Source organism: Solea solea, chromosome 12 (genome assembly GCF_958295425.1).
Source record: "Solea solea chromosome 12, fSolSol10.1, whole genome shotgun sequence".
Taxonomy (NCBI): domain Eukaryota; kingdom Metazoa; phylum Chordata; class Actinopteri; order Pleuronectiformes; family Soleidae; genus Solea; species Solea solea.
The window spans coordinates 20,010,554-20,256,981 of NC_081145.1; the positions used below are offsets into that span (position 1 = coordinate 20,010,554).

General features: G+C 39.5%; 11 protein-coding genes and 1 long non-coding RNA gene across 29 annotated transcripts; 6 read left to right on the forward strand and 6 right to left on the reverse strand.

Annotated features, from left to right (window-relative positions):
* The first annotated feature begins 1,281 nt into the window (after positions 1-1,281).
* Positions 1,282-5,249, forward strand: LOC131469484 (troponin I, fast skeletal muscle-like). 2 transcript variants are annotated; one of them, XM_058644438.1, is made up of 7 exons: positions 1,282-1,356; positions 2,513-2,545; positions 2,685-2,721; positions 3,152-3,280; positions 4,156-4,245; positions 4,329-4,502; positions 4,825-5,249. In XM_058644438.1, the coding sequence occupies exons 2-7, from the start codon at positions 2,538-2,540 to the stop codon at positions 4,900-4,902; spliced, it is 516 nt and encodes a 171-aa protein (XP_058500421.1). In that variant the 5' UTR covers positions 1,282-1,356; positions 2,513-2,537; the 3' UTR covers positions 4,903-5,249. The 2 variants fall into 2 exon arrangements, with proteins under 2 accessions (XP_058500421.1, XP_058500422.1); XM_058644439.1 differs by lacking the exon at positions 1,282-1,356 and having other exon boundaries at positions 2,489-2,545.
* An 8,330-nt stretch (positions 5,250-13,579) lies between these two features.
* On the forward strand, positions 13,580-48,424 carry lsp1a (lymphocyte specific protein 1 a). 4 transcript variants are annotated; one of them, XM_058645783.1, is made up of 16 exons: positions 13,580-14,838; positions 16,033-16,285; positions 18,122-18,201; positions 18,841-19,037; positions 29,454-29,600; positions 33,113-33,494; positions 33,758-33,900; positions 34,117-34,357; positions 34,606-34,743; positions 36,382-36,425; positions 38,656-38,737; positions 41,106-41,243; positions 41,579-41,674; positions 42,346-42,435; positions 42,525-42,645; positions 47,711-48,424. In XM_058645783.1, the coding sequence occupies exons 4-16, from the start codon at positions 18,979-18,981 to the stop codon at positions 47,731-47,733; spliced, it is 1,704 nt and encodes a 567-aa protein (XP_058501766.1). In that variant the 5' UTR covers positions 13,580-14,838; positions 16,033-16,285; positions 18,122-18,201; positions 18,841-18,978; the 3' UTR covers positions 47,734-48,424. The 4 variants fall into 4 exon arrangements, with proteins under 4 accessions (XP_058501766.1, XP_058501768.1, XP_058501767.1 ...); XM_058645784.1 differs by lacking the exons at positions 13,580-14,838; positions 16,033-16,285; positions 18,122-18,201 and adding an exon at positions 18,605-18,753; XM_058645785.1 differs by lacking the exons at positions 13,580-14,838; positions 16,033-16,285; positions 18,122-18,201 and having other exon boundaries at positions 18,602-19,037; positions 34,120-34,357.
* Positions 48,425-54,230: 5,806 nt separating this feature from the next.
* On the forward strand, positions 54,231-65,310 carry tnnt3a (troponin T type 3a (skeletal, fast)). Of its 4 annotated transcripts, XM_058645787.1 has the most exons (15): positions 54,231-54,353; positions 56,175-56,215; positions 56,457-56,470; positions 57,149-57,157; positions 57,655-57,807; positions 58,851-58,868; positions 59,601-59,619; positions 59,782-59,827; positions 59,923-60,039; positions 60,197-60,274; positions 60,735-60,848; positions 61,602-61,714; positions 62,427-62,517; positions 63,263-63,303; positions 64,989-65,310. In XM_058645787.1, the coding sequence occupies exons 2-15, from the start codon at positions 56,196-56,198 to the stop codon at positions 65,023-65,025; spliced, it is 870 nt and encodes a 289-aa protein (XP_058501770.1). In that variant the 5' UTR covers positions 54,231-54,353; positions 56,175-56,195; the 3' UTR covers positions 65,026-65,310. The 4 variants fall into 4 exon arrangements, with proteins under 4 accessions (XP_058501770.1, XP_058501772.1, XP_058501771.1 ...); XM_058645789.1 differs by lacking the exon at positions 58,851-58,868; XM_058645788.1 differs by lacking the exon at positions 57,149-57,157 and having other exon boundaries at positions 54,232-54,353.
* Positions 65,311-68,382: 3,072 nt separating this feature from the next.
* Positions 68,383-71,802, reverse strand: myod1 (myogenic differentiation 1). The gene is made up of 3 exons (XM_058645817.1): positions 71,062-71,802; positions 70,229-70,310; positions 68,383-69,829 (listed from the first exon to the last, which is right to left on the reverse strand). Exons 1-3 carry the CDS (start codon positions 71,650-71,652, stop codon positions 69,609-69,611), a joined length of 894 nt encoding a protein of 297 aa, XP_058501800.1. The 5' UTR covers positions 71,653-71,802; the 3' UTR covers positions 68,383-69,608.
* Positions 71,803-74,039: 2,237 nt separating this feature from the next.
* Positions 74,040-79,076, reverse strand: zgc:172145 (Ferritin light chain, oocyte isoform-like). Its single transcript, XM_058645818.1, has 3 exons — positions 78,731-79,076; positions 77,655-77,801; positions 74,040-75,092 (listed from the first exon to the last, which is right to left on the reverse strand). Exons 1-3 carry the CDS (start codon positions 78,908-78,910, stop codon positions 74,802-74,804), a joined length of 618 nt encoding a protein of 205 aa, XP_058501801.1. The 5' UTR covers positions 78,911-79,076; the 3' UTR covers positions 74,040-74,801.
* Positions 74,768-101,670, forward strand: LOC131470178 (uncharacterized). Its single transcript, XR_009241869.1, has 5 exons — positions 74,768-74,892; positions 80,130-80,441; positions 84,443-84,652; positions 100,691-100,845; positions 101,604-101,670. It is a non-coding gene; the product is annotated as an uncharacterized LOC131470178 (long non-coding RNA).
* A 3,598-nt stretch (positions 101,671-105,268) lies between these two features.
* Positions 105,269-188,086, forward strand: LOC131469715 (voltage-dependent calcium channel subunit alpha-2/delta-4-like). Of its 5 annotated transcripts, none has more exons than XM_058644986.1 (42): positions 105,269-105,385; positions 113,567-113,656; positions 119,961-120,114; positions 133,220-133,301; positions 135,111-135,227; positions 135,971-136,030; positions 136,746-136,908; positions 137,303-137,434; positions 137,607-137,667; positions 139,431-139,581; positions 139,729-139,803; positions 140,273-140,362; positions 140,454-140,567; positions 141,516-141,594; positions 141,675-141,808; positions 142,038-142,055; positions 142,303-142,380; positions 143,033-143,113; positions 143,331-143,405; positions 143,574-143,660; positions 143,781-143,852; positions 144,994-145,055; positions 145,550-145,617; positions 145,843-145,888; positions 146,151-146,248; positions 146,614-146,704; positions 147,303-147,395; positions 147,838-147,959; positions 148,107-148,175; positions 162,355-162,416; positions 164,467-164,481; positions 164,741-164,785; positions 164,884-164,946; positions 169,844-169,914; positions 170,342-170,423; positions 170,598-170,650; positions 171,164-171,219; positions 171,615-171,635; positions 172,732-172,849; positions 173,243-173,358; positions 186,770-186,852; positions 187,504-188,086. In XM_058644986.1, exons 5-42 carry the CDS (start codon positions 135,198-135,200, stop codon positions 187,603-187,605), a joined length of 3,036 nt encoding a protein of 1,011 aa, XP_058500969.1. In that variant the 5' UTR covers positions 105,269-105,385; positions 113,567-113,656; positions 119,961-120,114; positions 133,220-133,301; positions 135,111-135,197; the 3' UTR covers positions 187,606-188,086. The 5 variants fall into 5 exon arrangements, with proteins under 5 accessions (XP_058500969.1, XP_058500967.1, XP_058500970.1 ...); XM_058644984.1 differs by having other exon boundaries at positions 119,980-120,114; XM_058644987.1 differs by lacking the exon at positions 113,567-113,656 and having other exon boundaries at positions 119,980-120,114.
* On the reverse strand, positions 148,220-156,970 carry LOC131469717 (leucine-rich repeat and transmembrane domain-containing protein 2-like). 2 transcript variants are annotated; one of them, XM_058644990.1, is made up of 5 exons: positions 156,776-156,970; positions 156,485-156,515; positions 150,852-150,977; positions 149,951-150,634; positions 148,220-149,645 (listed from the first exon to the last, which is right to left on the reverse strand). In XM_058644990.1, exons 3-5 carry the CDS (start codon positions 150,895-150,897, stop codon positions 149,167-149,169), a joined length of 1,209 nt encoding a protein of 402 aa, XP_058500973.1. In that variant the 5' UTR covers positions 150,898-150,977; positions 156,485-156,515; positions 156,776-156,970; the 3' UTR covers positions 148,220-149,166. The 2 variants fall into 2 exon arrangements, with proteins under 2 accessions (XP_058500973.1, XP_058500974.1); XM_058644991.1 differs by lacking the exon at positions 156,485-156,515.
* Positions 188,087-188,896: 810 nt separating the features above from the next.
* afg3l1 (AFG3-like AAA ATPase 1) lies at positions 188,897-198,599 on the reverse strand. The gene is made up of 16 exons (XM_058644989.1): positions 198,339-198,599; positions 196,747-196,831; positions 195,689-195,765; positions 195,449-195,598; positions 195,175-195,246; positions 194,801-194,925; positions 194,382-194,652; positions 193,501-193,638; positions 193,255-193,408; positions 193,052-193,159; positions 192,635-192,760; positions 192,343-192,453; positions 192,060-192,175; positions 191,336-191,536; positions 191,057-191,251; positions 188,897-190,066 (listed from the first exon to the last, which is right to left on the reverse strand). The coding sequence occupies exons 1-16, from the start codon at positions 198,468-198,470 to the stop codon at positions 189,839-189,841; spliced, it is 2,289 nt and encodes a 762-aa protein (XP_058500972.1). The 5' UTR covers positions 198,471-198,599; the 3' UTR covers positions 188,897-189,838.
* Positions 198,600-199,880: 1,281 nt separating this feature from the next.
* On the reverse strand, positions 199,881-201,825 carry urahb (urate (5-hydroxyiso-) hydrolase b). 3 transcript variants are annotated; one of them, XM_058646555.1, is made up of 4 exons: positions 201,736-201,825; positions 201,007-201,171; positions 200,142-200,277; positions 199,881-199,970 (listed from the first exon to the last, which is right to left on the reverse strand). In XM_058646555.1, the coding sequence occupies exons 2-4, from the start codon at positions 201,138-201,140 to the stop codon at positions 199,881-199,883; spliced, it is 360 nt and encodes a 119-aa protein (XP_058502538.1). In that variant the 5' UTR covers positions 201,141-201,171; positions 201,736-201,825. The 3 variants fall into 3 exon arrangements, with proteins under 3 accessions (XP_058502538.1, XP_058502539.1, XP_058502540.1); XM_058646556.1 differs by having other exon boundaries at positions 201,007-201,167; positions 201,736-201,798; XM_058646557.1 differs by lacking the exon at positions 201,736-201,825 and adding an exon at positions 201,521-201,728.
* Positions 201,826-203,979: 2,154 nt separating this feature from the next.
* On the reverse strand, positions 203,980-231,086 carry LOC131470618 (uncharacterized). Of its 4 annotated transcripts, none has more exons than XM_058646552.1 (8): positions 230,937-231,085; positions 224,960-225,032; positions 215,350-215,400; positions 210,185-210,372; positions 207,772-207,885; positions 206,361-206,500; positions 204,571-204,622; positions 203,980-204,100 (listed from the first exon to the last, which is right to left on the reverse strand). In XM_058646552.1, exons 1-7 carry the CDS (start codon positions 230,971-230,973, stop codon positions 204,584-204,586), a joined length of 642 nt encoding a protein of 213 aa, XP_058502535.1. In that variant the 5' UTR covers positions 230,974-231,085; the 3' UTR covers positions 203,980-204,100; positions 204,571-204,583. The 4 variants fall into 4 exon arrangements, with proteins under 4 accessions (XP_058502535.1, XP_058502533.1, XP_058502536.1 ...); XM_058646550.1 differs by lacking the exon at positions 230,937-231,085 and adding an exon at positions 227,216-228,224; XM_058646553.1 differs by lacking the exon at positions 215,350-215,400 and having other exon boundaries at positions 230,937-231,086.
* A 5,124-nt stretch (positions 231,087-236,210) lies between these two features.
* Positions 236,211-242,346, forward strand: si:dkey-234i14.3 (fibulin-7-like). Its single transcript, XM_058645581.1, has 7 exons — positions 236,211-236,410; positions 238,062-238,224; positions 238,562-238,741; positions 239,037-239,327; positions 239,406-239,543; positions 239,629-239,764; positions 241,915-242,346. The coding sequence occupies exons 1-7, from the start codon at positions 236,345-236,347 to the stop codon at positions 242,273-242,275; spliced, it is 1,335 nt and encodes a 444-aa protein (XP_058501564.1). The 5' UTR covers positions 236,211-236,344; the 3' UTR covers positions 242,276-242,346.
* Positions 242,347-246,428: the final 4,082 nt, after the last annotated feature.

Below are 246,428 nucleotides of genomic sequence, written 5' to 3' on the forward strand. Positions count from 1 at the left end.
AAGGGAAAATCTGGATTATTTAGCTTTTGCAGTGACACTGGAGTTGCTGGTTGACTGCTGCCTCTTTTGTTAAGTTTCATCACTTAGGTAAATCTGAAAGATGGATTTTAAACACCAGAGTCATTTGAATATTTTACTGGTGAAGCAACGGAGCAACTCCTGTGTGCCACACGGACTATGGATTTAGGTGTGAGTAGTTTACCGAGTCACAAACTTCAGGTTCCAGTTGGAAAAGGCTGTTGAACAGTGAGCAGCAGTAAAATCGACTGATAAGACATCATAGACTTACATGTAAGCGGGCTTCGATTTCATTAGGTGAGCCTTTTGTCAATTAGCCATTAGCGTTTCAGTGAGGACACAGCAAACTCAGAGCTGGGTATGTGGTGGAACCTCATGCAACAACACTTAAAAAAACAGGTTATATTGTTAGGTTAGTTTATGATGCTGAGGGATAACAACTTTTCTTTCTTTATGTTTTTTTATTAATGGAATAGTTTTGCATCATAAATTTGTTTATATTGTGAACTATTTGTCGTTCCACATCAAAATAAACACTTTTAGTTGAGTGAAATGTCATCTTAAATATTATTTTGAAATATTTTTCTTAAAAAAAAAAGGTGACTTTTTTCTCACATGACCGGCCCCCCTCAGTACACAAACATGAAATTGATATCCAGTCCAATTATCCGATTATCTCGTGTTCTGTTTCTCAAAAATGTAGAATTATTACTTTGAAAATAAAGAGAAAGTTCTGAACTAGGATTGGGACATAAAGTTTCCGACAATTTGCAATTTGTATTTGTATCAAGAACGATGAAGTAAAAGAAAAAAAAGATTCATATTTGTCCAGGAGATTTTGAAAACATTAAATTCATTACATTTAACATAATGACAATACAATATCTCCCTATCTTATGACACCATTGTGGTTGAAATCACTGTTCACAAACTGAAATAACTTCTTGCTAAATTCAAGTGGGTATTTTTTTGAGGAGTCCCGAGGCTTCAGGAGTCTTAAGGAGTGTCACACTGGCCTCACTTTGTTCAGTTTGGGTTTCTTTGTCTCTCGTAACTCTCACACTCCACCCCAAAAAACTGCAAATGTGCATCCTCAAAGCTTCAGATAAACTGCAGAGAGGGCGGTTAGCAGAGTGGGGCTGGGCTGGGGTGTATTTCAGGAGCTCGTCGGCCCATTGGTCTGACTCGGAATCCATTTCCTTAAAGAGGATCTGGGCAATTTGCTGAGGCATCGCAACCCACCATATATACCCTATTTCATTTTTCACTGTCTGTGGCTTTGGCAGTGTCCTCTTTTCTCCCACCAAGTGTGTCTTGTCCTCTTCCTCTTCTCTGCAGGTGAGAAATCGTACTTTTTGTTGTCTTTTTTTTGTTTTTGTTTTTTTCAAATCTCCTCTCTGAGAGCAGCATCTTTTACTTTACCAAATAAACAAACAAAGCAATCCAAAAAAAAATATCTTAGCTGCAGCCTCATGTCAACCAGGCACCATTGCCTTTTAAAAAAAAGACAGGATCTTAGGCTTTTGTTTCTCTACATTTGACCCATCGTGACATCCTGAACTCACTTTCCACATGTTTACAGTGACATCTGACCTTAGCTGACAGACCGAAATTCATTAGACGTGTTCACCTCCAGTGGTGTGTTTTATGAGCCTCGAAGTGTTTGCAGCGCTCAGTGTTAGCGGGCGACTGTCACTCTCAGACAGCTGAAATGCCACTTTGTCACCAGGCCTTAAGAATTCAAAGAGAGGAAAAAAAAAAGTGATTCTAAATTTTTGTGACAATTTCACAAAAGATCATTTTAACAGGTGTCAGTGTGTGACTGTTAAAATTAAATGCCTTAAATGTGTGCCGCTTTTTGGTCTCAGAGAACGTGTTTAAAGCTGTGAGATTTTACTTTGTGTCACAATGGGACAGACTTAATGACACCTGACTGCTTTAATTAACTTGTAATTCAGATGAATATTAAGTAATAAAATGTATAGAATATGTTTGCTGGACATATCTTTTGTTAAGTTATAAAGATTGCAAAGTTGTTCAATTGAAGCTTCTCAAAAGCATTTTTTTAGATTCACAAAAAAAAATCTCTTAAAATGTTTTACTAGTGAACAAATTTAAAACACAGCACCGGATGTGAGCCTCATATTTTACTATAAAAGTAATTTCAAGATAAAAAAAACTGTTTTATCTTTAGCTAATAACATTCCTGTGGATAATTTTCCAAATTAACCCTTCGCCCGATCAGGCCGTAAACTGTTTAGACTCGACACTCGATCCCAAGTTTCCCAGTTTAGTTCAGTTGACGTCGCTGCTCTTCAGCTGTGGCCTCAGATCGCGTTACAGCGCAAATATTCTTGTCCATCCTTCTTCACCATAGCTGTAGAACATGCTGATCTCAGAGAACCCCACACTGCCCTGCTGATATGATCATCTGAGGTCAAAAAGACTGCCACTCTCTCCTCCCCTCAGTGTGTTTCTGTGTTTCTCCGTGCAGGTCGTGAACCACAAATACAGCAAGGATGTCTGAGTAAGTCTGAGCGGCTGAACAGCTTATCCATCACATTTATACAAATGACCTCGATTATTCCTGTGCTAAAAAAGCTTTTAACACCATGAACACAGAATGTAGAATAAACTGACGTGTGACACATCCTGTCTCCAAACAGGAAAAAGATGACATCGAGCCGCAGGCATCACCTGAAGGTAACCCAAACACTTCAAAAACACATTTCTTACGGCCTTGTTGAAAAGATTTTGGGGGATTTTCTGAGCATAGGAGCTTCAAAAATATTAGTGTTGACCAATTTGATCTGCTCTAGATCTACTGGTCAACTAGAGCTAGACTCAACTACTACTACTCATGGTGATACAGCTCTAATGGGCTATAGCACAGATCATCAGAGAAATTAATTGGTAAATGGTCTGTATTTATATAGTACTCCAGTCTTGATAACTCAAAGCTGATTTACACTACAGTTTTGCCATTCACACCCATTCACTCAGCATATTTTCTATCACTTATCATCCATACCCATTTACACGCTGCCCATCGGCATGTAGGGAACCAAACCCATAACCTCCGAGTTACATTACTCACGATCATTTGCACGTGTGTGTGTTCTTTGTCCTGCAGAGTCTGATCCTGCAGATCGCTCAGAACTGGCTCGAGCAGGAGAAGAAAGATGATGTCGCGGCAAAAGAGGCCTACATGGCAGAGCACTGTCCCCCCCCAGACACAAGTGGAGACACGGCCCATCTCATGGTGAGAGGAGCACAAATGTCTTCTGATGAGGAAAAGCATCACTATGAGCTTCAGTTAGAATTTAAGAGCAAGGGATTTTTTATCTGGGGGAGAAGAAGCCTCGTTCATGCAGCTGTGTCTGTGGAAGCAACAAGCTCAAGGTTTTCTGGAGAGTTTTGCTTCTTTTTCCTCAACATTCATTTCATTGATCAGAAGACAAAAAAAACTGAGTTAATGGGTTAACATGATTTAAGCTTCTTTGTTTACGTTTAGATGACAGGTGTTGCAGAGAGTGAAGGGTTTATCGTACAGATGTTCTATCGAACAAAGGAAACTGGTCATTGTTGTGAGGACAACCAGCACTAGACAAATACAGGATGTTAGGCTACTTAAAAACCACAATTTATTTATAAAATAATGCTCCATAATGTCATTTGTAAATTAATGTTCATAAATCTGCTAAGAAATCAGAACAAAACAAAACATACAAATACAAACATCTGAAAATGTCACACTTTCAAGTTTTCTTCATTAATATTGTCTGTACACTATTGTCACTTAAAATTGCTGACTATATTGTGAATTTGTTAAACTTACCTCCCCATAATTACACCAACAAAGCTTAGAAACACAGAGTTGCTGAATGCTAATGAAGTGTTTGATGGAAAGACACTAAAATGTGTTACCCTGAATGTGGAACACTTGCTACGGACAGAGTCTGTCCATCTAGTGGTCTTCAGTTTCGTGTTAAAAATAGATTTTTATTCACATTTACTTTCATGATCATTTTCACTGTGGCATAGATAGTCACAGCGTTTTTTGGCTTGGCTCAGATATGAATCAGACGGCTAAAGATATGTAAACACACTCCAATGAGAACCGTGTTTGTATTTCAGGAAGTCTGCAAGAAGCTCCATGCCCTCATCGACACCCTTGATGAGGAGCGGTACGACGCACACTCCAAGGTGCAGAAGGCCGACAAGGAGGTAAAATTCCCGTGACAGCATCGCAGCACCAGAAACTTCCTCAAGATCAGCAAACTCATCTAGCGACTTGTTTTGTCTCCCAGATTGAAGACCTGAATATCAAAGTGGTGGACCTGAGAGGTGTGAAGAAACCCGCTCTGAAGAAGGTCCGTATGTCTGCTGACTCCATGCTGAAGGCTCTGCTGGGCTCCAAGCACACGGTCAACATGGACCTGAGGGCCAACCTGAAGCAGGTCAAGAAGGAGGTCAAAGAGGAGGTGAGTTCAGTGTGTAAGCAAGTGATGTGTGAGAGGTTTGGATGGAATTATGTTCTTTCACTGTCCACTAACTTATGTCTTTTGGGTGTAGATGGTGTAGATCTATCTATCTATCTATCTATCTATCTATCTATCTATCTATCTGCGATTGGCAGATTGTGGCACTTGTAGCCAAAAACGTAATATTTCAAATTGTCACTTCAACCTCAAAGTGACTGGTGATGATAAGACATTTAGTGAATGTAAAATAATGATTTTAAGAGTTTACTTAGATCTACAGATTACTGTAATAGATTATTTTTTCTTTCCCTTCTATCTGCAGCCTACAGAAGCAGTGGGTGACTGGCGTAAGAACATTGAGGATAAGGCAGACAGGAAGAAGATGTTCGAGACTGCCTAAACACCAAACAATGCCGCTTTTTTGTCATTTCTCTTTGTATGAACTCCACGTGTCTTGTATCTGTTGGTTGACCCAGGTGGCTGTTTTTTCAGTTTTCTTTAAATCACTAAGCAGGTTAGTTTGTCGGAGAGGAAAATTACTCTGAAGGTGTCTGAAGGTTCCTTTTTTTTTTTGCACTTTGTTTTCTCTGGAGGGGAGAGGAGGAGAATGTCGAGAGTTTCTGCAGGTTCACACACCGACACGCGACACCAAGTCTTAAGCTCCACACATTCAGGGAGACATTCTCACAAAATGAAATATGAAATGTGGAATAAACCAGAATAAAGTCAACTGTGGAAGTAAATGAGTATTGTTTGTTTTGTCCTTTTTTTTTGTCTCACCATTTTCACATTCACAATGTTAAGATGAAGCAATACTTACATTATTTTTAATTATTTTAATGTCATGGTTATTTAACACTTTGCCATGATACAAATTAAAATGTCTGTGTTTGTTTTGTATTTAAATTTAGTATTAGTATTCTAAATCATTTTAAAAAGCATTTACATAAGCCAATTATATGTATCCATAATTAATGATATAATATCAACTATGTAATCAGTACCTGCAAATGTATGGTAGTAAACAAAACAACAAGCAAAAACACTCACAAATTATACAGATTTAAATTTGTATAATATATAGTTTTTGCTTGTTGTTTTGATATAGATATATAGGTTTAGCCCATATCTCCACTTTTTGATGCAAAAAGGAAATCAATTGTCAATTAAAGCTGCAAGCAGCATTGTGCAGGCCCTCGCAGTCGCCATCCTGCCAGTATGTGGCGCTATTTCCTTGACTTAGTTTTCACATACTGATGTTTTCTGGACAGGTCTCTTATCTCATGTATGATGTTTCGAGCAGATCGGTCAATGTACAGCAACGTTACAGGCCACTTCCTGTTAAATAGCGAAAGGGCAATGGTTGCCATAGCTACGCACTTTTGAATATGCAAGACCCCCAATTTTCGTCGCCTAAAAAATGTGATCCCTCAGAAATAAGAACTCCAATACGTCCTTGCACCGTTGTGTGAGTGCTCGGGTCCTAATAAGCAGAAATGATATCTCACTCAATCAACTGATGGTTCGTCACATTCAGCCTATTAAAAAGGTAATGTACACTATTTAAATGCCTTTTTTTTCACAAACACATCCATCTTGAAACTGTATTGATAGGATTATAGGATTAAGGATCCTCAGTAAAAAAGAACCCACATACCTGCAGAATTAGGGCCGTTCTCCAACATGTTTCCTGATTCGTTAAACATCACTCAGGAGCAGGTGATGAACCCAAGCTTCTACAGCTCAGACAGAGCTCTAGCTGACTCATACAGCTGGAGCCTGGATTTTGTGACACGACTCTCATTCGACTCATGGTGATAAACAAATGTTTGACCGGAAAATAAAAACTCTTGCAAATTGTTGTTCTGATTTTCAGGAAACCAGAGACTCTTCCACAAACTGGGATTAAATCCCTATATCAGCAGCAGCAGCAGCAGCAGCAGCACTTAAGGTGACACAGTATAACTTGACTTTCTTTGTTGGTCTACTTAACAGGAGATAACTGACATAATGTGACAGTGGCTGTTTAGTTTTCTTGTTTAAGTGTTTTCAATGTGACTTTTTTGATAACATATTAAAATAATATTTGTGAATTACCCATATAACTATTCTTGTACAAACACATATTCATTTTTTAAAAGTATGGGATCTAAAGTTGAGAGGACCTGAATGTGCGCGGGCCACAATCATGAAGCTAAAGAATTCTTCTTCAGTTCTTCTTCTTCTGAAAACAAACAGTTTTACCAACATCATCATCCATACAGACCAGCTCCCATCACAGAGCTGATTACTATCACTTCCTAAACCCATTAAGTGCCTGTTAATTCTTCATTGATTCACTGCTGGTTTTCGGGTGACACACACACACGCAGACATGCCCTCACACTCCTTGTATGGTGCGCTGAGCTGCTCCTCTGGTCTGCTGTGGACCCCGAGGCACTGGGCCCTCTAGAGTTTCCTCTGCAGCTAACTTTGTCCTCTCAGACTCCATGGGAATGCGAAGAGATGCCCCCACCGAGTTATATTTGAATCATGTGACTTCACCAAGGCTCCCACTAAAAAAAAAACAGGGTGTGAAGGAATTCACAGTCTTGAGCAGACTGACTGGTATTTTACACAGACAAAACAACCGTTTGATTTGTTTTTCCTCTCCTGTTGCATTCAGGTGCAGTTTTCCACAGTTCATTTGCCTCCAGCCTTGGACACAAACCAGTAAACAAGACATTCACGCTTGACCGTACATTTGCCTGTAACTTAGTGCTGCTGGCCAAATCATCATAAAAACAACCAGCTGCTCAGCACAACATGTTAAAGTGAGTGTCATACTAAAGAAGAGAAAAGGGAAGGCACAGGGGAACATCTGCTGAAATTAAGCAAAAGGCAAAACACAACATTAACATTAAAATGTGCTCGTATAAAACACATTAACCAGAGCTTTAAACTTGTTCAGTGTTAATGTTTATGACTTTACAACATATCACAGAGCAAACAATGTCTGTTGTTTTGCTCTTTTCATTTAGGCCAAAAGCATTGTTCACCTTTTTATTTTTATTATTATTTGCATTAGTTAGATTCCAGAGAGGACCCATGATGTATATCTAATAAAGTGACTGGTGTGTATTTCTGCCGTTGAAGCTGATCTGCGTCAGGGTTCAACTTCTTTTTGGTTCAGCATTCCTTGCTTGTCACAGGTGGTTGTTTGAGTTACTGTTGTGACTTTACTGTTTCTATCGTTTAGAACCAGTCTGATCATTTCCCCCAGACCCTCTGACATCAGTCGAAGGCACTCTCTGTTGCTCATTTCAGGACATTCTCTGTAAAGATATGGCTGTGTGTAAATATGCCACTAGAGAAGCTCAGACCACAGAACACATCTGGCACCAACAGCCATGCCACGTTCAGTCACTTAGATCATTTTTTCTTTCTGCTCTAAAGGCCCAAATGCATTTAATTGCTGCCATGTGATTGGTTAATTTGATATTTTCATTTAAATTACGCAGCGGAACATGTTTTAAGTGGCTAATAAGCAAACTTCTAAAAACTTTTTATTGGCTAGAGCTCCACTGTGTTCGCCAGCTTTATCAGGAAATAGACGGCGTAATAGACGGAGGTTTACTAAAGCTGCTTTAAATGAAAACAGCTGCTGCTGAAAAGAAAATATAGTGTAAACGTCATGGGTTAGATGACTAAAGCAAGGAGCTACATGCATGAAAGAGGCCGATTAAAACATTGATTAGTGCAGCTTTAAATCCCAAATTCTACGACTGTTTTAATAATAGCTTTGATGATTATCCGTTGTGCAGCTGGTGTGTGTGATGCTGACGTTACGTTGATGATGTCATGGCGTCCTAAGGTGTCCTGCTCTAACTTCAGCACATGTTGGAGCAGCTGCCAGCGCTCACAGAGGAATGTTTAACCAATTAAGCCCTAAGCCTATTTTTTAGGATATACTCAAATAAAATAAGTATATCTCTGCAACCACAAGGTCTATTTTAATACTTTTGGTGTCATAGTAAAGGAAAAAACTGTGGGATTTGTTAAGATGTGTAAATATCAGTGTAAGTGTTATTGGTAAAGAGTAAATGAAGATGGCACAGAAAAAAAATGAAAATAATTCAGCTTCGCCTGAAAAAAAATATATAATAATGATGAATATCTCTCTGGAATGATGGAGAATCAGCTCTAAACTCACTCAAATCAAGTACAATCTGTGAAAATAATCTCTGCAAAGTTTGACTTTGATCAAGTGAAGCAAAATTAGAGAGATTTTAGTGCAAAAATTCCAGGACTCATTTGGCACATTTTGGAAACATCTGTGCCATTTGTATCTAAACCATGTATTAAACTACTTTCTTCACCTTCATATAACTAGTAATGTTCAATAAAACTATTTATGGCATTGTTTTAAAGTTCCTGCAAAAGTTTAATATGTTTTCCATTTGAAAAACAAACAGCAGATGGGTCCATTGAGACTTATCTCTCTTTTCTGGCCTGTATCTCAGCGAGGGAATGGTCTAAATGAATGGACGACATCTCATTGGCTTTCTTACAGCCAATAGAAGGATGCTGTCGTCTCCGAATTTTGATTGACAGTTTTGTTAGCCAATGAGAAGCAACAGAGACGCGCCTGGCTGCTGCCTTAGGATAGGGTAATGCTTCTCAAAACGTGATGATGTCACCTGGAGACGCCCAGAAGCGTTTGAATGTAACAGAGGGAGTCGGTTTAACCGGGGAGCGCTTTGTTTGCGGTGAAAGATACATTTTTCATGGAGAAACATCAAAGGTAAGAGCAGTTTTACACTTTCTGTTGTCTGTATTCTTTGGCCTATACTGCTTTGACATACACTGTTGGAAACAGCAGAGTCTCAGCTCTCATTTGGTTTCATCTTGTTTTGGACAAGATGGCGGAGTGTCAGATCCAGAAATGCGCAATAAATTTTGATGCAGCGGTACTTACAAAGTTTGATGCGTAGGTGTTATTTGCGATGTGTTTGTCACATTTAAAATTGACAGCCTTGTAGCCCAGATTTCGCTGAAAAATTTGATGCCTAGCTTCAAAATTCACTTTTTTCGCGATCTTTATTGAAAATAGGCTGCACAGACTCCGTCAGAGTCCTCCAATTGGGGGACCATCAGGCGACTCAGTGAGCGACTGTCATTAAAAACTTGACCAGTAATGTTTTTTGGTTTTTTTCTGGCATCATTTTAACTTTAACTTTAAACTAAGGGGAAGTCCTGTCTGAGGTTCCTGCCCTGCTCTTCAGGATCTGCTAGTTTTTATTCATGCTGTTTAATCGTGTCCTAGTTCATTAGTAAAGAGAAACTCTTTAAACTGTAAACTATCATGTACACAATAAAGACATGGTCATGTATGGTTGTGTTTCCCAGTAACTTCAACAGGTACACAACAATCTATTGTAAAGAAGGTTTAATATTTCTATCAGTTATTTAAGAAAGTGAAAACTGTATGTGTAGGAAAGTCTACTGTTTTTCTGTTGTATTATTTATCTAGCCCATTTACACCTTTGACTTTCGTTTTAGTTTGTCCTAGTATGCTTTCCATACCTATGTGACGTCATATTCTCTTAACGAGGAGGTCCGTTGATTCAGAGGTGTGGTGAAACTATGGTGGATACCAGCCGTGTGCGTTCATGCAGAAACGTGAGTTTACCTGCCTTGTTGGACAGTGAATACTGTCATTATAAGTCAATGGTCTTTTTTTCTTGCTGTTTGGCTGTTGTATTTTCGCTAGTTTAACTGTGTTGATCCAGAAATGCATGTTTTGTTTCACTCGCGGTTAAATGCCGTCTGGTCGTCTCGAGTACTGCAGTGATTTATTTTGTCCGCTAGATGGCGACATGGACCATAAAATACTGTGTTTTGGTAAGTTACTCAGGGATGATGTGTTTTGAGTTATTGTAATGCTGTTCAAGCCAGTTAAACTGGTGATTTACCTAGGATGTTTAAGTCTAACTTCATTTGTATATTTTTGGTGATTATTTAAGATTAATAATTATATGCCGTTAATGTTATTAGTAGATTATGATCACTGGATACTACAATATATAATTCTTTTCTTTTTCATTTACTGTAGGACCACACATACACCCATACATGTCCACTGACCCACCTGTAACTCCAACAATTGATCATTAAAGAACGTTAAGGAACCTGTGTTGCTGGGTTGATTGGTCAGCCAATAGCCTGACCTGAAAATGATAAGCCTTGGACTCATAAAAACATTTCTTGTCATGATTATCCTGACCAAAAATAAACTTGTTTAGAGATATTATCTTAATAATTGTAAAAAATCAGCTTGACACTGTGAAAATGGCTCTAAAACACAATGAAATCTTGTTACATTTTTAGAAATTTAAGAAACAAAAAGGTTATCCATAAACAGATGGTACTGCCTGAGGAAAATGCTGAGAAGATGAGAAAAGCGTGTTTTTTGGATAAAAACTAAATAATACACGTAACCAACATAACTCCCTGGTAACTGATATGTATTATATATTATGTTGAATTGAAGCTGCCAACATTTCTCTGCCATAAGTCAGGCTGAATAATGTGGGGGGGGGGGGGGGGGAGAGAAGAATATAGTATAAAAGAAGTGTTGTTCAGAGGTGAAACTGCTTCTCAATCAGCAAATGTTCATCAAGCTGGACAAAAAGACCAAATGAAGAGGACACAATGACTCTCAAACGTCCACCTAACAAGAAAACATGTCTGTACCAAGTTTCTGTTAGAGAGAGACATTTTGTGCCCAGAGCTGAAACCAATTGTTGCCTAAAACAGATAAAGCTCTTGATCGTCTTCTGTTCTGATGTGAATGAAGGGTCAGGTCAGTAGGGGGCATGTTTGTCCTGTTTTTCAGTAACACTCCACACCAGCCTGAGATATCACCAAGTTTACTACACATCCCACAGAGAATAAAAATGGTTTATTAGTTTAATTTACTGTACGCATTAATGCATATTGATGAATGACAATATGGCTGAGGATCTCATCATGCTATATCCACTATACACCGCTGAAAGAGAGCATTTGCCTAATCAAGGCGGTTATGACGACATAAAGTAGTCAAATTCAGACCCTGGTGAGACCAACGAGCATTCTGGTGAACTTTCCCGAGAGATTTTACGACCATTCGAGCACACATTCTGTAGCTATGCAAACCAACTGTTTCATCAGGCGTCTACGGGGGCTCATGTCACACAAATCTCTCAGGTGAAGAAAGCAGATGTGGCGGTCCTGGGGTGTTTCAGTTACATATTAATCTGTGGTTGTGAGGCCAGTTGGAGGCTGTGGAATGAACATTTTAGTTTATAGGTGGACATTCTTGTAGTGAGCATAGCTGGTAGCATCCGTGGCATTGTTCCTTTTATTTCACCAGTCCAATTGCAATTATCACGCTGTTGAGTCAGATTTTAACCACGTTGTAAACTAAATCTTGTGATAAATAAGCGTTTTGCATGCACAGAAGAAAGCTTGATTTTCCAACTCATGAAAATGACCGTGAAAATACGAGTGTGTGCACTGTAATCAGAAATGATGTCTCTCAACAGACTTCATGACTACAACCCAAGCAGCTCCTTCTCAGTGACCCAGGCTGTAAAGTCTTTTGGTGTCATCGTGTCCAGCCTGCTGGAGGTCATCGTAAAAGTACAACGAGTGCTGTTAAATTTAGTGCCTGCTCAAAATCTCATTAACTTTCACCACGTTTTTCCCGACTCCCACATGGTTTCACTTTGACGACACTAGAGCTCACAGACTGAAGGAATCCGAACTCTTTTTCCTCTACACCACCTCGTGCATGCCTGTTGTCATCTCTGTATGGTGATTTATTCTTCTTTTCTTTAATCCAGCTGTCCACTGTGCACTGAGCACAGATTCTTGTTACTGAGAACTAGAATACACAGTTCCTATATGTTGTAGTGTATCAGTGAGACAGAACACAGAACCAGGCTGATTTGACTTCAAACTGCACTGTCTCCCTCCCAAGATCTGCAGCTTCAAACTAAAATATATAAATTCAAACCATGTAGACATAGCTGGATTAAAGGTTTGGGGCAAATATGCTATGCTTTATCTTCTTCTTCTTTTGGCTTCTCCCTGTAAGGGTTGCCACGGCAGATGGTCTGCCTCCATCTTGCCCTCTATCCCTCGTCTCCTCTTCTGTTACACCGACCGTCCTCGTGTCCTCAGTCTCAACAGCCTGCTCTGTGGTCGAGCATGAACCAGTGCTGGCAAAAAGTATAGACTTTGGTCAAGCTAAAAAAAAAAAAAAAAAAACATGTTGATGTTTGAGTCACAAACCTTGAACTTTGAACATCTAACTGTGTCTTTGTGCTTTCAAACTGAGTGAAACAGCATTTCGTGGCTCAGATATTTTCAGGCCAAGCTTGTTTTTTGAGGGTTTTTTTTGCCTCCTTTAACGGTGTTGGTTGTTGAAAATTAAAATTTTAAATATTCAAATGAGTAAACATGCATATAGCTGGGACTGCTTACAAGCAAATAAGAACTAACAAATGAGTGGACAGTGGGCCTTACAAAGTATAAAGCTGAGCTTATCTTGCATTTCCTACATGGGACTTCAAGAGTATTTCTGCAGGTCAAGAAAGTGAACGACAGGACTGTTTGAGTATAACCCTTTAACACCTAACCCTTTTGCTTATTTTAACCATACAATGACCAGAAAATGTCCTGTAACTAAGTGCTTTTGCCCATTTCTCCAGAATAACTTTCAGTATCAGGCAGTTATTTACAATTTACTGCATGTTAGAAGTGTATTAACAATTTGAAATGAAGAAAAACAAAAACTTTTTATTTAAAATTACAATTTTTGAACAGTTTAACATATTTACAATAATCTACATTATATATTTACAATAAGTATTTTTTGATTACATTGGCTCTCATATTCACATATTGTGATGACATACTTCCAAGTTCAAAGCGACATGATGATGTCACTGGCAAGATCAAAGCAATTTGTTGATGTCACCACTTAGTATCTTGGCAAGTCAGCATGTCTGTGGCAAAAGTCTATACTCATGACATCAACAGGCAGCACAGGTACCCCCCGCTACACCGGTCATACACAGGCCTCCACCTCCAAATTGAGCATGAGACAAAAAGCCACGACCCAAAAGGGTGGCGTCTCCCACACCAAAGCCCCCACGTCTAAAAAAAGACCAACACCACAAGACCAGGAGTTTGTCCGAGTCATCACCACAACCAGCAAAGACACAATAATTCACAACCTCAGGATTCCCAAGGGTCCTCCACCGTCTGAGATTCTTCCAACTCGAGAGGATCTAATTCAAGCTGAAGAGTCCATGAAGTTGCACAAGCTGGAGGCGACGCGGCGTTGTGAAACGAGCTGTGCTGACGCTGCAAAAATAGCCCAGAAAGTTCGACAGCGCACATTAGGTCGGGCCCATCACTTGATGATGGAACAGGAGTATGATATCAGAAACCTCAACAGCCTCATTATTGGAGCTAAGTATGACGCCCTCAATGAGGCCAAGATGAAGGAGAATAAAGAGCTCCGGGACAAATTTATTAAAGAGGAGAAGGATCTGGAAGATATGGACAATTTGACCATTAAAAGGTATTGGGAGGCCATTGAGGACAGAGAGAGGAGACAGCGACAGTTTCGAATTGACAGACGGATGCGCATCATTGAGCAGATCGAGCAAAACCTGGAAGTGAAGAGACGTGAGAATGAGACGAAAATGTTGGAGGGGGAACAAATCCGACAGGAAAATGAGAGGAGGCGACAGCAAATAATCTTGGACAAGAAGAGGAAGCGAGTCGACGACCTGCGTATGCACGCGGAAAACATGCAAATCAATGAGATCATCATGAGCAAGGACAAGAGGAGAAAGGAGGAGTTGCTGGCTGACATGATACACATGGAGCACGTTAGAAGAAACATAGAGAAGGCAGACAGGTATGACGAAGAACAGAGGCAGATCAGGGTAGAGAAAGACAGGCTTTTTAACGAGGGCCTCGAACAATCGGTGAAGGAACGTAAGCTCTTCTTCAAAGCCAAGAAGGAAGAGGAGGATATAGAGAAAAACTGGCGGGATTATTACCAAACGCAGAGAACGTTGCACGTTTCTGACTATACAAAGAACAAGCTTGATCAACTGAAGGTTTCGGGGCTCCCTGAAATATACTACCATAATGTGGAAAGAGGTTCAGGGGTCAGTTCCCAAAATGAACAGACACACAGCAATACAGACACGATAGGGCAAGCGCGCATGCCCCGCATCCAAAAAATGAAAACAGCCCAGTGCTGGTCGTACATTTAAGCATGAGGTCAAAGGTAAGCTGGCTCGGTTTTAGCTGACTCTATCAGGACTCTCACATGTTGTGATCTGAACGTGTGTTTCTGAAGTGTACAGGTGTGGGTTTTAGCATTGTTCAAACATGAAAGATGATATTTAGACACTTGCCACTAGATACGGTCATAGCCCAAGATCTACTCCTCAGTCTATATGACATGTTTATAATATACTCTCAACCTAGTTGACTTTAAAACATAAATAGCTTGGAAACCAGTTTCCTCAAACCGTTTTAGTTTTTTTACACAAGGTAAAACTAAACCGGTTCAGCTGTATAAACATAGAGCCTAAACGCTGTAGTGTGTAACTTTTAAATATAAAAACATTGTCTACCACACTCATCAAATCATCAAATGATACTGACTGATAATGACTATCTCTGCGTTTCTCAGTTACAGCATTGTTTTGTTTCCTTGTCGCCTGCGGCATTCCCGTGCTGCTCACTGACCTACGCACTTTATGTCATGACTGATGAAGGAAAAGGCACAGCAACTACATAGCATTAGTGAAGCAAGAAGGCTGCGTACACTTGGACTATGGCTGGAAACGGCAAGAAGCGCCCATAAAAAGTTTCAGAAGTGGATTCTACTGCTAAATAAGGATATCTTTGGATGCTCAGTAGGGCTGCGCATTTGTATTTTAATATAGCTTATTCACAATTTTAGCTTCTCACGAACGTCATGTTCAATGTTGAAATGCATACTCTACAATAGAACATAAACAAATCCAATCACAATTGCACAGAAGAGTGAGAGTGTGGGTTGGGGGGAGAGAAAAGTAGGTGTTTTGGTTAAAGCTCAGTAGTCCACATGGGTGATAGAAGCTCCGTATTTCCCCAAAATCATAATTGTACAGTATTATAGTAACAACAAAATTATGAATAAAGCTTATAGCAACTTAAAAATACTTAAATATGGACATTTTACTGTCGCCTAAAAGTTTGTAAACCACATCCTGCTGCAATTGACTCTTGACAAAGCAGAGAAATAATGGCATCAATAGCAACCAGCAGAATGGTGAGTGTGTAGAGTAACATGTATTATTTTTTCAAACCTGTGTGCACAAATTCAGCAAGGACAATTTGGCAGGAGAGAAAAAAATAAGCAAAAAAACATCCTAAATTGTACAGAAGAGGACTCAAATATATCCCCCTGTTTTTACTTTGTATTTTTCAGGAGTGCATGGCAGTCCTGGTCTTACCAAGATTCGTATTCTGATCCGAGAGGGAACGGTGTCACGACATACCTGGTTAAGTATATCAACACATTATGCATGGGCTTTGTTTTTCATCTCACGTTTCATCTCTCATCACACTTTTCTCCTTCAAAGACGATCGAGCCATCTGATATTCTGACACTGGTGGACACTGATGGGGAAAGGGTTTCCTTGATGACAACCGCACAGACCTCTACAAAGCAGGATAGATATGTAAGTAATCCTACGCCTTGGCTACACTCAATCAGTTTCTACAAATACATTTATACAATAGGTACTTACAAATATCTATTTGTTCTTTGTCAAATTTGCTTTTTAGTTTTGTTTCGCATAGAAACTGGCCTCACATGAGTCCTTGTTTGGCATATCTACAGAAGATTGGGCTTTTTGACATTAGCCAATATCTCCATTTCAGAGTTTTGAATTTTTCTAAAACTGTTCATCCACACATTGACAGCTTGTCAATTTCAGTTCCTCATTTCTCTGGATGTAAAAGTGACCTTGAGCAAGAATGATCACAAATCACCCCTGATGTGTGGATTGATTGGTTGCAAAGCTGTGGAAAAACAGTGATTATTTCAAGGGTTCTCTTTTGGACCTTTGAAGGGGAGACCATCTGTAGAAATTATGGATGCACTACTGTACCTGATACCACTTTACGTAGCTTCAAGTGAGCTGAGCTGGTGTGCTGCAATGTCAGCAGTTTGGAAAGACTTTAAGATAAGCTATGACGATAAAACTAGAGCAGACTGCAACCTGTGCTCTGCTAACATGATGTATGGCAAAGGATTTAATCATTTGGTGTTCCATTACAAACCAGGCTGTCTTCTAAGTTGTTTCATATTTCTTGATGTAAATACCTGGAAATAAAAGTTTAAATAATCTCTTGTCTTATATTCTTCATCTTTTGCCGTCAAACCCAGATGTTTTGAGTTTACAGCAAAAATCAAGGAATTGGTCTCACGCTCCCAAGTTATTTTTTGCAAAAATATTATAATATTAAATACTCTGTATCAGCAAGTACCAAGTCAGAAAAAAAGTGGTATCAGTAAATCCCGAGTAGAAATGTAAATAAATGTAAAAAAAAAAGAAATAAATGCTGAATTTATTTATTTACAGTATTTACAGTGTCTGTGTTAGTTTATGGGAGAATTTAGAGAATTTAGACTTAAAGACACAAACTGTTGTGATAAAAATACAATTTTGATAACAGTTCACTTTTTATAGGAGGAATAGTTATTATTGCGTGTTATCCAGCCTTTGCACTTTTAGTGTTGTTGGTTTAAGACCATCAAAGTGTCAAGGTTGTGCTCAGGTCAGCTTGTGTTTGTTGCAAACGGTAGCTCTGTTTCATGAGTTTGGAAGGGGAGGGGGGCGGTACTCACTTCCCGGAGTGCCCTTTTGTTTGACGTGCCACCGAGCAAGACTTATTTGAGAGGGTTGCCATAGTAACGGCAGTGCATTGAATATGTGAGCATGAGGGCTTTGGTACGCAGACGCCCAGTTTGTTTCTGAACGCGTGAAGGGCAAGTTCAGCCAGGCTGGATAAGCCAATCACAGGTGGTGTGATGGTGGTGTCGACTGTTTTACAAGAGAATAAAGTAAACCAGTTTTCACGCGCAGTACTGTAGGAGACGTATATGAAGTGGATGTTTCCAACGAAATCAGATGTGAATCGATAGGAAGAGGGAAATCTTCCAGCCACGGTTACATTTTATAATCATAATAATTCCTTGGTCTTCTGTTAAAGGTTTTTAGTCAGTATTTGGCATTAAAACTATGTGGAAAGTATAGTGAGCCAGACACTACAGGTTACTCTACAATAACTGAAACTTCACGACACAAAGCTGCTACCCAAAGAAGCACTTTGTTGTGGGAAAAGATCAGTTTACAAAGCTATTCAAACTTCAGTTCCTGAAGTAAGCCTAATGGAGAGATAACCTTAAGACAACATACATACTGTATATTATTTGTATGATTGTTATTATGGAAACCTTTTGTTAAGTGGCTAATATCTGTTTTGTTGTTTTCTGATGTCCCCACTGGCAGCCCAGCTTTCACTGAGTGTGCACCTGCCAGTCCGCGCTGCTTCTCAGCACACAGAGCCACAAAGACGCCAACATAGATGTGTAAGTACGTGATACAAACTTAAACTTGGCGTGGTTGAAGTGTGTGATGTTGTTTCATTAATTCTAATGTCACCGCTGTTTTTCTCCTGGTGTTTTCGTCTAATGTGCTGCTTTGGCAGTCACTGGGTAGGAGGTGGTGATGTTTTTTTTTCTTGTGTTCCTTTGTGTGTGTGTTTGTGGGGGGGGGGGGTTATCGTCTTCTATGCCCCCCCCTTAGGAAAGACCATGTGACGCAGTGCAGCAGAGAAAGGGAGAGAGGCAGTGGAGGAAAAAAAACAGACAAGAGAGAGAGATGTTGGGCCCTGCTGCTCTGAGCTCCTCAATGAAAACCACATGTACGACAGAGAGGGAGAGGCCCGTGTGTGTGTGAGAGAGAGAGAGAGAGAGGAAAAAAAGTGAGAGAGAGAGTGAGTGAGGGGAGTGGAAAGTGGGAGTGCTAATGACTGAAAAACCCAGCCTCCAAGAGACAGAGGAGGGAGTCACTGTGAGCACCCTGACATTCCCCACAAACATTGCAGGGGAGAGAACCCAGTGTTTGATATACAGCTGTGTGTAAGTGTATCTGTGTGTTTGTGCACTAAACTCTCTCTCACACACACACACACACACACACACACATTATCTGAGTGTTTGGTACAGCTGCAGGACAGAGAGCTGCCCCTCCAGTGTTGAGAAGAAGACGAGAAGGACAACAACTGCCCTCAGAAGCTGCTGTGGTCTGTTTCTGTACCCAAGAGGAGAAGAATTAGAAGAAGTGGAGGAAGAAAAGAGGCCAACATGTCCAACACTCTGCTGAGGAGAAACTCTAGCAAACAGGGTCTGCAGAACCTGATGAGGTATGTGGCTGATTCTCCCACTCTCTTCTCTCTCTGTGTGTGTGTGTGTGTGTGTGTGTTTCAGTGTTACACAAACAAAGAAGAAGAAGCAGGCATGGTTAATATTTAAATTCAACAAACATTTAAACACATGCTTTCTCTCTCCCTGTCTCACACACACACAGATGTAGAATGGTTTGAGATCAGTGAAGATATTTCAGTCTTTGTGGCTCAGAGGAGAAATAAAGAAAGTTGTGAGGAGAAAAAGATAAAGAGGATTGTTTTCATTTTTTAAGCATGTGTGTGTCTAAATGAGAACAGTGGGATTAACTGGCAGTGTGTTGTGTTCGGGAGGGGGAAGATTAAGGTTTTTTGTTTTTTTTTAAATCAACTTACTTACAACTTACCTTTCACACACACACACACACACAAACTAACAAACAAAAGTTGCTGAATTATAATTTTGTGTCAGGCAATGTGAACCCTGGGATGAGTCCGGCTGCATGAGACTGCTCCGTTTCACAGAGAGGGGAAGCACTGTTGGTGACCTGTGACAGAGGGTGAAAGGCCACCTCAGTCAGTCCTTTGTGTTTCGGGTGCCTGCGGGTGACAACACGTCCTGTCTTCCAGGGGAGAAACGCGCATGTTTTTCATCCTGTCTCAGGTTTCCAGTGTGACTTCCCTGTGGTTTTGTTATGGAGAGATAACAGCTTATTCTGCTGCATACTCAGCCTGTGGGTTGCAGGTTTTTGGCCTTTTGAGATGGTGACTGTGTCAGTTTAAAGATAATGGTGTCATAAATCCTGCCTCTGACTTGGAGAGACATGCAGACTCTATGTTGGACCTCGTCCAGCTGTCTGACACACTGTGGGTGATGAGGTGACTTCTCCTCTCCATCTTTACTGCTTGAGTCTCACTTATTGGTCTAAACCCAGAGTGCATCAAATGTACATATATCTATAACTTAAGCCTGTACTAATCCACAATATTTCACAGGAAAATACTTTTATTTTGGAGCTATGTTACAGCTTACTCAGCTTATAAATTACTTTTCCACACAATTTAAATTCACAGTTCAAGACCAGGTCAAGGCCTGAAGGTTGTGGTGTGTTTTTATTGACATCAGCTGTGTTTTAATGCTGTGACATGGAATATTTCTTATGGTTAGGTTATTTTCACACAGTGAGTACCTTAACACAGAAGGATGGACCGTTACAGATATGTCAGTCTGAAAACCTCTGAGAAACAGTTGGAATGTAAATATCCAACTTTATGTTGTGAAAAGGAGACACATTTATGCTCCTTTTTAAATAAAAATAGGTATCACTTTTCCATTCTGTTTTTCTCACCCTCTCAGTGAAACCAAAATGTCACCACATGATTTTGCACAAAGAGCTGATACACGATTGTGTCATTATTTGCCCTGTGAGCCTGGTCTGTGTGTGCGTGTGTGTGTGTGTGTGTGTGTGAAGGTGTTGTAATCTGTGAGCTCAGCGTAAACCTGTGAGTCACAGTGAGGGCAATGGTCGTGATGTTCATCACAGAAACAGCTGTGATTCAGACAACTCGGGAGGTGTCATCAGTCTGGAGGAGCTGACATCTCTTTTTTTTATTTCTTTGGTTATAAATATTCTGCTATTTTACACCAGGTGTGTAAACAACAAACAACTGACACTTAATCTGCAACATAACATAAATAATGTGAGGATATGATGCTTTTTTGACATTAATGAGATATTTTATCAAAACCATTAACTGAGAAAACAAATATTAATAAATCAGAGAATATGAGAATATCTTTATATATATATATATGCCTCTATGTCTACTGTATATCTACATCACTTACATTTTTAAAAGGAAATGGATTTCAATGAAAATCTTCTTATAATGTTCAAAGGAAGAAGATTTTGGTGGCGTGTTTTTGACAGTGTGAGAAAAGTATCACAAACTATCAACATCTATGCTACTTTGTCTGTGTTTTAATAATAGATTCATTTGATAAAGTTGTTGGGAAAGAAGGGATTTTGAAAGTATTCTCAGACATTTCCAGAGCGTGTGTTGAAATGAGTAAGCGAGCAACAGAAAGGGAGTTGTTTTTGGTCCGACAGTGGAGATTGTCTAACCCGTAACAGTTAGTGATAAGCGATGATCATGTCCATCACACAAGAAACTCAAGCAACATTTGTCTCGACACATTTAAAAGTGTTGTGTGATGCAACAGTAATTCCCAAAGAATAGGTCAGGGGAGATTTCTTTTGGGCTTGCCAAGTAAATTTGTAAATAAATTGCCTCCTACTAAGGGTTAATGAAATAACATGTACTAAATGAAATTGTGATTAATTTATCAAACATATACTGACGTAAAGTCTTATTTACCTATGACATGTTGCAAAAAACTGTTTATATTCTTACATTGTGCACAAATGAGCTCTTAGGTCACAACAGCTTGTCATCATAAAGAAGTAAGTTTGTGTAACACTTATTCACAGTACCTGTTGCACCATCTCACTGAACTCAATTTCAGACCTGAGCCTAAAACTATGGCACGCAGCAGCTGTCTGTTTCTAATCAACTCTTTCTGAAAGATAAACAACCCCCCCGGCGAGCAGTGATGTCATTCAGGAGGAATACCTGGTGCAAAACAAACCGGCCCACTGTGACCTCTGACCCCTGAATCACACTCACATGGGTGGGTCCCCCTCACTGTTTACGATAACTGGAGATAAGGCCCTGAGGAATGTTTTTTGGGGGGCAGACGGGGGTGGTGGAGTAAGCCGATGAGTGATGGGGGCACTGAGCTCCCCCCACCCTACGCAGGTTTGCCCACAGTGAAAGTTAACACAGCAGGTTTTCCTTTTCCCAGAGGTTGCATCTGTGCAAATAGATGCCAGGTTTTCCCTCTGTGACAAGAGCAGTCTCACCCCAGAGTTGTCTCATATGGCCGACTTTTTTTTTAATGCGCTGGGTACCCATCAAGTGTCGTCTTTCAACATGCTGGGTGGTCTGATTCTGACTGACTCTTCTCTGCTCTGTTAAGTCTGCAGTGATGAGAAGACAAGTAAAGTGTGCTCTTTGTAACTAAATCACGCTTCAATGTGTTTCACAAACAGGAGATATTGAATTGCAGTAAATCTATTCATATTAACAATAATAATAAACATTTTTTTCATATTGCACCTTTCGAACAAGGATTGCTCCTCAAAGTGCTTCACAATAAAAGGAAAATAAAATGTAAAAAGCAAATACAACATTAAAACACAACACAGGGTGGAATGAAAAGGAAAAGTCTAAAGTCAAAAGGTAAAAATCCATTTAAATAACTTTTTTAAAAAAAGGAGGTAGTTGAAGGCTAGAGTAAAAAGACAAGTTTTAAGTCTTAGACTGATGGCCCAGATAATTAGACAGGTGGATGATGTTGCAGATGAAGCTGCAGTAATGAAAGAAAAATATGTTATACAAAACATGAAATGACAGTGAAACTACTCGAAATCACTCAGATTCATTCATTCATGTGTCAGGCTGCCACCCTTAATTCAGTGTAGACCACATGTGCTCCACTGTTAGCACTGTTGCCTCACAGCAAAAACAACCCTGGACAAGGGTAGCACTTGTCATCTATTGCATAAATAAAGTAGGAATTGTTAATATGGATACCATATATATCTACACGTATTCTCTGATGAAGAACCATTTCCAGCTTTCAGGGCTCTAACCTCTTCACCTTTTGCTCTCTTGCTTCTTGTCTGCTGCTTATCACGTTTGGCCATTTTAAAGACAAAGCAGAGCTTCACATGGAATGTGGTACTAAGACACTCTCTCCTGGTGTTAAGAGAGGAATGGGTGCTCAGCTTCACACTAGACAACCACAGGTGTTTAATGATTCTGTGTCCGTCAGTAAAGTCCTGAGCACAAACACATCTGCAGACTGTCTAGACTTCATCTAGACATCTAGAGATCACTGGTCTTTTTTTACTCCCACCCAAATATGCAGCCAATAGCGTGGTGATTGGTGTCTGTAGGCTGTACAATGCTCTGTCCTCATTTGGGATTAAATGTTGGGGAGACAGACGTTAATATTTTATATGATATTAGGAAAGTTATCGTATGAAAATCTCAGGATACGATAATACTGTATAGACTCAAGTTAGTAAGATTTTATACTTTAGATCCAGCATGTGTACTAACCGTACTGTAGGTGTAATCCTCTATAATCTCATGCTGTATAGATTATGATTACTCTCTGTTCTTTATTGTATATATATAGATGTTAAAATGCATGTTTATTAACTTTACTTGTTGACCGTCTTTGCTGCTGTAACACTGTAAATACCCTTGTTGTGATACTTATTTTATCTTAAGGATGTACCTTGTCTTCTCTATCTTATCTTATCTCAACTTGTCTTGTCTCTTATCTTAACTTGTCTCTTATTTTAGCTTATCTTAACTTGTCTTGCCTCTTATCTTATTTTAACTTGTCTTTCCTTCTATCTTAACTTGTCTCTTATCTTATTTTATCTTATCTTAACTTGTCTTGTCTCTTATCTTATCTGAGCTTATCTTAACTTGTCTTTCCTCTTATCTTAACTTGTCTCTTATCTTATTTTATCTTATCTTAACTTGTCTTGTCTCTTATCTTATCTTATCTTAACTGGTCTTGTCTCTTATCTTATCTGAGCTTATCTTAACTTGTCTTGTCTCTTATCATATTTTATCCTATCTTATCTTATCTTAACTTGTGTCTTATCTTAGCTTATCTTAACTTGTCTTTCCTCTTATCTTAACTTGTCTTAACTTGTCTTGTCTCTTATCTTATCATATTTTATCTTATCTTATCTTAACTTGTCTTGTCTCTTATCTTATCCTATGTTATCCTACCTTAGCTTATCTTAACTTGTATTGTCTTGTCATAGCTTACCTTATCTTTTGCTTTCACAATATTGCAATATTGGCAGTACAATTGCATCCCTGTATCGAATACTGCATATAATGTCCTTTGTTGAGTCCACTCAACAAGTAATCACCAATTTAAAAAAAGGCTGCAACATTTAAGATAATGCAACACTAATATTAAGTATAAGGGTAACAGCAGCTGTGATGAATCCCAGTCACAGTGACTCACGCTAAAACGAAGACGAGCGTCAGTTTGACTCTACACATCCTGCTCTGAGTAAGTTAAAGGCCTCATCCTCACAACTCGTCTGGTGACTCCAGCAAGTTTTGTTTTTTTCTCTCCATTCTGGGAAGTGGTGTCTTTGTGTTGTCATGTCAGAGTGATTGAACGCTCTCCGTCGCCACCCAGACTTGTTTCAACACACTACTGTGACTTCATCTCACAAATGTCTTCCCACCTTCCATGTCTTCTGTTCCGTGGAGTCTGGCTTATCACGCTGAGTCTGTCATTATCACGTCACTCAGCTGAATCATGCGACTGATGACAGCATGTGTTCTTACTTAAGTTTCTCTCTGCCACTTTTGTTCCTGTGAAACGTTGCCGGGAAAATACATTTATATCCTGGACAAGTGCAGGCAGATCGACCGACATTATGTGGTTTAGTGGCTCTGTAGGCAGGTGGTGGAGCTTTCATCTGCTTCGTAGGTATAAGTGTCATGTTTCTGGTTTTTGCTGTTGGTTGCTACTAATTTTGTTACCCACAGAACTGAAAGCATATTTTTTTTCCACCACAAAGATTTATAAGCCTGTATAAGTAACCAGTTGTGTATCCAAAACACCGAAGGCTTTTTTTCGCCTTGAAGAAAGAGCCAAAAGTGTTGTTTTTCTCACGTTTGTCATCCTCCCCAGATACATATCAATTTCTCATCATTGTAGCCTGTAGTGAGGACCAAGATATAATCTAGGGCTGCAACTAACACCCTGACCTGTAGGACTCAGGGTACTCAAAGAAGCTAGAATTAATAATAGATATAGGACAGGGCTGTTGTAGCAAAAGCTACTAAATAAATTGAAGTCCTTGTCTATGGAAATTAGACTAAAACACATTATTGAGGAAATAAAACATGTTTAAAAATGTTTTACGTCTCTGTTGACAACTTCATTTCGTCCCATTTACTTGCACTTGTCTGCTCAGGGCTCAGGTACATGTCATTCTGGCAAGCTTTGTGTGTCAGTGACCTCCAGGACTAAAGGTCAGCAGTGATCTGGGAAGTTTTCAGGAGAGGTAGCATGCTCGTTCTTGCCTCTGGTGTCACTTTACACTGAATCAACAAACTGAGAACAAAAAAAACCCTTTATGACTCCAAGTGAGGAAGAGAAAGTGTTCTGTGCATGTTGCTTTTGTCTAGAGCGACAACATTACCTGATACAATACAGACTAATGCTGTTTGCGTGTGGGGGGATCTGTTCTGCCTTGCCACTTTGATTAGATAATAGTTTTAAAAAAAAGATTTGCTTTTGGTTTTGAGAAAGTACAGGATGTGTGGGAGGAAGTAAGGCTGCTGTTAATCCCCGTATTTTAGAAACCACTCAGAGCGTGAATTTATCATTTAGTGTGGATCAGATGGTTGAACCGATGCCAGGTATGACCAAATCCCACAGTCAGGATCACAGAAAGGAGACATAATGAAAAGCTGGAGGAGTCGGAAGTGTATACTTTCACCACACAAACTGCTGACAACGAGTTTTTTGGCCTGATATCACACACACACACACACACGCTGCTCGTGTCTAAATGAACACAGACACACTCTAAAGATGGAGGAACAGGTCGAGGGCTGTATTATGATGTCCACTACTATAGTAGAAGCTCCTAAAGTGTCTGATGATGTTCCCTTGGAAACAATCATATTAGAGGAAGAGGCAGATGTTTGTGCTGTTTATAATTATTAATTAAAAGATTTAGGCTCCGGCCCTGTGATGGACTGGCAACCTTTCGCTCTCTGTCAGTTGGGATTGGCACCAGCGACCCTCATGTGGAGGATAAAGCAGTAGAAGATGAATGAAGGAAAATATAGGCTCCATTTTGGCAAACACACAAACATATTTCCAATAAAACTTGGCATATACGCTCACTGACCACTTTATTAGGTACAAATGACACAGTACAGTGGCAGGAGTGGCACCCAGTGTGGCCTTCTGCTGTTGTGAGTTAGGGCTGTAAAGTCCCGTTCGACTGGTCGATTAATCAGTCAATACTTCTACTCAAATTTTGATAAATCGACTTTTTGCCGTGTTCATTTCATACAGTCTATGGTTAATTTGATTTCATCTGGAGGAATGTAGCAAGTGCTAATGGGGGTGTTTTCAGAGCACCCCTGTTCCACAGATCACAGCGTGTCGTCAGAGAACACCCCCCTTGTTTTCAGTATTTTGGATTAGCCCAACCCACAGGAGACAGAAAGACTACAGAACGTCCGGTGGTTTTATTTAATGTTGAGTTACAGTCGGTCCTCGTCCTCCTCTAACGTCCATGTCAAAGACATCGACAGTGTGGCAGCATTTTACAAAAGTAGATGGCGATAAAAAAAAAAAAAGTCAAATGCAAAGTTTGCCAGCAGCAGTTTGCATATCACAGCGCGACTACAAACATGTCATATGAAAACGGTAAGCTAACTTGTCTTCGTTATGTTGCTCCGTCCGTTTTGAGTACCGACTTGTCGATTTTGAGTCGAAATTTCAGGGCTTCAGTCGACCATGAATTTCTTTGGTTGATTACAGCCCTACTTTAGAGTTTGTGCATTCATAGAGCGTCTCGTCTTAATTCTTATGAGTGGTTATTAGGTTCCTGTTATGAGTTACTGTTGCCTTTCTATCATTATGAACCAGTGGCATCAACAAGACATTTTGCTGACAGAGGACTGGCCCTTTCTCTTTTTCTGAAATACTGACCTCTGTTTGTTGATCCCTGCCTTGCCATGTAACGTCATGACTGTTGTTTAAGTGATTGTAGTTATTGTAGAATTAATTAATTAGTATTAATTAATTCAAATGTAATCTGTAGGTGTAATTTATTTTCCCTGCACCAGCTCAACAGGGCTTTGTGAAAAGCTTTTATTTTGAAAACTTAATATTCTCAAATTTTCTGTAAGAGCCACGCTGCCTTGCCCACATGTATGACATGAACACAGTTCTCATCGTCATCAAGAGTGACACGCCCAGCTGACCCGCCTTCCAGATGTGCACTGGCCTCTCCACCTCTGTCCCAACACCCGTTTCCTCCCTGGTCCTCTTCGCCTGTTCACAGGAAGGACACACAGAGAGAAAAGGAAGCGTATCTGATGCTAACTATTGTAGAGCTTATCAGTCGTGTGGTTCCTGACTGCTGAATCAGCATCCACCATCATACTGTATGTGTTTCGTTATTCCAGCCGGCCTCCCTCTGGACAAACTTCTGCACCATTTATCATGGAGCGGAAAAGGCTGGAGATCACATTTAAATGGAGTGCAGTCGGGTGATCATCAAACAGTGTGAAGTGGATGCTGTGACTAATCTTTTCAATGCTGCGCAGTGTCCACAGAGTGTTCTCTCCAGGAAAAAAGGCTCTTTACACCTGTAGAAGCTGATCTGTTTTTTTCTCAGCCACCTTAGGCCAGTACCAACACGTAATATAAAATGTTACATTATGTTTACATAGTGACGTAAAGCTAAACACCTTCAGGTCACACTAGTATCAGCTGTAGAAGTACATCAAGTATGTTTGCATAGGTTTGGCATTTATTGATGAGCCATTTTTCTGTGGTCATACCTGACACTTGACCTTTAGCGGGGTTAAAACCAAAGATACGTGGAATAAAATAGTAAAAACAACAAATCCAACCCAAACAATTAGACGATTAGACTATCGTAGCCTTTTGGCAAACTATGGCATATTTACAGAGCATACTTACAGTTCATTGTCCATGTAAAATAATTCAATAAATGGTAAAGGTGTTCAAGAGAAACAAACAGAAAAAGAAGATGACACTTCAACCAAACAAACTTCCATTTTCTAATCCTCCACTTGAGGGTGCAGCCTGCACAGGTCACCAGTTAATTACAGGACCAACATACAGAGACAAACAGATAATCACTCTCACTTTTACACAATTTAGAGTGTCCAGTCAACATTGTCCTCAATGTTGCGTGTTTTTGTACCGTGTGAGGAAGCTGGAGTTCCCGGAGAGAACCCACACAGCTTGTAGGTGCATGTGAACTGGCCCTGAGGGCACAAAGGAAAACGAGAGCTATACCTGTGATGATGCTGAGGGTCAGAGGTCACTGCAGGTCCTAGATTAATTCATCCCTCTCTTAAGAGAACGTGAAGTTTGGGGGGGGGGGGGGGCCATTAAGGATCTATTAGTGACCCAGAAGCCAAACGTGTGTTACTCGATACCTGAGCTGCCACATGGAGCTTATTGACCTGTTAAACCTCCAGACTCCATCAACACAGACGGAGGGTCTGCACCGCAAATCCACATCAACTCAATGTGATTCTCATGGGGTTATCAGGATTCACTGAGCCTTACATCAGCTGGATCTGTTAACTCTGGATTTACCTATCCAGCTGAGTGTATGTGGGAGGGTGAGGTTTGTTTCTCTTTGCCATTTATTCCTTGCGCCAAAGTCCATAGAGAAAATCTAAGAGTTTCCTTCATCAGTAAGTTCAAATGTGTTATTTAGTGTCTGTGCTGTTAGGAATCCTTTGTTTGGATTCACCTGACTGACTCAACTTTGCCAAATGATGTAGCAGTAGACCAGCAGCTCCAGTTCCAATAAAAACACAGATTTTGTCTCAGGTACAGGAGAGAGTACAGTTTACTAAGTTCAATTTCCAGCCAGAAAAGGCAAGATAAAGCGACCAGATTTCGACTAGCGATCCACATCATTGGAGAAACAGAATGGGATAACTGGATTTTTGTTAAGGAAGTAAAAACCAGACTGAATGTTGGTTACATTTTTTACAGACTTACTAATAATGTGGAGAAGTTCACAAGCATCTGTTGGTTCGGAGGTCTGTTGCAGAGAACAAGAAGTTGAATGATTTTCCACATTTGTCTGTTATAAACACATACAAACAAAGAAGTTACTGCTCTAACAAGCTACACTGAGTGCTGTTCGTCTGAGGTGAAGTACTCTAAGTGTCGGTGGAAATCGGGGCGTATGAATGTTTGGATCACCGGTCTACAGATAAATAAAGATTAACAGTGTTTGTAATAAATACGGTGATGTCAGGCAGACATGAGGTGAAGAGCACGTGTGTTTATCCTGACGACAAACAGCTGGTTTGGTTTCTTTTCTGAGGCCCCTGCAGAAGGTCCTCAGGCCTGATCTCTGCCTCGTCACGACCTAACGGACGCCGATGAGTCAGGAATCAGTGTCGCCTTTGTTGCATGACAAATGTTTCTCAGTGAAGGTTCAGTGAAGAAAAAAAAGTCTGTGAATCTGTCTACTCTGATATTACTGTCTCATTATTAACGCCACTTTCTCCTTTCCACCTCAGGCTGACGGCTCAGAGGAGCATTGAAGACGCAGAGGAGGTGGAGAGGGAGCGCCGTCGGAGAGCTCGAGAGTCTTTCCAAAGGAGGAACAGCGGTTCATCCCCTGGAGAGTCCTCACCAGAGAATGAGATGGCCACAGAGGAGAATGTGTGAGTACAGACACAGAAAGAAAATAGCAAGCGAACCCAAATCTTTGACACATACACTATGTGAAGTGCCAGAAAGTAGGGCCACAATATTACTACAATATAACTAAACGTCACCCATTTTGAGTGTTTTTTTTTCCTGACATTTCAGCCAAACAGATTATATTGATTTTGAAAATAATCATTAGTTGCAGTCCTAGAGTTAAGACACAAACATAATCATGCTATTCTGTCTATTTTAGCAGCAGGTTGGTTATTTGAAGTTGGGGTGCAATAATATGTAATATGTTCTTGGGTTGATGGATGTTTTTGGTGTATCAGTGAGAACTTACCAACCATTAAATATGGTGTTTGATTTCTCTGGGGACACAATAACAAATAGAAAGCACATGAATACGTGTAATTAAGAGGTTGATACTCCATCGCCTATAGCTCCCTGATGAAGCTCTGTTTTGACATCCATCACTGTTGGCTCCAGTTTTAAGCCTTTTCAGTACACCGTCCTCACTAAAAAGCACCTTTTATTCAGTCTGTTTGAGAAGAGTTCATGAACTTTCTGTATCTGTAAAGCTCCCAAAGTGCAGTCATGACGTTATTTCTCTCGTCATTACTGTAACTGTCTGGCCTTGGTCTCACCCTAAAAAGATGGACATTTTCAATGACAACCAAATGTGGCTGAATTCCTTCTCCATGCAATCATGGGAACTGAGGAAGTTATTAAGTGAAGAACATAATTCACTCACTCGTCTCATGTCCAATGACTGTGACTGTATTTTCTTTTGGGTGGTAACGGTGAATTTAATAGTGTGTTGACACGTTTCCCAGCTGTGTGACATAAAGCCCACCGTGCTGCAGTTGCTCCTCGCCGCTCGCCATACCATCTCTACTTTACAGCCGTCTGGTTTCGCAAAAACAAATGTTTCCATCGAGAAAAGATGCAAACAATGTTCTCCCTCGCTGTCGTGCTGATGTGAAGACAAATACACAGCTGCCTTGTCATTACACAACCTCCAAGGAATGTTTACTGCTAATGCATCCCAAGGGAGAAGTACCGCCATGTCAAAGCTTGTGGCGTTTCAGCTGACTTATAATTTCGGACTCTTAATTACAGCTTACGGCGTGCACCACGTAACACCTTCTCCTCCATTACGTCACCGCTTCAGCTGGTTTCAGGCTGCGCTGACTCAGGGTGAGGTATCCGCACTCTGTAATTAAAAAGTTTACGGCTCAAGATGCAGCAGTAATGTGATGGAGTTTATTAAAATCCCCTCTTGGTGAATTTGGTTCATGTTTCGCGGGTCTCCAGATGTCAGACGTCATTTGGCGGTACATCAATCCTCTGCCATAAAGGTTTTTCAAGGCTTGGTAAAAAGCAAGCGATCCTGTTAAAAGACCAGCGTGTTAGTTTGTATTATGTCATCCTTTTTCCACAAATGATACAAGTATAAAAACCTTAATTAAAGCATCAGCTTCTTAAGGAATTCAGCACAGTCATACATGTTGAATTTATTCTAACATGAAGCTTGATATGTTCTATGCATGTATGGTGATACTGGAATTTTTCACTTGGATGCATCTCATCGACGTCTGCATTTAATCCATCCATTGGGTGCCTTCCTCAGGGGCCCCCCAGCCCTTGACTCGTCGGTTACAAGCCCAATTCCTATCCTCTTAGCCATGGGTTGCCCGTAATCCTGGAGCTGATGGAGCTTCTGTCTATGGTGGTGGCTATATCCTATGCTAGTCCATATTATTGCATTAACAGTGCCTAAACACAACAACTAACACTAACCTATATCATTTTCCTATAGCTAAGGATGGAGGGTGTGACTGTGGCCAGATCAGATTGGGTTCAGACATAAACCCAAGACCAAGCTGTGGTCTTATCTATTTATACAGTGCAGAATAATGGTCCTACTGTTGTAATGAAGCTGAAGCACAATATGGTGTATATTTTCAAAAACAGTGTATATGTTTGCCATTTATTTTATTTATTCTGAATCCCTGACAGATTTGTATTCAGTCTGACAGTAGAACCAAATAAATCCAACAATCTGATGATTTGAGAGTGTGAGGGAAGAGGCAGTTTCACTCAGGAATCTGTCCAGGTGTCGACAGCCGACACACAGAAACAGGACTGCTCTTTATGGCTGATTAGCTGCTGAGAGATCAGGCAGAGACTCCCATCATGCAGCGGGGACCCCGTCGACTGGCTGAGCGTCCTAATCATGTTGGGAATGTTGAGGGAATTCCTTTCGGCCAGCTCCTGCGAATACAAAGCACAGTTTTATTACTTTTAATCAGTGGGTGGAACACACATGGACAGAGTGCTAGCTGTTGGTAAATTCAAAGTTCAAGACTTTCTTGCTATGCCGCAGGCAGAGAGAGGCAGGTGGACCTCAACCTCCTCAGATTACAACACCATCAATGCTGACCCGCACACAGTGTCACATTTAATATCTGAAAACGAACTGTGGAAAATAACTCGAAGGCCCCACGTGGCCTCAGCTTGACCAGATAAAGTATCTAACATCAGGGTCGTGATTTAAGGGGTTCCTCTCAAACTTGACACAAATATTTGGACTCAACGATGCTGGTCAGAGGTCAAAGATTAAGAAGATCACTGTTACCTAAAAGTATGATTTCGAATCGAGGCCATGGGGGAATCCTTTCATTTCTGGCACAAACTGACTTGATGATAAACTAAATTGATGTAGTGTTGGCCGTCAATGACAAAACTGTTTTATTGAGTTAATAAATGAAAAATCTCAGGATGAGAAAGCGAAACCTTACAAATGTGTCACAACTGCCACAACTTGCAAATATGAACTACTTAGATGTTGGGTGCCAAAGGTCAAGGTCAAGGTCAGGGTGACTTCACCCTGGCAAAATACCAGTAACTAATGGAGGGAATGTCAATGCGTTAATACATGAATGCCAAGACATTCACCATCTCCTTGCTTAAAAAGTGCTATTTAAGGCAAATTATTGTTGGCAGCCTTATTATCTTGTGTATAATATGAGACCAGCAGACATGATGTAAACCCGAGGCTAGTAAACACTGGAAAAAACATGCAAAGCATGTAAAATAATCCCAGAGAGACTATAAACGTTACTGTATGTGTTTCTGGCCAGCTTCCATTTCCTGTGCTGGTTCACCGCTTGTTATTTCAGCTGTACCGGACGCTACTTGTTCATTCATCAGCTGCACTGATTACAGAAGCTAATCAGGGCAGAAATGTGTTACACCAATCTGCCGCACACTGGTGACATGTTTTTTCATACACTACACTACAATGAAGTGTTCCAGGTATTCAGGTGTGGGAACGTCAACATTTTCATGCTGGACTAACGTGTTTGGTGGACTAAACTTGATTTAACCCTCAAACATAAAAATATAATCAGAGTTCAACAGCTTTTCTGTTCCTTTGTCCTGGACTGTATTACATTATCATAGATATTTGCATCAGAGCTCTGTGGATTTGTGACCCATCTCTCCTCACTGTCCTTTCCAGGTACAATAGTGACTTTAAACCAAGCGGCTCTCCGTCTTTGGATGAGGACGAAGGCTTCAGCGACTGGACTCAGCGCAGAGAGAGACAGAGGCAGCAGCGACTGCAGGAGCTCTGTCAGGGAGGGGAAGCGGACGAGGAAGAGGACGAGGGGACAATTAACAAAGCTGCACCTGTCAAGATGGTCCGGGCCTCTGTCACATCCTTCAGCCGAATCCAGCAACAGGAGCAGGAAGAGACGGACAGGGCCAGGATGGAGGAAGAGAAGAGAAAGAAAGGAGAGGAGGAGATGGTTAAAGCCGAGAGGGTCAGAAGAGAGAAAGAGGAGAAGATGGAGCAGGTCATGATCAGGAGGAAAGAGGAGGCTCAAAAACCAAAACCAGTAGTAAGGCTTCCTAACCCGATGAAATGTTTAAAGGTTTAAAATCATCCTTGTTGTGTCTTAAGTTGCAGGAAACTAGACCAAGTTATATTAAAGCTTTTTAAGTCCATAGAGTAAGTCAAGTATTCTTTAACGATCTCCAGTCATGTCGTTATAATTTGAAATAATTAGGTCAGGTTTTAAACATATACAAAATTGAGCTTTCAGACAGTCAATTCCTCACTGTTTTCAATTCCATCTACTCACTTGTAATCATCCATGTGCAGGTGGAGAAAAGGAAAGAAGTGAAAGTTTCCTACACGTCTAAGGTTTTCCTTCACCAGGAGCCAAAACACAGCCACACCAATGGAGACGCAGCCAGTGAGGAGGTGGTTTCACACATCGTCAACAAGACAAAAAGATCCACCAGGTGTGTAGGATAATTATTTATTTATTCATTTATTTTTCATTTCATTTTAAATAAATACTTCACTAAAATGTATAAGCTAAGGCTAATGTGAGTGGCAGCCATTTATATATGGACAGAAGTATTCACTTTCAAAAGTTGTTGGGACTTTGGGACCATTCATACCCTGAGCATGAATGAAATTATTTTTCACATGTAACACCTCCTTGGCGTGCGTAGCAGAACCACAGACCCAGAGGAGGCGGAGGCCATCCTAGAGACGGAGCAGCGGCTGGAGAAGATCAGACGAGGCCTTCAGGTGAAGGAGAGCCAAGAACTGGAGCAGCTGAAAGACCGGCAGGCTGAGGCCGAGCAGGAGCTGGAAGTGCTGAAGAGAAGGAGGGAGGACCGACGCCGGCTTCGGGAGGAAGAGGAGCGCCGACGGGAGGAGGAGGAGCAGCAGAGGCTTGCCAAAGAGGAGGTGAGCATGTGTCTTTCATTGACAAAAACCAGAAGAGGTTTTGCTCAGATATTTACACAACTACAGAAGGGAATCATCTTTTAAAGCCAAAAGGTAGCAGGAGCATCAGATTGTTATAAATTACCACCATGTTACTGTCATAGCTCCCAGCAGCTAATTTAAATCTGAAGAGTTTCTAGCTGCATTGACAAGATGTGATTAGAAAGAAGTTGACTAAATCTAAACCTGACTTTGTGAACTGACTTCAGGAGGAGAGGAGACGGATGAAAGAGGACATCGAGAGGAGGAGGATGGAGGCAGCAGAGAGAATGAAGAGCCTGAGCACATCTAGTGTGGACGATGATGAAATGTTCAGTCCCTTCAGTCCCAAAACTCCCACACACAAGGTAAAAAAAACACCTATAGACCATATTATTGCTTCAACATGATCATTATTTTCTATAATCATCATTGTTCACACCTAACTGATGAGCTGATTTTGTCTGACTAACTGAGAGAAAGGAAAATCGTGACAGGTCGGCAGCAGTAAAGAGACAGGCTTTACTTATCGATTGATTCCATTTATTTAGGCTGAACTGTCCTTCGGCGTGGTGATCCATTAAGTCCCTTTAACCAGTACAGATTTACAGTATGTTCACAAACTCAATGATAAATACCTGTGTTATCTTCACAGCAGACGGTTTCAGCTGCAGTCTGTAAGTTGCATGTGTGTGCGTGTGTTTATGTGATAAGACCGTGTTTACCCACTGCACCAAAGAAGCATGTGGTGTCATTAGATTTCCAGGATTCACAGTACACAGCGCTATATCATGTCACTGCTATTTTTATACATACGTACATTTGTACATATATGTGTTTTATTTGGTTCCAAAATATGTAGGAATGTAATCTTTATTTTGGGAAAAAAAAATGTGTTGTTGGAAATGCTTGTGTGCATGACACTGCATGCGTGTTCAGCATCTTTACACCAGATTTTCTTTTTCCAACCTGATCATGAGATGAATCCATTGCTTGTGACGCTCTGTGAGGTTTCTTTAGGTTTTTCCCACCCGGTTTTTTTCGGTAGGTTTTCTCACACTGTGAGAAAAGCAGCAGGAATAAAAAAGTGATTCATTGGTTGGCTATGTGGCTTCATCCCGTAATCTAAAGACTTGCAGATTTGGATTCCGGGTGTGACTAAATGTTGGTGTCTCCTCTGTGTCCCACCCAATGTCTGATCCAGCTGTGATCCTATGGATGGTTAAAAAAAAACCTCCATTTTAAGGGAAAAACAACAAAAACAACATTTTAATTCACATGGGAAGTGAGAACAAAATAATCCTATAGTGTGTTACATTGCGCATTGGTTTGATAACTGACCCTTTGTACTTTGGACATTGGAGCGAATGAGGAAAGAGTGAGGATGAGAATGAAGGGCAACTTCGATCTGTGTTTTTTTTAATTGTCAGATACATTTGGAGATTGGGTAAAAAATCTGTGAATGAATAAACCTTATTTAAAAGAATAAAGCCAGATAGTTCACCATATACAGTATCACATGGTTGTCATGTTCTTCATTTTGAAAAAGTAAAACATTTAAGTCGAGGGGTTAAGTATCGACCCCTCAGGATTGGCACCATCCAGTCCCTCACCAGCATCTCATTGCTAGAGCTGATTTTGAAAGCAGAGGTTCAGGTGACTTTACATCACTTTTGTGTTGTGAGGTTTTGAAACAAGTCACAACACATTAGAAAGAACACTGGTACAGCAAGACAAAAAAAAGGGTTGGAGCAGAATCAAAAACTATAACACTGGGATTAAAGTCCCATCAAACCTGACAGCTAGCTCAGGAAACAGTTGTTTTCATTCGAAAAACACACACCTATAAATCAACCTCTCGTTCTCCGGGGACATTTGATGAAGGCCAGTCGACCCTGCTCCGTTTGTCTTGGACAGAGCCGTGGCAGTCTGTGGCCCAAAGCAGCAGCATAGAGGAACGTTGACCTGTGTTCATCACTTTCCTTGTTCTTCCTCTGCTCTTTCAGATCACACAGAGAACGGAGTCCTTGAACCGCTCGCTGAAGAAAAGGTAAACATCCCATCCAAAACCTCATGACATTGACATTTAACATGAACATTATCATCACGTTTTCTTGGTGTTTCATGTAGAAACATCTCACCTAAAATCATGGTTCTGTTTACATTAAATCATTTGGCACAAACTTGAAATCACTGACTCTCAAAACTCAGAACTCTTTATTGAGTGTCTTGTGTTGGTCAGTTTGTCCCTGCTGGCTAATCCTCCACTGTCTGAAGATAAACACTGATGAAGAGGGTCAGAGGTGACCTCTCCACCTAACTCAGTGCATCACGCTCCTCTGCCACCATGATTTATGGTGCTGCCTAACTCCGTCCAGATGCGGGCAGCTGCATTGTCTATGCTGGGTGGTGAGCTACGATGGCTCCAGGCAGTCTGCAGCAGCTAGTTATCAGCTCTCAGCAGCTCTCAGCAGCTCTCAGCAGGAGTGAAGCCTTTGTGTTGATCATTTTATCCAGAGATGAGTGCACCAGGAACTTTTGTTTGCAATAACAAAAGTTGCATTAATGTTTTCATTTTCATCCTTAAGTTTATAATTGAAAGCCTATTGATGAGATTATACCCTTTATAACAGTTATTGTCCACTTGAGTGACATGATCAAATTCATTGATACAAAATGGGGCATGAGGCTAGCACTGTTCCATCACAGCAAGAAGGTTGCCAGTTCACATCCCGGTTCAGGCCTTTCTGTGTGGAGTTTGCATGTTCTCCCCGTGTGTGTGTGGGTTTTCTCTGGGTACTTCCTCCCACAAATCCAAAAACATGCAAAGGTTCATTGGACACTCTAAATTGACCGTAGTGTGAATGTGAGAGTTAAAGGTTGTTGGCCCTGCGATGAACTGCACCTTCTATTAAACCTTTGCTTTACAATTGAGATTAAAATCTCTTTTACTTTAACCTCTAACTTTAATACTGTGGATAAGACTCAAAACCAGCGCTTCCAGCAGTGAAGGGAACAGCTAAAAAAAAACTCACATTAAAAATGTGATGTCATTTCCTCAATCAGTCCTGACATCATTCAAGTCAGACATCTCACAGTTTGAATGGCTCCGACTTCCTCACTCCCCACAGATACGGGGAGTGATGAACAAACATCTAATTTTAAAGGATTAAAAAAGAGAGAGGGAAAATGCAGCAGTGCCTCAGACATGTGAAGGCCAAACGATTGAAATGATGAATGAGGTTCCTCCCCCGATGTGCAGGAATGACTTCATCCAGCAGCACGTCTCCTATCTGGGGCTGTAAAATGTAAAAGTAAAGTGAGGGAGGGGGAGCTTTGTTGTTTGTGGGAGATGCTTGTGGAGGTTGAGTTTGGACAGCTGGAACGAGAGAATAAAACTGTGCTGGATCTGCGGAGGCTAACACAAAACCGTATACACTGACAAACCCAGATTTGAGTTTTGACTCCCGGTGACCACATGTGAATGTCCGACTTTTGAAGACATACAGATTTATCAAAGTCCAAAGAGGAAATCCGCCTTTTTCGCTCAATTGCACTGGTCTACTGCTGCTTCTTTTGTTAAGTCTGTGTCACTTCAAATCCTAAAAAGAATTTCAAACACCAAAGATGTAAAAAAAAAACATAATTGGTCTGATGGAGGCAGCAGTGTGTTAACAACTACTGTGTGCTGTTATGTAAACTGGCAAATTTTCTCTATAGTGTGGGGAAATAAGTGGTTTTTAAACTGTCAGAAAACAGCAAGAAAAAGCAGTGAACATATTGCCAATCTATGTTAGACTTTAGCAGTCGTAGATCTTGTTTTGGTGATAATTTAATTCCTGGCAGTTATGCTGTCATTGAGAGAGAGAGAGCATCTGCTGGTTGTGGGTCATGGAAGAGTGCTCGGCAAAGTCAGTGCTGACAAAGTGTCAGTATCTCATCCACTCACTCATTTACTATCACTTCATGGACGAGTGAAGAAACCAGGTGTTGCTTGAAGAATGAGTTTCCTTTAAGAGCTTCTCTTTAAGAGCTTCTTCTGTAATCAGACTGCACATTGCGGAACAAACTGTGATAAATGTGCAACATTGCATATCGGGAACCAATCTGAAAACAGTCGTGTCAGCTATTGCACTGCATATACAGCGTTGAGTAACAACATTGTTTATATACCAATGCCAAATATGTCAGTCTTAATCAAGAAGGTTTATGTCTAAAATGATGCCATGGCTTTACCTGGGTTTAATTTAATTGATTTGTTGTTGTTGTTTTTTAATTAGTAACAGCTTCAAGAAGACACAACCTCTCGTCCTCCTGTCCAAGATTGACGACAAGCTGGAGCAGTATGCCCATGCTGTGGAGGTCAGCTCACTCACACATACACACAAACTTTTTTTTTTTTGTGTCTTATGGCGTTTTTCCATTAGTGACTAGTGACTTTACACCAGACTCCTGGAGTTGTTGGAGATTAACCCACGTTTTTAGGATTGTTCAGTAGTTTTTAACTGATCTACAGTTTGACGCTGTTCGGCTTGATTAGTGTGTGGGACGTCTCTTCCTGTGACGGCACTCTGGCCAGTCAGTGGCCGGCAGTCTGACCAATCATCGCATAGTACTTACTCAGCACGTTTTTGGAACCTCGCCTGAGCAGGTACTACTAATAGTATGTGGTACCAGGTACTATGCTAGTGGACTAAACCAGGTCTTAACCATGAACAAGTTGTGAGGACCAGACAAAATGTCTCCACAAAGATAGGTTTGTACCTTTTCTGGACCTCACAAAGATATAAATACAAGTAAACACACATACCCTTTAAGGGCCATAATAGTTGATTAAATTCACAGAGTATCTCTAATGTGATGGCTGTTGGTAGAGATGGTCTGGTTATGATGATGATGATGGTGATGTAAGTTCACTGCTTGTTTTGTCCAAAACACTTTGCTGTGTGTTCTCTCCCTGTACTAAAGCGTCATCTGCTCATGGCCATGGACACAGTTTACATTTTATTTTTCCCAATTTAACGGCTGCTGTCAATCAAATACAGATTCAAATACAACAAAAGACTAACAAAAGAAAAAAAGAGCATTACTAATATTTCCCCCAGGAAATGTTTCTTTCTTTTACTAATACAAATATCTATTATATCAAAGAATCTATTCATCCCTTTGAACATCTCTGTTAGAGACCTTCACTGTCATCACCAACGACAGACAGACAGAAGTGAACACAAACACAGAGGAGCCATTGATGCCGCTGATGAATATTTTCATCACAGCCCCCTCCGGTTCCCCCTGCAGGCTGGGTTAACATCCTGCCTGCCTCACCCATCAGAGCCATGTCTGTCTGCAGTCAAACAACCTGATTCATACAGTATGACGTACAGGAATTCAGGACGAGTTCCTGCTCTTTGTTGTACCTCATTCACACCTGTTACCTGTTGCTCTGACCAGTTACACTGATTTGCTCTGAGGTCACACTTTGCTCCTCAGTCTGAGCAGTTTATAATGCTGCTGGTGTCCCCTGTTCATTAGAGGCAGCTTTAACCTCATTCATCTTCTTCTGTTGGGTGTAATGGCAGCTTCTGGACGGGTGGTGCTATAGAGAAAAGGCCATGGCGTTTTTAGTTTTGGTGAAGTACATCTGGTGAGCTGCAGTATTGCATTATTAGATTACAATTTTCTTCTCTTAAGTGGCTATCTTTTGAGGACGTGTACACATGGCAGGTCACATCGAAGGGAACATTAAAACCATTAAAAAACGGGACATTTTGTTTTTTTGCTTTGAGAGGCTGCCAGGTTTGTTTACTGCTATTTTTGCTCCAATAAAGTAAATTTAGTCCCAAAAGAAATTTGTTGTCCTATCATTGGTTTACTAGCTTCTGGCTGTCAAAGCGATATTGTTCTTCACATGTGCCTTTCAGCAAGGGACCAATGTGGACACTTCCTTTCCAAGTATTCAAACTCATAACTCTTAAATCTTCACATGTCGGGACAGATATATGACAAGAATAACTGTTCAGAGCTCCATTCCCTTTTTTAACTCTTCACCTCAGGCAGTTCCCAGGCTGACACACAGCTCAGTTACTCATGTGAAGTTAAATACAGACACTTTGACTTTATATAATGCACTATTAAAAACAGTTTGAACATGAAGTGCATTAAAGAAAAGAACGTCTATGTAAATCAGTGTTTAATGTATTGTTTAGACCTTGTATACATGGAAGGCTATAAGCACTAAGCACTTATTCTCGCTAATTGTGTGCAAGCCATGTATCAAAATCTTAATCTCTCTGAACTGTACAATGTTGTACTACCATAAAGTTAATAATGCAGAACATGAAATTAGAAATTAAGTTTATTAATTACGTTTGTTCATTTACGAAGCCTGCAAATGGCCAAGATGGACGCCAAATCAAAAATTGAGATGAAGACATGGTCTCAATTGACTTTTTTGTTCGTCTTGGGCTTTGACATGTTCCCACCAAGTTTTGTGGAATTTGGTGCAGTTTAATTTTGGCTTTGTCCTACCAAGTTTTACCTATGGGGGCACTACCAAGCCATTTTTGCACCACATTTTCACCAATTCAGATTTGCATGCCAATTTTCTTCCGTCTTCACCAACGTTTAGTGCCTCAAAAATGTGATTCTTTGGGGAGATACAATAGGTCCCTAAAAAAAGTAGCTTTATAAAAATGCTGCATCAAAGCTGTTGTTGGTTGTTGTTTTGCAGAACTCACAGGAGTCTCGGGCAGTGAAGGCATCACTGACAGACCTGCCCAGCTCCCCTGAGGTTGTCTCCTCCAAGAAGAACCTGTTTGAAGCCGGAGAAGCCTGGAGCCAGAGTCCCATCAAGGGAGCAACCAGCAAGGTGAGAAAACATCCAGAAACATGGCTACTCCCTGCCCACATGCTCAACAGCTCGGGTTAAATTATACATCTGGTGTCCTATTCAACTATAAAACTGCCAAATGTAGTATGATTATTATTCCCAGTTGTAAAAATGTAAAAACAGGGGGGAAAAAACATCTCCAGGATTGTGCATTTTTTCACTCAATCCGTCGACATTGTCAACATTAGCCTGAAATGTTTCTTCTTGTAAAATAAAAGCAGCAGACTGAGAAACTATGATGTTTTCATCTCCCAGATTAAAAAAAGAAAAAAGAAAGAAAAGGATCTCATCTTTTTTGTTGTTTTCTGAATCAGGACACTGATGGTATAAAAGTGGGCGTGGCCAGCCTGATCACCCAGTGGGTGAAAGGCCCCTCCGACGGCGGGAGACAGTCGCCGGGCAGACCTGCAGTAAGTAGCAAACATTTAATTCTCCTCCCTCGGCTCCCATATGTCACACTTGTCAGTGTTTATTATTAAAGCTGCTTCCTCATGTGCGGGCTCATTTATTTTTCCGTGACAAGTACCGAAACCAAACCATCTAAAAATATCACAGAATTAACTATTCATTTGCTTTTATTTTTGTTTTTTACATGATTAAAAAACTAATTTTAATTTTTTTTTGATAAGATGAAGACTCTTCAGTGTCTTATCAGTTTTTACTGTGTTTTTGCACCGTGTGTGTGCAAGAGAATACTGTACATTCTGTGTTTAGAAACTGAACGTGGTTTGACTTCATGGTCTTTGTGACATAAGGTTGCCCTCTTGTGGAGAAAGAGGATTTAGTTTGCTCCCTCTTTCTTTTAATATCATACATTCCCAGCAGGAAGAGAAGGTGAAGGGAAACTAATGAGGCATTACCCTAACTGTTTCCATTATATCTACTCAATTTATGAGGAAAGGGTATATTAACTGAAACAAGCGTCTATATAACACTACACAGTTCATAATGACTGTACTTCCCAGCACCTCTGTAAAACAGTCTCAGTAGCTGTTAGAGTTAGAGTACAATTATCGTACAATTTGCTTGGGTAAACCTCAGAATAACAATCGTTCACTGCTTATTATTTGATTGTTGCCAGGATGTGAGACCTGGAGATGTGATGCAGAAGAAGAACATGTGGGAGATCATCGGAGACTCGTCTGGGAGGCCGGGCCAAAGAGCCAATAAGGTGATCACATACACATAAAGTAAATGTTAATCAGCTATAGTCCTCTTTGCACTGTTCCAACTTCAATTGTATTTGTGCTTTGTGTTTAGGGATCAGCCGTTGGTAAAAAGTACAAATTTGTCGTGACTGGTCACGGTAAATACGAGAAGATCCCGATGGACGATGATGATGATGATGAGAATGGGGGGGAATTCACAAACGGAAAGTCTGGTAAGATGACCAACTGAAGAGCCCATTTCTCCTTGTTACACTAAATCTCCACAGTTCACAATTCAACTGCTTCAGTCAGAGTTTTATTCTTGTCGTCCTTTTGATTACATTGCTTTAGTGATTAAATTTTAGTCTAGTTTATAGCCTATACTATACAGTGTCGGTCATTCTGTGTTGTCTTCTGTGATTCTCTCGCCACCAGTCCAAATCAACGAAATAAATAAGAATATAAACTTTCATTTTAGAAACTATTTATAATTTGTCTTACACCAAAAGTGACTGAAATATTCTCCACTTCAGCTCAGTTCTAGCTTTCAAAGAAATGGACAAACACAGGGAAAACTTGCCATTTATTTTGAAAGTATCAACAGATTGTAATTCCTTCAAAGAAGAAACACAGGGGAAAAAAATGTATACCTTTATAAAACTGTACCTGGATTAAGCCACAACTATATCACACACTATCAGATTATTAGAAATAACATTAGAAAAAACAAATCCTAAAACTCCTGCTAAAACCAATGTCACCCAGCAGGGTTATAATAAATTCCTTATCCTGCAACTCAAGAAAACCCTTTCATGTGTGTTGACCTTAGACCCAACAGTTCAGTGTCCCACTGACCTCCATCATGGTGGTGGCAACTAACACATTTAACTTAACTTACACCATAAGTTAAAAAAACGTGACAGTTTTGTGGTTAAAGAAACTGAAACCACCACAAATCTGGTGTTTTGTATTATTTCATTCTATTATTCTTTACTTCTCCTGTTGTCATCCAATACTGAAATGCCAGATTGATACTGTGATAACTTTTTTTTCTTTTTTTTTTTTTTACATTTGACTCAATCACAAACAATTAGTTTCTAACATTCACTAAAGATCCTCCAGTGTGAGAAAGATCAAACTACCTTCATCAGTTCTTTGAGTACGTGCCCCTTATTTAAAAAACAACAAAAAATGATTATAAACTCTCATTGCTGTTACAGGTTTCAACAATCTCGCTCCTCTCGGCCTTTTCCATCCCATCAGTCTTTTTCAACCTAACTGACATCCCGCAGTACGAGCGTACCTCTTAAAGTCAACCTTCCGTGCATTACATCCCTGCCCCAGTGACAATATTGGAATCTAGATGGTTTTAAGGTCTTATTTTGTTGTACTTTAAAGAAAGTTAATTCATAAACTATAAGCATAACCATCCACAACCTAAAAAAAATAAATAACTAAACTAAAAACCACATCCCTCTGCGTGTTCATCCATTTAATAATGAGAGGTCTTACCGTGAGGCAAGTAGCACCATTTTGAATAAAAGAGAATATTTGAAAGCTTATTAAACAGAGCAAAATGATTTGTCTTGAAACCATTACTTTAACGTACACTTGATTGAACTGACTAAATAACTACGTAGAAACAATCCATTCTCTTACCAATATAACATCAGCCACAATGTACATTTATTGTGAACATGGGATGAAAGGAACAAATGAGAAGCTCTGAAATTACTGAAAACATAAAGGCTTTAATTTGATGTGATGCCCGAATGACTTTAAGACAATTATTGAAGCTCTCTTGTCCCAGCTCATCCACAAGTATAAACATTTGTGTTGACATCCAGTCACACTAATTCAACATGTAACATTTAGTTAAGTACAAAGTTTAAAGCTGAGGTTTCTACAACACAGAGACAAAGACATCAGACCTGTACATTAAATTTGATTTCTTTTTTTACATTATTATTTCAGCTCCTCACACGACACATAACTTAAGTAGAAGTGAACCCCCTCGCTGTTCTATTAAAGTCTTTTGGTTCCTCTTCTTTACCTTTCCGCCCAATTAGACCCATTTCAAACTTTTTCGTGACTGGCTTTGAAGCCGCCTCTTTTAACTTTTTTGCATTAAACTTTGGACTAAAGAGCAGAAGAGGCAGCCGGAAAGCAAATGAGGGTATATCTTTCGTCTCCTCCTTTGTCTCTGTTGTCGTCTCCTTTTCGCTTTTGCTTAACTCAATCTGGTGCATGATGTTTTCTTTGGTGGAAAACATTTGGAACAGTACGGCGTCCCACATCTTTGTTGCCATGGCAGCGCCTTTGTTTTGGTTCTTATCTGAAGCATCTTCAGTGCTCTCATCAGTCTTTTTCACCTCCTTCTGGTCCTGCCCAGTGGTCTCATTCGGAGAGATTTCTGGAAATTTGGGCTCCTCATGCTCCACCACCATGTGCTTCTTGAGGCGGGACCAGCCACTCACTTTGGATTTCATTCCCTTTGGCTTTTGTAGGACTTTAAGAAGTGGCTCAGCTGCAGGGGCCGACTCACCGCCTTCCTTCTTCTCAAGTGCAGATTTAACCGCTGGTTCTGCTTTCTTATCTTGTACTTTCTTTTCATTTGGTTTTGATTGAGCAGCAGGCGTCTCAGTAGGCAGGGCAGGGGCTGCAGGGGTTGGCTTTGAGCCTTCAGCTTTAGTCATGGTGGAAGTTACTGGCTTTTTTGCTTCTGACGCATCAGTTTTTTCCACTGTTCCAGCTTTCTGTTTGTCAGCCTGAACTGTATCTTTGCCGAACAATTTCCTTACTGCCTTCATAGGATCTTTGGGTGGAGGATGTTTTGTTTCAGGAGTTTTGGTTTTGACAGCTTTTTGAACTGGGGGCTCCACCCTTTCAAGAGTCTGTGTTTTTTCTTGTTTTACTGTAACATGACTAAACACAGTACTTGTCTCTCTTGTTATTGTTGTTCCTGAGGTGTCAGATGCCTGTGAAACAACAATAATTGGGATTGCAGGGGTGCTGGGAACCTTCTCCTCTCTAAGATGGGGTTTATCTTCATCTTTGGGAGCCTCTTTGACTTGAGACACCCCAGCTGTTGAAGGTGCTGTCATAGAATGTCCTTGGCTCATTAGTTTAGACTCTGCAGATCCTTCTTCTGTAACTTTAACCACCTCTTCAGTTGTTCTAGAGATGCCAAATGCTGGAGAGTAGGTTCTGATTCCACCATAAGCAGCATATTCAGCCGGTGTCAAACCACGATAGCCGGACTTCGATGTTTGACTCACTTGGGTTGGGGTTCTAGGTCTTTTAAAGGCTACAGGAGATACACCAGTTGGTGTTTTTGGTCTTTTATAGCCAGGTGATGCAGTCAAAAGACGGGTTGCCTCATATGTTGGAGTCTTAGTGTAAGAAGTCGCGACTGGTGTCGTTGGTTCAAAGGTCGGAGTTGTAGCTGTTTGAGAATCAGCTCGAGCAGTTTTGTTCTTTTCGCTTATAATAGCAGGCTCAGATTTTGCTTTGAATATACTTTGTTGGACTGGTTGAGTTTGAGGCGTCACCTCTGAAAGAATGTCACCATTTGGTAAAGTTTCAGTTTGTTTGGGCTCATCAGTCATCACACACTGGGTCGCTGACAAGCTGCTCATGTCAGAAGCAATTGTCTGCATGTGTGATTTCTCAGGCTCTACTGTCATTGGCGACACTGCAAACAAGAGCGGATTTGGTCTTGAGATTTCAAACACTGGTGTCGCAGCTCGGGTCACATGATATGCAGGTGTTCTAGGCCGCCCCATTACAGTCTTTGATGTTTGGAACTCATAAGTTGGTGTTTTCGCTCTAGTTTCAGATGTTGGAGTTGCTCTTTGGATTTCAGGTGTCGGAGTTGCTCTCTTGATTTCAGGGGCAGGAGCGATGATGATCCCTGCTGTTGGTGTAGTGTTCCTCTTAACTTCTGAAATTGGGGGTTTACTGAGTAAATCTGTGCCCAAGTAAGGAGGCTGAGAGATCGCTGCTGTGCCTTCTCTGACCTCATACAAAGGGGTCAAATCTAGTTTTGTTCCTGTTTGTATTTTCTTTTGAGGGACTGTGCTCCCTATAGCAGTTAATTCTGCGGTGTCATACACTGGTGGAGTCCTACATGACTCATAGAATGATGTGCTTGCTGTGTACATTCTTATTTGAGGGACATCAAACATAGGTCTTGGTGACCTTGAGGGTTCGGTTGCTCTGAAAGTTGGACGAGGACTTTTTGGTTTGATGAGAGGGGTCAACACGGTGAGAGGCCGAAGGTAAGCTTGACCTCCTGCTGCTTGATACGGCGCCAGACCTGGACTTGTGGATTTTAATGATGTGCTAAAAGCTGGCTTTCTCACCTCAGCAGCCGCAGTTGCGATTGTAGGCACAGAATAGTCTAACAGAGATATTTTGGGTACCGCTGAATGGTCAGCTGGCCCCAGAGCTGGTGACACTCTAGAAAGGGAGGATAATGCTGAATATGAACTAGCTGAAGTGACCTGCTGCGCGTATGATGGGATTGCCATTGGCTGAGGTGAGAACCTTGCTGCTCTGCCATAAGCTGCACGCTGAGGGTAAGGGGAGGCCACATGTTGATACAGTGGCCTGACACTAAAGCGTGGAGGCTGCTGAACTCTGCTGTAGTAGTTGAATGGTGTCTCTGGAGTCCGGGGAGGGGTAGAGTGGTCACTGTGCTCGAGGTCAGGGCTTGCTTCATTCACAGGGGAAAGACTTGAGCGGAAAGGCGCTGCAGACTGCGTTGCCTGAGCTGAGGTCTTCTTTTTAGCTGTTCTTTTAAGAAGCTTCTGAAGCCGAACATTGTCCTTTCCAGGCTTGGGCAGCAGGGGTGGAGGGTACTGCTGGGAAAGCAGGTCCAGATGGGTGACAGCTCTATAAGTGACAGCCATGAGTAATGCAGCACCCTAGGTAGAAAAAAGAAAATTATTATTATACAGATTGACTAAAATGATGAACCTGTACAGTATAGGATTTGTGTTGCAAATATGTCCACACCTATCAATTCATTTATTAGTTATACCACCTTGATTACAGCTACAACGTGTAGCCAGCCTTTCAGACTGACATTCACGCCTACAGGCAATTTAGTGTTGTCACGAACCTGCATGTTTTTATTGGAGGGACCCAACAAGAAACTGATGCTGTACATGTATCATACTGAGAAATACTTTATGAACACTGTTCTTTGATCACATTTTAAATGAGGCTAATGTTTTGCTATAGTTGCATATTTAACGTTTTCTTGTTTTGGCTCTTGTTTTTTTTTTGTTGCAGATTTGTGTCATGGTGATTACTAAGCAGATGTCCTCTCTTCAGGTTGTCCTTACTACATATGTCCAACAGAAGCAGCTCTTCAATACCGTTACAATATCTGATCAATAATTTGATAATAAAACAACGTTCAGTTTGACAAACTCAACAGCTCAAATTCAAAAGATTTCATCATGAAATATTTGTTCAATTTCCTCTTTGGTTTTTGTATTTTTCTTCCCATTCTGTTTCTGTTACATATACAGTATATGTCTGTTTATGATCTTTACTTTACCGCCCCACCCCTGCCCCCACAGTACAATGGTTAGGTCAGTGATTCCTAGTGATTGATCTTGTATGGTGGCATGGAGGGACATTGAAAAAGCTTCTGAATAACAGAAAAATATTCAAATCCTGAAGAACAATCTGAAAACAATTGGGCTTTGAGTAAACATTGAACGTTTTACATAATGATAAGTAATTTTTTTGGTCATCATTTGGCTCACTGTGCAGCCATGTACCAAAAAGTGGAAGATTTGGTGTGTGTTACACAATAACATCTATCATATATACACTTGATCTGTACAATCATACTGCTCTGTCTATGTTTTAGTTCAACTCACTGGTTCCTTACGCTCTCTATCTCTTCACTACAGTATGTTCATTTACTGAAATATCTGCTTGTATGTGTTTTGTAACAGAATTTCTATGAATAAATTAAAATAATTTTCTACTATAGCAGTGCCTGCCATTCATCTTATTTTTTGATAAACTGTAAACGTTGAATAATCAAAGTGATAATACACAGTGTTTTGTTGTTTTTAATCATCTGCTTTTAAAGCAAAATACCTAAACAACTATTATTAGAACTAACTAACTAAAACCATTTTCTTCTTCATGCAGTGTACTACTACTCTGAAAACTACTAGTACTACTACTCTGTGGAAAAAAAGAGGTTGTGGTGGTTGCTGTGGCAACCCATAAAATCAGAAGCCAAAATAAAAAAAATGGGTTGAAGAGATTTACATGCCACAAATTGTGCTCTCATTTTAACACTTGGGCTGCATCTAACAATTGTTTCCATTTGATTTTGATAAATTAGTTAATCAGTGTTTCCCCACCTTGAAATAATTGATTTGTCCAAATGTATTCAGTTTTATTAATGATTTTTTGTTATATGGAGCAAATAAACCAGAAAAGACTCACATTTAACTCTTTAAGTCGTGAACATTATGTCTCATTATGTCTATGAAGCAGAACAAAATCAGAGAGGTTTTAGTGCAGAAAGTACAGGCGAGGTCTCATTTGGCACATTTTGGCCATTCTGTGCCATTTGTATTTTCTCGTGTATAAACTACTACTTATTTAATTTTTAGATTTTGAGATTGTAATGCTTCCCCCAGGGTCCTAATGTCCGTTACAGACACCCGGAATGATTTGAGTGTAGCTAAGGGAAGTCCGTCTTAACAGAGCTTTGTTTTCACTGTAACATCAACTTTGGACGCAGAAACATCAAAGGTAAGAGCAACTTTACAGCGGTGCCGTATGGAGTTTGATATGTGTTAACTCATTTTGCTGTTATTTGAGCTGTGTTTGTCACATTTAATAGGTTTAAACAGTCTCATAGCCAAGAGTCTGCTGTTTAGTGCAGTATTCCACAATATTTTTTTACTCAATTGGGGGACCCTAAGGTTTGAGGCGATATACTTGTTTTAGTTTAAATGGCTATTCAATAAGATAAATTGACACTTAATTTTGTAATGGATTGGTGAGTGATTAATCGTTGCAGCCCTACTCCACACATATTGAGGATGACTCACCCCATTTGTGTCATTTCTGTTTTTAAAAAGGAAAAGAAAAGAAGCAATTTACGTGTCCTAATTTTAGTTTGAAGCAAAGAGGAGGCTTGACTCTCTGTTGGCAAGTTGTATGGTGGTTTTTGTATAGTGGCTGACATGGACAAAATGTACAAATGCATATCATTCAGAAGCAATGCCTATTCAAAAACACAAATGCAAGAATGTAAAACGGGGAAGTGCTACGTAATTTAACCCAAGATGACCAGCCCTATGGCCCAGGCAACAGTGTTGAAAGTAAGGGACGGTATAAAAAGGTACACATTCCTTTAATTGTTCCACAGCATGATGATTTGGATTCATAAGGATCTATGAACATCATAGCCTAAATTAATGTACACTTGCTGAATGGGTTGAAATGTCAAAGTCTAGATTTTGTTGGATTTACACACTGATCACTATCGCCAAGTCTGGCCATGACTGCAGTTATTTTTACTACTTAATAGTCTGTTAAAACACTGTATGCTTGTGTTACTTGGATTTATACATGAGACATGAGAAAACTCAACTATACCCAGCGAAAGTGGCCTTCCACTCGATTTCATATTACCCGCCACTTAATGTCAAGTCATAAGACAGCTATTTCTGTATATTCTTTTGAGTGATAGATTCATTTTGCATTCTAAATACATTTTTATTGTGAACTATATATATAGATATATATATATATATCTCTATATATATAGATATATAGATATATATCTATATATATATATATATATATACATACGTATATCAATGCAGACACTTGTATTTATCAAACAACACCAACGTTTTTATTGAGATGTCATGATGGAATATGATATAATTTTAAGCTCATGTTGCCTACCCCGACAGAACAGTTGTTTAATTTTTTTTTCCCCAAAAAGTTTTTCAGTTGACTGGCCCCCTACTGGCCAGACTAGATGCTTGGTGTCCCCAAGGTTATTTGAGTTTGAGACCCCTGTTTTAGACCATGTATGTGTTAGGCTACACTTTACACACTGGACTGAAGCTTTGTTATGCCGAGATCCTCCTATGTCTTGTCCCACCAATACATACACACACACACACACACACACACACACACATACTGTATATATAGAGAGAGGGTGCTGTATGGTGAAAGTGAATGCAGAGCATCTGACCTCATGACTTCACAGCCTTTGACACTGGAGAGGGCCTCAAAAATATATATATTGTCCCTTAATATACCCAATCACATGTCAGGACAAGAGTTAAACATAAGTGAAATGGGAAAAATGAATGGTAAATCTTTCTAAACCTAAACAAGTGCATGATACTGTCCAGAGGGTTTGTGTTGCAAAGAAATTATTATTTCTGACATCATTCAGTCTTTTAAAATCAACTGTAATATTCACAGTTTACTATGTATGTCACCACGGGGAAACGTAGGCCGGATCTGGTTGTGTTTTAAAGCCCTACCCTACTGCCCTCCCTGGACCTACTGCCTGCCTGACACATGAGAGTTCACTCCTCCTTTTAAGGCTCTGGAAGGTTTGGTATTTGGAGTGCCTTCAGGATGCAAGTTCAAAAGAGGAAAGTGTAATAATAGCTGTGTAATACAAACCAAGCGGCTCCACAATGGCCTCCATAAGTAAATGAATCTACCCCAAAAAGTCATGGACCGCCACTGAAGATATGAGACTGCACACACACACACACACACACACACAGAAAATCTGGAGTTTGGATGGAAAAAGGATGAACTTACCAGGTAATAACTTGTTGCTGATGTTCACAGCACCCCAGGTGGGTTCCCCTTGACACAACAAGAGAGAACATTGAGTTCAATGTCAAAAGATAAACCTGACAAGGACAATTTTATTCCCCACAATTTGAGCAGGAAGATTACATGTCACAGCCTAAACGTGATCATCAGTCACTCACGCCTCATTGCAGCCAGGCCAGATAAATGACAGGGCAGAGAGTGTTTTGAAGCCACCGGGAGTAGAAACAATGCAAGCTCAGCCATGCTGGTGCTTAAATGTTGCACTGAGGATGAGCTCAAACAACCCAGGTTCTCCAAACACGCGTCCGACCTCAAGCTCCCAAGGTGGGGGGGTTCTGTATTTGACAGCAGCTGCTTTTCCTAACACTGCTACAGCTTCCCTATTCTCTAGCTAGAGAATAATAAAATGTGTAATTATGGCATGTTTACCTGTGCGACTGCTGCTTGGGGAGCGGCCGGCCGGCTGCTGCCTGCTTGTCCCAGCCCGGAGTGTCAGAGAGGCAGGTTCATGTTGAGCCCAACTCGACCCCCCTTCCTACAAATGGAAGGAACAGACGCCATGGCAGTCCAAAAATAAATCTTGAGCCCTGTGAGCTGTTTGGAGTGACAGCGGCGTTGTCCTGACAGCAGAGTGAGGCAAGGTGAGAAGCGTTACAACGTGAACGGGTCATGGGACCTTAGGTTTCACCACCTCAGGCCTTTAAAAGTGGGCTCTGAGGGCCACCCAGGGGTCCTTTACAGATTTGCCAGTGCTCTGATGGGGGACTCAACTGTATTCATGATTTGAATCCTATAGAAATAATCTTACTTAGGGATGTCAGATATTCTTGGTGATATTGATGCACCTTTTAATGCTCTAAATATCATTCTCATTGTTTGATGCAGGCAGAGTTCCAATGATGGTGATTAGAGGTTCTCCAGGGAGTTCTAAGGCTCTTTGATGGGGTTCTTAAGGTTGTTCCAAAAATTGGGTTATTCTCAAATCCACCAGTATGGCCTTGTTGGAAACAAACATCCACCGTGTTGCAAGTTGTTCTTTACATAAGAAGTCAAAGAAATGTACAATACAGAGAAAAAAGAGAAGAACAAACCTTGATAGATCAGTGAGCAAAGTGGTTGTAAATGTCAGGTGTGTTTGATTTCAGAAAGTTAGATAAATCGAGTTGTGATGACGAGAGATTTCTGTAGCTGTGCCACAATCCAACAAGAATGAACGAGTATACAAGGTCCTCTAGTATCAAAGGCTATTTGGCAGCCCTGAACTGTGACTTTCAACAAAGGTTCCAAATGACCTAGAGGTTGGAAATTCAAATGGGCTTCTGTTGTTCCTTCCTGTTATAAATCCAATATGATGGGTTCTGTGGAATTTTACAAGGCAATGAGAAATAAAAGTGGTACTAAGAGGACATTATGATGTAGGGGTATAAGTGTTTTTTTTATCCTTGAAGGAGGAACCTTAGCATGATAGCAGTAGAATAGTTCAAGTTATCAAGATGGTCAATCTAAAAGTCATTGTGGGGAGTTCCTTCCTTTACAGTTTCCTGTGCCCTTCCAGACGATGGTTACTTGTGATCTTTGTTGATGCTTTCTAATATTTTTGCATATTCCAATATAGTGGTAATGGGTCAGTGTCGGATTTTGTGATTTTAGGAGTCTTTTATTGAGTTTCAAGAAAATCTTATGGGTCCTTTTATGGGTTTCAAATGATGTCACAGCAGTTTCAAATGGCTGATTGGCGTGTTTGTCCTCCAGGGTGACAGGGAGCCCATGAAGTTTTAGTAATCTTTGCAGGAAATACCTTATAAATTTAGTTGGAAAAAGTGTTTATTTGACCATATCACATGTTTACCACAGTTTGACAAATCATTTTCAGTGTTCCTCACTGCAGCAACAACTCACTCAAACAGGAGTCCCTTGGCCACATGTTTATCTGTAGGTGTGGAAACCTTTGACACTCCCACCTAACTTAGGTGCCTGGGAATTTCTGTTGTTCATTTTGTCACTGCAGCACCCCCTGGGGGAAATTAGAGGATGATTCAGGAAGCCTCAGACAGCTGAGAATGACGGCCATATCACAGATCAAAACATCGAATTAAGCTGGTGTGTTGAATGATTCATGGTGCTGATTGTTTGGACTTACAATTGAAGTGAATGGCATTACTAACAGTTTAAACTGGACCAGATGAGTATTTATATGAGTATGACGGTTAATAAACGTCAGTATAATACATAGCAAACACAGCCTTGTCTCTTAGAATCGGGTTTTTAACTGTCACATTGTTAAACTGTGACTCATTACAATATATCTTAACTCATAAAAACATGTAAGCACATTTTAAAGGACAAGAAACAAACCAATCATTGCCTTGTGTTAGTGTAGACTACACATATTACACAACTAATGAACACAATAGATTTATATATTTTCAGATTACAGGTAAGAAAAGTGAGAGAGATCAAGATGTCAAAGCAGATGTAGAAGAATATGTTCACTGTTCTTCTCATTCGAGCATATCACTAAACAGCCTCATGGGCGGAGGGGTCACTGTTTGAACTGTATCTCAGTTGTCTGCCAATATTGTTCTTGCGTGTTGTAGTTTCTGCACGGTGTATGACGGAGGTGCAGTATATCCAGTGATTTTATGGGTTTACGTCAGGGAGGGTTTCGCCCTCTTCTAATGAGACTGTACATTATGTTTAGAGGTTTAGAAACAGCACCTGCCCGTCCTCCCAGCTCTTCTCTCACTCTGACATGAAATTTGCTTGCCTAATGCAGCGCCCCCAGAATAGCAACCTGGAGGCGTCTTGGCTATCCCCTTCTCCAAACTTGAGCCTCCCACCTTAGCATTCGGCCCTTCCATCTCCTTATTGAGTGCCAGCAGTGGGAGGAGGGGGACGCAGTCATGGACCCTGCCCCACCGCAGGTCCGGCCTCGCCTCTAGACTGGATCCTCAGCCAATGGGGAGGCCGAGCAGATCGAGTGTCACTATAACAGTAGGACATAATCAGCGCGGTAAGTTTGCAGAACCTTACAGCCTGTCTCGGCCAGAGGGAGCTCAATTCTTTCGGCTTTTCTGAGGTAAGGAAGAGAGAAGCGAGAATGAGAGTGTGAGTGGTAGCAGTGCAATGTCCCCAAACATGTCCCCAAACTGAAGACAGCTGAGTCCACATGTTTTAAAATCACTGTCACGACTAAATGTTTTGTTGTGAAGGTCAGGGTGAGAGCGGAAGAATTGTCTCAAGTACAACATTGGCACCGGCACAGTTTGGGGATTACAGTGGAATCTCAGACAGTCTGATGCTTTACTGTTTGAGCTCAGTGGCAAATTGTGTTGGTGTGTGAATGCAGCCTGACAGGCTGATAAGCAGTGTGTTTTTTTTTTTTACTGTCTCTAAACTGTGCTGACCGATTGGGTGTATTTTGGAGTTTGTAAACCGCTTAAACTTTGAACTGAGTTCAAGATGTTTAAGAAGTTTCAGCAGCAGCGGTTACCTTTAAGGGCTTTGTTGTTATTGTTGTGATAGTTTGGTCTGAGTCCAGAGAGTCTAGCATACCTGAAGGATTTACAGATGGCTTAAGTCCTCTGAAGAAGCATTCCACTTCAGGACACAGAGGATGATACTAATGAGTTATGTAACGTGGGGACAGCAGTAATTATTGTAGTATTTTAACTTGCTTTGACATTGACATTGCTGTGTGGGTTTTATTTTTGCTTGCTGGTTTTCTTGACTGCCAGTTGTTTGATATTGATGTGGAGGTGCAGATAATTATGTGTGGATTAAAATGCACATTATCATGAGGATAAACGCTAAAATATCCTGAACAGGAGCCAAGAACCTCAACTGGATGTAAACAGATCATTAAATGTGTGCTTTCCTACACTACCTTACTCAACTCTTGAGGGCTTTCAAGGAAGTTGGGCATTAGACTTTTAACATCATGGCTTCCCATCAGGGTCAGATATAATTCTTGGGTTAAGTGGCCTCGATCAGCAGGGAGCCTCTGGAAAATGATTGAAGGAACCATGTGAGAGCAAGATGCCAGATAAGGAAATGATGGTGGAATTATGGGTAGTGGTCCAGGGGAAGGAACCCAATCTTTAACGTCGGGTTTACTGAAACTAGATCTGTGAGCTGCGCAGCTGTCTGATGGAAATAGTTGTGATGTCAGGAAGCCTCCGTCGTGGCCTCACGCTAATAAGGCTAATGTGCAACTGATCCATAGTGTAATCCCTAATACATTAAATCATGGATAAATTCAGAGGATGCGTGTTTGTCAGTACAGGACTTTCACAAGACTCTGCATCTGAATTTTACAACTGAATGTCAACAGGCTCATACATTGGAAATGAATTTAGATGTGAGATTATTTTGGAACACCTTCGATGCTAAGTAAACCCAGAGTGATAGGAGAGGACAGGAGGTTGACCCTTTCCTTGACCTGCTCTTTTTTGTCCCTGCAACATGAATCATCTCTCAGCAGTATGAAAACAGACCATTGGCATAAATCTATGTTTGGCTCCCTTCTCATTTAACATCAGAGAAGCAGATTCAGGCCTGAGGCTCATGTTTCAGTCCACATTCTAACACTAATTATAGAGTGAAGATCATTGGGTCTGAGAAAAATGTTTTGTGGGATTTTCAAAGACAATTAAAATGATTTTAAAAAAACGAAGCGCATTCGAGGGTGCAAATGATTTGATATGAGTCTGTGAATATTTATTTATTTTGTTTTAGTCTTGGGGTAAAATATGGGCTAGCAAGCAGGTGGGGGATTGGTCAGGGTGGGGCAGCCTGAAGATATTTAAGACATCTGCAACTTAATCCTGAGCTATTAATACAAAAGGCCACTGAGTCGCTCCTTGTAAACTGACTTTAAGTTCTTCTCTTTTTCTTTCAGGTTGCAAAGTCCACTGTCACCATGTCTGACACAGAAGAAGTGTAAGTCAACTCGCATTTACATTTTAATAACTTTATAGACGTGAGAAAACAAAAGTCATTCATTTAAGGTCCACTCTGGGTCTGTCAAGAGACTGTGAGTGTTGATCTCAGGGCAAAGCTTGTACGTAGACGTGGATTTAAGATTATTTTGCCACACTAGTATTTCTACAGCCAAAATTAAGTTTCAAGCTTAGCTTTAATATTAAGGTTTGACTCTTTTCTTTGTCTTCTCTCTCTACAGTGACCAGGTCGAGGGTAAGTAGCAACATTTCTCTCATTCGGAAAACAAGCAAACAAACAGACCAAAAAATATGAATGAATGAATGAATGAATAAATAAATCTTCCAAACTTAGGTCCAGGTGCAGTCTGGAGTTCCGTGCTAATTCTCAGTATTATTCCATGAATGTTGCCTAACCGACTTTCCATCCCCTGTAGAGAGTCAATATCACTGGACAAATTCATGTTTACAGGTTTGGCTTGACTCCTCCAGATTCAAGTTGAGCAATAATGTTCTCTCTTTTAGGCAAATCTGCACATGTATTTTCTTCTCGCGCCGTAGTGTAGTTGCAGGCACCGAAGTTGGACACAGGACAGTGTCAAATACGCTGTGTGGACTCTTTAAGTCTAGATCTGTGAAATCTGAAGTGCACACGATTTGCACACTGACCTGTTGGCAACGTGTGCTGCAGCTCTGCATGTCTGTCTGCAACTGTGCAGTCCCTCTGAGCTGAGCACACTTTCAGATGAGGTTCAAAGCCAAAGTCGCTTACTGTCTGTGAGCGCTGATCAGCCCAGGGGCTCTGCGTTGTGTATGCTTCGCATGGATCCCCAGTGTACCCACGTTTTGAATTTGTATTTTGTCAAAAAATGGGTACAAATGGGATCTTTTGATCATGTCTTCTGCTCCTTTTCTTTCTCGGACGGACGTGAAGAATACGATGGTAAGACATAGCCTGCAGACTCTGGATGTATACGTCTGACATCACTGATACTAATTTGTCGGTTACTTCTGACGATGTGTGTTCTTTCCTCCACATCTATTTCTTAAAGCATGCTGATTGACACTAACTTGATTTAGAACAAGTGAAAAGACACGGGTTAAAACCTTAAATCCCATTGGGATAGAATGCGTATCTTCACACAGGGTTGCAGTGCAGGAACTTGCAGGAATCAATCCCTTTTAGAACTCATCCATCATGACTGACCATCAATGATTGACCTTTTCCTTCCTGTAACTGCTCGCTGTCTCAGTTGCTATATCACCACCTGGTGGCAGTTCCTCAAAACTGCACTCGCAGTCCCCATAAATGTCCTCATGTCTCACATCTCCTTTAGTCTACTCACTCTGACCACTTCCACCTCTTTCCTTTTTCTCCTGCTTCCATTAACCTTCTCACCGCCCTTCCTCTTCCCTGGTGACTCGCTGCATGTTGTGTAGCCGTAGAAGAGGAGGTAGTAGGGGAAGTAGAGGTGGCCCCTGAGGCGGCCCCTGAGCCAGAACCAGAGCCAGAACCAGAGGTAGAACCAGAACCAGAGCCAGAACCAGAGCCAGTACAAGAGCCAGAACCAGAACCAGAGCCTGAGTATGAAGGTATGTGGAATGGAGGGGGGAAAAGGGTTATTCTCTCATCCTTTTCCAGGCGACAGGTGCGCTCCACAGGCTATAGCCGCCTACAGAGATCAGAGGTCACCATATCTGCTAATGCTAATGCTTTCTTCTTTTCACCTCTGGAGGAAATCAAATACAGTTTGTTTATGGAGCACTCCGCAAACTGGGATGTGATTTCTATTGTAATAAAACATGTGCTAATCTGCTCCTCTTCAGAGCCTAATGACAACTATTTGAAGGCCAGTAATCTAATACTGCAGCTCATGTTGAGGGCTGATATAAAGATTCTAAGTGGCTTATTAGCTAATAATAGCTTAAAAGATAATAATAATAATAATCATGCCATTTATTTGCTTACCACCCTAATGAAAATTAGACATGCATTTTAACACGACATATTAACATGTGAACACTGATATTTGTCTCTACTTGCTGTCTGGTGTCCTGTAGTCTGTATCTTTCAGAATGAATCTAAATGTTTTATAGATCTCAAGATCATTATATTTTTGAAGACTAAGAACATGAATTAACTGTGAAAACACCAGAATAATACAAACCGTATATAAACTCCTGAAGTCTGAGACGTACAAATAAATGTAAACATACAGTTTCTAAAGGTTTTAGAGGAGAAAGATTATCTGGCCAGAAAAGCAAAGAGAGTGATCAATCAAGTCTAACACTACTGATACTACTGTGCTTATTTTATTACTTTTGGCCCCTGATGAAAGTAACATATATAAAATATTAATTTATTTTATAAGACAAGAGGAAATCAGTTCAATTTGACCATGTAGGTGGGTAGTTTTACTTGCCTTTTATGTTTTAAGTTTATTTGCTTGTGCCATCTGGAATATCGGAGACCTATTTGTGATTTAACCATCATCATCATCAAGTGCTTTTCATCTCTAAACTAGAGTAACTAGAGATGCTTGCTGTCATACTTATAGTACTGTAGTACTGCTCCCAGTCTGCCTGCTAATGCTGTTGTCTGTTCTGCTTTTGTTTTCAATGCTTTCTGCATGCAGAGGCTGTTGAAGATGAAGGTATGTTGATTTAAATATGAAGTCTGTTATTCTGGTTTTGGTAGGACCCACAATGTCGTGGTCAGATGACTGTAGTCAGGGAGCGTCGAATTTTTCTTTCTAAAGATCCAGGACCAATTGGCACAAAAAAAAAGATCACACACATATAGTTAATACATTTTAAAAAATGTATTAACTGGTCTTTGGAAAACAGTGCAATTCCTAGTGGAGAAGAAGGGCGGATGAATATGATATGCTAACACATGCTTCACTGCACAGTGACCCCACCATTACACTCTTTACACTCTTGCTATGCCACTCGTCATCTGCATGGCATGGAGCCGTCAGAATCTGGGCTTAAAACTAAAGAAGGAACTGTGGGGAAATGATTTGCTTGTGTAAAACACTTTTGGGGTCAAGCCAAAAAACATAAATAAACAATGAGAGAACAGAAAAAGTGAAGGTAAATAAAAAAACATGTTGGGGGCAAATGAAGGATGAACATGTTATCCTCACTTCACTATTCACAAAAGTTTGTTTTATATACAGTATATATTTCCTTTTTTTTTTTAAATAATCCGAACGGATGCAAGGTTATGTTTTTTAACGTTTACATCTTATCTAATCTATCACATGAGGCCAAAAATCATAGTTTAATCCATGTAGTGCCTGAGAGAATTTTCTTTTTAATAATCTGCTTGGTTTCTAACCCAATGACGTGTACTTGTCCCCTCTTCATCTTCTAACGCGCAGAGGAGAAGCCAAAGTTCAAGTAAGTCGCCTTCTCTTGTGATCCCACCTCGAAAAGATTTCTGTAGACATTTTCTTTTTTTTGTCTTAGATTTTTTCCTAATAATGATAATGATAACACAGAAAAGCATCATGTTAATCAGTGTCGTCCTGGAGCACTTAACACCCAAACGTTCTCTTGTAGGCCCACCGCTCCAAAAATCCCAGACGGTGAGAAAGTGGACTTTGACGTAAGTTGACCCCGAGGTGACAAATCAGAGATCCTTGTGGATTTGTGGTGTTGCCCTGTGGAACTGAGCGTCGCGTTGTCTCCTCTGCTCTGCAGGACATCCAGAAGAAGCGTCAGAATAAGGATCTGATTGAGCTGCAGGGCTTGATTGATGCTCACTTTGAGTGCAGGAAGAAGGAGGAGGAGGAGCTGATTGGCCTCAAGGAGAGAATCGTGAGTCAGAGTTGATCATGTTAGACTGTGACACAGTTAAAATGGTACATTTTGTAAACTAAATGTTTCGACCTGGGAGCTGATGTTTTTGGGAAGTAAGTTGTGACAGAGCGACAGGCTTGTTTTTAACAGCGTATGTTTATTTTCTGTCTGGCAGGAGAAGCGTCGTGCTGAGAGGGCTGAGCAGCAGAGGGTGCGCGCTGAGAAGGACAAGGAGCGCCAGGCGAGACGTGAGGTTCGTGTTTTCATCACAGCTTTTGATGAAATTTCCTTACCCTCAGCCTAAGAATTGAGTATCTTTAAAATAATAAAAAAAAAAAAATATGATTTACCTTTTCAAAAGTAAAATATCTTGTGTTTTACAAGGAAAAAATATTCTGGCTCATTTATATTAATATGCAAAGTAGCTATATACTGCTATGTATGTGGGCATTCTTTAAATTAAATTAAATTAAATTAAATTAAATTAAATTAAATTAAATTAAATTAAATTAAATTAAATTAAATTAAATTAAATTAAATTAAATTAAATTAAATTAAATTAAATTAAATTAAATTAAATTAAATTAAAGCTGTTTGTGTGTATTTTCATGATTTTAAGCTCTTATTGTGAGCATTTAAAGTTTCACTCAGGGATGGATCTAGCTCAGAGGTCCCCACTCTGATGTGTTTTCTTTTATCTGTGTGTGTTCCAGGAAGAGAGGCGGATAAGGGAAGAGAGTGACGCTAAGAAGAAGGCAGATGAAGAGGCCAAGAAGAAGTCGGCTCTGACCAGCATGGGCTCCAGCTACAGCAGTCACCTTGCAAGAGTCAGTGCACACACACACACACACACACACACACACACACAGGTTTGCACAGCTATTCATCTTAGGATAATGCACTATCTATCCCTAAACTAGTGTAAGTTTTATCCTAACCCTAATTTAAACCAAGGGTGCCACAGTTGCACCCTTGGCCGTGGGAGTAATATACCACTCCTTATATGGATATCCTGTGGGTCACATCTTCAGACTTCAAAAACATTTTTGTCATCTTATGTGTTGTTGAGTCAAAATGATGATTAATTTTATATTTCATATATATATAAAAAAAAAACAGGCATTAGTGATCAATCTGCAGAAGTCACAACATGGTCCGTTTTTCTTTTATGTTTGTTCATAAAAACGAGCCATCGAACTTTGAACTGTGACATTTAAAAAAATTATTTGAGTACATTTTCCTCAGGTGTGTTTATATAATTGGTGAAAATGAAAAAAACAAAAAAAAAAACATTTCATCAGATTGCCTATAGGATCTGTATATACGTTTTAACATAGTAATGTAAAAAAAAACAGCAGCCTAAATGCTCTGTGTTCTAAGGGTTAACTAAACTGGTTCCTCAGAAATGAGGTTCTGCCTCTTAGGACCAGGTTTAGGTTTCCCTGGGGACTGCTGGTCTTGCCAAGGTCAGTGTTTATGGCAGAAAAGTCCAAGCACACAAACAGAGGTGTTGGTGTGCTGCAGCAGTAGCTGTGTTCTAAACAGCAGCTAACCTGCATGTATGCATCTGTGTGGAACAGGCTGACCAGAAGAGAGGCGGAAAGAAAGAGACTGAGAGAGAGAAGAAGAAGAAGATCCTCGCCGCCAGGCGCAAACAACTCAACATCGACCATCTGAGCGAAGACAAGCTGAAGTACGAGTCCATGCTCCCACACCCACTCCATCATCTCAGGGCCAACATTCAGGCCTACACACACATCAGTGTTCCCCTCAAATGACAGTATATTATATATATTATAATATATACTTCTCGTGTCATGTACTAAAGGTATTTCCTTTAGCTTTATACTTTTACTCCACATTCATCGATCAAGTTAAATTAGGGATTAGGATTTTTATTTAAAAATAAAAACAGGGCTTTTAATAGTCGATGTTTTCAGCTCCTCATACATGAAAATGTGCTGCTTTTCATTCAATGAAAGGGTGATACTTGGCAATCATGGTTTGCATTTCTCACTAATTTAGGATTCTTTTTTACAAGAATTGTTGCCAGACCAAAAAAATCATCAGTTGAGGAAATTACACATTTACATCATCTCCAACTCAACCAACTACGTACAATAGAGACATCAATGCATGTGTATTTATAGTCAAAGGGTCCCCTTTCCTCCGTTTTGTTAAAAGTACATTTTTGTAATTATGCTTTTACACATTCATTTGTAGTATATATATATATATATATATATATATATATATATATATATATATATATATATATATAGTACTTAAGAGTAGAAACAAAACATTTCTTCCATCACTGGCCGAGTAGAAATAGACACTGAACGAACAAATAAACAAATTGTGTTTCAGGTGAGTTTATTCTCACATGCTTGTACTTTGTGCAGGGATAAGATCAATGAACTGCATGAATGGATGACCCAGCTGGAGTCTGAGAAGTTTGACCACATGGAAAGACTGAAGAGGCAGAAGTACGAGGTAAGAGATCAGAATGACTCTCAGTAAGGGTTACCTCGTTTGTTGTTCGTTATCACTGAACCCCAGATGTTTCTATTTATTTTTTTATTTACACACACCTCTATACTTCATACTACTACATGAAATTCATGACAATATGCCAAGAAATCCTGTTTGATTTAGAATAACTTGGATAGAATTTGCCTTTTTTTAAAAAGTGTATTCATTTGTTTCTCATGCATTTCATTCCTATATCTGCGCATCAAATTCTCTACATTTTTAACTCCATTATTAAAGCAGCAGCAGATTTCATGCAACACTTGTGTGTTAAGTCCTAACTTTTAATGTAAATCACACATTCATGGTTGAATACAGACCAAATGCAATGTGACAATTTATATGCGAAGGTCATGAAAGTAACGTCCTTATTGAATGTGCATAATGATTGACATGTTAATCCACAGCTCTGTCTACGGGTATGTAACTCCTCGCTCAGTTCACATACTTTTCAATTTCTTCTCCTTTGAACTGTTGCTTTGGGTTATTTGCATCATGTCTTTTTTCCACCATGTTTTATTTCCTTGTAGTTATCTTAATGATATCAAATATGACTTTACAAGCAGGTGAACCACCAACAATTCTTCACGTTTGTCAAACTGTAGCTGTGTGATTGTTGTCAGTTGTTGATGGCCCTGAGGTGACATCCAGCTCGTCGTCCTGTCACCTCCGGATTTGAACCCTTGATATGCTCTTTGGTTTCCTCCAGGTTACAACCCTGCGTAAGAGAGTGGAGGAGCTCAGTAAATTGTAAGTAGAGCCGAGCACGGCCGTCACGTCTGCCAGCTTCAGGCTCGCTGCATGTTAGCATGAAGGAAGGTCGGAGAACTAGAGCACTGCCTGTGGTCGGGGGAGAGAAGATGACACACCATCACCCAAAAATAAGAAAAAGAAAAACTGAAGAGTTTAATCCAAGAGTGATTTCCGGCTACTAAATAACTTCTTTAGAAAAGTGCTGACATTCAGGATTAGAGTCGACTCTTTTAAAAAAGAACTAATAGTTTCTTTAATTAATCAAACGGAGTAGATCAGCTCTCAAGACAGGAACAAATAATTGCTCAATTTAAGCCCCAATTCCACGTGGGGAAACTACGATGGGCATGTTAAGGCACAGATGATCAGAAATTCACACATGAATCTGGTGTGTTCCATTCCCATCGTCTTGACTTCCCATAATGCATCAGCCTTCAACTTTCAGCCCAAGGAGCCTGATCAGAAGAAGCGAGAAGGGAGTCTAGTCTCGTCAGAGGTAGAAGTGTGTCTTAAAGCTGCTGCTGTTTAAGATAATTTGAATCGGAGGACGAGGTGAAGACTTTATCCCACGACAGTTCAACATTTGATTCATTCATGTAAGCTGTAAACGTGTCAAATCCTCCGTGACGTCAGCACTACTCAATGTTTTAGTCCAATTTTTACACCATAACAACTTGGAAGGCAGTGTTGCAGCAGAGGACCGGCCTCAGTCTCCATGACAGGTCATGACAAACTACACAACAGCTGCACTGTGATGTCAACAGCTAAAATTGACAGGATATTTAGCTAGGAAATGCCAACTTTAGATGCAAGGTCTTCGCACTGACTTGCCAGCCACTGTATCTCTCTACTCCCTGTGTTTTTTATTTTCTTTGGATTTCTTCTTTAACAAGTTATTTCTCTAATGTTACAATTCAGTGGAATTGTAACCACGCTTATAAACTGCGGCGTGGGTGTGTGAGGAACGTTCTCCTCCCTGAGAAAAGGATGGCACCCCCACTCACATAATCATAACAAGTCTGATTGTGGAGACACAATCTGTGCCTTAACTTGCATGACACAGCTGTCACCAACAGCCAAAGTCACGGTTTTGCACTTTGGGTAATGATGAGTGTGCACAGGTAAGTGCTGCATGAGTGTGTCACTGACAGCGACTGATGTCATGTTGCAGGCTTGAGCTGTTTGAAGTGGTCCTGAAAATTTGCTGGGTTTTTTGTTTTGTTTATTTCCTTTTGTCTTAGTTTGGCTTATTATTTTGCGATCTATACAGACATTTCATTTATAAACACGAGAGCTAAAAGACCTTGTAGCTACAGGGGTTTCTTTTGCACTTTGAATAGAAAGACTTCTTCATTGAGGGGCCTCTTCCTCAATCACTTAAACATTTACATTCAAATAGATTTGAAAAAAAACACCATAAAATTGGGCCCTCAATGTACATTTTTTGAAAACCTCAAACTGAGTTGTTAATCTCTAGTGGATGTGTTTATTTGAGTTTATCTTTGACATATTTTGATGAGGTATTAGGAGATGTTGGATGACAAGCTGACATCTTGACCTCTACTCTAATGTATAAAAGTTTGCTGTTTGCTGAGGAAGTTTGAGGCACCAAAGCTTAGCAGAAGAACATTCTGGAAGATTCTGACATGTGTCCTCCCTGTCTTTGTTTGTTTGCATTACAGCAGCAAGAAGGGAGCTGCCGCCCGCCGCAGAAAGTAGACAGACTCGCTTCACTGCTGCTCAGAAACCAAACTGGGATCGTCTTGAACTCACGCATGATGAAGCAACGCACACTGTGGTGAAGGTCATGGCTCAGAAGAAGGAAGTAATGCTGCGGTTTAACCCGAGGTTACCAGCCCACGTCCTGATACATGCAACCAGGAGCCTTTAGCCGCTGTTCAATAAGAATAAAAAGTACCAAAACTGATTTGCCATCTCGCTTCCTCACCTTCGACTGTTTGGTTCTCATTATTTTTTGTAAATAAAGTGTGACCCTTCAAGCCATGTCTGTAGATCTGTTGTTATTCAGAAATCAATAAAGTACAGTATTTTTAGTTGTGTAATTTTAAAGTCATTTGTTCAATACTGTTTTTTTTAAGTGCAGGGTTGAAATGAACTTGATGTCGTAACGAGGCACTGGAGACCCGGCATTTTCCTCATTGACTTATTCATCAAAACGAAGTATCAGGAGTGTTGTAAAGTTCAATAAGTATGTTGAAATTAGATTAGAAAAGACCATAGTTAAGCAAAGGAAAAATTGGGAGTTGGGTAAGCCTGAGTTACAGAAGGGTCTCTGCAAAGCAATGCTTGTGTCCGAAATTCACGTTCATGAAAACAAGAAGTCACTTGTACATGGTGAACAAGATCCATTCATCCAGTTCTTGTGCAGAAAAGTACTTGTTTCAAAGAGTCATCGAAGGTCAAGTGTGATCTGAAATTCAAAAAAATTATTTAAATTATATTTTCAATCATTTATTATCCATGTGTTGTGTTTTCATTACCTATTATATTACATAAAAGGGTTCCCATGCCATGTTTGTTTACAAAAACTATTCATTTGGTTGTAAAATGCAACTTAACCACTAGAGGCCACTAGACTCCACACACTGGCAATGAATCAAATAGTCCTCCAGAATATTAATGTGAACACCTGTCAGCATGAAAGTCTCAACAGTTATTTGGCAAATATTTTTATTTCCTGTGATGCAAAAAAGTAGGTTTTAAAAATGAAGAATTATTCAGTGTCTTATTTTTTGATGCAGCAGCCAGATTTGGCTCATCTCTTTGTCTTTCTGCCTTTGTGTTATGGTATGTTTTAACATCAGGGATAAAACCTCATGTGAACAAAATCCAGCATTCGATGAGGAGCTTTTCCACCATAACACTTCAGATCATTCTCTTTATGTCCCCACAGAAAGAAAGCACAGGTGTAAATAATAAAACAGTTCAATTTAACATGGCAAGAAAATGAAAGAGGAACAACATGATCACACGTCTTAGTTCTGATTTAAAGTTTGACAGTGCATTTATAATTCCAAACGGGTTTCAGGTTGGTCTGGGAGTGTGTGGTTTAATAAATTCAGTTTTCAGACAGAAACAGCTGTCTTTAATCATATCAACCTCTCCTAAACGTGACGTGTGACAATATCTTATTCTATACAGTAAGTAAAAGTTTCAGTACTGAAACGGTCCAAACCAAGCAGTGCTATTTCTGGTTTTCAAAAAAAAAAAAGTATTATCAAAAGCTAGTGAATTGACATGACACATGACATGGTAAAAAAAAAAAAAAATTGTGCCCACGAAATAGCTATAACATGCGCACGTTATACTTATTTCGTGGCCACTAAGTATGTATAATTTGTGCACAAAATACTAATTAATAATATCATCATTCCTGGACACTTGGGTAACCACATCGAGCGCACCTCCTCTAAGGTGAAAGGTAGATGCAGTAGAGTGGCTACTGGCTAAAGCTACAAAATGGACAGAGATAGCGATAGAGTTTTATTTTAGGCTGGAAATGAGCTACATGCATTTAAACAGAATATTGAGAGGCAGGTTTCTTTACCGGCGCAGGTACGACAATAACAACACAACACCGGATATTCAAACTGGACACGCCTATTGTCCATGTTAGGACACCTGTGGCACCAGCAGAGGACGCTGTGTGTTACGTCATCCCTAGCTGACGCCGGGATGAGTGACGCAGTATAACACAAAATGCCGAGGACTCATTGTTGTGTTCTATAACTGTTCCTACAGGTAAGAGACTTGCGAATCATAAACACGAAGAAAAATATAAAAGTGGTATAATTGTGTCAAATCCTTAGTCTGGGAGTGTGGCTTTGATTTTGACCATGAAGGTAGCAGTAGTGGTAGCATTGCTAGCATAATTAACAAGCACGAACAATGAAACTGTCATGTGAAACTAAGAGAGACGCGACGGTAAATGATATTTAATCAAGGGATGATTATATGAAGCTATTCCGCGATGTAGAACGTTTCAAAAGCGTTCTACATAAATAGATACTAACTGTTTTGAAACCCGCGAGTCCAGTCAATGGTTTCCGGGGTATTTTCAAAATAAGAGCAAAACAACGGATATGCCCATCTTCAACATTTTGGTTTGTTTTCATGTTGTTTCTTGTATTTTATTTGACATGTGGATTTTATACTGTTTTTATACTTTGTACGGTGGCTTTGACTGTCTAGAATTTAAATATTATTATTATTATTGTAATTATTACTATTACATTTGAGAATGGATATAGATTAAAAAGGATAATACTTGCGGTTAAAAAATGTGTTTGTGGCAAGAGCGCATTGTTGAATGATTTATTTGTTAAAGAATGATTGTGTCAGTATGTTAGACACAGGTAGAGGGAGACGTCACAGTAGATGAGTGATGTAGTATAACACTGATGCCAAGACCTAAAGTAATAAAATGTAATGTGCTACACACAGAACTAGCAACAGCGTCATTCCTATGTGTAACACATTCGCTTAATTTTAAACTGGAATTATGACTTCTTGGTCTGGACTGTTTGAGTAGAATTGACATAAATGAGAGAATACACAATCTCAGTTGACATTGGATCATGTAATGCAGAAATACCTGCATGTCTGCTGAATGGCCACATGAGGGAGCTGTTCTCTGAGACCAGACGTCAGCAATATGCTGAGATTCTACGTTTTTGGGGGGAGAATTTGTTGATTTTGTCTATAAATTTCACATTACTAAATTTACTACGATGTAAGATACACAATACAGATCTAATATATATAACCCACAAATTAGATTTGAAAAGGTAATTTCAAAATGTAGGAAATGAATGAATATGAGGAAAACATGGTATTCACTTATACAAGAATATAAATAAAAGGCATTTGTAAAGTTATATTAAAGTGTTTTTATTTGTAAGCTATTGGAAAATATTAATGTAGTTTTTTTTAATATAGTAAAATAATCCTGCCTGTAACATAAATAACCCAGTTCAATCCTTCATTGGTCCAACTGGTGCATTACCATGAAATAAATAGTATTTTCACTGAAAATAAAAAAAATAAAATCAGACATTTTTGTATAAATAAGCAGTTTCATTTATTTGTCATTAGACTGTCACTCAGTTTTCAGGTGTATAAATATAAAGTTTAAACATTTTTCACAACAAACAAAAGCACATACAGACGAAAACATTAAATACATAATTAATACCTTTTGTTGGAAACAAATCAGCTCTTATTTACATAATATGTACAGAAACAGAAAAATGGTCCTCTGCTGCAGTGAATGAAACATGACAAATGAAAATTGATTCAGCTTGATTACTTTATCCCTGGTGGGGTAAAAACAAACAAACAAACACTGAAATAATCCCCACAAATCTAATATGTGGGATTTAAGTGTTTGTTCTTTGCATATCTGGTAATTTTCTTTTGTTTACTAAATCATAGAATTGTGTTTTTGTTTTGGTTTTCCTGAGGGATCGAACAGCTGGGGCTTTTAAAACATCAGATGGACGAATGTGGAGGAATGTAAATGGATGGTTTTTGGCCTCCGTCCTTCTTCACATAAGCTACACACAGAAAAAGAAAAATCCATCTGAAACGACTCAGCTAAGCCTTAAAATACTTTATCATAACTTACAGCAAAATTAAAAAAAAAAAATAATAATAAGAACAATACAGCAAGAACTGAAATGATTTGTAGTCATAAACCTTTTCAAAGAAACGTTTGCAATAATAATAATTCCAGCATTCAAGTGGTTTGATCTACAATCTAGACCACTGACATTATCAGCAGGAAAAGGAATCTGAGGGTCAAATATGCTATGGAAGATTATTCTTGCCAGGGAAATATTAAAGATAATAATATATAATATTATTATATAAAATGTCAATGGCTTTGTCTTTATATCTATTTTATATTTCTATTTGTTTTTGGAAAAAAATCTGACTATTTGACTTAAATCAGCTTTGAACATTTACATTTGGTGCTATTAATTATGTTTTTCAATTATTTAATGCTATTGAATTTGGGCCAAATTTTGGTTTATTCTTTCACGCATTAATATTTGTATTTATTCTCCTTTTGATTTTGTGAGAAAACTTCAACACGGATTCTATTATGTTGAAAGTACAGAGAATAAAAACAGGTGTAGAATGATGGTAAGAAAACTCGTAACAAACATAACAGCTGATGCAAACAGGTTGTGAAGACTCAGTTCCGTGTGTGTGTGTTTGTCCATGTGTTTATGAGCGGACAGTGAGAGGGCGTGTGAATTGTCCCAGGTGTGAGGGGTCTATAGGACTTGGTAGATCAGGTTGGGGTCCTGGCTGGTAGTTGGAGAGGGGATCAGGGCGGGTCCCTGTCGAGCTGCCTCAGCTGTTGGGTCTGTTGGTGGAGACCCAGGGGTGTCGGCAGCTGGCAGCAGGCTGCTGTTTTCAGTGGAGATCCGCTCCACGATGCTGGAGAGACAGTCCAGGCTGGAAACCACTGAGCTCCGCTCGCTCTTCTGACCACCTGCAAATGAGACAAAACCATGTTTTAATTATAAAGTATGATGCTTGCAATGGAAAAAAGAACTATAGACCTTATTAGTGTAATTATGAGAGAGCTATTGTTCATGTTTTCATCTACCATAAGCAAACTTGCAATGGTTAAAAACATGTTTTTCTTTTTACCCCTCTGTAAGTAATTTTTTAACAAATTGAGTTAATTTCAGATTAGAAAATATTGTAATGTTATTTTTTTTTTTAAATTTAAAGACAAATAAACGTTTATACATTTTAAAGTAGCCTTTTAATTAATTAAGAAAGAGTATCTTACTATAGTTTCATTGATTTCACCAGCCTGACTCACCAGACTTTTTTTTTAATCAGTGGCCTGTTATCTGGTTATAATTAATGTCAAGATTCTTACCGTTTGAAGTCTGGGAGAAATAAGCGCTGCTCTCATAACTTCCTCTCCTGGTTGACTGACAGGTCGAGCCGTTAAAATCCGTCTGAATAAAGGGAGAGATACATGGATTAATACATTTTAAAACGACATTTCTACCTTTAACAGCCAACGTGTAGCAGGGTACGGCGTGACAGAATAAAATAATAAAAACGAAGTGAATATAAGCATTTAATCATTTAAAAAAAATAATCAAAGCCAGAGTAAAAAAAAAAACACCTGAAATAATCAAGTTATTGCGCACTAACGAAAAGTAACTGTCCTATAGTAGAAATAATTACAAACCGAGCTGTAGCCACACAGAAATTACATAAATGTTTTTAATTTTCATCATTAGGACACGCTTGATTTTTTTTTTCACATTTCACACAGAAACGTCAGGGAGAATGGGCTGTATTTTTATTAGAATAGAGTGCTCTAACGAGTTCAATAGGTAGATTGCGATGAAGTTATGACATTTCCATTTTATTTAAACTCTAAATGTGTCGTTTCTGACAAATTATGAGCGCGTGAGTCGCCTTAAACTGTGGTGCGTAAAAAGTTGGGAAAGTAAACGACATGTTTTACGCGTGGAAACTGCAGAAATGTTGAAAGTTAACATTGAAGTCGTGGGAAAACGAATTGCTTAAGGTACGTTTAAATGATAAAATACATTATGTATCAAATTACAAACCAACATCGATGCGTAAAGACGCGCTGGAGAACCGCATGAAGTGTTCGATCCCACCAAAGCGCCAAACCACACACTCCCGTCTCCCCCCTTGTTTGAACACCTGTCAGCCTGTTTAGCAACTCACCATGCCGTCGGAGCAGTTGGAGCGGGGGCTGGAGGCGTCTGAGTCCCCGCTGTAGTGTTCAAGCACCGGGTAGAAGCTGTCGTCTTGACCGCCGCCGCGCAGCAGCGCCTGTAGGGACTCGATGTAGCTGATCGCGTTGCGCAAAATCTCCACCTTGGGCAGCCGCTGGTTCGGGTTGGCCGTCGTGCAGCGCTTCAGTGTCTCGAAGGCGTCGTTGACCTTGCCGAGCCGCCGGCGCTCCCGCATCGTGGCCGCCTTCCGCCGGTCCGCGTTGGTGGTCTTCCGCTTGCAGGCCTTGCAGGCCCAGAGGAGGCAGCGGCCCGCCTGGTGGTGTCCGCTGGGGGCGCGGACGTGCTCGTCGTCCTCCACTTCGGCGTGGTGGTGGAGGTGCAGGAGGGATGACGGGGAGGAGGAGGAGGAGGACGGGGAGCATAAGGATGAAGAGGAGGAGTCGTCCGGCTTGAGGAGGCCCACATGGACCAGCCGCGGGTCCAGGTCCTCGAAGAAGTGCATGTCGCTGGTGTTGAAGCAGGGGTCGTCATAGAAGTCATCAGCCGCAGGAAGAGGGAAAGAGATATCCGACAACTCCATGGTTCAGTCCTCAAAGCACAGAAGAAGAAGAAGAAGAAGAAGAAGAGAAATCCAGTGAAGGACACAGGAGTCTTCAAGAATTACACAGTGGGACAGTTTCTGTGTGTGCGTTTATTTTATTTTAGTGGACTGAGGACTCCTGTCACAAACTGTTCTGTCCACTCAACTGACCTGGACCACTTTATACCTGGGACATCCGCGGGGGGCGGGGTCAGGGCTCGAAGTCCACTGTGCTCTGACCAATCGCTGTATAGCAGGAGGGGTTTACAACTTCACGGTAATTAGTGTACAATTACCCCTAACAGAGCAGTAACAGCGGCATAATATACTGCTGCACACAGTAGGGGAGCGAACACACGAGGAACATGCACTGTTGGAATGGAGAGACATAACGTGCACATTAATACAACAATTCTGTCTTCTTTTATTACTTTGTGAGTCTTTAGTTATTGTTTTTATTATTTAACATTTTTGACATTTCTTACAATTGTTGTTGTTTTCAACCAATTTTCGTATTTCTTTTTTAAAAGACAATTCAGTGTCTTTCAGTGTAGTGTGGTGGCCCTGAGGCAAACGGGTGATTGGATAAATAAATGTACTTTAGTGTATGTATGTCTTCCAGTATCAATATCAATACTTAACCACAAAAATCTAAAAAGTGTATATATAAGACAACCAGAGAGAAATAAAACTTGACTTGGCAAAACTGAGCATGAATGGGGGTGTTAAGTGTGTGTATATATATATATACACATACACTTAACACCCCCATTTAGTAATTATAGGCAGTCAGAAAATGTCCATTTTATATTTTATAGATATTCATCATAAGAACATATTTATATATTTCCTGAAATTATTCCACCAAAAGTATTGCAATGACTCATTAAAACAAGTGGTCAGAAACATTGTGGATAGGGTACATAATATTTTTTGAATAAAAAATTCGAAAATATTAATGTTTTTCCCCATTCAGGATTATAGAAATTCACCACATTTAATGTGCTTTTTATCACGATGAGCAATAATATTCTATACGGTGAGGCCTATATTATCCAGATAGGCCTCATCGGCCTGGAGCAACTTATTCTAATTATAAACATTTAAAATTGACCAATACTAAAATTACTTTTATACATAGTACATTTTATACAAAATAATAAAAACTAAGAAGGAATAACAAGATAAAGAAGTAAAAGCATTACAAAAAAATGGTTAAAAACATTTAAAATAAGTTTAAATCTACAAAGTGAAAACAGCCACAAATTAGGCTGTTTTTCTATAAAGGTATGTTTTCGTTTGGGTTGACAGTTCGATCCATAACTTGGTCGAATACAGATTGTCTCTGGGCCTTAATGTTTTTTCATTTCTGTGAGAGCAAAACTCGCTGAGACGCATCATATCACAGCCAAACTTAGCCGAATGTCCTGCTCAGATTTCACATCTTTACAGAGTCAAAGAGTGTTAATACTGCATGAAAGTGTGAACCCTGTAATCAACTTAAATGTCATTGAGTTTATTTATAGGCAGGAGTGTGTCTCTCTTTGTTTGTCTGCTTTCAATGGATATTCACCCTCCTCCTCCTCCTCTGACCTGCAGCTCTCTCCACAGCTGCCATCATTGCATCCACTAACATTTACATGCATGTATCAGGGATTTTCACGCAGCCAAGTACATTAATGTTGTTGCTGGTGCAGCAGCGGTGGTTTGCAGCTGGAGGGCGCTGCAAAGCAGATCCTGACACAGACCGCTGACCAGCTGCAGCACAAACCCTGGACTGGTGTTTGACCAGCGTAGAGCCTGGACACAACTCATCAACCTGTGCCAGTCATGAGTGACAGATGGTCATACAAAGTATTCAAACCCTTCACTTGTGGGATTATCACTATCTCCAAAATGATTGACAGGTCTTTCAAGTGCTCATGCAGGCGCTAACCCCAGAGCTGTTACTGTTTTATCCTGCTCATGAGGATTTTTCTTATAGAAGGGCAAAATGTCAAAAGAAGATTTTGAGAATTATAATACTTTTTATATTACAATTTTCTTTTTTTGGATTTGAAGGTGAGGCAGAACTGACCTTTAAACAGGTATTTACAAATAAACATTTTGAATTAAAAAGTAAAAGCAAGAAAATTAAGAAAAAATCCAAAGAGAGATGACAGTAGTTGGGAATCTTTATTTTCATACACAAGAGCACGAATAAAGATAATACAAGTTATTGCAATCAACTTTACTTGGAAAACAACTTTTACTTTAAAAAAACTTGGAAAATCACATATATTAGGATATCACAAACAGAAGTAGCAGAGCAGCTGCACCGTGTTAATACTTTGTATTGTTTGTGTTTACAACTTGCTTGCTTCAAGTACATAGAAAAAACACATTCAGTTTTGTTTTAATTCAGTCAAACAAAATGTCGGCCCAGGCCCAGTTTTAAACCGCTGCCATTCAAAAATACAAATCCAAGAATAATAAAAAAGCAAAGGCTTCTAAAACAAACAAACTTCATTCTGCTTGGGTAGAAAATATCTTATGTTGTTGTTGTAGTACAAAAACCTTTTACAAAAAACTTGGAGTAATTCACTTATAATGGCAGACAATCATACATCAAGAACAAGATGAAAAGGACACAACAAAATCAGTAACACTGATTCATGGAGCATATGAGTGTATGAACTTCTTTGCAGTTGTTGATAAAGGTGCTTGGATCTCTTTTGGTGGCACTGGACTTGTTTCCTCCAGCGTCTAGTTTTTGGTTTGTCTGCTTTGTTTTTTTAAATATAATAATAAAATTATATAAATATAATGACAAAGAGCAAATTAGGCAGCCTGCTAGAGAATTTAGTTTTCTCCCTGATACTTTGTGCTATAGCTCGATTAAACATTCATCTCTGTCTTGATCTATCGGGTTTGCACTGTCTGAGTGCTTTCTCTAGTTTGTTTACAGGAGAAAAAAGCTCATTTTTGAATAGGTAATGTAAATCGTGGAATGTAGAGCTGATGGCTTTTACTAACAGTTTTCTCTTGGTTTCTTTGCGCTAACTTGGTGGGACGCTATCTAGAACTTTGCTCTCTAACTAGCAAAGTTCTCAAAATGTCTAATTTCTGTATATTTCAGATTGGCGAAATGAGAAGCATAAACCACCGGTTCATTCGGTGAATTCTTCCTGCAGCTCATTCAGGATATACTCCCCAAACCCACCCTTCTCGTCCATGGTGCAGCCCACTTGACGTGCACTGGTAAGCAGGTCGCCCAGCAATTTGATGCGATCGACCCTTGGTGTAAGGAAGTGGCTCTTCACAACACTGGCGGTGTGGGGATCTTCATGCTTGCGGGCCAGCTGGCTCAAGTCAACCAACACAACAGCCTCCTCTTTCAGCTGGAGCTCCAGCAGCTCCAGAGCTGGTAACAGAGCGCAGATCGCCTCACAATTTGGCCGCTGAAAAAAAACAAAGAAACATAAACGGTGTACAGCATTTCATATTTGCACTTGTTTGTACCAAACATGGAGCCTCATCTGTCAGTGGTGTATGGACAAACAAGTACTGTTACAAGTCAAGAAAAATGGACGGTGTCTTCTGATTTCCTCCATGTAGTCAACCTAGAAGTAAAACTATAGTGAATAGCCACCAGGGGGCGACTTCACTGGTTGCAAGATGAAGTCAATTGAATGGAAGTCTATGGGAAAATTAGCCTCTTTCATACGTGATTTATAACACCAGGAAACATTTGGACTTAGTTGCAGGTCTTCTTCAAAAGAACATTTTATAAATTGTGTTAACATTAAAATAAAGGTAAAATAAAAGTTGTACAGCACATACAAGTAGAAACCAGTGTGACTGACAGCTGGTATCATGCAACAGGAGCCCAGTTGCAGGTGACACCTCTGAAGATCCGGATGTCCAAATAGCGCCGGCTCAAATATAATTTTGGAGGCTTAAAACGTCTTTGTCAAAAGATGAGTGCTGGCATTGTTTGAGTTCTTAATAAAAACAGAAATTAGTACAAAGCAGACAGAGAGATATCAGAAGAAACAATGTATTAAACTGACCAAGGCAAAAGGAGAGCAAGCAACCCAGTCACCAGAATCACATGCTGCCATTTCTAGGGGCCCTGTTACATAGGTGAGGTGTAGGCACAGTGTGCACTACCTGGTTAGGGCTAGGAAAAGACATTCATGTACATAATTACAAATGCAACATTTCCCATGGTTTGCAGAAAAATAAAATATAATTGTTCTTTGGCACAGTCCTAAACCTTGTGCCATTGTTATCTTATTGGAATAGTTGATGTGGTGACATCATTTCCTTAAATTGTATTTAATTTAAGTGAAAACAGGACACTTGAAACTAAGCTGTACAGGTCTCTGAGGTGTTGTAGAGCACTTCAGAGGCGGATAACAAGGTGTCCCAAAATGTTGCTGACTGGACCTGGGTCTCAGTCCTGAAACGATTTTACACGACTAATAAACCTGGGGTGGTGGTTAGAGGCCATGCTGCGAAAGGCCAGTGCCACCACCAGTGCTTTTGGCCATCTGGAAATACTATCAACACCACCGTCTCTCTGCCGCAGCATTAATCTGGCCAATTTTCCGGAACTAGGAGGGGAATTGTACACCTTGACCTGCTTATAGCCAGAGCCAAGGGCAGGTCTCCAGGGGTTTAACCTCCCTCCCTCCGTCTTCCATGGCTCCTCACCCGGCCCTATGCTGGACCAAATGAAGAGCTTCAAAATGAGATCGCTGCCATTTGGGAAAAAAAAGAAACACATGGAAAGAGAGACACCTGCTCTGACAAAATGACAGATAGCACAGGAGGAAAGATAAATCCTCATGATGGGACATTTAGAGAGGAACATGAGGTGGACAGTGAAGTAAAACGAGAAGGCAGTTATAGACTGAAGCTTCTCTGTCTCTCAGATAATGTTCAAATCATAAATTAAGTCTCAAAATGGATCCACAAATCAGCTCTTCACACCAGATCATCTTAACGCCCCTCAGGAGACCAACCCCCCGCCCTGCTGTAGTGTCTCTGAGCAACAGATGCTCTTGACCCTGACCTCTGACTAACCTCTCTGTGTTTGTAAGGAAAGACACAAGGACATTTACTCAAATACTGCACTTAAATACAATTTTGACACACTTGTACCTCTACTACATATTGACACGTGGAATCTCTGGTTACTTACTTACTTACTCAGATTGGACAAAACCATACAGTCCATACAAAATGGTATAAAAAAAAACCCTACTAGATTAATTTATTAACTTAAAATAATATGACATCCAGGAAAAAATGTCTTCTACCACTGATTATGAAGACATGAGCGGGCAAAATGCTGGCGCCATAAAACGCGGTTACAATGTGTCACTAGTTCATTCAGAATCAGCTGTTTATCACTAATAGCGGATCGTTTTTAAGTGATTTTCGTATTCCCGTAGGAGCCCCTGCATTAAAAGCATTTGAGGCTCAGCTTCAATTGTTCTCTATGTGACAACACAGAATAGTCAGTGAGCTCGACACTGATTGGACAAAGGCAGCAAAAATTTCACTTTCAGGGAAGCTCAGCTTCTCTGTGGGTTAATGGAGCAGTGGGCGGGCACGGACACTGAAATGAGCTTCCCCTGTTTCAAAGATCGTCACTGCTACCTACCTACCTACCAGCAGCTCTTGTGTCCCTGCAAACTACAAACTCAGATCATAATACCTTAAACTCTCCTTGACAGAGCCAACTTTTCTTTCCATTTTCATTTCTAGAATTATAATATTCATCCACACTGCTTGACACCTTTGGTCTTGCATTGCAAAGTTTTACAAACAAACTGAATGACAAAGGATAACACAGTTTTTCTGATATGACTTATTATACGATTATCTGACTTTTTATCACACCTTATGCTAATAACACCGCATATTTCCTGTAAAATATGTTGAGCAATTGCAAGCTTTTTCAATATTTGACCATATTACCGTTGAATAACTTCCTTCCTGACTGTTTTTACCTGGATGTCCTTGCCACAGTACTGCCCTCCCCTCTCAGCCAGGTAGTTAAGCATGTCCTCGATGTTGGCCTGCTGTTTCACAGCCTCCTTGTGGAAGAAAGCCGCGACGCGAGGCAGAGCGATGTCTTCCCTCTCAAATGCACTGGCCTGAAGGAGATAAGACAGGGAGATGACATGCTGACATACATAGGCCTCATACTGTCCTTAAAACACCTTTGTCATTTTAAAGACTCCTTCAGCTTTTACTTCTTTGGTGATATTTATTGTACCAAAGTATAGTATGCCCATAAAAAGAGCAAACCTGTTACAATGGTTTTCATTTTAAGATTAATTTGGATTGTACCATTATTACATAATTATATGTTGCAATTGTGTATTTTCTCTCTGATCAGTATAGAGAAAAACTTTCAAGTGTGACTTCCATTCTTTGGAAACCAGGGAGTCAACCAATGACAGATACATGACTGTTTGGCTGGTTTCCTGGAAAAATGGAGTTTGTTTTTATATAACCTGGAAATAATGAAATGTTTTATTTTGTCCACAAACCAAAATTATTCAGTTTTAATGATTTCTTAGTTATATGGTGCAAAGAAATCAGAAAATATTCACATTTAAGAAGCTGAAAAATCAGAAAACTTGTTTTAATTATTGAAAAAAAAACACTCAAACCAATTAATCCATTACCAAAATTGTTGACGATTAATTTTTTTATGATGTAATTTTTTCAGCCCTACTTTTTAACATATATATATATATTTAAATTACAATGTCGTATTATTATCTGAATAAACATAACACGTGATAAAAAAAAAAACACTTAAGAGAATAAAATGCGAAAAACTAATAACTAAAGATTAATCATGTTTTTAAAAAACAAAATTTTACAAACTTACATAAATAATTAATACATTGATTATTTAACTAATCAGCCAGTGTCGATTATTATTTAAAACGACGACGTCACTGAAAAGGTGTGAAACTAAACTAATATCTACGTTATGTTAGTGATGTCCTCCCTGATATTGTTGGCCTACAGTAGTTCATCTGTTATTTCTATCAACAACAGTGTGTCCTACCAGAGCCTGCAGTCTGTAAGCACCGTTCCACAGCAGGCTGCACACGCCGCACACAGCCTCCTCCACGGCGGGTGACAGGTTCTGTCTGGCGCGGCTGCTGCTGCCCGCGGAGCTCCGGTGTGATCCGCACACAGGCAGGCTGCTCTTCAGCCTCTTTCTCGCGGGCTCTGCCTCTGCCATGTCCCCGGACGCACTGACCGCTGCTGTCTTCAGCTGACTGTGATAGGGAGGGAAGAGGCTTATTAAGAAATAGAGGAAAGCGTGTTTCTCTAGCGGACCTGCTGAAAGTCAACAAGAGGATATATATTTAGCAAGAGAGCGCATCACATGCGCTTCCCGTTCAGCTGCTCAAGTTCATCCGGGGCGCCGGAGCTCAGAGCTGCGTCCGCGAGAACAGGAAGGTTACAACACAGTAATGCTCGTCATCATCAAACTGTAATAAGTAATCAGTCTCCTGTTTGAATTTAGATTCCTGATTATAGACTAAAGTTGTATTATTCAGAGTGGGGTGCTTGTTTTTCTATCTTTTAAATGTTAAGTCCCATTGAGATTACTACATTCACATGAAAAGTAGGTTGACTTTATAACTCCAAATAAGCATATTGGATAAATCGCTTAACATGAAAAACCTTAACTTCCGAAAACAGCAATGAATCGTCACCAAATGTCTCACGAACACCTCTAGTCATGGCCACTTTCACCTCTCCAAAAATAAATGTATTGTATATTAATTGAGTGAAATTACTCAATTACTCACAATCAATTTCTGCCACTTTATCCCCCACATGAGGTTTGCAGGAAAACCCACATGCACACAGGGAGACCATGTAAGCTCCATGCAGAAAGGCCCTTGTTCTGACCTGGTCAAGAACCTGGGTCTTCTTGCTGCCAAGGCAAGAGTGCTAGAAATTGTAATTGTTATGTAAATGTGCTACATATTTCTAGGTTGTGTTGCTGGTGTATACACACAAAGGCTCCCTCAGTCTATTGCTTCCCAAAGCTCATTTTCAGATTAAACTGGAGTTTTAAAGGTCCATTATGCAACTTTTAGTAGGAGACGGTGCCTTACATTACAGTTGACTATCATGGAGTTGATTCAAAAATCACCAGGTTCCCAAAGGATGTCAACCTGTTGCCTTGAAGCATGATGTGGTTTTCCACATCTTTTTTGTCCTACTGAATACAATGTCCAGAAAGTTCATTAGTAAACTCAACTGAACAGGGCAGAAAATCTAAAGTTATGATATATTTTCCTATAATCATCAAAAATGATATTGATTAGGTCACCTGATCTATTTTTCTCTCTGTCATGGATCAGCTGGCCATCATTACTTGTCTCTCCTCTGGTTCAGAGTTGACCCCCCCCCCTGGTTCTTCCTCCTCTCCTGTTTCATCTCAGATCCTCCAGCAGGATGACTGACGAGAGAGGCTGGCTGCTCCCTGGGAGTCAACTCGTCCAGGAGGGAAGAAAGAGCAACTGTAACCCTTGACACAACCCTCACCTCTCCCTATGACACCTCAGTAATCACCTGGGCTGGACTTCACTGCATTGTCTGATTACAGACACGCTGCAGGAGGTCACTCACCTTCCACCAGGTGATGCTGAGTCTCAGCAGAGGACTGGACACTCACTGCAACACATCCATCTGTGCCTCTTATCTGCCGCTGTCACTCATCCATCAACCAAGATATGTTCCTGCAGCCCATGAAGGTAAAAAGAGGATGTTTGTAACTCACCTCTACAGTAACACACACCACAGAAATACAGACATTTACAGGAAAATCATTGGGTTGATTTAAAAATAGTACATTTACAGCTGGCTAATGCTTGTTGCCATGGTAAATGAAGAGGAATAATGTAGTCTTTAAAGAGCCTTTTGGCGTTTTTCCACTGCACAGTCCCTGCACACGGTTTGGTATGGTTTTCCATTACTATAGTACCTCAGCGTGGGTGGAGTCATCAAAACATGGCTACATGAAACAGCCATGACTTTATTTTACACCCGACATACAAACTAGTGACTTGTAGCAGTTGTTTTGGGTGTAACTGAATCATTAGCATCACATGATCACTGAACTGAAATACGGTGGAAGGGGTTGTGATGCGGCTCGTCGCTCACGATCGCCACTTTGGCCAGTGCTGTCGCTACATACACCAGACTCTTCTGTTAAATGTTGCGATTTTTTAGACATTTCCTTGCTAAATATTGGAGATTAATGAATGATAAAGTTTTCAGGATTTTTAAGTCTTTATTTAACTGATCTACAGTACGGCATTGTTCAGTTTGATTCTTGTGTCGGACACTCAATCAGTGGACGGCACTCTGACGATGTCACATACTGTATAGTATCGGCTCAGCTCACTTGCAACCTCGCCAGACCAAGGACTAAAAAATTACCAGGTACCAGGTTCTATCGCTAATGGAAAAGCAAAAAAATGCACCAAGTCGTGCCGTGCCGGGGCTGTGTAGTGGAAGAGCGCTATTTTTTTGACACTTGGACACTCTGGAGGAGATATCAAAGCTGAGGGCATCTGCTTCTGAGCAGCGACTGTAGGGAAAAGCCCCCAAAGTCCAGATACTGAAATTGATGGAGGTAGAATGATGAATCAAATGAGACTGCATATACTTTGTGGTTATGGGGATGTGGAGGGTGCACATGACAACAGAATGAGAGCTCTATGGCAGGGAGAGACAATATGTTAATAAAAGAAAAGGTTACATGATAAGTGGCGAAATTAGCAAGTTAGACGAATTGCAGTGCTTTTGGTGTATATGATGATCAGCTGGTTGCAACAATGACAGCTAGGTACTGACAGAGGGAATGTTTGAGAGGAGATGGAAGCAGGAAGTATGAGGTTTAAGTAGGCAACTGATTATTATTCTTCCTAGATTAATTTACAATAAGATCTAGAAGGAGAGGATCTGCACACCATAGAACTGCCATTAAATATTTTCTTTGCCTTTTTATCTCAAAGGTGTTTCCTCAGAACTTTCAGAGTCTAAGAGAAATACTATAGCAAAGGCAGTTAGTGTGTGTAAGCTGCTGCCAAAGCTACTCGGTTTCCTGAAGTTTTCCTCAATACTCAAGTGCTTTGTATCTCATAATTCCCTCTTTGGGCCATAACCTGTATTCCCAAAAGGATTCACTGTCCTAGGTTTGGAATTATTCTGCTTATTGACAGACAGACAGAAACAAACACACAGACAAATGCAATCATTTCCAACAATCACATTAGCATAAAACGAAAAGAATAACCAGTTGTTAAATAATGTCAAAACAATTTGGAATACATTTTTTTTTTAAAGTTTAAAATATCTCCCCCCCCCCACCACACACACACACACACACATGCACACAGATTATTAACCCCAAAATGTGCAGACTGACAGCAGAAGTGTCAGCCTTCACACCTGCTGCCTGCTGTAAACCACCAACACTACAACAACTACATTGTCCTGCACTGGTGGCAGATTACTTTACACACACACACACACACACACGTGCACATGCACAACACACACACGTGCACATGCACACACTGCGGTGGATTAGCTTTTAGAAGCAGATTTACTGCTGTGCAGACAGTTGTGTGATTTGTTGTGCTTGTGCACTGAAGACAGGGTTCAAACTCTGAACAAAATAAACACCATGTAGTCTGACTATGTGATGGAAGGGTGATGTTCATAACTGGAGCAATTGTCTTGTGATGTCATTGTGAAATACTGTAGTTTTGAGTTTGAATATAGCTCAGTATTTCAGTAATATCCCTCATCTTCCTCTTTGTTCCTCTGTCATTATCACCACCAAGGAAATAATGATAGAAAATAGCATCAGATTGTTTTGAGCTGGCTTAACTGATTGTTCCTTATTAATGGTGAAATCCGGTTTTATGAATATGCTCGATTACACACATGTATGAAGTCCAGCAGTTTCTTCAAGAAATGCAAGAAAATCATCCAGCAAGATTTTCAAATTCCTGCAAATTTGCTTTGTTTGTAAGATTATGTTTCCTTCCACATTTGACTGCATGGTGTCTAAACGCACCAGAGATTTGGGTCAGGAAGACAAATTATAAGCAGTTCTGCCATCAGAATCCAAAACCAGTTTCTGCAGTGGAATGATGATTAAACTAAAATACCTTTTTATTTATTTTTTTTTTTAACCCAATTATTCAGTCTGACATTGTGTTAAACCTGAAGAAACAGAGCTCTGGTTTTTCAACAGAAACATGCTGTGAACACAGTATTGATATGGTATAGCCTTTAATACATTTAATTCACTGTGAAATGCTCCACTGTGTTCACCAGCAGGTCTCTTAAACAGTGAGATGTAGCTGCTGATCACGTAGGAAACAGGGGGTTTCTATACTCGGCTGATAAATCCCAGAGGACAAATATCACTGAAAAAAATTGATTCCCCTTTTTTTTAATGATTCCACGTGAGCAAATACTGATTTCTATAGCAGGTTCCGAATTTAGTACAAAACATGAAACATATTAGAACACATAAAAGAGTGTAAGATCAGAAGTATTGCTCAGTAAAGTAATGATGTAACTGCTAAGCAGTTTTTTTGTGGTTCTCTCTGTAGTTGACGTATCTGAACGCATTGTGCTCTCAGAAGTACAGCAGCTTCTCTTCACAGATGAGGAAGAGGGAAAAACTAGACCTGACGTCTGTCCAGAGGATCCCAGCGGACTCTCAGCTCTGTGTGCCGCCTCTCATTTTGAATTCCTGTCTCTCATCACATGACCTAGCTTATAAATATGTCTCTGCTCTGGGCTCATGTCAGGCCTCATGTCTTCATGCTTCAGACAGAACAGCTGTCCCATTAAACAGAACAAAAACAGATCCATCTGACTCCTGCGGGGAAACAAAGACTCCTCAGCTACATACTGCTCTGATATCAGCAGTCATTCCCAAACAATGCTGACCCCATCCTTAACGATGCTGGAGTCTCTATGGTGGATCTTGTACTTCAGGATCTGCTGTTTTATTTACAAAAAAAAATGTATATATGTGACCGACCAAATGTGTAGACCTATAAATCACCATGACATTTAACTCAGTTGCATATATATTGTTACATACTGTGAAACAGAAGTGGTGTGTCACCTTTTTTCAGTTGGAAAGTTCATGGATTTTAGGAGCCATAATTGTAGTTTCCCTCCTTCAGTATCTTGTCTTGTTTTACCTACTGTTTAAATTGTATTTTATTCCTCTTATGTCTTTACCTGTCGTGATTATCCACACCTGCTCTCTGACTGTTTCTCATCTATTATCTCATATAGTCAGTGTTATACATGTAAGTGCATAACATGGACTTTTGTTTTTTCTTCAAACCTATTTGTATTTAGTTTGGCTTCTTTTCAAATGTAATCTTAATCTAATTTTAACTCATCAAATTAAGTTTAAATGTAATTTAAAATTTCAGATTATGGTATTATACATCATACATATCATACATTGTTTCCCCATTGCACCTTCAGCTTCCTACCTTCCAAGGTAGTAATGGTGGAAAAACCAGAGTTCAGGTCTTTGTATCTCAATGCCACAAACATAAACAGCACTGAAATACAAATATCTTGGAGGTGCATGATGAGAGTAAATTATTACATATATATAATATTTATTAGGTACTGGTCATTTTTTGTCAACCTTTCTTAAGTTACAACCTGTGCTGAATGAAATCTGTTGAATGTCTCTTTCCAGGAGGCCTGAGATATGATCGCTGAGCAGAACAGAGCTGGCAGTAGCCTGGTCTGCAGCGGGTCACAGCTGTCAAACAGATCAGCAGGACTTCTCTCTACGCCGAGCCAACAGCTGTCTATTAAGAATACTCTGGATCGTCATCAGCGGCAAACTCCTCAGCTCACAACTCGCCTCATTACCGCCCCTTAATGGAGGGAAGACAGAGACAAGGTAAATACAATTACTGCTCTCTGAGCGTGGGTCACCCAAGTCTGCAGAGGTGCCTCGTTCACTGTTGGTACCTGACACCAGAGCGTGCCTTGTTACAGGGACCTCAACCCTGTTACAGCACTTCTCCTGGTTCCATGAGTTTGAAGAACCTCGTCTTGTGGACGAGCAACCTCAGGCCGTTTGCAGGGTGATGCTCCCTGAAATGGGAGCAAAGTAAATGGGAGTAAATGCCCAGTGAGACCCCTTACGCCTCCCCTACCCTCCCCTCCGATGCCTTTTGTGCCAGACGCTGTGATTACCCAGAGACCCTCTGGAATGCCCCCGTCCTCATTATAGAGACAGATATAGCCCAGTGTGGTCCAGTGAGGGTAAATGGATGCCGAAGTGTTATGTGGCAGAAATTAAACAATGACGAATGATGATGCTTAGAGGCGAGGGTTTGTTCAAAACATGACTATTTCCAGCGATAGCTGAACAACATTCTTTAGGTTTGGATTCTGTGGAAAATGAAGCCACAGAGACATGGGGACCTCAAGATTCATGTTGCAAAGCATGGAACATCGAGGAACTTAATTGAACAGGGTTTGCAATCAACTTAAACTAGTGTACGACAGTTATGTGCCTGGAAGTCAAAACCTGTGTTAGAGTCAAGGATTAAAAACAGCAAATCAGTAAATTTTTCAGAAGATGGTCTACATAGGATATTTTTTAACTGCTCCGAAGCTCAAGTGTTAGTTCAGTCCAGAAGACTGGTTGCAATATTTCTTTCATTGTGTCTTCATCTCCCCTTACCTGTACAGGCACACTTATACTGGTTGCTGTTCAAAACTAGTCTCATCTATTGATTAGCAGAGTAACACGGCATCTCTGTTAACTCTGTCATCTGGCTGCTGTCTTTTGAAATTGTCTTCCTGCTTTAGTCTGTTTATGCTGCGGTGAAGCTGGTCCTTCACATCCCTATCACCATCCAGTCTTCCCGGTATCATCAGAGCCGTCATTCTTCATCATCCCAATTCACCTGAAGTGTCCTCGGGCAAGGCACTAAAGCCCAAATTGCTCCTGGCAGTGTGTGAATGGGAAGGAATGGCGTGCACTAATTAGTGGTGCATATGTATGAATGATAATGTGAATGCCATGGTGCATCATGGCAAACCTGGCAAAACAAAAAGTGAAAGTTTGAAAACCTTTTGTAGTCGAGCAAGAAGCCTATGTGAAGCTCAAGAATCTACAAACATTTTAGAATATTAGAGGAGTTGTGTTTACCAGCTGTTTCAAGTCTCCGATTTCTCCACATTGTAGGAATAGTGACATTGACCCAGATATCACGCTCACACTAACTGATGATCGTCACTGCTGCTTTTACACTCACACACCTCTCTGCGCAGGGAGATAATATATCAAGAAGCCTTTCATATCTGTTTCACTGATGCAGATTAAAACACCAGCAGAGAGTGTTTGTGTGTCTTAAAAACAAATCCATATGTATCTACAGACATTCTGCCATGTATGCTTACATGTTGGAGGACAAAAGGAAATGAGTGTCTTATGGCATATATAGTTCTAGCACGGCTCGGCTTGACTCGACTCTAATTGTATTTTTTTGCTTTTCCATTAAGGATAGTACCTGGTACCTGGTACTTTTTTTGGTACCTGCTCTGGTGAGGTTCCAAGTGAGCTGAGCCGTTACTAAAATGGGACGTCAACAGACCGCCGGCCACTGAAGTCTTCAGTACGCTGGAAAGAACTGCTTTTCTCATCACTCGTGTTGTGTTCGAACTGTATAATGGAAAAGCACCGTTTGATTCTGAAAAAGGCAGGAGGCTCCCAAAAGTTACATGGTGGACATGTTTGCACGGACAGAATATGGAGTGTTAAGGTGATTGGGTAAAACAGAGAGGTTACATTTTGAGGCTGATTGTTTCACAGTCCCATTGCCCAGTACCCTCTAAATGCAGAGCAAAAAGTCTCTCCTCAGCCATGTTGACTGATGGTCTTTAGGTGTCTCACAGGAACCTATTGGTTTGTGCTGGGGGAGCTATGGTCATGGTGTGTGGACAGAGGGAGCAATGTAGACCTGTGTGGGCAGGCATGTTGTAATCATAGCAGTATTGTAACTTCATATCAGAGAAATTCATGTCGACTGGATTGTGGCAGATGTCACATGAGAACTGTTGCCTGATTGTATTACCTGTAGATGTGGGTTTTTTTTTAGAGTCGACTGCAGCAGCAAGTATGAAAGAGCACAAATCAAATTTTAGAGCAGAAGCGGGGGAAAAATATGAATGTACTTTCACTAATCTAGAGTGTTTAGTTCATTTTCAAGCACCAAAACAATTACTGCTTTTTATATTTAGTCTGGATGGACAGAAACCTGTTGATATTTTCAATTGCCCTCTATGCAATATTGCAATAGGAATGAAAAGGATATAGTAAAGTATAATAGTGTGATATGCCTCACAGTCTGTGTCTGTTTAGTTTGTGTGGTATGTTTGTGTGTGTAGAAGTGTCTAACATGGGTAGCAGTAAACACACTCCACTGGTTGTGTGTTACACAGCAGTTAATGTTGTGATGAGCAGAGAGCAGATCACAGTAATCCCTGACGAGCTAATGAGGCTCAGATTACACACAGTGTTTGTGAGCTTGGTCACATCAGAGTGTGTGTGTGTGTGTGTGTCATGAGGTGGTCAGCCTCTTTGTGTGGTCTGTCACCCTTTAACCTGCAGGTCTGAGGAGCCTTCACAGTCTGAGTCAACACACTGAGAACCTCACTTCTGCTGCTGTTGTTGCTCAAGCTTTAACACAAACGAGCGTGTTCACCTCCCTGCTCCCCATCATGATGGAAACTAAAGTGTGTGTGTGAGGGCTGTTGCAGCTTGTGTGTGTTTTGAGTGAGATTTTTTAAAGAGGCAAATCTTTCCCTTTTACACAGTGTGATAATCAGTATCAAAACTTTGCAGAGATCGAGTCAGATGTCGGTTTCCTAGGTTCCAGATTAGCATGATTACCTGACTGAGCTGATATGATTCAGCACTGACTTCAGCTGCTTCAAATATCATCACAAATATCTTTATTCCTATGTATTATGTTGGGGGTTTTTTTTCACAAAAAGTTGGACTTTTTCTGTTCTTCACCGGCCACTCCTGACCAGACTAGACACTCAGTGACCCCAAGGTCATTTGAGTTTGAATCCCCTGCTTTAATGTATTACTATTATGGTCTACACAATACATTTGATTGATCGACTGACTGATTTGTTTTAAGCTTATAATTTTCCATAATCTCTGGCAATTTATGGAGAAAGTTAATAATTAAAAACTGCCTCTCACCAGTGCTCCATCTTCCCCCTCAGCTCCAAATGAAAACCAATATGTATAGATGGGTGATATCAAATGAACAGATTTCGTAATTTGGACTTCACTTAGTTTCAGGGGTGCAGGTCTGGTCCCTGCAGAGTCACTGCCCCTCCTATTGCTCGGCCCAGCAGGACTCCAGCAGACCTCAGCTAAGATCACAGCCACACTCTGTTTACCCTCATCACTGACTGTTTGATTCCTCACGTCCCCTTAGACTTCCAGCTGAGTGCACAGCCAGAGACGGCCAGGCAGCTCTGAGAGACCCAGTGACTGAAAACAACCCACACTCAGATCCAAGACACGCAGGTCGAGGACGGGCTGCCTCTGGATGTCAGATCCTAACGATGGCTCTGAGGTGTCCTGTCCCCTGCGTCCTGGTGGTCCACACACTTTGTTACATTCTTGTCCTGTACAAATGGTGACGTAGCCAACTAACGTCAACACCTCTGCAGGACCATTTGATGAGCAGTGTTGACAGTTGCACGAAACATTCCTGAATTTGTCAGAAAAAGCATTTTGTTCATTTGAATTCACCAGAATTGAAGGAGAGAAACTGCATGGAAACGGTCTTATCAGTCCCCAAATTATTTTTCTGTTCAGAAATGTTCACGTGGTTTGTTAACTTGTGTTTTAATGTTTCTGCTTGACATTAATCTCTACAAAATTCCGTCCGTCCATCCTGTTTCTTCTCTAATTTTCTCTATATAAAATATTAGAATTTTTGTTAGAATTTATCTCTACTTCAGTAGAGTCTTGTCTTATCTTGACTCTTAGGTCCTCTTGGAATCAGAAGTCATGAAACCTCTCTGGCCCCCACTGGGGGCAGATCAGTCAGTTCATTTACATGACATTAGAAACAGCAATTAGAATTTTAGTCGGACTAAAACCGGTCTTGTAGAATACATGTAAGCATGTTAATCCAACTGAAATTGAAGTACGCTGAATTTCTCACTGCATGTATAGCTTCAGTTGGAGCAGAGTGGGACTCTTGCCAGCCTGGTGCCGTTGTTCCCATCCCAGCTTAAACCCGCAAATAACAGAAGTAGCCAGTACACAGAGGAAGAAGACAATGGCAACAACAACACTGTAAAAATCAAGCCAGTACATTTTTATGACCCATTTTATGCTCTTGTCACCTTCAAAAGATGTATATTTTTATGTTAATGGATGGTAGGTAGTTTTGAAATGGCATCTTAACAACTACTCACATGGTAAATGTAACCTGTAGTTCGACTTGTGTATGAAAACGTCTTGTTTCCTCTGCTCAATGTCTGACTTGAGTAAAACTGACTCTGAATTGCAGCAATTAGATCATCACACCTCCAAACCTCCCAGGCTGCTTTCCTGTTTCACACTGTGACAAAGTGTCCAACATCACTTTGGTCGTTTCTTTCTCTCCATGGCAGCATGTTTTAAGTGTCCAAGTGGCCACCATGACACAAAACAAGGAAATTAATTCATTCTGTCATTAGTCGGGTCTTTAAAATATCTTTTTGATTGTTTGTTTTTTAACTTATTAGAGCAGACATGCAGTATTCCTCTCATCAGTCAGACTCAACAGAGCTGTTCCTAATCTTCTACATGCCCTAAGAATGTCCTCACTCATGAAAAGTGAAATTGGGTCTAATCAAAACTCCTGACATCCTCCAGCTTTCTGCTTTCCTCCCCGTTCTTCATCTTTTTTCCCCCTGAATCCGTGCGGAGCATGGCTGTGACAAAAGCAGGAGGAATGCTCGGGCTGTTGGCAGGAAAACGTCAATGACCAGCCTCGGCTGCAGAGCTGTAACTGTGGCACGCTTGCCATAAATGTTAAGCGGCGAGGGAGGCCCCAGGAACGAAGAGGAATCAGGTTTCAACATGTGCATCATGATGAATTCTACATGGCAACTGAAGGCTGTGTTGTGCTTGTGAAATGCCATTTTGAAGCCTCAAGTTTAGTATTGTGGCCACTGGCCAACACCGTTTTGGTTTTGGTTTATAGGAAGAGAGGTGTTGGGCCTGAGACTTCAGTGCTTGATGGTGATCATGTCTGAAATGCTGAAGGCAGCTATCGAAAGTTAGCAGAAAAGTGTCTGTCATGGCCGACTTAAACCCAAGAGATGCTAATGTTGACAACTCAATGGCAATGTGGTATCCTGCATATCTGATGTTGTTTGGATTACACTGACCAACAGAAAGGCCTTGTCTGTGACAGCTAGTACAATGTAAGCGTGATTAGCACAGTAAGATGTCATTACCGGTTAAGTGGACACTCTAAATTGAGTTTGAGAGTGGATGGCTGTTTGTCTCTGTGGCCCTGTGATGGACTGGCCTTTCGCCCTATGTTAGCTGGAATTGGCAGAGTGGAGGATACAGCGGCAGAAGATGAGTGAGTGAGTGAGATTTGATTACGCATGTTGCTGCTTGGAATTTTGAACTTCTGCAGTATGCAGCATAAGCAAAGTGAAGCAACTTAGCCCGAGAAGTGAATGAGCAGGAGTTTCAGTTGAAGCCTCCACAGCTCACATGTGAGTGCAGCATGACTGGGAGCTCGTCCACTGCATGTCCACCTCCACATCCAAACATGCACCTATTGGATTACACTATAGCTGTCAATCGCATGGTGTCCATGCCATGCCATGCTTTATCATCTATTTGAATGTAAATGGCGCCATCATTTAAAAACACAATGTTAGGATGTGTTGAAAAAGACCTGAAATTAGTGACTGAGAGCATTCCAAATGAAGGCCCATCTTGAAAACAAGATGTTAAGTCAAGTGAGGAGATTTTCGTTAAGACTTAAATACATATTTGCTCTGTGATGGACCTTTAAAAGAATACAGGTTTCAACCACTTCTGTAACGGCTTCATTCCACAGACCTGACGTCTCCTCCCGTGCTTTTTAATATACGGTCAATACTCCTTATTTAGGGAATTTGGGGTGATGCTAACTTGTTGGACTAACACACAAGAACACATCATCCCTGCAGAACTCTATTAACAGCAGCAGTTGGGTGCACGCTGACAACAGGGACAAGAATATCAACGGTACTGAATAACACGGACCTGTCAAAAACAAAATGCCTGCAGCAGCATGTTAAATGTGCATTTTCCCAGGGACAGTGACAAAACAGGTACAACGTAGGTTTAAGATGATATTATATACAGTAAAATATGACATAGTTGGACACAGTCACCACAGTGATAAGAGCCTGAAATAACAGCCAGTAAAACGCTTCATTATTCTTGCTGGTTTGAACCTGCCGTCCACAGAGGGAAGTCATCACTCTATAAAGAACAACAGCATTAATGGGATATTTTCCACTGGCAGACTCACCACACCCGACACTTGAAAACACTCTGTTCCTCTGGACCTTTTTTCTTTTTTTTTTCTTTTTCAGACTGCAATTAGCCTCTTGGCACACGTTTCACTCGGCGTTATGGAGTTTGTCCCTATCAGCACCTGCCTTCCTGCCAAAATCTGCCCTTGGCCCCACAGCAGCCAAACAAAGGTCTTTAAGTAGCAGAGGATTGGAGCAGGATGGACACATGAAAGTAGCTGGAGAGCGCTGGTGGCTTTCAGAGAGGTGAAACCCGAGCTTGTGTTTTTCCAAAACAAAATTATGGAGGAGTAAAAAAAAAAAAAAATAGGGAGAATGTAAGTGAGAGAGATTTGATGCAATGAGGCCGTGTGTGTGTGTGTGTGTCAGAGGAAGTCAAACCAGTTGGCTGTCAGCCCCATTTGGCTCCTGTCACACTCTCTCCATTTCTCATAGAGAGCCATAAGGAATGCCTCAGCATGACTTCCCAGAATGCCCCTCTGCAGTTCCCAATGCTGGCTATTCATCTCCTCTCACCCCTGCCTCACCCCCTCACCCTCTCACCACTCTCCTGGGCCCTCATTTAAACCCATTTAAACCCGCTGATATGACTCGGATCAAGTGTCCTGTGCAGGTCGGCATTCGGAGCAAGGCATTCTGACTGGTGAGGCCGAAGGTTTGATTCCCTCTGGGGGCTGCAAATATCTGCACTTAACGCCACTGCAAGGTGCTTCATACAGGAAGTGTCACTTGATATGTACAGTGCGTGCGTGCATGTCTTGTGTTGAACAGAGGACATTGCTGCGTGTTAATTAATCCCCGCTGTGCAGACAGCGCCGCGTAAACAGTAAACAAGAAAAAGAGACGTGTTTGTGTGCAGAGAAATAACATTCAAATAACTACACAATAACAGACTGACAGCTGGTGAGTTTTCAAACTGAATTGATTACAAGTTTCAAAACATCAACTTCACCAATAGTTTCAATGGTGTCCATATAAAATTATAAATAATAATAATAGAATTATATAATATAACACCAGGAACATAACCAAATAGACCTTTATATTAACACATGTTGTTGTTGTTGTTGGAATGGTTTATGTTATGTGTAGTTTAGATTTAATTTTATGACGTTTATGTTGTAAAATAATGGTAGTCTTCCTGCTCATCATCTTCTTCAGTAGTTAGCTGTGGGCGACTGGACTTGCTTGAGTTAAGTTGAAAGTTATCTTCATCTTCCTGCTATTATATTGATTTTAATTTAATTTTTTATGTTTTTTAACCTCTTCTGGACATGCTTAAAATATTGTTTCTTGTTCTAATGGGCACTTAAGCCCTCTCACAATTCCTGTACAAAGTTCATAAACTTCTTAAATTGTGGACTGCAAAAAAAAATCTGGAAACGATAAGGTTTAGTTAAGTGATTCATGTACACACACCAATCATAGGTTCTGATATTGCTAAATTTGGATGCATTTTGAAAGTGAGACGTGGCACTAAATGAAGGAGACAGGAAACGTCAGCTTCAGTATCTCAACATAAGACACTATACCAGACCAGCTGTAGTTACAAGTCTACAAGCCCAATGGATGACGGATGTGGCACATAAATATGAATCGTCATGTCCAAACACACTGTCAAAGCTGATGTGTCTAATTAAACGGACTATTTGCTCAGGAGCACATGTTTCTGTCACTGAATTGGGTCACATTTATTATTTATAGAAGAGACGTACTGGCCTTAGACGGGTTACTGTTCGCACAGATTGAATCACAAACATTGTAGGAGGTGATGGTTACCCCGCAGGGGCAAAGAATGCACGCTAATTAAATGTATGCCATTTCACCATGAGGTCATTTATATCAAATGAAGAGGAATCATTTGCTCCTCATTATAATGAAGAGTAATATCAGCACAAAGACTCAGGTTTGTGACCCGGTCCAAAGAAGGGCCTTTCATGATGTCAGTTATGGTGTCATCTTGAAAGGCCTCTAATTTTTGTGTCAATATCTTGTACAGAATGTGTCTTCTGGCCCATGATCATGATCTTTGTCTGAATAATCATCTTGTCAAGTTAATCATCTGTAGTCACCTCTCTCTGAAATAATATTCACACCCTGTTTGGTGGATTAATTAAGTTGAAATGTGTTATGACTGATATCTTGATGGAAACGCGGTCCGGTTTCAGTTTGATTCATACGTTCAACTGTTTATATCATTAAAATGTTTGAGTTTCAGCCTCATAAAGCTGCACCTGCTGCAGTCAGTGCCCGTTTGCTCTGCTCTCCTGCCAGCTGAATACCTCAGATGTTCTGTAATGCTGATTTCAGGCTCCTAATCAGACATCAGCCTCAGAAAAACCACAGTGAGAGCGTTTCTTTTCCCCTGGTCAGTGGATTTAGACAAACCACAGGATATAATCCCATTTTCCACTCTCAGACAGAGCTGTGAACAGAGCAAATTTCGCACTCTAAGTAGCGGAGGCGCCATCCTTCCCCTTTGCTCCCCGGCACTCAGCCAGGGCAGGGTGGGGGGTCTCCGAGCCCACTGCTATCTGAGAGTGTGTAAGAGAGAGCGAGAGGAAAAGACAGAGAGAGAGAGAGAGAGAGAGCATACACACAGTGTGGGGTCCAAATGTTGAAAGAGAAGAAGAAGCTGTGAGAATAGTTCACAGTCTCTGGAATATTTTCCTGTTTACCTTTAAAGAAAACCCAAATAAGTCACCTGTACGTGTGTCTGTGGTCAAGTATGGACACTGAAAAGAAATCCTGCCATGTCATATTTACTTTGCCTGCAGATGGTCGAACATACAGGAAATATGAAGGTCAAATGCCTGTGATGGATCAGTGGAAGTGTTTTGCTGGACTCACTATGTTGTGCGTCCTTTGTCTTGTGTTTGTGTTAAATTCTGTAGGCCCTTGGCAGGTTAAAGGAACAAGATAAAACCCTTAAGTTTATGCATAACAGATAAGTAAACATATATGTGAAGTGGCGAGACAAAACCCAGAAGTAGTTTCAACGTGTCTCAGGGCCAAAGTGTTAATCCCCTTAATCTGAGACAGTTTTCTCTGTTTGCAGACAATAAATCAAACATTGGATCTTAGTTCAATTTGATGCCTTTTAGGTTCAGGCACATCTGTTGAAGACTCGGGTATTATGGTTTGTCTTTGTAGTTTCATCCTCCTCCCTTTTGTCAGCTATGTAGCCATTTTGGCCTCGTCTCAAAGGCAAAAACCGAAATCTCAAAAATGTTGATTTACTCCTCGCAGTGGTTACGTTTCATTTGAGTCAACCTGCTCAGAACAATGAGCATGTACATGATCTCCAGACTGGGGGAAGAAAATCCCCCTTCTCTGTGTTAACAGGTGGAGTGTAAACTCCAGCAGCCTGAGCTGAGATCCTGATGTGTTTCGCAGAGCTCTGGTTCTGCTGGTCATTTTATATAAACACCACCACTTGGTATCAGGTTTAATATCAAACCTGCTGAAGCTCATGTTTACTGCCCCTCAGGGAGCAGCAGGCCTTGTGGGGCTGCAGGGTGTAGGGGAGTAACCTGAGTGGGTGTGGAAAATCAGACTGCCTGTTCAGGTGTGTTTAGTTTTCTCTGATATCCCTCGATTTCCTCTTCCTCAGTCCGGTGTTTTTTTTTTTCCTAAAAGATATCAGATCAGAAAAAGTTGTCAATCGTTGTCTGAATAGATTTTAATCCACCAACACACTTGTTTTTAGAATTTACTGAAAACAAAACGGTGTTGGATTCATTTGTTGACAGATAATGAGGAGAAATCTGCGTAGTAAAATTAAACTGCAACTTCACAACAGAATGAGATGAAAGACTTTGGTTGTCCTAAAAAGTAGGAATTGTTAAGTTATTCATTTATTTATTTTGTTGTTTTCCATACACACAAATACAGTGTGACCATGACTTGTTTTTAAAAAAGGTGACATTTCAGCATTTTGTCTCAAAGTTGATGGATTAAGACGATTGGTCAGATGTCTGAATTAAGACTGGTGGTTACAATACAGGTTTTATTTTTCACTTCATTTTCAGGATTTATTGGGACAAAATACGACAGCTAATCCCTCACTCAATATTTTTTTTAACTATGACATGTTTTCAAGATTAAAAAAGTAATAAATCTAATCACCAGTAGTTACGAAGTTATACCAGCTTCCGTCGTTAGAACTTTACAGCAGGTTTAAAGGCTGACAGGTGTTTTTTTAATGCGTCTTTGTGCTGCGTCGTCCATCACCTCACATGAAAATCTGCATCTCTAATTTTGAATTTGCTGTCTTTTCATTTGACAGTTAAAATAATAATCTTTTTTTTTTTTTCTTTTTTAAATGGCATTGTTTTCTATTATGTTGCATTTCTGGATTTCTCATTAGTTTTCTTAATTAAAAGGCACTAAAGTTTAGCCACAATTTAGTATAATGTTCTCCGCAGCACCCCGCGCTTTCCCTTGTGCTTCGCCAGTGTTTTCGGTTCCCATGGTGTCTGAGGAGAGATTGGTCTACCACATTGAGTCTGATGAAGAAAACAAGACTTCCAGGTCGTGGCGTCCCCTCTGGTAAAAATGGCAGGATCATTTATGCCCCGTGGGAGTTTCCCCTCTGGACACTTCCCTCAGGTCCTCAGGCTGGCTGCTGTCCCCACCAAGTCCTCCCGACCCCACAGTGTCCCAGCCTGCAGTGTGGGGTCGGGAGGGGCAGTTCAGAGCGGAAGCAGTGTTGGAGGTGGAGGTGGATGGAGTTTCCAGATGCTCCACCAGTGTTTGGACTGCTGACTCTGCAGCACCGGTGTGTTTGTGTACACTTAACACCACGATTTACGGTTTATTTTGTCGGTTTGACTTCAGGAAATCATTATTCACCTTTTTATTTGTATTTTACACAGGGTCAGCTGTTCATATCCCAGTACAGTTTGCTTGGAGATGTGTTAGCTACAGGTCCAGTCAACATATTATGAACACAGACTCAACGTGCTTCAAGATTAGAAGCAAAGAAACACAACAAATACATGATTAAACATATGAGATTAAAATACAGGGGAGATTTCATCAGGCTTTTTTCATGTGCATTTTCAGTATGTTCATACAGTATAAAAGCCTGAATGGAAACAGACAACTTGGAAAAAAAAATTGCATATTCTGCTTGACAGAGGTGGGGAAGGTAAAGTATCAATTAAAACTAAGTGTGAATGTGTGAAACAGTCAGTGAATTAAGGAAGACATTTAGAAATGACATGAGGGAAATATCACTCTAGCTTCTGCGTTTCACTGCACTGGAAAAATGGTGAAAACTGCAGGCAAGAGGAGGAGTGTATGGACACATGATGGAATAACATTGCTCGATTTAGTGCAAGAAGCAAATATTACTTTACAATAGTGCAATAGATAATAATAGTAGGTGAGCTTCATTTATGCCATCAGGTTTCGCCTTGTTATTCTCCTTCTGTGGTAAAATATTGCACCAGCGACTGCTTATCTTGGAAAACTACTGCCAATTTACAGTAGCCATTTCAAACTTTTTGAAAAATGTGTTAAAATTTATGAAGCAATTTAAAACATGCATTTATCACTTTTGCTGCCCTTTTTTTTATTTTTTAATATTTTATAATATATTATTTTAATTATTCTTATCCAGTATCATAATAGATTGTAACTGTACCCAGTGTGTCTCCTTAAAAAAAACTGATGCACTTGATAGATATTTTAGTTACATGAAAGACAAAGAGGTCAAACTTTAATTCACCACTCGTCCGGCTGATATTTCTGGTGACGTTGTTTTTGTTCTGCTTGTATCCAATAAAGTGGATGTAAATCTCTGTGATCATCCTACAGAAGAAGGGTAATGTGTTTGTGCAGCTCTTTGACTTTTGACCCCCTGACTGGGGGTCATTGTCTGCGTACGACAGGTGTCCGTCCATCTGCTTAACACATAACGGCTCTCTTCCACTCTGAGCTCAGGGAAGCGCATAAACGTGACAGACGGATACTATAGAAAGCCTGAGTGCACATGCATTTATTACTGTACAGAATAAACAACGATGAGAAAACCAACGCACACAAACCGTGCGGCCTGAATGAATAATTAAGATATGAGGTTTTGATTGTGTTCTCACTGTAAGAGTGAGCGTCTGTGTCTCAGGCTACGTCTCTGTACTGGGTGATTACGTACACTTCGATCTTAGATGCATGGAACCCGTATCTTTAGCATGTGGTCAGCTGGGAGTACAGCTTAGCATAGAGTTTTGAAACTTAAAAAAAAACTTAAATGAATCTCCTCTAATGTCCTTGTGTTAAATCCCTCCTCGTGCATAAGGGACATTTCACACCACAAGTCATTCATCTTCATCATGAACACATGACACATTCAGCGTGGTCAATCATACACTCATGATGTTTTGTCTCTGGCTGACTTTTGAGAGGGGGGCAGACCAACCTTAGGTTACAGGTCAATTCCTCAGGCACGGGGCTCCTCGACCAGCAGCTGTAATTTACCTGCTTATCACTGAGTCACAGGTTTCAGGTTTAGGATTCAGGACTAATTGAGGTGTTTCACATGAACAGTCTGGATTAACATGTGAAGAAGACGTACTGCTTTTGAGTGAATTTCTAAACGCAAACACCGGAATATCACGTGTAGAGGTCATGCAGCAAACCCCACTGTACCTCATTTGGTTCGCTTTCGGTTAATGTAACTTACAGTATATTCAAGTTTGAGCTTTTAGTTCCGTATGTAGGAAACTAAAAAAAGGAAAAGTGCTATGAAGAAACGGCCAATTAACCCAAGTGTAAATGCCTACAGGAAGCAGCTCTGTGGCCTCAGAACATCTCTCTTCACCCAGGACGCTATTTTAAGGAGGAATCTGGTCCCAGGACTTAGAGGGCCTCCATAGTTCACATTCCCAACCAGGGGCTCCCAAGTCTTTAGGTTTTATTTCGGGAACACACGGTTTTCCCCGATTGCTCCCTGCAGCATTCTGAATCCTGTTTTAAAGAAGCTCCCTCGTCTTATGTTATTTAGTTTCTTTTGGCAGCTTTTATCGCTGTCTTACTTGTCTGCGTTTTAAGTCAATAAGAAATATAATTTGTGCAAACAGCAGATTTGAGTGTTCCAGTTGTGGTCAAAGTGGCTGCGCACCACTCGTTTTCTGTCTTGAGTTGTCATGGTAGTGGATGCTTTGAGCTGCAGTCCTCTGCTGGTAGAGTAAGTGTCACATGTAGGAGTCCGTACAGCCACATTCAGTGTTATTACACCTGCCTGTCCATGTACAGCAGGGATCCAGGGCCAATTTTTTTACCATTTTCCTTAAAAACGCCTTCAGTCAGAAACAGCAACGCATGTTTGCTGCCTTCAGCGAACAATAATGTGGATGTTGTCTTTAATCACCAGCTCTGGTAACAAAGACAAATGTGTGGGAGATATGTACTCGTACTGTTGATATTTACAGACATTTACTCCCCAAACCTGACTGTCCATGACAACAGCAGTGTTTCCATTTGTATTCTTCGAACCAAACATTTAGTTTACGCTAACTGTGAATTCTAGCATATCAAATAATTTAAGATCAGATTTGTTAAATCTGCGGGGCCAGATACTGATGCTGGCGGGCCGGTTTTGGCCCCCGGACCACCAGTTGCTGTTGTTGTTGTTTTATTGTATTATTGTTGTGTTATTATTATTAAGAAAAGAAGAAGGAGAAGGAATATAATTATATCAGCATGAATATTATCATAATAGGAGCTGATGTTGCTGCTGTTAACACTATTATAAGAGTATCACGATTCCCTGGTGACATAAATATGTCGAACAGAGCTTACATATTGCTGTTATACATCTGCTCCTGGTCCTCGCCACCTGTTTGGAATAAAAATCAAGTCATTTGGAGGCAAACATTTTTAGTAACAAGGTCTTTTTGTCAAGTGACATCTTACATGGACTGATTGTAGATCTACAAATACTTAATGAGGAACGTTAAAACCTGGTTATTGTGTAAGCGTCTTTACCCCTTTTCAACACACTTCTCAGGAGTTAACTCTGCCTGCATGTTTTTATACGTGTCCTGTTGTTTTTGTGTTTATAAAACAGAACATTTGTGAGCGTATATGTTAGCAGAACATGGTTGCAATGGATGAAATGAGCAAACAGGCAAAAATCCACCAGTGCCACTCACTTCCCTTCTTTGTTATTTACGTTCCTTATTACATTTTGTAGTGTTTCTGACGAGTCATATGATGTAATTTTATAGCCAAATCAAAATATATAATAAGCTTATTCCTTTTTAGTAACAAGAACAATGTAAAAAAACAAAAAACATCTTGTCCATGAATTGCCCTGAACTTCAAACATCATCACCCAAAATGGTGGACCTGTCATCAGGCGGCCGGCCTTGGCCCTGAGTGCTTTCGGCTGTCAGAGGAGAAAACTTGACCCCCACCTCGACGAAAAGCTCATTTAAAGCCGTGGTTCTGCCATACGTATGGCTGCTCCATTTTTAAGAATCTCTCTTTTAACACCTGGCAGAGAAGAGTGCCACCCTGCAAACTCAGGGTCAGCCTTAAATGGCTCCCAGGGGCCCGCTTCCAACTGACAAGGTCCAAACTTCACTGAGGTGGGGCTGCTGGTCCGACCGGGCAGGACAGGGCAGGACAGGGCACCCAGGGGACGCCACCGTGTGAGCCCCTGGATTCAGACTGCTGAAGAGCTGAAACCCAAGCATCATTGAACATTTCATCGGTCACATGGAGAGTCACCACTGTTTATGGAAATGTGATATTTTAGTGTCAAACAGTGGACTAGAGATGTGCAAGGGAAACATGAAGTTCAACGCCAAACCAGACTAAGAGAAAAGATTCAACCGACTCATGTTTACAGTTGACAACATAAACCAGTGAGTGAAGCAGCTACACAACCTCCTCATTACTTTTAAGACAATTCTAATCCAAACTGATGAAAAGCAAAGATTTTTAAAACTGAACAAAAAAAATGGATTTCATACGTTTTCGTAGGTTACGAGGTTACCTACAACCTGATGCCTGAAACTACAGTTTAAGACAAACGTATGGTTTTTTTTCATACTGTATTTAAAGCAGTTTTAAGGACTTTTCAACAGAGGGAAATCCTGGAATCCTGTGAGGAAACGTAAGCAAAAGAAAAGGCAAAGAATTTGAATTCAAATTAAATAATTAAAGCACCTATATGGATAAAACTACTGGTATTTCTTAAGATGTGTATAATGGTGATATGATGCATTCCACTACAAAAATGTTCATAAACTACTGCTATTTAAAAACAGAAAGAACTAAAACACGATTAAAATGGATGTTTTGTCAGGTTGTAAAAATGAAGCTAAATCTGTCTCGACCGTCTGGTCCCCAGAGGAACGTGCTTCGGTGTTTGGACGGAGGAAGTTTTGGATCCTTCCTGACATGTCTGGACTGACTGACTGATTCCCCCGACAGACTCGGACACGCTGAATCCCTCGTCAGCGTCCGTGACCTCAGTGATTGGACGTGAACCCAATGGCTGAAGAGGTTGGGACCTTTCTGACCGTTTCCTCTGTTCGACTTTAGGGACTGGATACTTTAAAGCCAGCTGGGAATTCTAATACACAAGCAAAACATGCTTGTGAACTGATGACTCATTAACAAGGGGGGGGGGGGGGGGTCTGATCGCTGTCATGATGACATGTTAAGACAATGTCTGAATTCAGATGCAGATTTTTTTATATACAATAATAATCTATTATTTTACTCAATTTAATGGAGTCTAGTAGAAACAGAGAGATGATGGTGATGACATGCAACAATTTATTCTATAATATGACACACCTTGGCCATCAGGATTTGTGTATAATCTTTTTTGTATTACTACTGTATTACTATCTTATAGAAAAGATGAGTCTGTAACTACAAACTTGTAAATAAATCAAGTAAGAGATAGTTTCACCTAATGGCCATGAGGGGGCGACGCCAACAGTCATCATCAGTAAACATTTTCCTTCATGTTTCGATGACTAGTTTAAGGACTTCTTCACTTCAGCATGATGTCCATTTTGTAAATGATGGTTCATTTTAAAGCATAGGTGTCAAACTTGTGGCCCATGGGCTACATGCGCCGTCCCCCAATCAATTACAAGCGGCCTGCCACTTAATATCATGTTACAATGAAAAGATGGCTGCTAGAATATAGAAAGAGTCAATTAAATTACATATATTAGCTTTTTTGGTGTTTTGATTACAGTTGCCAACATTATTGTTTGCTTAATTTTGGCTTTGTTTCTTTTATTCAGATTAAGTTCGTATGCAGCTTCCTCTGGACATCATTTCATTAAAGATCGTCAGCTTCTTTAGTGTGAGTTAGTGGAAGCATGTGCTGTATTTGCATTCTGAACCAAACTATTCACATTTACCCGCTTGACATGTGCACAGTATGTTGAAATATATTCCCTGTGTTTCCCCCATCAGACAAAATGAGCAGTGTCAAACTCTACTGACCCGTGTTGGTGTTTGAAGGGGGATGGTCCAGGTCCAGCAGGTCACAGACAGCACAGCGCAGCGAAAGCCTCCTCTCAGACAGGACACGAGATAGTACGATTAACGTGGAGGAGACATAAACACTTAGTCATCACTGCCTCCTCCTCCACCTTGTGAGTCTCTCGGTCAGTGGGACAGAAAAGAGGGTTTACTGGTGCAATGTGTGGGTCAGTTTGATACCTGAGCAGCAGAACTCGGACGCTGCCTTTGTTTACTCTGAGGTGAGGCCAGCAGCCGGACTGAAAGTGATATCTTCACTGGTGTTTACTCAACTGCTGTGTCCTAACCTTGGTACCTACGGTGGCTCCCGACATGATCCACCTTAATACTGACAAATGACTTTCTGACCAGGAAGTCCCAGAAACAGAGGAGGGGGTTGTGGGTAATCAATCCATGAAGAGGAGACTGAAGACATCAGGGAATTCCATCGTTAAGGTGAAGTTCAGCAGTGCACTACTAATAATGAAATAGCTCATTTTATCAGCAAGAAAAAGGCAAATTCCTCCAAGCTCATCCCTAAACTTTATGAAAATTGTATTTTTACCTTTACCTGCAGCCAGGCTTCACATTTAACTTATTCTCCACCAGTCTTGTATAAAGTACCTTAAAGGGATACTTGAGTAAAAATACTCAAAGTAACTTACCAGAAAATGACTTAGGGAGAAGTTGAAGTCACTTTTTTATAATATTAGGAGGATGAGGTGGACCTGGAAGGCTGTTGGTTCAATTCCTGGTCCTGCTGGTCTATATGTGCTCTTGAGCTAGACACTCAACCCCATGCTGAAGCATGTGAATGGGTATGAAAGATGTGTGAATGGGTGAATGGAAAATCTGTAGTGTAAAACAGCTCATCAAGACTAGAAAAGCTCGTTTTAAATACAGACCGTTACCAACTCTTCTTCTCCTGATTTTATTTGGTAGTAACGAGTAACAAAGATAGTTAAGAGTACACAATTTATTTCGGAAATGTAGTGGAGTAGAAGTAAAAGTTGCTAGATGTAAAGTACAGTAATGTGAATTTTGTACTTAAATACAGTAACAAAGTATTTGTACTTTGTCACATTACAACACTGTTTTCCACCTCGGTTGATTTTTGTGTTCCTTGTTCTCTTTCTTTCTTCATGTACACATTGTAATCTAACTTACTGAGCAAACTTTGTGAGCAGAGCAGCCACTCTTCTGAATTTTCAAAACCAATTTAATAAACTACTTCTGAATGCTCTTTCAAAATGTAAATCGATACATGGTGTGCTATATTTTTAACCGTAGTCAATTTTTGTTGTTTGAACCACGTCTTTGCATTAGCGTATGTCGACATAGTGAGGCTATAAAGAGGGATGGGTCTCATCTCAACATCCAACATCTAAGACTCCATCAGTCCTCTGTTCAGCAGCAGTCCAAGTGTCTGACCATGTTTCTCCTCTGGGAGATTTTAAAGGTCAAACTTGTGTCCTACGACACCTTGAGCTCATTGATCAACAGCTGCTCCTGAAGAGATCTGGATGATGGCCTTGACCTCAGCCTGACCTCCCCCCCTCTGACTAGTTAGTGTCCGGTTTCTCTGCCAAACTATTGGTAAAGAAATAGATTATCCTTGGACAATAGAGGACACCCACATGGAGATCCACAAGCTACATTAAACAACTTTTTGGCTTAAATTTGCCATTATGATGTTCAAAATGATTGCACAGTGTAAGAAGCACAAAGACTTTGAGGAAAAGTACCTGTGAGCCTTAAGAACGTTCTTGCTACAGCTCTATCTTTTCCAAAGTGACCAAACTGGCTGCTGCTCCTTCACCAAGTTGTATGAAATACAGTAAATTGTAGCTATAGGATAATGGCATTAGACTAAAATGTTCTAACTACCAGACAAAATGTCTCTGTCCCACTCTGCCTTTACAACAGTTTCAGCTGTTTGATTTCAGACTTAATAATTCCACCACAGGACAGAAGGTCAAAAGTCACTCTGGTCACGTTATCACTGCATCACAAAGGATAGAATGGGTGCAGATATACTATGTTAGATATTGTATATAGTATAGTTCCATAATACAGACAATTCCATAGCACATCAGAGTATAATTCGATTGAATCATACGTGCAAGCAGGGAGTCGACCAGAGTCAACATAAATATTAAATGTTAAACAAGTTAGTTTTACTAAGGACTTTAAGTGTTTCTGTTTGCTGTCTTTTGTGAAAACGTCACAGTCTGAAAATAACTGAACAAAACACAAGGTTAAACTGTACATGTTCTCCCTACACACACACACATGTTTCCATGACTTCAGAGGACATTACATTGACTTAGATTCATTTCCTGAACGCTTACTCTCACCTTAACCATAATTACTAATCCTAATCCAAAATCTGACCCTAACCAAAACCTCACTCTAACCTCTGCCTAATTTTAAAACATGTCTTCACCTTATAATGTAGTACTTTATGTTATGGGAACTTGATTTCCCCAAGTCACCCATAATGTGACTGTGTAAACAGATTTAGGTCCCCACAACATTTGGAATACCAGGTACACACACACACGCTCACACACACCTGTCTCACTGAAGATGATGAGTCATTGCCCTGTGTCTCTTTCACACCACATCGGCACTTTTTCCAGCACAAGGTTACAGGTTCAGTGGACATCATGTTCTGAGGTGCAGGGTCACTTCCTGTGGAGCAAATGTCACGCCCTGTCACCGCATCATCTGGCCAATCACTTTACAGTTTCTCCTTTCACCTGGTTAAATGGCTCTGATGTACGTTTAATGTTTTTTTTTTAAACTCCACCTGTCCGCAAAGGTTTCTTCATCACAGACACTTGAACATCAGCTGTTGTTTCTGAGTTAACTCCTCTGTGGTTCATTGTTATCACTGTATAGGCTGGAAGTGACTATTATTGTCATTATACATTGTCTTATTTTCAAGATAATTATTATTACTATTAATCACTTTGATGTAAGCTGTGTGTGCTGTCTATGTAAAAACTCAGCAAATTTGTATTTCTGCTTAACACATTTTATGTTTCTGTAATGGTTAATACCCCAGTATGTACAAGGTAAAATATAATTATGATTGTTGTCCATTTTTTTTTTACAATTAAACAGGAAAAGTAGTGAACCACATTATTATTTTTTCCTCACAACATAAGTTAGTCTTTCTAAAGCCAGACTTCAAAACAAGTAATTTAAATGACCCTTTCTTACTTATGACAATAATTGCAACCTTGCTATACCTGGTGGTTTGTCCACGTACATTAGGGTCACACCATTTTATGATTGTACACCAAACAGTAGCATCACATAAAATTGGTGGTGCATTTTGTATATGATTGTTTTGATATGATATGATATAATTGTTTTTAATCTGTAAAAAAAAAGGCAGGTATACTTTACGTGGTAGGAACACCTGGTCAGCAGAGGGCGCTGTTTGTACAGGGCACCAACGGCTGACGCCAGTCACAGGTGGAGTGTGACGTCGCAGCAGATGAAGTGATGAGAGGACTGAGATTGGTGTTTTCTATTACAACTCATACAGGTAAGAGACTCGGGAATAATAAATGTAGTATAATTTGTGTAAATGCCTTAGTTTTGAGCATGAATGTGAGCGCGAGTGAGCTCAGAGGAACATTAATGGTAGCATTTCAGTATGTCTTTTGAATACAAACTATGAAACTGTCATTTAAAAGGCGCGACAGTACATATTACTACATACAGAGATGGTTATCTGAAGCTACTCCTTGCTATTGTGTGATGTAGAAAGTTTAAAAAGCTTTATTGGTGTGTGAATAAAAAAAGGCTAAAGAGGTGCTAGCTAGAATCAAGCCCGCGAAGCAGTCGACAGTTTCCGGTTTGTTTTTAAAATAAGAGCTCTAAAAGCTCGCGTTATGTTTCAAAATAAGAGTGTCGTGGAATAACCGTTTTCATTGTTTTGGTGAACATTGAGCAACACCTAAACCATCAAAGATACTAATGTTGTAATTCCATTAATAAGTTGAATTAAAAATAGATTTAACTTGCATTTTATATAGATTAAAAATAAGTGATCGCAGATACATACTTCTGGTTGAAAAAGTGTTCATTACATGATTCTATTATTTTAAATTGAATGTTTTCGATTTGTTAAAGAAGTAATATGGCTGACACAGTCACAGGTAGAGTGAGACATTGCAGCAGATGAGTGACTCAGCAACACAGATGCAGAGAAGTGACATTAGTGTTGTCTATTACTGTTCATACAGGAATAATATTTAATGTGCTACACATGGAATCGTCATTCTTATACCCATAACACACAGAAGCATATCTGTATTTCTCAAATTATAGTTACTCACTTCCATTCCTGAACAGAAATTAGTTGTAGTAGTTGAATGTTATTCTTTATTCATTTCTGACTTCTCAAAGAAGCCCAGTGAGTTGACTCAAATTTGGGTATAAAAAAGGTGAATTCAGCTTGTTACTTGCCAAATACATAGTTTTTGAAAGATTTCTAAAATATGGTTTAATACATTTGTTAAGGTCTGTACATCACAGCACCCAAGAGTTGTTGATCAACTTCTGCCTCCATCTGTAAGTTTAGATGTTATTTTGTGACTGAAATGCTTTGTTCAGATTAACCAAAGTAACACAGTAACACAAACTGGGTGCACAGGAGATCCATAACACTAAACCTCAGTTTCCTAAACCTCAGTGCGTTTGTATTTGGACTAATAGCACAGTTCAGCTGTGGTCAGGCATGTGAGATGGATGTAAGCTTACACTGTTTTAGTGAAACCTGTGTCTGGTCCCAACAGACTCTTTACACATCCAGCTGCTAACTGCAGGATCAGACCCAGAATTATGTTTCCTTGTTGTTGAATCTATATAGAGTCTTTTCTCCTGCCACAGTGGGACTGAAGGAATGGTGTTTACTGCACATAGCCAACTGGACCTCTCTGCTGACATGCATTCAACAAACACACACACACATCTAACATAGTTAATGTAAGGAAATTAATTCCCCAAGTTTCATTATTTTCTGCTCAGTCCTCAGTTAAACTTTAAATCACTATGGTTAGTTACCTCTAACCTTAACCACAGCCTCAAAGTGGGCTTTGGTCTCCATAAGGACTAATGGTCCTGGCAAGTAGTGGTCCTATACGAACACACACTCACACATAAACACACACAGAGAGACACACACACACCCGCTCCCTACCCACTTGCTCATTGGCCAATTGTGTCGTCACGGAGACAACAGCTGTCTCCAGGATGAAGAAGCTACTTTGAGGGTGCCAGCCAGTCTGCAGGCCTGCAACTGGAGAGTCCCATGGCTCCCTCATGGCCTTCAAAATACACACACACACACACACACACACACACACACACACACACACACACACACACACAAAGTGAGAACAGCAGGATTAGCGCCCTCTAGAGATGACAGGGTTTTCCCCACTCACAACACTGAGTTTATCTTTCATATTTGTCCTTACTGGTGCAGAGTAAATTAAATTCTCATGAGTCAAATGAATGATATGAGTATTTTACATTTATGTGTATTATTTACATTGCTCAGTATTGCTGTGCAACTAAGGTTGTTAAATTACCATCAGCCAGATAAATGTCTCTCGTGTGTATTTTGAGATGTGTTTAATTTATTTTAATGTGGTGATTTCAGTAAAACGTTTCTGACCAGGTTCTTTCTTTTTTGTTATCAAAGACATTTTTGTGGGCTGAACAAATAACTATACAAAAAGCCTTATTTTAGAACATTTTGTACAAACATGTTTTCTGTTTTAACAGATATAGTGTTCTCTGACAAAACATCCAAAGTCTGAGGTTTGGGGAGCTTTAATATGAAGCCTGAAGGAAAAGAAAGAGTCATTTTTGATTAGGTAACTAATCAATTGATTGACTTGCAGGAAAATAAGTAGCAGTTATTTTAATTGGTTGTGTTTGGTTAGTTTCTCAAATAGGAGAGTTTGTGTGTCAGACTCAGATATACAGTAAGTTATATGCACACAGACACACACTGCTGACTCACTCTGTCTGTCTGTGTGTGTGTGTGTGTTGTTTTGGGTCAACTGCAACTGTCAGGACAACGACCCTTCTAATCTGCACCTGCTACTGACCCAGCAAATGTACGTCTACTATGCACTCACTAACATACACACAGCCGACTACAAGAGCATAAGAGCCAGACGGAGCCAAGCTTCCGACTGGCTTACTGCATGGCATGCTGGGTAACCGACTGGTAGCCAGTGTAGCCTTTAAGTGATGATAATCTGGATTTCTCGTTCTACCTCCTTTACATTACTCAGTTTTCTTGCCATTTACTCTTGTTTCCTTTTTCTTATTTCAGTAGCTTGGTTTTGTGGAATCAACTTGTACTTCTGGATCCGTGTCGGTGTACGTCCACATCTTTCTGTTACTTCTGCATTTTGAAACAGTCTGGACTTAGCACAATTGCAGTCACAATTGTAGTTCATGTTCTGGGCAAATTTTGGAAACACAGTGAAGTGGCTATTTATCACTTTGTGGAACTAATTTATTTACCTGTTACTTGGAAGCATCTGATAAACCAGAATTGCCATTATTTTGACAGGATTGGGATTGCGATATGACTCACGATATCAGATTGAATGGTCATTTGTTCATAATTATTCTCATTTTCATTTGAAAAGCATATTTAAAATGATTACTGTGTGATATTTGTGCAGATCTGTGAAAAACAAAGATGTTCTCTTCAGTCTGTAGAATAAGATGTGTATAGATCAAGACAATTATTAAAATCTAATTATATTTCGACACACATTTTGGCAAACAATAATGCGATTTCCATTAAATTTTGTTTCATTGTTAAGCCCTAATATGTGTATATGTAATATGTGTATATATATTATATGTAGTTTTACAGCCTACCTTTAAACATCTGAATAACATTTTAAACAAGTACAGTATGTGAGTAGCCTAATACAAAGTACTTTGCTTTGAGTACTAGGTAAACAAACAGCAATATTTCTCTCTCTCTGTATCTCTGTCATCTCATTCACAAACTAAAAACATACTCTCTCTCTCTCTCTCTCTCCCTCTCCCTCTCCCTCTCCCTCACTCGCTCTCTCACTGTAACCACACACACTCTGGCTGGACGGTGATTGACGTGTGGGGCAGGTGTGGCTGTCCTGTGGCAGCGTCCCACCTGTTGATCTGACCCCCTCTGTACCCACAGACCCCACCCCTCCCACTCTCTGACCCTGTGACCAACTTCCTATCCCCATGGGCACGGTAACGACCCAGAGTCGCCCCTGGCAACCGTGACCCGGGCCGTGGCTGTAGTTTCATAAATAAAACTCATGGCTGTAACTGCCCACTGTGGCCCACCACTGCTGTTTACAGCCTCCCATGTCACCCATGACCTTTGACCACCCCACTCCGACTAGTCTGACACAGACACTCTCGCAGTACACTAAGGCCTCCGTGCTGTCCTGTAGTGACAGAAAGTATTTTTAAATTAGGTTTAATGTTTTAAGGCAAAAAAGCTGAAGATCCTATATAGCAACAGTATTTTTAGTTTAGTTTGCCTTCTTTTTGTTATTTAGCCGTTATGTTTGTAACTTGATAGTTGGTTCGTGACTTTGCTGATCTGTTGATTTCAACAATCTCTTAAATTGACTCTGGACAGAGTATGACCTGTTTAACAGGTGAACAAATCATGGTGCATATTAGGTTATTTCTCTATTTTTAAATTCTAAATTATATCAGTTTAATTAGAAGTAATTAGAATTTTAAGAATGTTAGTTTTGTGAACTGATAGTAGTTATCCTATAGTAGATGGTGATGTTAGAAATGCATAAAACCCCTAGAACAATGTTTATTAAATATGATTGGATAAGATTGTTTTTAAATATTTCTAATGCTGCTGAACATAGGAGAAGAGAGCAGTTGCATAAGAGCTCCAGCAGTTACTGTATTGTATTGAGGAGGTTGTCATACACCTCTTGAGTGTGCGACTTCAGGGCAGTCTGAATGACACAAGAGCTATTTTGTACAAATAAAAGCAACAGGAGGAGTTGATGTTGCCCTCCACCACTGTAGACAGAAGTTGATGCTGGTAAGAAAACGGATGTTGGCATTAATAGCAAAATTACATTACACACCTCTATGATCAGGTCGTAGCAGGCAGTTGAAGTTAAGTATTATTACAGGAAACTCCAGACCATGTTCCAAGTCAAACCCATTTAAAAAAACTCCCACGTCAAACTCTCAGGTTTTCTGTAAACCTTTGAGTTTGGTGTTTCCAGTATGTGATGTGTATGTTGTGATTACAAGTTCATTAGTTCCACTTCAAACTAGCGATAGATACAGCCTCGGTTGTGGCAGAGTAGTAAAGAAACCTAGGTCTTTGGCTAAACATGGTTCATACAAGAACTGGATATAAGACCAGGGTTAATATTGGGGTGATGTTTGAATTGTCAGAACAGGAGAACTGATGATAACATGACATTCCCCTTATTTCTGATATGGGAACAAGCCATTAAAACAGTTGTGACAACTTATATGCAGAACTGTTTCAAAAATAAGACAAGATGCAACACTTCAATGTCACATTTAAATCTCTCACGGTACAACCATTTTCTAAACTGTACTGGAGGGACACACGCACAGGCACAGTTTCATGCATAACAGGAGACAACTACAACAAAGACATCACAAACAACGAGTGAGAAAAGATTTTATTTGATCTCGTTTTATGTCAGAGGTGGTGGGCTCATTCCTATCCTGACACTAGACTGGAAAGAATGTCTCTGTCGAGCGACAGAGTTCAGCCTCTTTACCGTGTAGAATCAGTGAGGTAATTCTTGTTTTTAACAAGCTCTGACTCTACTCTCAAAGCATGAGCGTGTTTTCGCAGTGATGACTTGTAACTGCAAAAAAAGAGACAAACTGCTGGACCAGATTATTCTCCAGGGTCCCAGAGCCAGGAGGCTTTTACTGTGATTCATGTGCTGAGACCGATGGACACGCTCACATTTTCCCTGGACAGAATGTACAGGCAAATAACCTCTATCATTCCAAAAGGGGGACATCAGAGCCCCCTCTGACAAAGATTTTAGTAGTATCAATTTATGCTGTCTCCTCTTTGCTGGATTAAGTTTTCATTTATTTGACTGTAAAAGTATTCGTGTGGTTTTACTTTGTGTGCTTCATGTTCTAGCACATTCGACACAACCTTGACTTTTTATCACTGTTGAAGTACATCTCACTATTATTCTCAATACTTATTGATTTGACTGAACAGAATTGTGTGAAAACATTCAAATTCGCCCATCACAAATTTCTAGATAAGGCGAACTCTTATTAGGTCATATTGTGGTGAGGTCCCGTTATGTCCATAGTTACTCAGTCAGTATAAAATAATCTGATTAAACCAGTCATCATGCCTTAAGGAAACGTCTTTCAGTGTGATTCCAAAAACAAATCTAACAATAAATTATCAAAACTGTTTAAAGTGACATCTCTGTTGATTAACAAAACATCGAAAGATTGTGGGGTAAAGTACAACTATGTGTCTGTCCTAAAGGCCCATATTGGGGTTACTTAACATGTAGGCAGGAATAAGTTCTTGTAGGTTTGTTATTTCTGTTGTTTAATAGAATATAAACTTGTCATCAACAGCTCAGAGGAAAAACTACCTGTTGGGTTGGTAGTGACATAAAATATTCCCGTTGGCCCTGTAGAGTCATGAGACAACTTGAAAAAGGGAACAATTTCTAGACCTAAAACTATTTAGTTACTACTGTCTTTAGGAAAATAGTTTTAATTGTAAAAATACATAAATACACTTCAAACAATTATTGTAAATCATGTGCAAATGGCAATTTTCCACTTTTCCTACATTTAAGGACGTCCTCACTGTACTTCACATAGCAATTCCCCCCCTAAGAAAGACTCCTGGAAATGTCATATAAAGTTTCACCACAGAACCAAGAACACACCCAGAATACCCCCTTTTTTTGTTTTGAGGTCGTGGCGGTCTCAGCTCGGCACGCTGCGGCCCCAGCCGGCCCACAGGCATTCACCCGGCAAGGGATTATCCAACCACACCCGGAAAAGACGTGTGAAATTGTGACGGGCACGAAAATAAAATGCTAAAGTTTGTGAGGCTGTGAGTGGAGGAGCGTGTTAGCTGTTGGCATGCACGCCACTGTGTAAGCTGATATTTGTGAGTGTGTGTGTGTATGCCCTGTCAGTGGACAGGCCAACTGTGAGGCTGGTGTGAGTCAGTGGGTTTTCAGCCACACAGAGCCGCTGTGATCATGGCCGATAGCAGGTGCTCCGAACGTGGAAACACGATAAGCTCAACACACTGCAGCAGTACGCTTTAATTGATTAGAGTGAGTTTTACGAGAGTAAGGCCTCAGGCATGCAGCCACAAGCAACAATCAGATGGTAGCTCACAATACCAACACTCACCTCGAAGCAACTACTGAAAAATGTTTGGGATGAGACTGTTTAAGAGCCATAATGACACTTAGTCAGATTTTATTTACAGAAACAAACTCATGGTTTCAGCAGCTTTTAAGCTAAAACAGACCCTTTTTGGCTAATGAATACTTTTTTTTATGTTAAAACTGGTTACACGATGTAATGGCATCAGAAAACATGTTATTCTCTGGTATATAGATTTCATGGAAAAGCCTCTAAAACTCATTTTAGAGGCTGCTTGCTTTTTCTCTTGTTGCACTCAACAGTATAAAACTAGTAGTACAAGTATGTGGATGAAAACATCTAGGATACGTTAAGTAGAATAACTGTCACCTGGATTATCAAGTGCAGTTGGAAAAAAAAACCACACATTTTTATACCATATATTTTTGGAAACTATTGGGTAACAGTATATTTTACTGGTGTATTGCCCCCTGGAGGAGGCCAAGTTATTGCAAGAACCTTTTATTTTTGTAATAGAACCGTGTGACGTATTCCTCATGTACCCGAAGGCATTTTAATTCTTGAATACTGTGGTCATTATCCTGGTTATTCAGTATCAGAGGGGATAAACGATGACGACTGTAACCCTTCAGATCAACACTGGGGAATGAGAATCCTTGGTAGCCTTGATAGCAACATGATGAGTCACAACATGGAAGGATTACGAGTCAGAGTTCAGGCACTTCACAACATCATCAGTTCACCATCAGTCATCCTTCATACACAGATCTCATTTCAGAGCAGTGTGATGCTTTACATATCGTTGGAAAGGAGATGTCTTTCAATCTCATCTCTGTCTGCCTTTCTACAGTTGTTTACATTAAGAGCCTCTTTCATTGTGTCTCCATTTCGTGAAATAAATTTTGTGAAATTCAATTATCTTATATCTCATTGTTAAAAGTCTTTTAAAGGTCTTACCAACAAAAAAGTGGTAAATTGAGAATTGTGTGGTACTTAAGTCTAAAAACATAATATGAGTTAAATGAACTCCACATTAACATATCTGACTTCTACTTTGAATTGTTATGTGTGTCTTACTTACCATTATTTACCTCACAACCTCTTGAAAATGTCGCAACCAGAAGAGAAGCAAAATGAGCATCTGTAGTGGAGATATGTTAAAATATAGACAGCTGAAAACGGAGGGAGAGGAAGTTTAAGACATAGATTTTCTCAAGTTTTGTCCATGGATATTCAACATCAATGTTTTACAGCCTGTTATTGTTTTGTCTGGTGCCAATCCCAGATAACATAGGGCGAACGGCGGGGGACACCCTGGACAGGTCCATCACAGGGCCAACATGGAGACAAACAACCATTCGCTCTCACACTTACGGTCAGTTGAGTGTCCATTTTGCCTAAACCCCAAATCTGCTTGTTTTTGGACTGTGGGAGGAAACAGGATAACTCGGAGAAAACCCAAATAGGTTCAGTGTTTATAAATATAAAACAGGGAGGGACAGTTGTAAGTGTATCTCTGTATTTCCATATTTTAGAAAACTGGGCAACCACGCTCCTGCAATGTATTGAAGTATGATTGCAGTAACCATGTTAAACACAGTTGGTCACTGTTGTCTAAAAGACTGAAACCTGCATTAGTAGAAGTCAGTTTTTTTGACACTGTAGGATTCGCTTGTTGTCTTGCTGTAGATGCATGTTTCAGGCTGGTCCTCATGTCCATAGCTTCACTGTGCAGGTGTTTTCTTCTTCACATCATCATCCTTGTCCTTTGGCCTGCCCATCCCACCTCAGCTTATCCCTTACTAATGAAGTTATACTTGTCACAGTGGACAACAGTCAGCAACAACCAAAAAGGTTAAGGAACATAGCTGTTATCATCCTGCCCCCACATCCTCTCAGTGAGCCAATTAGAGGAGCTGAGAAGGACAAAATGCATTCTGGGACTCGGGCTGGACATGTCAACAGGTCTGTTTTGATCGGGGGATGAGAGCATCTTGGTCACTGAGCTTAAAGGATTGTTGAAGAATGTAAATTCAGTTCTGCACCGGTGAGGGGTCACTGAGGACAAAGGGGGGCTGTCCTGGGTAAGGTTACTGAAAGGAAAAGGATGGAAAGTCAAGGGTGAAGTCTATGGGAAATGTTGCATTTGGATATTCTGCACAAAAAAGTTTGAATTTAACATATTGCCAAATTGTAAATAGATTTTATGTTCAGAATTAGACTTATCAAAAAAGTCCACAGTATCGTACGATATTGATCACTATAGGTTGCAACCTGAAGTGTGAGCAAATTATAATTATAAGGTTGTTCAGGTAGTACACAAACTTATGGGCATTCAAATTTGACGAATACCAGGTGCAAGATAGAAATGATGGAAACCATAAGACGGGAAAGTTCCACACACCAGTGAGGCTTTGACAAACTCTTTAACCTGTTAACATTTCGGGTGAAGCATCTCTTGTTTTCTGTAAACTGCAAAGTCGAACATCGTCCACTGATCACAACTCAATAATAAACTTTTCTTTTTATTAGCTGTCTGTCTGTGGTTGTTTCTGCTCAGGAAGCCTGTCAGCAGCTTCATCTTGTCCTGTAGGACATCTGCAGTTTATCAGACATGCTCGTTGCCCTGTCTTTATCCCCTCTCTCTCTGTCTCTCTCAGTATCAGATAGGGAAAAATGCCCTGTTCTACAGCTGGTGCTGAGGACTTGACTTTGAAACATGAGAAGGCTGCAGGGTTGTTTTGCGTACCGTTTGCGAGTGGATGGCAGAGTATCATGGAGGACGTTAATTACGCACGGACAGGTTCAGCCAGTGTTCCCCAGAGAGCAGCACTGCGGCCTCAGTTCTGCTTTCAGTGAACCTTTAAAGTGGCCTGGCCTCTCTGGCTTTTCAAAGACTGTGCACTGTCCCTCGCTTTAAAGGAAAATCTGATTTATTGTGTTGTGAAAAACATATTGTTCACTTACTTGGATGCTCTCAAGTCTCTTCAAGAAAAGCATAATTGCAGCCCTACTTGGTTGGTTATTTGTGTGTTGTATTGAATTATCAGATGTTGACGTCCTGTGGTGTATATCTGTTTCATCAGCGCAGACTGATGTTTCATGTATGTGTTCCAGTAGTGCCAGGGTACCACAGCAGAGGTTCTCCTCCTCCTCTTCCTTCTCCTCCTCCTCCTCCTCCTCTCATTATCCCATGCAGATGTTCAGCACCAGGCCCTTGGCATATCAGGTGACCACAAATCTAATTGATATCAAAACTCTGGCGAGGGAAGCCTAAGCCCCTCTGCACTCTCAGGTTACGGCCTGTTATGAGCCCGGCTCGACTTCTGACAACCAGTTCCAGCGTGAAACATGCACTGTCCTCACTTCAAAGAAGGTGGACGTTGAGGAAAAGAAAGAGAAAAAAACTTCCCGCCGCCACCTAGGAAGAGCCCCTCTAGAGGCCATGTTCTGCCAGTTTCCACAGTGTTCTGACTGAACTGGAGCTAAATCTGATTAATCATGCTCAGGACTTTTACGAATGGAGGGCATTTGTTTTGGCACGCCGAAACAAAAGCATTAATAAGCTCATTGGCAAACAGTGAGTTTGATATGGGAAAGTGATCTGTGGTGAGGTATTACAATGCAGCTGAGAGGGGAATTGGAAGCTTAAGGAGAGGATGTGATGGTAATGACTTTAAGGCGACATAATCCCACCCATCTGGGCTCAGTGATTGTTTGATATTTATGGTTGATGATCAGCACTAATAGGTTTGTTATTTTCTTATGGATGAATATGAATGGAGGGGAGCATGGGAAGAGGCTTGTGATTTGTTTTGCTTTCATTTTGTTTTAGGTTCACACCAGGGATCGGTTTCAGACGATGTTGTCTGCTCTTAGTCTCTCTGCACAGACACAGGGAGGGAGGGTGTTGGATCGCTGCACCTTCTGTGTGTGTCTGTGTCTGTGTGTGTGTGTAAGGACAGGACAGGGCAGTGAAGCTGAGTAAAAGCAGATGGAGTTGTGTGATGTGAGTAATCCCATTTGTCTGTGAGTTGATATGATTTCCGCCCGTCACACTATAGGTTAATCCCATTGTCTGACGTGCTACTGACACCGCCTCATCATGTTTTTTTGATTTTTTATTAGTTCAAAGGAAGAGTCTGGACATACTGAGTTTTATGTTATCTGTGTCTTGTACTTCTAAATCTGTACTTGATGTAGCTGCCGGCCCCTGTCCCAAGCAAAGTTAGTCACTTCATAATGGCCTTAATTACAGCAAGCATTTCGAGTTCTGTCTTCCAAATTTATCTTCAAATTTATCTCAGAAGCTGTCATTTTAATCTGTGTCTGTCTGCCTCTCTATTAAGAGAGAGGCAGACTCTAATAAGCCCACTGTGGTTTTGAGAGGTCAGCCATTATTTGTACGACAAATATGGTTAACAGTGTTGTGCACGAGTGTTATATGCATTTTACTTTTAAAAAGTAATTAGTTAAAGTTACTCCTCCCAAAAAGTAATTGAGTTAGCTATTGCTTTACCTTTTTTGGGTTTGTGCTGCTAGCTTAGTAGAAGAAGTAGTTGCTTACTACCAATGTTGCCAAACACTTTTCTGGGCATAATTTACATTTTACATATACATTCAGGCCTTTTATCTCAATGAGGGAAAAGTAATGTCTGTACTTGATAGAATTTGATGGTCTCGCTATCGCTGCGTGTGTTTCTGTGTTGTTTGTGTGTTGTTTGTGTGTGTTTGTGTTTGAACGTACGTTAGCCAATCATCATTACTTATGCGGTCGTCCCTCATAAGTAAAGAAAACAGCGTCAGTGAGCTTAATTATAGTAAAGCGCCATTAGTAATAGTGACTGTAATGGATCATCTGTGAAGTTTCTAGAAGTCTAAAAATTGTTGCATGTGAATTCAGGATTATTCTGGGATGTTCCTGCTGGGTTCGGTTTTATCTCTGTGGTTTCCCCTTTGCTGCTGGCTCGTTAATGACCCCTGGCCCACTTGTTTGATGGATGACTTTATGACACTATTTTAGTCCAGAGCGTCACACAGGGCCACGCTGCCAGGGCCCGAGTATGTGACCTTTCTCTGGGTATGTCTTGTCAGGAAAAGATGCGTCAGGATGAAAGTTTAACGAATCCACAAGATCATGTTGGGCACGCAAAGCTTGGCGAGGGCAGTGGGGGTGGGGGCAAGGCTGCGTCATGGAACTGCCAGTGGAAAAACAAAACGAAACACCTACTACCTGCTGTCCATGGGTTTTATTACTCTGTCCTGCAGGTATGAAGTCAAATGCAGATCATGTTGCTTTACCAGCTTGGCTGCAGTAGGTTTATGCCTCTACTCCTTTTGGAACTCGAGATGTTAAAACAGTATCTGCTCCTGATACCGTAAGATATATCTGGGATAAAATTCTCCACCCTTCAGAGTACAACATGACATGTGTTTTTATAATTCTCCTGTTGCCCTGCTGGGGCGTCATTTTGGGTCGAGAGTGTCAGCAAAATGCCTGAAATGAAAATTGAGAAAGCAGCTTGTATCAGAGCCAACTTACAGCCTCACAAATCATTTTTCTGAGAGGCATTTACATGCCGTTCATTTGGCAGGACACTGGGGTGTTGGTGTAGGATGATCTTGCATGGAAACAGAATTCAATGGTAAAAGGTAAAAAGGTGGTTGATTGTACAACACTTGATTGTTCATGTTACAGTACTATTTGTATACTGTTTAATTTAAAAGACAGTTTGAAAGGTCTGTAGATTTACAAGGCTTTCCAAGCACATGCAACAGCTGAGTGACAGACGGAAAACATATAAAGTAGATCATTCTTCTTGTACAATTTTCCAACTATTCGTACATATATATATGTATTTATTCCAGAAACCATCACAATCTCCAAAAACCTATGTTGAAAGATTCTCATTGATGTGTCATGGGCAATAGCCAAGCAGCATCAGTGAGATTTTAATGGAAGACTGTTTCGTTGGCATTTTATGTTTTTTTTTAAAAAAACATAAACAATTAAACTTAAATGATTAATTGATTATCAAAATAGTTATTTTCTCACACTAATTAATAAAATAATTGGTTGTTTTACTTCTAAATGAGTAAAGGCAACAGATTCTTGAGACACTTCATGTTGCCCTTAAGAGTTTCACAAGAGATGGCTTTAAGAGAGAGGGTCAAAACTGACTGACCTTTAGTCTTCAGTATTGGTCAAGACTCAAAAACATCTCTTATAATGCAACGTCTTAAAAACATCTTCACACACCCGCTTCACTACTCATTTTGTGCGAGAAATTGTGTCTGATGTAGATGCTGGAGCTGTGAATATTAACAAAGCGGAGTATTTTATAGAGAGTGAAGCCTCACATCAGAGAGTGAAGCCTCAGAGTCTGTCAGCTGAGTGTTTCCCCCTTGAGGGAGCCATGAACACCGCACTGTGTTTCTTGAGTCGATCGGCATGTCGTTGAATGTGTCCACTAATGCTCAGTAACACCAACGACACGCTGGGAATTTACTGTATGACACACGCACGCACATACGCATACACACGCACGCACACACACACACAGAGGTTTGTCCAACTTTTACATTCTTTTGGAAAGCCTAACCAAAGCGTTATCCCCAATCATAACCAGTTAATGCCTAACCCTAACTTTAACCTAAACACAATTCAAGTCTAAACAAACTAGCACACACACACACACACACACACACACACACACACACACACACACACACACATAACATAGCAGGCTTCACTCTAGGCTTATCACTTTGAGATATGAAGAAAATATGTTGCTGTGTGTGACTTTAAAATCCCAGCAAAATCAGAGGCTCCTGAATCTCATCATGCTCCTGCTTGGAGGTGCTGACATTACAGTAACATTAACTGAGTACATTTATTAAAGTACTTTTCAACAACCTTTATATTTTAACGTTTACATTGTTACAATACTTTATAACTCATAAATCATCACCTCAGCATATATGTTTATCCCGTGACCCTAGTTTGAGAACCACTGGATAAAAAAAAAAAAAAGTAAGTAAAGTCAGTTACACTTCAAGCTGCTAATAACAGTAAAATGCTCCATATCGATGCCTATGTATTAACACTGTAAACATTACAGTTCTGTACATGAATTGACTTTTTTGAGTATTTTCATACTGTTTTATTGGTTCTTTTGAGTATGTGACAAACCTTAGTGCGGCACACACTGTATTATGGTCTGTAAGTGTGTGAAAGCTATAAAGCAGGCTATATTTTTTATAAAATGCAAAGGAAAGCTGCACCTCCAAAACACAGGAAGTCATTGTTGCATAGCTACACAGCTGAAATATTTTCATATGCTTTATATAAACGGTAACTGAATGAATGTGTTTAAATGCTGTGTTATTACCATGGTCAACATGTACTGACACGTAGACTTGTAGAAGACCCTGTAATTCACTGTTTTTGGCTTTTAACATGATTGATGATCAATTTTACCGTTGTCAACCAGAACTCCTGACAAAAAAAAATTGGTTAATGTGTATTTTCACAGTTTTTTGTTCCACTATCCAGAGAAAGAATTCAACACCATGGCAATTTCAGCGCTCAAAGGGTTTTTTCTCCTCTCTATTAAGATCTGAATCATAGCCAACACTAACTTTTTTTCCAAGATTTAAAACCTTTTTTATCTTTACAGCCTAATCCTTCTCTTTTAGCACGGAAATCCACAGACCCGTTACTGAGCCAAAAATACAATGAGGTGTGACCAGAGCTGAAGCACTGAAGCACCAACTGAGACTTATTCTGCTTTCATCACCTGCAGTGACCTTCAAAAGCATGGAATAACAAAGGTATAAACCCTAACTTGTACTTGCATCGCACTACCACTTCTCCATCATACATTAAATCTCACAAGAGATTTTTAGACTTTGGAATAGGAGAGAGAGATTATCCAATCACCAGCTCATTTGATTAACATGCACCCGATGATGGCTGCGAAGCGTGTGATGGATAATTTAAAGTCATATATACAATGGGTGTGAATTACTGGAGAAATTTAAATACAAACCATTTACTATTTACTATTCCCTAGTGTCAGGTTAATCTATTACCACTAATTTAGCCAAGACCAATTCATTCATACAACACACCCTTGTGCTTTTCTGTTCAGTCATAAATATCGAACATGTGTAATACTTATGACTTGAAGTTGGTGAGACTGTTAGAATGTTAAAATTGTGTCTGTTCACCCCTCACACTTGCAGGATAATTTGGGCAGATAATCAGTGCAAATCAGCCTGAAATCAAAAGACACCCAAATCAAAATCTGGCAAATTATCCTCACTGTGCGGCAGGCTTTATTAATCACATGCTCCACATCTTCTTCTCCACTTTTGGTGTATTTCTGTGGCACCTACAGACAGGCCTGGCATATGTACTACAGTGCTTAGACTCGTTTTGGAGGGGTTTTGTGTGTATGAAGTAAACAATGCTGTACATAAAACCTTTTAAGAACAAAAAAGTAAAATATAGGGAGAATTCCATTTCCCTGTGGATATAAGGCCTGAATAGTGCAAATGTCATGTCTATGGAATTGACTTAGTATACGTCATATGAAACTTTTGACTTTTGGTGGCTCCCTCAGCAGAAGTTTGTTGTGCTCTCATCCTAAGTCCTCCTAATTATGTGGCTTAAACGATTAAAGATTGAAGTTTTGTTAATACAACACAGAGGGAGTTAGGATTTAAGTGCCTGCTCTGCTTCGCATGTTCAGACTGAGAAGATATTCATTTCAGTTTATTTGTCTAAAAGTATTACCTAAAATAATATCCAATAATATGACATGTATACACACGCTGATCCCCCTCCTAACCCCCCCCCCCCCCTGACAGCCTTCACCTGCCTGCCTCTACATCATGCCATCAGTGTATACTTTGTGTGTAATAGGGGGGGTGGAAAACTCAGGAGTCCATCTTGTTTTTTCATTTGCTGTGCTCCGTGACATTTGTTCTTGCAGCTGAACATGTGCGGGACAATTTCTCGATTCTTCCAGCAGTAGACAGCTGCGGCGTGAATTACACTAAAGCTGCTGCTTTGGGGGTGGATTAGGTTGGTGCTCTGTGTGTGTGTGTTTGTGTGTGTGCGTGGGTGTGTGTGTGTGCGTGCACATCACGTCACATCTACTGGGCCCTGTTCCTGTTAACCCCATGCAATCTGAGGTCCTCCAGGTCTTGGACTAGGACCAGGATCTGGATTTTTACTGCCTCTCCATTAAAAGACTGAACTTTACTTTCATCTTTTTTATCAAACACATTTTTTTAAAAGAGCTGTTAGGAGACATCGCCCCACATTTAAGGAGAAAATGTCAAATGAAAATCCTTCACAGTTCAAGTTCAAATTTGAAAAGGAAATCTTTTTGTCCGAAACTTGTAATGACAATGGGGAAACTAAACCATCCAGGACACAAGAGTTGTCCTGTCTGTTGTCTCTTTAAGTGGACATCCTCAAAAATATGTAATTAAAAATCATTTATTTCTCCTCGTAGGCCCTGTGTTATTTTCTGGTATTTGCAGGGATACAATTAATGGCTGTAAGAGATGTTGTGACAGAGAATGATGTGACAGAGGGCTGCTTAAAAAAAAACAATAAGGTATTTTGTTTTGTCTTTGACTTTTAACAAGATGCTATTTGTTTTCTCTGCTGCTAAACATGGTCCTGTGGAGGGACGAGGTGATGGTGATGGTCATATGGTCATATATACTAAGCTTCAGCTATCCTTGTGTTCACCAGACAGAAGGTTATCACGTGTCCACTGAGGAGCCAGCAGGGTCAAAGTTAGCAAAGTTAGTGGGGGTGTTGCTTTTTGCTGTAGTTACTTCAATGGAGACATGGTTGGTAGTACAAGTATGATGTTTGATGCTGAATTTTCAACATTCTTGCTTGTTTTCACACCTAATAGTCTACTAGACAGCCACTCATGTTTCCTCCACAAAGGGGGAAACACGGAGCTGCATCAAATCCTATCTTTCTCCCGGCTATCGTTCTACACGTGCATATGTTTTTGTATTGTTTACCCACAATGCCCTGTGCCGTGTGCTTTGTAGTCCACTTCCTGCATTTGGTTCACTTGAAGCAAACCAAGACCTACGTTTTAAGGCGGACCAGGGTTCGCTTCTTTGACTTTCCAAGCAAATGAACTAGGGTTGGATTAAGAAGGGCTGGTGTGAATGCACCCTATTTTAGTGTTAACATAGTAAGACTAACATTACTGTTTTTTATATAGACTTGATTATCAAATGCAAATATGTAAATATTCTGAACTAAAAATAATGAACTACAAGAAAGAGCATTATCTTTATCATCTCTATCTTCAGGGTTTTCTTTTCACCTGGTGCGTCAGTGACCCCACTTCCTCTTTTGGATTGAATTACGTTGTGACAAATCACAGATTATATCACATGTGTACAGAGAGCTGGTGAGGTAACTTTACTGCCTGCTGCCTGAGCTGTGTGAGGGTTAATCTGAAGGTCTCTGGATGAGCACTTTGAAGTATGGCCTTTCAGCAGCAGCAGCAGAAGCAGGCGGCCACTGAGCTCAGAATTAGCTTTGGTCACCTTTTTTTTCTTTTGGACCTTCACCGTGAATCACTTTTACCACAGAGAATATATTGATTTCCACAGGAAGAGGCTAAAACCCCTGAAAATCGTGCTGGGTAACAGGACACCATGCAGCAGAGAGGGGATTTCTGCCGCTCTGAGAGCCTCTTGTGTGTTAATCGTCCATTCAATCTGCAGAATCTGAGCATCGTGCCAAGTTGGAATCCTTTTATTGATAGTTTGAAGGGGCAGAGCGGGAGGCTGAGGCCATTCCAGAGGTTTAGAGCTCCATTTGGTCTAAAGCTGAGAATCTTCTGTTGGAAATGACCCCTGACCTGTGATGGAAAAGGTCAAGGTTGATTCTAGCTTTCTTTAGTTTTTCTGTGTTCTCTGTTACAACATATTCCCATGTAAATTGTCAACGTCTACTAAAAATTTTAATACAGTACCATATACAAAGCCTTTTTCTGTTTTTTTGCATTCAATTCTGAAATATAAAAACCTTATACAGTACATAAAAGCATTTTATCTCACACTTGTCACTATGATGCTAGGACTGATTGCCCAGTGTAATAGTGATAGAAAAATAACACCTATATAAGCCTGGTTTTCTCTTTGTTATTCTTTTTTCTCTTGCTGTCTCATTCTAAATTTAGATATCATTTCATCTTTATTTTTTAGCTGAAATGAAAAGTGGTTTGTTTGTTTCGTTTTTTATACGTAAGGGAGTTTCATAAGGTATTTTCACTTTTCAATAGTTGTTTTTATTATAAAATAACTAAGTACTGTAGGCGATAGTGGAAAAACAGCATCTTTACACGTGTAAAATAACAATAATAATGCTATACACTGATGTGGGTAAAGTTCTGAACTGTGACTGATGCTCTTCTGCTGCAGTATAGTAAATACTGTTGCCGAAGCAATGAGTATCTGTTTAAGCATTCAGGAGGTCTGACAAAGACAAGAAACATTTTAACAGTGAAACCAAATCATGTCCATGACCAACTGACCTCTGATTCAGTTTGGAGGAATCTGTGTCATAGCTGCTTTAAGGGGGGAGAGACAATATTATGTGGTCAGTGAGGGACTTTAACCTCTGCATTGTTTAAAGCCACAGATGTTTATTTCGTCAGTGTAGGTTTGTGTAGGATCAACCAACAAAAACACACAAAGCACATACAATACATGTGAATCCTGTAGTCTTTTTGGCGTCCTTCAAAAGAAAACACCATACTCTGCTGCTGCCTCAAGACAAAATGTGCCCTGACTGAAACACAACACAACCTCACGCCACCTAACAGGTGGATGAAGCTGCATCTCGCGGTCGATTAGCAGCAAAAGCTCTCTGCGTTTGTTGTGGATTTGTTTGTCGTGTGTTCTCCTCCTGAAGTGGAAAACCATCTGTGCACGCGTGTTTTTGAGGTGTTGTTTTCTCCGAGCACCACGCCAGCCGAGGGTAACGGGCTCTTTAACGAGGCATCTTTACTTGTTCGCCACGAGGACGAGTTTATGAGTGACCACACAGGCAGGCTGCGGGCATGCGGCCCCTGGTTTGATGGAGGACCCCGATCTTTACTGTGAGTCTGCTTGGGTCCTTTATGGCCTCTGAAAACTCAGAGAGGAGAGGTGGATATAGGGATCAGGTAGACTAAGGGAAGAGGTGTTGGCGTCTTCGAGTTGATGTTTCAGGTTTAACAGACGAACAACTGCTGCAGTTATGGATAATGAAACGCATCACATCAGCAGTGTCTTAAGTGACCTTTTCTCCTTGGTCTGGATGAGTCTCAACAGGTCCATACATTTAAACAATCATCTGTCACCTCTGTTTTTACGACCACTAATGAAAATAAGCCGCGTGCCGCTAAGGCCTGGGCAAGGGGTTTTCAGCTAGTAGATCCTTCCTGTCTGTCCTTGTAGATATCCTGTTTAGGAGTTTGATGTGTGATACCAACTGAGAGTACTGTGCTTCTGTGATCGTTGGCATGTTGATTGGAATGTTAGTAACATTAGTTAGGATTCCACTCCAGTTCTTGCCATTGTTCAAGTGTTAAGGGTGAGTCACACTAAATAATTGACACTTTAACCTGTAGAAGCCGGGTTTTTTCCCCCCATATTTTCTATATGTGTTCCAATGAAGTGATTGAGAAGTAATTATTCTGTTTGGTCAATATGTTATTAGTAAAACAACAGATCTAATGTTGGCCTAAGACTTTTACATAGTACTGCACATTTGAGATCACAACTGACCAGTTTATGTTACCAAAAACACAACAGTTTAGGCGGATCATTGCAGTGTACGCCACAGGTGTAGGTGAAGATGGTGGCGACAACAGAGAGCAAGGGTTGATGTCATGGAGTTGTGAATATATTTACACATTCATGGCGGCTAGATAGTTTGATTTCCACTCATAGCCTTTGTTGCATGTCTAACCATCTTTAAGGCATACAGTACTTTTCAGCTGCCATATACTGTATACATATACACACACACACACACACACACACACACACACACACACACACACAATCGCATCAGGATGTTCAGCTGCGGAAGCATCACACCTCACAACACTACAGTCAAACCTTCAGATCTCCCAAGATTTCTGGGTGAGATGGTTTTCTGGTGCTGACTGCAGCAGCAGCAGCAGCAGCAGAAAGAACAGCAGCAGCAGTAAGAGTGAGGTGAAGTGACAGCTCCAGGTGGCAGTGCAGGGCTTCAGAGAGCAGCAACTGTTGGCCTGACGCCTGCAGATAAATAATAAACCAACTGTGAGCTGGACGCTGCTCCTCGGGCAGAACAGAGGACAACTAGTGATGCAGAGGGAGGAGGAGGAGGAGCAGCAGTTCAAACCTCTGCACTTGTGGTTTGGCACAGGTCGATCAGGCCTGGATTTTTAATTAAACAGATGCTGGCATGAATATTTCAGCTTTTGAGTAATCCAATGTGGAGGGTAGTGATGTGATATGGCGAGCCCAAGCAAAACTCGTCTAACTCGTCTTGAATACGAGTTAGTTCTATCTAAACCCCCAATAAAGTGTGTGTGTGTGTGTGTGTGTAGCATGGTAAATTGAGTTAGGTTGGCATGACAGAATTTTACTCTTCACATCATCATCATTCTTATATAGCGCTTTTCTGGACACTCAAAGACGCTTCATGTTTACTTTTATTATTATTTATTATATCATTTTAATTTTGGACTGTTCCTTTGCAGAAAGGAAGACGTATCATGATCATGTCCTCTCTGGTGACTTTTTACTGATGTTGTTAGGACGATGTAACCTTGTAACTTGCCCCTAAATTAATAATTCCTGCTGCAATTAAGATGCTGAATGGAGAGTACCTTTTTTTTTAATTATAAAACACTGATAAGCACATTAGGGGAATGTAACTGGCTTTCTGCAATTCTGTTCTGTTGTTCTTGTAGTGATCATGGATTTTATTCTGGTTCTTGTATTAAGTTGTTCTTAAACCATTGACTTTTATATTTCTCTGCCATCTGCCTTGCTTGTGTTCATTGTTGGAGTTGTTTTGTATGAATGAGATTATGTGGTAGGTGGACTGCAGACACTTAATTGTCCGTCAGAGATTAAGTTGTCTCTCTCTGTAATTGTAAGCAATGTAGCTGTTCAAGGCAGTTTCATAATGTGACTTCTTTATCAATTAAACCTTTCTTCTCTGTGCACCATGCACAGATGGTTTTGCCACATTTTCTATTGCCTAAAGCTTTATACATCTTCATAGATTAGAGTGCTGTTAACTGGCCACAGTCTGAAGTCAAGTATAACTTCAAATTCAGAATGTCAACACTGACACTGATGCTTTCTAGTGGGCCGAAGAGTTTCCTTTGACCTGACACCTTGAAAAACCAACATGTTCGGCACTGTATTATGAAGCGAGGCATCACACCCAGTGTGGATAAGTTTTCAGGAGGAGACCATTGTCTTGTTTGTGTCTGTGTGATTGAGTCGGGGCAGTGGGGATCTCTCCTGCACACAGGGAATGTTAAAAGTCTTCAGTGTGCACAAAGTGTTTTCTGTAAACGAGCTGGCCGACAAGTCACCTGCTCACCATGAGAGATTGACAGCTGCTGGTTTTGACGCACTGAATCAACAGCAGATCACGTGTTGGCAACATAAATGGCTTGACACTCAAAGTGTGACACGTTTCCTCTTAATGGGGCATGAGCGGGTGAAGCAGCTGGGTGACATGCAGCCCAGGGCTGAGGGACGGAGGGAGGGAGGTGGTCGTGGTTTTGTGGCACTCGTTGTTCACCCTCCTCCCATCGCTTTATCCCCCATCTCTCCAGATGCCCCATGATGACAGAGGGCCCTGCCATCAGCCCGCAGCAGGGCACTTGGCACTGATGTAAGCTGTTGGTTCTCCCGGAGGCCGGAGCGTGCCAGGCAACAGCTGCAGGGCTCAGGCTCTCTACGCATAACAACCCACTCACCCCACCAAAAAAGAAAACATCACCACATCACCATTACCCTAGTCCCCCCCGAACCCCTGGAACATAACCCTCTGTGCACGCCAGGCCACGTGGTTCAACGTCCTCCTCAATACTTCCATTGTTGTTCCCTGGGCCAGTTAAGCCCTCCATATCGAGGAGATGAAACCCTCACACACACATGCACACGTACACACACACACACACATCAGTGACTGTGGTTGTGTGTTAACACAAGGCTGAGGATGATGGACTAGACTTTGATTGCTCAGCAGCTGTTTGCTGTGTAGAGACACAGGGGAGAGGAAAGCAAGAACTACTGATAAGAAGAGAAGAAGAAAGATGCAGGATGCCTCCGTTTTGTCTTCAAGGGTGTTTGATGGAATCTCTAGAAATGTGCACTTTATCAAATAATATTTGAAAAACTAAATTTTGAATATTTATCAATGTATACTTTATGATAGTGCAGCTGTTTCTCACGTTTCATTCATGTTTTCATGAATGACGCACAAATGGCAGCTAAACTTAGAGATCATTAGATCAGAGTTACATAACTTCAGTGTGGAACCGTCCAGAATTTGCTGAAGGCGAGCAGGTTATGTAACTGCCATGTTGTTTCGGACACCACCTGACCTCTGACCCCTTGGGGCTGGGTGTAAAGAGAAGCCTGCTGACATCCCGTCATATCATTCACGCAACTCAGGTGTCGCAGTTATGTCCCATTGCGTGGGCCGTGGGGAGGGAGCAGCGCAGTGGGCGTGTGCAGAGCTGTGATCAATCATCAGGGAAACGGTTCATTCTCAGTACTCACCTCAGGCAACTACCAAGTATAAACACTATTGAATGAAAGTTTGCATAATCAGAGAAACAGTCGTGTTTGGACACAGCGTTGTCAGTTCAGTTTTGTACATATGAAATCAGAGCTGAATGTGACTGGACATATTTTGAAGCAGATTAAGTTCACATTATTCAGGCCTGAGGTGGACGTGATCAGCACTGTTTTTATTAACATGTTCCATCATCTGAGAAGTTAAAGGTTTTCTGGTTTTTACTTGTTCAGAACATCAACAACCTACTTTACAACCTACTTACTAGTGTGTGAAATAAAACTTCATTAAGACACTCGAGTTGTTCCCGCCGTACTTGTTCTGGTTGCCCTTTCCAGAGGGGAGTTTGTTGAGCTGAAGTTTTGCAAAAGTCTGGACAGTGTGCATGCGTGTAAAACACTAACTGTGTGATTTACTCGCCGCTCTGACACTGAAGCCACACTGTTACCAGATCCTCCCAAGGTCTTGGAACTCACCTCATCAGCACCTTAACAACACACAAGCACATACAGGGTTCTGAGAAGACTCACTGAAGAATGTTCTGGTGCAGGGATTTAGTCAGAGGTCAAAGGTCAACTGATCTCCACGACCAGGATCATAAAACAAATGAACAAAACTTCAAAATCACTTATTATTTTTAATTTCTGTTCCATAATCTCTGTTCTTATGGAATAGAAAATATCTAATCTAAACGTATGCATTTGCCACATTCTGTACAAGAATTCATCATTTCTGATTCTTTCATGTCACATAATACTTCAGCTATTCAAATTATATTGAATTGAAATATTGATGAAATTCCCATTTAAAGGCTTGTGTGTGACATTGTCAGTGTTGTTATTTAAAATAATCTTCCGGACCACAAAGTTGGGGATATTTTCTGAAAGGACATTTTGTTGAAGTTTTCAGGATCTTGTGAAATCAAGTAGGACAGCACGTCGGTCCTGTACATGTGTGTTAAAACTCTAAACACTAGAGGGAGCTGTTGACTAATTATTCTTCAGATGGTACTGTTTCCATGAAGGTGGCATCAAAGTTGTTTCATCACCTCTGTTCTTTTCTACTTCCATATGATAAACATTTTAGAAATTCCTCTTTTCTTTTAAGTCAGAATACAGTGATTCAGGTTAAGTGTCCATCTGTAAAATGACAGTGACCTCTTGTGAAGTGAGTGATTAGCAGAAGTGAACAGTGTGGGTGTGATCCTGAGAGGGAGGTGCACTCAATCGTCTCTGACTCTCTGATTGATTGATTGATCCCTCTGTGGTTATTCTTGTGTCTCTGATCAATAATAGATGAGGTGTGAGGCTGTTGCCAGCAGCCCTGTGATCAAAGATCTGTGTGATGTGTATCAATGCTTTAAGGTAAGAAAACCACAAAGATGATTAGAAAATACATTTATTGAAATGGTACAACATGATATATTTACATCTCAAAAAGTTATTTTTTTGTAAATCTCAATCAGTGTGACTTTCATGCAGTTAACTGTTGTGTGTATGTTTAATCTACTGCTCATTAAAATACACAGTGGGCAACATGAGATTGTTAAGTTATTTAATTAAGTATGATGGACAGTAGTTATAGTGCAGCTGAATAATGATTGTCTTGCGTGTTGTGATCATGCTGTGATTATGAGCTCTAGTACAAAAACAGACCAACCACCTGTTGTTTGCCAGGTGTATGTTCGGTTTTATTAAATTCTTTTTTCATTGTTTGAGGGCCACCGTTCACAGTGTCAGTGAAATGTCTTACTTAAACAGACAAAAGCAAATGAAAGAAAATGTGAAAATAAATTTTTTTTGGTTTGGTGAACAGGAACCTTTGAACAGCTTTACCTTCTAATTGTTTTTTTATCAGATGAGATCGAAGTCTTGCTCAGGACGTGTGAGCTCATGTGTTTGTGTGTTTTATCCTCATTATGTTAAGTAGTGTGTTATACAGTTATCAGACGACTCAGACCTGCCTCGTCCTCTGAGTCATAGGACCCTCAAAAGAGGTCTATGAAATGTAAATTAATTTGTCTGAACTCTCTCTCTCCCTCCCTCTCTCTCTCTCTAACTCTCTCTCTCTCTACCTCTCTCTCTGTCTCTTTTTCAGCAGCCAAACTGTGCCTCAGTGTTTTTTCTCTTCTGGCCACTGTGATTGGTCAGAGGAGAATCGGACTCCAGAAATCACTCTAATCCTCTTAGATAAAACAGAGCTCTCATCCAATCCTCTCTCTCCCTCTCTCTCTCTTTCTCTCTCTCTCTGAGGGGAAGAGATGTTTTAATCCAAGTGGATTATGTTGCAAATTGGGCGACAGTTGAGACGAGTGGCTGCAAATCCTCCTGCAGGTTGCAGGCTTTTTGTCCACCTAAATGTCTGCAAGTTGAAGATATTAACCTACTTTTTGATGGTATTGTTTTCACGTGGGATAAACATTTGGGACCTGGAAGATCCTGGAAGAACCTGGAAGAACCTGGAGCAGGTGCATAGGATCATATGCTACCTCTAAGGACCAGTTTTGTTCAGACCAGGCTTTGTTTTTCCTCCTCATTACTGGTACTGTGTAACTTAAATTCAATTTTGATTTTAGTAAAGTTTTATTGAAGATAATGAGAAGATGCTGGCAGCAGAGCTGGTCCATGCAGACGTGACGGAGGCCATCCAGGGTCAAAAGCCCAATCCTGGGACCATTATCATCTAGTCACTTTAGCCAACATGAGGAAACCATTTCCTACAAGTCCCTTATTATCTTTCATGAGCTGATCCGAGTTAGTGAAACTGCCTCCAAAACTTTACGGTGTCAGATCTGTAAGGAGTTTGATGTCTCAGATTGGAAGCACAATGGAGGTCAGGTCATTGGTTTTCATTCTGGGATTTTTCTGCCTGTGGATTACAGCTCAGGCTCAGATGAAGATCCCACCAGAGACGTAAGTTACCTCTTCACTTCTTTGGATGTGTTAAGGAATTCTTACTCAGCAAACATTCTCTCACCTGCTGAAGTTTTGTGATCTTGTGATATGGAAAGAAAAAACTGCCCTTTACACACTCACAGAAATTCCTCACAGAAAATGAAAGCGTCATCTCTTACTGCCTGCCACAGCGATCATTTTTGTGTAAAAAAGTTGATTTGGCAATGTCCCAAACTGCAACTTCTCAAATAACTTGTGGCAAATTTACTCTTTAAAGTACTGAAGTACAGTAAAGAAGTAAAGTAACTGAAAGCTGTGCAGTGTCAGTGGAAATTGTGCAAGGATAAATGTAAATGTTGGGTGTATCGTTTGGCAATTTGGTAAAATAAAGTCCTATTTAAATAAATGATGGAACATTGAGCTGCCACAGCAACCTTCATCAGTGGCTTTGTCAAAACCTGCATTTGGAGATTTGTTGTAGTTTAGGTAGAAATAAATATTCTGTTTCAACTACCATCAAGGAAGCTAAGAGAGAAACCGGTCCATCCAAATGACAACAAAAGTAAAGGGTCTATTATACAGGCAAAACACTTTAAAGAGTAAACTTAAGTATTTTGCCCAGTGACATGTTGGTTTTGGGATAGTTAGTTACAATGTTTTGAAAAATGGGAGTGGGCCTGACTGAGAGCTCGTCCACTGCATATCCACCTTCACCTGTAACGCATCTATTAGACAATACTAGCTGTTAATCCCGCAGTGTTCATTCACCAATACAAGTCGCGCTTTATCATCTATTTGAATGTAAACAGAACCGTAATTTACAGACACAACTATTTTAACATCTCAAGAAACGTTTTACTGATGTTGGAAATTGTGTAAGAGGGGGAAAAAGCTCATTATCTCATCACTTTAAAAAAATATAAAAATCAGGTTTCAGAAATGTCCACATTGGCTTCAATTTCCAGACTGAGACATTTGTATCTATTGTCTGTGTTCACAACAAGGGGAACTCCTCTCATTAAAATTTATTCCTGATAGACGTTTCACATACAGTACAGGGATAGGAGGAGTGAAGAAAGTCATCTACATGAAAGGAAAATCATTTTTTACCTGTATTCAAGTACAACTTTGAGGTACGGATATGAAGTTTTTTACCTCCACTCTACTACGTTAACTAAATATGGAATGAAGTGCATATTTTTTTCCTCTGACTTTCATCTTAATTCAGGAAAAGGAGTATAAATCCTAAAAACAGATTTTCCCTGAAAGAGCACTGAGCTCGCACCAGCTCCTCTGTATATCTGTTGTGTTGCGTTGCATTGTGTTGTATTATTGTGTTCATGTAAGTTTGTGCAGGACAAACACCTGCAGCCCTCTGCTGTGACCCAGATGAAGGACAGATTATCTAAATCTCTCGCTCTGCACATATTTAATGTCCCTTTTTCTGCCGTCACACGCTGCCCATGCAGACTGTCACCATGGCAGCAAGCAACTAAAATCACAGAACATGCATACCTACACATACAGTACATTCTTTACAAGAGCTTCACTTACAGTTTACAGTGAGAAGAAGTGTAACCATGGTAACATTACTTACTGATATGACTGATGCTGATTACAGTGATCTTCTGACCAAGTGTATCTGTACAAACGTGAATTTTCTGTATATATGTACTTCATTTAGGTGAATGAGTTTAACACTGTATGTATATTATTTACGTTTATTATTCCACTGACAATTCATTGCATTAACAAGGATGGTGAGCATGTTTTCCTATCAGCACTATATATAACAAAAGTATCAAGTGGTCTTCACACTTCTACTATGTAAGGTTATTTTATTTCCTGTTATTTCTGCTGAGTTTAGCAGGATATTATAGTTGTTGCTGGTTGTTTTGCTAAATTAAAACCTTAATTTAAGATAATTAATGAAGGCAAATGTGAAGAGATAAAATCCAAGTATCACATTATTTACGTTCAACTACACATGATTAAATATATCTATTTATTTACCCTAAATAACCCCCCAAATGGTAAATAAGTACAGAATGCTTTCAGCACTGAGTAATATTTGCTATTAATGCAGCATTTCTTACTGTCATGTTCTCCACCATACAGTAGGACAATCATGTTGAATTTCTGTAACCTGTAATCTTAAAGTTGGGTAACACTTTTGTCTGTTGGCTTTCAGGGTGCAGCAGTGGGCGACCACTTTCTCTGTTGAACTTCGAGACTTAACCATCCAATACTCTGGCTCTCTGTTGTTGCAGAAGGTAAATGAAGCCTGTACCTGGACATCTAATTTAAGGGATTCTATCAAAGGCAATTTGGGGTCCAGTGACACATCAACATGACCTTCTGACCCGTGGATGATCCACTATACTGCAGAGGCCACAACAGCTGAAATGAGAATGTACACAGCTGTGTTGATGCCTTTGTTCAAGACTAGTTTTTTTGGAACCAGTGGTCAATTCATGTGAATGAAAAAAGAAAAAAGGAGCTCAAACTAGTTCAACCATGAGCAAATGGTTGAACTGGTTGTGTTTAAATGTGACTGCATTTGTGTATGAGAGAAAAAAACACCCCCCACACAGACACACACACACACACACACACACATACAGGGATCATGGTAATTCCCAGATTGAGGACCGAGCCCTCTTTACTGGCGTCAGGATTTGTGGCGCGTTCTGATTTTAGACATCTATCCATTTATCTCTCAGATTTAGATTTGTCAGATGCAGCCTGCAGTGTGTCTGCACACAAACAAACAAACAAACATACAAACCGCCGACTATGGTAAGAACACATTAGACCCACCCTAAAATAACTTGTCTAACGGACAGTCTTAATGAGGAGGGAATAAATAAAAAGTAATACTATTGTGTAACTCAATTGAGCTAAAAGTACAGCTGGCATTAACCAGTCTTAACATTTGGTATTTGGTTTGATCCAAGTGTATTTTTATCCGCTCAGAAATGGTGCTACTGTCATACAGTGCAACATTTAGCTCAATACCTGAGGGGATACTTCAAAGGATTATATGAATGCAGTTGTGACTGACAGCATTGTTAAATCCAGAATACATGTTAATCTCTGACTCTAACTCTCTTCTTTTTTTTAATCAGAAAAGCTCAATAAACTTCTTTTTAATCAGGCTTTTAGTTAGACTAGAGTTCTTATTGTTTCATCCTTTTTATTGTGTTTTTTGTTTAAACAAACCTATGTTTTTACCGTTATTAGTTTATGAATTGTACTTATATCGACCTGTGAAGCACTTTGTGATTCCATATCTGTGAAAGGTGCTATAAATACACAACTTACAGCTTCTCACTTTCAACTCTACGATACAATACTACACACAGATTACCAACAATACAACAGTACAAGGACATAACAATTCAAAGTAAAAATATAGAATAATAATGCATAGCTTTACATAATTTCTGTTTTGCAAAAACCAAACGTGACTTTCCACGTGAAACAAACAACCTATAATGTTTGATACACTCATAATATTTCTCTGGACCTTTTGAAACGTTGACGTCATGAACAAATAAAGTCAGTTTATGTGATTTGTAGACTGATTAAATCGGTAGAAAAGTACTTCACAAATGTTTAGCGCTATTCAGCTCAGTAAGTGGGTTGCTTGGACTAATTGGAATTAGTGAGAGAATTAATTGAGTGATTCAGAGTGTAAATAACCAGACTGGACCGTTTCTCATCGCTCTCAGCCGTCTGATCCGCCTCAAGCCTCTTGATCTGGTAAAATTGACCTGATAACCCGGCTGGGAAAAAAAAAAAAAACTCCCCACCACAGCGACTGAATTAATCTGAGAGTGAATCTCACAGTCTGATAAAGAAAATAAACAAGTCAACCAAAAGTTAATTTTTACTGTCTCATCAGTCAGTCAATCATAACAAGATGTTTAACACTCTCCACTTACAAAAATGAAAGATACAATAAAATAGATGTGTTGAGTTCAATGAGAAAAACAGTTGTGTTTTTTTCTATTTAAAAAGGGTTATATTTGAAGCCATTTTTCAAAGTGTAAAACCATTTTTTGTTTGTTTCTTCTCAGAAACTGAAGGATGTGGAGTCAGTCATAAAGATTGTGGAGGTGGAAGGAAGTGAACTGGTGAAGGATTTTTCTGATGAAATTGAACGAATGTTGGGAAGTAAGATGAAATCCGTAAAGGTGAGTATGTGGAAAGTAACTTTTCTTCGAATTCAGGTCATTGTATCTTCAAGAGTTTAGATACATGACTTTTGTTGAAGCTCACATTTCTTGTCTCATCCGAGAGTCTTCTTCAGTTCTGGAGGAAGCTACAGTCCGTATAACGAAGGATAGTTGCATGCCACAGTTTCTGAACAGTGTTTTAAATTACCATTACAGCCTTCCTTTATATTTGTTACTGTAAAAATGACTTGTAAAGATTATTTATTGTGATGAACAGACAAAGTTTAATCTCATTGGCTGTCCTGTCCTGGTTCTCCAGTGACAGTGGTTGTGAAAAGCAAATAGCTTTATATTACAATATTGCAGCTTACAAATATTTAGTAAAACAATGAAGGACTGGATTCCTATACCTATTCCTTCCTATTTGCAAACCGGGTGGGAGATTTATATCACTTACATGCCTGGAGATTTACAGGTGTTGCTAAGCTAAAATAAGCTAAAGTCAGCTAATCTTACCAGTTTTGTACCATGATGTGTTGTAAACAATATAAAAGTATAAAGATCATACCCCCCCCCCCCCCCCCCACTCCAACAGAGCCCCGTCCCTGCAACAATATTACTGTACCATTCAACAGCCTAGTATTGATCGAACTTGTATGCAATCACTTATCCCAAAGTATATTTTAGACCCTTCTGTGTGCTGTGTGTTCTGATGTATTGATAGAGATTGTGATGTTTTTCTCCTCTGTTTCTTGTTTTAGAGATTAGCCGAGGCAGCAGAGGATGCTGACCTGTACCATGACTTCAACGCTTCTCTAAAGGTTGGTAAATAAGAGCAAGTTGTCTCTTAAGGTGAAATGTCAATTGTTTTAAAGTTACTCATTTTGACTGAGCAACCCACAGAATAGAATAGAAAGCTTTTATAGTCATTGTACAAAAGCTTATTCAGGTACAATGAAATTGTCTAGAAATCATCAATATTTGTGCAAAAATATAAAATTAAAATAAAATAAAATAAAATATTATAAACATAGAAATAAGACAAAATGAGTGAGTATTAAATAATTGATTACTACTACTGACAATACTGATATTAAAAGTGCCAATGTGCATGAAATGTATAAATACAGTGTCTGACTATTGCAAATGACCCTTGTTGCACTGAGGTAGCCAGAGGTAAAGAAGTAAGATAATTGAAAGAATAAGTTTCAGAAGTCAGCTGCATATCTGGCTAATTAATGTATTCATTTAATATGGCATCCTGACCCTATATTTTTCCCACCATGCTTTATAAATACCTAATATTTGGCTCAATGTAACCAGGTGTCATTTAATTTCAAGGTTTTAGGGACGAATTATTGTACCAACTTCCTGTAATCTCTTCAGTTGGTCTAGGGGATTAATGTAAACAGTGATGATAATTGTCAAGATCCACTTTTTCCAGAAAAGCTAAGGCTATTCTAGCAATTTCTTAAAGTGCTAGTGTTATTATGGATGAAACAAAAGAGCTGATGTCCACCACCTGTCTCCTTTCAGTTTGATTACTTCAATTCCATGCTGATCAATACAGCGGACGAGGACGGAAACTACATTGAACTGGGTGGGGAGTTTTCACTGGAGGAGAACGAACATTTTAACAACCTGCTGGTGAACACACTGCAGAGCGACATCCAGATCCCCACCAACGTCTACAACAAAGGTCAGAGGTCAATGTGTCATGGGTTTCTATTTGCATTTCTACTATAGGTGTACAGTGTCAGTGGCTGTCAAAAACGTTCTTATAAGACAACAACATCAGCAACAGTGTAAAAAGAACAATATAACGACTTTACACCACCCAGGCCTCTTCACTGTTTTTAATGCATCTTTTTTCCCTTAGCTTTTAACACAGTGGGCTGTGTTGCTTTCATAGTAATTTTGGAACGTCTTTATATGTTTTATTATCATTTACAGATTTTAATGTTGTTGGAAAGCACTTTTTCCAACCGGGGTGTTTTTGAAAACGCTTTATAAATAAAGCTGATGTCCTTGGAAAGTGAAGGACCCTGGATCTAAAATAAATGTATAACTTCATCTGTGTTTTCTGCGTGCAGATCCCACCATCCTTAACGCCATCTACAACTCAGAGGCATTAAACGACGTCTTCATCGGTAACTTCCAGAAAGATCCTACACTCACATGGCAGTACTTTGGCAGCTCCAGTGGCTTCTTCAGAATCTACCCTGGTAGGTTTATGTACATCTTACCTAAAGGTTACCTAAATAATGTTAGGTTGTGTTTAATATTCAACCGTCTACAACAGTTACAGTGAGTTACTGTATGTAAGTGTTATCAAATGTGTTTGACTGGTGAATAATTCTAATGAAAACTGAGCTGACTACATGTTTCCTCTGTCAGGTATTAAATGGACTCCAGACTCCAACGGTGTGGCAGCTTTTGACTGCAGGAACAGAAACTGGTGAGTTCAGACCTCAAACAGGCTGTCATATCTAAATATCAACATTGGATGACTGTGTCAAAGTCACACACGCTCACAAAAGAACATGAAAGTAGCAGAGCGGTAAATATTGTTGAAATTTAGGAATGATTTTCCATTGAAATCAGCAGTTTAATAGTAAATTCCATCTGTCTTACCTGATTTCTTCTGCTGTAAAACTTGAAAGTAAACTTTCATCTTTCACACACATTTTGGGAAAGTCATCCTAAATTGGAGTTTCTTTAAGCCAAGCTGGCAGACACTTCAGCTTATCTGATGACCAATTTGAAGCCACTGAATTAACTTTGTTTCCTGATATGGATTATATGAAATACGTATCTAGTCTGCTGTTAATACTGGGACAGATGGTTTGCTAAGTTCAGCTCACCAGCAGTAGTGAAACAGACAGTTTACATCCAGTAATAACGAAGGTTTAAGCAATATTGTGAATTTGAAAAATAGTATATACTGGATACAATAATACCAAGAAGTTTCTCTTGGAATATAATACAGTCATACTGTCAATTAGGGAAACACCTGTGTAAACATGATAGACTAGAATAGAGCAATTTTCAATGTAGGGATACTGTGTTTTTAGGCTTTTATGTTATTTTATTGTCCCTGCCTTGGATCGGACCTTAAACGTCCAGTTTGATTCAATCTGAGGCGGTCATGTTGCTGGCTGTGTGTCGGCTGAGCATCGACCAGCCGTAGCCCTGATCCTCTGGAAAAGACGATAAGCTGCTCCTTAGCCAGGTCAGCTGGGCCCACATGGCACCATATGCGACTTTTCATGCATTTCTAAATAATACAGAGAGCTGCATATGTCATTGAAGGCCTTGTCACACCACATTACAGCAGCTGAGCTGCAAAAGCTGCTGCATGCACCTGCCGAGACGCCCAAACTGAAACTCAGTGACGTGCTTTTAGACTGACAGGAGACTTTCTCATTCTTATGAGAAACAATGAAAGTAAAAAAAAGTGTGTGAATGTAGGTCAAATTAACATGATTATATTCTGTATACATGTAGATATTATATCAAAGATTAGATAGATTAGAATAGTTAAAGAAACAGCTGTGTCCATGTAAGTTTCCTCTGTATTTCACTGGATTCAATGGATTAGACTATAATCATATAATCAGAGGTAATAACTATTAATAACTAACTTTATTACTAGCATTAATTCTTTTTTTAAAGCACAGCACAGACGCTCTGATTATGAAGACATCAATTAATTCTTCAATCCACAGTCTGGACTTTTTTATATTATATCATATACTGTAAATATGCTTTTCATTGAGAGGGAGGTCTTTTGGTAGTTGTTCATTTCTAATTAAAACCAACTGTAAAGAATAATGAATTCCAGGACAGTTTTCTTATGACTTCTCTGTTTTGATTTTCTTCCAGAGTTGATTCCTTGAAGCTCAATTAATGTTACGGCTAGTAAAATGTCAATCTATGTGTCAACTTACTATTAAAACCTAGCACCAGCTTAGAAATGATTTTTAATTACAATATGCAAAACTTTTAACATTACTTTCTAATCATCAAGCCTTTTTCTATCTTTATTTACATATGATGTCAACAATTCAGAGAATCATACACCAACTTTTTCCAAATTATTTTATCAGTTTGACCAATTATCCTCTATCCTATTATTCCAATAATGCCCTATAACTGCAACCAAATGTTGTCTTAAAATAAAGTATATGGTGTAATAATGACTGAATGATCTGTGTGCAGGTATATCCAGGCAGCCACATCGCCAAAGGACATCGTCATCATGGTGGACATCAGCGGTAGCATGAAGGGACTGAAGATGACCATCGCCAAACACACCATCAACACCATCCTGGACACTCTGGGCGAGAACGACTTTGTCAACGTCATTGCTGTGAGAACTACACACACTTAAAGGGATATTCCACCAAAAAAGGATAGTCTTACATTACTGTCTGACTTACTGAGTATTATTTAATGACAGTGTAAAAAAAACAGCCCCAGTATTGTTACTGTTGTTTACTCATGATCTCTGTCACAGTATACCGACTACATTCGTTATGTGGAGCCGTGCTTCAGAGGGACTCTAGTCCAGGCCGACTTGGACAACAGAGAGGTAAGAACATTATCTGCTTCATGTAGGCTTAAAGAGCTGACGAGGCAACTTAACAAACATTACACACACAGGTACACATGGGGGGGGGAGAGAGAGAGAGAGCAATACCCTCATTATCAAATTAACCTCTTGGCCTAATTCTTCCACTGACTTTTAGAAACCATCACACGTGAAACTGGTGTTTTGTGTTGGAACGGTCTTTTTAGGACCAGCTTGACTTCCAGATATTTAGACTGTGGACATAATTTGGAAAGTGTTCATGTCTCACGTCTAGGGTAAAGTGGCACTTGCCAAACTTGCCAAGCAGCTCTATCAGATTTCCAAAGTAGCACAAAATTCTGCAGCAGATGTCTCAAGACATTTGCGAATAGATCTGAAATTAACTATAGGTAGGTACATGGCTGGATGTAAAACAGTAGATGATACAATTGTATTTACAGTGGAGTTTGTTGATCTCTTTCCTTCTCAGCACTTTAAGCTGCTGGTGGAAGAGCTGCACGTTAAAGGGGAAGCAAAGATCAAGAATGCCATGAAGGAAGCCTTCAAAATCCTCAATGAGGTTTGTGTCTTGTTCAACCAAAGTACAGTATATCCAAGTTGAAAAGAAGAGTTTTCATTCTGAATTACAATGGTGTACTGTGTGTGTGCAGGCCAGGGGGAATGGACAAGGCAGCATGTGTAACCAAGCCATCATGCTGATAACAGACGGAGCCATGGAGGACTTTGAGTCTGTGTTTGAGGAGTTCAACTGGCCTGACCGCAGGGTGAGGATAATGGCAGAAGCCTTACATCTTTGATCTGTTCCATACTTGGATAGGTCTTAGAAAATTACCTTGATAACCTTTTGTTATATTAGTATAGTAATGAGAGGGCCAACAGTCTGAACCTGCAGGGGGCTGTGTCACCTTTTATTTAAACAATTTGGGACATGATAATAGTGCTCTTTATTTACAGTCCTCTGTCTTTGACTGGCCTAACTTTCTGGTTAAAATATGGTGTTGTAAATTTTAACATAATTTATTCATAGCCATTTGAGAGAGAATGTGGCCATGAAAATTTGTCTCAAAGCCATAGAAAGTCATTGGCAAAAATAGGCATGAACCCTGTTGTGAACACTGTAACAAATGTCATTGCTGTTTGTTAAATTATGAATATTCACCCCCTCCTCTGTGCAGACAAATAACCAAACTCTACTGGTGTTAATGTGTGGTTGAAGATTATGTTATATACTGAAACATAGCCAACTCCCTTATGCTCAACTAATGTATGTCCTCTGTGGCTCCCCTTTTCAGCCTGCAGCTGTTTTGTTTCGGTTCATTTTCATGCTAAAATGCTGCAACTGTGTAGACCAGTGATGTTTGAATGAACGCCAGCAAGTCAGAGATCAAAGATAAGCTGCACACGTAGTTCACCAAGTAGCTAGACTTGAAGCCTCCATCCAAAAATTGTGAGAATGTGGAGCTTCTACAGCAAGAGTGAGTTCCTTGGAAAGAACTACTGTTTCCTAATACCCTAAGACTTTAATGAAGAAAAAATTGATTTAAATTTAGATGCAAACAACATCTGCAAAACCAGGGTTAGTTCCGTGTTTTTATGATTTCACTTTCTTTGTAGCTAATTCTTCAACTATACATGGAAACAGCAAAATAGGCCAAAAATACACAACACAGAGAGTTGAAAAAGGGTGTAAACAAGTATGTTTGTCTGTTTAGGTCAGAGTCTTCACCTACCTGATCGGCAGAGAGATGACCTTCGCTCAGAACACCAAATGGATCGCCTGCAACAATAAAGGTCATCCATCAGTGTGTTAGTGTGCTTACTTGTTTTAGTGTTCATGCATGCATTGATTTCTTTCTTTCTGTGTTTCTCAGGTTACTACACCCACATCTCCACACTGGCCGATGTGCAGGAGAACGTGATGGAGTACCTACATGTGCTCAGCCGACCGATGGTCATTAACCACGACCATGACATAATCTGGACAGAAGCCTACATGGACACTGTGGTGAGACAAAGCAGCCAGCTTCAAGGGACTGCTTCATCATTCATGCCAGAAATATGAAAATATGATGTATAAGTTTTTCCTTTGCCATGATCTGCTCCTTTAATTCCTCATACTGTACAGTAATCCTCATCTTCATCATCACCATTGTTCATTTTCATTTGTGTTCCTCCTTGTGTCTCTGCTCATTCACCTATGATCCACTGCGCCTCCCCCGTCATCGCTGTGACAGCTTCCTAATACGAAGGAGGTAACAAAGCCAAAGCTGTAGTTTTAGACAAACTGTCACTCTTTAATCTTTTTGACTTAAGCTGAGTTTGTTTGGCTGCACATTCCCCAAAATATTTAAATGTGGTTTCAATACTTTTCATACTGAGATAAGTATCTGATAAAGAAAAAGGACATGTTTTAGTTTGCAAAATGAATCCACAAAGGAAAAAAAAATATTATTAAACATAATTGGTAATGTATTAAATGTTTGTTTTTTTTTGTCTCAGCTCTTTAACACCAAAGCTCAGAGTTTGCTGCTGATGACTTCTGTGGCCATGCCAGTTTTCAGCAAGAAGAAGGAGACGGTCAGTGTCTAAGAATGAAGTGCATTTACCTAGTATGTGTCTGTAACTACAATCACAAAGTGTTTGACTTTCTCTTGATCTCTTCTTAGTTCTGGATTTAGGTCGACTAATTCAGTGCCATTTCAATATTTTTTTTAAATAAAACTTTAAAATGTTTAAAAATATGTTTGCAGAAATTAAAGACAGAGCGTAGTTGCATTTTACAAAGTCAACAAACAGCCCTACCTTTATCCATATCCACTGTGTCCATGTACTGTATGCAGTTAAATCTCAAGTGACAACAAGTTGAGCAGCTTTTTTTATTTAAATATTGTGTACAAGAGAGGAAGAGGAAGAAATGTGAATACATATAGACTTTGGAAAAATAATAACTTATACTAGAGGGGAAAGTTATATGGTAAAAAAATAAAAATGTGCAGGAGGAACCAAAAATAGAAGTCCATAAGAGCTTGGTGTGTTGCAAGAGACAAGTACTTTCAAAGTAATTTCTAATTTTGTTTTTCTTTCTTTAAAATTTAAAGCATTAACATGCAGATTGACCTTGATCAAGCTTACTGTTGATGTAAATGTTAAAGAATATCATGATAACACATTACAAAGTCTTTCAGAGTAGAAGTGTGAAGATTTTACATGTATTGTCTCGTCCCTCCAGCTGTCCCATGGGATCCTGCTGGGTGTAGTTGGCACAGACGTCCCGCTACTGGAGGTGATGAAGCTGGCACCCAGATACATGGTGAGCTGAGACCTCATGGCTCAGGGAATATGTTCTTTGTTTGTATTACTTTATTTCTTTTGTCTACTAGATTTTCATCCGATGAAATCTGACTTTTAAGCCGTGTTATATCCTCATCATGTTGGAATTTAATTACATTAAATTCAGTGTGTGAACTTACTCTTTACCAAAATAGCATATATAGAGGTTAGCCTTCAGGATTTTTTCTTCTTCTCAGCTGGGAGCACATGGATATGCCTTCCTTATCACCAATAACGGTTACATCTTGTCTCACCCTGACCTTCGACCTCTGGTGAGTTCTGACCCTTAACTGTGAGTCACTGCATTGGCCAAAAATAGCTCAAGGGCCCCAGAGCAGCAGATCAACATTCAGCCCTGGACCCACTTTTTAAGTATTGCAATATACCAGATGGGATCCACTAGGTCCACTAAAGGGAAAGTATTTCCCTCTGTCCTGCAGTATAAAGATGGAAAGAAGCTGAAGCCCAAGCCAAACTACAACAGTGTGGATCTGTCTGAGGTGGAGTGGGAGGACACAGAGGAGACGGTAAAGAAGTCTGCCAAACATTGTTTACTGTAAATAAAAACTGCAAACAAATCTGTGTAGTTCTCATTCTGTCACCACAAGGTGGGAATGGGTTTGACTAATATGTTCTTGTGCATTCAGCTGAGAACAGCAATGGTTAAAGGACAGACTGGCAGCATGACCCTGAACATCAGAGCATCTGTGGACAAAGGGGTGAGGAAGACATTACTTTTTTCTTTTTTTTAGGAATTCTTCATAGAAAACTCTAAATTATTTTTTGTTTGTGTCACAACAAGTCCTGATTTTCAAAACATATGGATGATAAAAATTATCCTTGAGTTTATAAAGGCCTTGACTTTAACAACACTCTATTTCATACATGTCAGGTAATACAAACACATTATTAAAAAATAACTGCTCTTAAAATAAAAATGTAGATTAAGAGAATTAGAAGTTAAAATAGGCAGCAATGCAAAATTGGAAAAACTTTATAAATCAATTGATATCCCTTTTATACAAACACCCCCACAGACACACTCACACACATCAAACATTTAACAAACACATTAAATTCATGGAAAACACAAACAAGAAAATATTGTTAAGAAAAGAAAAATGGTATCTTACGGGTTTTTTTTTAATATGTTTTTATTATTCTTTATCATCACAGTGACAAGCATTAATTTCTTGCATACTAGTGTGTTGTATTGTCTTAAAATTACACAGATACAATACATATGCTGTGTTGGAAATACCTGTAGTTTTCCCCCCGGGTCAGTAGGTGGCAGTGATGTTCTTGTTGATGATGTTGCAGGCCTTTCACTGCCAGCAATTTTGTACTGCCGCCAAGTTGTACCTGACACTTGTTTCTCTATGTTCAAACTATTCACATTCAATTTCAACATTGAACCAATGATTCAAGCTGACTTGAAATTCCTCTAAAACTGTACTGTAAAAATATCTGATATCCTGTATGCTAGTAGATATCAATGTGCTGAACACAACATTATTATCAGTCTTGTTCAGAACTACAAACAGAGAAACAACGATGTCAGCGTTTTATTCAGTAAACTGAATTTCATTATGCTTACAAATCAGCGTGATTCATTGGTTCGCAGGCTTTTAACCATAATGTTCTTTCTTCATGAGGAGGGCGTTAAAAGTCAGCGTCAAATAGTTTGGCCATGGAGAAACGTGTGTCGCTTAGCTTGACTGCAGTAGTGACTGTGCTGGCAATTTGCTTTTTACATAAATTCTGTGTAGAAACTCAGAGTGTCCAAACTAGAGCTTTAACTTGTTTTGAAATGTGTGGCTGAAATCCACAGTTTTGTGCTTGTTTTTACCGTTTCTTCAGAAAAGACCTCTCTACCTCGTCAATGATTACTTCTACACAAATGTTGATGACACACCTTTCAGGTAAACTGGCTTTCATTTCTAAAACGCTGCTTTAATCCTTTGTGTGCCTGTTTGTTCGGCGTTATTGAGTGAGAATGTCCTCTTAATTAACATTTGCAGAAGCAAAAGTCCATCATGTGTTTCTGATTCATCTTTCACTAGTTTCTTTAGATACACATGTTAAAAAAGTGCAAGAAAATATGCTTAATCAATAATTGTGAATATTATATCAACAGTGTTTTTTTTTTGTTTTTTTTTAATGTTTTCTCACAGTATAACTCATAAACAAAGAAAGGTAGTTAAGTGAATGTTGTGTCAGTCAGTAATGTGAATTATGCAAATCATATATTCCAATATTTATTAGTGGTGGATCAGTGTCAGCTTCAGTGTAAACTTTAAAAACCCAGTCTGGTCAATTTGTAATACCTTTTAATTTTTTCAGTATGTTTATCTCTGTGTGATTTGTCCACTGGAGAGCAGTATGACATATTCACCTCCTCCCTGTGTCTCTGCAGCTTTGGCATGGCGCTAACGAAGGGCCCTGGAAAGCTGATGTTTATGGGAAACGTGTCTGTGGAGGAAGGTATTGTTCCCCACAGTTCATCCACATGCATCACTTGTGTTTAAGCAGTTGATTTATTAGTCATGCTTTGTTTCTACTGTGAACATTTGCTCTTCACTACTTTGTCAGATGCAATGATTGGTGCTGTATTTAGCAGAAATAAGAAACATGTGAATACACAGATCCAGGTGGATGCACATTAAGTGTCCCTGCAGCGACAGTGTTTCATTTAAACTTCTTCTGCAGGACTGCATGACCTCACCTCCCCTGATGTGAGCATCGCCTCTGAATGGTACGTTTGAAACCCTGAAACACCAGCTTCAATCATCAGCAAGTTTAGTTGTCACCAAGATTTATCAATAATAATATTATATAGTTGTTAAGCTTTAGTGGTCTGCAGTTAGAGCAGTTTGTAACAAGATGCTAATAAGTCTCCCTAAATCATTTATAGTAGGCCAAGGAGTGGGATGAAAGATGATCCGGACAATGTGTAAAAAGGAAATGTCAGGATTTGTATTTTATTGTGTGTGTTTGTGGCTTGATCTATTCCTCAGGACGTACTGCGAGACAGACATTGACCCTGCTCACAGAAAATACTCACAACTTCAGGCCGTCGTTCGCTACCTGCTGGGGAAGGAGCCTGACCTTGAGTGTAGGTTTTGACTGTGATACTTGAGACTTTTGGAAAAGAATAAAGCCTTCCACAGTTAGATTTATGTTTTATCGTGCATTTATACTGCACCTACATTTGAGGGATTTAAATGAAATTTGACCCTTCCCTCCATGGCGCTGGACTTCATTCTGCTGTCCTCAGGGGAGTGTTATATCGGAGCATCAAATCCTGTTGAAACAGACCAATGAACAGCTTCTTTCCCTAGTCTATCAGAATCCTAAACCTAAAAATTAACTAAAGTTAAACTGTTTTATTGCACTGGTGTTCAGAAGATCCACTTATGTCTTTTACAGTGACAATAAAGGCTTTGTGTGTTTGTTTGACTTTCACTGTCTGGTGATTAGGTGATGAGATGTTGCTGCAACAGATGCTGTTTGATGCTGTAGTCACAGCTCCGCTGGAGGCCTACTGGAGCGCTCTGATGCTCAATGATGGGTGAGCAAATCTGAATCTTTTCTACACCTTGTTTGGTGCCCCTGTTGTAAATTTAGTTGAAAGCTTGGATTTACATATGAAGTATTACTGCTGATTCTGCCAAACAGAGCAAATGTTAAGCCATGAGGAAAAAGCTGCTTGCAGACCTCAGAACAGATGCGCAGAAACATTTCTGCTGCAGTTTCCCTCCATCATTTTTAACTAACTGTGTTTTAACCAGGAATATTAGTAAAGAGATAGGAGCAACTTTTCACCCTCTCATTTTGAGGTATATTTGAAGGTTAAGGAGGAGTCTGAATACTTAGTTTGTAAATATTTGGTGATCATCGTTTTGCAACATTGTCAGAAATCTGGAAAAATTCAATATCAGCATGGCTGGAACTTACTCATTGGATACCAGTAGAACTGTTTGAGATCAACTTTACCTTCAAGGCATCATTCTCCAAATAATAACAGCAGCTGATCGAACTGCCTTCAAGGAGAAAGAGGCATTGGAAAAGAGATGTCTGTTGTCACTAGCCTTGTTTTGATCAAACCTTTACAAAGACAAAGCGTTGTCATCATCATCATCTTTTGTGTTTGTGTTTGGGTTCTGCAGGGTGGAACCAGGGGTTGAGACAGCTTTCCTCGGTACTCGTTCAGGCCTTATGAGGATTATAAGATATGCAGGAGTGGAGACCAGAGTAGCAAAGTAAGTTTAAACTGTTTACTACACTTAGTACACTCACTCCAAAAGTCAAGAAAACAAATACAGACAAATGATGTGAAACACAACTGCATGTTGGACCAAAAAGCTCCTGACTTTGGTGTGTAAGATTTTTTTAATCTTAAGATAATAAGAACTGTTAAAGGCAAACTTTGGATTTTGCAGTTACAGTCTAAAACCATTTGATCAATTGGACAAACCAGTGTCACAACTGCATTGAAAACTGCACTGCACCTGTTTGGTTGTGGTTGTTAAGCGTCTGATGTCAAATACTTTTGGGTTTCCCATCTTTAACTATAATCTTATCCGACTAATGATATTTGTACAACCAGTTGCTTTGATCACAGCTGTCTATTTCAGTAGTGTGGATCTCGTGCAGGTCAGGTTACAGTACATTTCAAAGTAAAGAAAATCTTCCACTCCACAGAAAGTTCCTGACTGTGTCGGACAAAGAAAACCTGTTCACCATTGATCACTTTCCTCTGTGGTACCGCCTGGCTGTGGAAAACACTCCTGGACGCTTCTACTACTACATTGCTGGTGAAAAAGGTCAGTCTCTCACCTTCTCTTCAGCTCTCAACATTATCAGTCAATATATTTAGTGATTCTTTTTTTGAGGGAACAACGAGCAGTGTGGCCCTCATCAAATCGGCTAATCTTTGGTCTAATGTTGAGGTAAATCTTCCCTTCCTGCAGGAGTGCAGTACGCCATCGCGACAACATCAGTGACTGTGTCATCGAAGGGAAAGACAGCCATAGCAGGAGGTGAGTGTCACTGCGACATCCCTGATCCACAACATTAACAATTCAAACTGAAGAGGAGCTGTGATATTCACCTTCATATGTAGGAATTCTCAAATAGGTTGTGACACTCACTTGCATTCACATCTCTGAATGAATGATGCACTTTAAATAAATATAGTTTATTATTTCAGCACAATTAACAGTCCTTGAGCTAAAGTTGAGACATTTCATGTTTTTCACAGGAAATATGGACAAGCTAAATGACAGCATATATGTAGACCTCACATACCTCACATACCTCACATAACTGTCGTGGAGCTTGAGAGTTTGTTTGTGCTGGATCAGAAGCTGTTGTAGCGCAAAGCCTGCACTCTAGGAGGCAGTACAGCTCTAATATTTATCTAAATTTCTCTCTGTAATGAAGGTGAATGCAGCATTTCCCTGACAGAAGCTAAATTCCGATGTGATTTAAGTGTCTATTATTTTGGAGGTTATCGCCTAACAGAGGTATAAAGCACTATTTGTCAAATCGCTGGTAATAATAAAAAGAAATAATATAAATAATTAAAAGAGGACAGAACATTTCAGGGATTCACAGACATTCACAAACCTTTGAAATATGTGCTTCTTGGGCTCAGATACAGACAGACGGCTTAAACAAAAAGGTAGTTTCATATTCCTAAAGAATAAATAAAAAGGCAGGTAAAGGGAAGTCAAGATGCCAGGTAGCAGCTTCATAGATTAAAAAATGGCTTAAAGATGCAGCGTGGGGAATAACAATTCACAGAGCATCCATACATTTGAAGACGGGTTGCAGCTTTTCAGTTTCACTGAATCTTGTCCGCTCGATTAGCTGCTCAATTTGTCCCACCTAGTGATTTTCAGAACAGTAGCAGAGCTGCAGGGTCTCTCTCTCCAAACGCTGTCTCATCAGCGATGAGAGCTTGAAGAGCAGGGGCAACCTGCAGAACATCCAGGAAGGATTAACAATCAGGAAAAATAAACAAGTGAGTCAGAAGCTACTGATTCGATACCCATGCACAATGCCACAGGCCACTTTGGGCGGCGTCTCCTCTGGTGAGGTTGGAGATGACAGTTGTCCGTCCTCCATGTCCGTCTCAGCTCCACACTCGGCCATCAGAGGCTGGCCACGGCTCTTCATCTCCCTCTGGTACCGTGCCATCAGTGAGGCGTAGGCGCAGCCATAAGTTGCCGCAACCACCATCATCACGCACACTGTGCCACAAACCACTCCTGCAACAATTTGTGTGACATGTGCCCGGCGGACACTTACAGGCCGGTAACGCTGGCGAACACATTCGTCATTGCTGCTGACTCTGCCAGGTGGGCAAGGAGGCCGAAGGGAGGCTTGACCGCCCTCCTTGGTCGGACTCTGCAGGCAGTAGCTAAACATCTCTGCTGGTACGTTGCGGATGTCCCTGCCCTTCAGTTCCTCTGGGAGGCTGCACTGCATCGCGTCTACCTGCCCATCTATAAAACAGATGGAGGGGGGTGGGGCAAAAAAGGAGAGGAAGAATAGCAGGCAGGGAAAAGTTTGGAAAAGAGAGAGAGATGTAATAAATGCAGTAAACACAGATGTAGATACAGTTGTCTTTGTCAACACATATCTTCCTTACAGATGAATTGCTTTTGATTAAACAGCCTTTGAAGTACACACTTGAACTACAACGATGATTTTCTCTCTCACATTTTTAAACCACAGAAAGCTGACTGCCAAAATGATCAACTTCAAGTATATTTGAGATTTGAAGTGGCTTGCTAGCAGCCCTGCTCACCCCTGTAAATTAACCACTCCATCCAGTGCTTGAAGTCCCTCAGTTTGCAGTCACATTGCCAGGGGTTTCCCACCAGCTGGAGCTGCTGCAGATGCACCAGGGGCTCGAATGTGACTCTGTCTAGGGCCACAAGCTGGTTACTGGCCAGAGACAGATATTTTAGTCTCTGAAGCCCATCTAGCAAGCCTTTAGGAAGCCAAATAAGGCCATTGGAGGATAAGTCAAGCCCTTGTAACCGCCACAAACCATTGAAAACCTCTTTGTTCAATCCAACACCTCCCTGACTTTGACTCAAACCCAGTGTGCCCTCTGTGATGTTGTTGGTGGCAGATGGTGCCAGGTGTAACCCGAGGTAGTTAGTGGAGAGGTTGAGCCACCGCAGGCTGCTCAATCTTGAGAAAGCGCCAGGCTGCAGGCTTGAAAAGTGGTTCTGGGAAATATCCAAGAGCTCCAGTCTACTGAGGTTCAAAAGATCTGTTTTGCCCAGAGAGGAGAGATTGTTCTGGGGTAGACGGAGGATGAGATTGTCCTGGTCTATCAGTGCAAGGATGGGTGTCAGAGACAGGAGGCCGACGGCGGAGCAGTCAGTGGTGTTGCCATAGCAGGTGCAGACACCAGGACAGCTGTGGACCGAACCCAGTAGACCAAGTAGAATCAACACCAGAGTGGACAGAGCTCCATAGACTGAAAAACAAAAAAAAAGGGATCAACTACATCCATCAAACTTGGTCATTATTTCAAACCTTAATGGAAATTGTCTGCCTTTTTATGCAGTCTATATTTTTGGACTAAATGAGGGAGAGTACTGGGCTTCTGAGCAAGAAAAGCTGTATTTTGCAACGGTTAAAAACATCAGTTAAATTTCTGCTGTTTAAAGGAGGAAGAATGTGTCGGTCCTCACCGAGACTCTCTTTGTCACTTCGTCCATACTGGTCCAAGTTCTTCATGTCTGTTGCCACAAGTCCTCCACAGCTTTAGACTGACATCTAGCTGTGCTGGCTCTCTGCCAGATCACTGTGATAAATAGCTGTGGTCGAGGAACATGGAAAAGATTGAGGACAGAGTTGATGTTATTTGAGGAAATATAAATGTGGGGCTTCTGAAAGAGTTGCATTTTGTAGTTGGTACTTTAAATCTCCATTAGACACCTTCAGCTTGATTACATAATCAATCACCTGCGGTTCATCAGTTAACTATGGTGAGATCATAGTGGAAAAACCACCCGTGTAAAATTGATAGCATTGGTTGTTGGTTTACTGCAGTTTCAAAATGAATCTACTCGGTCATGACACTGATGATTTCATTCTTCTTTCTTTAAAAATAATAATCAGAATGTTAATCATCAGACATGTTAACAAGGTTTAGCATGGGTTGGATTGTTCTTGCTTACATGATGGATTCTTTTTAAGTCTCCTTTTTATATGTAGTGAGAACTAGATACAGTATGTTGTTGAAATAGTTGATGTTTTGATGTGAAAAGCTCCAGCTTAACTTTCTCTCATGTTATGACAAATGCGCAAAAAAGCTGGCTTTAATTTTCAATGTATGTTCAACTGGATTTTCTCCACTATGGCGGATAATCTTCACTGAGCTTTGTTTAGATTTATTTTGCTCTCTTGCATTTCCAACATGCCTTCACATCCATTTATCTCATTGCTTTTAAAGGCTGCCCATGCTTTTAGACTTAACATCTGGTCCACGATTCACGCTGATGATTTTCTTTTCATGAGCCTGTTTTATCCAAACCTCTTAGCTGAATGCAACTTAATGCGTGGGATTATTTGGAATATGTGGTATGTAAAGATTGAAAGGCAGCTTTAGTCTCTGCCAGAGCTGATCAATAGTTTATTGGCAGTACAGGCTGAGATGTGACAGCTTGTCCTCAGTCATTTTCATTTGTTGTTACTCAAAGATAACACACAAGGAGCTTCATGCTTAAGTGAAGCAATTGTCTGTGTTTTTATTCACAAACACCACCACTGGAGAAAAGTCAATACCAACTTCTGTCTTCTTAACACCCACACACAGTATCTGTACACTGCAGATATAGTACAGCATCAGCAGTATTTATTACACACTATCAGGGAAATAGTTTGTATTCTCGTGATGTTTTCTCTCTTAATTTCCCCTTGATGTTGTTTGACAGTCTTGGGCAGTCAGATTTGCAGGAGGAAGTGTGCATGAGAGATAACGCTGCAGTGAGAGAGAAAAGTGCTGTCGCTCCATCTGACTGTGGCGTTTGTAAAGAGCCAGTGAAATGTAGCCTCAAGGTCTTTCTTTTTTCGCAGGTCTTTCTTTTGTTATGTCGGCACAAAAATGCCAGTCACTCTGCTGTGGATTGCGTGACGCAGAATGGTGCCTTCAGGCCACAACTGACATTAAGGCACAGGGGGAATTACAATGGAGGTGGATGAAGGGAGGATGTGTGGGGAGAGGCAAGCGCAATTCCCACAGAATAAGTGACGTCACTTCACAGCAACAGGAGACCAGTAATTAGAGTGTCATTTATTTCCCAGAGGATCCCCACAAACAATCCTCTATAGGAATAATAGTGACGCACAGTTAAGTGCTGATGCTCAGGGTGTCTGAAGAAACCTCACTAGAAAAGTATCACTTGTTTATTCAAATGCTTTGGAAAAGCATTCGCTGTCTCTGGGCATTACCTCCTTTTCAGACATGTGAATAATGACTTAATTTAGTGGCTTGCAGGGCAAAAAATAGAGTTTAAAATCACCTGAACGGTGTTTTTAAATGTTAAAGTTATGTATCGTATTGAATCAGTTAAACATAAGTACATCATTGAAACAATACTGTTTTACCTGTGAGATAATACTTTATCTCACACTGAGTTTTAGTTTTAGGGTTGTGCTGTATGTCTTTTCCAAACTTGACATAAAAATGTGTTTAAGGATTTTTAAAAAAATTTTTTGGCTTTGATGAGAGGGCCCACGGGAGAAGTGGTATCAGGTGCATTTTTGTCATGGTAGCCTTGTATTTCTAGCTTTTTCAGAATGACAGTAGTAGCTTTAAGATATATATGGTTGACCTGGTGGTTAGTGTAAATATTAGGGCAACATGAAACTAACACACCATGAAAGAAATTGAACAATTCTTCAAGCATATAAACTCAAATCAGACATGACAGCTGCTAGTTACATCTATTACAGCCTGTATTAAGCGGGACCTTTTTATCAGACATTAGAGCATCTTATGGGTCTAGGGAAGGTGACTTCTGACTCTTCACACTGAGTTAAGGAAGAGGGGAAAAGATTTACTGGTTAAAAAAATTATCCCATCTTAATCCTACAAACGTGCATGAACATGTGTCTACGCTAAGGTTTTCATCTAGAGACTCTGGGATTGTTGTACAACGCTGTGCACTTTCAAAACAATCTACACACCCACTGCTGTGTAGACACTCAAACACACATGTAGCTGCGAGCTGAAGACAAAAGCAACTGTAATGGTAATGTAATGTAATGGTATGTCATCCTCTGTTTATCAAGAGCTGGAGTTGCTCCTGGCTGCTTTTGTGCTATTCACCATCTCTCTCCACAATCATTTGAGTGTGCCCTCTCCTCCACCCTGCAGCGGCGTGTCTTTCTTTGGACTGGTGACTTTTAAGGACACCACTGGGAGTGCTGAGGCTCCTGGGTGTAAGACCAAGGATGTCAGTGCCATCTAAACTCAAACTTTACCCTGCAGGTTTATCAGTGAAAGGCCATCAGCATGTCTTTTGTTTGTTTTATTTTAGGGTTTACGTGATTTTTAGGGTAAGGGTTGAAAGCAGTAATGGGGGACTGTGGACATCACAGCAGTGTTTGTGGTGAATGGCACTAAATTAGCAGCATCATAACGAGGGCGAGGTTTGGATTTGATACAGTGTGTGGCCTTATAGGACATTTTTTGACATGTTTATGCTCAGTCTTTCAGAGTCAGTCGGCCAAAGAAAGATGTGCCTAGATGGCCTAGTTTATCAAAGAGGCATTTCTGACAGGTGTAAAGGAATTTTACCGCTGAGGTCACAATGTACAACACAGCCAACTAAAAAGGTGGTGACTTTATTGTACCCTTCCAGCCTAAGACACTGTCAACCAATCACAGTTGAATTGGCCTGTGTAAACACAACATGCGCAGTACTTGAATTTGTAAATGCATGTGAGGTTATGAGGCACAGTTTGCGTCTGCCATACCTCCGTTAGCTTTAAACAAAAACAAACTTGGACAAGCCATAGAAATGTGGTATTTAGGTTATTCTTTACAGACATTATTTAGTGCCAAGTGTTAAGCTGTGACACATGTATCAAAAACTATTCAAAATGAGCTGACAGTGTGGCAGAGAAGCAGAAGTGAAACATTAATGTCAATGTCTGTCATTGCTGATTCTTGCCTTTAGCTTCTAGTTATCAAGAAAATTAAAAAAAAACAGGAAAGAATAAAATATCACATCTTTGGAAATATTAAGGAAAATGGCCATGTGAACATCTCTGAATGACACCCATCAGGCACAGAGAGAAGCATGTTAAAGTTTAAAGCATCTAAACATGCATTAAATACCAAGCTTTGCTATTTGATTTTTTTGTGAAACTCAGTACTAGAGATGACCTTTGGTCACTGTCAAAAAAATATAAATATAAATTCTACAATTCTCACACAAAAATATGCCATATAAAGCATTTTGTTAGTGGTTATGTTATTCTCTTAGGTGCAAAAGCTTGTTTCCCCACTGGACATCCTGAACTAATGCTTCTGGAAATGCTACAGCATTTACACACAATACCCTCAGAACTTCAGCACAGCTGTGAAAACAGCTTTTCATATGCACCGTCAACCAGATTAGACGCCACCCCGCAGAGCAGCGGCAGGTCACAGATTAAAAATCTGGCTTCAATCCCTGTGGGACAGATGGTATCAGAAAAAGTGGTCCTGCAGAACCTCCACCCCCCACCTCCTTAACTGCCACTCAACCCTCAGCTCATGTAGTGGAAAAACTTCTGAGGCAATGGCAAGTTGTCATCGGTCCATCACGTAACAATTAATGTTGCACAGTGGCTGTTATTTTAAAGCATTACAATGCAGTTAATCGAGACTCATTTTGCAGGGTTACTGACTTGTAATGGGAAATTCAGGTATCTGGATATTTGGCTGTCTGCTGCTAATGTCACTTTTTCTGTGTTCTTAAATGGTAGTGAAGGTTAAGTGTAATGTGTTGGGTGTGCAATCGTCCTGTCACCTCATGCGAAAATAGTCCCATGGGGTTCTCTTGTTCAGCTGACTGACAAGAAATCTTTTAAAAGCTTTAAAAGCGTCCCCCCCAAAAAGCTGGGAAACATTAACGTTGGTTTTGTTTTCATGGCACTTTTAGTGACGGACAGTCAAGGGATTCAAACCAGCTGCTTTCTACCCACAAATAAACCTTTTAAGCCTTTAGTTTCTGAGACTTTGCCACAAAGTGCAGCAAAACAAACACTTCTTTATGTGCTGGATCATCATCTCACTTGAAACTAGATACAGATACAGTGAAATATCGCAATATTTTTTGTGGCAATATTACTGTATATCGCGAGATTGACACCAGCGCCCCCTGCGACCCTCATGTGGAGGACAAAGTGGTAGAAGATGAGTGAGTGAGTGAATATTACATTGCATCTGAGACACCAAGTATCAATTTTCCTTTAGCATATAATCTTTTAATCATTTAACTGATGTTACAAATATACATTAAATCTTTTGTGGATTTGCATGAGTTTGCAAATACTCAAATTATTGCAAATACTGTTTTGCAATATCGTAGCACAACTTAAATATTGTGTCGTGGTGTCTCTAGCGATTACCACCCTTAGTCGAAACCTCTGCTGCTGTTTGGAGTTTGTCACAAAAGTCCTCCTGTACAGTCACGGAAGTCCTGCCGCTATGATGTTCCCTGCCTCGTCTGCAGTGCAATGCTCTGCTTTCCTGGGCTCTAGCGTGGCATCCCGCTGGCTGCTTAATGGCCTCTGACAGCCTGCCTCTTCCCACCCATGGCTACACTTTTCCTCCCAACGAGCCAGCGATCAGTCTGAAAGGCCAAGAGCACAAACACACTGCAGTATCCACACAGAGGCCGGATGAGCAAGTAAACAACACAGCACATGCACGCGCGTGCATATGGTCACTCAAACATGCTTTTAGACTCTCTCTCTCTTTCTTTCCCTAAAGCAGAGACATACACGTGTACACTCTGTGACCGAAAGTATGTGGACAATTTGTCCGTGATACAGTAATTGAACTTAATGGATTCAGCCTCTCTTCAGGCTGTTTGACCTTGTGTTGGGATGGTTGTGTGTGGGGCCATTCAAGTTCTTACACGCCATACTGTGAGCATCAGTTTGTTGTTGTTGTTGTTTTGGAGCAGCTTTTTGCATGGGGGGGGGAATCGTGCTACACCCTGGGCTGAGTACCAGCCTGTCACATCGCTGATTATGTAGAAAGATAACAATCGTTCACACTCAGATTTACACCCAGAATCAATACAAGGTCTCCAGTCAAACTGACCTGCATGTCATTGTTCTGTGAAAGGAAGCACCTGGAAAAAACCCACAAACGTACAGGGAGAACTGTCAAATTTCTTCTTGCTGTGAGCTGTTTGATTATTGTCGTTAGTTGCATGTAAAGAATGCTGTGGCAGAAATTCTCTACATTCTCCACAACAAAAGTAGATCAAATCACGGAGGCAAGGCTGTCCACTCACATGTGTACGTGCATGCAGACACATAAAGGTGTATGAAAACACAGAATGTCACTTTTAAAGACACACACTCACACACACACCCATATACTGCTCACCATCTGCTCTGCTGCCTCAGCCTTCAAACAGAGAAAGAGCAGTGAAACTGTACTTCCTCTCCTTCATCTGCAGCATTCACTGAAGTAGGAGAAAGTCCAGACTCAGCCTCAAACCCGCAATCCAATATCAGAATCTGGGCTGGACCAGAAACTGGTGTAAGCTCTGATAATCTGGACTGGAGTTTTAATTCCAGATGAAATCTGGAATCTGCTGTTCCTCCTCCTCTTCTACATCCACATCCCCGCTCTCTCCTCAGCCTCCTGTTATTGTCTCAGAGCTCCGTCCAAATACACACCCAGCCGCTGACTAAGGGTGATCGAGCCTGTGTGTGTGTTTGAGCGAGAGAGAGAGAGAGAGAGCGAGAGAAAGAAGAGAAGCCACATGCTGCTGCTGCTAAGCTGCTGCTAATGGTGTGTCAGTGTGTTTTGAGTGTGTGTGTGTGTGTGTGTGTGTTCATGTGTTCATGCTCTCAGTGTTGTATTGAGTGTGTCATGTGCATTAAAGCGGTTTGACCGAAATAGTAAAAGCTGAATGTCGCAGCTGCAGGCTGAGTTCTGAATGAATGAAGAGAGAGAGATGTGCACTTTGTATCAGAGAGAGAGATGTACACTTTGTATCAGAGAGAGAGAGAGAGAGAGAGAGAGAGAGAGAGAGAGAGAGTGCAAAAAAGACAGACAGAAAAATGTATGAGAGGCTGAAATTAGATTTTTTTTTAATGATAGCTTTTCTTACACTGATGTACACTAATATATGCACGCACCTCACCTTATATGCTACCACCTTGTGGTAAAATGGTTCCACTGCAGCTTCCAAAGACATTTCAGCATGAATGTGTGTCGAGGGGATGTATTGTACAGTGTTGTATCAGAGCACCTTTGGTGCTTTAAAATTTGTTTAGATTGGAAAAGCACGTTATAAAAACACTTATTAAATAAAACTTGCACAACTATTCTTTGAAGGACTCTCATTAACTTCCAGAACCAGTTAGTTAGCCTAAACCTAACCTTAACATAACCACAATTCAAATCTCAGCCGTAAACTTAACCAGTTCCTTTAGAAATTAAGCTCTGCATCGTTAGAAGCAGGTTTTGGTCTCCACGAGGACTACTAGTCCTGGCAAGGTCAGTGTTTTTTGTCAGAAAATGTCCTGGAGATGAAACAAATACAAGAACACACAAACACACACACACACAGAGTACTTAAATAAAATATCACCAGACTTATCCTTTACCAGACTCGCAAAGGTTCAGCCAGCATATTTAGACAGACGGAACATTGTTAAGAATTCGAAAACATGATTTAATTTTCTGCAACCATCACAATTGCTGGTTTAATTTTCATCACATTTTTGCATGGAAAACAAGTGTACAGATCCCACTATAACATCGAACTCTCCATTTAACAATAATACACCAGTCGGTTTCTTTAAATGTCTCTCTTTTCAAAAGAATCTCCTAACAGGTGGATTAATTCCTTTGCAGCAGCCGCAGCTTTAATTCTAATTTGTAGCACATGCTGCACGTCGACCCCGCTCTCTTCCCTTTTCAAGTTCAATCTGTCCTATCATTAAAGGCAAAAAACCCAGGAGGATTTACCAAGACGACAACAAGGTTGTTTGATGGTTAGCGCTAATGCCTCATAGTAGGTTATTTTCTTGGATCAATGGTCTGTTTGAGTGGACTCTTTAACTGTGGACTTGCATGATTTTCCCATGGGTGCATGGATTTTCTCTGAGTACTCCAGCTTCCCCCCACAGTCCAAAGACATGCAGTTTAGGGCTAGATTAATTGGTGGCTCTATATTGACCATAGTGGTTAATGTGAATGTAAGTGGTTGCTTGTATATTGGCTCTTTAATGGAATATGTGAAGTGTCCAGGGTGTGCTTGGCCTCCAGGCCAATATCAGCTTAGATTGATTCCAGAGTAAGAAGTATACATAATGGGTGCATTTATCATTGTAAAAAAAAAAAACAAAAAAAAAACCCACACATAACTGCGTGTATGCCAATGGAACCATTTCAAAACAGCATACACACTCAGAACAGATCGATGGGGCCTGGAATAATGAAAATAATAATAATGAAAGCATATTTTCTAGTCAAGAGAAAAGGGTTTGATGTGCGTGTTGTAGATGAGATAAAACGTATAGATCGATGTGCTGAAATTGGCTGTGCTTTGTATCAAAGTTGCAGAGGGAAACCACAAAATAAAATAAAGAAAACACCACACTGAGACCTCCACCAGAAACAGAAGAGACATGTTTAATGCCTGAAAGTAGGTGTTGTAAATTGGTCCGTAAAATGTGTGTCTCCTCCCAAAAAAAGAAATTATTTCTATCTGGAATATATGTCTCAGGTGTGTGTTTGTCCTGCTGTGGACCTGTCCTCAAGGACTGCACCAAAAAAGGTGCAGCTGCAGTGGTGAAAGGTGGTGATGAGGACATTGCTGACAGGAAAGGGGAGGAAAAAAAAAACTGAGAAATGAAATGAAACAGCAGAGTAAAGCTGCAGACCACTGACTCTGCAGCCCGGATATTTTTAAAGGAATAAAGGGAGAGTGATGCCTCAAGAGGTTTAAATGACCGACCCAAAGGTCACAACTCCCCTGAGCAACAAATGCAGCGTCACATTACATTTTTTTTTTCTTTTCATGGCTCAGCAACGGCAAGTGGCCAGAGGCTTTATGTTTTCAGCTTGTCCATCCACGAATACAAATATTAACTAAAAGTAGCCCACTTTAAATGCCCTTTATACATAATGTTGGCTTTCAAAAGTAAAACAAAAGATATATAATACACTTTTAACAGACACATGTAATGACACTAAAATTAAATAACTTTGTTTAACTAGTTGGACTCAAAATCTCATCTTAGCCAGTCAGGAACCCTGAAAGCAAATGTGTCAATGATGACATTGTATGAGGAGTCTCTGGTCGGGCTGAACTTCCAGTTGTCATTAAGGGGAATGTTGGACTTTGCGATAAAAAGGTTAGAGATGAAAACTTCCAAAATCGATCAAAAACATTACAAATGACGTCGTCCTTTAGTAACTGTCATCGTAGTTTGAGTTGAGGAATTCAACATGGTCTAAAATGAAAAAAAGTCATTTAAAAAACGCAGTGAGGGGACAGCCTCTGCTAAATTCTATAATTTATGGCTAAATACTCTTGGAAACATCTGCAGACATTAACTGTAGAACATCTCTTCACATTGAAAAATGTACATTGATTGGAAATATATCTTTTTAATATCTTTGAAGTTCTCTAGAATATAGAGTAGTTACAGTTTTCTTGGTGACGTGGTGGTAACGCCTAATCACATTTTAAATCTATTACACCGGAAATACTGAACTAAACCTTGACTCAAACAAAATTATATTGTAATTGCTTTATCGGTCAGAAAAATTGCAATCAGAATTGTTAAGCACTCGTCTCTGGTAGTGATGAACCAACAGAAATCAGCTTTGCGAGAGAGAGAGAGTTTCAGCTTTTTCATTTTGTCCCGACCACCCCTTTACAGTCCTGACTCACTCTCACCAATTTCATAGAATTATTTTCAGCTGCAGCATCTTTCAGGGGAAAGGCTGTAAATGTAGAAATGTACTGAAGTAAGGTTTTCATATATCTTGCTGCTCTTTAACATCCATGCAGCAGCACTTTGTACCAGTCACATACTGAAAATAGGGCTCTGAGGAGGGGGCTAAATTTGTGCATGACCAATGCAAATCAGTACAAGGAAATTATGCGACCATCAGGGAGTTATAAATTCCTACATACACTACACAGACAGCAGTATTGCGTCTTGTGTAGCAGCAGTTACAGTTAGAACTGAAGCTGCAGTCATTTTCTACTTGATGAAAAACCTCTCTGGTATTTAGTGAGACCTTGATTTCAATCTGAATATTTAGACTTCTTGCATTGCTCACATTTTGTGATGCAGCCTAAGGTTAAAATAAAAGCAGCAACGCCTACTCTCAAGCAAAATGTGACTTGTGGTTTGGTGGAACTCAACTTGTTAAAAATATGCAAAGATGGATGTGATTGTTTCTTTTGAATAGGCCTATTCAAAATTCTATGTCTATGATGACTACAACTTCTAGCTTTAGTTTCATTACGTTGTGAGTCTCTTCAATAAAAAAAATCTTACAGAAGTAGAAGTACAACTATTTAAAATTATGTTGATTTATCTAATTGTAGATAGAGAAAGATGTGTTTAGTGTCTTTGATTCACTGCTCTGCTTTCACTCTCATTCTCTGCATTCAATGTACGAGAGGAGCTGCAACACATCCCGGTGTAAACAGCACTGTCCAATCCCCCAGCCCACTATTTGAGAAAGACTGATCTAAATGAGCAGTGGTGAATGATTAAACAGCCTCCATCACGGTGATTTGACTTGTATAGAAAAGAAGACGTTTGGTTAAAGATTTGGGAAAGTTGGAAAAATGATTGGAAACAATGCAAGGCTGCACAACAGTCATGGTGATTGTATTCGCACCTTCCTGAAGTGACTGACTTCAAGCATTTTTACACGACCTCCAGCATTACTCTTGATTTTACCGGCTCTGATTACATCACACATTATCTCACAGTGCTCCTTCCTACCAGACAAACTCACATAGTGCAAGTAGAGAGATTCAATGAATGACGCACCATTCCCCATAATGCAAGTCAGTGCCCCGCCATAATGATTCTGAAGTTGTTATTGTATGGTTAAAATATTGCGTGGTGTTGTTTTAAGCCACATCGAGCTGGTCTGAAAGATGCTGAATCAGATTGAAAGTAAATTTCCAAGTGTAGGAACCTCTTCATAAGTGTAGAGGAAAACTAAGAAAGCTATCTCTTAAGTGTGTGTTTGTCAGCTGGGATTAGCTTCAGTGACTGCCGCGACCCTCATGTGTAGGGTAAAGCGATAGTTAATAAATTAAGATGATTCAAGGATTGCATGTTTGCATATTAAGCTTTAATTTCAGAAAACTGGAGACGTTAATATATTTGGCATTCAGACCATATACTGTAGATATCCAACAAGCCCCAAAAAGCTCCCAAATCACTCAAGCACACAGTTTCATGGAAATCTGTAATTTTTCAATAAATCTACTAACTAACTGACCGTGTAAATGTAACCTCCTTAATGAGGCAAAAACAGATGGAAAAATTGGTTCTGCTTTTCTTAGACTTTTACCTCGGTTAACTAGCTACATACACAACACGTGGAAAAACTGTGGCTTGACTAAGCAGCTGCAATGGTACTGAGTTTAGTCAATAAATTGATACACTGAACATGTTCACTATTCACTAACGAAGCTGCTACAGAGCCAGAGAATTACAGAGTGAAATACACACGCACGCACACACACACACGCGCACACACACACACACACACACACACACAGCATCAGGCTGATCAGTGTTTACATCTCTTCATTAGTGTCAAGACACGACAGAGGTGAACCCAGGTTTTAATTGATTTCCTGTCCTCCACGTGCTTTCCACCACGTACACAGCAAAACCTGTGCTGTGTCTGTCTCACAGCTCTCTTTCTCTCTGTCTCTCTCTGTCTCTCTCTCTCTCTATTTTTAGCTATCGGGGTGCAGATGTCCTTGAATATGCTGGAGAAGAGATTTTGGACCATCACAAAGCAGGTGACTGGAGGAATCACTCTCCTATTTTCAGCTTGATGTTCATTTTTTGTTGACCTGTGTTTCAGAGGATTACACCATCTCATTTGATCATATTATGTTTAGGGCTGAACAATGAATCGAGTTCAAATCCAATCAGTGAAACAATGCAATTAGCAAATCGCAGAGTCTGCAGTCTTCTACGCTAATATAACTCATACATGTTGGAAACAGTTTATGTTTTTATCCCTCAGTCTTGCAGTAGAATAGTTACGTGTTGATAAAGGCTTGTGGTAATGCTCCATCATAATTTAAACCTATAACACAGTGAATATTACATGTTACATGTCATTTAGCAGACGCTTTTATCCAAAGCGACTTACAATAAGTGCATTTAAACATTTGGGTACAAATGTTGAGTACAAATATTGAGCCAAACCTTGACTCGGAAAAATACTGTATATCACAAAGACCACACAGCAAAGTAGTGGCTAGCACTGTTGCCTCCCAGCAAGAAGGTCTGGGTTCACTAACCCAGTTTAACCAAGGTCTTTCTGTGTGGACTTTGCCTGTTCTCTCCCCGTGTGCACATGGGTTTTCTCCAGGTTTACATGCAAAGTTGCATCATCCACCAGACGCCTATATGTGAGGTGGGGCTGTCACACCAGAAAGGCAACATTTGGGTATTATTTTAGTAATGTTAAAAACCAGCATCCGACTTTGCCGGGAAACTTTATTCTGAACACTGTCTTGTGCAAACTCTTTATCTGAAAGCCGTGGCTGTGCTGCTGACCTTTGAGGCAAGAGAGGGCTGCATGTGTCAAAGAATTAGGCCAAGCTATCATATAAGATGTGGTGGATTATCATGTTTTATATAAGCCTGATTTGTGGGAGCATAGACTGCACCACACAGAGAGGCAGCAGTCAGAAAGGAGTCCAAGCATGCAATCAGTGATAAGTGAGTTTCCGAGGATGAACAACTGATGCTTCAATAATCCTCTGGATTCAGAGGTTATTTCTTCAATTTTCCGTTGCGCTCATTAGGGAACTGAAGCATTAAGAGTTTTAATTAAAATCTAAGTACAGTGTGTACAGAATAAATTACAATTACAATGTTCAACAGGAGTTAAACTGGAGTTTTATTATATCATTTAAATGTTTTGTCCTTTATGTTTCCTGCTTAAAGAGAGAGAGAGAGAGAGAGAGAGCTTCTTGTAATGTTTGCTCTCCTTTAAAGGTCTAGTGCGTAAGAATTACTGACCCTATGGCAAGATAAACTCTAAACCTTTTCCTGTGTGTATGGGTAACTGTGGTAGTCGTTGTATACCAGAAACAATCTTTGCATTTTCAAGCTTCCTCTTCAAAACCTGAAACCTTTAAAAGACTTATTTTAAGACTAGGAAAACCTCATAAAGAACTGTCTGCATGGTGGATGACACAAACAAGTAGAACAGCTAAATTAATTTAAGTAGATGGTGTTATGTCGGAATTAACATCACAGCAATTATCTGGCTGACTTACCTGCCCATCTTTTACGACTCAGTAAAGACCACCAACAGCTTAGTTGAAATGAGCATGAAAATTCTCCCAGTGACCTTTGTTTAGCCACATTTTTGATTTGTTGCAGAATTTCCCCGGCAAACATTGACACACTTCCTCAGTCACAGGTGTTTGACCTTGCGGACGTCTCCTGAACCTCAGTAAAGCGGAAGCAGAGCTGCAGCTAAATGTGTGCAGATGTCCTGTAGAAGTTGATGGTCTAGATAATGTAATTAGTAAGAGCAGACAGCTGTGACAGACTGGATTAATGTATTCACTGCCAACATTTACTCGTATGATTTCAAAGTCATCAAACACACAGTCACATCCTGTCACCAGTGATTCACACATGTGTGTATATATATATATATATATATATATACAGTATATATATATATATATATATATATATACAGTATATATATATATATATATATATACAGTATATATATGTGTTAATGTATGACATTAATGTGATGTTTTATTGTTTTTGTCCTTGTACATCTTACGTGGCTCTCCACTTTGCTGCCTCCAGCCCAGTGATACAGACGTAAGTGATTCGCTATTATTTCTTTAAAGCAAGTGCATCACTCACACAGTGCTTTTATTTTACATCCTGTTTAGTGTGATGTTGGCGGCATGAACTTAAACTTTTAGTTTTGTTTACTTGCCACGTGTTTTAGATGGTATTTCTTTAGTGAGCTTGTGGAAGGTGCGTGGCATTTATCAGTAATTTAGCTTAGTTTGTGAGGCTGTTGCTTTCCTCTTTGTGAGGGATGACCTTTTTCTCTGTATGTTTTTTCTTTCAGTGTTCAAACACTGAAGGCGTGTGTCCACTGAGCTGTGAGAGCACTGTAAGGATTAACTTTGCTCACGTTCAAATCAAATATTTGACTACTTATATGTTGTCCATCCTCAGTCGACTCATTTGTCTCTGCTGCTTCCTGTCCAGGATCTGAACTGCTTCCTGGTTGACAACAACGGCTTTGTCTTGCTGTCAAAAGAGAGGAATGAGGTGAGATCCTTTATTTCATTTATACCTTGCTGTGATTCCATCGAACATCTGGACCCTAAAAATTGCATCTTTCAGACTGTATGTATGTGGTTTAAATAGATTACTACTCTAGTTCTGTAAAAAAGTTGGGACCCTAATTGACCACGAGTACCATGCTGCAACAATGTACCTTGGGCGATGGTAGCTTAGTGGTAGAGCGAGTCATCTTTCAACTTGAAGGTTTTGAGTTTGATTCCAGGCTCTACTGGTCCACATGCCGATGTGTCATTGAGCAAGACACTTAACCCCACATTGCTCCTGACGGCTGGCGGCGTGTGAATGGCTCTGTTCACTGAAATTCACTGAAAACAGAAGACACAAAAACCAGCTGCTAAGGTCCCTGAAGCCATCTGATAATTAAATGTAATTTTGGTCGGTTTAATCAACTTAGTGCAAAAGATTATTCCTTTGACAATTAGGTGTCTGTGCCATTGGATGTACTATGAAGTTTGGCGTCAGGCTTATTGGATCATTTCATGTGCTTATAAACAACATCTGGCATCTGGCTGATTCATATGATTGTGTGTGTGTGTGTTTGTAGCAATGAGATGTAGCAGCAGCTGTACCTGCCGGCCTCATCTGACCTTGTGTATGGAGCTGAATGAGAGTGGAGAGAGCTGCCCGACACATGATGGATGTGATCTGTCCAGGCTGAGTTCACTCAAGCCTGAAGCTAATTAAAGTCGGAACCTGCGTCAGTTTAAAGATGCAGTGTCAGAGTGTCGTGTGATTCCACATGTGTCTGGTAAAAACACAAGGCAACTGAGAGGGTTATCTTGGACATCGATTGGTGTTTTTAGGAACTATAAGCGCTGAATGCGTGTCACACCAGGTTTGAGAATCACCACCAAAGCTCAACAACTGTTTGCCATCTCAATATTTGAGAAAGCATTGTGATTGGACTCTAAATGATAAAACACATTCGAGTCATCAAAAATCACTTGTGTGATAATATTTTCGTGTAATAAAATAATATGACCACATAACTATTGATATAATAGAAATAGAAATGTAGCACCTTTAGAGTTTCTAAAGGTATTTATTTGACTTTTTCTGTTTGTGGAGAAAAAACATAGTTTTTTTATTTGCTTTGTCCTTCGACAGACATAAACTGTCAGTCACATTGTAGGCATCCCAAGGATGACTCTAGATTAGCTACTAAACATTTATTCTGTGAGTATTAAAATTATTATTTGCTTATGGAAAGTTTAGGTGTGAAAAGTGTGAATGTGAGTTGTTGTCTTTGTATGTTTGCCCTTTGATACACTGAAGTTGTACACTGCCTCTCATCCAATGTCAGCCTCGTCAAGGACAAGTGGTGTTGATAATGATTGGACAGATGGAAGAAAGAGGGACAAGGAAAGTTTTCCGGATTGTCCCTTATCTGTTTGTCTTTCATTATTTGACCTACTACAATCAGGTTACCTTATTTTTTATATATATTTCTTTTCTTGGCTTACACTGTCGCCTCACAGCAAGAAGGTTGCTGGTTTGCATCCTGGTCAGGGCCTTTCTCTGTGGACTTTGCATGTTTGCCTTTTGTCAGCTGGGATTGGCACCAGCAGCCCTGCGACCCTCATGTGGAGGATAAAGCAGTAGACAATGGATGGTTTTATTGATTTCTTGGCCAAAGCAGTTTTCTATACATTGCACTGATTTAAATGTACAGTATCTTCTTTTGTATAGAATCATGCCGACTGTGAACCTGCAGGCCATCTGACAGCTGCTTGTTAGCTCTGGATTAACTCAGCCTATTAGGAGCCATATATCTGAGGATTAATCCTGAGCCCACTTTGCTACTATAAATACACACATATGCAGCAGAGTAGGCAGCTGCAACCACTTCTTGCTTCACATCTCCTCCTCAGCTGAGAGATTTTTTTTACCTCATTGTTTAATGTGTGTTTAATTTAGTGTGCTTCCAGGAGTGAAACCTGTGATGTTTGTGTTACATTTTGGCTTCTGTGACCGTAAGGGTGCCAGCTGTGCTGCAACAGCTGGACCTGCAGAGGCCAGATGAGGGTAGGTCATTGTCTAGTGGCCCCATGACTCCTGTAAGGCTGTCAAATGGAGCTCCAGTTGCAGTGCAAAGCCACTGACTGAATGTTAACATGCAGTCTCTCAACGTTGTGACAGAGAAACACTGTGGATGTACTTTGTCTCTGATGTGATGATGTATAAATCTTACCCAGCTGTTAGCTGTCTGTGGATTCATTCAGAAAATAACAACGTCAACCCTCTCATCAGGTACTTTTGCTAAATTTAGCACCTTATAGAAAGAAGGTTGAGGGTTCAAACCTGCTGGTGGACCAGGACCAGGAGCTATCTATGGGGAGTTTGCATGTTCTTGCTCTCTGTTAAGTTTGTGTTTTCTCTGGGTACTTCACCTTTCTCAATCACACCTCTAATTGTAGGTGTGAATGTGAGCAAGCCGGAATGAAAAATAGTGCTTCCTGTGATGACAGTGTGCAGTGTGTCCCAGGTGGTCGGCCATAGGTTTAATATAACACTGGTTGTTTGGTGCAGTTTGTCACACAAAGAAATGATTACTTGACAGTAAATGCCCCTCATGTGATCAGAAACAGAGGCAGCCAGACGTTCAATCAGCACAGTCATAATGTAGGAGCTGCTGCCAGAGGGGAGCACTCCATCACCTGAAAGCCTGTGTTTGGTTTTGTTGTGTTCTAGGAAGGATTCCAGCCTGTGTCAGAAGCAAATGAAGTCAAATATATAACGGAAAATTTGAAGCATTTGTTTGACGCTGTAAGAGAAAAAAAAAGGAGACGTGACACAGCTTGTAGAAACAGTGCTAAAATGTTGTGGTATAGACTGAGGGATTTTAGAGCAGAAAATTATTTACTGTAGATGCTCATTTTTTTTTTATTATTTGCATTGTCTGCTGCATTCCCACTCGCCTTACTAAGCAGATATTATGATGAAGTGCTTCTTCAGTGTTTTGCTGAGCTCTGGACTTTCTACAGGAAGTTTGTGGAAACACCCAGAATACTCCCTGGTGTGGTGAAGGAGCCCATAGTTTGTTGCAGGGCATGGTAAATATTTAATCAGCAGTGAAATTAAGTAGGTGCTGACTAAAAGAAATTTGTCAGAGGGAGGAAGTGAAGTGAGCAGCGTGACCAAGCAAAACCCAGGCCTTGTTATTGCTAGTGGTGCCGGGCCATGTGCAGAGGAAATGTCTCTTTGATCAATGACCCTGTCCAAAAAGCTACTGCAGGATCATCCTCAGGCCTGCAAACAGGTTTGACTGATCAACACAAACTGTGGTGGACATAACAGTCTAGACACACTGCTGAGGAAATGGCTGGTTCATGTGACGTAAAAGAATAAATGAAGATGATCCTTTGAGGGCCCTTTCCACTGACGTGCGTTCTATGAAGTTCAAGGGGGGAAACAAACTTTAATTTCTCTCTTTTTCTCTGTATCTGTACCTGGCACAGACACATATACACAAACACATGGACATTTGGTCTTTGCGAACAGAAATTATTTATGTATGTGTATTTTCATATGGTGCAGGGGAAGTGAGTCTGATGAAAAGTACTCATAAGTGACACATCCAGAATGCAGCTTGTGTGAATAGTCAGATCTTTCAGGACAGATGTTAATACCAGGTCTGAATAGAGTTAAAATATGTACATTGGAGCAGCCTTGGATATGTAAACTGCTGAGACAAAACACACACTCACACACATGGATCAGAGAGAAGGGTAATGGAATGAATTCAGATGTATTTTATTCTTGTTTTAAAAACATGCTGTCTTTTCTCAAGGTTGTAGACAGAAGGACACAAATGTCTTCCGGAAATAAAATTAATTTAATTTTGGATTACAGATTGTATACTTTGCAGAGTTCTATCTTTTAATATCTGCAAGAGCTACTGATTAAATTTGATTTGTTTACTAACTATTTTTGCGAATCAAAAATAAATAACGGCAAATGAAAGGAGGTTGAATTGCGTCAACATTGTGGAAGCACAGCCCAAAAAGAATAAAAAATGCATTGATTAAAAAAATAGACAGAATATTTACTAGGAAGTGTGTGCAAAGGATTTTACTTTACTAATAGAATAAAAGATAGAATTCATGGGACTGCTGATAATGGTTGCAGACATTTGTACATCACCACAGTTTTATGTTGAATTAGCTAAATATAGCCCAATCCCACTCATGATGTTACATCCTCAATGAAATTCATAGATTGCTAAATTTAGTTGAAAGGTACAGCTGAGTGTCATCTGCATCATAATGGGAGATATGGTGTGAAAACAGGCCCCAAATTGTGTATTTATAATGACAATAAAGTAGGGCCTAATATGATACCTTGTGGGACACTACCGGAAATTGGTGAAGTATTTGTGAAGCATTTATTTGCCAAAAACTGAACTAATCTGCATCAGGGTTAGTATGTGTGTAGGTGTCGGTTGATTAGATTTGATCGACAATGACTGAACAACCCACAATCTACACAGACTCTGTTTTAAATGTTGCAGAATCTTTATTAGTGCATGAAATTACATAGCAGCGGTGTTGTCTCTATGTGAGAAGAAAAAGTATGTATACAGTAAATATTACCAAAACTGTGACCGAAAAACTCTGTATTATTGCCTTTATTGGTTCTTCAGGTCCTTTAATTCAAAATATACACTCCTCATCCCAGCACCACAACTTTCATGTTGGCTACAAATGAACAGCAAAATCAGTTACTACTCTCTGTGTTGAACAAACTAACCCAGAAAACAGCTGTTAGCATGTTAAATGAAATAATGACACAAGGTCTTTTCATCAGTGTTGATTTTGATATTGATATTGAATTTCAGTTACCTTCCTGTTGTCATTTCCAGGTCGGTCGTTTCTTTGGCGAGGTTGACGGGTCTGTCATGGCTTCACTCATCAAGATGGGGATGTATAAAAAGTAAGATTGACTTCTGCTTTCCTCATCTCTTTAACTCATGTGTTGTTTGTGAAAGAAAAAAAAAAAACATTTTATGAAAGATTAATGAGATTAAGTTTCAAGACTACTCACATGAAAACTTGATATGCAATGTTAAACTCTGCATAAGGTAATGGTCGTCATACATAAAGTATACTGTGTTTATGGTTCTGAAGTAAAAATACATTTGACCATAACAAGAAACATGCTTCCAAGAAAAGCTCAAAATTAAAAAAAAACTCATACAAGAAATCTACATTTAGATTAAAAACAATTGGATTCAGGCTATGGAAATGTGTTCACCTGATGAAGCACACAATTAAAGCAAGGGCTAAATAATGATTGTGTTAAAACTCAGTGTTTTTTTAATCCATGAGCTGTTTTCATGTGAATGCTTGTGCGTTTTCAGAGTGTCATTGTTCGACTACCAGGCAATGTGTAAAAACAGCCATCATCATCATCATAGTAGCAGCGCTCGACCTCTGCTCAGCGTGAGTGTCATCATCACTGCACTCAATTTTAATTTGTCATTCATCTGTGGCAGATAGTATCTTCATTTTATCCATTTAATACACACAACTAATTAAACTAGTGCCTTATCTACCTTCAACATTTGTATAGATCAAACTGCAGTTCTTGTATTAATGTTCTTTTTCTTCCTGCAGCCATTTTACGGCATGGTGGCGTTGATAAGGTGGTTCTTCTCTCATGCACTGATGTAAGTGCCCAAGGTTCTCTCAGTAAAGAGCGAGATTTAAAAAAAAAAAAAACTCACTTTGTCATGGTTGTCAAGGGAATAAGGAGTTAAATGGATTTGGTTTTTTTATGCATCTGCATCTGTGACCACGCAGCCAAAGGCATTAAATTGTCAGGTTGTCAAGATGTATAGTGCTTAACACATTTATTAGACCACCTGTCATAAATCTTATTGTTATTTATCTGGCAAATAAAACTGGACTTCTTCTCTGAGAAGTCATGAATTAATCAAGCATAACATTTGTAAAACAGTACTGAATTATTTGAATTATCATGGACAACAATAATAATTATAATTTAGGATTAAAAATATCTTTTTTGTTAAAGAGCTTCTACATGATTACAGAAACATAAAAATATTTTGATAACCAATGCTGTTCATTTAGAGCAGCTGTGATACATACAGTTTTTTTGTTGTGATGATAAATTAAACATGTTTTGTTTATCCCATGTGCTATAATCTGTGTCTCATTAGCTTCCTGCTGGACTTTAACCTCTGTGGTCTCTGGCACTCTGATTATTTTGTGGACGGTAAGATGCTGCCATGAAGACACTGTCATTTACATTTGCGCTCTTCTCTGAATTCATCATTGTCTGTCACGTAAAACCACTGCAACACTTGTTTCACAATTGTGATGGAATAATATTTCGGCAGTTTGAAATTTCATCCAAAAGAGTTTAGGTAGCAGCAGCAGATCAGAATAAAGAACTAAGTAAATAAATACAGGTGTAAGAGATTGAAAATAACAATACATATTAAATAGACAAGTGCCAAAGTTGCTGTGGTTTTTCATGATTCATCTCATCACTGCTTTATATCTCATTTACAAACACCTTCATCCTAAATGGTGGCCTCACCTTCATCATCACCATCTTCATCACCATCACTGCTGTGTGTTCACTGTGCCTCGTCTTCATCCATTCAGCCAAGGCTGGTTATCACACAAGTGAGTACAGTTTGTCACTATGTTGTATATATGAGGAGAAAATGTGATGAATATTGTCAACACAGAGTTTGGTTCGATGCTCGTCTGTAATTCAGTGGATGACATTAGATTCAAATTAGATTTGTATCAGGTTTGTTCACACAAAAGTTTTCCACTTTTGACTGCGTTCTTAGATCATAATTGGTCACCGGATGCTGCACAGATTGAAGCATCAGATTAAAAATTGGCAACAGCGCAACACTTACCATGACCAGATCATTGGCGTCATCGTTCCCACAGGCTCCTGACGGAGGCGTTACAAAAAAGTGACCAATGATTCAGAGCAGTAAATATTTAGTTTTTAAATTTGTCCACTTAAAAATTTAAAAAACAAGTCATGGTGATAGCAGCTATTTCACATTTTTTTTAATCCCAGCAGTAATTGATATTTTTACACAGTGTCAATAAAAACTAATGTATCTGTTTTTGTAAAAAATGAAGACAGAGACAGTGTTACATATTCCCCATGATTAGAAGTGTAAACATTTAAGCCAGATAAACTCCTCTGCTCTATCTCTGCAGTACATACTTTCATATATAGTTTCTATGAGCGTCACACTGATTACTAATTACTATAGGTGTGTTTTAATTGGATTTAACTACAGATACTGTATATCAGTGTTTAATGTCATTATAGTGTTATGTTTGATTTATGGTTCTGACAGTGCTGTTGAAATTAACGATTCATTAAAGGGGAAATAAGTCTTTCGCACACAGCTGCAGTCTGGACACAGCCCATTTTTACACATCATATTTCGCCTCAAGAAAATAAAGTTATGAGGGGGGAAAATGTGTTTAATTGAAGGTGATGCATAACAATGTGTATAAAGGTATAAAAGATTTTAGAGCAATAATGCAAACAAAAACGGTACATGTCTAAAAGAAGGGAAAGAAGAGAGGAGAACATGGAAGGCAGAGCTGAGAAGAAACAGGTCGACAGAATAAAATAATCTAGTTGTGAGCCAGCTGTAACTCTGTGTATGTGTGTGCGTTTGTGTGTGTGTGTGTGTGTGTGTGTGTGTGTGTGTGTGTGTGTGTGTGTGTGTTTGTGTCTCAGCTCATAAGCAGAGGAAGATGGAAGCTATGAGGCCCTGTGACACGGCGTATCCCGGCTTCATGTACGACTCGTCTGTAAGAGAAGCCAACAGTCTCATCAAGTGTGGCCGCTGCCAGAAGTATGACACACATACACACACACAATAAATAAATAACAACAGTACACCACACCGTCGCCTGCACTGAACTGACAGGAACAAACAAAACTTAATCAGAATCTAAAATCAGAAGACAAGTGCACACACCTGCAGCTTCAGTGGTCGAAACTTGTTGATTAATACATGATAATATCACACACAACACTTGTGACGGTTACATTCTCTGTGAGCACAGTTACCAGAAGACAACCTGAGTAAAATTTAAATGAATCCAATAAATTAAACTTGAACACAGAACTTTATTAACTTTGCTACTTACTGCTCATTATTTGTACAGATAAACAACAACTGTGTCTTGTTCATGAGTAATTTCTCAGTCAGTGAGTGAGTGAGTGAATGTTCCATGTGTTTCAGGATGTTTGTGGTGCAGCAGGTTCCTGACAGTAACTTGGTTCTGGTTGTGACTCAGGCCGACTGTGACTGCTCCCGTCAGTATGGACCAATCTCACTGGATCCCAAAGAGATCAAATATATCCTTTCATTTACAGATAAACGCCAGTGTAGTTTGCGATAGACGGGGGACTACTAAAGGGGGTCACTAAATCAAAAGATGCACAGTTTTCAGACAACCAGACGTTTTTCTTTATCTGTATGTTGTGTGAAAATTGTGTTTAAGTATGGAACTAAAACAATGTCCAAACATAAGTCAGTACAAATAACGATATAAAGAGATTATTTTTACACGGTACAGGGATTCAGAGGGGTGTTAATTACAAGGTTTATAACTTGGTTTTAAAAAATTGTCTGTTATTTTGGTTTCTTTTTGTTTGTTGATTTATTTGATGCAGTACTGCAGACTTGTATATAATTTAGCATGTATATAGTATGATTATATAAAGAGGAATATGGAATTGAACTACAAAATCTGCGGCAAAATTTTGATTGTGCCTAAAATATTTTTGGGAAAATATTTTTTGTGTGGACAACATTTAGTATGTTGTCCACATTTTGGACAACATACTAAAGTATGACTTTTGTCACATTTTTGGCAACAAACTAAAGTATGACTTTTTTGTCAAAATTTGGATGACATTAAATTATGACTTTTTTGAATGATTTTGGACAACATACTATACTATGACTTTTTTGGGTGATTTTGGAAGACATACTATACTATGACTTTTCTGCCTGATTTTTGGACGACATACTAAACTATGACACTTTTGTCTCATTTTGAACGACATACTAAACTATGACTTTTTTGACTGATTTTGGACGACATGCTATACTATGACTTTTTTGACTGATTTTGGACGACATGCTATACTATGACTTTTTTGGGTGAGTTTGGACGACATGCTATACTATGACTTTTTTGACTGATTTTGGACGACATGCTATACTATGACTTTTTTGTCACATTTTGGACGACATACTAAACTATGACATTTTTGTCTCATTTTGAACGACATACTATACTATGACATTTTTCTCAGATTTTGAACGACATACTATACTATGACGTTTTTGTCTCATTTTGGACGACATGCTATACTATGACTTTTTTGTCTCATTTTGGACGACATACTATTCTGTGACATTTTTGTCACATTTTGGACAACATACTATACTATGACTTTTTTGTCAAATTTTGGACGACATACTATACTAAGACATTTTTGTCTCATTTTGGACGACATACTATACTAAGACATTTTTGTCTAATTTTGGACGACATACTATACTATGACGTTTTTGTCTCATTTTGGACGACATACTATACTTTGACATTTTTGTCTCATTTTGGACGACATACTATACTATGACGTTTTTGTCTCATTTTGGACGACATACTAAACTATGACATTTTTGTCAGATTTTGGACGACATACTATACTATGACTTTTTTGTCAAATTTTGGACGACATACTATACTAAGACATTTTTGTCTCATTTTGGACGACATACTATACTAAGACATTTTTGTCTGATTTTGGACGACATACTAAACTATGACATTTTTGACTGATTTTGGACGACATACTATACTATGACGTTTTTGTCTCATTTTGGACGAAATACTATACTATGACATTTTTGTCAAATTTTGGACGACATACTAAACTATGACATTTTTGTCTCATTTTGGACGACATACTATACTATGACATTTTTGTCTCATTTTGGACGACATACTATACTAAGATATTTTTGTCTCATTTTGGACGACATACTATACTACGGCGTTTTTGACTGATTTTGGACAACATACTAAACTATGACATTTTTGACTGATTTTGGACGACATACTAAACTATGACGTTTTTGTCTCATTTTGGACAACATACTAAACTATGACTTTTTTGTCTCATTTTGGACGACATACTATACTATGACATTTTTGACTGATTTTGGACGACATACTATACTATGACATTTTTGACTGATTTTGGACGACATACTATACTATGACATTTTTGACTGATTTTGGACGACATACTATACTATGACTTTTTTGACTGATTTTGGACGACATACTAAACTATGACTTTTTTTAGTGATTTTGGACAACATACTATACTATGACATTTTTGTCAAATTTTGGACGACATACTATACTATGACATTTTTGTCAAATTTTGGACGACATACTAAACTATGACATTTTTGTCTCATTGTGGACGACATACTATTCTGTGACATTTTTGTCTCATTTTGGGCAACATACTATACTATGACATTTTTGTCTCATTTTGGACGACATACTATATACTATGACATTTTTGTCTCATTTTGGACGACATACTAAACTATGACATTTTTGTCAAATTTTGGACGACATACTAAACTATGACGTTTTTGTCTCATTTTGGACAAGATACTATACTTTGACATTTTTGTCTCATTTTGGACGACATACTATACTATGACATTTTTGTCGCATTTTGGACGACATACTAAACTATGACATTTTTGTCTCATTGTGGACGACATACTATTCTGTGACATTTTTGTCTCATTTTGGGCAACATACTATACTATGACATTTTTGTCTCATTTTGGACGACATACTATATACTATGACATTTTTGTCTCATTTTGGACGACATACTAAACTATGACATTTTTGTCAAATTTTGGACGACATACTAAACTATGACGTTTTTGTCTCATTTTGGACAACATACTATACTTTGACATTTTTGTCTCATTTTGGACGACATACTATACTATGACATTTTTGTCGCATTTTGGACGACATACTAAACTATGACATTTTTGTCAGATTTTGGACGACATACTATACTATGACTTTTTTGTCAAATTTTGGACGACATACTATACTAAGACATTTTTGTCTCATTTTGGACGACATACTATACTAAGACATTTTTGTCTAATTTTGGACGACATACTATACTATGACGTTTTTGTCTCATTTTGGACGACATACTATACTAAGACATTTTTGACTGATTTTGGACGACATACTATATACTATGACATTTTTGTCTCATTTTGGACGACATACTAAACTATGACATTTTTGTCAAATTTTGGACGACATACTAAACTATGACGTTTTTGTCTCATTTTGGACAACATACTATACTTTGACATTTTTGTCTCATTTTGGACGACATACTATACTATGACATTTTTGTCGCATTTTGGACAACATACTAAACTATGACATTTTTGTCAGATTTTGGACGACATACTATACTATGACTTTTTTGTCAAATTTTGGACGACATACTATACTAAGACATTTTTGTCTCATTTTGGACGACATACTATACTAAGACATTTTTGTCTAATTTTGGACGACATACTATACTATGACGTTTTTGTCTCATTTTGGACGACATACTATACTAAGACATTTTTGACTGATTTTGGACGACATACTATACTATGACATTTTTGTCTCATTTTGGACGACGTACTATACTATGACATTTTTGTCTCATTTTGGACGACATACTATACTAAGATATTTTTGTCTCATTTTGGACGACATACTAAACTATGACATTTTTGACTGATTTTGGACAACATACTAAACTATGACATTTTTGACTGATTTTGGACGACATACTAAACTATGACGTTTTTGTCTCATTTTGGACAACATACTAAACTATGACTTTTTTGTCTCATTTTGGACGACATACTATACTATGACTTTTTTGTCAAATTTTGGACGACATACTATACTATGGCGTTTTTGTCTCATTTTGGACGACATACTAAACTATGACATTTTTGACTGATTTTGGACGACATACTAATCTATGACATTTTTGTCTCATTTTGGACAACATACTATACTGTGACATTTTTGTCTCATTTTGGACGACATACTATACTAAGACATTTTTGACTGATTTTGGACGACATACTATACTATGACATTTTTGACTGATTTTGGACGACATACTATACTATGACATTTTTGACTGATTTTGGACGACATACTATACTATGACTTTTTTGACTGATTTTGGACGACATACTAAACTATGACTTTTTTTAGTGATTTTGGACGACATACTATACTATGACATTTTTGTCAAATTTTGGACGACATACTATACTATGACATTTTTGTCAAATTTTGGACGACATACTAAACTATGACATTTTTGTCTCATTGTGGACGACATACTATTCTGTGACATTTTTGTCTCATTTTGGGCAACATACTATACTATGACATTTTTGTCTCATTTTGGACGACATACTATATACTATGACATTTTTGTCTCATTTTGGACGACATACTATACTATGACGTTTTTGTCTGATTTTGGACGATATACTAAACTATGACATTTTTGACTGATTTTGGAAGACATACTATACTATGACGTTTTTGTCTCTTTTTGGACGAAATACTATACTATGACATTTTTGTCAAATTTTGGACGACATACTAAACTATGACGTTTTTGTCTCATTTTGGACAACATACTATACTATGACATTTTTGTCTCATTTTGGACGACATACTATACTATGACATTTTTGTCGCATTTTGGACAACATACTAAACTATGACATTTTTGTCAGATTTTGGACGACATACTATACTATGACTTTTTTGTCAAATTTTGGACGACATACTATACTAAGACATTTTTGTCTCATTTTGGACGACATACTATACTAAGACATTTTTGTCTAATTTTGGACGACATACTATACTATGACGTTTTTGTCTCATTTTGGACGACATACTAAACTATGACATTTTTGACTGATTTTGGACGACATACTAAACTATGACATTTTTGACTGATTTTGGACGACATACTATACTATGACTTTTTTGTCAAATTTTGGACGACATACTATACTAAGACATTTTTGTCTCATTTTGGACGACATACTATACTAAGACATTTTTGTCTAATTTTGGACGACATACTATACTATGACGTTTTTGTCTCATTTTGGACGACATACTATACTAAGACATTTTTGACTGATTTTGGACGACATACTATACTATGACATTTTTGTCTCATTTTGGACGACGTACTATACTATGACATTTTTGTCTCATTTTGGACGACATACTATACTAAGATATTTTTGTCTCATTTTGGACGACATACTAAACTATGACATTTTTGACTGATTTTGGACAACATACTAAACTATGACATTTTTGACTGATTTTGGACGACATACTAAACTATGACGTTTTTGTCTCATTTTGGACAACATACTAAACTATGACTTTTTTGTCTCATTTTGGACGACATACTATACTATGACTTTTTTGTCAAATTTTGGACGACATACTATACTATGGCGTTTTTGTCTCATTTTGGACGACATACTAAACTATGACATTTTTGACTGATTTTGGACGACATACTAATCTATGACATTTTTGTCTCATTTTGGACAACATACTATACTGTGACATTTTTGTCTCATTTTGGACGACATACTATACTAAGACATTTTTGACTGATTTTGGACGACATACTATACTATGACATTTTTGACTGATTTTGGACGACATACTATACTATGACATTTTTGACTGATTTTGGACGACATACTATACTATGACTTTTTTGACTGATTTTGGACGACATACTAAACTATGACTTTTTTTAGTGATTTTGGACGACATACTATACTATGACATTTTTGTCAAATTTTGGACGACATACTATACTATGACATTTTTGTCAAATTTTGGACGACATACTAAACTATGACATTTTTGTCTCATTGTGGACGACATACTATTCTGTGACATTTTTGTCTCATTTTGGGCAACATACTATACTATGACATTTTTGTCTCATTTTGGACGACATACTATATACTATGACATTTTTGTCTCATTTTGGACGACATACTATACTATGACGTTTTTGTCTGATTTTGGACGATATACTAAACTATGACATTTTTGACTGATTTTGGAAGACATACTATACTATGACGTTTTTGTCTCTTTTTGGACGAAATACTATACTATGACATTTTTGTCAAATTTTGGACGACATACTAAACTATGACGTTTTTGTCTCATTTTGGACAACATACTATACTATGACATTTTTGTCTCATTTTGGACGACATACTATACTATGACATTTTTGTCGCATTTTGGACAACATACTAAACTATGACATTTTTGTCAGATTTTGGACGACATACTATACTATGACTTTTTTGTAAAATTTTGGACGACATACTATACTATGACGTTTTTGTCTCATTTTGGACGACATACTATACTAAGACATTTTTGTCTAATTTTGGACGACATACTATACTATGACGTTTTTGTCTCATTTTGGACGACATACTAAACTATGACATTTTTGACTGATTTTGGACGACATACTAAACTATGACATTTTTGACTGATTTTGGACGACATACTATACTATGACGTTTTTGTCTCATTTTGGACGACATACTATACTATGACATTTTTGTCAAATTTTGGACGACATACTAAACTATGACGTTTTTGTCTCATTTTGGACAACATACTATACTATGACATTTTTGTCTCATTTTGGACGACATACTATACTATGACATTTTTGTCTCATTTTGGACGACATACTATACTAAGACATTTTTGTCAAATTTTGGACGACATACTATACTAAGACATTTTTGACTGATTTTGGACGACATACTATACTATGACATTTTTGACTGATTTTGGACGACATACTATACTATGACATTTTTGACTGATTTTGGACGACATACTATACTATGACTTTTTTGACTGATTTTGGACGACATACTAAACTATGACTTTTTTTAGTGATTTTGGACGACATACTATACTATGACATTTTTGTCAAATTTTGGACGACATACTATACTATGACATTTTTGTCAAATTTTGGACGACATACTAAACTATGACATTTTTGTCTCATTGTGGACGACATACTATTCTGTGACATTTTTGTCTCATTTTGGGCAACATACTATACTATGACATTTTTGTCTCATTTTGGACGACATACTATATACTATGACATTTTTGTCTCATTTTGGACGACATACTAAACTATGCCATTTTTGACTGATTTTGGACGACATACTAAACTATGACATTTTTGTCTCATTTTGGACAACATACTATACTATGACATTTTTGTCTCATTTTGGACGACATACTATACTATGACATTTTTGTCTCATTTTGGACGACATACTATACTATGACATTTTTGTCGCATTTTGGACAACATACTAAACTATGACATTTTTGTCAGATTTTGGACGACATACTATACTATGACTTTTTTGTCAAATTTTGGACGACATACTATACTAAGACATTTTTGTCTCATTTTGGACGACATACTATACTAAGACATTTTTGTCTGATTTTGGACGACATACTAAACTATGACATTTTTGACTGATTTTGGAAGACATACTATACTATGACGTTTTTGTCTCTTTTTGGACGAAATACTATACTATGACATTTTTGTCAAATTTTGGACGACATACTAAACTATGACGTTTTTGTCTCATTTTGGACAACATACTATACTATGACATTTTTGTCTCATTTTGGACGACATACTATACTATGACATTTTTGTCGCATTTTGGACAACATACTAAACTGTGACATTTTTGTCAAATTTTGGACGACATACTTTACTAAGACATTTTTGTCTCATTTTGGACGACAAACTATACTAAGACATTTTTGTCTCATTTTGGACGACATACTATACTATGACGTTTTTGTCTCATTTTGGACGACATACTAAACTATGACATTTTTGACGACATACTAAACTATGACATTTTTGTCTCATTTTGGACAACATACTATACTATGACATTTTTGTCTCATTTTGGACGACATACTATACTATGACATTTTTGTCGCATTTTGGACAACATACTAAACTGTGACATTTTTGTCAGATTTTGGACGACATACTATACTATGACTTTTTTGTCAAATTTTGGACGACATACTTTACTAAGACATTTTTGTCTCATTTTGGACGACAAACTATACTAAGACATTTTTGTCTCATTTTGGACGACATACTATACTATGACGTTTTTGTCTCATTTTGGACGACATACTAAACTATGACATTTTTGACGACATACTAAACTATGACATTTTTGTCTCATTTTGGACAACATACTATACTATGACATTTTTGTCTCATTTTGGACGACATACTATACTATGACATTTTTGTCTCATTTTGGACGACATACTATACTATGACATTTTTGTCGCATTTTGGACAACATACTAAACTATGACATTTTTGTCAGATTTTGGACGACATACTATACTATGACTTTTTTGTCAAATTTTGGACGACATACTATACTAAGACATTTTTGTCTCATTTTGGACGACATACTATACTATGACTTTTTTGTCAAATTTTGGACGACATACTATACTAAGACATTTTTGTCTCATTTTGGACGACATACTATACTAAGACATTTTTGTCTAATTTTGGACGACATACTATACTATGACGTTTTTGTCTCATTTTGGACGACATACTAAACTATGACATTTTTGACTGATTTTGGACGACATACTATACTATGACTTTTTTGTCAAATTTTGGACGACATACTATACTAAGACATTTTTGTCTCATTTTGGACGACATACTATACTAAGACATTTTTGTCTAATTTTGGACGACATACTATACTATGACGTTTTTGTCTCATTTTGGACGACATACTAAACTAAGACATTTTTGTCTAATTTTGGACGACATACTATACTATGACGTTTTTGTCTCATTTTGGACGACATACTAAACTATGACATTTTTGACTGATTTTGGACGACATACTAAACTATGACATTTTTGACTGATTTTGGACGACATACTATACTATGACGTTTTTGTCTCATTTTGGACGAAATACTATACTATGACATTTTTGTCAAATTTTGGACGGCATACTAAACTATGACGTTTTTGTCAAATTTTGGACAACATACTATACTATGACATTTTTGTCTCATTTTGGACGACATACTATACTATGACATTTTTGTCTCATTTTGGACGACATACTATACTAAGACATTTTTGTCAAATTTTGGACGACATACTATACTAAGACATTTTTGTCAGATTTTGGACGACATACTATACTATGACATTTTTGTCAAATTTTGGACGACATACTATACTAAGACATTTTTGACTGATTTTGGACGACATACTATACTATGACATTTTTGTCTCATTTTGGACGACATACTATACTATGACATTTTTGTCTCATTTTGGACGACATACTATAATAAGATATTTTTATCTCATTTTGGACGACATACTAAACTATGACATTTTTGACTGATTTTGGACAACATACTAAACTATGACATTTTTGACTGATTTTGGACGACATACTAAACTATGACGTTTTTGTCTCATTTTGGACAACATACTAAACTATGACTTTTTTGTCTCATTTTGGACGACATACTATACTATGACTTTTTTGTCAAATTTTGGACGACATACTATACTATGGCGTTTTTGTCTCATTTTGGACGACATACTAAACTATGACATTTTTGTCTGATTTTGGACGACATACTAAACTATGACATTTTTGTCTCATTTTGGACAACATACTATACTGTGACATTTTTGTCTCATTTTGGACGACATACTATACTATGACATTTTTGACTGATTTTGGACGACATACTATACTATGACATTTTTGACTGATTTTGGACGACATACTATACTATGACATTTTTGACTGATTTTGGACGACATACTATACTATGACTTTTTTGACTGATTTTGGACGACATACTATACTATGACTTTTTTGACTGATTTTGGACGACATACTAAACTATGACTTTTTTTAGGGGTTTTGGACGACATACTATACTATGACATTTTTGTCAAATTTTGGACGACATACTATACTATGACATTTTTGTCAAATTTTGGACGACATACTAAACTATGACATTTTTGTCTCATTGTGGACGACATACTATTCTGTGACATTTTTGTCTCATTTTGGGCAACATACTATACTATGACATTTTTGTCTCATTTTGGACGACATACTATATACTATGACATTTTTGTCTCATTTTGGACGACATACTAAACTATGACATTTTTGACTGATTTTGGACGACATACTAAACTATGACATTTTTGTCTCATTTTGGACAACATACTATACTATGACATTTTTGTCTCATTTTGGACGACATACTATACTATGACATTTTTGTCTCATTTTGGACGACATACTATACTATGACATTTTTGTCGCATTTTGGACAACATACTAAACTATGACATTTTTGTCAGATTTTGGACGACATACTATACTATGACTTTTTTGTCAAATTTTGGACGACATACTATACTAAGACATTTTTGTCTCATTTTGGACGACATACTATACTAAGACATTTTTGTCTGATTTTGGACGACATACTAAACTATGACATTTTTGACTGATTTTGGAAGACATACTATACTATGACGTTTTTGTCTCTTTTTGGACGAAATACTATACTATGACATTTTTGTCAAATTTTGGACGACATACTAAACTATGACGTTTTTGTCTCATTTTGGACAACATACTATACTATGACATTTTTGTCTCATTTTGGACGACATACTATACTATGACATTTTTGTCGCATTTTGGACAACATACTAAACTATGACATTTTTGTCAGATTTTGGACGACATACTATACTATGACTTTTTTGTCAAATTTTGGACGACATACTTTACTAAGACATTTTTGTCTCATTTTGGACGACATACTATACTAAGACATTTTTGTCTCATTTTGGACGACATACTATACTATGACGTTTTTGTCTCATTTTGGACGACATACTAAACTATGACATTTTTGACGACATACTAAACTATGACATTTTTGTCTCATTTTGGACAACATACTATACTATGACATTTTTGTCTCATTTTGGACGACATACTATACTATGACATTTTTGTCAAATTTTGGACGACATACTATACTATGACATTTTTGACTGATTTTGGACGACATACTATACTATGACATTTTTGACTGATTTTGGACGACATACTAAACTATGACATTTTTGACTGATTTTGGAAGACATACTATACTATGACGTTTTTGTCTCATTTTGGACGAAATACTATACTATGACATATTTGTCAAATTTTGGACGGCATACTAAACTATGACGTTTTTGTCTCATTTTGGACAACATATTATACTATGACATTTTTGTCTCATTTTGGACGACATACTATACTATGACATTTTTGTCGCATTTTGGACAACATACTAAACTATGACATTTTTGTCAGATTTTGAACGACATACTATACTATGACTTTTTTGTCAAATTTTGGACGACATACTTTACTAAGACATTTTTGTCTCATTTTGGACGACATACTATACTAAGACATTTTTGTCTAATTTTGGACGACATACTATACTATGGCGTTTTTGTCTCATTTTGGACGACATACTAAACTATGACATTTTTGACTGATTTTGGACGACATACTAAACTATGACTTTTTTAGTGATTTTGGACGACATACTAAACTATGACTTTTTTTAGTGATTTTGGACGACATACTATACTATGACATTTTTGTCAAATTTTGGACGACATACTAAACTATGACATTTTTGTCTCATTATGGACGACATACTATTCTGTGACATTTTTGTCTCATTTTGGGCAACATACTATACTATGACATTTTTGTCTCATTTTGGACGACATACTATATACTATGACATTTTTGTCTCATTTTGGACGACATACTAAACTATGACATTTTTGACTGATTTTGGACGACATACTAAACTATGACATTTTTGTCTCATTTTGGACAACATACTATACTATGACATTTTTGTCTCATTTTGGACGACATACTATACTATGAAATTTTTGTCTCATTTTGGACGACATACTATACTATGACATTTTTGTCGCATTTTGGACAACATACTAAACTATGACATTTTTGTCAGATTTTGGACGACATACTATACTATGACATTTTTGTCAAATTTTGGACGACATACTATACTATGACTTTTTTGTCAAATTTTGGACGATATACTATACTATGACATTTTTGTCTCATTTTGGACAACATACTATTCTGTGACATTTTTGTCTCATTTTGGGCAACATACTATACTATGACATTTTTGTCTCATTTTGGACGACATACTATATACTATGACATTTTTGTCTCATTTTGGACGACATACTAAACTATGACATTTTTGACTGATTTTGGACGACATACTAAACTATGACATTTTTGTCTCATTTTGGACGACATACTATACTATGACATTTTTGTCGCATTTTGGACGACATACTAAACTATGACATTTTTGTCAAATTTTGGACGACATACTATACTATGACTTTTTTGTCAAATTTTGGACGACATACTATACTAAGACATTTTTGTCTCATTTTGGACGACATACTATACTATGACATTTTTGACTGATTTTGGACGACATACTATACTATGACTTTTTTGTCTCATTTTGGACGACATTCTATACTATGACTTTTTTGGGTGATTTTGGACGACATGCTATACTATGATTTTTTTGGGTGATTTTGGATGACATTCTATACTATGACTTTTTTGGGTGATTTTGGACGACATGCTTTACTATGACTTTTTGTCAAAATTTGGGAGACATACTAATGTATGACTTTTTGTCACATTTTGGACGACATACTGAATTATCTTACTGTACTATGACATTCTAAATTATGACATTTTTGGTGACTTTTTGGCCGACATAATTAACTAAGACTTTTTTGTCAAACTTCTGACGACATACTAATCCATGACATACAGTATTCGTCATAGATCTACAGTTCTAGTTCTATGTATGGAAATGTATTTTTTTGTCTGAAGGATTAAAACGTCTTTGTTTTTGTGTTAGCGTCACACAGCAGCAGACACTAATTAAGAAGGTTGGACAAAATAAGTGTTTACTTCATCCTACTCCTTTTCAAACATGCAAAATGCACAGCTCATGGAGTCTTTCTTTTTTTCTCTATAATTTGTTCTGTTTTTGTTGTTCATGTTACTCATCAGGATGGAAAGTGTTTTAATTCTGGTTTTATGCCATGTTGTTTCTTGTATGTTTCTTCTAAAATCAAGAATAATATCTGAATCAGTATCAATAGACTACATCTTGTTGACTTAATCTTAAAAAAGAAAATCCTAAATGTGCCACCACGGGTTTATATCGCATTTCCCAATTTAATCCTAACATTAATTGAAATATCAAGATGTTAAAACAAAACCCAGTGCTGGTGTTGAGCTGTGAGTTCTCTGTTTTCCTTAACATCAGTGAACATAATGCCACAGTGAAGTGCAACAGGATGAAATCCCAGAAGGTGCGACGGCGTCCAGAATCCTGTCACGCCTACCACCCAAAGGTCAGTGCTGTGGGATCACTGTGAACACACTGAACACAGATTTAAAACCCAGACTCTGAAGCAGTGGACACACATTCACACACTTAACCACACACAAATGAAGACACTTGATGTGCTGAGAGAAACTGATAACTGGCTACTTTGCTTACTTTACTTCTTTAGATCAATTTATTTAAAAATAAAATTTCATAAATAAAGAATGTAACTGAATCTTTCACGATTTGAAATCTTATCTTGTATCTTATAATACAAAATCAAATTGGCTTGTACAAGTTACAGTTCTAACAAAAGCATGTAATGTCTGTTTCCCGCTCAACTCGCTCTCATTGGTTATCAAACCAATCTGCGTCTGTTAACCCCTCACACTGTAGGATTATTTGGCCAGATAATCTGTTCAAATGAGCCTAAAATCAGAAGCTGAACAGGACTGAAATCTTGCCAATTATCTAATGTTGGCCAGGCTTAAGCAGAATTAGCTGCAGAAAGAGGGGGTTTTAGTTCCACTTTAACAACGACCTTTTGATGCCATAAACACAGCTAATGACAGATTATGTTGCAAAACTGGCACGTAATAATCATTTTTACTATGAGAAGTTATGACTGCGTACAAATAATGAAACTGAACAGCTCTAATTTGTTAACCATCAACAGGAGAACGCTAAGGAATGTGGCGGAGCGGCGGCTGTTTCCCTGACTGTCTCCCTCTTCTTCAGCTCTCTGCTCGTCTCACTGCTCGTCTGCCACTGGACATAAACAAGGACCAACGCACCAATCAGGACGCTTAAAGGAGAGCAAAAAGATGAAGGATGTCAAAAAAAATTCCAAAAACATTTTTGTTGACATGAACTTGACACATGGGACAGTGGGACATGTCACATGTTATTTTCCGCTGTTTAGATAACCTTCACTTCACTCTGTGGTGGAGATAAAGGGCTATTTGATTTTGATAAAAAACTGATTTAGACTAATTCAGTTTGCAGCTGGGGAAACAGGAGTCCTCGCTCTGATGGAGGAGATGAAACAAGCTGACTTTTGCGGAGAACATGGAGCACCTCCTGGTGGACAGGTATCGACAGTGCAGCTTGTGTGTGGAGAACCGTTGCCATTATTTACACAAATGCAGCCAATTTGTAGCTTTTTTGATACAGATGTGTTGTACAAATATAGAGTTTTACATTTAAATTATTTATCAATAAACAGATAAAATGTGGGAAAAGCATTTACTCGCCAACTTTCTTTGCGTGTCGGGACAATAAAGGTCAGTATAGACAGAAATATTCAATTAAAGGCGACATAGAATGCTTGTATCACACATATGTTAGTTATGGAGGTCTACTTAGATATATTAACTTGTTTTCATGGTTCAAAACCTACTAATCGCTGCAAACGAGCCGATCAAAATATCTCCTCACTGGCGCTCTCGTCAGCCGTGCTGTTTCAGACCAAAACCAGACCTCCAGAACGTGGACTGTGTTGTGATTGGCTAGCTTTCCTACTGTCCTGTGATTGGCCAGGTACCTGGAAGTGACGTAATAGATAGGCCAGCTCTCAGATACACAGCTCCCCCTTCTGGCACGGTGGATGCTCTGCATCTCAGCAGCTACAACGAGAGTAGTTCTTCTTCTGCGGTTGAATGTACGCAACCGGATGTGGCTGGACTAGTGCCCGGACCGGGAGGCGCTACAGTGGTGAGAGGAGTGGTGAGGAACTGAACTGTTTGTTCTGAAACTTTAGGGTTTTATAAACGAGGTAATGACGCATACACACACACAAACGCAGCGTTCATTGGAGCTTCCGGTCTATGTGGCCTTTAACTCGAGCTGAAAATGTCTGAAACAGTGAAAAAAACATTTTTTTTTTTTAAATTTCAGCCTAAATATATGGCATAGTAGGCCTGGATTAAGATGTGTCAGTCCAACTCCAGCAGCTACAGGAGGATATCTAACCGTACCGCTAAAGGTCATCATATACACATTTAAAGAAGAGAAAATTGACCTGGATGCCACAAAGAAATATCAATAAATGTTTTGCTTCTACATATTGGTACGTTATTTTATTCCTTTTTATTGTCATATCCAGCAATTAATTGTTAATTTCCACCAGCAGATTAGATTCTGAGATAAAATGGACCTACCAGCACAAGTTTCCTTCCATTGACCTGTTAAAGTTTAACTCGTATATTAAGTTCTTAAACTTCAATGCCAGCTCCAAAACTGTTGCAAAGTACAGAAATGCACACCAACATTTTCTGCAACAAAGAAATTGTATTCTATTTAGCAGAAATTATTTTTCTTTTGTTTTGTATACATATTCCTGCAACTGCACAAACAACGCTACCTCCTCAGAGGTGTGAACGTTTGTGCTTCAAACACTTACATACCACTGACGCAGCATCAGGGTAAGATTTGTGCATAAAACAAATCAAAACGGACTGCGACACTGGACTAGCTGAAACTGTACGTGCTCTGAAATGTTGTCAAAAACTACAGGAAAAAACTAAATAAAACTTAATACACACAAGCAAAATATTTAAAATGGTAAAAATCAAAATATCAATTTGTTCAGCTTGACCTTCCTTCTTATTACGAAGAAGGCGGGCGTCAGTCCAGAGGGTAAGAGTAGACTTCATGAAATAAATAAAAGGAATTATCAGTCTGTACACGCAGTATAAATACACACCATTTACATTCATTTCATGAATAGTGAAATATGCTCGTTGTTTCTGAACTTATTTGCCCCCTTCTTTCTATTTTAGCCCATAATGTAACATCAAACTAAACACTAAAGGAGTGCTGAGGAGACAACTGTGATGGTGCGGGGAACTCACTGCTCGTAATTCTGGGAATAATTGGAGGGTCTGAATTATTTAATTTCTTTTAAATTGTCATATCCCAGACACTGTAAATGTGAATACAAACGTAGGTCAGTTTTTGCACCTGGGACGTGAAAGCGTTCGTGTGTCTTAGTGGACAGTCGTTTTCCAGCTCTACACAGCCTGCTGTTTGTCCTGAGCTGGGCTGCTCTCCTCAGCCTCCACTCCTTTCTCCTGGTTCCAGTGCCTGAGGCCCTCCGGCAGACTCGTGTCCTCCTCGAAGCTCCCCGTCCCTTCCACAAACTCCTCGTACGTCGACTTCTCTTCAAACGGCCGTGGACCTAACAGCTCTAACATGTCGGCCTTGTCCAGGACCTCCCTCTCCAGGAGACGCTTTCCTACCTGAGGATGAAATCAGTATTGAAAACTGTCAATTTAAAGCCCACATTTCTACCATTCCTCTGGAATACAAGGGATTGTTCTTCACATACATTTACAACATTCAGAATTATTTTTTATGTTAACAAGCATCCAAAAAAGATAAATTCCTATGTGTTTATGAAGCTCTTCATCATTTATAGTAAAGACTAGAGCTGGACGATTTGGGTAAAACAATTGCACGTTTTCTGACATATTGTGTTTGCAATTTAAAACGCATTTTTGCTATAGATTTAAAAACAAAAATGGGGCATTAGCATTAGGGCGTAGAACAGCCTGTGCGATTTGATAATTTCACATTGCGATTTCGAGTTGAATCCGATTAATTGTTCAGGCCTAGTACAAGCTACAGGAAGTGACATTCAAACTATGTGAATTAGTGGTATATTAAAATGTTCAGGCTGACGTAGCCTCTATGTTTTTACATTGTTAAAAATAGTGGTGCCTGATTTCAGTGCATACAGCACGGGTTATGCATCACCATTCTGCTGCTTATAGTCTAAGATTTAACATAATTGTAATTCCTGTTCATGGTTCTTTAAAACTGATATAGAAAGGTTTTTCGTCTTAAGCTTGTGTAACAGCGATAGAAAAATTACGCCATGTTTTTAGTGTCATTTCGCTCATGTTATTTACGTTATTCTGATCGACCATATATAAAAGTGGATGTAATGTGTTTACCCTGTTTACAGCACAAATTAACTGCATTCATTCTAGGGATGGGAATCAGAATCGTTATCAGTCCAAATCACTGGATCGGTTATCGGACAGATGTAAATAAAAAGCATTTTAGCAGTTTTTTTGGGAGAACAATACTTGTTCCACAGTTGGAGAATACACAGACTGTATTGGACTAATATCTGTATCATTAGACAGTAGAGTTTGTGATATCAGTATCAGACACATCCCTAAATCACTCAAATTCCAAACAGCAGGTGTATTAGAGAGTCTCACCATCTCCACCAGGTCCTTCTTGTCCCGGATGAGCTGCAGAGTGTGTTCGTACGCTCGGTCCACCAGCTCTCTGACCTCCGCGTCAATCAGCTCAGCCGTGGCCTCGCTGTATGGCTTCTCCATGACCATCTCGCCCTGCCGGGGCAGATCAAACGACACCTGCCCCACCTTCTCGCTCATACCGAACTGCACCACCTGAGGAGCCGTGAGGAGAACGAGCGGTCAGTGTTCTACCGAGTTAAGAGTTGAACGGATCCAGAGAACCCTGTAGTTGTTTACCTGAGCATAGGCAGACTGTGTGACCTTCTTCAAATCGTCCTGAGCTCCAGTCGTGATGCGGTCAAAGAAGACCTGCTCAGCCACGCGGCCTCCCAGCATCATGCACATCCTGTCAAACAGCTGCTCTCTGCTGTACAGGTACTGCTCTCTGGGCAGGTACTGAGCATAACCCAGACCCTTCCCACGTGGGATGATCGACACCTTAAACAAAAGTAAAACAAAAATGTGTTGTGTTTGTTTAAACAAAGCTCTTTTTTTCTTCACAGCGACAGCTAACAACATCACAGCAGCAGAAGTATTTATATTTCTCCAGTCCTGACAGACTTTAATGGGATTAGTGCCGAGTGATCTGGGAATTTTCTCTTAGTCCTGATTCATTTATTACCTCACACCACGGAGTGGAAGTGAAGTATTGTTTTTGGTGGCTCTGTGTCTGTCAACATGACCAACAGAGGGCGCCAGAGGCTTGAAGTCTGCCATCTTTGATTGCCTTGTTGCTTTGATTTATTTTTCACAACTGTTACTGTCTGTCTGTCTAAAAGTTTGTTACCATGTCAACTCATGTTAATAAATGACATGAGATTTATAGTTTCATTCATTCCCAATATACATTAATCAGACTAAAATTTAAGTGAGAACAGAATAAAAACAGAGTGAGAAATATCTATTCAAAAAATAAAACCGTAGTATTGTAGACATGAGTGTTAGTCGGTGTAAGTTCTACCTTCAGCAGTGGGTCCGCGTGCTGCAGGAACCAGCCTACGATGGCGTGACCGGCCTCATGATACGCCACAGTCTTTTTCTCTGTCGGCTGTAGGACTTGAGTCTTCTTCTCCAGACCTGAAGACGTACACAGAACACAGGAGTGCGACTCAGATAAAAGATTGAAAACAAACATCTATCGGTGTTAGTACTGTAATGCGACTTAACCTGCTGGTGAACACTGTGCGACATGAGAGTTAGGAAAAGCATATGTGCAAAGAGATGAAAACAACTCTGACACTGACCTCCAATGACTCTGTCGATGGCCTGTTCAAAGTGTTTGGCATTGACAGACGGGCCCAGGTATCTGGCAGCGATCAGAGCAGCCTCGTTGCAGACATTGGCGATGTCAGCTCCTGATTCAGAGACATGGACAAAATAAGTCCAAAACACATTTTAACACAAGAAGAAGAAGGTAGTGCGATTCATATTTTTACAACAAGACTTAAACATACTGGGCGTTAGTAAGACTTAAACAAAAAAAAGTGACTACACTGTAAATTATTGTTAACAGTCAATAATGCAGCCGTTACAGACCGGTGAATCCTGGTGTAGCAGCGGCCATCTTCCTGGCGAGCGTGTCTTTGTCCATGTTTGGGTCCACTTTGATTGGTCGAAGGTGAACTTTAAAAATGGACGCCCTTCCCTTGATGTCCGGGGGACCTGAGACCAGAGAGGAGAAGAACCATCTTCAGTCAACTTTCAAAATGTAAGTTCTTAAATTGAAACATCAAGTGTTCAAGGATCAACAGCATCTGCAAGTGTTTGCAGCACTAAAGCATGCAAATATTTTAATGTTTCTTGCTCACAGTCTTTTTCTGAATTTTTTCACACATTGGCACTAGCGGAGCCAGGAATCGAACCCACAACCTTTAAGTTGAAAGACGACTCGCTGAGCTACCGTCGTTGTGTTCAGGTTTTACTTTCACTGGTCAGCTCTGGGTTGAACTCTACCTATGTAGATCTGTCTGTCGAAGCGGCCTGGTCTCATCAGAGCAGGGTCCAGAACGTCAGGTCTGTTCGTTCCAGCCAGAACCACCACATTAGTCGCAGTGTTAAAACCTGTATAAAAAGCACAAGATGTACAAATTTAACCAACAAAAACCTTCAAGTTTGAAAGTAGAGCAATCCGTGTCTGGTGTTGTTTATCAGCCTACCGTCCATCTCCACCAGCAGCTGGTTCAGGGTGTTCTCCTGTTCACTCTGACCACCAAAGTTACCTCCTCCTCTCTTCCTCCCTACAGCATCGATCTCATCGATGAAGAGGATGCAGGGGGCGTTCTTCCTCGCCATGGCAAACATGTCCCTCACCTTTAAGGGAGAGGAAACTCAGTCTAAATCAACAACCACAACTACACGAGACCCAGTCTTCTGGGTCAGCTCGTATCTCATCCCTCACTCACCCTGGCTGGACCGACGCCTACAAACATCTCCAGGAACTCGGAGCCATTGACAGTGATAAACGGGACATTGGCTTCTCCAGCTGTGGCTTTGGCCAGCAGTGTCTTTCCTGTTCCAGGAGGACCAGACAAAACCGCACCCTGGGATACCACACACAAAAGATGAAATTAATTTAATGTCAGTGAACTGTACAACTTCAGAAATATATTGTACCCAACAAAAAAATGAATTCTACTGTACCATTTACTCACTTAACCTTAACTTCACTGGCTTCCCATGAGTCAAAAGGATAGATTTCAAAATGTTACTCTTGGTCTCAAAGCACTGAATGGTCTTGGACCAAAACACATCCTAGACTTATTAGTTCCCTCAAGAATCCAGAGCCCGAAGATCACCAGGGACAGGTTTACTGTGTGTTTCCCAGAAGCAGAACCAAACAAAGTGAAGCTGCATTCAGTTATTCTGCTCCTCAGTACCTGAGGTCTGCTCAGACTTTCAAGTTTTAGGTTCCCCTTTATGTGTGCCATTAGCTATTCCATTGAGTTGAAGCTTGGTGCTCGTATTCAAGTGTGTTTACTCTTGTAAAAGTAGTTGTTTCCTTTTAAAACATCCATTGTGCATGAATCTTGGGATAGGTTAGGCCAAGAAGGATCCACTCATTAGATCATTTGTTGCTCAGGGATGGAAAGACATGTGTGTGCTGCATTAAATGGTGCCTTAAATATGGGAAAATGAAGTTCCAGCACTGTGAAGCAACTAGCTTTAAAGGAAATGGCCCCTGAATTGAGACACAACTAACATTTCTTTCTGTCAACAAACACAAATTATACAGAAACATACTACTAACAGCACTACTAACTAAATATTAAAGTGGGGAGCACACCTTGGGTATCTTGGCTCCAAGGTCCTGGTACTGCTGTGGGTTCTTCAGGAAGTTGACAAACTCGAGGATCTCCAGTTTGGCCTCTTCACAGCCAGCCACGTCCTTAAACTTCACATCAATGCTGTCCTTCATCATTTTTGCTGTTGACTCGCTCATGCTGAAGGGCCCACCCCTCCCGCCTCCTGCGCCTCCACCCATTGTCCCTCGCCTCACGGTGAACAGGAGGAAACCAATCAGCAGCAGGGTGGGGAGCAAGCTCATGAGAAAAGAGCTACGGCCACAGAGGGGAAATAATATGTTCATTATTTTCACAATGGAGGTGGATTCCTGATAATAAATCACATTTTCAGCTAAAGTTAACTAATTGTCTTGAATGTAATGCATTTTTTTTGTTGTGTTGTCTATCCTCAAAAGCTCACCCATCACTCTCCGTGCTGTACACTACAGTGGCTCGGTGTGATGGTTCCAAGCCGAGCTCCATGTGTGCCATCTCCAGGTTTCTCTCAAACGTGTCCACGCTGCCAATGTTGAACCAAACGTAGCTCTGCACATGTATTTTCATGTTACTATTTTACGTCAACAATAATTATAATTGTACAACAGAAAAATGCAGAGCCTTTTAATTTAAATACATGAAGACTAAACAAAAACACATCGGTGACACAACTAACATGCGTTGGCTGTGTGGTTTTAAAATTCTGCAGTTACACGAGCCCCTCACATTTTGATGCTTTAAAACACTTGTTTATCATAAATCACTAAAATTGGCAGCTTTCGGTTTGTTTCTGCTCACCGTATTAGCGTCACCTCCTGGTACTAGGATGACTCTGACGTACTGTTTGTTGATGACTTCCAACCGGTCCACCTGCACAGAAAATGTTGATTTTATATAACACTATATGATTCAATTTGAACTTATTTATTTATACATTTTCTTTTTGCTAAAGATTGTTAGAAAATGCCAGATTGTCTTTCCCATTAATCTTAAGAGGTGACCTGGAATCAAGCCTGGCCTAAGAAGAATAATTCAACATATCCCAAAATAAAGATCTCAGAGTGTGTCTCACCAGGCCTCTGCCAAGGTATTTGTGAACAAAGTCCTTCCAACTGATCTCTCTGCCATTGTCTCTGAAGTAGTAGTAGAGCAGAGCTGAACTAACTCCAGCCACGGTGATCGCCATGTAACGGAAATCCTTCTCATCCCAGGGGAAGTCGCCCTGAAGGGTAGAAGAAAAGCAGGTGTAGATGTTAACACAGGAACAGGTTTAAGACCCTGAAGACCAAATGACACATGGAGCATCACAAACCTTCTGCATTCGGCTCCACCAGTCTTTTCCTGCACCACCTCCTTTCTTCCCTCCACTTGATCTTCCTCCTCCTCCATCTGAAACTCAGATTATTGGTTTTGTAACATATCTGTCAATTGAATAAAACCAACCACCTTTGTGGTTTACAGTTACATTTTCCATATTTCAAAATACATGTGGACTGAAACCTGGGCAGCAGAAAATGTAAACATTTCATATCTTTGCCAATATCTTCTGATTCTCACATTTATCACGTTGTTTGAAGTGCAGTCTGATACAGTGATTTTACATCTCTTAAACTATGAAGCGGTTAACACATTTGTGCTAGCTATTTGAAAGACAATTCTTTAAGAGAAATAAACAGCCTACATGATTCAGCTAAAATGCTGATTTGTATTTACATATTTAAAGTCTGTGCTTAGTGAAGCAGGGATTTTTGGATTGTATCAGATTTTGCATTTTTAATCGTCAACTATTTTGATAAACGATTAGAAGCTTTTTTTCATTATTAAAACAAGATTTCTGATTGTTTTCAGCTTCTTAAATGGGAATATTTTTGTCATTTCTTTGCACCATATAACAAAGAAATCATTAAATGTGAATGTGGACGAAACAAGACATTCGACAACATCATCATTTCCAGGTTTAACAAATACTGATCAACATTTAACATTTTCCGACATTTTATGGACTAAACGATTACTTGATTAATCGATTATGAAAATAATCGTTAGTTGCAGCCCTAGATCCAGAGATATTGACCAGTATCGGACCACTACCAATACTCAGTATTGTATTGGCTCATCCCTAATAAATAATTTCACTTTTCTTGCACAACAGAAATGTATAAATACCAAACAAATATAATAACAGGAATATTCTAACATAAAGCCGTGGTCGTTTATCAGGTCGTTGATAAAAAAAAAAAAAAAAAACTGACATTACATTAAAATATATAACAGAAATTCCTGCAGGTCAATGTGTTTTAAAGACAGTACATGAATTAAAAATAATACATTTCATGTTGTGGGTTGATGTGCACACATTCCACTTCTCACCTTTGGGTTCAGTAGAGTACAGTCGCCGTTGAGCTGACTGGAATCTGCTCCTCAACAGGAAGTTAGCTGGAGTCCGACAGATATTCTGCAAAACACCCACAGAGTCACTGTAAGTACTGCCAGCCAAGTTGACTTTACTACCACAACATTTGGCTGGTAAACAAACACACTCTAGGTCACATTTTTCTAATAATACCCGACCTTGTAAACTGCAGTCATCTCAGTGAGCAGTGAAATAATGCTGTTACAGTATTTCTGAATAACAGCCAAAGATAAGCAGTCAACCTTGTTGACATTATTTTGTATACTTTTAGTCTAAAACTGGTTTGAGCTACGCGGGTTTGTTATGAACTACCAAGTCAACATGGTAAACACTACAGAGAAGTTAACAGTTTTTTTACCTCATTTCTGTTCCATCCAAACAGTTGTAGCAGCACAATACTAGACTATTTTAAAATCACATAGTATTAGTAGTGCCCACATGTCTTGAAACATAGTATAGAATATTTACTAAATTCAAAGGATTTATATGTTATTTTTCCATCCCATGCTGTCGTAAACTCTGCAATCATCCATGTCATGTTACCCAACATGTCCAAATGTCCACTGAAAGAGTTAAGTAATTCACGAGGGTCAAAACAAAAATCCCTAGTTCTGTGAAATTACTTTTTTTCTGAAATTTCAGCTAGAGGAACAAATAAGGCAGTGGCTTGTGTGTACTATACTATCTTGTATAGTCAAGATTCTTTGTTGATAGTGTTTTGTGGCAGTTGGCATCCATAATGTTGTACGACTGTCTCTGTATTTTCCCTTCGCCCCTACTTATCCTTTCATTAACTCCTGAACGGTGAACCCTACAACTACATTCATCTTCAGTCTTCAGACTAAAAATTCCATTACTTCCACTGTGGTCATTGTTGTTGATATTTTGAAAATGAACAAATCCAGCTATAACAATTTAAATGTAAACTAAAATAAAATAAATATTACTGCCAGGGCCTGAATTGTAATTTATTTATATATAAGAGTACAATCATAAAATGAGTAAATAAATAAAACGTGTTTTTTAGGATTTTAGGAGAATAATACATAATAACAAACAAGTATATGTATTGACCCAATCACTCATATTTCTGTAAATACTTAAGTAGAAAATGATTGCGTTGATAATAAATTAAGCACATTTCTAGTATAAGCTAAAGCACAAATACATAATTACTAAACCGGTCATCTTACAAAACCTGTACGATTACATCACCAAACCGTGACATAGCAATAACGGTAGCCACATGCGTGCTATTGTTGTCATACAGATAACATTATTGTCGTATAAGGCACGTTTCATTTACGCGGACTAGTGTCGAATCGAAAACTAGATTAAATACGATTAGTATGAGGTCATAATATTTTATATTGCTATATTGCCTTGAGTTAACCAAACAAACACTGAGCTATACTTTTCGTCTGAAATGTCTTCAGATAATCCGATTTGACCTGGAAATGAGCTGTCGTGAAACGTTTAAAGGACACGACGTTGATGATGACCCAAGTACAATTCATGTAACTTCAGTAAAACGTACACGTTAACTTACCGCGGTAGAGGAGCTCTTGTATCCGGCTGTGAAGAGTCGTCCTGCCCTCAGAACAGAGAGCCGAGCCCGGGTTCCTCCAGCCCGGCACAGAGGCAGAACCGCCGCCGAGAGGAGCCTCAGGTACTGAGACATCCTCCCTCTGCCGTATGCCCAGTATTGTATTCAAAAACACTACTTTTTATTTGAATGTCTTTGGCGAAGTTCACTGATTTCATGCAGCTGAAGTAGTTGGATAACAGCGTGAATGTCGAAATTTTACGTCATCAAGCAACGACGATGATCTAAAGGCCCGAGGGGTGGGCTCTCTTGCGCCTGCCCCAAATCATTTTGAAAATAAATCGTTTTTGTTTGTGTTACAATTTTTATGTAGTATATTCCTCTAACTGAGAATTTATCATTGTATATGACTTTTCCAGGAAAAAAAACACTTATTTGATACCAAATTGTGTTTGATGATTAGTCTATTACATTCAGGGATGAAATCGGTCACGCCTGTTACTCCTACTTGATTCCGTAGAAAGAGTTAGAATCAGTTAGTCTGATTCTGTTCACTTCATTCTTAGTTTTTATACTACGTCCCATCTTCACAACTATCTAATCCATGATGTATCCTACATTTAAATTAAAATTTCACATAATTATCTTTAAACTAGTTGTTAAAAGCCACCCGTACTCGTCTGTTCCGAGTGCGCCACCCATCTTTGGCCAGCAGAGGTCGTGCTCTCCCCATTATCCTTGCTTGTTTGCAAAACAATGTGCTTGACCATAATATTCGTCCATTAAAACGGAGTATGATGTTGCTCCAAGCTACTTTTGTGCTGATCGTTAAGTGCTTTCATCAAACTAACTCATTTATTTATGAATAAGATAAATACAAAACAAAAATTAAAGATAAAGGATGGGAATCATATTATCTTGATTGTATTTAAACTTCGAGTCTTGCGTAGAATAAACGGTTTTAAATGATGGTTAATCTGCGAATTATTGTTTCAACCAGAGAAAATGAGAGAGCCTCAGGTGACATCTTCAAACTAGTTGCTGCAACAGTAAAAACATCCATACAATGTAACAAATTTGTTTTAATAGGAGTTAAAGACAAAGAAATGTGGCAAATCATTAATGTAAAATAGCTGGAAATAAAATGTATTTATTTTTGCTTTAAAAAAATTAAGTCATGAAAACTCAAAAGAATTATAAAAAAACAGAGGTAGAACAATGCGATCAACTAATAATTTGTAGTGTATTATTAGTATTACTATGCTTTTAATACTCATAATGATGCAATATAAATAAATAAATCTGAGTTGTTTTTCTACTGAAACTATTGCTTTATGAAAAACATGAAATTCTCTCTACAATCCCATAGGTTTGCTTTGAATTTGTTGCTGTAGTTTTTGTAATTCCAGACCTCATCAAGGTTTCTTACTGAAATGGTAAATGTCTTCTTTTGTTTCTGACTGCAGCATATGTGATAGAGACTATTTATCCCCAATTAGTGTCAAACACATGAGCTTTTCAATACAAATTGGTGACATGAAGCCCTCAGCTTCCTCTGTAGGTGCTGTAGGAAAACCGACTCATAAGCAGAGGAAGGTGGAATCTCTGCCCAGGGTCTGTGATGATGAACACAACCTGTACAAACACAAACACACACACAGAAGTGCTGATGATAAAACACCATGCTGAATAACAGCTTTGTTCCTGTATTGGAAATATGCCAAGTCAGCAGTTCAAATGTAAGCCAATAAATCACAATTCAATTTAATAACATACTGTAAATGTCAGCAATATCTCGAACCTCACCTCTACATAGGGAAAGAAGGAGGTCTGGCCGCGACTCTCCCAGTATGAACCAGTCTCAAAGCGCAGCTTGTACATGCCAGAAGTGAAAGCTTCTTGGCTGATGAGTCCTGAGCAGCGGCCGTCTTCATTCGTTGTCCTAAAAATCATCATGGTGAAAGATGCACCTTCAAAATTCCCATCACACATGACATATTGTCTTCTATATTCAAGGATAATCTAAGAGCATTACAGGAAAAGTTATTGTTCTTTAAAGTGTGATTGTACTCTATGAGGTACTGGACTGATTTTAGCCAATTAACAAAATGCTCACTTAATAAAATCTCTGCCTACTAAAGTCTACCATATCTAAATTAGCCATTTTTTCTTGCTGTTAGACTGCTTCTTCCTAACTTTTTGCCCCTCACTCCCTGCACAGAAGTCCATTGAGAAAATCTCTTTACATTACAGCATACAGTAGTTGTTGATCCACTGCTGCCTCCATCAATAAACGAGTGTGTTGTTTTGTTTGAAAGCCTTTGTCTAGAATTACCTAAGAGGCACAAACCTCCCTGATGAAGAAGTCTAGCAGCCCTGATGTTCTTGTGAGCTTAAAAAATTAAGTGAAATGAATGAATTTTCCTTGTGGACTTGTGTGAGAGATTGTTTCCAGCCAGAAAATGCTGTCAAATAGTGAGATTAAGTTGCAAATATATTCTGCAAAGATTTTATAAGCTTGAGCAGGCATAGATGTGGTAATGTGGTAGCCTTTTATTCAGTAGCTAAAATCCGTTATTCCTGATAAAACAAATGTATAGCATTTAACGGTTTCTTTCACTACAGTTTCAGCTGTGCAGGGATGTCTTATGTCCACAAGTTCAAACAATACCCGACTCCCAGCATGTTCCAGATCTTCAGTTCAGAGTCGAGTCGATGCAGAGTGACAGCCATCTTGGATGCTGGGATGCCATCTCCTGTGTTCAGCACATGAGTGGTCAGAGGGCTGGACACTGCTGCAGCCATGGATATCTGTCACTGTTACAGTCACAACTGGCTTCACAGCATGGAACAACAAAAAAAATAAGTAACTTTGCTCAGTTTATATCATAAAATACATATATACAACACTATACAGGATCTTTACAAATTACATACAGTATATTATCCTTCCTCCAATTAAAGAATTTCAAGAAAATCAATGGTTGACCAACAAAATAAAGCTATTTGCTTCGTAGTTAAACAAACAGGTCAGGACTTTACTCTCACTACCCCCCACTCCAAACTCAAACATCTCCTGACATCGATCCATTTGTCAGCTGACATTCTCTATAATAAAGAAAAATAAATCTAAACACAAAAAAACACAGTTGTTGTGCTTGTGAAGAGTGACCAACCAGACTGACCAACTTTGAAAAGCACCCTGTGCAGGAAAAATAAAGAGTAGAGTCATAATAACAGCGACATGCAGGAGTGCAGAAAATGAGAACGATAACAAGAAAAAGAGAGACAGAGATAAGGCTTTAATGTTGGTCCCAGTTGGTCTTCAGAACACTCGAATACTGGTGAATCATAATCCAGTTCCGGAATTCTATGTATTCTGATGTTAGAGAAGACTTACCCTGTGTAAATACTCCGTTCTGCTGCAGCCAATTCGATCATTTCCAAAAACTCCACCACCAGCCATTTGTAATCATCAGCTACACACGCCCCCAACCTGCCCTGCTGGTTTCAAAGGTTGTCTGGAGTCTAATCAATGACTACAGCAGGCTGCTGAGAGGACAGTTTCACTTCAGTTAAGCATGCCATTAACTTACCGATTATTGACAAATTTGAAACTAATTTGTGTGACTCTAAATACAAAACTTGGAGGCCAAGAGCTGAAGCACCAAAATCATTTATTTGCTAAATACTCGATTAGAGCCAGGGTTCGGTAAGTGTGGAAAATAGCATAATAGCAGACTTCATTTTGACAAAGTGTAACTAACCCTCAAATCAAAGCTCTGGCCCCCAAAACACTAGAAGTATTTGTTTTTACTTATTCCTCAGACACCTTTATTAATTGATGCCATGCAGGATGTGAAAGTGTTTCAACTAATGGTTTGAGTTTATTCAAGGTTTATATATTTACACATCAGATTATTGAGGATTAGAATAAAGACTGGAATCATGGCAGGGAGGACGGAGGGCAGATGAGAACAGGCTTTAGCAAAAAATGACCAGGAAACAGTAATAGTCTACAATTAGATGTTGTGATGGAGTTTAAGTCAAATTTTTACATCAGAGTTGATTTTAACATTCCTGTTGTAAAGCACCCATGCACACAGAGAGACAGAAAGATAAACCCAAAGAAAAAACACAGAGTCAGAGGGAAACCCCCGGTGATTGGAACAGAGAGTGTTGTGAGTATAAGATAAGATAAACTTTACTGTCCAAAAGGCTGACCTTTCAAACTGACCTTTGACCTTAGACCTCACACTTAAGATCAGAGGAAAAACTACTGTTGTTACTCAAGTAAAAGGAGAATGCTTCCTAGTCCTGATTTAAATCATATACAACACATTATAAAATCATCATTATTATTATCAGTGCAAAGCTGCAACACACTTACTTTATGAAAAACATTTTTTACTACACTCACATTAAAATACAATACATTCAGCACTGAGAACAAACACAAAAGCATCAACAGCAGAAGCTACACTGAAGCCAAATGAAGTGTCAGTGTCTGTTTTTCCAAAATGATTCAGTTGCACAATTTCTTATTAAATCATTATCTTTTTTTTTATAACCTTGGAAATTGTGTTTTAGTATAAAGAGAGCCACTACTGTACACATACATATTTTTCAAACTGACAAATATTTTACATTTTTTTTCCTTTACATAAGTTCTGAACATATTTACAGTCATAGTTGTCGGTATTGTCCAGGTGGGTAAAGATGCTGGAGAAAAAGTTTTCATGTGTCGTGTCTTGTTGGCTGTGATTCATCGTCAAAATCAGTTACAGAAAATAATGACGACAATGACCCAGAATACAAATAATATTAATGGTGACAAATTGATGGAAATGGTGTTTATTTGATAAAGCAGAAACTAATGGCCATTATTTTTCAGAGGGGTTAATAATAATGTCATGAAAGTTTCAGAGTCAGTGGTGTCCTGAGTGAATTTGACGAGGAGTTGTAAAACTGAGCTTGATACCTAACAGGCCTGATGAAAATGAAGTGTGTGATAAGGAGCTGCCACACTGGTTTATTCACACATTGTCATTGGAAGCAAATGATACCAAATATAACATGGTCAGAGTGTGATACCTGGGGTCAATATGAGTTCTTTTTAGTTGTAATATAGTACAGTGATATGGTTTACAGTGTATTATGTACTGAACATGATAGAGTAGGTGATCTCCTTTGTTTGCTGTATCATATTTCAGAGACTGTGCGACAACTCAAAGTTCTGCAAAAACACAAGTCATCAGTTTACTTTTGGATTATCACTGAACATGTCAAAGACGGCAAAACAAGGGAAAGCATTCTAGGGAGAGCAAAAACCTCCGCAATGCTGCTCAGTTTCCTGTAGTGTCAGTACAGTGACAGTCCCCAATCTTGCAAGGTTGACAATTGTTCAGAAAAATACTGAATCTGTGTATTTCTTCCATGGGCCATAATCTGCGGACAGACAGATAAATGCTACCGAAATATAATAATTAGCACAGTTAATTATCTGTTGAAGTAGCTGAAGAAAGTCTCAGGTTTCTGCCCTTTAATTTAAACAGTGTACAATGATAATATAGTTAAAATCAATAGCTGCCTGAAAGGGAGTAATTCATAGTTGTTATGGTGGTTTACAGATGGAGCATCACACCATGCACCGTGCATTTTTTATGGACTGAAAAACCTCAATTAAAAAGTGATGATGTCGAATTCAAATAATAAAATCTATCTCCTTGAAGCATCTTCAATCCCAGCTGTTCAAGCTTCTGTGTCTGCAAAGCAAACAGGAACAGGAGTCGATTACAGCTTTTTTCTAGAGCTCCATAAATAAATAGAAATAAAAGAAACATGAAAATTCACCAGGTAAGCTCAACTCATCAAGTGCAGACAACACATCAACACAACTCTTTTCATTCACATTTTGTTTAACTACATAATCATTGTTTCTGATTATTGTGTCATAATTTAGACTACGAGCAAACACTGCCTGACATGCATTTAAAAAAATAAATCCTACATATGTTTGGTCTTTTTTTTTTGTTACTTTGTTTTTGAAGATCTAGTAAAATATGGTATAATATTTAACAATAGTATTTCCAAAGCACAACCAACAGCACTCAGTGTTGCAATTATTTATTTCATGTTGCTCCATTGATCTGCTGGTGGAACTAATACAGAGGTCATGGGATCACCTGATCTTATTACAAACTCTGTGATACTTAAAGAAACAAAAAGTTCATACCTGGGCCGTAGCTTCACAGGTCGTCTTCTAGATCAGACTGATGCTGCTTTATCTGGAAGACATAGTAAGAAGCTCTTAATAGGACTTTAGGTCAGTTAAAGTTCCGGTGTGTAACATTCTGAATTTAATGATATTTTTGTATAAGTGTACACACACTTTAAAATAAATAATAGTTTGATTTTCATTTTATAAGCACTTAGGACAAGGGCCTTGCTTTACGGAGGCCATCATGTTGCACTGAAATGTCTCTACAGCAGCAGAGACGGACGTTTTTAAGAGAAGCCTACGACACAAAATGGAGTTGGTGGAAGAGTGTTTACGTCCTTTGTGGTACGCAAAGGCCACTGAAGTTCTTTGGCTTGGAAAAATGAGGTGTGAGCACCAGAGTCCTCCTTTTGTGGCACTCTGCAGTCTCACCATTAGATGTCACTAAAAAAGACACACTTGAACATTGAGGGCACTGAAGTCAAACACCAAGACACTTGTCACGCACCTGCTCTGACAGTATTTTTATTCCAACTGAGCAATCTATCATTTTCATGTTGAAATCCAGCTGAATCTATTAGCACATTGCAAAGGCTGCAGTCTAATCATTCTGTTTTTCATTGTTCTATGTTCAGTGCCCGTTTAAACAAATAAAATACCTGCATATTGAAAACACTTCCTGTCTTTAAATTCTCATGTATTTATTCTCATGCATTAGAAATTTCCCTCGAATCGTTCAGCCCTAATTTTGATGTCATTTAGCAACACACACACACACACACACAAACACACACACACACAAAGACAGAGAGAGACGGTAATTACTGACACACTCTCTTATTCACAGTTCCTTCCTGTAAGAGGAACAATGCAGCAGATTATGGGTTGGTCTTTTCGCTGCCTCTGCTCAGATTAATGAGACAGCTTTGCTCTGTCAGGCAGGTACGAAGCTTTGCAGGCTAATTCTATATCATTATGTTGCGCTGTAAAGGAACAGAAACACTCGGCTACACGCGGCTGATCACACAGGTGAGGTGCTGCATAAAATATCCACAAGGCGACAGATAACTCACATTGTTTTCAGGCACATTCTGTGCAGTGTGGAGCAGGGAGACGCTGTTAAGACGTGTGAATGAATGGACAGAAGGCCAATACATTGACTCTTGTTATCATTATTATATTATTGTTATGTTGTGCATAAAGTACATGCCCAGCCTAAATGTGCTTTCAAGACACCATTATTTAAATATACAGACCAGACAATACTAAACAAATAAACCTCCCTGGCATTTTTTAAAGGTTGCCAACTTGTATAGAATTGTACATTCACATACAATTGCTTTTAACGCGCACAAAATGAAGGGATTCATTGTCCCATTTTCTTGATGAATGTATAATTAAAATGATTTCCACTCCGTCAAAAGTATTCAAAAAAGTAAAGAAAATCTTCATGATTAGATGTTTTGGATTGTTGGTCAGTTAAAACACATGCAGTGGGATTCCATGGACATTTTATATTATGAAATAATTATTATAATTTATGTCCCAGATTTTGTTTTTACTGCTGATGGGGTGTTATTAATTGACTGACCGCTAGAGGGCAGAATTACATTAACTTCAAAAGTAAGCAGAGAGCAGTAAGTGGCAGTGTGGTGTGGGTGAAGCTGACGGTACAGGGACATTTGGGTATCGCATGAGGTTGTGTTCAAGATAATGGGAGGGCACTGTGGTATGCAGTATATTAACCCTGTACTGCTAGAAGTGGGTATTTAAAGCATAGTGGTAGTAGAGGTATATATAGTTACCCTGTGGGGGTAGTAATGGTGGCAGTGCAGTGGCTCATCCTCGCTGGCCTCTCCTGGTTCAGGACTTTCTCTCTCCAGACTGCTGACTGAACCGTGGTGAGGAGAACCTGACACACTGGGCTCGCTGCTCTGAGGACACTCTGACACACACACACACACACACACATACACACACAGAGCAGTATCAGTACCATTGTGAGGACCATCAGTATGTCATGCTACAGTGTATTTAGCTCTGAAGGTAGTTTGACTTTGACCGTAAAGGAGCAGATGGTATTTTAAGTACCTCCACTACAAGTACACACATTGACTTCCATTCAGTGAGGTCAGTGAGGACACTCAGACATAATGCATTCCCTTACCCTTAAACCAAGTCTAAACCCTAAAAGTCTAAGCCAGGTGTGTCAAACATACGGCCCGTGGGCCAGAACTGGCCCCCCAGAGGCTCCAATCTAGCCTGCAGGATGAATTTGTGAAAATTTACATTACGAATATAATCTAATCATAATGTGAAATCCTACAATTTTCAGTCTCAGAACCATATAAATCTACTGTGATGCTCTAAGTTGTCGTGCACACGTGTAAATGGTCACGTGTTTGTCCTCACAGCCAAGACAGACAAACAACGCAAACAAACATGTCACATGACATACAACAAACAAGATGACTCCTGAGAACTGAGGTGGAGATTATGAAAGGTTATAAGGCTGTTGTTTATCGGTGTTTACTTCGCTGTCATAACCACGCTCCGCTGGCGGCAGTTTTATCATTGAACCATTAGTCACAGATGCAGTCTGATAGTGGATCACAACTGACAGCACACTGAGTCTGACTCCCCACAGATCATTTGCAATAATAAACTCCAATTTAATGTTCAGTCGTTTTCTGGTTGGATTAGATCTGTCTCAGACTGATGCATGATGCAGATAATGTTCTTTTTATTACAACGGGATCTCTGTGTAGATCAAACCAGGTGTGATGGAACCTGATACATACTGACTCATATATTTATTTAAAAAAAAAAGCCTGTTGTGTGACAATATCTTTGAATCTAAATAAGGCAAAATGATGTCACACACACACACACACATGTTTGCATAGCATTCTTTGTGAGGACACTCATAGACGGTAAGCATTTCAACTCTAACCTTAACCGTAAAACAAAGTCGTAATCCTCAAAAAGCCATTTAAAGTTGTGACAAAGACAGGTTTGAATCCAAATGTGTCCTCACAGCCTACCAGAGACTTCCACACACACACACACACATATGTGGGAGATGTATTGTTCTTTTGTTGCAGGGTAACACTTAATTACACAAGTATAATAAAGGAATACAAAACAAAACAAAACTGATTCCAGACCAACTAGACACACGGACAATTAACAAAATCCACCACTCTCAGTCTTTACCTGAACAGTCCTTCCTCTGTCTGTCCATCTTGTCCACACTGTCCAACAGACCGTCAATCTGAACCTTGATCACCGTCAACTCTCTCTTTATGGCAAGAAGCTCAGCCATCTTCACTGCAGAGAGACAGGGAGAGAGAGAGATTTGGTGTGGTACTTTTTTTGTAAAAGAAAACAGACAACAATGCAAGCTTTGAGGACATATTGACAGTGCAGGTGACTGAAATGAAAATGAAGTCCATGACGTTTCATGAACTTTGATTTTCTTTCATTCCCCTTTCTGTTCCAACTACAGGGCTGCAACTTACTTCATCATCTTCATTTTTGATGGAGTGTTTGAATGATGAATGTTAATACCAGCTGATGTTACAGTTATTGTAACCATCTGCCTCTCATCTATTAGCTGTATTTTCCACAATTTACATTCTCATATTTTATGTTCCCTGTCATTGTTTGTAATCTGCTGAATTTGTTTCCATACATGTGACCGACTGCACGTCTGTCTCGGTGGCTCTTCATGAGGTTTCTCACATTTTTCCCACTGAACAAGGGTTTTTGTGGAGTTTCTCCTCGGAGGAGTTCACTTGCTGTACAGACTATAAAGCCCTTTAAGGCAATTGTGATGTTGGGCTATACTGTATATGAATAAAATTGACTGTCACAGCAACCAGGAAATATTCACATTTACAAAGCTCAAATAGGAGAACTAGGTTTTATGTTCATTCAAACTCAAACCAATATTCATTAATAATCAAAATAGTTGTTAATTATTTTGGGAATCTGTTAATAATTGATTAATCAATTACAAGTTGCAGCCATAATTCACACATGAGAATGCCAGGTGATTACAGCAGCAATATTCCCAGTTTCATCTCTGGGATGTGACTGGCCTCAGTCCAACATCACTGGTAAGAACGTGAACAGCAGAGAAGGAACATATCACTCAACATCAAGGCTGGACCTCACTGTGCAAATTCTGTTACTATACATACAAGGAAATACGAATGAGGACAAAGTCCTGGTGAGGCTGGAATGGAATGTGAGAAGCCAGTATGCATGTGTGGAATTCTAGACTAATGCAGACCCCTGTTTAGTATTAGTGGAACATGTGAAGCAGCTCTCCGCAGGCACGAAACAAACTCCATGCAGATGCAAATGTCATCCAGTGACCCTTTGCAGTCATCAAGTCTGTAGTCCTGCACCATCAGTATCTCTCAGTGCTGCACTGCTCTCCCACCTCCTTTAACTGCAGGGGCCTTCACCCTCACTGTGTTCTTTAATGGACCACCAGTGCCACCAGCAGCTCGACAAACGACCCTGAAAACTACATCCACACTGAAAGCTTTTTGACCTCAGAAGCTTGCAAAGGCAATCTAATTTCCTTGTGATGGGGCACAGTAAAACTATTAAAGCTTGTAATAAACTAGTATAAACAATTCTTATTTGCCATGCACTATTAACTCACTCTAATTGCCAGCACTGATAGGCTCGGCTGGGTTATAGCAATGTGGAGAGCCCCGTGGTAGAGAAGCATTTAATGAAGAAACCATCTGGCTCCCACACCCGCACCCGCCCTCTCTCCACTTCCCCGAGGGCCTACCAGTGCAACGACTCATCACACATACAGAAGATAACATGCTCAGGGGTGGCAGAAAGGAAACGATCACAGAGTGATGCAGGATTTACCAAGGGCCTCATGTCGGTTGCAGATTTGGAGATGAGTATGTCTTCACAAATGTGACCACCATGGTCAAGCTGCATGTGTGAGCTTCAGATCCCTGCACTAACAGGGTTGAAGAGTTTAAAACACCTGTGTATCACCCTGTGCCATCAGCTGGACATTGCTCTGGAGTGAGCCTCTCTCATGATCATGAATGGAGGTGCGGAGGAGGTACTCAGTGATGGACTAGCATCCCATCCCGGGGGGGGAAGTAGATATCATCCCCCACAGTAATCGACTACCTAAAATAAACTGAAAATATTTCCGAAGGACAACCACAAGAAGGGTTGTTTTCATCTTTACCCATCATTACCATCTGACATGATTCTTTGCGTGGGTTAAGCCATTCCAGGCATTATATTAGAGGAGTAAGTGCAGTTGTACTTAAGTATAACCCTTGATAGATTCTATAAAATGGAAACACCCCTTAACGCGTGACCGTCAGTTACATGTTGTACTCTCTAATTTGTATTGCTTTGCAGCGTAATCTATAATATTATAATTATGTCAGATGAACAGGACTGAGTAAAACGAGCGGTATCTGTCTTCAAAGTTAAGTGGAGTAGAACACTTCATGCTATTACTGATATCCTAAATGTCAGAGAGACCTAAGCTGACATTTAGAGACTAACATCAAGCACTCTGTCTTGATGTAAATAAATGGGAGTGTGTGAATATTATGGCATCATTTCTTACATTTAGTGTTGCTGCTGCTGCCGGAGGACGTGGTGAGTGTGTTGTTGCTCCCGCTGGACGCTCTGCTGCTCTTCATCCTCAGAGCCACTGTGGAGGAGGAAGAGGAGGAGGAGGAGGATGAAGGACGAAGCCGCTTGACCGCGCTGGATTCCACCGGGACTGAGGGAACACGCTGGTAGTCAAAGACCCTGCCAAGCACAAACATACGAGCTTGAAACTCATGCATATACAGTTTAATATTGCACACAAACTGACTTTCTTTTGAAAGCAGTAGAGTTGACCCTGATGCCGTGTCCTCGTTGGTGCGAGGACTCGGAGACTATGTCTTTTGTACATAGTGTCTTTAAGAGACACACACAACCAGACTCACATTCACACAGTATATAGGACATTTAGAGCAGTTAAACCACATTTCAAATCTTTAGACTGTGGCAGGAAGCGGTAGAATCCAGGTTTGGACCCAGAACCTTCTTGCTGTGAGGAGACAACACTATCCTCCGCACAACCCCGCTGTCCTAAACTAAAACGCACACGCACAGTCAGCAGGAACCAGGTTTATCAGGGATGACGCTTGCTTGTTGGAAGATGAATGAGAGTGGGATGAATGATGACCTGTCTGTTCACACAGCTCTTTGGTATTCAGGCCTTTGGGTCAAATGTAATCAGGTCACATTCATACTGCATATATTTATTTCAATATTAAACTTCTCCCTGCATTAGTTTGATTGGCATGTTCAACCTTTAGCAGGACGAAGACGAGGCAGCAGTTTGACAGGTGCTAGAGCGCTGAAGGCGGAACTGAACCAGACCAAGCAGTTATCATGAAGTGGTGCATTTAACGACTTTATTAAACCAACTTTCCAGCTTCCCGTTTAGTGCATCTCCCTCTTCACCTTGGCTCAGCACAGAGATGTAGCTGTTTGTGTTTGAAAATAATGATTTCACAAATTAGCATCTTCAGTGGGAACCAATAGACATGAAGGTGACAGCCACAGCAGGTTAGACTAAGACACTTGATTTGGGAAGAAAACAGATTAAATAGTAATAAAACATATAAAATTGCACCTGCTGCAACCTTCAAATGTACCTCAGGAGGGAGTGCTTCGGAGTACTGAATATTAAAAACCTTAAACTAGGGACATTTTCCTCAGTGTCATCCACTAACCTGCTTTAAATATCCCTTTATTCTAATAAATACATTAAAGCGATCTATAAAAAATTAATTGAGAGCGAGAGCTCTGCAATCATTATGTAGCTAGAGATGAAAGTCAACTGAAAGTGAATCTGGTCTTAGACATGCAGCAGCTGTTTGGCTCTTGGAGTTACCTGCTGGAGGTGAGCTGAAACTTTCTGAAGGACGGAGTGATTTATCTTATAAAAAATAAATGAGCGGCACTGATTTGATTTCACCAAACAATTCCACCCTCCGTCCTTTAGTGTTTCCTGCATGTTGCCGCTTGCCGATGCTGTGTTTTCTCCCACTGTTGTTGCTGTCTGACAGTGTGTGTTGTGCTGTGGGAGAAAGCGCGCTGACAGCTCCAATTTGATGCAGCGCGCGATAGAGGAGGCCTCCTTCCCTCTGCCTGTCAACCTCTGCTGTCTATCACAGCAGCCATCTACAGCTGGAGGAAGAACACACATGAACACACCTCATCGCCTTCCCCGTCACTTACACATGCACACAGTTAAGCATTCATAAAACACACCTGCACGCACCCAATATTTCAAACTATGCTTTAGCAGATTGTTTAATTAATGAATAATGAACATTGTTTTGTTTGCCATGTTCTAGATTCTATATGAAATGGTTCAGGGGGGTCAGCGAGATTTGGTTTTTATACAATTTGTGAAACTCCACATCACCATTCATCTTAAAATTCAGCAGGACTGGAATGAGGCTTAGGTTACTTGGAAATGAATACACAAATAATAGAGTATATGGAGAATTCAAAGTATTCAAAGTGAGGGTAAGTGTTAGGCAATCGGCTGTTAGTTAGTTAAAAAGATTTGTTCACAGAATCGTTCAATACTTCCTGCATGACTCCGTCTGACACAGTCACTGAACTGAAATATAGCGGAAATACAGCAGTATAGCGGTTCTCCTGTTTAATATTGAGATTTCCATGCTGAATGTTGGAGATTAACTAAGTAAGTTTTCAGCATTGTTAAGTCTTTTTAACTGATCTACAGCTCACTCAGAACCTCGCCAGAGAAGGTACCAAAAAATATGCCAGGTACCAGGTACTATCCTGCATGAGACCATGTAGTGGAAAAGCTGCATTAGTGTCCTCACAACTACAGAAAGACAAGAATGGGCATATGTGTGTGTGTGTGGGTGTGTTGGTTGACAAGGGCTACTGTACCTAACTAAGCTGATAATCCACAAGCCAGCAGATAAACACTTATTAATATTTATAGGACGGCATTGTAGACGCTACACATGGTGTCTCTCGTCCTACAGAGACTGAAAAGTTAGACGTGCACACTTAAGCTATGTAATAAAATAAAATAAATAAATAAATAAATACATAAATGATCATTCCTACAGGCTTTTGCAGAAAACTCAGCCAGCATGAAATCTGCTCAGAACATTGTGTTGAATTTGGACAAACACACAGAATACTGTCAACATTTACAGACATTCATCATGTTTGTGTGTGCATGTTGTGTTGTGTTGTCAGTCAACGACTTTTGAATTGTGCAGGGTTTTAATGACTACTGAATGCGTTTGGAGATTTATCTGAATGATTGACAGAAAATTGAAGTTTTGTAAACTGCACATTCCAGCCAAAACCAAGGGACATAGAGAAAACCATTGATTTTACATCACAGCTCAGAGAAGACATTGATTCTCTGCTGCCTTCATCAGTTCAAAAGTGTTATTATTTGTCTTCAGTGTTTGAAATCCTCAATGGATGTTGGTGCAGGAAGAGAGAGCAGTTTACAAACTTTCCAGCCTCAAATGACAAGACAAAGTATTAAACATATACCTAAGATGCTGTGGGAGTTCATCTTGGTATAGTATTACAACACCTATTTCTAAAATATGTGGGTTAAATTAAATTTGTACAGGTCCAACACTAACCAATAAGAGTTGGGACGCTTGACTCTCCTGCGATTAAGCATGAGAGCTATGAAAATGTACAATGGTACAAGTGAAGCTATCGTTTTCCTGGTAAGTCCTGTGACCGATTGAGGAAAAGACAAAAAGCATGATGCATGAACTGAGTAGAGTGCTTATCTGAGCGACTGCCAGCTGCCAACATACTCGTCGTTCATGCTGTCAGACTCTCCCTCTCTCCCCTGCACCTCTCTTTCACAATTCTCCTCCTCCACCTGTCCTTGGCTGCCAGCAGTGATCTCTGTTCTCAGCCTGTGGTGGGGCAGTGAGCTGCTGTCAGTCCACTGCTGTTTGATTTGAGCTTTTTTTTATGTTCTTTTTTAATCTTTATCTGTGGAAAGTCAAGGGAACAGACAAGGTTGTTGTTTTGTATTTTCCATTGGTGAAAACTGAAAGTAAGATATTTCATAAATGAGTTGTGAAAAAACTAGGTAATTACAAGTAACTGAGTCATTGTCAGTATTATTTTCAAACTTCTCAGTTTTGTTGGTTCTGAAATGCTGGGCCAAGGTGGACGAATTATATAATGCTACGTTCTGGTTATCATGAACATTACCCTCCATATTTGTGCATATTTCACTTAATAATGGAAGATTTTTGTGTTACAAGTGTTATCTCAGCTTGTGAGTGTTTGCGTCAGGACTCATACGGTAGCCTCTCTGTGTGTGTTCAGGTTTTCCTGCAACTTTGCTGTGATTTGATTTTGGCTTCATGCAGTGAGCTAAAGGGAGTTCAGAGTGGCTGATGGAGCAGGAAATGCAAGCGGGGGCTTAAAAGAGAAGGGTGGGGGGGATTTATAACCAACTCAACTGCTGCTTTCACTGAATTAACAACTCTCTAAATTGCTGTAGTGGAACATTCCCTCGCCAAATACTTGCAGTGAGTGTTGTTGTTTTGTGAACTGAGAGTAAAATGTAATTGCAAAATGACACCATTTAAAATGTAATAACAAAAGAAAACTGAACATGCTGTTATGTTTCTATCACACCTTCGTTAGTAGTCACAGATGCTATAAATACAAGATGAAACATCATCGTTGGCAGCCAGGAGACACTCACACATTGGTCAGGTGGGTGTATTGGACGCCAAATGACACTGTGCATGCATAAATGGCAACCCTTGTATCCAGTGTTTGGTCTAATCTGACCAAATTTAGAACTGTCCTAAAGCATAAATACTGTATTTTTCATTTTATTACCACACACTACCCTAGGAAATGATTGAGTAAGACTGTATTATGTTAATCCAACAGATGGAAATCATTTTAATACACACACTCTTGATTTCCAGCAAATCCTCTTTAGAGCTACAGTTGTTCTGTCACTTTCTCTTCTTTCAGGATTTTGTCACAGAATGTGAGTCACTTATCCTTTGTCGTTTTGTCTCCAAGCAGAAAAAGTCTAAATTGAGGGGAGAGGAAGGGCAGACCAACAGCTGCATTCATCCACACAAAATAGTTCAAATGGCTGAAAGCCGAATACAACAAGATTAACCAGGGTTCCACTCACACTTTCCATCTTCTCCTGGATTTGCAAACAGCTGTCAAAGAGAAGCAGATCTTTTTCCAACCTCAGAGTCTAGTGTACGCTGCCATCAAACAGGATGTGAGCTTGCCAACTCATGTCAGAAACAAATGGGGAGTTGAGGTAATTCCTGTTTTCAGTGAGTGACCCATTTCCTCCTCCCAGCCCCAATATGTGTCGTCTGAGACACTTGGAAAATACATTCAGCAAACACTGAAATGGTGAGATGAGATTTCAGAGGTCACCGAGAGCTGCCGCATCAGTCACTCTATCACAGAGAATTGAGAAGCCATGGAACACAGATTTAGTTTTAGGTGTTCGACATACAAATTAAGAAATTAATTCATTAATTTTCTTTTTTTTTTTTAAATTGTTTGCTTCAGGTTCTTAATAGTATCCATCCTAATGCAAAAGCTCTTGATCAGTTGCTCGGCTTCTTCACACGTGTACAGCATGAGAAGCAAAATCATATAAATGTGTAAACCATTTATAAAAAAACACAACACAGATGTTTGCTGTACCTATTATAGTGGTCCTCAGTGTATCTGTTGTACTCAATGTCATCACCGGATCTGAGGAGAGAAAGAGACGTGACGCTTACACACAGTAGTAATTGGCATTGAGACTGATAAGTGAAGCTATAGGCAAGAACAAAACCATTTTTGTTGTACTGTATGTCCACGGAATTGGTTCAAATTTGGAGTATTTCTTACTTCAAAGAAGGCTACAAATACGAAGGCGAGAGCGGGGTGTAATCTGAACTGGCGTCTTCAAATAGTGCAGAAAGCACAAATTAGAAAATGGTCATTAGAAATTCATGAAAAATGAGCTAGAAATACATGAGTAACACTGAAGGCTGAGACATACAGCATCAGAAACACAAGACACTGCCAGTCTAAGAGTAAACAGTGTATTTATATGTTTACCTTGTCAGTGAGACAGAGGAGAATACACGTGGCTGCAGTAAAAACTGTTATTTCATGGACCACGGTGTCACTGATAAACCTTCTTGAAACCAGTTTTGACACCTGACAATCTGTCGCTGCCCTGAGCTGCAAAAGACCAGAAATAAAACCTAAATGTTTGGTCTTCTTGGCTGTGTTAGCAGTGATATTTTGATATTGATTATAATGGATCAATTTTAGGCCTGATCGCATTTGTCATTATACCCCTCCACCTACTATACCTATAATCTAGTCCACTTGAATACAAGTGGAATACACCATAATCTAGTCCACTTGAATACAAGTGGACTAGATTATGGTGTGGTTAGCGTAGCTCCACAACCTTGCTAAACCTTGCATTTTTTCTATACATTTCTTTGGATTCGGTTAAACTGGCTCATGCTCCTGATCTCTGTTTAAAGGGCCAATTTCTAAATTTCTCTCCAATCCATCCCTCTCCTGCAACAAGTAATGAATCATCCTACAACTACATATACATATGCAAATCTGAGGGGCAAACTGGTAGGGGCAAGGGGTGAAATGGGACTGAGCCTCATAATCCACCTTTTAAAGTCTGTGTATAACAGTGTGGTGACTCGGGAGCAGCACCACAGACTGAACTGAGCAGATGGCACTCAGACCTACTTAGCACAGGGTTGGGCAGCCTCTGGGCAGAGCAGAGCTGTTTTATTAGGTCAACAAAACCACAAACAGCTGGTACAAGTTGTAATTTCCACACTTTTACATGACTCCTGGTTACAAAGTGTACATGTATGAGCTGGACAGAAAAGTGATTCTGGTGTCTGTGAAAAAGTGTCAAACAAATAAATGCTGGTGGCTTGGATTTTTCCTTTGACCTAAACATGAACAGCAACAACTCCTTCTGGATTTGGACCTCTCATAGATTAAGACAGTTAAGAGAACATTACAAGTCCAACCAATGAATTTATTATGTTTTCTTTTTGTACAGCACTTTGGTCAAACTTTAAAAGTGCTCTATAAATAATATTTGAGTGGAGTTGAGAATTTATACCAAATATATACTAGAACTAGTACAAATTGGCGCATCTTATATGTTGGTACGACAAAGGCGTTTAGACGAGTTTACACACTTACGTATCGACATTTTTGTTCGTCTTGGTCTATAACATCTTCCCACCAAGTTTCGGGAAATTCAGTGGAACAAAATTTTGCCTCTGTTTTCACCTTAGGGGGCGCTATAGAGCCCTTGAGCAACGCATGGGTCTGGGACCTGACTTCCATGCAAAGTTTCAAGAGTTTTTATGCACATTAACCCCCTCAGAAATAACCGCAAAGCCTCGTGCTCGGGCCCTAATGAAAAATCCTAGAACATAAAAGCCAGACCATAGAGTCATTTCTGCTTGGTATATCTGCATTTCTGACTGTTAACGGTGCAGGTAAAACCTATTCTCTAACCGCCGAGAGATGTTGCCTGTTGGCTGTCGACCACCACATCATCCTGACATCAGCTGGACAGACAACAGAGAGAAGTAGACTGAACTCCAAACTGTTTATCCACTCAGGAGGAATCAATAACCATCTCTCTCTCACACACCACTGACAAGCCTCTTTAATAGAGAGAAGACAGTCAGAGACAGACCTTGGCGGTTGGAAAGAAACAGAGCGATGGCCAGGTAAAGGTAGAAAGAAAACAGGGGGATTTTGGTACCCATTTCATTCGGATCATTTCCTCTGCTGCTGCCATCATTCATCTTCATCAGCCATGATGGGTATGAATCAGCAATTAACGACGACATTGATCCGAGGCTGACATTGTGCTTGGGCCCAGCGGTGCGTTTCCTATTGAGCTGTGTAAGAGCAAACCTTCAAACATGACTATTGATCAGTAGGAGGCCCCCACTACTCTGAGTCCATGATCACAATAAACAACTCTTTTATGTCTCACACACGCTGTTTGATTAGCTAGGATATTTGGAATGAAGCGGCACATGAAAGAAGCTCTTTGTTGGAACAGAACACTGAGTCCATATCAGGTGATTCAACCGTTTCTGGAGTTCTCTTACAACAGGACCAATATCACTTCCCCCTGACTAACTTCCCAGCAGCTCTGTGAGCATTTAAATTACTTTCTGTTATAGGAAGTCAATTGTTGCTGTTTAAATTTGATCTGGTTTGACTTGGTACAATTAAAGTTATTGCATTTCCAAACCCTATTTCCTCAGAGCAGTTAGAATAGAGTATTCTGGGGACTTTTTACAGATAGTGGATTTTTTTCTGGGAAAACAACAAAATAAATAGTATTGAATGTAACATGGGTCAATAAATGGTGTAATGAAGTGGTTTCGATTCTAAGTGAAATGGGGGGGGGGGGATTGTTGTTAACACTACAACTTTACACATATGCTGAGTGGAGCATCTTGAACAAGAATCTGAAAAAGATTTTTTGTGGACTTAGGTTTCACAGCACTGGTGAATAGGCTGACGTTGTGAAACCTAGAGCCGTGTGAAAACATGTTGTGTTCATTCGAATTGAGATAACATTAAGCACCAAAGTAGAATTACCATTACCATTTCCTTTCTTACATTATGTAGTATTTGAGTTTGAATCGTCAGACGATAAATACAAATAGACATTGCAGCACACAGTGCTTTACGTAACACGTCAACAGTGAAGAAGCCATTTCAGGTGTTAATAGGCTTTTAACTTGCTCTGTGCTGCACTGCTTCTGACCTTAATGGTGTATTTAGGGAATAATTACACAGCTGCAAGGAATGTCAGTATGCAGCATTTAAAGAGGGTTTGAAAGGAGGGCGAGAAATCAACGATCTGCTCAATTGTCCTTTCTTTAAAAGAAAAAAAAAGAAAAAGAAGAGAGAAATGTATTTAATTTATCAACAAGTGATATGAGAGGTCAACAACAGAAGGGGAGTCGCCTCCGTGGCAATAATCTAGTGATAGATGAAGCATAACAAGGTGTGAGAGAGAAAAAGAGGAGGTGAGCTGCCGGGGAAGCAGCTGAACCAAACTTGATCCAATGCAGCATATGGAAGAGCAAGGGAATAATGAGAAATTTGCATTTATATAGCCACTAGTTACGGCTCACTCCCTCCAACATTACTGATAACATTCACCATCAATGTCCCCCCCCAAGCCTGCCTGCCCCTTCACACACCAAATACTCTGTGTGTGTGTGTGTGTGTGTGTGTGTGTGTGTATTTGTATGCGTTCATACATATTCATATCTTTCTGAGTGTATAAGTCTGGCAGCAGGTGAGACCACACAGAGTTGTTTGGTTTAATCTTCCTCACAAGCACGTACGTGTACACACACACACACACACACACACACACCGCCACATCCATTTATTCTGATTTACCGCCCTCCCTCACCAGCCTGCAGAGTCATAAGTCAGCGTTGGCGTACTGTAGTGTGGGGTGGTGAGAAAAGAAGGTTAATGGGGCATCCAGCCATGTTCTTGCCACCTCAGGTCACTCAGAGCTCGGACCGAAGGGCTATCACCACCTCTGAGGTCAACATGAGGTCAGTGGGTCACTGTGGTGACCAAACTAGAGATGGGGACTGCGTGGTGATGCAACCAACCAGCATCTGACATGTAAATACAGCTGGTGGATGAACTAATAACTTCACATTATTTATATAGTACCCTCAAAATTATAGTTCAGGAGGGATAAGCTTGCGATCACTGAAAATAAGAATATAAAAACCTGATTTTAGCCACTGAAAACAAGACTTACCAAATAAATGTACACCTGCTTAAGATTAGGACAGTTTTTGGACTAATACAAAAAAATGCGGCAGTGGAGAACTGTTGAATCATAGGTAGTTACGATAAAAGTGATGATGAGGCCATTAAGTACATTGAAGGCAACAAGAGTAAGTATTTTGTGTTAAAACATGGCAGCAATGTAGTTCTGGACACTCTGTAACTTAGAAAAGGATAAATATATCATCATCATCATCATCATCATCTACCGCTTAATCCTCCACCAGAGGGTCGCGGGGGGTGCTGTGCCAATCTCAGCTACATCGGGCGATAGGCGGGGTACACCCTGGACAGTTCGCCAGTCCATCGCAGGGCCACACACAGATAGAGACAAACAACCATTCACTCTCACACTCACTCCTATGGTCAATTTAGAGTGGTCAATTTACCTATCCCCACATTGCATGTTTTTGGACTGTCGGAGGAAGCCGGAGAACCCGGAGAGAACCCACGCACACACGGGGAGAACATGCAAACTCCATGCAGAAAGGCCCTTGTTCCAACCGGGGCTCGAACCCGGGTCTTCTCGCTGCAAGGCGAGAGTGCTAACCACTACATCACCGTGTGGCCCAGGATAAATATATATAAAAGATAAAAAAAATTGTGTATACAGTACATATATTTCATCTAAGATTTTAGCTAAATTAAATATGAATACAATAAATATAAATTAAAAATGAATGTAAGAGGTCTGGGACATTTTGCAACAGTTTGCTCCAAAAGCAGAGCCTTATGCGTCTCCCCGTGAACCTGCCTTCATTCATTCGTTCATTCTCCACCGCTTTATCCTCCACATGTGGGTTGCAGGGGGCTGGAGCCAATCTGAAGCTGACATAGGGCAAAAGGCCATGAGTCACACCATGAACAAGTCACCAGTCCATCACAGGACCAACATACAGAGACAAACAACCGTCCACTCTCACACTCACGGTCAATTTAGAGTGTCCGATTAACCTAATCTGCATGTTGTTGGTAGGAACCTGAGAGAGAGAGAACCTACACACACACACAGAGGGAGAACAAACAAAGTCCATGCAGGAAGGTCGTTGGTCAAACCAGGATTTAAACCTTTGACCTTCTTGCTGTGAGGCAACAGTGCTAGCCACTTCACAAACGCATAATCCACGAACCTGCTTTATTATCTTAATTACATTTAAACTGCACATTTTGTCTGGTTGGAAACACATTTCAGAGTTGATGAGGTGAAACAGGGGAAAACATCGGCCGCCGTCACAGCTCCATCAAAGGCAACATTGAAATATGAACTAGATTATCGTCCCTGTGTGTGTGTGTGTGTGCGTGTGTGTGTGTGCGTGTGTTAAATGCTTTTGTTCAGAGATGGAGGGTTGCAGCCTCTTCATCGAGCTGTTCTCCACTGTGCTCTCCACAAAGAAAACGCTGATTCATTTCTTTTCACTCAACACATCTCAGTAGGGCGATCGAGGGACAAGAACACATAATTAAAGTGTTGTGCATATAAATAGTTGCTCTCTCTCTCTCTCTCTCTCTCTCTCCTCAATCAATGATTTATCCTCTCTCCTTTGATCTTTCCTGCATGTGGTTAAAACAATGTTTATACAGCGTTGGAGTCGACCTCCAACAAACCCACTGATCAGTGAGAAAACAGGACAAAGGGAAGTCTGCAGGGAGACGGAAAAGCCTCTTCATCAGTTAATTAAACACTGGTTCCCAGGGATTCGTAGGGAAATGACCCGCAGGCATCCCAGCATGCCTTGTGTCTCGGAGCAGCGGGGGGGGGCTTGGTGATGTTGCTCCTCTCTGACACTTGAGCAAAATGAATGTGTAGGCAAAATAATATGAGACGAACAACAGCTGAAGCAGTGACACGGTGATCCATACTGTGTGACGATACAAAACAAGGTCTATCATTTCATGCTATGCCGCATATGATTGTGCAGCACATCAAGTCAAATGTACACAATCCAGAAACGGTAATTTATGCATATACTATATGGATTACTGGATACAAAATGGTTTGTTATGAGGTCAAGGAGTAACTGCCCAGAGACGTGACAATGCAGTTTAACTGGTTATAATGTTGTCCTCTCTTTAACGTTTAATGTTTGTCTTAAATGTAACAATTTGATTGTATTAAGTCATAAAGGAGGTAAACTGAAATGCTGGCTTCACTGATAACATTATTACAGTCAGTTATATCGCAATTTTAATATTTAATTTACAGCCTGCAAATTCTGTTCATGGTTATGTTATGGAAAAGGGGTTTAGCATTTACTAGATCCGTCTTTCGGTTTGTGCAGGATTAAATTAAATCCTCAAACTACCTGGCAAAAAGTGTGTCTCTGGGGATAAGGGGGAGGGGAGACAATGTTCTCCATTATGTTTAAAACATGTTTAATGTTTGTTATATTTTGGGTTATCGCCACTCGGGGGCCAACACCACGCCTGGTGCATTGCTATTTACGAGGTGAATGCAGGAAACTGGAGAAGTGAACTATTCTCTGCTGAGAGAACGGATCTGCTTGTGCGTGAGCAGAATAACTGCAAAATACAAAAATCAGAGCTGAGAATCAGTCTTTAAAAAGAAATGTATAAAGGAACTTTAAAGAAATGGGTCTGAACAATGCCAGAAGTTGATTCAAATACTTCTTGTCTTACATTGAAGACGACACATATTGTCGGCACTCATGTCCTTCACATGGAGGGCAGGTAGAGACAGAAGTACAGCAGCAGAGATGAAGCCTGTAACCCTCACTGTTGAGATCTGAAGGATGCACCTGTGTGTCTGTAGGGTCGGCTTTAAAAAAACAACAAAAAAAACTTCTCTTCAGAATAAAAAAAAGACTGTCTGTGAGTAGAGAGGTGATTTCAAATGCAGTACAGAGCTAACAGAGGTTCTCTGAAGGCTTCAGTCTGAGTGACGAAGAAGCTCTGAACACAAAGAATCAGAGGGTAGAAGATGACATGAAATTCATTGCAGTATCTGAGCAAGCAAAACAAATATTTAAAATATGAAACCATGACAAAAATGCAGTATGATGACCTGAGACTTGTGACTAAAAAGTCGACCATGGTGCCAATGAGACTCTCTTGCAGAGACACAGAATCAGTGTGCTGTGTATTTCAGGATAATAATGCCATTACTGCAGCTACACAAAGGTTACTTTATATTCTCCTATTTTGCCCAAAAAGATGCAAAATGAGACTCTGTAAGTCTGGTTCGTATTTCAGTAGCAGTGCCAGTGTTAGTGTACTAATTTGAAGCCTTGCCACAGCATTAGAATAACCAGATCCCAACAAAGCAAATGAGGGCAGACAAGGAGAATTTCAAGAGGTAATGCACAATGTTGAAAGCCAAACACAGGATTGACTGTATTACCACTCAAAGGTGCTTCACACTTCAAGCATCAAGACTAGAAAAGCGCTATATAAATACAAACCATTTACCATGTATTGAGTGTACGGCTGGTACATTAGAGGTACTTTGCATAGCATGAGTCATGGAATTGACTTTGCCTGGCACGGTCAATATAAAATTCCCACTTACTTGCATCTTTGAATTGACTTTGAAATGCCAAAAACTGTCAGACCACAACAATCTAATGTTTGCTTTGTAGCATTAAGTTGCTTGCCTTCTTGCTAGTGAAAACTTTCTGTCATTGACAAATGGTGGGTACTCACTGAGTTCCTGTACGTTTTTATCTGAAGCAAGTTCTCAGCTGCTCAGAGCAGGTTCTGTGTTGTTAGTTTTGATTAGGAAACAGCGAAGGAGGTCGGACCCATCTGGAACACAACCTGCTGTGTTCCAATGGGAAAAAAAAACCTAAGACAACAGTAACAACACACACACACACACACAGAATGTGTGTGGAGTCTTTGGCCATTTTCAAACACACACACCTTTCTATTTATCTGACAATCTCAGTCTGAATATGCTTTCTCTGTGGTCACTTTTTGGTTAAATTCAGGACCACTCCACTAGCCAGTCCACTAGCAGTCCGAAATCAATTTCTATGTGAGACAATTCTGGAAGTCACATTACAGAATATGCCCAGTCAATATTACAAAGTAATGACTAGACCTTAATTTTATTCTTTTTTTATTAGTGGCTTCATAATTTTTGACACTGATTTTCCATTATTTCCTCTTTCCTGCTTATGTACACACATCACAGCCACATAATTACTATATTTGCCTAATGCTGTAGAGAATTGAGCTGAAATTGTTGGCCTCACTAATAATGAATATGGCAGATTCACAATCCGCAACCATTTTCTATCCAAACTTAGAACTCTGACCTATCGCCTCACCTTCACCACTTGTGATCTAAGGATTAAAGCTTATTTAAGCCTGCTGTCTCTCAGTGCTGCAGTAATTGAAAAATTTGAAAGTCTAAAAAGTGTTAGTCCATGCCGTAACTGTTTCCACAGGTTCTCTGCACAGATCCTGAGCCACAGCAGACCTGCCTGTGCAGCTGCCTGGCTTTTAATCCAAGCTTGTGCCGGCACAGAGTCGTGTTCGCTTTAATCCATCCAGCGGTGGGCGGCAGAGGGATTTGTAGCACAGTCTGGCTTTGATTTGCATGTAAACAGAGAATGAGGTTATGTCTAAGGGACAGCTGGACCGTCACTCACTGTGAGCTTCGCACATAAAATGCCAACATTAAAGCCACTGAGAAATAACCATGTTGTTTCCATGAATGTTTCTGAACCTAAAAAGCCTCACCACGTCGCTCAAAATGTTTACGACCAGAGGAGAAATAAAAGGACGGTCTGCAGTGAAGCGTTTAAATACAGATGGACAGGAAGTCAGACAGACAAATTACTAGGGATAGTACCAGACGATACTGATATCAAAAACTGGAGTATCTAACGATACCGATATTAATCCGATACAGTCATTTTAGACCATTACTATGAACTATGAAGCTGTTTACAACACATTTGTGCTGGGTCATTTCAAAGACATAATTATCCAACTGTGTGACAAATATTGTTGTCCCAAAAAGAAGAAATAAACAGCCCAAACATGACTCAGCTAAAATGCTTTTGCTGATTTTTATTCACATTTTTACAGCTTGTGGATAGTGAATCATGCGATATATAGGATTATTGGATTGTATCGGAATCTTCAATTTTATCTGTCCGATATCCGGGACAGTGATCTTGACAGATAGCGATACCCATCCCTACAAATTTCGTAAAAACATCGATAAGAATAGGAGTCAATCCAAGTTAAAGACATGTCAGACATGCCAGAGGCAGAAGATTCCGCTTTCTTACTCTCACTTAGTTTGATGATGACAGAAACAAATTACTGAAGCTGTTTAGGCCTATTTGAACACATATAAACATCATTACTGCTACTTCAACTATAATTCTGATTAATGCTATCCACTGACACTAATATATCTGAAACGCAAGGTTAACCTTTATCTCACCTTTTAAGGGCGGTGCTTCCTCTCTTGGCTGCTGTGGTGCGACCGACTCTCTGCTCGCCGTTCATCCTGGTGTCTGAAAAACAAAGAGTCAGATCGGGTTAGTGGCTGACGCTGTGTCTCACCACTTGAGCTGAGGACGACAGTGATGAAGTGACCAGTCTTTTCTTCTGAAGCAAAGCACAGAAGAACCTGACAGCATCAGAGCAGATTACAGTTTGATGAGTTATAGGTTATGTTTATCTGGAAAATGTATGTTTTTGCATTTTAATTTGTTTACATTCTTGCTTTCTGTTGTTTTGAGAACTGTTCAGCTGAGAATTGTATGTTGTCTTGTGTTGTGTAATAATGTTCTTTGCAATTCCTTTATTGCTGCCCTCTTAACCCGCTCTCTTATAAGCTTTAAATCACATTGGGATGTTAACCTGCTCAAATAAAAGAAACACTATGCAACTGCCTCTTGAGTTTTTGCTCATTAAATGCACATTTTTAGCACACATCAATATAAATCAATAAACACACTGCATATTAATCAAAGTTAATGTGTCAGGGTTATGCCTGCGTTATTTGGTTTTGATCTAAACCAACACAGTATGTGAACAGGTGTATTTGTAAATCATAATAAAGTTTATATAGCACATAAAAAATTAAACACAGAGTGGTTCATGTATAAAGCAGATGATCATAACATGGAAAATAAAATAAAAGTTCAATTATAGCAGCGCGATGAGACAAGAAAAAAAAACAGCCCTCAGGTGCAAGAGCAACATAAACTGAAATAAAATAAATAACAGTTTCAGGGCCTTAAAATAGTTCAGCTTATACAGACGATAGGAGCATATATTAACTTTTTAGTGTCTGCTTGTAGAGAAAAGGAACACTGACTCTGCCAGTGTTCCTTAAATGACAGGACTCTTGGGACACATTCAAAACTTACTTTAAATTCAGTGATATTGACAAGGATATTGGCCCATTTCTACAGACCCATTGGCCCAGTTTCAAGTGGGTTTTTTTCCCTCTAAGCTTTGGCTCCATTAACTATCATTGTCTTGATTTATCATCCAAAGACTCATGTCATAGGTGAAGGCAAGAAAGTCTTTGACAGAACTGTAATAGCTTGAGCATTCAGGTAAATAGGGCTGGGTGATACAGCCAAAACATAATCATGATACAATGGTTTTAAATGACTCATTATTGACAGTAATCACAATAAATAACAGCTAATTAAACACTGAGGTTTGCTGTTTAAAGAAACCTAATGAGCAGAAAACAACAAACAATTCCTAGCTCAAACATTCAAACACATTACACGTTATATCTTAAAATTTGTGTAATGCATGAACAACATATTTTGAACCTTTGTTATACTGCTATTGAAGAAAATTACAGTGCAATTATCTTCCAGCCCTTGTTACATGTACAGACTGAAAGGCACTGGGCCTAAGCTGGAGCTCTGTGGGACACCACATGTGAGGTTTATTTTATTTTAGGGGTGGTCATCCACATGGAATTGTGGCCCAGCTAATTAAGATCTGAACGATTTTAAGGGCCTTTAAGAACCAACCAGCAGCATGTAGACAAGCGGAGCCGGGAATGGAACCATAACCTTTGAGTTGAAAGATGACTCCCTACTGAGCTACCGTCGCCCCAAACTCTTTTCTTCAGATTTTATTTGGTAGTAAGATAGCTAGGCGAAATGTATTTGAGTAAAAGTACACACTTTATTTAAGAAATGTAGTGGAGTAAAAGTTGCTAGAAATATAAATAAAGTACAGTATACAAGAATTTTCTTGAAGACTTTTCATCCAAGAAGCTTCTTCAGCTATGACAGGTGATTGTGACTTTATTTGTGAAGTGTGGGCAGTGAAGTCTCTTGAGAGGTGAAATGTCTTCAAGTCCACTCGCCACTGATTCAGAATTGAATAAGGACTATCTCATCCCAGACACAGGTTGTTCAGAATAACCTAACCCTGACAGGAAGTCACTCATAAAAACATTCCTCTCTACCTTTCCTTCTATCTCTTCTATCAGACTTGAAGCACTCAGTCTGAAGCAGACACTCTTTCCACAGCCTCCATCAGTGCTCGGCTCAGAAAACCCCCTGGATGTCAAACTGAGTTTGGTGCGACAGCAGCTGGCTTTCTCTCTTACCACCGCGGTGCTGACAGTTGGCAGCAGGGTTGTTTATGGCTGACACACTGGCTGCAGCTTGTAGGACATTAGTCTTTTAGTGCAAAGTTTATGAGCACCGTCACTCACCATCTGTTAGATGCCGGGGCGACTTGATCGTTCGCCCCCACCAGAGACCGATGAGGCTGCCAGGCTGCAGCCGGGCCTGCAACTCGCTGAATGGGTGATTGTGCATCATGGACTGAAAGATTACAGCTATTTGCTAGCTTATTGGTTTTGCATTGTTTTTCTGACAACGCACTGGCTTTACGGAGGGGCGGGAAAAGACGGAGGAGAAAGAAAAGTGGAAAATGAGAGAGGAGAGAAGCAGGAGAATGATGACAGGACAATTTCACACCCTTGTGGTTATTGGTTTTCAGGGACTGGCTATTCAGAGGTTTGGCAGGAAGTCCAGACTGAAGCAGAGGTCTGGCTGATGCTGGATCTGATGAGGCCACAAGGATCACTTCATCTACAGTATATTTGTTAAGTGTCTGTCAGGGAATATTTGGTTGTTGTTGTTATAAATAATTTATTATGTGTGAAATCAGTTTTATGTTTAGAAAACTCCTGGAACAATGTATTTTGGATTTTAAGCTAAATTTGTATTCATAAATTTGTTTATATTTATACTGCCCAGGATATAATGCAAGGTTTACGACACCACTACTCCAGCCTCCACCCCTCAGGCTTTTGAGAATTAAGTGTAGCTGGGTAACAAGACAGTGCTAAACAGTGGCAAAAAAATTGAGTGGATCTTTATTTTTAGAATTAAAGCCTTTATTTAGCTGGACACAGTGAAGAACAGACAGGACGTGGCGAGAAAAGGGAGGAGACTTTGCAAATAGGCGAGCAGAAGTTGAATCACACCCTAACCATTTGGCCGTTTTATTCTGATTTTGTTTATTTGTGTTTGCTTGTTTGCCTCTTTCTTCAAAAAAAAGCCTTAAAAGGTTGTTTGGAACTGTTGCATTAAAGCTGTATGGCATTTATGACATTTAAATATAGACAAATGTCTGTTACATTCAAATCACTGTCAAACGAGTTCCCACAATGCTGATCAATCTCTCTGACCAATCAGTAGACGGCAGTCTGTTCACATTTTAGTATCGGCTACGCTCGCTTAGAACCAGAGTCAAGCCAGAACTGTAAAGTGGAAAAGCGCTAGAATACACCCTCAGTCAGGTGGGCCTGTTTTAAGATGAGGACACAGCATACAAAACATTTTATATAATTTCTGTTCAAAAAGACCAAATACAGTCAGAATAATATACAACAAAAAATGTTTATCAAAATGCATGCACTGCAGCTTTAAGGCCTAATGTGTCTGCTACCTTGTTCACCACATCATCATTATCATCATAAGTGATGCACCAGTGCTTGACCTCTGTTGCATTTTTTGGAATTGACGAGCAGCGCAGCCTCCCTCACTTTTGTCACTGAATTAGCTGAACGTGACAGGCTCAATAAACCTCAAACATTACATTCAGCCAACAGATGTTTAGTCACAGAAGTGACCTGTCACATTTATTCCCCGGCTGCATTCATTTCCGCAGCAGTAAAATAATATATGAGACTTTCAGGGTCACTTGTTCACACTCGGCTGATCACAGCTCCAGCTGAAATGCTCAGGCCAGTTTTAGAAACTGCTATGCTGTTATTTCTCATCTGTAGCTACAGACGGCAAGGATGTGAGCACTGACATTTTAACATTTTTATGGATGAATAAACAGAACCTTGAGCTCCACTGTGTAATGAATGTGCAGGCTGGAGTGAATACTGGTGCATGTTAGGACTGTTTTCATCAAATGGTGTTTTTTTTCTTTCCTTTCTCAACACGCACAGTTTTGTCTACAGCATTTTAGAGGACATTGTCTCGCTCTATCTATCCCATTACTTACCGAACCCTTCCCTTCGACTAACTTCAACCTTCAAACACCTTTACAAATTAAAAACTGTTATTGTTATTATAGGTTACCAGACCCCCACACCATGTTGTGGGATCAGTGTTTTGACTAAGAACACTTCAGTATTCAGACTGAAGAAGCCAGTGAACAAACCACAGACAGTCTGGTGAGTGAGGATATTCGATTTCTGACAATAAAACCTCCTCAGTGTTACAACTTTTTAACATTTTAATGAATTTCTTTCCTTTAGGCAGGAAATTAAAAATAAACAATGACACTAATTCCTGTGTACAGTCACCTGATTCATGGATTGTTGTTTCTCATTACCCCAGAATGAGCTGTTTATATTTATATTAGGATTCATGTCAGCTCTACAGAGGTTACATACATAGATTGTCCAACACACTTGGAACAAAAGGGTGACATGAAGAATATTGACATGCAACAATTTATTTATTCCAAGTCTGATGTATTAAACGTGGATGGGGGATCTCTTAACGTAGCTTTCTCCACCTTTATCCCGCTGTAAACTCCCTCTTCTTCCGCCAGATAACTTCCAAACCAAATTTCCTTCATTCATTTGAGCAGCGCCACCGTGAGGAGACATGAAGTAACGACACCTGGCAAGAGAAACTGGCAGGGACTGTTTATTTTAGAGCGCTGTTAAAGGAGCTAAGTCTAACACAGCTACAGAGGTATTTGACCTGGTTGACACACCTCGCTTCGTTGACTACTGCCATACTGTAAACTACCATTTGAGTTGCGTTCAGAGAAAGTCCAGACCCAGTTCTGGTGATGTCGTACAGTGATATTTATTCCCGAGTGTGAGTGAATGATGTCAATCGATTTCCAGTTTACAACAAACAAAAACTTCAGGATGACAAGCATCTCAACATCACAACGGTCAGAAACCTTTTGCCCATCCAGGTAAAACGCCTAACAACAACAACAGTGACATTGCTGCCTTTATACACCTGAGACCTGCACAGCAACACCCAACACACACAGAGCAAATTACACTTTACAACAATAACAACATATTTGGCTCCTGTAAGCGCCTTCATTTGTTAATTAAAATATTGATATTTGCCTAGTGTATCGATTATCGTATTGCATGAGGAAGGACGACGATATATCACCAAATTGATATTCTGACCCACCCCTAATCTTTAAGCTGTGAGGAAATGTTCACACTTCCTTTAGTTTTTGCTGCATATATCTTTGTGAACATTGCTGTTATATATGATACGGTGTTCAGTGAGCACATTGAGAAACACATTGCAACCGACAACTGTGAGTAAAAATTTCCTCACTAACAAGTCAGTTAGATTACCCAACGATTAACCAGGCACATCGCGACAAATGTATGGTAAAGGTTATTTTTCATCATTGCTAAGGAAACTTGCATTTTATAGAAACCTTGAACTTGAAACTTGAAACGACACAACACTACTCCCATATGTTGCTACACAGCATCGTTACAGCTTTTGTTCACCAACAGCACCAAGTCCTTCTATAAAAATATCTCAAACGTTACAAATACTGCACGTAACTGTTTCCTAACCACATTCACGGGATCACTGTCAACACTGTCTATGTACATGAATGTAGAAATACACGTCCTAGACTTTTGGAGTTTCATGTTGACCTCAAGTCCAAGTGTCCTCGTTGTCAACACTTAAAACAACTTGGTCCTTACAAAGACAGAAAGTAGAGACACATGCATGCATCAGACTTATGTGAGCAGGTGCATGACGTGTTGTACTGAGAACATCCTCATGTTGCACAGCATCACAGTCCACAGCTGTGTCAGACAGCGCACACACACACACACACACAGTGCAACATCACCATAATGTGTTCAGTTTGACAGACTGAACACACTGACCACAAAGATTACTCACGTAAGTCTCGGAGGCAGTCACTCCTGAAATGGGTCATAACAAGAGAAGGAGAAGAGCAGAGCAGGAGAGAACTAGACTGTGTCTGAGAGAATAAATGAATGAATGAATAAACAACACACACAGCGAGCGAGAGAGAGAGAGAGAGAGAGAGAGAGAGAGAGAGGGAGAGGGAGAGAGAGAGAGAGAGAGCGAGAGAGAGAGAGAGAGAGAGAGAGAGAGAGATAGGTTGACCGCTAAGTGAGGCAGCAGGTTGTACCATTTAACACACTGAGAGGGGTGGAGGAGGGGGAATGTTTCATTTATCTACATGAAAGAGGGGAGGAGTGGGAGTGAGCATGCAACTACAGTAATAGAGTGAGAATAGGGCAAAAAAGGAGGTGGAAAAGAGAGAGAGAGAGAAAAACCAATGCTATAAATAAAGAGAACTGTTATAACAGACATTCAGGTATGAGTAAACCAAGCAGTCACTCGGGGCCCCTGTTGCTACAAACGGGCCCTTAAGTAGGGCCGGGCCAAACTGACAGGATCTTATAGAAAAAAAATACAATCTGTAAAAATAAATAAAACGCAAAATGCTATGAAATAACTGAGATGTCTGCTACGACCATCATGTGATCAACATGTCTGCCACATGGTTGTAAAAAGGATGTTTACAGCCGTAGACTGTACACAAAAATGGACGTAGTTCTGATTGCAAAACAAACTCCCGATTTCGAAGCCTCGGGATACATGATTTTGGCCGTCACCATGACAGCTTTAGCAAATGCAAATTCACAGATGTCACCTGCAGCCAGGCGCCTACTGGACAATAGCGGCTGTCAATCACACTGATGTCCTCTCACATGTGCTGTGCTTTATTCTCTGCTTTCCTCGAAAAAGGGAACAGAATTGACAAAATTGACTTTGTGTGCGATTGAAGAAGATCTGACAGTAGCCATCGAGAACATTAACTCCTCCATAAAATATTTACTGACGTTATAAATCAAGTGGGGATGTAGGCTCATTTTCCCATAAACTTCCATTCAAACTGAGTTATTTTTGGAGCCGCCCTTGCCTGAACCTGAAGGCATCATCAATCTTTATATACAGTTATAGCTCGGCATGGGTCAAAATATCAGCTTGGTGATATATCGTTGTCCTTCCTCGTGCAATATGATAATCGATACGCCAGGGCAAATATCAGTATTTTATTTTACAAATTACGGCACCCTAAAGTAAACAGTCTCTGCCAGTTTTGCTCGCTGGGCGTCACTACTTCATGTCTCCTCATGGCAGCACTGTTCAAATGAATGAGGGGAAACTTGGTCAAAGAAGTTATAATGGTGGAAAGCTACGTTAAGAGATGCTCCATCCACGTGAATAAATAGAGAAATCCTGTATTTTTAACTTTTGTTTTCTTCAGTTAGATATCGTGATGTATCGTTACATGATTGTCCTGCAATATATTACTTATCACAGAATCATTGTATCGTGATATTATTGGTATCGTTTCCACCCCTAGTTATAGGTAGTTGTATCGGTGTACACTCAAGCTTATATTGGTGAGTCTCACAACAGAACATTTTGTAAAAGAGTAAATTAAATCAATGGTAGTGATGATGCAATCTTATGACAATAAGATTGTTTGACAGCAAATACTTCTAGTTCAATCCATTCCTGCAGGCGCTGCCTCCACACAGAGTGTGAATGATGTAACATTGACAGTCGTCGAGTGCAGTATACAGTAGGTGGTTGTGGTAAAAAGGATCAAATCAAATTCTGCTTTCAAATTCTACTGCACTCTCTAAAATTTAGGATGCTTGGCCATGTATTTGACTCACGTTGATTTTTGGACCCATTGTTTGTTATTTTATTTCGTTCTAGCTTCAACAAATGTACTAATCTACTTGTATAGTTGAGTATTTTTTTGAAAAGCAAATACTGGAGTATTTCAACTTGAGAAAAAAGGAACTAAACAACTTGTATTTTACTGCCACTCTCCCCCAATAAAATGAGCCTAAGATCGTCAATGTATGTGAGTAATATTATCTATAACCATCAGTACCTGTACTTTAACTTAAGCAATCCAGTTCCATACTTTGTCCTCCCCGACAGCCAACTAGTCATCTAAATCTACTTTAATCACAAAATCCATTAATGATTTTTTAAATTTTTAATTAAAGTTGTCTGATCTAATTAAAGTGTGATGATGAGGAGCTCTGGGGGCGTTTCCTGGCCTCATTTATTTATCTTGGCATCAACCTCTGCGAGCAGCAGCCAAACAGCCTCCCAGCATGCAGTGCAGCGAGAGCCTATCCATCACACTTCAGGTCAACAAGCACGAGTTTTGTTGTACACACTGTATTTCATTATTATGTGCATGGTTTTAATTACTTTGACCAAGGAGGTCATGTTTCTGCCTGTTTGTCTCTCTATTATTGGACAAAAACAACATTATTTTAATAACATTTAATAGAAATAATTTGATGTTGGTGGTAATTCAGCATTCACTTTTGTTTTAAACAATGTGGTCATTTTAAAAAAGGCCTTTGATATACATAGTATTTAATTGCAGTGGTTTACAGTAAAAAACACTTGAGTACTATGATACTGCATGTAACGGTTTAAATACTACTTTCAGATACAGAAATACAGTTTCACCTTCAAACCCAAAACAATAATGAATCAATAATGATTAACCATTAATATACATTGCTTAACAAATGTATTAGACCACCCGTCAAAAAAGAAATCTTGTTTAACAAAAACTTGTTTCAATCTAAAACATTGTTATTGTTATTTATTTGGTAAATAACAAAGTGAATTCACCTTTTTATACCCAAATTTGAGTCGTTTCACTGGGCTTCTCTGAGAAGTCAAAAATTAATCAAACACTATTTTTTCTGTTCAGGAATGCAAGTAAATATCTATAATTTGACATCAACTCAATCAACTTAATCAAGAAATAATAATGTGATTTAATATTTTCTCTGGTTATAGTTATATTGTGGCATTAAATGTCATATTGGTTAAAGAGCTTCTACATACTGGTGTATTAACCATTACAGAAAGTTAAAAAAAATGATTTTGATAATTACCAATGCTGTTAATTTAGGGCAGCTGTGGCATAAACTTTATATTGGGTGTTGGTCTAAGAAATGTGTTAAGCTCTGTATATACAATATATTCAAGTGTGTGTCTAATTTGACTCTGAAAGTGTGTCTACTGAAAGCATTTTTTTGATACTAGTGTATGATACTATACTACAACTCCACATATACGACCATTTCATTTTCCTGTTCAGTTACAGTTTGTTATTTTTATATAAAAATATGCTAGAAAACAACATGAACATGTAGAAGATACTTTTTGTTTATCTTCAGTGAGCTGAGAGGGAACTGTGTTTGTCCAGAGTCCTCGTGTGGAATCAAAGCTTCAACCTGTAATTTAGTCACGTCGCCGACATAAATAACCATTTTCCTAACACGCTGCTTCAGCCACATGTGAGGAAAACGTTTGTGAAGAGACATTCTGTGGATTTCTCATTCACAGTAAGTTATCATCAGCTGCTGCCTGTTGCCTTTCATACAGGTTCAAATGACATTCTAATGCACCACCTGGTGGACATCGAGCACACTGCACCAACACTGCACAACAATATACTGCTACCTCTGCCAAAGAGGCCACAAAGTGTCTCTGAGCAGCTTAAGCCAGAAAGTAAAGGACTGTGGTAGATGGAATTTTACGAGGATGTAGTTAATGGACCAAGGAAGAAATTCTTAAATTCTTCCTCGCAAGAATTTAATGACACAGTGGGAAACTGGGCTGCCTTTGCAGAGGTTTGCACTCTTTAAAAGGTTTTTCTATCTCTAGAGTTATTTCAGGTGCCATTTCAAAAGGTCTCGTGTGTAAGAATTAGCAACATCTAATGGTGAGAAGGCAAACTGCAACAAACAGAGAACTCCTCGGCTCACCCCTCTCTTTACCAACGACAGTGACCTTCACATACCAAATGTGATGTCGTTGTCAACAACTTTCATGCAGGTGTTTTAAAGTTGATTAATACTTCGGGTTTAATGTGGGCGGGGCTATTTGCCTTCGTTTGGGTAGTAAAAGCTCGACCCTCGCCTAAAGTACAAATAAAAGGCTTATTTTAATTCATTTAATTCTACACATATCTTTTTCCAGTTCCTGCCAATAAATCCTCTTTTATGCATTTTAAATACAAGTCTGTATCATACCACAGAGTTTCCAGGTTGAGGTCAATCCAAGTTTTATAAGATGCTTCTGCTGAAAATAGCATTTTATCACTTGTAGAAACACCAAATTAACTAAACTAAACCATGAGGACGATGTCATTTATACAAAAAACCTGATGGAGAATGGCATTATGTTTCAGAAACTTTATCTATCCTCTGTTTTGTTGGATAGTGCTGTACAAAAGCTGATCACTGGTAACAAATGTTTAAAGAATTTCCATGACAACACGACCAGCTCTACCGCTGATCCACTTGCACTTGCTTGTGAACTTTATCTCAGTGTTGTTTTTTTTGTTGTTGTTTTTTTTTAAACGGAGACTTGAATCACTTTCAAGATCTTGTTTGTTGGAATTTACCGAGTCAAAAAATAGTATATATATCTGGCTACTTTAAGTAGTACCAATTTCCATGTTTTATTTGCTTTTCTCCAATCCACAGACTTCTGTGGATTGTCAGGGAGTCATGTAAAAGTGCTCATTGGAGATTATAGTGTATGTTCATACTCTGCCATTATCATGCCTTATATATGATTTAAAGTTTGGACTTGCAGCCGCTGCAGGGTACTTTAGGGTCTTTTCAGTTCTTTGCAATTTCTGCACTGGTGCGTGTAGGGGATGGGGGGCAGCAGTGCAGGCGGGGCAATCAGATGCCCTGTCATTTAGGAACCACACAACATTATCCTGCAAGACAGCAGATTTAGGGCTTAATTTAAAAAAAGTGGGCGTTGTAATTGGAGCAGAAGTCACATTCCTGAATTTGAGAAGTTGTCTCCACAGAGGAGCTGCTTTGTTGTTCAGATGATGATTAAAAGTCACCACTGCCAGCTGACTCTCCTTATAATTAGCCATGTCTAATTCTGGGTACATGCTGATCAAAATTAGTGAAAGTGAGTTCCAGATGTGGGAGCTGCTCTCCTCCTCCTCCTCCTCCTGCCTCCATAAATATATGACAAAGACGAGGGGATGGGGAGGTGGAGGTGGGTGGCTGTCAGCGAGTGAAATTTGGCAAGTGCTCTCAAATGAAACAGAGAGAGAGAGAGAGAGAGAGAGAGAGAGAGAGAGAGAGAGAGAGAGAGAGAGATAGTGAGGGTTTTAGAGGACTGGAGGAGCTGAGGACACAGAACTTGTCTCCTGTCTGCTGAAAGTTCACCAGGAGCAGCTTCTCCTCAAGATGAAGGCCACTGCAATCGCCATGCTGATGCTGACTCTTCATCACATGTGCTTTTCCTCTGCTCAGGTGAGTGCAGTTGATATTCACACCGGTTATGTTCATTTAATTGTTTATTCCAGTTTAATGTGAACATAAAAATAAAGTTTGTGGAGTCCAGCTTTATTGGGTTTTCCTGCAGCAACTTCAGTAATATATCAGAAAATTGGATGAACTTTTCTGTTTCAGTGGAATATTGGACATTTCCCTCTCACGCTCACCTCCAAAAGTCATTTTAATGAAAAGTAAATGTAATTTTGGCAAATTTTTTCTCCCCGTTAAAGTTTTTTTTTTTCTAAATTGAGGGTCTAACGACAGTGGATGATGCTTCATGTACAGAGTGTAAAGTCTGCTGAGAATTATTTCAGTTAATATATTACTAATAAAAGTGTTATTTCATTTGTTTCTAATGGAGCCACTTAAATTCTTATTTACTGAGTAATTAACTGATTACTTTATTTTATTTATTGAGTATTTACTTAACTTATAGCTAGGTTAAGACCAAGCAGGTTATTGTAATACATTTCCTGAAAGTCAGCTATATTAGACTATTCTAGACCCCTAAATCAAAATACAATAAATCTATATAATATAGTTGTACATGGTACAGTTAATTCAACTTACCCAGTGTCCAGTTCATCAACAAAAAACAACACAATAATAATAAACACATTTTAAATGTAAAGTGAAAAATCAAAACTGTGTTGAGTTGTAGTTTTAATATTTTAAAATCATTAAAACTGACGTTCTTGTCAGTGGTGAAGACTCAACTCAAATTCACCCTTTAAATTCACAGCTGTGACAAACCACAGATGCCTCATATGTTCATTATGTGGCAGCTGTGTCAGCCTTTGCAGTTCTGTTCTGTGATGTGTTGTAAGTTATTGGACCATGTTTCACTGGGCTACTTTGTGCTGCGTCGTGTCGTGTTTTCACTGTGCTGTGTTTGTGTCCAGTGCAGTATAGAGTGGGGTCAGCGATGGGCTCAGGGCCAGTTTTCACCTAGGTGATACTGCAGTTGTGAAAAAACCTCACCTCTATGTATGGAGCTCACACCTGAAACACACTTGCAGACTGGAGACGGACTGAAGTTCGCCGTCTGCTGCTGTCAAGACTGGTCAAAACCACTGCAACACATATTGGAAAAAGAAAAATAATAAATTCAATATGTAAACCAACCAATAATTACTGCTAAAAATCCATTAAGGGAACACCTAATATCAAAATTATAGAGGTTATTTCCAGGTGCAATTTTTTGTTCATCAAGTGTGTATTTGTGATTTAGTAGTTCCCTTCATTTATTTAAGTGGCATATAGAACATGACTGTCGACGATAATGCAGTAAACATTTTACTTTACATTTTATGATATTTGTTTGTAAAGAATTTCAATAAAAATAAGCAGCAGAGTTGTGGAATATCCTTTTCTTCTTTTAAGGGGATAAAGAAAAAATAATCAATAATCATATATAAAACAAATCCTATGGATTTAAGGTCCAGTCATGAAAAGTCTGCTACTGCAATAACACAAATGTGTGGGTTTCTTTACCTTTGACTCTGTCCTAAATCATTTAAAATCCATTGATCCCCAGTCATTGTGTTGATGTTCTGGCAGCTTCTTTTCTTTAACAGTAAAACTAACATTACAATTACTGATTCTTACCTGTGTCCCCCATCAACAGGAGTGTCCGTCCACTCACGACCTGATGACCTCACTGCGACAGGTGGAGAAGATGTTGGCCGTCCATGAAGCGTCGTACCAACAGGGACTTCGCTCCCTCAGGAAGAAGCTCACTGCTCTGCACAACAGCACCGTGGCCATGTTTAAGATTGACAAGAATGGCGGTGAGGAATACAGTGAACACTTCATGATGTGTGCATCTCAGGTCATCTCAGGTCATCTCAGGTCACCATAGTGTCCTGTGAAAGGGAATAAGTTGAGGGCAGGGCAGTGTAAAAGAACAGAAAACACAAATAGGTTGCAGTATGTCTTCTGGCAACCGGTGGCAGCACATGCTGAGTTTGCGTGCCGATTTAAATGGCACATAACACTATCAGCAGGTCATCTTGACCATGTCTATATGCCTAAATGCTGTATGATAATTAGATATCTGTGGGTGTTAACTAGCAAACTAACTAATAAAGTGACCACTGTGAACATGTCGTCTCTATCTGGTCACAGTGTCCTGCCCCAAACCAGAGCCTCCTGCTCACGGCCGCAGACTGGGCAGGGTGTTCGGTGTTGGACATGAAGTCCACTTCCTGTGCAAACCCGGTTACGAGCTGATTGGTCCACGAACCCGAGTGTGTCTGGAGTCTCTGAGGTGGAGCGGCCAGCAGCCCATGTGCAGACGCGAGTCAGGTACACAGCTGATAGTGCGGAAGAGTATTAGGGCCACATGTAAAGACATTTTTGAAAGAAAAAGATAATAATAATAATAAAACAGAAGGAATTATGACTTTTCTCAGAATTATGACTTTTTTTTCTCAGAATTCTAACTTTATTCTCAGAATTTTAATTTTCAGATTTTAATGCCGTTTTTTTTTCTTTTTCTTTCAATTTTTTTGACATGTGGCCCGAATACTGCATTTAATTGAGCTACTGAGAATTTAAAGTTTATATTTTCTAAGTAAGTCTTGTTTCACTCTGTTTTCAGGGTTCAACAGCACAGGAAACTCCCTGGCCTCCTTCTCTCCTGCTGCTCGCTCCTCGCTGTCCTCATCCTTCCCCGTCTCTGCTGCTCTGTCAGGATCCTCCTCTGTCTTATCTCCCCCGGCAACATCCTCAGCCTCTCCTCTCACCTCCTCCTCCTCCTCAGTCTTGCCCACATCCTCCACCCTCTCAGCCTCTGTGCGGCCTTCTCACTGCACCCACTTCCTGGGCTCCACACGCTGCACCTGTGACGTGGGTTTCACCATATCAGGGCGTGACAACAACATCTGCACAGGTTAGAAATGTTTTCATACAAATAACTGGTTAGTGCTTCCACTTCCACTTCCTGCCAACGCTTCCATCTGTGTTTCAGATATCAACGAGTGTCGTCTGTTTCCACTCGGTCAGCCCGGTCGCCTCTGTGTCCATCAGTGCGTCAACTCTCCCGGCAGCTTCCACTGCTTCTGTCCAGATGGGTACGATCTCGACACAGACGGACGCAGCTGCACAGGTCAGAGGTCACGAGCCGTCCTGTCAGTTAGTGGTTAGTTGTGGCTGTAAATTAGTAATCCTTCCATCTTCTCTTCCTCATCCAGACATTGATGAGTGTGAAACCAGGATGCACAACTGCACAGCAGACCAGGTGTGTGTGAACACGTACGGGGGTTTCCAGTGTGCGGCGGTGACGTGTCCTCACATGAAGAACGCCACATATATAAAGACGTCGCCAATGTAAGATCATATCAACTCAACACTGACACCTTTTATGATCACAACATCATTATTTCCGCTTTTTAGGGAGGTGAGAAGGCCTTTTATTTCATAAACTAGAAACAACACTGTTTTTCTGTTCAATCTTGAATTGTCAACGACTCAGCAAAGCTGCCTAAAAAAGGGAATCCGAGTCAGTTTGTTTCTATGTAATTTAGTTGACAATTGTCCAACCACTAGCAGCGAGTTGATTTATTGAATAAAGTGTGTCCACGTCCCCTACGCTTGTTCATGTTAGGCATTTTCTGATCGACCTTTTACTGTATGTCACAGGCCAAAAACTACTTAACCCTAAGAACAAAGAGCATTTAGGCTGCTTTTTTCCATTACTATGTTAAAATGTATATATAGAGGCGATAAGAATGTGCAGTATAGAGAGTCCTGTATCCTTTTTTCAGAACAACCGATAGACAATCTGATGAAAACATTTGCTTTTTTTAAAAAAATATGCAATATTAAATGAATCATAACTTTGACTCAACAACACATAAGGCATTTTTTAAAGCCTGAAGATGTGACCTATAAACACACACACCCAGGATGTCCATATAAGGACTTCTGTATTATTCCCATGGCAATTTACCAAGTGTGCACATGCGGCACAGATCTGATATGAGCATTAAGCTGGAGGCTTGTCTTTCTACCATCAATTCACTTCAAAATATTAAGTTTTTTAAACTGACTGTCTCCTTGTCTGTCCAAAAATGAAAAAAAAAAATTCTGTGCACATTATTTTTTGAAGGTCAAATACTGGGGGCATTAACTGTGGAGAACGTGCAGAGCATCTAGATCAGTTTGACTGAGCTGAACTATACACGCAGTACTAATTTCATTCCCCGCCATTATCTGGGAGTCCGAATCAATCCATTTTGTTTGAATCAATCAAATTCATAAATCACATTTTGCCTCTGTGGGCTTTGTAATCTGTATATGATGCAACATTCCCCGCCCTGTTCTGTAAATGAAGGTTTTTTTGAGCGACAAGTTGACAACACGAACTTAACAGCATTTATAAGGAGGGAAACACTGTCTCTTCTACAGAGAACAGGGGAATAATCAAGTAACTGAAGACACAATTAGCAACAAAACTGCCGAGTTAAAATAAACAACAGTGATATCAGAACAATGAAACTGCACACAAAGGAACTGGAGGAGCAATGCAAACTGAGTCCGTGAGTGAGAAAGAAAAACATGTAACCTCTCGCCTCAAAAGAGCCAAGATATAAAATGTAAATGACAGGGACAGAGATGGAGAGAAAAGAAGACAATGCATGTCACGTCCCAGTCGCCCACTCACTTTCTCCACCCATCATTAAGTCCGTTTCCCTCCGGACTGCGAGTCCAAGTGAGGTTTGGCGCTCGCTGTGCAGCCTCTCTCCTGAGCCTTCAGCCTCCTGTCAGGTGATCAGCTGATTGGGTGGGAGGCGTGAGCATGTTTGTGGTGGTAAACAGGAACTAAATGTGAGGTTGGAGAGTTTTGATTTACTTCCACGGATGAATCAGAAATGCAGGAAGGATAGAGAGCCACATGCAGGGTCAAGTGTTGTGTTAGTGGTCATTTCAACGCTGTTAAGTCAAACTGTAGATACCTTTTATGATTTATGGAGTCGCCAAACTTTCCATCTTTTTCTCTGTGTTTTCCAGTGTAACAAAGTCACAGTTGACTTTGTTATTTATATTTCTAGCAACTTTTACTTTTACTACATTTCCTCTAACTAAATAAATGTCTTGCTAAAGGACAAATATAGACTAGCAGAGCCAGGAATTGAACACACAGCCTTCCAGTTAAAAGACAACTCGGACCACTGAGCTACCGCGGCTCAATCCTTACTCCTCACAATATTGTACTTCTAAAACCGAAGTAAATCTGACTTCAACTTCTACCCAAATCATTTTCTGGTAAGATGCTTTTACTCAAGTTTACCTTTTAGATACTTTATACAAGACTGGTGTTTTTATGCCAAAACTCAAAATACACACTTGCAAAGTCCTTCAATTAATCCATAACTTCATTATCATGTAATCTACATATCACTTTGTACTCAGAATTCATGTTCTCCCAATCAATAAATCAATCAATCAATCAATAAAACCTGTTTTACCTCCCCCAGGCGCTGTGAGAGGAACCCGTGCATGCTGGGAGACAAGGCCTGCACCCAGGCGCCAAATTCAATCTCCTTCCACTTCCTGTCTGTGGTGTCCAACATGTCCGCCCCTCGGGTCCTGTTCCGAGTGTCAGCGGCCCGTGTGCTGGGCGACACACTGCGTTTTGGTCTGGCGGGCGGCCGTGGACGGGGCCACTTCAGCGTGCAGCGCTCGGGCCGACAGACCGGCACGCTCCTCCTGGTGACGCCCATCAAAGGTCCCGCTGCTCTGGAGGCCGAGGTGGAGATGAGCGAGCTGGAGCACAACGCCCTGCTGGGCCGCTACCTCACGAAGGTCACGCTGTTCGTCTCTCCATACGAGTTTTAAGTGGAGGATGGGTGAGAGGAGATGAGGTGGTAAAAAATCTTAACCCAGTTTACCAACAAAGAACTGTTATAGTCCAACTAAAACCACAAAGGTACGACTATTAGGGTCAAACTGAAGAGAGAGAAAAAGGTTTTAAATGTGTCTTACATTATATCTATAATGAGACTATATTTGCAAATATAATAATGTAAGACAAACTGTTACCATTTGTTTGTTGTGTGGAAAACATGACCTGGGTTTTTCCAATGATATATTTATTTTGAGTCAAATTATTATTCGATTATGAATTACTATATTCATAATCAGTTAAGCTGACAAGTATTTTCTCGATCAAATCAAGTAATCATTTGGTCCATAAAATGTCATAAAATGTAAAAAAATATTGATCAGTTTTTGTCAAACCTGGAAATGAATGATGTTCTCAAATGTCTTGTTTTGTCCACAAGCGAAAATGATTCAATTTTAATGATTTCTTTGTTATATGGAGCAAAGAGACCCAAAATAATTAACATTTAAGAAGCCAAAACAATCAGAAATATTGTTTTAATAATGAAAAAAAGCTTCAAACCGATGATTCGAGTAATTGTTTCAGCTCTAGTACAAAGTTGGGCATGGTTGATGACTGAGCCAACACAAACCCTACATGTGATTACAAACACTCCTGAAAAAAACATTAAGACCAGGGGAAAAATTACATGTATTTGCATTTTGGATGGTGGATTGTAAGTAGAGCTTCAAACTGCAAGAAAGAGGAGCAAGAAACCAACAAAAATAGAGAAGGCTGCATTTAAACTAAAACCGGCTGTTCCTCAGCTGATCAAAAGTTTAAGTTTGTTCAGGAGTGTATCATTTGGACCAAAATCAATCTTGTCACACTCCCCTGGGGTCATTTGTAAATATACAATAGGAGTGTACTATAGAAGGTGGCTCGGTCAAAATAGTATAAAAGGTATATTTTGACCTGACATTATATCTGAAATGAAAGCACAAAGTGATTTCTGCCTGTACAGGAGAAGAGTATTTTTTTGATGATTGCTTTGCAAGTGAAGGAACAAGAGCCTTTGAACTGAATAAGTGGGTGAAAAGAGAAGAGGGAGAAGAGAGGATGGTGGGTGTCAAACCACTGAGTGATTTTGGTGACTTACTGTATCTGTTGAAAATCCAAATGTACTCATGCATATGCATCTAAGTCTTAGATATTAGTCAAACTTTTTTTTTTTACAACCGATGAACTTCACTTGTGGAAACGTGGGGAAAATTTGTCTAGTTTTGAAATTAGAAGTGTTTTGTGACTTCACCTGAATAAACTGAGACTGACCAAGAAAGTGCAGGAGGAAAAGAATAGTTTGAAAAGTGTGCTGACTTTGTTATTGTAGAGAAGCACATTGCAATCACATTAGATTTAGTTTCCTAATAATAACAACTGCCGTGTTATCATCCTGTAATCTCACTGAAGCGGTGCCTCTGCGTCTTGCACTTACAGGATACTTTGTTCTTGCTACAGAATCATTTAAATTACTATAGGACGCACACAGATAATATATATTCTAGGTGGGGTTATCATTGTAAAGAGAAATGATGGGGTTAATTATGGGTTTTATCCAGTTTGTTTAGCTCCTTTATTGCATTGTTTTCAGTTTTTTTTCCTATGTAAGTATGTATCATGTCTGTATGCGACTTATACCTCCAAAAATATTTTATTTATACATTTACCTTTCAGATTAAATGTTCAGCTCTGTCTGAAAATGCATTGAATGACACAAACTGGGATTGTGTGTATTTCTGTGAGGGTTTTCATTCAGGACGAACTGATGATTGGTGCTGAAACTGTCACTGCTGTTACTGTGGCCTTTTAATAAAAACGACTCTGTACAACATGTATGAATAGACATAAATGTGTTTACCCTGACGTCATGTCGTGGAGGTTTTAACGTCTCTTGTGAGACGTTTGTGTTGTGAATCATGTTCAGGAGAAGCTGTAAGGTCAACATGTTTTGGTGCGTCGGCCTAAAGAATTTAACACGGCTCTGTCAGACATCGTGAAGCCTGCACAGACCAGACATACGTGTTTGCACAGAAGCTCTGCAGACACATTCACACACACACAAAGTAGTATGTATGTATGGCTGCTAGAAAACCACACATAACCAGATAAATGTTTTTTGGGGGGGGGGGGTTGACAAATAGGATGCACAGCCAGCACGGGCAACAAGACACTACTTGCATACAGTATATCTGTTAAATACCCTTTCGCAAAAAAAACGCAGGCAGCCACAACTTTGCCTGATTTAAAAAAACAAACATATCAGGCTTAAGACTGAGTTTTTTGGCACCAGATGCCTTGATGGTCCTGCACAGATTTAAAGTGCATCATACCGCAAACCATAACTAAAGCCACTCCATATTTCACAGCAGGTATGGAGTTGTTTTCTGTTTTTCTGTCCATAAGTCTTTTGTCCAACGAATATTCTCCTAGAAGCTTTGCAGCTTGTTCACATGCATTTTTAGCAAACTGGAGTTAAAAAAAACAAGGTCTCTTCCAAACATTTCAGTGAAAATGTGGAATAGTTTGAACAGAGAACTCAAGAAAGGTCCAAACATAAGCCAGTTCACTTGATGATTTAAAAAAAAATATATATACATATAGATATATATATTGTACATACATATGAACATGTTTGTGTGTTTATGTAAAAGGATGGATTTGGGTAAAACTTGGAACTGGAAATGTTTCATATCCCTCGAGTTTGGTGATGATTGTCTTTTATTTTGTTTTGTTTTTAAACAATGATTTACCTTGTGTGTGTATTGATACTGTGGCGGGAAACTACAGTAGATGGCCTTGATTATTTTGTGTATGATTGATTGGTTGTTTGGTTTCATTGGTTAATTTGATTTGATCAAATGGTTTGCTTAGTTGGTTTGGTTGGTTAGTTTAGTTGATTTCATCAGTTTGCTTAGTGGGTTTGATTGGTTTTCTTGGTTGTTTCATTGGTTGGTTTGGTTGATTTGAACAAATGGTTTTCTTAGTTGTTTGATTGGTTTTCATGGTTGGTTTGGTTGAAGGAGGTTTACACTCTTTGCTTTCTTAAGTTTCATATCTGACCATAACCCTTGCTCGGTCAGAATTTATTTGAGCTATATTACTATTATTTTCTAATAAATAAACAAACAAACTAACTAACTAAACATAAGTCAAACTGAAGAAAGCACTTGGTGTAAACCTCTCCCTAGGCTGCTCAGTTTCCATATCAACACTAGCATCTCACCATTTCATCCTTTGTGCCAAAACCTTGAGTGCATCCCTAGAAAATCCCCTTAAAATCTATGATTTACTTTTGAGTTGTGTTGCTCAGAGATGAGTGTGCGCAAAGACACGATCTCCTCCGCAGAGCTAAAAAGCCAACTAATTAATTGATTATGAAACAAATGATACACTTTTGAAAGCAAAGCATTCTGTAATTCTTCATATGTGTGGCTTAGCAGTGTGAATTAAACTACTTAATGATTTATTTGATGTGACAGTGTTAAGTTAAATAAAATAACAAGCCAACATGACACTGGTGGGGATGGATTCCCTCCAGGTCAAATGTTGATTACAACAGCAAGAATTATTTTCATACCGCACTGAAATAAACCAAAACCACTGGTTGCAGGAGGGAGGAAGACCACATTCAAAAGTAGAAGCTAAGACAATTGTGGGCTGTAATGTAAAGTGCACTGGATGTCATTCAATTGTTCCCAGGCTCAAACATGCAAAACCAGACCTACTGTTCATGTGTATGTTTGACTTTCTATAGTAATAAGACATTTGTACAACAGGACAACTGTTATTATAAGTGTTGTTTTACAGCCACTGACACGTTTGCACATGGGACTAAAATGAGCCTGATAAGCAGAATGAACGCAATGCTGAGTCTCAGAAACACAAAAGATCCACTCGACTAGAAATAAGAGACAGACGGGAGACACTCTCTCTATATCCATTATTACATTGTTTCACCAGCATTGAGAAATGACTACAGAGTCTCTACAGAGTGCTTGTCCTTTTCCCAAATAAACATTCCAGACTTTCTCAAAACAAAAAACATGTTTTTCCAAGATCTTGAGTTTACGTACTTTTATACTTGCATGCCTACATTCTTGTGGGGAT

Bases quoted from the DNA above. Each gene is read 5' to 3' on its own strand.
- LOC131469715 (XM_058644983.1), top strand. From the start codon at position 130,940: ATGTCTCAGATTGGAAGCACAATGGAGGTCAGGTCATTGGTTTTCATT. The intron at 137,435-137,606 runs GTAGGTTTATGT...TTCCTCTGTCAG, and splicing joins CTTCTTCAGAATCTACCCTG to GTATTAAATGGACTCCAGAC. The intron at 139,804-140,272 runs GTAAGAACATTA...TTTCCTTCTCAG, and splicing joins CCGACTTGGACAACAGAGAG to CACTTTAAGCTGCTGGTGGA.
- lsp1a (XM_058645783.1), top strand. From the start codon at position 18,979: ATGTCCAACACTCTGCTGAGGAGAAACTCTAGCAAACAGGGTCTGCAG. The intron at 38,738-41,105 runs GTCAGCTCACTC...GTTGTTTTGCAG, and splicing joins AGTATGCCCATGCTGTGGAG to AACTCACAGGAGTCTCGGGC. The intron at 42,646-47,710 runs GTAAGATGACCA...TTTTTGTTGCAG, and splicing joins ATTCACAAACGGAAAGTCTG to ATTTGTGTCATGGTGATTAC.
- si:dkey-234i14.3 (XM_058645581.1), top strand. From the start codon at position 236,345: ATGAAGGCCACTGCAATCGCCATGCTGATGCTGACTCTTCATCACATG. The intron at 236,411-238,061 runs GTGAGTGCAGTT...CCCCATCAACAG, and splicing joins TGTGCTTTTCCTCTGCTCAG to GAGTGTCCGTCCACTCACGA. The intron at 239,544-239,628 runs GTCAGAGGTCAC...TTCCTCATCCAG, and splicing joins AGACGGACGCAGCTGCACAG to ACATTGATGAGTGTGAAACC.
- tnnt3a (XM_058645787.1), top strand. From the start codon at position 56,196: ATGTCTGACACAGAAGAAGT. The intron at 59,828-59,922 runs GTAAGTTGACCC...TCTGCTCTGCAG, and splicing joins GTGAGAAAGTGGACTTTGAC to GACATCCAGAAGAAGCGTCA. The intron at 60,040-60,196 runs GTGAGTCAGAGT...TCTGTCTGGCAG, and splicing joins TTGGCCTCAAGGAGAGAATC to GAGAAGCGTCGTGCTGAGAG.
- zgc:172145 (XM_058645818.1), bottom strand. From the start codon at position 78,910: ATGGCAGAGGCAGAGCCCGCGAGAAAGAGGCTGAAGAGCAGCCTGCCT. The intron at 77,802-78,730 runs GTAGGACACACT...TATCTCCTTCAG, and splicing joins CTTACAGACTGCAGGCTCTG to GCCAGTGCATTTGAGAGGGA. The intron at 75,093-77,654 runs GTAAAAACAGTC...GTTTTTTTTCAG, and splicing joins ACTGTGGCAAGGACATCCAG to CGGCCAAATTGTGAGGCGAT.
- LOC131469717 (XM_058644991.1), bottom strand. From the start codon at position 150,897: ATGAAGAACTTGGACCAGTATGGACGAAGTGACAAAGAGAGTCTCG. The intron at 150,635-150,851 runs GTGAGGACCGAC...TTTGTTTTTCAG, and splicing joins AAGTGACAAAGAGAGTCTCG to TCTATGGAGCTCTGTCCACT. The intron at 149,646-149,950 runs GTGAGCAGGGCT...TCTGTTTTATAG, and splicing joins GGAGTGGTTAATTTACAGGG to ATGGGCAGGTAGACGCGATG.
- myod1 (XM_058645817.1), bottom strand. From the start codon at position 71,652: ATGGAGTTGTCGGATATCTCTTTCCCTCTTCCTGCGGCTGATGACTTC. The intron at 70,311-71,061 runs GTGAGTTGCTAA...CCCTTTATTCAG, and splicing joins CCAACTGCTCCGACGGCATG to ACGGATTTTAACGGCTCGAC. The intron at 69,830-70,228 runs GTAAGAATCTTG...TCTCATTTGCAG, and splicing joins TTTCTCCCAGACTTCAAACG to GTGGTCAGAAGAGCGAGCGG.
- urahb (XM_058646555.1), bottom strand. From the start codon at position 201,140: ATGGCTGCAGCAGTGTCCAGCCCTCTGACCACTCATGTGCTGAACACA. The intron at 200,278-201,006 runs GTATTGTTTGAA...GATGATTTTTAG, and splicing joins TGGAACATGCTGGGAGTCGG to GACAACGAATGAAGACGGCC. The intron at 199,971-200,141 runs GTGAGGTTCGAG...GTGTTTGTACAG, and splicing joins CCTTCTTTCCCTATGTAGAG to GTTGTGTTCATCATCACAGA.
- LOC131469484 (XM_058644438.1), top strand. The intron at 3,281-4,155 runs GTGAGAGGAGCA...TTTGTATTTCAG, and splicing joins GAGACACGGCCCATCTCATG to GAAGTCTGCAAGAAGCTCCA. The intron at 4,503-4,824 runs GTGAGTTCAGTG...TTCTATCTGCAG, and splicing joins AGAAGGAGGTCAAAGAGGAG to CCTACAGAAGCAGTGGGTGA.
- LOC131470618 (XM_058646550.1), bottom strand. From the start codon at position 227,324: ATGATGCACAATCACCCATTCAGCGAGTTGCAGGCCCGGCTGCAGCCT. The intron at 215,401-224,959 runs GTGAGATAAAGG...TTCTCTCCTCAG, and splicing joins GGAAGCACCGCCCTTAAAAG to ATCCGGTGATGACATTGAGT. The intron at 207,886-210,184 runs GTAAGAAATGAT...GTCTCTCTGCAG, and splicing joins CAGCAGCAGCAACACTAAAT to TGAAGATGGCTGAGCTTCTT.
- afg3l1 (XM_058644989.1), bottom strand. From the start codon at position 198,470: ATGTCTCAGTACCTGAGGCTCCTCTCGGCGGCGGTTCTGCCTCTGTGC. The intron at 193,639-194,381 runs GTGTGCTCCCCA...GTGGTATCCCAG, and splicing joins TTGGAGCCAAGATACCCAAG to GGTGCGGTTTTGTCTGGTCC. The intron at 192,176-192,342 runs GTCAGTGTCAGA...GTACGTCTTCAG, and splicing joins CATCGACAGAGTCATTGGAG to GTCTGGAGAAGAAGACTCAA.